The sequence below is a fragment of the Alternaria atra genome (assembly GCF_907166805.1).
Source record: "Alternaria atra isolate CS162 genome assembly, contig: 32, whole genome shotgun sequence".
Lineage (NCBI taxonomy): Eukaryota > Fungi > Ascomycota > Dothideomycetes > Pleosporales > Pleosporaceae > Alternaria > Alternaria atra.
Window position 1 is genome coordinate 266267 of NW_025091331.1, and position 204519 is coordinate 470785.

Sequence of the window (204519 nt, forward strand, 5' to 3'; positions counted from 1 at the left end):
AGGAAACAGTCGTCTCGCGATGTCCTTTGCTTCCAGCTCTCTCCCTGTCTTTTTCGGCGGCGTAGGAGGCATAACGGACCAACCATTTTCCACTCTTCTCTCTGGTTTCTTCGGAAACGGTGGATCCCAAGGTTTCCTCACCACCTCCTTCCCATCCGCCCTACCCTTACCTTTCCCCTCCACCTTCAATAATCCCGTCTGGATCGGCGGTTGGATATGGATCTCCTCTGACCCTGTTTCCTCTCCCGTCGATGAGGCTCCACTATCCGCACCGTCCGTCGCTTCCCTTCCCCCGTGTTGTGCTCGACTTCGCGGCGCTGAGGTTGACCTTCCCTGTCGTAGGCGCCGTCGTAAGGGTGGTGACCGTTCGTGTAGCGAGGATCGGTTTTCTGTGGCGTTTGAGCGAGATGTACAGAGAACGGGGACGAGGCGGGGCAGCTGTACACTGAGGATTGGTAGGCAGATTGCTAAGAGGCAGGCTAGGAAGAGAATGCTCATTTCCACCACGCTTAAAGTTGGATGCACTAGGGTGAGGGCACGAGTCCGCAGATGTTGTTCCCGTGTATAGATGTGTCTCGTGATATGAGCAATTGGGGCGAAGATGATGTAATGTAGGTTTTTCAAAGGGCCTGTGTACAGTATCTCGGAGGTCGTTGTGATTATAGAGGGTTGCAACGTGATTGCCTTTGAAGACGGTGTTGCGTGTTTTGATAGATCGTGACTGTCGTACTCCAGAGTTCGAGACCGTGGCGCTCCTCCCCTCTGCAAACTTGAGCAAGTCTCACTCTCCCTTCAGATCTTCTACCCATCCCATTCTCTCTCGCCTGTCATCTAATATTCTGGCATACTCGAGTAATAATCGGTATACGTATACGAGCACGTCTTCGCGCCTCAACACCTTCTTAGCCCACTCTCTGCTCGCTTCAGCTATCTTCTTCGCGGTGTCGTTGCGATTGTCTTCTTCCCGCCTGATATGCTCATGCTCCCTGAAACTCTCTTCGGAATCAACGGCTGGTGTCTTGAAGTGGTGCTCATGCTTTTGCACTTCACCCACTGCATGTGGGAACTCTTTAGCTTCGTCACTAACGTTCGTGCCTAGGTAATACTCCATGATGCCGTACAAGTCGACGAATGTGTTGTCCATGGGGATGAAATGCAGCCAGTGTACGAGACGACTATCGTACCATTTGCGGTGGATGCTGGCTCGGAGCGTGACTCTGCCGTGGCGAAGATGCCGTATGAGCTCACTGCCATCGTCACCACTGTCACCATCCACTATAGCCGCATACTTTGTGTCCTCGTCCTGAATCACTTCTTGAATATCGGCAGTAAAGTACTTGTTAAGGTATGCACAGTCTTTCTCGCTTTCCCTACCACAGCGTTGATCCGTGAATGCAGCATCTGCCCATCCGTTTACCCACTCTGCCAACTGTCCTTGGGTCAGGCTGTTAATGTGATACTCGTTAGCCGGCAGAAGTCGAAAATTACTCGCATAGCCTACGCCCACTGTGCTCTCATTGCCTGAATGGATTGACGCTTCTGCAATCTCAACATGCGTCGCGTTCAGCATGCTGACAAAACGCTCGCGCTGGAAGTGCTGCCAGTAGCGCGCTGAATCGCGGCTTTGGGTTGTAGGGCCACGCCATAAGAGCTTATTGACTCTCTTATCCCATGGTGTATCTGGTGAATCTGAGGATGCGATGCTAAGATTCCACTCTTTAGCCCCTGGAATGAGGATCTCGCTGCTCATAGCGAGCTTGCCATCGCCGAAGAGAGGGAATAGCTTCTGCGTCACACTCATCGAATTTGGGGAGACGAATGCGCTATGAAGACCCTGTAAATTCGGCTGCTGACACGCATCAACGGCGTTCGCGAAACTCTTTCTGTACCCTCTCAAACCTTCTCCAGGCAGCTCAGTAGGCAACAAAGCAGCCGCCGAATGCGCTTCACTCGTTTCGCCTTCCGGATCCCAAATGTCATTGAACACGTGTGTCTTCCTTGCTGCACTCCCCGGTGGACACGCTGGACGTACGAGTGACCAGAACGGACGCGGACCTAGATGTGAAGCGGGATGTGTGAGTCGTGGACCAAGCCATTCTGGATCGAACGTCAAGTTTGCCGTCAACTCTTCGATATCTTTTAAGCCTCTATAATCTGATATAATATCCTCTGGCTTCAACATCATAGGTCGAGCTATCGATACCACTGTATCCAACATCTCCCACGGCACCAACATAGCAGGTTCGTCATTCACATTAACCGGAATATCCGCATCTGGAAGTTTGATCTGAGGATGCTTTGCCAAAGTTCGCAGCATATCGACCCAGATATCCAACTTTTCGTACGCGTTATTCGTGCTACCCTCTACCTCGCCGTTGCGGATCGAGATCTTGGGCGAGAAGGCATGGGTTTGTTTGCGTAGGACGACGGGATCGACACCCCAAAAGGGCTTCAAGTCTTCGTATATCTGATCCCAGAACGATTCTATCACGACGGCACCGGACTCGACGGCATAGGCGTACCAAGCTTCGAAACCAGGTGGTGGGTGACGACCGCGTTTCTTTCGGTACTGAGCCGCTGCATGGTGTAGGGTTGTTGTTTCAGTCGCGATCAAGGCATCGAAGTGTTTCCCTGCCTGGCTCATCAGGAACTCAATGGGATGCAAACCTTCAGGCAGTTGCGCTTCCACCGACTCAACCTCGTCACTTACACCACTCTTCCAGTCTAGCCATGTCCCGGAGCCAATCCCCGGTCGGAATATTTTCAGCCCGTCTTCTCTTGTCCAACCCAACGTATACAGCACACTGACCACTACGAGCCCAGTAAGGAATACCAGACACCATAGCGCGCGCCATACGGTCGGGAGACGCATGCTCACGGGAGCCTCAGCAATGCGAGGGTCCGAGAGGTCAGGAACGCAGATACGTAGATGTCGCGGGTTCTGTCTGCGCATGTACACTGGTAAATGCTATCGCGTGGTTGGTAGTGTTTCAGTAGGTGGTGGTGAACTGGTAGGTGAGTTGAATGGAAAGAGGACTAGGATGCTAGAAGGAGGGAATGACATGTTGCAGAAGGGAGCGTCATGGTGTTTATCTTGATGAGTGATGTGTTTGGACAGATTGAGGTACAGTGCGGGGTGCGGCACTTCAGCCGGAGAGTGTTGGGTGTGACGGGGAGTTCATATATAAGACTTGGCGGGCCGCAACATTTCGCTCGGATGACTATACAGTATATGCAGTGCTGAAAAGGGTATACGCCGTAGTATAGCGCCTGGAATGGATGTTTGTTGATGGACAATCCCTAATGTTCCATCTCATCACCATCAGCCTCATCGTACTCTACTTCCGCTGTATCGCCCTCCTCATAGCCTCCACCTTCTCCGTCTTCATCTTCACTGTCCGAGCCTGAGCCTTCACTCTCGCCCTCACTTCCAGGGTCAAAATCGTCATCCTCTTCCTCGTCGTCTTCCTGGTCTTGTAATTCTCTCTCCGCCTTCTGCAATTCGCTCTCCTCCTCCTCGCCACCAGCCTCCCCCACTGCTGCTCCGTTCTCCTTCTTGCCACCCACCTTGTTTACGTTCAATTTCTTTGCGCGTCGGTCGGCAGCCAGACTAGCATCCTGCAGCCCGTGTTTCTGTACGTATTCGTTTATGCCCGCGAAGTCTTGTTGGTCGAGCATGCCAAATTCGATATCGCCTGTGGGTGTGGTGAAGACGATGTTGAACGTATTACGCAGGACGGCTGTGTACGATATGCTGTTGATAGAGGCGAAGTCGAAGAATGCGAGGGGCTTCTTGAAGCCATAGAGGATGCCTACCGAGGTGAAGAAGAGGTAGCCTACAATATGTTAGCAGAAGTTCTAGATTGCGAAATCCGTGTACGACGCACCCTCCTTGCTTCCTCTGTGCGCCTTGACATGATACGCCTTCTCGCCCTTCCTGTGACTTTCTGGCACTGCGCTCGCGAATTCGTCCGCATCTGGGAAGATGACCTCTTTCCCGGTCCCTGCTTGTATCAAGCAATGATGTATAGCCTCAGCCATTGGTCCTGGTCCTGGATCTTCGCCTTCGACTATGTTCTTTCCTGTCGCCTCCTCAAACGTCCAGACTATTGGCTCTGGCGGTGAGGCCTTCAATTCATCTGGCACAGGCGCCACTCCATCGCCATGCACTGGTATGATGACAAAATGGTGCTGCTTCTTCGCCTTCTCGGGTATAAGCAAGCAGAAGACTTGATCGACGTCTTTCCACGCAACGGCAAATTCGACGTTGCCATTGGCGCCTATGGCTCTTATGCCGCCATCCTTCTTGTCTACGAGTTCAAGGGTGAACTTCTTTCGCTGTGGTATCGAGAAGCTGACGGCTGGAAATGTCTTGAACGCTTTCGTTGCAGTACTTGTGAGGCTGCCTCCTGTTGGTGATGCGCCATTCTGTGGGACAATGCTCTCTTCGATCTTGCGCTTCTTTGTTGCTGGCTCGGCGGCGGGTTGCGAAGTTTGATTAAGGATAAATGTCGAAATGTCGCGGAAAAGTGTGCTTTGCGTGGGGTTCTGGTCTTAAGGCAATTAGCATTGTCTTATGCTTGGAAGAGGGGGCATATACCTATGGCGGCGTGCACGCGCTTCCGTAGCTCATGATTGCTAGCGAAAGCGACATCAATTTCTTGTGGATGTGGTACGGGAGTCGGTGCAGCCGGCGCAGGTGCAGGTGCGGCAGGCGTTTGCACGGGGACTATAGGTGCCGATGGCTTGTTGTTGAGCGCTGTGAAGGCCATGGCGTATCGCAAAGGGGATTTGATGTTGTTGACGGAGATGTCTTGTGAACGCGTCGAATCGCGACTCCTCGACAATTAGCGCTCGGGCATGTCTGACATCACCGCCACCCTCCATCCTTCATTACCTCACTCTGCTTGTCAACAACTTGCATCTACCCTTGGGAAACCCCTTTCCCTAACATCGCATTGTGGAATTGTTTCGAATATCGTCTCCTTTCTCCAGTTCATACAAGCCTACATACCAGATAATGCTGCTCTCGACCGAAACCCTTCATCACATCTCCCGTTCCCGCCCACATCGCATGCCCTCCAATCAGCCTGATGACTACTATACTGGCCGATAATAATAAACAAAATACGCGTCGTCTTGATGCAGATACCTATCCGGAGGATCTACGCAGCACACCGCGCTGTGTCCTATGCTGCCCACCATTTCTATCAGTACTGATATGTGATCAACTTCCGCTTCAGCCGCTTTGTGAACTACGCGAACACCCAAGAGATATCTCAAACGCTTAGCAGAGTGCGTTATCGTGATATGCGAGAACTATCATCGGCGCAGTGGGTGGATCGTGCACGTTGCGTATCTCACACACTTCCTGTCGCGTAACAATTTAACCACCAGTACAACCACCAATACATGATCACCAGACCGTTTGAAACCTGTCAACTGCATTGCGGTTCATCTAGAAAAAGCCGGGAATGTACTGGACCGTTCAAGCAAGTCCTTGATAGGAACCACAAAGCAGCCCCGTGCCGGTAGGACAGCATTGACCGAACAATATTTCCCTCGGTAGAGATCGTACGTAGGAGTAGGTACGGTGCGGGCGACTAAACAAGCATGCATATCTTGAGACGCATGTCTCGGCGGTGATCAGATGCTATGTAACTCTACTGTGTCTCGTTGCCATCAGTTAGTTAACGTCTATTTCCGCTATCCATAGCCTGCCCACCTCTCACCTCTCACCTCTCACGACTATCCTTCTGAGAAAGGTAGAAACCATACCGCAGCCAGCATGACGAAAGTCAAATTCGCTCTCCCACCGGCAGCCGGCAAAGTCACATCTCTCTTCCAGTCTAAGAAAGACACCCCACCAGTCTTCAATCAGCCACTCAACACTAGCTCATGTCCGCACCATCGTATTGCAAGGCTACTATACAGCATCTTCCTCTCACTCTTACTCATCATCGCAATACCAGTGATCACGCTCAAGGCATTGACCTACAGCTTCATCGAGGACAACCGTATGATGGGGTTCACCTTTCAGACGACAAGAAAAAGCGGCGAGCCTGGCGAGGCCATCATCATGGCTGCTCTACCGAGGATGCTTTACGCCGTACCAGCAAAATTGGCCATCATTGCTGCTACAGTCAGTATATGTCTGGCTGCGGCACATCTTGGGTTCGTGGGCGCGGATTGGAACATGGGCAAGCGGGTACATACAATCACCGAACAACCGAGAAGCGTTCGTACTAATGAATCAAAAGACTCAATCATACGCCTTCCGTCGCAACATCATGTTCTTTCACATCACCAACGCCATCCTCGTCCTCTTCGCTCTAGTCTCCATCTACGTTACCCACAAGAACACCTCGCACTTTCGTGAAGGCTTCGTCAACTTCCGCGCATCTCGTATGAACAATACAGCTTCGACCCAGGAGAATTTCTTTCGCTATAACTTTGGCACCTTCGATCTTGAGACCTGGGCGTGCGAGCTCCAAGATGTCAGAGGTGCCGTTATGGTGCGAGACGATTATGGCAAGCAATGCGGAGTTGAGATTGCTGGTCGTGCAATTATGATACCTTTCATGATAACTGCTTGGGCCGTCGCAGCGGTGAGTCTTTGGGGCTTTGTAGGAGGTGGACGAAGAGGGCCGGATGGTGAAAGGATGAAGACGGACGAAGTCGGGCTTGAAATGGGTAAAATGAACGCTACAGACGACTGAGCTTCCTCGCTATCTCTTGCTACAGGTCAGAGGACTCGAACACGACGAACTGTTCTTCTCGGCATTCCTGGTATTTGGCAATGATTTCTACACTTCTCTCGGTAATGTTGTTTCTCCTCTCGTTACTTCGCGCACACACTACAGCGATGATACCCTTACTTACTTAGTTCCTTCATACTGCTTTTTACATGTAGTCCTTTTGCTGGTCAAAGGTCCAATTTTCGTATCTTGTTGAGATTGCTTGGATCAGACGTCGCCAAGTGCTGGGACGTTTCATATTCCTTTTACTGCAAAGCATAATGTCAAGTCCGATATACACCATCATTTCATTCTACCTTGCTGCGCTGTGCGTATTCTCAGATTGATACGGCGAACATGGTTGTCGTATTATCAAAGCGGGTACATGACAACCTCAGTTGATGGCGTTAGGATATTAACTTCAAGAGTACGTCGCTATACACCCATCGTCTTTCGTCGCCCCTTTCCACCTGTCACCACTAACCGCGCCAAGAGAAGTATACTCTGGCTCTCCCAATAACAGAGAACTAGAGAGCACACAGAAAGGGGAAAACACCGTATCCATTCCCAAAGGACGATTCTCCAACTATCCACCTTGACCTCCACCGTCGCTACAAATGAATAACACCTTAGTTCGTCGCCACTATCGAGTAAGAAGCGAACGAAGCATAGCTGCTAGGAAGAAACACTGGAGCTTCGGTCGAGATAGCAAGACTTGGTAATCCTAATGCCGCTTGGAGAGTTGCGTCTCGTTTCATGGTTTCGTACACGGTCTTGATGCGAAGGGCTGCTTGCGTTGTAACGGTGACAACTTCTTCTGTATCGGTGGGTGCAACTGCAACTCCACCTTCGGAAGCGTTCGTCAGGGTACCGGCTGCAGACCTGCCAGGAGTGTGTGTTTGTTTCATCCTGCCCTTTACGGTGGTAGTCTTGGTGGTAACGCTCTTGTCGAAGCACTTGATACCGTGTTGGCCCACTGTACCATTTCCGCCGCAGATACATACCCATCGCCAGTTTGCCAACTTTAGCGACTCTTCGAACTTTCTCGTGGCTTCGTCTTTCTCGGGCGTGGGTTCCTGTTCCTTTTGCGGCTTGCCACCTGGGGTTTTGTCGACTCGAGACTTGTTGTCTGGGGTCTTGGAGTCTTGAATGAAGTCCGCGTACTCGTCCTCATCTTCGCCAACCTCTTCTTCTTCCTCTTCTTCTTCATCAGCGTCCTCCTCCGGTTCATCAGGGTATTCGCAGATATCGTGCGCTGACTGCTCAATGCACCAGTTATCGCCAGCGTAACAGGCATGTTCGCCAGCTCGGACGGAGGAATCGACATTGTATCCATATTTTTGCTCGATGATGACGTAGACGGTGTCAACGATGCAGTATGGCCCGTTGCAGGCGCCTTGTCGTGTGATGTTCTTGGGTGTGTTTTTAGGGTAGCGTGTTTCGTGGCCGACGAGCTCGGTTGTAGCTTGGACGATGGGCTCTCGAGTGGGTGTTGGGGAGCAAGAGTCGGGTGTACTTGAAGCTGGTGATGCCGTCGATGAACTTTTCGGTGCTGGATCGCTAAGCTGTGGTGGTCCGAGTGGGTGAGATTTGTGTGAATTGCTCTTGCAGCCGCCATTCCAGGCATGTTTCATGTGCTTCGCTGGCTTCTCCTCATCTTCGAGTTTCAGTAACGCCTTCCAACTCACACCCATCTTGTTGCAAGATTTACACTTCTTCCCAAAATCATCAAAGTTATACAGTCCGCTATCCTTGATGAACTTCTTGGTGTATGCCATGGTCCAGTTGGTGGGTTGGCTCCAGGACGTTGCGTGTGTTGGGTTGGGAGAGTCGCATTGGCAAGGAGTGTTATTGTTGTGTTTGCTGTCAACGTTGGAGATGGCCTCGCCTAGCCAACTGTGACATATAGGGATGTCAAAGCCATCGGGTGCGTTGCCGTAGTCATCCAGATATGGTATCGCACCCGGAAAATGAGGATTCGTGGCGTTCAAATTTGATGGGTTCGTAGCGTTCAACCCTTGGCTATACACCACCGGCGGTTCAGGAGCTGAGGGCCTGCGGCATCCTTCGTCTTCCTTCTCACTATTAGGGCCCTACACCTCGACTCGCCAAAAAGCAGCTCGGACTACGTCACTATCGTAGAGGCCGTGAAATCCTTCTTCGCTCGTGAGATGCTCCCATCCTGGAGGACTTCGTGTCTTCTTATCGTCGTAGTTCGACATTGCGTAGACCCAGTATGACCTATTGGGGCGTTCTGGAAGGCAGACTTTGTTGAGCGATGGTCCGCGATCGTCTTGGTCACAATTCCTGCCGGAAGGAGCAAGACTCTCAACGATGTATACGCCTTCTGTTCTCCTATCAAAAATAAGTACTCATTCACAGGGTATAACCGGCGCTGTTGCACATACCATAGAGCGCTTATGATGGTCGCGTAAGACTTCATCCCAATTACGAATTGGACATAGGATCGAAAATAGACGTTGGCGCCGAAGAAGAAGTCTTTCTCGTAAAGGTCGACAATGTTATGCCCATTATGTGTCTCGCCGCCCAAGACAAGGATTGGCATTCCTTCCAGAATTTCGTCGACTGCATAGCTGTCAAGATCGACCAAAGCCGCACGTACGGCGTCCAAAGTTTTCTCGAAGCCATGCCTGTATTGAGTCAGTGCTTGTGTTTGAGTATGCAAACCGACTCTAACTTACAGATCCTTCTTGTGATTGATCTCTTTGACTACTTCTTTAGTCAAAGCTTGCGTACCTAGCCAACCTCCGCTTGTGATGGTCCAAAGCTCTACTCTATATTAGGCATTTGTTTCATAATCACGTTTAAAACGTACTCTGTGCATTTTCGATGGACTTTTCCCTGAATAAGCCGTCACCGGGTTTTCTCCGACTCGAAAATTTCTTAAGCCTCGAAGACTTTGGAAACTTATTAGACAGCCTGCTCAGACTTCGCTGCCACCTTCCAGCGAGTTTTTGTGATTTGGAGAATCTGTTAATGTATGACGTAAGGGAAGCCGGTCTATAGTTCATAATATTAGCAGCCGTGGTAAACAGTTGGAAGACGGCTGTGATGATGCCAAAAGCCAGTTCCATCTGCGCTATGCGTTTCTGCTTTTTCTCTTCCTTCTTAACCGCTGCATCCTGTTGCTCATCGGCATACGTGAACATCGCCGTAAGTCCGTCTATGTCTTCCAATATATGCCTGTAATGGTCCTGAGTGGCCTCACTCCTAATGTGAAATGAATGGTCGAGACCGGAAACGAATTCAAAGAACAACATGGCTGCCCTTTGTTCATCGGCGGTATTATTCTTACCGATGTCTTTGCAGCTCGGGGCCTGATGGTACCGTTAGCGCCAGTAAAACCCGAAGCCGAACGTGGGATACCCACTCTGCACATGCCGAGCCCATCACAGACCATGCTACTGGGTGATACATTGGGGGCGTATCGTTTCGCCAGGTATGTAGGAAAGGTCAACTCATCGGAGGCCAGCTTCCACTTGCTCTCCTTCAGCTTTAGATAGTTCTGGAGGTTCTTGTTCAAAAACTTGGTGTCTTTGTATCTGTATTTCCTCCATAGGGCTTCAGTGATTCTGGGAAGGCCTGGGCAATCGTTGACCCATTCGTGTGTACCAAGATTCTTGCTCAATTGGCAATAAGGATTGTGAACACAGTCCTCATTAGTGAGTTCTATCTCTAGTGACTCGGGTCTCCGTGAAGTTAACTTTGACCAGGCGATGCTTGTGGATGCGTTAATAACATCGGAGACGTGGAAGGCTGTTTGTATCCATGTGAAGAGTCGCATAATGGCGAGTTATTATCTGCGCAACAGAGCTGGCGTGAACACTATTTATGGTTAGATAAGTATCAAGCATGTGCCGACGAAGCAAACTCTATGTTTCTATCTTCTTGCCTCGGTAGGAGGACGACGGGATTCAAAGCGGATGCTATTGACGACAACCATTGACACCGCAGGAAACGACCAGTTCAATCAAAGGCAATCTGTAGCCACGCATCACGAAGCATGACGAACTTAAACAGCCAACTAACTATCATCACTGACTCCCTATCTGGCGGTTCTATTCTTGAGGGTTTCATTCGCTGTGGCTGATTATGACAACAATGCTGAACGCATCACCAGGCACTTGGAGAACAAGCTCTTTGTCGGTCTAGCCATCACTGTGATTTCAAAAGCATATGGGGTGGATACATAGCTGACGAAGTATGAGATAGCTCGCTGTGAAATGACGAGTACGTCGTGCAAGTTAGGAATGCTAACAAGCGCTGTTGCATTCTAATGCTCCACTTTCGGAAAGTACTTCCAAGCATTGTTGAAAGTTCATTGCTTGGATGGCTTATCAGCCAATCATTTGGACACGTCCTAAAATCTGTGTTGTTCATGACGCGGAAGTAACAGGATAAACCTGCCCCTGAGATATCCGGACCCACATGGTCCACATATTGTTACACGTTCAACTTGTTACAAGTTCATTATAGGATAACCTCGAGATGCGCAATCTTCACCAGCTAAATGGTCAAATTAACAAGTTTTTCAACATGAAATTATAGTTCTATCCATCGAAAACTTGGCAGCATGAGTACATAGGCTTCACCAACCCATTTCAAAGATGTGAGCCGGATTCCGTCGACAACCTACACGTTCATCAGTATTGAGTCTAGCATCAATTTAGCTGTCATATTTGCTGTAATTATCAGTCTCAAGCATTTCCTTGCCTCGGTGTAGGTACAAACCCTGATCCTTGTAAAGGCCAGCCCGTCATTCAAGTGGATTACATCGGTATAGTGCAGTTCAACTGGAGCGAAAAAGACCCTGATCGGCTTTAGACAACAAATAGGCATTCTAATTCGTGCGTGATTACCACTTCACTCGAAAGGGCCAGGTAGCTTTGATTGGGAACCAAGGAACATCCAAGCCTGTGCTGGCCCACTATATTGGGAGCCGCTCAAGGGATTCCTCAGTAGTGCGGAAGGCCGTTCGGGGAGGCGAAGCCATTACATCTATGAGTAATACATGTTCATTTGATCCAGACTTATACTCCAAGGGTCTCAAAATCCGTAACATGGGGCCGGTGGACACCAGATCCTATATAGAGGAAGTCCAGTTGGACGATGAGTGATTATCAACCCACATTCCTAACCCGAGCTTTCACTCACTCCACTTTTCCAACCACGTTCGCCGACTACAACCCTCACACTCATAGCCCCGACAATATCTCTTGCCCACACCTTACGATGGTTTCTCTACGTCTTCTCGTATTGCTCTATGGCGGCCTTATCGCTAATGCGGTCATGATTCCCCGCATCCATACCACACCACTAGAGGTATGACTTATTTGTTAACCATCTTGTAGTTCCAGACTAACACATATGCTTCAGCAACCCGCTATCGTTATACACGAGGTGCATGCTTCTACCGCCCCTTCCGTTCCTATCGTGAGTGATCCTTTTTACTCTTGAAATGATAGTCACTGATTCAGTCAAGGTTGTTCGGCAAAACTCCATCGACGATGAACATAAAGCCATGGATGACTTGGATGCGAACACCTTCATTATCACCGCTATAGATCCATTCCCTCCACACCAGAAGTACAGGGAGTACAAGCTCCATGAAGATCTGATGATATGCGACCAAAAGTACGGCTCCGATCATACCCTGATCTCGAACCAGTCGTCCATCGGCAATACCCCTCTCAAGGACGTCAGGTTCTCCCAGTGCAACCACGCTCTTGTTACATGCGCCCAGGAAGCTCTGAATGACCACGAGGTTTCGAGCGCGGGTTGGCCTGTTTACGACCCCTTGGAGAGGCCCGTCTTGAGAATTAACATGCTCCAACGCGGCATTGACAAGTGTCTCCGAGTAAACTCTGAAGATCAGATGAGAGTTTTCACGGATGCTGATATGACCGAGGTGGAATTTACGGTTTTCGGAACAGTTGCCATGTGCAACAAAAGGCTCATCGTGTGCTTCGAAAATGAGTCGGGAAAATATGACGATGTAGTCATGGAGTGGGATGAAAACCACCCTGTTTGAGTAGTAAGCCTGTCTGCCCTTATGACACTGGGCAGCGATACTTCAATTCCGCGCGTTCTCTTGTGGTGAGACAGGATGGCGATGAGAGAATATTGGAATCATACTCAGCATTATTCAATCTAGCTAGCGTCGTTCATTAAAGACTATTCGTAGTTGATACAAAGGCTTTATTGGAACTTGCCTTCGACTTTGATGCTCGGCCTATAATGTTAATCTTGTGATATTTGGACTACAAGCAGGCCGAAGCAGTCTTGCTCCAAGCCTGCAGCTTCTAGTACTCGCTTTCACCTCCCCCCAAGCCGCGTGCACGTTAATGAACAAGTCTTCACCTAGAAAGCTAGTAGAACCAACGACCTCGATTACTCCTTGTATCCGGCATCTGATACACTGTCTTCGTTACATGTTCCATGTTGTTGTCCGCGGCCAGTTGGTACTGACACTCGCATCAGCCCAAAGAACAACAGGTGAGCTATAGTCTCCTTTTGACCCTAATTGTGATCCCGCTGTAACACCCTTTACCTTGTGTCATGTTACAACATAGGCTCGCCGTTCCGACTTTTGCTTTTGCAGATCCTCCCTGCAATCCTTGGTTCAGGGGCGCCGTTTGCTTTTGTGGTAGTCTCCGCTCTCTCCCTGTTGAACATCAATGCACCCCGCAAACTAGCAAAAAGCCTGCAGAGTTAGAAGTCTTTGAAACCGTACCTGCATGTCATAGTGAGTATGCATGATCGCCACTGCGGGTAGGGCTTGTTTGCCTCAAGTGGGCCCCCTCAAGGAGATCATGGTGATCCTCCGCATTGAGGTTTCGCATCTAGAAATTCGCCGCCTTGAAAGTCGAAGCTTCATTATTACGAATGATCAACTAGAGATATACGTATTCTGCGCGGGATTGGACCGAAATGACGAGGAGATGACGATGCGCTGCACGGGGAAATCGCGTCGATGTACAGGTAAGGCTACGAGACTTCCATGAAGACGACGTTGTTTGAATGCCGAATTGCGGTCACTTTGTACTTACAATTGAGACCTCCTGCAAAAGCTGCATGATGACTTTGTTCTGGTCGGAACAAGCAAGCGGCATGGCAAAGACATGCGATTTGAGTGATGCGTATACTCTATCACGTCAGTTGCACCTCCTCTCACGCTAAGCAGTATCAATTTGCTTTTCTTTCACTTTCTCATCGCCAACGTCAACCACCAACTTTTCTGAATAACTGAGACGTCACTCCACTTCATGTTCAATTTCTGACATCACATTCGGCTTGCAAATAGTTCCGTTCAGCCGTCTCACATGTTGCTCAAGTTGTCTCGGCAGAATTCAGTGATCTCCCAGCGCCGCTCGGCTCCCCAGCGTAATCACCGATCACTTGTCGCTGACTTTGCATAATCTTGCAGAGAACACGAGAGCTGCTGCAGTGCAAGCATGCAGAGTAGTGAAGCTACCCACCTCTGACAGTTCAAGGTCCACCAGACTCTTATTAATAGACGCCATCGGATGAGCAAGGAAAGTATGTGGCGTAGAGCTAAGTCGTGGAACGTCGGTGTTTTAGAAGATGGCGCTCCGATGCTTTTGCTGGATGTGGATGGTGTGTGAGAAGGATATCGCATTCGCCAAAAGTAATCGCCGTCTTACTGCACCGTTGCGCCTCGTTGGTCGTGCTGCGGATGCGACTGCGGAATGTTTCTTGGTCTGTTAGATGTTTTACTGAGATGTGCTTCTTATTTAGACTGTTAATGCGAAAAGGCGAAGCATACCCATACCTATATTACTCTTCACCCCTATAGTTCATATCCGTATATCTCTGCATATTGTCACACGCTCACTACCTTGGACCTCTCGTACGTTCGGCTGCAAGCAATATATCAGGTTTCGGCGCACACACCCCATATACCCGGATTGATATCCACGGCTTACTGTCGATATTGGGAAAATGGCGGCACCTCCTCCGTTCATACCGAAGTTCCGAGGGGCGCGACCAGCATTTTCCATCATATCAACGTTATCGTCTCGTCCATCCACTCATGAGCTCACCGAAGTGAGATGGCACGCGCGCACCAATTCCGAAGAACGCAGCTTGATCAATGATATCATCCAAGACTTGAAAGACAACTGCGACGACGCCTTTGCTCGAGCACACACCGAGGCACAAGAAGGCACCGCCTCATATATCTCTTACAACACACGAGAAGAAGACCTGGCACAGTCGAAACCATACCAGCAGAGACGGGAAGTCGCTACCTCCTACACTACCCATAATCTGCGAGAAGATCTACACGAAATCCGACCCTATCTTCGGGAAAGTACTCTAATGGCGTTAGAGGGAATACTGCGGCTGAATGAAGCGAACGAAGCGAACGGAATCGGGCACCGAAACACGATAAGAAGAGTTTCAACATCCGAAGATGGTGATCATGTGCCAGTGATAATGGATCCATACCAGGCTTCAAATTATTCCACTCCTACGAGTTTCAAATTCGACGACGACGTTATGGATTCACCCTTCAGTCCCCCAATGAGCAAAGACACGCACAGAAACTTCCGAAAGAGTCATCTTTGGGATGCACAATCCGCGGACGATGAGCCGTTTGAGGCGCCGATAGTAGCTGATATCGAACGACAAAGAGGGGCGACGACGGCGCCATCCCCATACCCATCTACAGCAAAGACAGCAGTCATAATGCTCTCATTATACATCTCCATCTTCCTAGTTGCTCTCGATAGAACCATCATCGGTCCAGCGATACCCGCCATAACGAATGAATTCGACAGCATCGGCGACATTGGATGGTACGGTAGCGCATACATGCTCACAGCAGCTGGGTTTATCCTGTTATATGGACGGATATACACCTTCTTCCCCACCAAGCCAGTATTCCTATCAGGCATCTTCCTTTTCGAGCTAGGGAGCATCATCTGCGGCGCAGCGCGCAACAGCAACATGCTCATCGTCGGACGCGCCATTGCGGGCTTAGGAAGTAGTGGTATTTTCACCGGCGCAATCTTGATCATGCTAAACACAGTACCGCTTGCCAAGCGGCCTATGCTTCAGGGTCTCTTTGGCGCATGCTTTGGCGTCGCGAGTGTGGCTGGTCCCTTGCTAGGCGGAGCTTTCACCAGCAGCAGCGCGACTTGGAGGTCAGTCATATCCTTGTACGAATCGCATGTGAGATATATACTGACTTGAAATATCTTAGGTGGTGCTTTTACATCAATTTGCCACTCGGTGGTCTTACGATCCTCGTAGTGTGTTTCCTGTTGAACCTGGAAGAAAAGAAGCCGCAATTCGAAACATGGGGAGAAACAATAAGGCATCTGGACCCGCTGGGTACCGTATTGTTCCTTCCATCAATCACCTGTCTCTTACTAGCGCTGGAATGGGGTGCAGCAGACTACCCTTGGAGCTCACCGCGCATAGTCGTGCTTCTGATCGTCTTCATACTCCTTCTAATAGCCTTCATACTGTGGCAATACTTCACCCGACACACCACAGCGACGTTACCAGCACGCATCATCTTCCAACGTAGCGTCGCATTTGGTAGCGCCTCACAGTTCTGCGTGGGTGCGACCATGCTTACGGTGTCCATTTACATCCCTCTCTGGTTCCAGGCCATCAAAGGTGCCTCAGCGATGCAGTCCGGCATCAACACGATTCCTCTTGTGCTCTCGGTAGTCGTCGGCTCGATCATGTCTGGCGGTCTAGTACAGCGCATTGGATACTACACCCCTTTCATGATCTTCGGCTCTCTCTTGATGGCTATTGGCGCCGGCATCATCACCACGTGGTCTATGGAGACCAAGAGCAGTGTTTGGATCGGAACTCAAATCGTTGTGGGCTTTGGGGTTGGTTGCACCATGCAGCATCCGAACATAGCCGTACAAACTGTGTTACCAAAGCCCGACGTTCCAATCGGTACGGCAGTCCTCTCGCTTTTTCAGACACTCGGTGGAGCAGTCTTTACAGCCGTGGGTCAGAACCTTTACATAGACAAGTTCTCTGCTGGGTTGGAGCAAATCGGGGGTCTGAATCCTCAACATATCCTAGCCTCGGGAGCCACGGACCTAACGACGGGCTTTACTCCACCAATCAAACGCATGATACTCGAAGCCTACAATAACTCGCTGACGCATGGAACATTCTTTGCGGCACTCATCATAGCCTGCCTTGCGATACCAGCTGCTCTAGGCATGGAATGGCGCAGCGTGAAAGAAAAACCGGACACGTCTGTACGGCGTGACGATGAGAAGCGGGATCAACAGGCATACCAACCCCGCAGTATTCTGAAGACTTCAGGCACTGGTGCGGGTCGACAAGAAGCGCATAAGGTGTCGGTGAAAGCGCCAGCTCCAGTTTGGACGAAAACGTTCCGACAGAGCGGCCAATTTTCGTCGTATCTAACGGCCAAGATCAACCCTGATCTCCGTGATCAGTTGGGCGCGGGCGGCAGGCAGGCTCGTAGGTAACGAAGCGAAGGGTTTCGTTCCGGAATTAGATTTATGGATGAATGCGAGATCTTCTAGCGTGTAATGATGATAGGGCTGATGCCTCACTGCGTCGTATCTCTGCCAATAATGCATAATGTATTAGCCATGAGCACTTATTTAACAATGTTATCTGCTTGTGAAATTCACTGGGTCTAGCGCGGTCTCGTGCTGTCCGATGGATGGAGGATGGACGAAAGCTTGCAAGACAGTCGCGCGTCATTCTAACTCTTCGCAAGATGCATACTTCGGGACTCATCCGACCACGCAGCTAATCATGCACGCGGATAAGCGAAGCCACTAAGCCAGGGCGCGGATCATCCCACGTCTAAGACGATCAAACAAGCAAAGCCGAGGTTTAGCGAAGCTTGATAACCATACAGTGTCCGTGCACCCAACGCCCGGAGTCACTGAACGCCCGGCACGCAACATCTACACAGTATTTCAACGCGTAACAACTCAACAACCATGCCAGGCCTGCAAGATGCGCTTGCAGAGATTCGTAATTTAGACCCAGGCGATAAACTTGTCTATACAAATATTGCTCAAAAACACGGTGTTTCGCGCACAACGTTGTCCCGCGCGCACCGCGGTGTGCAGGTCCCTCAGGGCGTCGCTGACCCAAACCAACGAAAGCTCACCCCACAACAAGAAGCAGACCTTGTGCAGTATATAGAAACACTGTCAGCGCGTCACTTGCCACCTACGAGAGCTATGGTACAAAATTTCGCGTCTAAAGTAGCCTAGGATCCTTGCTCTGATAGCTGGGTTACACGCTTCCTGCACCGTCACCGCGACTGACTCACCTGCCACTGGGCGACGGGTATGGACTCTAATCGCCATAACGCTGAGTCTGGATATAAGTATAAGCTTTACGTTGACCTACTGCAGCAGAAGATCACTGAGTATGACGTTGAGCCAGAGAATACGTACAATATGGATGAGAAGGGCTTCGCAATTGGGGTACTTGGAAGGTCGAAGCGCATCTTCAGTAGGCGTTAATATGAGAAGAAGGAGGTTAGGCAGGCTCGTCAAGATGGCTCACGTGAGTGGGTGAGCTTGTTGGCTACAATCTGCGCAGATGGTACTGCTCTGCCTCCTGGCATCATATTCGCATCAAAAAACTCTACAATCCAGAGCTATTGGGTGGCCGATATTGAGGCAGGAACACACCTAATTTACGTGGCTTCTTCGCCTACTGGCTGGACAAATAATGATATTGGATTGGCTTGGCTTGAACAGGTATTTAACCGCTATACAAAGCCAAAGGCGCGCAGAAGTTACAGGCTTTTGATAGTAGATGGCCACGGGAGTTACCTAACGCAGGACTTCATTGACTACTGCGATCAAAATCGAATTATACTCGCTGTGTTGCCACCTTATAGTACACAGACGCTGCAGCCGTTGGATGTAGTCTGCTTTAAGCCACTCTCCTCCGCCTACGCCTCCGAGCTCGATGACTACCTCCAGAAGTCTCAAGGCCTATCGCCATTGACGAAAGGTGACTTCTTCTACCTATTCTGGCCTGCCTGGGTGCACACATTTGAGGAAGAGCTTATACAAAACGCCTTCACTGCCACAGGGATAAGCCTGATGAACCCTGACGTTATACTGGATAGATTCCGCCACGCAACACCTAGCGACTCAGGCTCAGTTTCTTCTAGTTCTACAGCCTATTCTGCAGAGGATTGGCTTAGAGCTTGCACTACACTGCATGCAGAGGTGAAGGATCCTCGCAGTGCAGGTGCACGGAAGCTTGGCCAAACTATCCACCACCTATCGACACAGGTAGAGCTCCTTCACAACGAACTAGAAGGCTTGCGGCAGAAGCTATACCTAAAACAGAAGCGTCAGAAGCAACCTAGCAGGCAATTAGACTTGCAACAGCACCAGGAGTATTACGGCGGGGCGATGGTGTGGTCTCCTCGAGCTATTCAAGAGGCGCGCGTCCGCATGGCAGTTACTGAGCAAGAGAAGGAGGAAGAAGAGCTAAGAAAGGCAGAGATGAAGGAGTTAGCAGCTGCTAATAAGCTATACAAGGAGAAGATTGAGGAAGAGAAGCGTCAAAAGCGGGCGAGGGAGAAGGAAGAGCGTGCAAAGGTTAAGGCAGAGGAACGCCGAGCAATAGACGCGCGGAAGGCTGCCAGAGCCGCTGCTAAACAGGCTCGCGACTCTGCAAAAGGTATACAACAGTCCTAAAGAGGCAAATCTACAACCTCAAAAGCTTCTGTAGTCAAACCAAAGCCTGCGCGTCGTGCTGTAGGTGCTCGTAGTCGCCCGAAGCCTGCGACGCCTCCTCCGCCCGTGCGAACCCACACTACACGTAGCGGCCGCACCGCCACCTTATATAAATAATATATATAGAGGAACTTGATCGCATATGTCTATAGAGTACTCCACCAAAGACTTTCGTAGTAATAACTATTGTACGTGGCTCTGTAGCCTCATCTCTGTGATGGGCTTCAAGGCTCGGAGCGGGCGTCCGGTGACTCCGGGCGTTGGGTGCACGGACACTGTATGCACCCTTCAGCCCCACTCCTAACATGTATGGCAAGCGAGTGGGCCAGGCAAGCGAGTGGGCCAGGCAAGCGAGTGGGCCACCCCACCAACTTTGCGCACCTGTTTAAGCGTACACCTCAACCACGTTAAGAGATATTATAGAGATATTAATATAGTTAATTAAGCAGTATCTTAAGTATCTTTTTTGCACGTACGTGAGTTGTGCCCAGTCTCCCTGCACCTCTTGCAGCGCGCCAGAGCCTGGCGCCAGAGCCTGGCGGCTGAGGCCTGATCGCTCTCCACCTTAACGCTGTTCACGCTCTATCTGCTGGTTAGCCTCCTTTTGAGCTATTATATCCTCTCCTTCTCCCTTTGTTAAGATCCCCTTCCTCTGTATCCGCTTCTTTTTACGCTGCCTACGCTTTGTTGCTGCCTCGTTTGCTTTCTCAAGGCTGGTGATCCGATCGCGCATTAGCTCAGCTGAGAGCATCATCACCTCAGCCCCCTTCTTAAGCTGGTTAATCGCCTCAATAATTGAAGCTGGTGATGAGCTCTTATGCCTTCGAACGCGCTCACGTATCAACGTTGATTGCGCCTCAAGCTCACGTACGTTGCTCGGCGTACGAGCCTCCCAAGGAGCCTCTGGCAGAGCGGCTGGAGTAGGCGTACGCAACTGCACGTCAAGCCTTAACAGAACAACGTCTGGTTGAAGTGGAACAAGGCCTGCGCCTCGAAAAGCTGAGCAGATATTGGCTGAGGTGAATGATCGATTAAACGCTGCCTTGAACGCTGGCAGAAACTCGAGCTTGGTGATGTGGTTGATGTGGTGGCGGATCAGGCTCTCCACCTCACGACTGTACGCGCGCTTTAATGGCGAGAAGCAGCTAACATTAAGCGGCTGCAGTAGGTGAGATGAGTGAGGTGGCATACAGAGCGTGTAGATGTTGTACTCCTTGCAGAGCTCTTGAAACTCAAGAGAATGGTGGCTCTCATGGCCGTCAAGGATAAGCAGGCGACGTGCACCTACAACACGAGCCTTCGTGTGAGCGTTAAAGTGCTTTAGCCACTCAACTCCAAGCTCGTTGTTTGTCCAGCCCTTGTCACTAAGTGCGATTGCCTAGTTGCGCGGGATCTCTTCCTCCTCGTACCAGGCAGAGAGATGATACTGGCCAGCAAAGATGAGGAACGGTGGGACTGACCAGCCAGCCGCGTTGATCGCAGCGATTAACGTCACCCACTCACGATTGCCTAGCTAGATAGCCTTTGGCCTGCCTCTTCTCTCTAAACCTGTCACGACAAGCTGAGTCGTGATCTTGCCCATCATAAAGCCAGCCTCGTCGAAGTTATAGACGTCCTTATCGCAGATGCCGTACTTAGCCTTTGTCTGCTCCACCAGCTCAAACCAGCTTCTAATTAACACAGTATCCTCGCAGAGAGCTCTCTGCCTATCGTACGCTCGATTAAAACACGTCTTAAGAGAGTCTGTACGCCTAACGAAGTTGGCTGGCCACTTTTGCCCTACCTGGCCTGCGCCGCGCGCAGCCAGCAGCTTATCAGCCATATCGCGTATAGCTGCGTACGTAGGCGCAAATCCACGTTAGTCTAGGTCGAGTATATACTGGACTATCACCTCCTCTTCTCTCTAGGTAAGCTTCTTTGAGTTGGGTTGGCAATCGCGTCGGGCAGGCTTGCTAGTGCGTCGGCGCGTAAGCGTCGTTCGAGGGACTTCGAACGTCCGCGCAGCATCTCTATACGATCGAATTTGGGTTTAGTTAAGAGCTAGAATTGCGATATATATATCAGCTTCACGAGAAGCTTTTTGGGCTTGTTTTGGTAGCGGCATTGTACAAAGAGTTTAGATGGTTCATTAAAGTTGGTGGGGTGGCCCACTCGCTTGCCTGGCCCACTCGCTTGCCATACATGTTACGAAGTCGTTTCCGGCTGCTACCCATGATTGAGGATTGGTATCGCTGTCGCCATCGTATACCGATATGCAATTACTTTATCAGTACATGCGCCATACTGCTGTGTAGCCGCACTTGTCGCAATCAGACCGAAGTTCGGGGCCTGGTACGAGAATTAGGTGCGGTCATCCTAGTCAGCTCCGAGATTGCACTTATGCCATTGGCTATTTGCAGACCCAAAGCCTGCTTACGACAACCCTCAGGTCGTATCCAGGGAAGCAGACTACTGTGCACGCAGTATGAACCAACAAGTCTCGCAACACGCGTTGGACACCAAAAGCATTGCTAGACGCCTCATTTCGCTGCACACACTTCGTCAGCGTATTGAACCCGCAGCTGGCGCGAAGACGCGCCTACTCTACGTCGGAATCTCGAACTCATTCACCGGTCCGATTTCGCGAAGGACCGAATGTAATCTGGATGACATCGCACCTCATACGGTTCCCCGCAGCTGTCGCGAGATGTAGCATGGCGTGGCCACGAAGTTGGGACGACCTTGAATAGTGCGCAGCAGTAGGCTGACCGTTGCATCTATCCTAATAGTCGAAAGGTTCCATTCGTACGTTAAGCTGACGCTGACGCTGACGTGCCTCCGGCACAGTGAGATTGAGCCGCAGCTGTGCTACAGGGCTTATACCGAACTCTGTCGTTTCGGAGATCATAGAGGAGAGACGAATATGATCGACGCGGCTTTCGCAGAGGGGCATGTGTTTGCATATAAGCCTTGCCGGTGTTTTGTATAAGACTTCATACACCTAGGTGCCTTGAACCTCATCCAAACTTGAAACACTTTTTTCCGTTGCTTCTAATCTCTCGTTGTGCAACAACACTGGAATTGAACCGCACGATGGCATCCCGAAGCGTACACATCGTGCTAAGTGTAGCATGGCAGGACGCTGGAGATACAACACGTGCCATTGCCATGGCTGTCGCTTTGCGGGAAATGTGTCCATCCAACATCGATCTGAAGATCGACTTCCTCTCTTGCGGCGCGCGGTTCGAATATCAAATCACAGACGCTGGGTTCAACATCGTCCCTGCTCAACCACGCGTGAAGGGTATCTCCGTAGCGCACGACCTCGGATGGGACTGGCCTGAATTCTTTGGCTCGGAAGAAATTGCCAAGTCTTTTATAGATGGTCAACTTGCGGCGTTCAGGGATTTGAAGCCCGATATTGTGTTCCACGGCATGTGGGCTCCAGCCTCTATTGCTGCACGACTCCTGGGTATTCGGACGATCAACTTCCTCCCAGTGCCATTGCATCCTGGAGCCTTCGCACACGGCTTGATTCGCGATCTTCCGGATATGATGCCCTTGTTCACACGACTTCCCCGACCGTTCCGGCAGCGTATGGCATGGTGGGCCAGTGGTTTGATGATCAACGCTCCCATCTTCCAACAGAAGCGCCTGGGAGCTGCGGCCGCTGCCTGTGGGTGGCCAATCAAAGGTCCCATCTCGCTCTTCGATATGAACATGGCCGACCTCAACTTGGTCAACGACCATCCCATATTCCATCAAGAGTATTTACACCGTATCCCAAAGAACATAGTCCTCACAGGTCCCTTGTATGCGCGAAACGACTCGAAGCTGGATGAAGATATCTCAACACATCTCACGAAGGGGCCGGGCCCGTCCATCCTAGTTACCATGGGAAGTTCAGGAACAGAAGAGTTCTTGTTCGAGGCGATCAAGGCTCTGAGAATGAACCCGGGAGACAACTGGAACGCAGTCGTCCTGGCTTCAAAGTCAATCTGCGACATTGACAAAGCTAACGAGATTGCGGGCGGAGATGTACGACTTCTGGTGACTGATCGGTTCATTCCGGCGCCCGCCGCCAATGCGCTTGCCGATTTGATTGTCACACACGGAGGTCAAGGTACTGTACAATGCGCCTTGGCTGCGGGAAAGCCTCTGGTCGGGGTTGCGCTACAAGTCGAGCAGCAAACGAACCTGGACAATGCCATGAATGCTGGAGCAGGTATACGTGTGCAGAAACAGTTCTGGAAGGCCAAGAACATTCGCAATACGGTTTTGAAGGTGCTGAATGACCCGTCATATGCCGCGAAGGCGAGGATGCTAGCGGATACATTGAATTCGATGGATGGCGCGAAAACGGCGGCAGAGGTGATGTGGAGATTTATTGTCGAAGAACAGACAGAAAAGGTCAAGGCCTAGGTTTGGTGAGCAGGCGCGCCACTATATCATGACGTTGATGGGCGAGTTTTGGAGGCCGGTAGGGCGACGCGTGTTGATTTGTCAGATTATCTTGGCTTTCCTGGATTCTGGTAAGGGGCATCGTGGTATTTCTTCTATTCTGGCGTACATTAGGGCATCGGAGCATGTCTTTATATCATCGCGTTTTCACGCAAGGGCAAGGGCGAGAAGCAGGAACACGGTGCATGTGGGATGGAAGTGAAGAGTGCCAGCCGACGCGTTCCGCGACTTGGCATTACCTTGGCACTTCCCCACATATCTCGCTGCCTTCACGGCTAATCCTTACACCCTTTTCACATCAAGCACGATATCGTTCGCCCCTATTTCCAGGTCTCAAATTATATTCGTAATTTTTGTACCCCGATACATATATGTCTCGCAGCCTCACGAACGTCCCTTCGACATCTTTTCACTTTGATCATCTCTTTTTTGCACATGGTTTGCTTCGTGAGTTTTCTCGTTATCACTTCAAGTGAAACATGGACCTTTAAGTTGATATATGTTACTCGGTATTTCTGATTCCGTCTTGGTTCTTAAGTATTTTTAGCCTTCCTGCGCCACACTTGGTGCAAGTCTTAGATCGAGATGATGCGACTGCTCTTGATCTTTACAGGTCAAGCTCAGTGAAAAGGATGTGCCCCATCGCTGCAGCCACACAGACCTCAGCGCACCGCACGAATCATTCATCCCGTTAAATCCAACTGTCGACTCCAACGTCCAGACCAACGGCACGGTCCGCTTGCTGACATAGAACCACATCCATGGATATCAGCACCAGCCCAACAAGAGTGTGTTTTGATACGTAAGAGGGTGAACGACGCCTTCTAATCGTTTGTTGGGACGCAGAAGTGGTCACAATCGATGTCGGCTAATATGGAGCTGACAGCACGTGCGAGGCTCAACACTCGACAAGATCTCTGGTGTCGCTCAATGTCTCGGCACCAACACATATCCATGCTGGGTTGAATTCTTGGATAATATCATGAAGCATCCGTGGAGCGGCACCTGTCAAATCAGCTTCATCTAGAATAAGAATAAATAGTATGGGTCCGCAAAGCGCATGGTGGCGGAGCATGACAACAATTTCTTCCAAGCCTCAAATTGGGTAGTACAACATTCGAACGTGTTCAGAATCTAGAAGTCCTATATGAAGTTTGCGACTTTTGCGACCTTACTGTACGGCGCAGCAGCAGACGACCCTGTTTGATCAGCTTGATTTAAGCTGACCAGGTGTAGCATCCAACGATATGACCACCAACATGCGACACTTCTCGATTTCGACTTTGAGTCAGCCTCTGCCAGTTTATAACCCAACTCGACTTGCGAAAGGCATCCCGACGCGACGGCGTAAAACGAACACTAAGCAACAAACAACACAAGCACGATCGGAACACGTCAGGCAGTTTCAGCCACCGGTAAAAGCTGACCCAGTTATGCGCAGAAATGATTTGGATTTCATTGCGTCTATATTCATAGTTGAACAGCTTGAGTGCGAAAGGCTAGTAAAACCGAAGGGTCCCACTGTTGTCTCAACACTTACTAACGATCGTAGGTTGGACATGCCGGAACGACACGATAGTGTCTCAGAGACCCGAACCGATGCGTTAAACGTCGAAGCTTGAATCGTAACATTTGCCGTATGCTCGCACAATCTCGGGTCAGGGATGAGAGTGCTCGGAGCTCAACCATGGCTCTTCACGAACGGTATGCTAAGGCTCAACATGTGATATAGACTCTTACGCTGTTCGCTGGACTCTCTTGACATATACCAACCAAGACTTCCCGTATTCAGCACAGGTTTTAGTCAGTCATTGCCGTCAGGTTCGGTAGCTTGGAGGATTTCTGGTCAAGTAGAAGCTATCTTTTAGAATGTGTCTGGCATTTATTATTTACTCTTCCCCCCATCATATACAGACCAGAGACACATAACCTGAGCTCTTTCAGTGATCAGTCACTTCCTTAGTCTTCACTGTTGTCCGGCCGATCCTTCAAAGGCGCTCTCCGTAATCACTCATATCAATGTCCATTACATCATACATTCTTATCATGGCGCGCGCCATACCGAGTGGTCCAAGTCCCCACAAGTCGGACATTAACGCTCATCTTCCTCTTCTCAAACTCTTCCTTCAGCCACTCCCCCAGCTTTTGTAGTGCTTTGCTCCCGCCAAACTTCAAGTGAGCCCCATATCCTTGGTTTCGTGGGGTTTCGAGAGTAGATTCAGCTGGGTTGTAGTATTCTATATGAAGACTCTGGAGTTTTCTGACGTATAAGAACAGTACGTCATACAGTCACTATAGTTCCCGTATCTGTTAGGGCTACTGAAGGAAAACCCTGATGAAATTTTGCTGCCTGGACGTCAAAACCGCTGCAGAGAACCCGGACCGTGCGCTCCAAATTCACTCGTCAAAGAGCTTCTCGCTATCTGGTCTCGATATTACGCCAGTGCGATTCAAGAGCGATTCACACCACGCTTCCGACCAACTCCTAGAGCAGACCAAGGTAACCATGGAGTTGTCTAGGTGATATCTGCATAAGCCAGTCAAGAGCCAGTCAACTGAGTTGAGCATCTCGAGGCAAACACTACTTTACCAGGTCACCTTCGGCTGGATTGCCTATGTATACAATCCCTCAGACTATCGACATGTAGTTTGAGTATGCGCAAGACCTGATCTTAACCTTTCGCGAAGACTGTGACCGCAACCTAGTCATCTTTGTTGGCTTGGGGGAGAAGACTTACGAAAAAGGGCACGGGAAAGTGGTGGCGAATGTGTACGTTCGAGCAATGGAGCAGCTAGTTGCCCAGGGTACGCGTAGCATCATCGACATGGACCCTATCGAATCAGTAGAACGTAAGCTAAGTATGAAGTTCGGCACCGGATTTGTGCTCGAGGTCTCTTTCAACAGCGATATATCGGTTGCCGGCCCGGGTATTGGGGTTAGCTACTCCGGTTCTGAAGATGGAAAACATTCTTTCCAGGGGCAATCAGAGACTGTGCCGAGATGCTTTCGGATTGATGACTAGGGATTTTCCAACGATACAGGAGAGTTCTTCGTGATCTCTCTACATTTAGACGAGTCGGCCGCGCAAATCCACGGTTTTCACGTTGAGCTAGCAGACATCTCACTGACTATCATCGACCAGGCAAACGTCAGAGTAGCGGAGGCGGTCGCGGTCTCCAAGAGCGATAATGAAGAGGACGGGCCACAAGTCCAGGCTTTTGTTGTCATCAACCAGGCAACCAACTCTGAATCGCACCGGCATCTACAACCGTTGCTTCTTGGTCTCAATCTAGCCTACATGCTTCCGACACATGCTGGGATCTGGAGAAAGCTACCGCGCACATCTGGAAGGATAGTTGGTCGTCGCGCGTTGATGGTAGTTTCCATATCAGGTGCTGAAATCATCCAGGTCATGCGACCGGCGAACCCCTCGATAGCCTAGGTCGTGAGTTATCGGGAACTTTGGATTCCTGTGCAGATGTCTGGGAAGCGTCGAAGAGGGCTGCAATCCTGTAGATGGGTAACAAGATGGTTTCTAGAGATAGCAACACCTTGGTATAATCAGACAAAGAAGTAATGTGATGTGTGTTTCGAAAAACGAGGGGCTAACAAGGCGAAGAACATGCCCCTCACCCCCTCCAGAGCCCCCATCACCCCTCCACCTCCGCCTCTCACGCGACCCATTGCGGCTCGCGCCGCATAATGCATGCTGCACTGAAGGCATCCGTGACCAGAACACAGCCCGCCAGCTCACGACTTTCTCTTTGATTCCGGTGTCTTCTAATCCCAAGGCAGCGTATCAGCCCAACTCTCCCCACATACACAGCCAATTAGCGCTTGCCATCTTTCGCACCGGCGGCGTCACCGTACTTTGGGCCATGCACATGCAAAACAACTAGCTAGCGCTGCGCGGGAGCCCAAAACAACGCGTCTTCTTAAATCTTGGGATCCCCAGGTTTTCTTTCGTTTGGTAGCTTCCTGTTTTTGGTGACTGTGTGACGTTTGCCAGCTTTGAAGATGTCGGAATTAGTTGTTGCGGGCCCGCCTGCCCCACCACCGATGACGTTTCGCGATCGGTTGTCGCAGTTTAAGATTCTTGAGGAGAAGAGATGTGAGCTTATCGAGGTATGCTACTAACAGTTGCTTGAAGATAATGGTGGCGGGGTTTTTAACAATGTATTAGGAACTCCTAGACAAGCTCGAGAAGACAGAAGCACGCCTCGCACAATGTGAACTCGACCTTGGCTCTGAACAAAATGTCAGGAGGACATTGCAAGCGGAAATAGCAGATGTCACGCGGACGATGCAAGGTCAGCTGGCAGAGTCCAAAGCAAAAGAGGAGGCTCTAGTGCAGTCACAGGCCAAACGACCCTTCGTGCTGGTGCTCATAGACGCCGATGCAGAGGGGTTTCTGGTACGTACAACAGTGTCGTTGCCTGCCATGTATCCTAGCTGACGATTCTAGTTCCAAGACAAGTATATAACACGCAAAGCCCAAGGTGGTGAGGCATTAGCAGACGAACTCAACATACGGATACGGGAATATCTGCGGGAACAGTTTGAAGATGCCGACTCACTGGATATCATTGTGCGCGTGTATGCCAATTTAGAAGGCATGGCGAACTATCTCGTACGACTAGACAAGGTGCGAAACTTGGGTCAGCTGCGGGCTTTCTCTACTGGCTTCTGTGGAAGGATAACCAGCTTCGACTGGATCGACACTGGAGTGGGCAAGGAAGGTGGAGCGGGACGAAAAGTACGAGGTATGTACTTGTGGTTGCTGAAAAGGAAAGAGAATGGGGTGGCTAACGGGGCACAGAAAACCTGTCATTCTTCGCGTCCAACACGCATCTACGGCACACGATAGTCGCATGCTCACCCGTCGACCTACCCGCTTCTCTTCTCACGACCATACCACTCGAGAAGCTAACCCTCATCGAATCCCTACCGCTACCTACGTCGATCACTACACTACCCATCAAGACCGCCAAGTTTCACACCCTCTTCCCTCCTCCACCCCCCTCCAAGAACCCGAAATCCAGCCGAGAACGCGGCCGCAACGACCGAGGACTGAGCGAGACTGATGTGAGACGAGGCGATAGGGAGATGCGAAGAGGGGACGAAAGAGGCGGAGGCCCACAACTTCAGCTTATGGAACAAGAGCACGAAGGTGGAGGCTCAACTTGGCTGGTTATACAACCCGAGAGAAGCAAGAGTCAGGCTGTGAGTGGCAGAGACCGGGATAGGAGGAGGGCAGGAAGCGAAGATGATACCAGCAGTTTGAGTATCAGTATCGGGCCAGACAACACTGTAAGTGTTGACAGTGGGAGGCGGCGGAGGCTGATGGGATAGTGTTAGTTCGCATGCCAGAAGTGGGATGGTTTAGGGGGAAAAGCCTGTCGCATCGCGTACCCTTTGTTGAGTTTGATAGCATGGCATAGCATAGCGTAGCGGCATATTTTCATAGTATTCATAGTGCGTCGTCAGAGCGACTGCCAGTACAGCACCAACATCTACAACGTTTGTCGGAAGCCCTCTTGGCCCTCCAAAATCCTCTCACCCCGATCGGCCTGGCGATTTGCTCGTGAGTACACCCAAAAGTTCTTTAGCACATGCAGTATGCTCAGAACTTGAGTCGCGATGACGACCGCCATGGCAGGCCTGCTTCGGTCAGCGTCGCGTTTTGGCACATCTCTGGTTCACGAAACTTACGTGTACTTCGGCGCATCTTGTTGTCGGAAGATGTTCGATGCTGCAATGCCTCCACAGGCTCCACCTCCAATCAACAACGCACTCGCAACACTCCGCTTCATCTGGCCCACAATGTTGTTATGCATGTAACTCAATATGCTGGGCACATTCGCATTCGCTCCACTGACACCCAGGAAGACTCCGGCATACCGCGCACGAGCATTGCTGAGGAAGGCCATCATGCATACTCCCAAAACAGCCCACGCGCAGTTGAACACAATGATCGCACCACGCATCCTGTACCGATCGGCGACCCATGCTGTAGCAAACATCCAAGCTGCGGCCAACACGTATGGCGGGAACGACATGATCTGACTCATGGCGACGGAGTATTTCATATCGTTGCGTAGGATGATGGGTAGGAAATATCCCCAACTGTATGCAACGACGTTGTTGAGGAAGTAGAGCCATGCAAACTCCCAAATCTTCCAGTCGCGGAGATGTGTAGCAATGGTTGACCAGTTAAGTTTATCAGCGACAGCATCACCACGATCGCGTTGGATGCGGGACAGGATTATGTTGGCTTCCGAGTGGGTCAAGAAAGGGCGTTTTGTTATAGGACTGGGTTGGCTGGCTTTGTCGGGGAAGTCGATTATGGTTACGTAGCCCATGAAGCCGAGTAAAACGGTGATGGCGCCTTCCTGAGAACAGGTTAGCATTCGATGGAACTAGGAAAGAGCCTGACTTACGATTGCAAAGATCCATTGCCATCCATTTAGTCCTCCAAGTCCTCTCATCTCACTTAGTCCCCAAGCAAGGATGTTGGAGAAACCACTCGCAAGAAGTGCTAGCAGATAAAATCCGCTGAACCTCTTCTGAACTTCAAACCTGACATACCAACAACTGAGTAGGAAGACGCCTAGATGTTGGTGTATGGGATCAGTACAGATATCACACGCAGTTCGTGCAGGGACATTACGAACATCCGGGGTAATATCCTGCTTCCAACACGCCGAGGATGATCCTACAACCCAGTGCTTGCGTCCAATCGTTCGTGAAACCCATGCCGATTGTCACAGCGCCCCAGCAGACGACCAAAGAAGGTAGCCATACGGCGGGACCAAGTTTTCGGATGACTAAACGTGGGTGTGCAAAGTCAGTGCATGTCTCACATACAATTCGTGTAGGGACTCTTACTGATATTGGCTGGGAACTGGAAGATGATATAAGGAATGAAGAAGATCATTGTGAGGATCGAGTAACGTGAGCCGATAGAGAGACCTAGGTCCTCATCCATGCCTGCTATACGCGCCTGGATTTCGGGTCAGTATGCGATTTGTACCAACGACTAGAGGTACGCTGTACATTTGGAAGGTTAACGCGGTCGATGAGGGCGAAAGCATAGATGACGGCGAGTGTTGGTAGGAGTCTGAGATCTATCTTTCGAATGATGCGACGTGTTTCCTTGTCGTCCCTTTCGAAAGGTGAAGATGCTTGTCCTGAGGAATCATGCGTGTGGTCTACAACATTCTCGATGTCGATGCGGCCTTCTTTAACACCATGGCTCTTCTCATCAAACGAGACCTTTTGTCGTCAGCAGGTAAGTCTAAAAGAGCTCAGACAGATACTAACATGCTCCTTTCGCTCGGCTTCAAGGTCCTTTTCTTTGAACGACATCTTTATCATGGGAGAGCAACTGATACATCACATATCAAGCACATTGCAAACCTTCTTATCACTGCATCTCCTCCAGTTCCCCAACAATAGATCCCCGCATAACGTCTACCGAATCGCGGGGTGTCATGCGAATCGTTACTCAATTCGGCTATAAAGAGCCACTCATTGAGGTGACAGCTCGCTTCGAGTTCAAGTCACGAGACTAGCTTCATGCGCTTATATCCGCGGAATGGATCTTCAGCAGCGGAGTGGAGGCTTGGCTGTTGAAATATGCATGTCAGGGAAGTTTGCGCATGACGTATATTGACTCGACTTTACAATGTCAGCGTCGGCAACTGTGACGACACATTGTTGAGCGTGAATTCTATTCGCATTTTTGTCTGGGTCGCCTAGGTAGTGTCTCTTTCTATCGTAGCCACATTTTTGCGCATAGTGATCCAGGGCGACTGTCTGTACAATAAGTAGGCATTTTATGATCAGGAAAGGGTTTCATCTGCACGTGTACCGTCCATTGGAACATGGAGATTATGAATATGCCTCATGTATCGAAACCAAAAACAATGGATGATGCACGCAATAATTGCAAACAGCAATGCGATCTCGGCGGTTGCAGACGGAGCGATGAGAGCGCCTGCTGTTATCATACTTAATTAAGACTAGCCTCTCGCGAAACTCTCGCGCTAAGCTTCATATCGTGTCCTGACCTCATGCCACATTCTCCACTTCCATTGTTCAGCTTCACATGCGTACTGGACGCGTCTAGTTGGAGGAGCATGAGGACCGATCCTATACTTCCCCCGTAAGTTCGATGATTACCTCAAATATGCGTATACTTCGTAAAGCGTCGTGACTTTGTTCGTCTTTCATCAGCCGCGCACACCGCGGCCACAGCCAGCATGTCACAGCATATCTCCACGTTCGCAAGTGAAATGCCGTCTCGTCTTTACGATCTTCAGTCTTGTCACAAGTAATTCTTTGTAGAATTCGAGAGGAAGGTGTGCGTTAAGTATTCATTCCCTCCACTTCTTCCAAGCTTGTACAAAGTTGTCGTGATCGCTAACCTCACAGTGACCACCCAAACCACCTGCTACTTCGCCCAGATCCCCTAGATCAACGAGCGGTACCATACTAGGCCGTCCATGGGCGCACATGAACGGGAAGACACACCCCGCTAGGTTCCTCACCAAGGCGTTGCAATCATCATTACTAAGCTCGTCGTTGAACATAATGGCCGAGCGACATGCACGTGAGTTGATGAGATCAACGAGACCTGGAGGGCAGGTTGCCAAACGTCTGACCCAGTCGGTGGGGTTGTTTGTTGATGAGCTGTATGGTGCGGGTATGGGAGGTAGATGCGAATCTTCTGCGTACTTCCAGACTGTTGAGCGGAGGAAGGAGATGAGCACTTTGGGATCGGCCTTGCATCGTTCTGATATACCAGTCGGAAGAGCCGTGACGGACAAGACATACTTTTCACTATCGGTAGTGCTGGGAACAGCTGCAGATGCCGTCGTTTTGACGACGTCGTAGAGGAAACCCCACGCTGCGAATCTTGCGGCATGTGTTGTGAAATGTATTCGTTCCTGGGACGAGACCGCAAACTGCGTAGGCTTCTCGAGCACGACAGAGGCTACTTGCGCCTTGTGGCCGAGCTGTGACTGATATCCTGTTTCATGTTGCAACGGGCTGCAAAGCTGTCTCAGTAGCGACTCAACCTGTACGCGCTCATCTGCCGCATGCTGGTCGATCAGCACGAGGAGGCCCACGCGCGCATCTTGCACCTGTGTCAAACCTTGCATCTTGACTAAGATGAACTTCTTGTCCACCTGCGTAATCACCTGAGCGTCTTGCAGCCCTTCTTTCGACAGTCTACAACAGCCACCTGTTGAAACCTGGTTGAAGGCCTTGTCGATATTAATGCGAGAGCAGCCATGTCTAGAGTGATGATGCCCTCGATCAAAATCGTCTTCGTGCAGTGCGGCCTGTTGTATGCGCTGCTCACCCAGCTTGAAGATTGGGTTCTCCCATGTGTCTAGCACATCATCAAGCCAAGGCGTCTTGCCAGGTACAGCTGTCGAAGCTCTTGTCGGTAATCGCATCGACCTATTCATGGGGTTTTGAGTGATGGAATTTGAGAGCGAAGTTGAGTCAGTATTTAGTCGTGGCCGAGCATCGGGTACCACGCAACCTGTTCGAGCGTTTAGTAGATGAACTTGCTTGGTCGTTGGATCCGTCCACAGAATGGTATCGTCGTTCTCTTTGTTATCAGTAACCAGAGTCTCTGTAGGCGACGAGACTTCGGCACGCAACTGCTGTCCACTCAAAGCACCTTGGGGTAGCGGCGCTATGTCAAGGCTTGCAAAGGCTTCGGTCTTCGTGTTGCATGAAGTGTTCATATCGGTTTGCTTCCCGGAATCCACCTCGGCCTTCGATTTCGGTATGGTCGAAACGCTGCTGAAAAACTCAGGCTTTCCACTTTTGATGCGTGACCATTCCGCAAAAGCTCCAGGGCGTAACCTCTCGGATGTTTCACGTGATGCGACCTTGTCCGAACGCTTCCTTTTAAGCGACTGCGCTGAAACAGAGCTTTGCTTTGGAGTTGCCGGGCGGCTTCCGATAGATTGCCCTCTCAAAGCCATGGGCGTAGTTTGACCCTCCATGGATGGCGAGTTGCTTACGACCAGGTCCTCAGCAGCGCTGGAAGCCGTGCCAGGCCGTTCATGCCTCTTGCGAGGTTGCCGCGGTCTGAAATGATGAATAGACAGCCATTGAGTTATCAATGCACCCAAGACCTCCATCACGTTTTGGAGGTTCGCTTCATCCCCAATGAACTGATCTTCGGAGACGCTTCTTCTACGAGCATCCTTCAATGAGATGCGAAGATAGAACATGGGATATCTATTGACGTCTTTGCGGGCTTTAAGCTGTCTGTTGGTATAGCCGTCATGTTTGAAGCGCTTATCTGACTGTCGCCTGATCTTCTCTTTCTCATCGATGTCGGTATCGTCTTCGATAGTACCAAAGTTGGATAGAGCGAAGAGGCGGTTGACAGTATCGAATAGTTCATTGTGGCCGGCGTCCGCAGACAACGGTCGCATGCCGAGCGAGATGAACTGGACATGCTTGGTAGGTGCCGGGTTTAGTGATATGGCGCCTTTGATGGAGATGGCAGATGTGGCAGCTGACACTGGTACCCATGACGCCCGCTTATCAATGGTGATATAGTTGGCCTGGGTCAGAATGTTGAGCAGTAAAGAAAGCTGCGCAGAGCGTGGCTTCGAAGCCTCACTCTCACGACTCTTTGTGAGTATGTCTGAGCCGGATATGCTGAGACTGAGAACCACCCTGTTGTCGGTGTCCCGAAGTCGGATGGAAACCGGATTCTGCCAACTGAGCAAAAGACTTGTTACGTCCTTCTTCAGCCCATCCCAGAGTCTGTCATGCTCAGCCCTTTGCTCAGATATGATCGACCGCTGCTTGACGCGCACAGGCAGGTTTCCGAAGAGATTCCGCACGGTGACGCGGGTGCCATGTTTGCCCTGTATCTCGTGATGCGCCGCCGCCGGAAGTTGCCTTTCCACGACTTTTGATTGGTGAAGGATTATCACGTTATGTGAGCGATGTTGGTAGTGGTGCGAGGAGATGGTCAGGAGGGACATTGCAGCGAGGGAGGCGAGGAAGGTGCCATTGCGGCCAAGAAGAGGTTCGGTTGCATGGTATTTGGACGTGCCTGCACCTGTCAATTACCTATCTACAGAGCTCCTGATGCATGTACATACAGTAGAGCTTGCCCAAGCCGCCTTCGTCCCGAAACTCGAGGGGTGATATGCCGAGGCCATCATCTTCCACCGAGCATGCGCCGCGCGCAAAGTCGACGGCGGCTTCTATTTTGGCTGCTTTCGCATCCAGAGAATTCTTCAGCAGCTCCAGCACCACTCCAGTGAGCGAAACAATTGCCGTCGACGACTTGATCTGGGCGATGACATGCTCGGGCAGGGGCAGTATACTTCGGCTTGGAGCATTGGGGATAGTCTGTTTGGCGCCAGTTGCGGTGTTTCGGGTCATGACGTAGTGTTAACTTTGGTGGGCGCCCCCTCGTTGTTTGATAACCCGCATTCGAGCATGTTTAGGGGGTCACTCGGTGATCAATGGGGAGGCTGGGGCGGGTGGTAACATGGAGATCTACAGAACATACGCAATCAGGGTGTCGTGAAAGGAACCTCGCAGCTTAGCGCGGCGGGCGGCAGGTGCGCTGGGGAAAAGGGTCAGGGTCCAACCCAAGATATGAGTGACCAAGCATCTCCTCGCCCTTTCCACATCAGACCACTCTCCCCGGCCCCAACCGCGTAATCCACATAATCCACACTGCTTCAATCGCCGCGTCTCATAGATAACTGCGATTCGACGTGCCGTCACACTATTGCGACAATCGCGCTCCGACTGTCTGCGCTGGCCTTCACGCGCACACACTAAGTTAGCAACCAACAGGCGCGTCCCCATTACTCCAGTAGTTTCGACGTGGAATATTCCGAGACCGAACGTGGCATCCCGCGCCTAACTAGCCCATCGACCAACGACCTCCTTCACTCACCACCGGCACTCTATATTTGGCAGCCGGCATAATGGCCACGGCCGAAGCTGCATCGAGACCCCATGGTACGGCCAACTAGTCCAGCACAGCCATTGTTTCAGACCACTACCCAAAAAACTACATTCCCCTCCACCACTTGCACTGTCCCGTCGACAAATTATGCTCGGTATGCTAACGCGATATAAAGACCGACATCCGCGCAAACGACCCTTCGCGGGTTGGATGAAGCGTCTCGCGAACCTCAAGCCCTCGTCCTCCGACTCTCTAGGCAAAAAGGGCAACACGACCAAGAAAGGCGCCGCGAAGAACAACCCCTATCCCGAGTCTGGCTACATCAACACCAATGTAGCGCCAGCCGACAACTCCTCCGCATCAACACCCGCAACGCAGCGATCGCATGACAGCTATACGTCCATAGAGGAACCAGCAGCGGGACAGCGCCAGGGAGTAGAGAAAAGCAACAAGTCTACGGCACCTACAGTAGCGACTGTCCCCGAGACAGTACACTCGTCAAGGTCAAAGGCAGAGACAGGCGGCAGCAACTTCGTCAACGGTGGCAGCACTTTCTCGTCGCCCAATGGCTCCGAGCACTCCCTCACCACAACCCTGACGACGATACAATCAACCGCGCCCTCGAATATCCTTAACCTTGGCCAGGCGCAGAACCAAAACAATGCGACAGGCTCAAGTACCACGCCCGTCCACTTTTCGCACCAATTCCCCGCATCCCCTCCGCCTTCAGCTATACCGCCGCATCTGGCGCCCCAGCAGCAACAGCCCAATTCATACCAAGGCGCGACCGCGAACAACATCCTTACCGACAACGCGTCCATCCTCACACTCGCCTCATCCTCGAAACGCCGCCGTCGCAACTCCGTGGATACCAATGCCTCGATGCGAGCATTAGCCCCTTCATCGCATTACGGAGGCAGTCGCGAGTCGCTGCCGCTCAGCGTACTCTCAGCCAACCCAGACACCATATACTCGCCCTCCAGCAGGCCAAGCAACGTCGGTGCTTTCGTAAATGCCGAACGTGCGAGTGTCTACTCAGCATCTGGTGTTACCGCGCCGGTACTGCCCAGCGAGCGCAACAGCTACTACGCGACCAAACAAGCGGACGGTCTCAGTGTTCGCAGCGGGCTCCTTGGCCACGGCCGCACTGATAGTATCAGCAGCATGCGAGCCACCCCGACCAGCCCACTCGCAAGCCCACGCGACCCCATGGGCCCTGTCAGGATCAGCCGGAAGAGCTCAGAGTGGAAAGATGCGAGGGAAGCGAGTGACGAGGATGAGGCGCCAGCGAGCCCCATTGTTGAGGAGCATGAAGATAAGCCGGCGCCGAACGCTCAAACCTGAGTGAGTCCCATTGGACAAGGCGCACGAATGCTGAAGTTACGAAACCGAGATACCAACATAGGCGTTGTGGGTTGGGCTGTGTCACGATATTCGGATTAATAGCACGGGAAGGGGATTACTGGAGACTTCGATGGAGGCGTTAGTACGGGGTTGGGCGGGCGGGACAGGCATACGGTATTTTGCTTCTTCATCTTATACCCTAGTATCGAATGGAGCTTCTTTCTTGCAATGGTGAGTGCTGTGTCTTCTATACCAAGTGTCACTTTCTTGTCTTGAGATTCTACTTTACAATTCAAGCCAATGTTGTGAGAGGCGTGGATATGGTATTCAAACTACATGCTCGCTCCTGACTTGTACAAGTCTTCTATGAGCCTTTGACGAGATCAAGCTACGAAGAAAGTAACTCGCGCAGCTCCAGATAGCCTGAATGGGTCTTGCACGTCTTGCATGTCTTGCACGTCGGGAGGATGCATTATTTGCCCAGCCCCTCAATCTTTTCCTGCATGTAGAAATCCGTTCTTTCTACATGTCTGTACATTCGGCTGATCTTGTCTCGAAGCTCCGATTGCCTGATCATTACTTGAATGAGGAAGTCTTTCGGAAGGTTAACGCGTATCTGCTTTTTTTCATTCCCGTCCTCGCGCGGTGACCAATTCAGGCATTGCATCTCGACCATTGCGCCTAAGATTCGGCTGTCGCTTGGTAAAACCTCATAGGCCAAGATGACAAGCTCGTACGGTACGCCGAAAATGTAATCTGTCAGCCAGTCGGCCAGACGGTTGTGAGTAATGCGCTCGAAATCCGCGACGAGGAATCGATTTCCAAAGACGAACGCCTTAAGCAGCACAGTGTCACATTCATGATCTTCGTTGTCGATCTGTCCTTTGTTGTTGATATTGGCGATATCGCGGAAGTCTTTGTCTTCTGGAAGTTGCTGCGTGTACAACCAGTGCACGAAGACGTTGAACACTTCGACTTCGACGTCCTCGAGGCTGACACCCTCATCCGACTCTTTCCAGCGCCCGTTATATGCGGTTCGAAAGTACTCCGAGTGGTGGCAGATGATGTCTTTGTGGATTATATAACGTTTCTTCTTGGGACCGATGAGGATCGTAACGACTTCGCCCCTGGTAGCTACACTTTTCATTCCGTCAGTAACTGCGATAAATCCATCTTAGCGAATGAATACGTACCCGAGCACAGGCGTGACCTGAGATAGTTGTGTGTTATTCTCCATGTCCACGGGTTGAAATGAATCTGCGTACTTGTGGTGGTGTAAAGGTGAGGAAAGGTTCTACCACGAGAAGAACTATATAGGTAGCTAGCTCAAAAGTGAATTTGAGAGTAGAACACACAAGCCCAACCAATTCAGCAATCTTGTCATAGTACCCCCGCCACTCACCGATGAAATAGTACCAGAAACGTATTGCGTTGGCCAAAGAGAAACATCGATACATGAGCCACATGAAGTGAAGTAAGACCTTACAACCTATTCGTACCTTAACGATGAACTTCCCACAACCAATTCTTGTGACAGACCACGACATCGTATGTTAACAAGCAGCGAGACATCTCAACCGACTATAATGCCTCGAGTCCAATCACTCAAGCCCGATCTCTCGCCATCCTATCACACCCCCAATCTCTCCTCCTTCGAACGGCGAATATGCCATTCACAAGCCTCAAACTCTCTAATCTCCTCAAATTCCCACTCCTCTATCTTACCCTCCACCATATTCACAAACTCTGCCGGAACTTTGAAGGCATCAAGCACCCCAGTCCCATAGCTACACTCCAGCTCAACGAACAGCTCTCTCAACACGTCATCCTTGGATGAACTCTAGAAGACGAACTTGACGCACCAAGAGCTAGGCACCATCTTCTTGTTAACCAGATGATCAATTGTGACGTTGTGGATATCTGCGTGGAACGAGGGCGCCATACAATCGTACCCGAAGACCGCGGCAATCCAGCATGGCTTGGACAGTGGGACTATCCACACCTAGCTTGCCTACCTAAAGCCAGTCGACGAAGAGTTTCATGGTGGATTCACTGACGTCTTCATCGATAGTTGACTCGTCAGCACCCTGGATATCTAGTGCGCGCTCGATGTAGGCTGAGTAGAAGCAGACGAGGCCCTTGTGGATGCGGTAGACGGCGCCGGATGGCTTGATAGTGATGGTCGCTATTGGGCCTTGGACGAGCTTGCTATGGAGATTGTCAGTTGAAGAAATTTCTGGGACATACACAATACTGACTTGGAGGAAGTTGGACTGGAAATGTTGTACTAGGGTAGCTCGAGATGAGTATAGTCGGCAAAACAGTAAAGATGATGCGTTATATAGGGAAAGAGTGAATATCGCATCCTGCAGTTGACCCATACAAGAGGAAGTACGGAGATAGTCCAAGTGAGTTGTGTGGAAGCCTGCAAACACTCAGTATGAAGCCGTTCACTGTTGGTACATGCGCTTGATGTATGTAGTCTTCTAGCTTTTAGTCCTATCCAAGACATATCGCATATTGCTACTAGGGCCATGGAGGATGGAAGAGAAAGGGTGCTATGACATTTACAAAGCCTTCCTAATCGCACTCTTGAACGGAATAATCTGCACTTCCTCCAAGTTCCACACACCGTCCTTGACATAAACGTCCTGCTTCAACCTCTCCACAACCTCCTCTCTCGTCTTGGCACCAATTAGGCACGCTGAGCCTTTCATCTTAGGAGGGTTTGTGTCGCCTTCTTTGATGGGTTCTTCGAGCATGGCTCCTGCGACAGATACAATATTAGCTTCGAAGAGGAATGGACGAAACAATGGATGGAGAAGAAACGTACCACCCCACAACCACATGTCATCCCTATCAGCTTGCAACCCCTCGAGATGTTTTGGCCTGCTCCCCAGACGCTTCTGCAGCGCACCCGCATGGTCAGGTACAATGACGAGCCATTCTTGCAATGGAGCACTGGTAGACGATGCCATTGTGCGTGGTTGGAACTTCGAGACGGAGTTTAATGGTATTCGTAATGGGGTTGTAAATGGACGGAGGGAGCGGAGGGCGAGCATATATGTTGTAGCTAGTAGGCAAGAGGAGGGCGTGTGGGGCTGCGGTAGTCGGAGCTTGGGTGAGCTGTGGAGCGATGGTATGTTAGCTTCTTGTCTAGAGAGCTCGCTTTATGAGGAATACGTACGGGGAAGCTTCACTGGATTTAAAGCAGTGAGTGTTGGTAAAGTAGGCGGAGCAGTATGTACTTCCCAGGGCGTGTGATAGTTGTAGGGCGCAATGTGGGGAAGATGTAGCTTTCGGTCGGAATTGAGCCGCGGCTTTCGGAACAAATCACGCTAGAGTTGCAGCGTAGGAAAGTTGCTGAGGACATCACAGACGTACAGGAAGATTCAGGTGTGCATACGAAGAAACATGTTCGCTACATATTGCTTGACGATAAACATGTCCAAACTCATAAACTCATGCCTCCTTGCGTTAATTCAAGCTTCCTACCCGTGGAGACCACCAACGCCATTTCGCATTCATAAAGACCCCGTGGCAAAAACCCACGCTCGGGCAAGCCATAATAATCCCGTAAGAGCGCTGCTCTTTCTACGACCCACTTAAGACATGTAAATCGCTGTACCTAACCACTGCACATGACGCAAGACTCGGGGTTTTCTATCGAGCAAGCAAGGACGGCATCGGCGTAGATATCGCCATCTCGTGCCTCGCTGTCATCCTTTGAGTCCTCTTCCTGCTTGTCCTTCTTGGTCACCTCCTCATCTGGCTTGGAGACAGCATCGGCAGCAACCATCTTCGGGCTGTCGCCCTCCTCCACATCAGCCTTGAACGGCTTGCTTGCGAGAGCGTTGCGGTTCTCTGAAGTTACTGGTGGGATAGCAATTGGTGTAGAAACACCGTTTTGCTCAGTCTCGCCGTTAGTCTCGCCGTTGGTGGGCTTGATGGCGTACATTGGGCGGGGCGCTGATGACGGGGTTTGCGAAGCGGTAACAGGTGAGTGTCGAATAGCCTCAGGCTGGAATCCCGGTTGCTTTCGTACCTTGGGTAGGGCTTTGGCGATGTTGGTGTCTGCAACCTTGAGGGCCTCCTGGTCGACAGTGAATTGAATAGGAGCCGAGGCAGCCATAGTACGGAGATAGTACATGCCAGTCTTGAGACCAGCCTTCCAGCCAGCAAAGTGCATAGAGGTGATCTTGCCCATGGTAGGCTCCTTCATGTGGATGTTGAGTGACTGGGACTGGTCAATGAAAGCACCACGATCGGCAGCCATCTCAATGATCCTTCGCTGTGAGATCTCCCACACGGTCTTGTAGAGGGTCTTTGTCTCCTCAGGGATGTTGGGAATTCTGGCGATTGAACCGCCGTCGGCGATGATGCGGTTCTTCATGTTCTCAGACCACAGACCCATGTCGACCAGGTCCTTGAGCAACCATGGGTTTACGACCTGGAACTCACCAGCGAGGACACGGCGAGAGTAGATGTTGGAGGTGTATGGCTCGAAGCACTCGTTATTGCCCAGAATTTGTGAGGTGGAGGCAGTAGGCATGGGCGCGATGAGCAATGAGTTGCGAACACCGTGCTCAGCAATCTTCTCCTTCAGAGACGCCCAGTCCCAAAGGTCAGTAGGTGTGACATCCCACATATCGTATTGGAGGATACCCTGAGATACGGGAGATCCCTCGTAGGTCTTGTAGGGACCAAGTTCCTTTGCGATGTCGCATGAGGAAGTGAGAGCAGCGTGGTAGATGGTCTCAAAGATCTGGATGTTGAGCTTCTTTGCTTCGTTTGACTCGAAAGGAAGGCGGAGCGCAAGGAAGGCATCAGCAAGACCCTGAACACCCATACCAATGGGTCGGTGGCGGAAGTTGCTGCGGCGTGCCTCTTCAACAGGGTAGTGGTTGACCTCAATGATCTTGTTCAGGTTGCGGGTGACGACCTGTGTGACTTCATGGAGCTTCTTGAAGTCAAACTCGCCACGCTTGTAGTCAACGAAAGAAGGCAGGGCAAGAGAAGCCAAGTTGCAAACGGCGACCTCATCGGGAGCGGTGTACTCGACAATCTCAGTGCACAGGTTAGAGCTGCGGATGGTACCAAGGTTCTTCTGGTTGCTCTTGCGGTTGCAAGCGTCCTTGTAGAGCATGAAGGGGTTACCAGTCTCGGTTTGAGCCTCGAGGATGGCATACCAAAGCTTCTGGGCACGGACAGTCTCGCGACCCTTGTTCTGCTTCTCGTAGCTCTCGTACAGAGCTTCGAACTCGTCACCGTAGACATCGGCGAGACCGGGGCACTCATTGGGGCACATGAGTGTCCAGTTGCCATTGTCTTGGACACGCTTCATGAAGAGGTCAGGAATCCACAGAGCGTAGAAGAGATCGCGAGCGCGGACTTCCTCTTTGCCGTGGTTCTTGCGTAGGTCGAGGAAGCCAAAGACGTCAGCGTGCCATGGCTCAAGGTAGATAGCAAAGGCACCTGGACGCTTGTTGCCACCTTGGTCGACATAGCGAGCAGTGTTGTTGTATACACGGAGCATAGGAATGAGACCGTTGGATGTTCCGTTGGTGCCACCGATGTATGAGCCAGTAGCACGAATGCGGTGCACGTTAAGACCAATACCGCCAGCGGTCTTGGAAATTAATGCACAGGTCTTGAGTGTGTCGTAGATACCGTCGATGCTGTCCTCCTTCATGTCGATGAGGAAGCATGACGACATTTGTGGTGAGGGTGTGCCCGCGTTGAACAGCGTGGGTGAGGCGTGTGTAAAGTACTTTTGCGACATGTAGTCGTAGGTTTCGATGGCCTTCTCGATGTCCTCGCCGTGAATGCCAACAGCAACACGCATGAGCATGTGTTGTGGGCGCTCGGCAACCTTGCCATTTATGCGGAGGAGATATGAACGCTCGAGCGTCTTGAAACCGAAGAACTGGTAGTTGAAGTCGCGGTCGTACACGATAGCCGAGTTGAGCTCGTCGGCGTGATCCATTATGACCTTGTAGATGTGATCGGAGATCATGGGTTGGCTCTTGCCGTTCTTGGGGTTGACATAGTTGTACAGATCATCTACAACAAGAGAAAATTGCTTCTTTGTCTGCTTGTGAAGATTTGACACGGCGATACGCGCAGCGAGGATGGCGTAGTCGGGATGTGTGGTGGTCATGTAGGCGGCTGTCTCAGCGGCCTGTCGTCTGTTAGACGTTGGAGTAGGAATAGTCACGTTCAAGAGCGTACCAAGTCGTCGAGCTGGACGGTGTTGACACCCTGGTAGACACCAGAAATGACCTTCATTGTGATGGCGGCCGGGTCAACATGGTCTGGGTCGAGGCCATAACATAGCCTCGACACTCGTGCTGTGATCTTGTCAAACTGCACGCGTTCCTTGCGTCCATCTGAAGTCAACTATTAGCGGTGAAGATTTGCAGCGGTGAAGGACAGGCAGTACATACCACGCTTGAGAACGAACATGTTGAATTAGAAAAGTAGTAGGGGTATCTGGGTCAGGGTATCGTGAAGAATGGGTGTATGAGAAGAGTGTGCAGGAGTGAGGGGTGGGTGGGTGCAGGCACACTTATAACGCGTAAAGAGAAGAAACGCGTCCCGTCGCGTTGCTTGGGTCACGGATCGGATTAGTGCTAAAGTGCTTGCTGCTTGTGTAAGCCGTGCAGGGATGTGGGGTCGGGGAAACGACCGCCGATGCCCGAACTTTTCGCGGGCCATGGTATCGCGGAGTGCAAGAGGCTGAGGTGTCGCAGCATCACCAGGACGCCCTCCACACCCTTCCCGGCCTATATAGAACCAATTGCCCGTCATGGCAGGCGGTCACATGAAATATCGCCACCTTAGTCGGTCGTCGTCGCATCGCCAAGCGCTCCTGCGAAACCTCGTCACATCGCTCTTCAAGCACGAAACGATAGCGACAACATGGCACAAGGCGAAGGAAGCCCAGCGGTTAGCGGAGAAGCTGATTACTCTTGGAAAGAAGAATACGGAGGCGACACGGCAGAGAGCGACTCAAATATTCTTCGTATGACACGCCTAAGAACATCTACGAAGAGCGCAAACTGACAATGTCAGGAACCAAATGAAATGGTACCCAAGCTATTTGGCCCCATAAGGAAGCGCTACGAAGCGAGACCCGGCGGCTATACTCGAGTCCTCCGCATTGAGCCCATGAAAGAAGACCAGGCCGAATCCGCCATCCTCGAACTCGTAGACGGTCCAAAAGACATGCGCTTCGCCATGACCGCAAAGACACTAGCACGAAGACCGGCAAAGTTAGGCTTGAGCCCAGGAATCGCAACACACGTTAAGAAGGTCACACAGTTCCGCAAGGATGGTGTCAACGGCTTGCGGAAAATGGTACAGATACTACGGAAACAACATGCCAAGGGTATGGATGACAGGATATTACCCGCGCCTAGGAAGGTATATCCCGAGCCTCAGATGAAGAGGGACATGCATTACTTTGAGGAGGTTGATAGTGGCAAGTTCCCGAACAAGATCGTACGAGTAGGAAAGACAACGAACGTGAAGTCAAGAGCAAAGCCAAGAGCGAAGCCAAGAGTGAAGCCAGCAGAGGAGAACAAGAAGGAAGATTACTTGGTCAAGGAGTAAAATGCAGCCAGGAGATAAGGAATCGGCTATTATGAGGCCTCTGTAGTAAATGTGTAAATGTACAACATACCCATGTCCAATACTGCACCAACACGAGGCGAAGGGTTGACTTTTAACCATACTATATGATATGTACCGTATTTCTTGTAAAATTGAGAAGTCATTCATGGGTCTGCTCGGAATATCACTCCGTTCATCTCACCTGAGTTGGGTGTTTGCTCATCTATGCGCTTGAGTTGTCGAGGTCACCCGGATGTCGAAGTGTAGTACGCAGTGGTGAAGTACTCTCTCACCTGGCAAAACACTCATGTGAGCACGGCGGCAACTTCAAGATAACGCAGACCAGTAGCATATAAAAGACAACCTTTGTGAGCTCGTTTACCTCCTTCCTCCATCCACTTCCCACAATCCTTTTGGTAGCCAATATGACGCCCAGCAGCCAGCAACAGCGAGAACAGACACGACCACGTATATCGTAAGTCGTTGTAAACTCGTTTCAATCATCGTACTAACCTTACACAGTACCTATGACACCAGTTTCGCTAAGATCATCGTCGGCAGCAAGGAAAGGTGCTTCACTGTGCATCTCGACCTACTGGTCTACCATTCGCCCTTCTTCCGAGCTGCCCTAACCGGGTCTTTCAAAGAAGCCGACGAAAATCTCGTCACTCTCTCCGATACCGCATGGAATATCTTTGAGCTATTCGTGCATTGGCTCTACTTCGACAGACTTCCCACAGAAGTCGACTCGCCCGAACTACTTGCGCTATACTGTGACGACGACAATGAGTATTTTCAGTGTAAAGTACTTGTCTGTCTCTACGTCTTCTGCGACAAATACGATATATCCAGGTTGAAGCGGCTTTGCTTGAATACTCTCTTTCAAAACATCACCGACAAATCCGAACTCCCCAGTTTTGCGTACATTGGCTATGCTTTCGCCAACTTGGGGGAGAATGACCCGCTCTGTCACTTCTTGGTCGATACGTTTTGCTACTGGAGTGGGGCCGATTGCTGGTCGCTCGATGATGTCCAAGAGCTACCACACAGATTCTTGACAAAAGTCTTGACTCGATACACGGAGTATACACATGGTGGACGTGATCTGGTTGGTTCGCCCGAGTTGTGTAACTACCATGATCATGCAACAAGTCAGGAGAGGAAGGAGTGTAAAAAGAAGAGGGGGGAGGATGAGGATGAGGACGAAGACGAGAGTGACTAGGCAATGAGACATCCAAGGATTGAGCTTACTCAGAATGCTGGCTGCATTTCTGGACATGGACCTCGGGTGGTGTTTGTTTCCAAGGCGTGCTCCAGCATCAGGGACTGGATCTGGTAACAGGAACAAGTCTGGACGGTGAATTAGGTTCATTGGACTGTACTTCAATCTGGAGAATTCGATATCTTGATATGAGCTTTGACTATGCATTTGTCTTTTGTTTCCTCGGTTTCCAGTACTTTCCATATGCACCGGGTGATAACAACGTCAAAAGGTCTCGTCCAAGACCCTAGCACGTCGAAACTCGTTGCTGCCCGCTATCACTTCCCAATGCAAAGGAGACCGATTCTTGGCCTACTGATGATGTTATCACACACTCGTGAACACCCCATTCTGATAATCGACCACAATTGCCTTTTCTAGCGCTGTACTTGCCGCCTCTTTGAAGGCTTTGTGGACCGGATCATCATTAACGTAGTAGTCACGATCTTCTATGGAATGGAATTGCAAAACGAAAGCATGGCTGATGCCATTCTGGTGAACGAGGTCAGAATGTTAACAATGTCCATACTTTATGGTGCTGAATACCTGTAGATTCTCAGTCGAGATATCCTTCCCACCCGAAATTGACACAATGTATGGCCTCAGCATAGTTGGATGTATGCATGCTTTCTTCAAACCGAAAAATTGCGCAATCACCTAAGAAGTGGTCTCAGCGTCGCTCATCGGCGTTAGTCTTGCGAGCATCTAACCTCTTTGACAGCGAATTTGCTTGTGCCATCTTTGAATTGGAACAACACGATGTGTGTGGTGTATGGAATAACCGGTCCGTAGGGCCCAAAGAAGTACTCAGCGAGCGAATGTCCAACAGTTCGAGAGAAAAGTAAGAGGCTTGTTGCCAGGAGCAGGCACATGACGAGCCCAAAGGCCCTCTTTGGTATCATCATGCCGCTAGGAGATAGCTCCGTTGAGCGCGTAGAGTGGGCAATTGGTTCAAAAGCAAAGATATGCGCTCACTGTGCTGCAAAACACCACCGAAAGCGCATTGGCAGCGGCGCGACAAGGATAGAGGGAACATCATCTCCTCCCCGACGCAAAGGCAAGGTGTACCTGTCGAGGCAACCGAGGGGGATGCGAGCGCTAAATCCTTGGGAGCGAATAGCCTGTAGCCGCAAATTACTGGCAGACGGGATAGTGGGCCCAAGCTCCCTGCTCCCTCCACCTCAAAAGTGACGTACCTGAATGAAAGATGCGCGAAGGAAGCACGTCGAAAGACGAAAAGCCAGTCTTTGACCGTATTGTGGGCATGCTAAAGTTACTATGGCGTACAGTCCAGACCCGCTCCAGGGCAAGTGGATAGTCTTGCGTCAATTGGGACGGCTGAAGCCAGGTTCTGGCTCGATTGCCCACGATGGGTGGGGTCTTGGCATCTACGTCATACGAATGTCAGGTGCAGGCCAACGCTGCGGCTACGAGTACAAAAGAGCTCGCATTCCTTGTCTCCTGCAAACCATCACCACAAGCAAACTCTACTTTACTCTCTCCCACTCCATAACCTCATCTCCAACCACACATTACCATCACAATGGCTTCTCTACACTGTAAATATACCCTCTATCTGTCTTCAATCTCTTGCCCGCACTCGCACAAGCAATTGCGCAGTATTCGGCAGCTTTGCCATCAGAATATAAGAGTCTTACTAATAGTTCATCTCAGACCTTCCTCCCGTCAAGCCCTCTGCCATCGCTCTCGGCACGGCCTTCAACCACGCTGTCTCCCTCGCCGTCCTCGGACCCGTCTTCGGTGACGCCTACCGCCGTGCGCAGCAGGCTAACTCCAAGGAGGAGTACTTCCACACCAAGGAGGCCGCTACCGCTGCCGCATCGTGGGGTAGCTCCATCCTCGGCTCTGGTATCCAGGCCTACGGTGTTGGTGCTCTGATCAACGCTACCGGAACTCTCACCTACAAGGGTGCTGCTTACCTCGGTTCCCTGATCTTCTTCGCTTCCGCCGCTCCCTCAGTACGTCATCCTACATGTCAACCAAACTTACCAAACATACACTAACATAACCCTAAACAGATCGTCTCCCAGGTCGTCACCGAGAAGCGCCCCATGGACACCATCGCCGTCGGCGCTCTTGCCCGCGTCCTTGAGACCGTCGGTCTCAGCTTGTTCCTCACCTACTGGGGAACCCGCACCAACCCCTTCGACTAAGCGTCTCGCCCCATAACGGCAGAGGAGTTTAGGGATTCTCATCTATGGCGGTTTAGATTGATTGCTTAATCAATGAATGATGCAGATGACAAGAGCTAGCAAGAAGCTTGATAAAGGGCTTGCTTCCATTATGATGTAATATACCTCAATGAATACGAAGTAAATAATTCACACTACTATCTTTCCATGATATGACTGTGATGTTGTCTTGTCTATTCTGTTTGCAGTCATGCTTACCAGAACGATGTATCTAGATGTGCTTGGGCAGTTGCCTAAAAAACTCAAACCACCACTCGGTGTTCCCTCTCCTCGCAACAATTACTCTTGTACAATGTTTGTGGCCTTCGCTAAGAGCTATAGCTATATGTATTTATTACAATCCTTTACTACGTAATATTACCATGGGTGTTACGCAACCGAGGTGGTTGGTTTTCTGTTTACGGCTTGCTGCAAATTGTGTGACAGCCACTCACATAGTTCAAAGCCGTTGAAGACAAACTACGTCCTTCTCATATTTTTCATTACTGCTTACCAGCGATGAAGAAGAACTTCGCTTGAGTCTTGTTGCAATATAGTAAGTGTTAATGCGAAAACAGGGTAGCATTCCTGTCAAGTATTTCGGTATAACAGTGTCAGTGTATTTGTCTTTCGTAAACACCGTGTTTGCTGTTTTGCAGGTGCATGTCTGGATAACCTCTATTTTATAAGCCGCTGCTATACACTCTTGATGCTTGGAACGATGGCTATTGATGAACTCTTGGGCCAACATTTGGATACGATTTACTCAATGAGTACCAAGGAATCACTGGCTCTATTTCTAGCTAGAAAAGACGACATCTGAACGCAGAACCCGCAGCCAATACACGAATACGAACATGAAGTAAGTGGTTTGTGTACAGTTTACATTTATTGGGAATCTGGTATTGATTGCATCGCTTTGCTGCCTGTAATACTACAGGTGATTGCGACCCCAAGGCTTGCTGTCTCAATATTGTAGACCTCAGGTGTACTCCTGTATTATGAACATCTATCATTACGTGTTCGTAAGCTACTTCTGGTCGTGGCATCAGGAAGTGATCTTGTGGCATCGCGCGCTGTGGATTCAGCGTAAGGTATGTATGGCATCGGTAGGAAGCCCTTGTATGAGACGAGCTTTATATGCATCCATGATACCACAAAGCATACCTTCCTGAAGTCTGGTCTCTGTCTCGATACGGTGGTGTGCTCCCTGATTACTCATCTTTCAGTACTGCGTTTTCCGGTAGTGCGAACTTCGTTGCCTAGCCTTGTATCACCCTATCCTCCCCGCCGCCTCAAGCAGCCCCGACACAGTCGTAATTTTATATCCCCTCCTCTTCAACTCCGGCAAGACCTTCCTCAACATGGGCGCCGTCCGCTCCCTCCGATCATGACAAATAATGATGCTGCCTGGACGCACCATACTAAGTATATGCCTCGCATTAACACTTGGATAAGCAATCTGCGGATCATGAGGATACACACTACCCAGCACCATCTGATACTCCATCTCTTTAATCTGCGCCCTCATCCTCGTGCTAAAGAACCCAGACCCAGGTCTAAAGTACCGCGGCGGATGCGGTTTCCCCACGGCATCGTACGTGCCGTTGATATAGCCTTCTACCTGCGTGACCTCTGCGAAAAGGGTTTCAGGGCTCAGAGACCGAGACGGCTCATCGTGCATGGCGTGGTTTCCCAATTCCATGCCACTTTTTACAAGACTCTGGAGTGCATCTTCTCTTCCACGCACCTGCCCGCCAATGACAAAAAACGTCGCGTGCGCCTCATATTCCTCTAGGACTTTCATAATCTCGCGCGTATACTCCGACGGCGCATCGTCAATGGTCAACGCAATGACTTTCTCTCCTCCTTTTGCTGTCGTTGATCGACTGGGTAGGGGCACGTGCCATAGTACGTCAGGCCACCTGCGCTGGAAATACCGGATGAGGACATTTGGCGGTTTGTAGATGATGTAAAAAGGCAAGATGAAGGCTACCACTACGAAGACGATGAAGAACATGGTGTACATGCGTCTTCGACGCGCAGCTCGGGTAGTAGGTAGGCGGAAAATGCGAAACGGGAGGCGGGGCATGGTATGCCTGTGTGTAATGGTGATTCAGGGTCGGCAAATTTCATTGTAGCATGTGCAATACAAGATTGGCAGTCATAGTGTGGGTTGGCATAGTGCGGGTGAGGATGGAAGTCTAGGTGAGGCTTGCTGGTGGTTGTAGTGGATCAAAGGGGTTAGGGGCATTTGCAGGGATGAGCCATTGAGTCTAGCGTGGACACGTGCAAGCGTGGTTTGGGCGAAATTCGCAGCGCGCGAAGTTTCTTCTCTTCTGTACAGCTCTCTCGCTATACAAACTGTATACGTACTATCCTCGCCAGCGCGTCGCATTGCACTGACATGTATGCATCTGTAACTCCTCAGATGACATGCGCATGTTTTACGGCCTACGACTATGTGCTTACGTCGTTTTCTATGTTCGAAACGAACTACGCGCAATAACCTCGCCTGTACAACAATCAGCATCTCTATCTCCTATAGAACCAGGAACCAATTTGTCACGCTTATTCGAACAGTCTCAACTTCGATATAAGCCCTCTAAGAATGTTCCAAGAAAGACCACGTGAGCGTTTAATTGACCTGGCTGCCTTTTCTTTTGTGGCTACTCGGGTCTCATTGCGTTCATACATTCCATGTGTACGAGCTCTTTGCTTTTTTGGTATGATATCGTGAGGAATCGCTTTTAAATTATCTGGCAGTTTCTGCAATGTTATTTTCCTAGGACGGCACGGCTACTGGTAGATCCGGTGACCGATTACCACACATGTCCATCATTGTTCAAGTCTGATGACACGATAGCACGTATACAGCTTATCCGCTGCCGTTGTACTGATAGGGGAGCCTTGGTTCTGGTTGTGGATGACCGTAGGGGGGGAATTGCAGGCACAGCCACTCCACACATATTGCGTTCTTCATTCCTCGAAAGGATTTCCTGGGACATACAACCGTAACTCACATCACCTTAGCTTCCCGTATTGATCCGATATAACCGAACTCATTTCAGCATATTACCAATCTTTTGAATAGTCAATAGCATTGTCTCAATCCGCATATGGAGGTCTAGATGCGATCCTCGAGAAGTGAGGCATTGCTTACCTTTTTTGGACTCTCCGCGTATATCGTGATGTGACGTCTTCGCTAAAGCTATAAACTTTTAGCTCCCGTCAATGCTGTTGTCCCGTTGAGACATATCATTTCCCTGGCACCCGACTTCGGCAGTTCGTCACAATTGCAGGTTTGCGGCTGATGCCTTGTCCACGGCACGAAGCGAAGCTGGCATCGTTGTCAAGAAAAAAAAAACCATGAATGCTTGTAACGCGTTTCATCGGAAACAAGTTACCGCAGTGTCTGTGTTACTATCACATCACGATCAAGGATTTCCAAGTGGATGTGGCGAGAACTGGCGCTTTTGTGGTAATTGTACCAGGATACATGTTCTGGCCATCTCGGAAGCCTTTCAGCTCGGATCCGACAGGTTGGGCTCCAGGAGAAGTACGAGTAGGGTATACAGTAATCTATCGGCAAGCGCCGAAGCCGACGGCACGAGGGTGACGGAGACGGAGTGTGGAGATACCAATCAACTGCTCTGGCAGCACATACTTTATCGATTAGAAGTGTGCAAGGTTTCGAAAATATGCCTCCGAGGCTAACATATACATCGGTGTGAACGGCTTCAGGGTACGAATTGGGTAAGCATGGAGATTCACAGTGTAGGAAGAATCCCGAGCGTGAGGAAAGTTTCGACACGAAAAGGCCCGATGCGTGAAAGGGTGAACTGGGTGTCTGGGTAAAGCTCGGGTGAGCACACCATGCGCGTCGCGACAAAAATCCACAACTGGGGCGAAGATTGGCGGGATCGCGATACCGTGTTCCAGGTCAGCTCACAATACGAAGAACAGGTGGGCGCTTGCGTATTTCCGATGCCGATGGCTTGGGCTCAGTATGTTTACACCACAAACCCCAAGATACATGTCCGGCAAAGGCAATATGGTCGGTACAGTCGAAGATTAGGTTATGTTCCCCTGCACGCCTTATATGTTGTGCATAATATTACCGCTTCTATCTGCACGGCTGGTATTTTACTTCGCACAAGGTGCTCCCTGTGTAATCGCGGGTTTGTCGACAATTGAGGTTCTCCTAACAACATTCCCAGCAGCGGGGTCGTTGCGCTAGGTTTGAAGACAGTGTGCGGAGAGCACTCCGCGGCACGTCTAGACCGACAAGGTTTGGCGAGCGATGGTGGGGGAGGCCTGAAACGATCCTCGTTGTAAGATGCCGGGTTTAACTGTCGGAATTGAATGCTCTTCAATGGAAAGTAGGAATACGATGGCGCGAGTACCTCTTGAAGATTGGAAAGTTGACATGACTTGGTACGAGAAGGGGAAACAGGTGGAGAAGAGCTGATTTTAGTATATCGGTAATTGCTGTCTATAGTGAAGACATTCTAGGGCAAGGACCAAGAATGTACATCATGGCCACGTCAGAGGACGTTAGATGTGCTGGAGCGCTAGTAATAGAATGTAACAGAGCTACTCGTCTTACATTCGTATCTTACATGTGTATGTTATTACAGAGTCGTGAATGCATGAGTGTACAAGGAGTGGTTTCGACGGGCCGTGTAGCGGTTGGGTGTGAAAGTCTGTTCGAAACTAGACGGGTGGACTTTTTGGCTTTCTCTTGCCAATGTTGTAGCCCCAACTTCTCAGGGTTTTCACAACCTTGGGAAGGACGGCTGCGGTAAGTGGTACGCGGAAGAAGATGAGGGATTTGTGCACGAGGTAGGCTAGGCCGAGCTGCGACCAGATTGCTGTGGTTGTTGTCAGCGTTGTTGACGGCCCCAGAGTAAAAGGGTTTCCATACATGCGTTTGACCCACCGTTGTGTCCTACACTCTTTCCAGCCTCAACATAACCTTCTCTCGCAGTGGCCTCGGCAGTGGATTCCTCGACGCCTGCTTCTGCTGGCTTTTTGCCCGCATCTGGAACAACCAGGCGGACGACACTCCAAAGCGCATTCTTCAGCACTTCTTCATAGTGGCCTATCCTGTCGGTTCCCAGCCAGCGTACTGCTATGAAGCAGAGGGGAAAGTCGATGAGCGATAGTCCTAGGTATACTCCTACCGCCGTCCACCCATATTCGCGAGAGAGCTTCTTGAGCCGCTGTGATACCGAGAGCGCAGGCTCAGGACTGCCAAGGTGTGGCGTGGGGTTGTGCGACTGAACAGTAGGCTTGTCACTCTTGAAGCGCAGGGACCGGAAGCGGCGGCCGAGAGCTGAGCGTTGGTAGCGGAAGAAGAGAAGGGCGCTTTGCTCGAGCGAGTTATTTGCTAGTCTGGACGTGGCGCCCGGTTGGGTAGAAGTGAAGAAGTTGCGAAGGAAGGGCGCTGATGGTCGTGATGCGGCGCTTCTGGCGGCACGCGCAAACGGCAGCTGGGCAGTCCAGAGGCGAGCAACTCGTGGCTTCATGGCATGGGCGGGCGAAGATTACAGCGGCAGGTGAATCGGTATTCACGTGGGGCAATGTTCGACTCAGGCTCACTGTCGCAGCGCTGTGGTTCCAAAAGTCCTCGCCAAAGCTACCTAACGTTATTGCAGCGTCACCATTGCCCTACAATTTACCCAGGGTCCGCGCGCGGGTCAACGTAACTCCGCTTCCCGAACATTCACCGTCGCCACACCAATGCCCGTGGCACCATCGACCGCTCGCGCATGCAGACTTCCTAACGCGATTGCCGACTCTGATTTATCCGTAGGCGTCGCACGCGTCGTTGGGTACTTTTCGCGCGGAGGATGCCGTACTGCAAACGGGCATCATCCATACACCATGGTCTTCGTTTCGAAGACTTTGAAGACGCACAACATGTCCCGTCATCGACCAACGCTAGAATGGACCCAGAGTTTACTGAGTCACTCACTGACCGCAAAGTCATTGCCTCAGGCTTCGTATCATTGTCATCGCCGTGTCGCATGACGGATCCTGCCAGAGTGATATGTCAAGGCGCACTGATGGCTTGAGGCGAAGACGGTCGAGTGGGGCTTCAACAGTGTTTCGCCTGTCTTTGCCAGAACTGTCTCATTTCCTGAACGCCTTCAGTTTCTACATAGGGAAGTCTTGTTGCGGTTCATAGCTCTCTTCGACCGCGTTCCTGGCTAGCTGCGACATGACCGCCATGATCCAAGACAGGGCAGACCGGGGGTAGCGTCTCGAGCACATTTCTCAGAGTTGCCTGACAGAAGCGTCAGCTTGCATTAGCCCAACCGTGGCCAAGAGCTTCCTCGGGGAGTCTCGAAGCGTGTTTCCTGCAAACATCTGTTGCAGCCCATGACTAGTCAGGCTAGCTGCACGCCTCCTTGCGGGCGGAACATGGGCAGCACATGCAGCGATGCACGCTCAACTCCTTCGCCCTCGCGTGGCTAGGCACATCATTGTGATGTCTCGCAAGCGCTGCGGTCATTTGCAATTCCAAAAGCCCGTCAAGCACGCCCGAGGTGTGGCGTTACTGGGTGATAGCCTGTTGCACGCTCGACATGCAGCATTGACCATGGTGTGCCGTATTGCATTTCACAGGCCGTATTTTACTCTGCATCTTGAATTCTAAATTGCGGGGGCACCACGCGTAGCTTTGTTATCGACCGTGCGGGTCCAGCTCTCTCTGTATGCGAACCTGTTCGCTGGTACCGATAGCGCAGTGGTGGAACAGGAGAGCCCTCCGTTACTGAAATCCATCCAACACGACCGTTTCACAACCCACTATCCACACTCCTTTGGACCGCATGTCATTATCCGGCCGCCTCGCTACGCATGGGATGACTTTGGGTAAGTGGTGGGGCACATCAACCTTGGGTACGACAATTGCCTGTGTCTATATGGTGGAGTGCGTGGTCAAAGGCGTTGGCATCGTGCGGACGCATCCGGCCTCTAACAGTCTTTCAACGTTTTACATTAGCCTGATTCGATCTGACAAGGTTCCACACATGGTTCCGCTGTGCTGCAGTCGGCGACTCGTCCTGATGCCTGGCGACGCGTCTGTAATTCCCGGCGCCACTCCCACTGCCGAACTGCATCACGACATCGCAAACGACGACTGTCCAGTATCATTGTGTGTTTTAGTGAGCGTTCTCCTGCCATGAACTGGCTCGCCCTCCCATTTCCCCTAACTTTGTTGGCAAAATTCCTGCAGCACGGCTCGGCGCCTGGCAACGAGGGCCTGGGAAGGTTTGCGAGTTGATCCTTTAGAGTTTTCGGCGTTCCCACAACCCTGCAACCGCACCAGTCTCAAACTTTGAGCTTTGGGTACTGAGCTGACGAGTGATGGAGACCACTATTCATCTACCTGGCCTTAACATCGTCCTTTTGCCGCCGCGTTACCCCCTTGATTGGCCCGTGGTCACGAGCGTTCCTATGCCCTCTGACGTTCCAAAGCACCGGACAAGGGCTCCTCTTCGAACGGCGCCAGCGTCGTCTGTCCGCCCCTGCTAGCTCGGCTGGACTCTGGAGTTGATCGCCCTGCCCTTGCAAAGCTCGGCGCCGTTTGTGACTTCCTGGCGGACAAGGGCCCTTGCTCTCATATTATTCGGCGGGATGATACTGTACTTTGGTGTTACACCCATTCCTTCGCTTCACAACTTGACAGCGCCCAAAACGGCACGCTCCCGGAGCCAACTGTTTGAGGCTTCGACTAAGCTCCTACCCTGCGCAGCTGCATGAGTTGCTGTTCAGGATCTACCTGTTTCTCCACGTGGGTTCGTCTCATTCTCAAGCTGCCTATTAATATGCCTTCGTATATAGACTACCTGTCCGCACTACTTCCTCACCTGTTCTGCACCGTGTCTCACTACCCGTCACCACTCTCTTGACATACCCTTCGACTCCCACGCTCCTTATCTTGTCAACACTACTATCAACCATCGCTCCTTCCTCTCTCGTTTAGCCTCATCACCAACCAATATACTCTGCATTAGACAGCAACATGGGTGGTAACACGGAATATATAGCAGGTCACGGCTACCTCTCTCTCGGTCAGGCTGTCCACGTTGCTCAAAACAGCGAAGGAGGCGTTGACCAGCAACTTGCTCAATTCCTCGAAAAGCGTCTCGCCGTGGTCTGGTCAAAACTCAACGCTCAACCACAATCCTACATTCTGCCTCCAGACGAGTTCGCTCTTATGAACTATTATCGCACACGATTCGGAGACAACGAAATAGTCCGCAACGCTACTAAACGCTTTTGGGACAACCACAAAGGCGGCCAATAATAGCTCGCCGGAGTACACTGCAATCATTCACATACGACGGGGATCCACAAGGAAGTAGCAGACATCGGAACGGCAAGCATACCACTGTCCGCCTCTGAACTACTTGCACGAAGCCTTCGTCCACAACACCTACTTCCCGCAAGCTTCTGCCGCATACTGAATGAGGCACCTGCTGCACTTTTGAATTGATGATGTGAGTCATGTTACACCGTTACTAATCCATGACGTACTGACCCAAATCAGCTGGCTATCACATATCGACATCGACTTTCTTATTTGGCGTTCATCGGTGTACCAAGATACCTGGACTTTTCCCAAGATACCTCTGATAACGGAGTAACGGCGTTATACACAGCAAACCACTACTGGCCGGTTGCTAAAATGGCGTTCGGCATGTGTGAATGGAAGCACAAGAGCGATGGAGTTTCTGCAAGGCGCAATGGCGAATTATTAGAATTGGCATTACCTTTACGAGCAGCACCCAACCACGGACGGTCACGTCTCGTAGCACTGCTCTTAATACTAATGACGCTATCTCAATCTACTTCCGCTTTACTTACGACATCCCCGTTTGCGCAGTCCCATCCCCAGACCGTATCGTTGAGAACCCGTGCTACGAACGAATCATCTCTTCTAGAGTGCCTACAGGTTGCGCCACCGGTCCTGAGTCCAACTGATGCATGCCAGCAAACATTGATGGTACATACGTTTGCCTATTCGTACGGGCAACCCTTCGTGGGTCAATACAGCCCACCAGACTGCAGCTTCAACAGAGTCACATTCAATTTTACAGTCACCTCTGCTGGCCGACAATTTGACCGGCTCGGTTTGATGTTCCTTGATGACACCGAGATATTCCGTACTTCCACCGCCGAGCCAACGCAGACCGGTATCATATGGAGCTACGTCAAGGACATGACCAGCTACCTTGCTCTATTCAAGACGCCACAGAAAATCATATTCGATCTCGGCAACATTGTCGACGACACATACACGAGTTCCTGGAACACTACGCTGACCGCGACCTTCTTCACCGCCAACGATGCAATCGAGCCTGCCGATGTAATTATTCCAATCTCAGCACGGAAGTCTGGTGATGATGCGTCAAGTGCATTCGTCGTACCGGAAGTAAGAGCAGTCAACAGTGTTGCACTCCCGCAAAACGCTAAGAAGGCTGTGTTCACAATCTCTGCTTGTGGTCAGGCTGCTGAGGAGTTCTGGTGGAGCAACGTACTTTCGTCCGACACCAGCGCATTCGGCAATGACACTACACTGTACGGCCACTCACCCTTCCGAGAGCTTCGCCTTTTAATCGACGGAACTTTGGCTGGAGTTGCCTGGCCCTTTCCTGTCATCTTTACTGGAGGCATTGTGCCAGGATTCTGGAGACCGATTGTAGGCATCGATGCATTCGAACTGCGGGATGATGAGATAGACATCACTCCGTTCATACCATTGCTCAACGACGGTCAACCCCATAGCTTCGAAATTCAGGTTGTCGGCATCGATGACGATAGTAACGGGAATGGGAACTTCACGACAGCAATCGAATCGAATTGGGTCGTTACCGGGAAAATTTTCCTTTGGCTTGACTCCAGTAGCAACCCTACTACAGGCACCATTGCTACCTCCAAATCCACTTCTACTATCACACTGCGGTCGGCAACACATGGAAATTTGAACGGCAGTGAAGGCATCTCTTTGGACTACTCTATACAGGTCACCCGTAGCGTAGACATCAGGTCGGTCTTCGACACACCGACAGGACCGAAAACGGTGATGTGGACGCAGAAGCTTACTTTCTCCAATTTCGGGACTCTCAGCAACAGTGGCAACGACCAGATCGTACGTCAGTCGACAATAGGCACACATACAACATCCTCGAACTATGTTAGAAGCTTCGGCTATCCTCTCTGGGTTCAATCGTCCTACAATGCACCATCAGGCGGCAATGTCACCATTGGCGCAAGCATGGAGCGAAGCAAAAACGTGCAGCAGCGAGGTGATCTGGCCTTTCCAAACGACTGGAAGATATTTGATTACACTCGCCTACGCTCGATGCCTTACAGCAACCAGAAATTCCTTGGCTCGGACGTGAACAACTGGCAGAATGGCACAGCGTCTTATCTGTCCGTCCCCGCACTGAAGAAGTCATTTGGATCAGGCAGCACAGAGCAGCGCCTTACGCTCAGCGGAGTCGGCAGTGGACATCCTGCTACTGGGCCACAGGATGCACAACAAGGGCAGGAACTGTACCAAAGGCACATTGTGGCTGCCAACGACTCGATTGTGTATGACGACCAGAGCTTCGGTGGTCAGGTGCATGGCCAGAGCAAATTCGCCGCACCCAGCCTGCAGGGCTCCCGAGACGGAGCGCTTGACTTTGCGATTACAGGCGTTAGAGCGATGCTAGGTAGGGGGCCGGCATAGGCGAACGAGAAGTAAAAATCGGGCAGGTGGAGTAGGATCTGCGTGGATGAAGGAAGGTTTACCGGTATCTGTACTACACTTGACGAGCAAGCGGTGTGTCACTACAGACATGGGCATCTTGACAGCCTGTGGTGCTTTGATTTGTGCTGGTTAGCTGTCATGTTGCTTTTAGGTCAACTCGAGCGAAGTTGAGGGGTGAATGCTTTCTGGTTGTCATGCTCGTTTCACGGCATTTGTTCTTTGTTGTCGCACTGCATGGTTTCTCGACATCAACGGAGCTCACGACATATGCGTTGTCAGTCTTCTTTCAATACTTTCTGGCGAGGAAGCATAATCAGGTCTTACGGCAATGCACTCTCATTCTGTTCGATCAACTTGAACGCAGTGTTCTCACGCTATCCCATAACCCGTCTAAATACCTAGGCGCTGGGAATAATGTCCTTGTTCTCAGCGGGATGGTAGTCCCAGCACGAGTCGCGCGACGATACTCATTTTCTTCATTAATGTCTTAGCTTAGCCACCAAGTCCCACAGCATAAACTTTTCAAGCAGTCACAAGGTGATGAGACTAGTCGTCTCATGGTGCTTATAGCATCTTTAGGAAAGAAAATCTCGCTTACCACTATCCATGTGGCCGTTCGATAGTTCGCATTCATGCCGTCCCCGCCCCACCCTACCTATATTGTCTTCGCTTATATACCCTTTTCACATCCTTACCGGTATTACCAGTACCCCACGCAGATCTATGTCGAACATGGGCCAGGAACTAGGGTCTTTTTCCCTTGGTTTTTCCTCAACATGGGTATTCCTTGGGCGCCAACGTCGCCATCTCCGACGTGTTTGTACTGCCGTCGTCATGTGGAGAGGGCCAAAAAAGGTCACCAGTACCGGATATTGTCAGTTACGCCCAAGGCGCGCCGTCATAGTCTCGATTATATATGTCTTAGCTTTCCTTAACGGCGACCTAAAACCTAATTGCGACGTCGAGTAGGCGAGCAACTGGTCGGCGAGCCTACCCAAGCGAATCATCAAGATACACATTTGTCTCACTACTTTTCTTTTCCATTCTTCAAACAGGAGTTCACGATAGTTCATGGGTTTGAGCATCAAGCCAACCTGTTGGTGATACAGCGCGCTTAGGTCACGTTCTTGATTCCTTTTTAGCCGACAGGCTGCCCTTACGCGCGCTCCCGCGGGACGCCTTGAGCGGGAGATTTGCAGTCGATCTGTGCGTACGCTGCGTCCCCTCGTGGCAAGCCTGAAACGTCGGTAATGCATGATGAACTGTGGTGTTCATCGGGGATTGTCTACTTGGGTAGAGAGTAGCTTACGCGATGCGTTGGAAGGGAGGCCTATTCGTGACTACCCAGTACTACGGCTAAAGCTGCCTTACTAATTAAAGATTTGCGAAAGCGAGAAATTCGTCTTCCATTTAGGGGTTGGAAAAGGAATGCCCTTCTGCAGTCGGGGGTTTGAGGTCATCTGCCGCAGACACCGTCTTGCTCTTTGACCTTCCGACCCCCTGGCGGTAGATCCACTCTGCTGGAAAATTGCGTTTCCTTCATGGGAACCGTTAGTGATTGGATGCCGCGTATGAGCGCTACAAAGAGAAGCAATCCATCACACCAATATCACGTCGAGTGTAGCGCATGCTGCCGTGTGTTCCAGCCCTATACGGCCCATAGCTGCGAGTCATGATAGTCGTTATGAAACGCTCCACCATTGACTTCCTTTTTCGATCCAGCTTACTGGGCTTCGACTGGCCGCGACCATGGATCCACACATGACGCAAGAATGGTGTGTACCTTTTTCCCGAAGTTCATAAAGAAAGTTCATAGATTATTGCTGACAGCCGTGGTGTTGTCGTTCTCATTTACCTGTCACACACAATGGGGATCCCAGCTTTGCCTTCCGAGGTCCCCGTATGCAGACGTGTGACTAACAGGCCAGGGTGAGTGTTTCGCTTGCATAAGTTGTGTGACAAGCAGTAGCGTTGGTGATGATCAAGCTATGTGGCAGACGATGCTGTTGTGGACTAGAGCAGCGGCTGGACGCCGTTTCACGGGCTGGGAGATACCGCAATCCGCCTTCGAACACGGCTGACTAGCGCTACTGATTCTAGCAATAGTGTGTTGTGAGCTGTTAAGCATTATTGACACATGCTCGCAAACGGAGAAATGCCCTGAACCGCAAGTTTGGTGGTGAGATCTGCACGTCGCACCTGATTTGAAGACTATGTGGGAGGCCTTGATCCGAGAAGTAGTACACCCTGCAAATCTCCCCCCATGATAACTTATCGTCCAGACCTGCAGCAACGCTCACAAGCCATCATCTTGTGGCTGCGAGCCGTTGGCCCGTCGACATGCAGATGCGAAGTTTGTTTGAGCCACATGTCTGCAAGCGTGGCTGGTCCTGTCCGACATTCGACATCTCGTGCCGTTGATCGGTGTGCTAAACCTTATATGTGCGCGACGCGCCCAAAAGAGCGCCTCTAACTTTGTCGTGACGACCCATGCACAGCGATGGTGTGTCAGAGGAGTTGTCATCAATTGGGTTAATGAGACGAGACAGCGATCGGGGAAGGAATGGGTTGGTTCTCCGTGGTCCCAAGGATAGTGTTGGTCACTAAAAGCGCCTGTGTACTAACGTCAATCGCGATCGAGGTTGCCTTGTGCAAAGCATGGGTCGCATGAACTGATGGATTAGAAAAGGCCCGGATAGCCCTGCTCCACTATGAGGTAACTTCATTTTGACGTACATCATATTTCTCTAGTATTTGTGTGCAACGAAAAGAGACGAAGCTGCGTGGGCGGAGGTTATGAGATTAGTGGAGTTGAGCGAGAACTACAGATAGAATGCGTACCTAGATATCATTAGACATGCAAGTCAGGCAATACTCACTCGTTCTCTATACCCGATGCACTCGTGCTTCTTAAGAAGTGGTCTACATGCGCCAGCTTACTTGTGGAGTGGCTGCTTCAGATTGGACCGAGGTATCTGTGTGAACGACTACACGCGGGGTAAGTCAACGTCATCGTGAGAAAACGTCTTCTGAAATCACTCTAACACATATTTGAGTCTTTTGAAAACTAGAGAAGTGGTCGCGTCAAAGATGGATACTTTTCCATGAACCAGTGGGGTCTGGGGAAAACTACCTGAAGGAGGGGCGAGTGTGTGGATCTGGGGCAGTGTCGCGTGCCTGTGACTCGTCGACTTGATTGCCGCCTTCCTCATTCACGGTTGGCGCCTATGGCTGGCGTTTCGTTCGCCTTCCATCATGTCTTCACGTCATCGTCACCGACCTCCAAGCCTCTGTCAACCCTCTGTGAAGCACCATGGTACAGCCATCGCTTTCGAAATTTCTTCAAAACGATGATAAACTCTCGCAGCAGCTCAACGAACGCGAACTTGAGGCTGAATCTTCTCTTAAACCCGGCGATAAAACCGATGATACGCTAAGTGTTCATCGCGGGGCTATTCGTGTTCCTTCCCCAGATCCATCCCTCATATCAATAGATGATTCCAACAATATACGATTTGGTCAAAATCCAGACTTTGTTCCTTTGTACCATGAAGGTTATGCTTCACGCTTACCCGTTCCTCCGCGAACTCTCAAAGGCAAAGTTCAAGCATCCTGGACGTCAAATAAGGGACTAGCGCTCGTTCTACTCGCTCAGCTGTTTGGAACCTTGATGAACGTCACTACGAGAATACTGGAAATGGAAGGAAACAGTGGTAGGTAGATCTTCTAGTGACGACAATCCTACGTACTTACTAACTGTCTCAGGCAACGGCTATCATCCATTCCAGATCTTATTCGCTAGAATGAGTATCACCACGGCGTGTTGTTGTTTCTACATGTGGTATAAGAAGACAGAACACTTTCCCTTCGGAATGAAGGAAGTTCGCTCGTTACTAGTCGCCAGAGGACTTTTTGGCTTCTTCGGTGTTTTTGGAATGTACTGTAAGTCATACAACCTTGCTCATGGGACCACATGGGTACGGTAACTTGTCTCAGTTCGTCACATGCTGGCTAGCGTTTGTACGTCCTTGCACTCTCGTTGCTGTGATGAACTCGACAGTACATCACATGGGCCCTTTCTATGTATCATAATACTGACTATTGCAGACTCCTTGTTGTACCTGCCCCTGGCCGATGCTACCGTTATTACGTTTCTTGCACCATCGCTTGCTTGTTGGGCATGTTCATACTTCATCCACGAGCCATTCACCCGGATGGAGCAGATAGCTGCATATGTCTCGCTGTTCGGCGTCGTTCTTATCGCGAGACCCGTCTCACTGTTCTCTGCGTTGTCGCATTCTAATGGGTCAGTTCCTCCTGGTACCGGCGACCTAGATGCTCTTCCGTCGAACACGACTACGACTCCATCCGATCGTCTCGCTGCCGACTATGATTCAGTGACGCCCACGCAACGAGCAACAGCAGTAGGGATTGCAATGCTGGGTGTGATAGGAGCAGCCGGCGCATATACCACCATTCGATGGATCGGCAAGCGCGCTCATCCGCTCATAAGTGTCAACTACTTCGCAACGTGGTGCACGATTGTCAGTGTCGTTGCTATGTTTGCTATGCCTGGCGTTGGCTTTCTTCTCCCGAATAGCCTGAGAGACTGGTGTTACCTAATCTTTCTGGGTATCTGCGGATTCGTCATGGTACGTCTATTAGGCAGTTTCGCCACGTTGCGCCTCTTGACTGACATCGCCTAGCAATTTCTCTTAGCCGCTGGGCTGCAATACGAAAAGTCTTCTCGCGCAACGAACATGGTCTACATGCAGATGCTCTTCGCGCTCACATTCGATAAGCTGGTCTGGGGCACGACACCTGGTGCCTTGTCCATCATCGGATCGTCGCTCATCCTTGGTTCGGCCATATATGTTGCGATGAACAAGGAACAACCGAATACGAAAGTTGAATCACCAGAGAGAGATGGTGAAGAAGAGAGGGGTCTAATATCGCCAGCCTTTGAAGGCGAACGAACAAATGACGAGGATGACGCTATACCAATGAGACCGCTGAGATGATAGCATGATGTTTGCGTTTGGCGTTTGCTACAGTGGCGCGTCGATGCACTTCGAGGAATAGATTGCTAGATTTCTTTACATGAGTATAGAGGAGAACATAGAACATAGACGCTCAGCGAAACCTTTTCATCTCGTTATTTGGCGTTGTTATATGCTCAACTTATCATGATTATGGTACAAACTGTCCCTTGCTCCATTCTTACTGTTATCGTTGTTCCGTTGAATTTGGGGATGGGGGCTCGACGAACACCTCGGAAGTACGAAGTTATTACCCCACTTGAGCTCTGTGTTGCGCTACCCCACATTAACTCGACAGAAGTCCGTCACTGGATTACTCTGCAAATACGACTCTGGATATATTTGAATTTTTTGGGTCGCTTCTCATCAAACAATCCTCTGTGGCGCAATTGGCTAGCGCGTCTGACTGTTACACCAGTGGCTATCAGGAGGTTGGAAGTTCGAGCCTTCCCGGAGGAGGATTCTTTTTTGTTGTCTGATCAACATCTATATGCAACATGCTACAGCGATAGCATATTCGCTCGGTGTCCTGCAAGACATCCCTTTTTTGTTGCGCATTCTGTTAAACTAAACATGGTTGCATTCAGGTACAGATTATTTGCTGGGGGGTCCGCCATCTGATGAAAAGATGCAGTCTGTTGCATAATATTCATTCTGCAATACATGATTGCTGTCTACCCGTGCTCATATGTCATCAGCCCTAAATTCTGGTCTTCTGCATACTCCTGAACCTCAACCTGCCATCTTCGATCCTCAGCACATTAACTGGAACCTTGATCCGCGACGGCTCGTCGCCTGGCAAGTTTATCGGCGCAGAAAAGCCTGATGCTACATGCGAAGCGGCACTATCACCTGTCGAGCACTTTCAGTTCCTGCGTGCTGAGGCAGAATCCTCATTGCTATTCTACTCGATTCTCTTGATGCACACGTTGCAGAATTGGCGGTCGCAGGGACGGATACTGGTTGCGTAAGTAAGAACGAGCTAGAAGGGAAGAGAGCCACTTACATGCAATCGCACAGTCGCAGTTCGCAGGTCGCGCACATCTTCGGCTTTTCTTTGGTTCGAAGTCGGGTTCAGCGTTGACACCGACATATTGATCCATCTGGCTGACACTCTTCACATTGTCGAAACACACCACCAGCCTCTCTAATATCGACTGACAAGCGGTTCGTGTACGCCCCTACGCTGAATATATCATTGTTTCCCAACGAACCTGGGAAAGGGTGGAGCTTGCCATCGTCTGAAATCCTCGGAGTCCCTTCAAAAGATACGTGGAATCCACAATTACTTTCAATCTTACGCTGTGAGGAAGCCACGGAGTGGACATCAAAGTTGATTTGTTGACCATACTGAATGTTCGCATGTGAAATAAGCAGTTCTATAATCCTGATCGTGTTCTTGGTGGAAAGTTGGTCGGATGCGACCACAACAACTTCGTCATGATCCGTCACTACCCAGTCGTGGACACCTTTGCTAAGGAAGGAGTTGTATGTATTCAGTATGGCAGGCTTCCGGAACCCGCAATCGGCTCAGCTTCAGCATGGTTTTCAAATACTATGAACGTGCAGTGGCAACCTTCAATTCGATTCCAAAGGTTAGATGCTAGCTCGACTTCGTTCATGACCATAGGAAGCGTCGACAGATTGAGCTGTTCGTCGTATTTTCTTTTCCACCCGACCTGCTCGACATTCTGTGACTTCTCGAGGGCTTCAGTGACGATTCGATGTGAGTCCAAGGGAACAGCTAGAGGCATGGTGGAGCTTATGGCAATCGAAATGTCTGCGTTGCGAGCAGAGAGTAAGATATCTTCGCTGAACTGTAGAAGTGAGATGACATGCTGGTCTGGCTGAGATTCAAGTCAGCTCAAAAGGCTGCCCAATGACCCTGCCAAACGGGGTCGACTCGGCCACACACACGTGCGCCTGCTTTCGCGGCATATAACCCGGTCCAAATTCTGTCGTCCCCTCACATCACGGTGAAGGTGAGGAAAGACGTCGTTTGGTTTCTCGATAGGAGATAACATTATGTGTACGAAAATATGTTATTGTGAAAGGGCATTAATTGCATCTAGTCCTCATCAGCCAGTTAGCGTACACCCTTTATGAAAGCGGCAGCTCTAGGAGAAAAGCAGCATCGCGGGACTTGGAAGAGCTCGAGGAAGTCCTTTTTAGTCTAAAATGTGCTCCAGATCACCCTAGAGAGGTCTCCAATGATGTACTCGCACGACCCGTTTTTCGACATGGAGGATCAGGGTTGAAAAAGAAGCTCGATGTAATGATCAACTCGTGCGCTTCCACGTTACAAGAGCTAAACACAATGATGAATAAGTACCGTGTTGTTGGGAGTCAAGCCAACAAGGGAACGATGAAACTGCGCACGCTGGATGACGTGAAGAAAAGTATCCAGGTCAACTAGCAAAGAGTGCGATGGGATCATGAAAAACGGTCGTTGCAACAGTATCGAGAGAAGCTAAAGTCGTGTATCGATGCAATAAACCTTTTGTTGGCCTCGGTGATCTGGTAGGTGTCATCACTTGAGTCCCGAGTGGATGTAAGCTAATCGCCCTGCAGGGCGAATATTGCATTCGCAAAAGAAAACAACCAGAAGAACCATGAAACAACGCAGTCTTTGCTAGGGAACGTGTTGCGCAACCCAGCTGCAGACGCGGAGTTTCGAGCCATGGTGCAGGAGATGCATGCCATATTTATCAAACTGACCCCTAGAGCTGAGAAAGTCCAGGTGAGAATGATGCAAGGTGCTGGATTGCCATATAGACGCTTGGTATCGCTGCGTACTCGTTGCGTGCCTCATTACTTGGCGAATTATCTGTGCTGGTTGCAGAATACGGAAAGAAATCACCTTCAGTGATTTTGTATGCAACATCAGACTTACCGTACCGGATGTCCCAGGCATGAACGGCAGTTCCTTCTCCAATTTCATCATCGACGAGTCTAGACAACCATAGCGAGCTAATAGACGCTACCATCAAGCCCAACAACGAACGCCGTGCTTTCTGAGCAAAAGAGTACGAAGCTTTCAAACAGCGATATGCACAGCCGAAGAAAGTCCCGAAGCCGTCTTTCCTAACAACTATCAAGCTCACCAGCTGGGAGCTGCAAGTTTACATACCATATATCTTTCAGTCGACGGCGGAGGGTAAGCAGCAGACGCAAGAGCTGATGAACGAGATAAGTGGATGGACACATGAGTTCTCTCGCTTTGTTAACGACAAGGAAGCAACTCAAACAGATAGGGACGGATGTGTCTTGACTTTGTTGGGAACGCTGAACGAGGCAGTGGACGGCAGCTCTGGAAGGATGCGAGAGCTGTTCTATGAGGCTTCGGATTCTTCGGGCTTCGCAGCTGCGTTGGATCAGGCACAGACTGTAGCGATGAGTGTGAGGGTGATGAAAGGAATTGAAGAGTTCGAGGACGCCAAAGAAGAATGGGAAGAATGTGAGCGAAGCCGTTGATCGGAGAGTTGAATAGTTGAGTATTCGGGCGAGACAACACTGTCAGATAACCCTATGTAGAGGGCGCGTTGCAGGTATATTTCCCACGCTTTTATTTCCTGAGGGGCCAAACAATTGCAGCAACTTCGCGTTTCCCTGGCCTTTCTTGTTCCCTTCTAATGTGCTCTGTAGAACAACTCCCATCTGACCGCATGCTCCTTTGAACCAGAGCACGGCCTTCACCTCTGGGTTCACGAAAAGCCCTGGTTTAGACCTAACAATATCGTTATCGTCTGGCGGTAGATGTAACACGTTGTGTAAGATCAGACGTTCGCCGGTGGGTAGTAGACACCACAAGTCGCCAAGGGCGTTCCATTTGGCAATGACGTCTGCCACGGTGTGTTTTTCGAAATCAACATAGCGGTCTTGCTTGGTGACTTTTGGTGCATGGTCGATAGGACCGTCGGAATGGGCGTACCATCCGACATCCTCACGCGGAGGCACGAATCTGCGTTGCTTCAGGACATCTACGAGCATTTCTGCCCCGGCCGTGGCAAGCTGTTGCTCTACAACCTGAGCCATCCCAGGAGTTTCAGTAGGAAGGCAAATCTCGTGGCCAGGCATGGGCGTTTGGGCAAGGATAGTACCCTGGTCGAAGTGCCTTGGATGCAGTGTTTGCACAGAGACACCGGTGTACTGCCGCCGCTTCAATATGGCATGTTCGATGGGCGCTGGACCACGCAGATCGGGAAGCAGAGAAGGATGCACGTTCAAGCCGCCGTATTGCGCATAGTTAAGGATCCGTGGTGGAACAAGGAGACCGAATGACACAGCGATGACGATATCTATGGGTGTAGGCGGCGTCCAGCCTGTGAAGGTATCGATCACATGAGTGGGTAAATCGAGCTCTTCGGTAGCTACCTGCTTGATAGGTACTGAATGTCGTCAACTGATGCTGTACGAGGATTAAAAGAGGTTCCTACCCTCTCTCAATTTTTTCAATCCTCGTCCGGTAGGCTTCGCTGGTCGATGGACTACATCGATGCTCTCTATAAGTTTCGGCACATGCCGCTTCGCGTCTGCTATGGCGCGTAGCGATGTAATGCTGAAGGCGTCAGAACCACAGAATAATATCCGCAATGGCTCCGACGTCCGAGCGGGAACGGTCGTAGAGCTATATCGGCGGTGTGGAGCGAAGGCCAAAGAGCGGACGCGGCCTCGTAGCCTGCAGAACATGGTTCAGAGTTGAGGAAGCTCGGCGACAAATGCCGTTCCGCAGAATGTAGACGTCGCGATCGCGATCTCGTGGGGCATCTCGACCACGACAATCGGGTGCATCCTTGCCACCGGGCGCGGCATCGCGATGGACTGCAATCTTTGACCATGGGCTACAAATAATCCACAGCGACCGCTTGTTGTTGTCGTTGGTACGGTGGCCGGCTGTCTTCTCCTCCGCGTCTCCTCCGCACGTGTGACGCCATTGATTCCTCATCCAAGACCACTCGAAGCGCCTCGCGACCAGGTACTTCGAAGAATGCTCGAATGTCGTCCACCGCGGTCCCCAAGGTCGTTCCGGCGCAACTCTCTTTCCTAGCCATTTACAACCCCTCGCTCGGAATATCAGATGAGACATTTGACCAGCAGATCGTCTTCTATTACTCCAAGGCCGCCAAGACGCGATCTAAGCTGAAGGATGGCGATACAGAGAGAGAGGAGGAGTTACGTGAGCAGGAGAATGAAAAGCTCCGTCAGGTTGGGCTAGCTCAGGGCATGGTAGGCTTTGCGAAGTAGGACGCATGCAGGCGAGTATTTTCCGTATATTGAAGCTGATTACGTGTAGGAGCTTCTCTGATGGCGAAGCCGTTGACTCTGTGGAAACACAGAAGACGCGCATTGTTCTACGTGAAATGGAGCATGGCTGGTGGATATTGGCAGTATGCATAGCCCACGTGCGTAGCAAACCACAACTGACACCACGGTAGTCCATTGACCTCACCCAACTACCAGCTGCCGGCGGCCTCACACGAACCGACTCGAGCACCGACACTACCGAGCCTGTCATCGAATACTCGTCACGCGAAGTTAGCCCGCCCGCACTCCTTATCCAACAGCTCGCACGCGCCCAGTCCATCTTCCTGCTTCATCATGGTTCGACAATGGAGGCCATGTTCGCCAAACACGGCCGTTCAAAGTTTTGCAGCATACTGGACAAGTACTGGTCGCGATTTGCGAGCAACTGGGATGTGCTACTACACGGAAGTCCTGCAGTGGACATATACGGTGGCATGAAGCTGGCAGCAGGCGGAGAGTTGGGCATGGGCGTTGGCGAAGAGGAGTGGGGAAGCAGCGAGCGCGATGTGCTAGAGGACTTCGCTCGCAGAACACACGGTCTGGTGGACGTCATGGTATCCCGCTTTGGCGAAGCATCGCCTCTGCAACAAGCCAAGACCTCCACAGACCCCAAGACACTCGAAGTGTCTGAGTTGGAACCCTGGATAGGGGCTGGGAAGAACGCTCATGCCGCCGATGGCGTTGTCTTTTCAGGTCTAGGAGCGGTGAGCCGAAAGTCACTGCGGGACTTGTCCCACTGGGTAGAGACCATCTACGCTCACGGCGAGTATGCTTATGGCGTACGAGATAACCCAACCTCTGATCGCAGGAGACGGCGAAGGAGAAATCTGAAGCCAGAGCCCGAACCAGAACTAGAAGAACCATCGCCCCCAATACGAGATGAAAGGCCGCATCTTGCTACGTCGAGCAATGGCTCAGCCTTGCCACCGGGTATCCCTCCACCTATTGTCAAAGCAGCTCAAAACTCCCTTGACAAGGCAGCCGCCGCCGTCGAAAACAATAAATCTCAGGCCGATTCTACTGCGCCTGAGTCTAAACCAATACTATCGTCTCTGGGTGACACCGAGACATGGATGAAATACATGACCCTTGGCTACGGGACAGCATGGGGCGGAAAGAAGAGCGATGAGGCCTCGGAATCTGCTGCTCCAGCGCCAGCACCAGCACCAGCACCACAACCGGCACGCGAACGAACACCTTCCCCTGCAGCGATGCGCTACGTAGATCCTACACCCGATGTGGACCCAGCGGAAGAGAAGATAAAGCAACAAATACGCCTGGAGAACGACGGTTACTTCCTCGTAGGGCTAAAAGGCGATCTGCAAGACTTGGAAGTCGATGATGAGAACGGCGAGGGTGATTGGAACAATCGTATACCGTTGCGGACTATACATGTGGAGGTCGACAGGCGAGATGCTTCTCTGAAAACAGGAGACGGCGACTCGGATGAGACTCCGCAGTACGAGAAGGATATGAACGTGCAGTCGACACCGTCAAGTAACCTGTCACGGTTAAGACCTGTTGTCTACGTGGTAAGCTTGGGCATTGTCGATAGAATCTCGGACCATACTGACATGTATCACAGCACCGTCCGTTCGTTTATACCTTCCTTTTCGAACACCGCACGCATTCTCTAGGCGTCGCATCCTTCTACCGCGATATCCACAACTTCTTCTCACCCCTCCACCGCTCCCTAGACAAAAACACATCCCCAGCAAACGTCGCCGCACGTCTCCACGCCGCCTCGAACCACTACACAACTGAAGCCTCCGCCGGCGGTTCAGGCCCGAACTCCGGCCCCAACACACAAATCATCTACGACCTCGTCTTCGATCCCCGCACATACACCGTACATTCTAGTCTCCCCAACATCCCAGACCCAGGGACACTGTTAGCCGAAGGCCTGAGCAGCAGTAGTACTAGCTCCCTCGGCTGGAGCAGAGTCGAAGCTCTAAATGTACACTCACAGATACTAGCTACAGTAGCAGGTACGCGCCGCAACCTCTCTGAAATCGAACGTACGTGCAAGACGTCCCGCGGATGGTGGGTCGTCTGGATGCGTCTCCCGCCTTCACGAGTCAGCTCCGAAGACGCGGTTCAAAACTCGCAGAACAACTCTAGTGAAGGGTCTGACTCCGCGCAATTCAACACCAATGAACTTCGAGAAGCGTTTCTTGTTCGCCGCGCGAGAGATAGTCAGGCTGGTAGTGCGAAGAGCTCGAGTCGCTTTGCGAGTGGTATGTGGAGTGGCCTCGGTATGGGAGGTGGCAGGGGGCAAAATCAAAGGATGGGCGGTGCGGCTGCGGGGTGGGGACCGAAAGGGTTGGCAGAGGGGATCGGGATTGATGCTAGGAGGTATGTTGAGGAGTTGTTGAGCTTGAATAGGTAGAGTGGTAGGTAGTTGGGAGTTTGAACAACAATCAAGAGAGTTATATACAACGACCGATCTCCGTCGTATCTATCAGGTTACTTCACCTGATTCTCCCCTCTTGCGTGTTGTGCCAGGCAGCGGGTGCTTCTGAACATATCTTATAATCCAATCTTCGCATTCGATTACATACCCGAGAAGCAATTTAAGATACCTTGTGGGTCTTGATCAAGTTTGTCTATTAATGAAGAAACTCGCTTTACTGGGGTATATATGTACGCTTTTCATCCTCAAGAATCAACCTCTTCACGTCGCCTCTCACAATCACTCCACCTCAACATTTTCAGTATCATCCAAGGCCCTAACCACCTCCTCCATCTCCTTTGGACTTGTAATGCCCCAAACCCCACCCCCTTTGACCGAGCCCTTCATACCCACCTCTTTGCCCACAAGATTCCTGCCTACTTTCCCTGGCCCAATACCCACGTAACGCATAATCTTCTCTTGCTCATGTAGATACTTTACGCTCTTCCACCACTGCACCGTCTCGACGCAGCTTCGTGCTAGGAGATCTTTCAGCTGCTCCTTGTCCTGGAAGGGCTTGCCCGAGACGTTTGATATGCACGGCATGATACCCGGCCATGTGACGATGTCGCGTCCGTCCTCATTTTCCTTGTGGAGTATGCGTTTCATGGTTTCTTGCGCGGGCTTCATGAGGAGGCTGTGGAAGGGGGCATCAGATTTCAAGCGTACGTGTCGGGGATCGTGGCCGCCAAACTGGCGTAGATTCGTAAGCAAGGTATTGATACGGGTGATGCTGCCGCTGAGGACGATTTGGTTCTTCGAATTGAGGTTTGCGATTGATACCTGTTGGACGGCTGGAAGGTGGTCGTGGGAGTCTGCTTTGGAGCCTAGTGCGAGGAACTCGTGTATGCCGTTGATGAGGGACTGCATGTGCTCCTCAGATTCGCAGACTAGGGCGACCATGCCAAACTCGCCGCCTTCTTGTTCGACTGCTTCTTGACTGCATTTGCTCATGACCTCGGCTCGTCTCCGTACCATTTTCAGTGCATCCTGAAACTTGAGGTAGCCCCCTGCTACCAGGGCCGCGAATTCCCCGAGTGAATGTCCCAGTGTAATGTCTACGCGCTCGTCGGTCTTGAAGCCAAACTCCTGCTCCAATATCCGTAGTATGAGAATTGAGGTTGCCATAATGGCCGGTTGCGCATTCTCAGTTCGTGTGAGTTCGGCATTGGTACCAGACTCTATCGTCCTTGTCAGGGGGATTTTGAGTGTTTCGTCAATCTCTTCGAGGATGGGTTTCGCTGTGTGGGGGAAGGCTTCCAGCCACGGTGTGCACATTCCCACTCGCTGTACGCCCTGACCTGATATTGCTTAGCATATTGAAATCGCGAGTTGTATAGAAGCTAGAAGAAAGTACCAGGAAAGAAGATGGCAGTCTTCGGTCTCTTAGCAGGCGCATCTCGTACGCTGCTCATCCAGCGCCGTCGTGTCGGCTGACAATTGTCGCTGCGCTCGCCGCATCGCATGCACCGTCGCGTTAGACGCGGAGCTGCTCTGGAAACGGTACTGAAAGAAGCAGACATGGTGGGTTTCTGACTATGAGTTTCGGGGAGTCATGGTGTTGATCTCTGGACGCTCTGCGGAGATGCGGAGGTTCGGGACGCGGGGAATTGACGTGAGGTGCCCTGCAGCTTGGATTAGTGCCGTGGGGTGACAGCATGCCCACGGCCGAGGTCTTCCTTTTCCGCGAATCATCACCGAGGCAGACGCAGACATATTTACGAAATACCACGATGATCGAGTTCAATGCTAATAAAAGTCTCGTTTGACAATGATAACTACTTCTCAACTACTGCATCTTACGCGCCCTGGATGTTGAGTCCAGCATCGACCTGGACACGCATACCAGTCATACTTGTGTTCTTTGCCAACATGACAAACGCGGCCACGCAATCATCCAAGAAGGTGTCGTGCTTCAACGCTGCAGCATTCTTGAGCTGTTCAATCCTTTCCTCGGAATACTTAAGGCCCTAAGACATTGTCAGTATGAGGTGATAAGAGGGGCTCCAAGGTTCTGCGTCTTACCCATTCAGTCAACAGTAAGCCTGGGAGGACCGTATTGACACGGATTTTGGGTCCAACAGTGACAGCAAGGCATTTGACGAGCTGGAGCTGTGCTGCCTTGGTAACAGAGTAAGGCATACTTGAGCCGCCCTGGCTGACACCCTGTAGTTTGCGATTAGCACGTAGCCATCAAGTCAATAATATATAAGCCTGTCGAGACCAGGGATAATGAAGACTTACCGCAATACTACCTGTAGTAATCATAAGCCCACCATCAGGATTAGCATCGAATGTAGCTCTCGCCTCAGACAGTATGGCCTTTGGTACTTTGACATTGGCGTTCCAGCATTTATCCCACTCTTCCTCGCTCATGGAGTCGAGATCTTTCCATTCAGCAAAGCGTGTCCAACCCTATATCTGTATTAGCGACATCTCTAATAGAATTGAGTTGTCTATACACACCGCGTTAGCAAGCACAATATCCAGTCCACCCAGCTGCTCGATCGTTTCTCTAACCGCTCTCTTCGCTTCTGCCGTTGAGGTCATATCCTGATGAGAAACTTAGCTCTCTTCTCCCAGACCTTGACAACAGTCCATACCGCTTTGATAATGATAGCTTTGACACCATGTGCTTGGCATGCCTTCTGCACTTTCTGTGCCGGCTCAATACGGTTGAAGTAGTTGATAGCGACATTCGCGCCTTCACTGGCAAACGTTGTGCTGAGGAGTTCTCCGAGACCACTACAGGCTTGTCAGTAACTGATTTTAGACGTGATGTTACATCACAGTATATATCAGAACATATCTTGGAAGATCTTTTATACGTACGCTGATCCACCGGTAATGAGCACATTTCTGCCTTTGAGATCGTACGGCATCTTTGCTCGCTGATTCGGCCGTGTGGAGTAGATACAGAATCTGGTCAACAAGTTCTCGTCGAAAGTTGGGAGTACGGAAGTGTAGCAGCCTTGTGAGGAATTCAAAGCTTAGAAATTAGTATCGAACGTCCGGAAGGGAGTTGTTTACAATCTGACCGACTGTCGGGGTGGAGGTGGGGCAAGAGCTTCCGGAGCTATGCAGGTACACCCCCGCCCTATCCATCTTACTTCTTGCCGTTTCCGAATTAGTATTCGTTACCTCGGTACAACTGTACATGGGTTACACCGAAATCAGTATTTGCTTCCGGTTATAGTGTTGTATTCGGATCGAAGAGCGCCTGCATAAATGCGATATAGATAGTTTCCAATACCCAGCCAAGTCCAGTCCGATACAAGCCCTTATCCAATTAACTCGTGTCCTTATCCCCCCATCGCTGTTGAGCTTGAGAACAATGTCCCACGTATGCACTCGACAGCGAGCACTTCTTACAACACTTACTACATGTTATCGAAATCCAAGCCCCAGTCATCATCTCCTCCGCCGCCACCCATGTTCATGTCCATATCCATATCCATATCCATGCCCATGCTACCCATATCACCGAGATTCAAGTCAGGTAGATTACCCAGATCTGTGCTCATATCGCCTGCACCTGCATCACCATTACCCATGCCGATGCTCGACAGATCCAAGCCTTCAGGACCGGTAAGTTCGTCCATACTGCGCTGGAGCGCTTTGTTGTCCATGTTGGAAATATCATCGACAACCGTCGCAGCAGCCGCATCATCGATAGCTCGGTTCAGATCGTCGGATATGGTTTGTGATTGCATGTCCGCTATGTTGACACTGGGGATGTTGATAGGCGGTGCTTGTAGACCAGCTTCGCTGAGGGAGACAAAGTGCGCTTCTACGCGGCGGTGCAGGCGTACTATCGTCTCCGCCGTCAGGGGATCTGTTGCCACCAGATTTGCAGCGCTCTCAAACTCTTGCTTAAGCATCTCGCGGAGGTTCATGCGATTCCTCTGTGGTGGCGGCGCTGGTATTGAGCTTCCTACCCAGTCTACTGTTATGGGGCTATCCTCAACAGTAGGAGCGCAGATGATGGACACCCCAATATCTAGCGCAGCCGCACCGTTGCCAGCATCTGTTTGCGCTTTCACCTCATCCACAATGGCGCGCAGCGTCCTGGTAGCACCAAGCATCTTCAGTGATGCATAGATTTGGCGATGGGTATAGCTAGGTGGGTTAGGCTGCAGTGACGAAGTGGAAGCCCACTGCGATAGTTGCTGCACGGTGTGTCGTAAAGACGTGTTCAGAGTGCTATTCGGCGCATTCGTCCACTGGTCTACTTCTTTCAAGCTAGCGTATATGGAACGCTCATAGTATGCGTGAACTTTGATCGCCTGAATGAAAGGCTCAAGTGTCGTACGGTTTGGTTCGCGCCGCTGTAGCGTGCGGAAGCACTTCTCCAGACGACTAGACACCATCGCTATTATAGTCGAATGCATAGCTTGTGCGTCCCCAGAAGAGGGAGTCGTTAATATGACTTCGTTAAAGATGCGGATCATTGAATCAAGATCGTTGTGCGTTTGAAGGAGCGCATACGAGGCCATCCAGGTAAGACCTTCGATCAAGGACGGCAATAAGAAAGTCTCTCCAAGATCTGGAGTCGAGTCAGTGATCTAGATTTAGTGAAAGACATTGAAGTGAGCTTACATTCCAAACCACCCTTGACCGACTCAAATGACAGGACGCCCGTCGAGCATGCCACGACTGTCTGCCTGAACAATGTGGGAACTATGAGATAAAAATCTTGTGGACGGCAAGATGCAAAAACCTCGTTGCTTAGCCCTTCCTTGTCGGCGTCATAAAGTCCTTTCAGCCAGTTACCAAGATACTTGCCCTGCTCTTCGCTCAATTCGTCAGGCAGCATGCTATGATGACCACGTTTCATAAGCTTGGCAATGAATGTATCATGGCCGATGCCGATGTCGTGGTACGTAAGATCATAGCGGTATACAAAGGCCATGATGAGAACAAGTATCGCACCGAACTCGTCATATACCGGTTGATATTCACCTATGTCTGTTAGCGAGGAACAGCACCGGTATTGCTTGGAAGCTTACCTTGATCGCTGTCGTAGTGCCAGTCATCGAGAAACTGGCATAGTGGTCGCAGAATGCTAGCCGGCGAAGTGAATTGGAGCATCACATCCATTGCCTGCGGTTTCTTGAAGATCAACGAGGATAGTTGCTTCAAGTACATGGTCGTTTGAGTTTCACAGAGGTGTGCTATAAACTGTATTCATGTCAGCAAGTCTCTTCTGGAAGCCATGAGATCAAATCATACATCCGTAACAGCAGCAACAATGGCACCGGCGTTTCCGTCAAGGCTCTCAAGCTCGTCAATGTATGTGCTGATTTTGTCGAAGTTTGACTTGCACTGGTTTAGCAATTCCTTCCTCTCGTGTCTCTTCGCTGGTGGGCCCTGCATGGGGGCTTCGCCAAGTAAACGCTCTACAGTACCCGCTGGGATGAGAGCATGAAGCGCGCATGCGTTAAGGAAGTCTTGCCTAACATCAGAGAGGGAGTTATTACTTCCCATGATGTCGTCGAATCCCTGTGAGAATGATGGGAAAGCATTGGGATCCACATGGCTGAGTGCTTGTGTGATACACATCTCGACTGTCATGGGAAATATTGACCCGGTTATCTGTGCGAGAAGTAAGGGCACCTTGTTGATCAAGAATGATTTCAGGTAGAACATCGTCTGCGGCGGTTCACTGCGATACATACCGTTGGCAAGGACATCAAAAGCGGCGGTGATCAAGTCTGTGGCCATGTTCTGGGCTTCCAGCTTTGACAAGTCAGCATTTTTCCAAGAACCAATGAATGTCGTCTTACTTTGTATCGCGAATGAAGATGGTTGATGATAATGAAATCATCAGTAAGTGGCCGTGCGACAAGCTTAAAATGTTAGCAACAGCCTAATTCAACGGCTGAACTACCTACCAAGGCGTTCAAGAAGACATAGAGACCAGCTCGCGTATTTACTTGCGGGAGCTCCATTACGGCATCGAGCTGAAGTGCCGCGACTTCAAGACCGGCATTTGCATTTTCCTCGCCGTTTACGTTAGGTAGCTTTTCGTAGAAATCATGCCGTTTCTGTGAGAGTTCCAGTCGTTCTGCTAGTTGCAACGATTGATGCGATCCACCCGAATTGTTGGAGAGAAACGGGATAAATGAAGAGAAGGATTGAACAAAACTCTTGCGTATATCTGAGCCATGTGAGTGATGTGGTTGCAAAGGATCGAAGGAGTCATCTTGAGCTTTTCATACAACGACCGTTCGAACGTAAACAGAAACGCTTACCTTTGCCCTTGGGGTTGTTCAAAATTCGTAGAATCTTTGAGTTCTCTATTACGCCAATAACAAGCATTGCAAGACCTTCCCGAACATTGATAGAGTGCTGCTGGGGTTGTTGAATGCCAGCCATGGCCTGGATCATGCTATCACTGGTTTGCGATGTCACCATTGCCTGCATCCATCTTGTCAAGACAGTAAGCGTGCGCAGACCTTCGGTGTTGTTGATAGGGCGCTCCTCTGCGGCAAAAGCTTTGTGCAAGCGATGAAACACAATTTCCTCGAGTTCTGGCGGATTGTCCCATTGCGCCTCCTTGGCTGGTTTCTCGTCACCTGTCTTGACCGGGAGGCGATCCTTGGAGTACAGGAAGGTCAACGTCAGAACGTCAGAGGCATCGACCTTCTTTACGGCCAGTAGCTGCTCGAGAAAGACGATGGAGCGTGGGTCGACGTTATTGGATCCTGCAACGCGTGGTCGAAGAACCAGAGCAGCAAGCTTCCGGCCGGGCAGTGGAGACTTCGCGTGGAGCTGCGCGACGGCTGCAGCGAACAAATCAGGTGCGATACGCCGTTCGAGGCACCTATCCAAAAAGGCCGTCCATTCCTTGACCATAGACTCCATGGTCCATGTGCTTTTAAGAATACGCCTTGAAGGTTAGGCTGATTGTTGATAAGAAAAAAAAGAATATGAAGTGTGCTGACGAGGAACAAAGACGGTGGTAGGTAGCTGAGGCTGGCCGAAGCTTCTTGGCAGGCACGATCCACGGGTGTGGAAACCGCACAGAACCTGGGAATTCTCCAACGTCTTTTGCTAACAACAGAAAAATCATTTGTCGAGCTCGCTGCATTTCCATCTGCGAATCAGAATTTGTATTCGAGATTGAAATCATAGGGAGGTGAATGCGCAAACAACACAGATCGTTTAAGGTTAACATGGTAACATTAAGTGTATTGAATGTTTACATTACTATGAACACCGTTCCGCTCGTGTTTTAAGACATGTACAACCACTGCGCAGCGATGGCGAGTAGTGTTGATCGCTGAACACTGGGCGCTAACCCCAGCCCTTGCGAATCCAAATAAACCTACATACGTCTTGGTGCGACGCGAACTACGATCGTGATGCTTGACGATCATCGTGCACTAAACAACGCCATACTCCAAGCCAGGCTTCAAGATGGACGGCGACGAGCATCCTGTAGCTGGTCGTCCGCATCCGGTGCCCGTGGGCCTACCATCCAGTCCTCCATGGCTAGCCACTGACTCCACGTCTTCTCGGCCCCCTCAATCTCGGCCAGCTGAACCTCTTGCAATGGCTTCAAGAAAGGCACTGACTCGTGCGGTGACATGTCGTACTGGCACTTGACCTTGGCCCAACCCACACTCTTGGCTGTGAAGAGGTAGTTGCGACGCTCACACTCGTGCATTGGACCGACTCCTTTTCTCCAGTCCTCACCAAAGAATCCGTGCATAATTCCTGGGCTGTCCATTCCTGTGACGACAAGACGTCGAATAAAGGGCACAAGGGATACCCATGCCGGGGCCGGCTGGCCTCGCGAATTGGTGACGGGACCTTGGCGGGGCCAGGGCATGTTGTATGCAGCGGCGCCCGACGAGTGAGGCAGCGGTCCTGATGCGTTCATGAGGGGATTTTGCGTCCATTGGAAAGGCAAGCAGATATTGATGAGGGCGCAAACAGCCTGCACGCCGTTGTCGTGTTGAGCATGGTCGAGGAAATAGCGCTGGCAGCTCTGGTACGCGGGGTGCCAGTCGAAAATGTCGAAGTGTGGTTCAGACGATGCGTTTGGAGCAGACGGCGAGCCTCCAGAGGAAGTGCTGCCGCGCGCGAAAGTTCCACCGCCTGTCTGAAAGGTTGGATATCCCGTGGGGAAGTTGGTGGTGAATCCGGGTAAATTCGCCATGATGAGGGCAGCAGAGGCTACTGCAGGAACGGCAAAAGTCAGCGTTGCTGGTTGGCTGGTTGAGGAGAACACCAGTTTGTGTACTCGCAGCTCGCAACTTACCGAGCTGGGTGCAACCAATGTCAAATAAACGTGCCGGTGCAGAATGTCGGGTTTAGCTAACGAAGCCCAAGGAAGCCAGGGTCTCAGGGTCCTGGTAAGATGTGACGAGGAAAAGGATCAATGACGAAACGACCCAGTGGGCGGCTAGTTTAAGGCTGCTGCAGTGTGTCTGTTGCTTGGGGTCATGGCAGCATCTATAGCGGGCGCGATAAGATGCTTTATACATGCAAGAGGTTGAGCATACAGATGGTGAGGCTTCATAACTTGCTTATATGGTGTGGCTTCGATCGACGCCGCCCTGCTAACCTTGCAAAGAATTATTGAAGCCTCCTTGAGATGGAAGCGATTTGAGAATAATCCTGGCGATGATCAAGTCGAGCCACACCGGCTCCATTGATCCTTTACAAGTAGGTTCACGTGCCGGGCCAATTAGCGGCGGCACAAAGCCTGGTGGGGCCTTAGATGGTGGCTTCGCAGTTCGCGGGTTGGCGGGATGGTCGGCGGCTTCAAAGTCAGTCTATTCCAAAACGCTGTAAACCAAGTGTGGTCAAGACTGCGCTGCCTGTGCTGCCGTTGGTTGCTTGCGTGTGCTTCAGCCGACTACTACCCCCCCTTTTCCTGTTCCCTGTAGATTTTGCTGCGCAATGGTGGTCTTTCTATGACCCCAGGCAGTTGGCAGACACCGACGGCGACGCCGAGATCCAGGCGCATCGATCCAGACTTGCGACTGAGACTCTCCGAGCGCGTCGGTTTGTTTTTGTCATCATTTAAGTTAGCGAGGATGACTTTGAATGACAGGCGCCATCAAACACCCTGGCTATAGATCTCGTCAATCGCGGTAGGGGATCCACAGCCATGGGATGTAAAACGGAAGTTCGTGTGTCCGGAGAGCCACAGTACAAGGGCGCCCACCAATGCGCTGCTTGTCCCTTCCAGCACCACGGTAGCGCAGTTCGTCGCCGATCATTCAAGCCTCCAAGCCCTCCATGAGGCTGTCATACTTGTTAACGAGACACTGTACGACAGGGCACTGGATACTCGGGTCTATTGCGGCGAGAGCTAGTCGCTAGGTGCAAAGGCTGAAGGACATCGGGAGGTGGGGAGAGGCGCCCCATTCGGCAGGCACCGCCCTCACGACACAGTTGGCGAGCGCTATAGGCTGCTCATGCACATATAGCCTTTTTTTGCTTTTATGAGTGTAACGCATCTTTACTCCGACTGCAACTGAACAGGGACGCTGCACAGCCATAGCCGTTGCATGTGAGATCTCAGAGTCGCGATCGTGACGCATCCACAATAAATCCAAGGCCCTGGTCGCAAGCGGGCCATGATGTAACCATTTCGCCGAGGATATCCATTCACCTCTGCCGCTATCGTGGCTTGCCTCTCGCAGCATCGCAAATCTACTTTGGTATATGCACAACATAGCCCCTAGCAGTGAACATGGCACAATCTTCCTTCTCATTGGCGTCGCGGACCAAGGTACGTTGACGATCGCCGTACAAGCGGCCGCCCGTGTCTGACCATGGCAGCTTTCTAATGGCTTATCCATGCCGACGATTCATCTCGGTGTCTACCTGACGTCCGGGAAGGAGACTTATCAAGCCGTCCGGTGGGCGTTGGAGGTATGCTTTTGTTGTTCCTGATGATCAGTAACCATGATGCTCACAACGGCAGGCCGGCTATCGAGCGTGAGTAGCCTCACGGAACACAAGCTTTGTGGGACAGCGGATGAATGACGCATACACAGAGTCGACTCAGCTCAGATGTACCATAACGAGAAAGAATCCGGGAAAGCCATCTCAGACTTTCTTTCAAGTGATGCAAACACAGAGTCTCTCAAGCGCGAGGATATCCACTTCACTTCCAAGCTAGCGTCCAACTCCGCATACGAAACGGCCCGCAAAGCTATCAAGAAATCTGTCAAGGAAGCTGGTCTTGGTTACATTGACTTATTTCTATTGCATTCGCCATATGGAGGCAAGCAAGCGCGTCTTGACAGCTGGAGAGCGGTAGAAGACGCAATCCACGACGGCGAAGTCAAGATTGGAGGCGTCTCCAATTATGGAGTCAAACATGTGAGTAAACCCTGGTTCCTGTCTTTTTGCTTTAGTTGTCTCGGGTAGCCCCGTATCCTACCTTTAGTGCGAACATACATCCAAGATAGGGAAGTCGTTGTAGTCCCCCTCATTGGACTCTGTAGTATAGTCATGACCGTCACAAGACATCCAACGTCGCCGAAGTCAACTGCTGACAATAGTGTAGCTGCAAGAATTGTTGGACTCCAACCCGCGCATTCCTCCCGCGGTCAACCAGATCGAAGTTCACCCGTTCAACACGTAGGCTCCCTATGTGAACTATGTGTATGACTATACTAATTTAGAACACTAGGCGAAAGGACATTACTTCCTTTTGCCAGCAGCACAACATCGTTGTAGAGGCATACGCGCCGCTCGTCCGAGCCTTGCGAATGAAGCACCCAAAGATTGTATCCCTGTCCAAGAAATACAACTGCACTCCGGGCCAACTGTTAGTCCGCTGGAGTCTGCAACATGGCTACGTGCCGCTACCCAAGAGTGTAAAGAAGGATCGAATTGTCGAGAACTCGGAAATTGGAGGCTTCGAAATTGAAGACGGCGATATGGAGACGATGGACGGACTGGATGAGTACTTGGTGACTGGTGAGTTCCTTTGGTTGTCTGACATACACAGCCATGCCAATATTATCATCCCGCTACCTTTGCTGACAAAATCTCTTCTTCTCCAGATTGGGATCCTACCGATTGCCCTTGAGTGTGGAGGCGGACAAGTCGCGCGTGGGGGTGCTAGCTCGTGGAGGGTGGGAGTATCGCTCTCTTCACGTGCGGGTGACAGTACAAAACAATTATGATACTCTATGCGTACTTTCGATGCACGACTATGTCAATAATACAATACTGCCACTGTGAGTCTTTAGCCGTAATCTTGCAGCTCAATGACTACAGTAGACACATCTGCGCAATGACAGAGGACGTTTCAATAGCTAACCAGGCAGTGCCATGTCGCATCAAGGCTATGTCAGTATCATGTAGGATTGTTGAGGTCGTAGAGTTGACGTTGCATATACAGAGCAATGATGTCGCGGCATCTCCGCTGTAAGAAGTCAAAAGGTATACCCGCGGAGGCCGCCACATCGCCAAGACAATCTTGTTTGGCCAAAGCGCCTGCCCACATGCCGGCTTCTCCCACTCTCCCTGCCTTTTCCCTTTACCCTGACAAGACACTAGCGAATGCTCAACGTAACAAGCTCGCCCGCCGACGTCGGCTTGTCATCGCCTCCCATGGTTTGACCCCCGACAATTACACGGCCGCCACGAGTCTGAGATGGCCGGAGCCCCCGCTACTTCACGTGCAAACACCCCGCGATACTTGTCCTCGCTCGCCCATTGGCCAGATCCTTATCAGTAGAAAAAGTGCACACCATGGTTTGCATCAACATGGCGTGCAGTAGAGCCCATTGACCACTGAGAAGGGTCCATGACCCCAATCTTCCGGCCTCTGTGACGTACTCAAATCGAGTGCGACTTTCTTCCGCACCGTCACCCTGAGTCCCGACGAACTATCTAGCTTCCGTCGACTGTAATTATATATACCAGACTGTCTCTCCTGTGTCTTCTCTCCATCAATTTGCGACTCTTCATCCGTGTCGATTTCTATTACCTTACTTCTTCAGTCACTAAGATACCCATCAAATCACCATGTCTGAGCCTGAGTTTGAGCAAGCCAGGAAGGGTACGTTTCCACCTCACGCGACATGTCGCTGCGAATCCATGGAGTTCTTACTTGAACTCTATGCTCTCTCCCATCTGCGACCCCATCTAACACTTCGCAGAGCTCGTCTCCACCCTTGAGGCCTCCTCCCTCTTCTCCAAGAACCCCGAATACAAGAAGGCCCTTGAGGTCGTCTCCGTCCCCGAGCGCATCATCCAGTTCCGTGTTGTCTGGGAGAACGACAAGGGCGAGTGCCAGGTCCAGAAGGGATACCGTGTGCAGTTCAACTCTGCTCTCGGTCCCTACAAGGGCGGTCTCCGCTTCCACCCTACCGTCAACCTGTCCATCCTCAAGTTCTTGGGTTTCGAGCAGATCTTCAAGAATGCCCTCACTGGCCGTACGTCATACCCAGTCGATCACATAACAACATCAGGCTAACACAAACAGTCAACATGGGCGGTGGCAAGGGAGGATGCGACTTCGACCCCAAGGGCAAGTCTGACAACGAGATCCGCAAGTTTTGCGTTGCCTTCATGAGGGAGCTCAACAAGCACATTGGTATGTCTTGACCCTAGCGCGTTCCTGCGCGTCACTTCCAGCCTCGGTGGGGCATGCACTCTTCAACGGGTTCGCATGCTCTTCCGACAGCAGACCAACGAGATGTGGCGGGTCTATCTTGCCTTATCTTCCCGTCTGTCTGGCACTGCCCCGTCGGCGACGTTCGCGCTGCTTTCTTAGTACTCCACTTGGAACATTTCACTTACGTAAATTATAGGTGCTGACACAGACGTACCTGCGGGCGACATCGGCGTTGGTGGTCGCGAGATCGGTTACCTCTTTGGCGCATACCGAGCGGAGCGCAACCGCTGGGAGGGCGTCCTCACTGGCAAGGGTGGCTCATGGGGAGGTAGCTTGATCCGCCCCGAGGCCACCGGTTACGGTCTCGTATACTATGTTGAGCACATGATCAACTACGCGTCGGGAGGAAAGGAGTCGTTCGCCGGCAAGCGCGTCGCCCTCTCTGGTTCCGGAAACGTCGCTCAGTACGCTGCGCTCAAGCTCATCGAGCTTGGCGCGACCGTCATCTCCCTCAGTGACAGCAAGGGTGCTCTGATCGCTGAAGACGACAAAGGCTTCACTCCCGAGGTCATCAACCAGATCGCTGCCCTCAAGTTGGAGCGCAAGGCTCTTACTGCCCTGGAGAACCACAACTTCAAGTACATTGAGGGTGCCCGCCCATGGAAGGAGGTCAAGAAGGTCGACGTTGCCCTTCCTTCAGCGACCCAGAACGAAGTCTCCGAGGACGAGGCTAAGGCTCTCATCGAGTCTGGTGCCAAGTTCATCGCTGAGGGTTCCAACATGGGCTGCACACAAGAGGCCATCGAGGTCTTTGAGGCTCACCGTCGCGAGAAGAAGGGTGATGCCATCTGGTACGCACCCGGAAAGGCTGCCAACGCTGGTGGTGTTGCCGTCTCTGGTCTCGAGATGGCTCAGAACTCCCAGCGCCTGTCATGGACTGCCGAGGAGGTCGACGAGAAGCTCAAGGGCATCATGAAGGACTGCTTCGAGAACTGCCTAGGTACCGCCAAGGAGTACTTCACCCCCGCCGAGGGCGAGTTCCCATCGCTCGTTGGTGGTGCCAACGTCGCCGGTTTCCGCAAGGTCGCTGCTGCCATGCACGACCAGGGTGACTGGTGGTGAACGGTTCGCTGCTGAGCGGATTGCCTTTTGTATATGATACCTTACGATACCTTCCCATTGGACTTGGCGTTTGGAAGCTGGATGCTTCTACTTGTATATAGATACCTCTCATGAATGCAATCATGATAACATTTCACCAATTTCTCCTCCGCTTCCGTGAGCCTGATGTTTACTTTACAACCACATCTTCCTAATATACAGTACTCACGTTGGCTCTTTTCCAGCCAACACCGGAACGTGTACCCGCGAAACGTTCAGGCGGACCCAAAATAAACAAGACACAATCAAGAACGCGAGTCAAAAATTCCACACATCACCAAGCCTTCACAAAAGCAAACATACTCGAAGAAAACGTGGCGTTCAGCCTGCCCCTCCACGCCCCATGCCCTATGCCCCTGCTTCTGCCCCGCCAAAACAAAGTCAAAAGTCCCGACCCCCATGAGGGAAAAAAGCAAAAAAGCCCATAAGCAGAAGACAGCATAGCTCATTACCGTATCCAGCTAGTTCCGCCCACGTGCCGACATGACATGAATTTTTCTTGTCAGAGAGGGCCAAGACGGGTGGGCAGGTGGGCGGACGGGTGGTACACTGATGTCTAGACAACTACTAAGGCGGCAAAACACACGTACCGGCGGGCGGGATTTGGCCGGTGCGGGCGCGCGTGAGTGTCGCGTCGCACAGCAGCCGTGTTGGGCTGCCGATTCGGAAAATGGCAGCGGAAAAGACATGTCGCGCGGACGCGTTACCTGGCTTGGGTTTTCGATATCGGAGCGCGATGCGATGTCGGGAGATGTAGGGTTGGACTTTGTACGAGGGTCGGAGAAAGTCGATATCGGAGATGTGTTGTCTTGAGATGGCAAATTGATGATCATTGTAATAAGACATTCATGGTCTTTTTACTTGAGTGGCTGAAGTGTATTTCCAGTGTGTAATAAGTTTAGTTGAGGAGTGTGGAATTATTGCGATACTAAATTACTGAATGTTTATCCGAGCACGGTAGTCCATTCCCTTAGCAACTTGTCCACTTCGTCCACGTTCCCGTTGTCGTTGCTTGTATGCAGAAATGAGTCGAAGTCGAAGTTTTCGAGAACGCCTGCGTCGTCGCCAAAATTGAGGTCAAAATCGAAGACGTTGGGCTAAAGTTATATGAGCGTAAGAAAACAAATGTAGGTGACAAGTGATACTTACGTCTGCATCAACGTTACCACCGGCTGGATCCTCGAAGGTTGTGCTTGAAGCATGGCTGTTGGTTTTGCTATATGTCGCCTGCTGTGCTTTGAGCGACGGAGTGACGATATCGCACGGAGAACTAGTTCTGCTAGTACGGTACACAGCTGGAGGCCCTGTCTGAACTGACAACCGAGGTGAACGTTCTATGGTCACTGGGGTAGGTCGAGTACTCCAGTCTCTTCTTGAGGCGACTGGCGGGAGTGACATTAGCAACATGTTCTCAGTGTTGTGGCGCAGGAGAACATAGATAACCTGCATCTCTGGATACCACACGGTTCCAATTAAAGAGCACACTTACTTTCATTTTCTCGTATTATTCGCTCTTTCTCTGCTCTTAGTAGCTCTTTTCTTCCCTGGTCCTGATCCTGTGCTGTTCTCAATCTCGATGACGATCTCCTTTTCGACATCTTCCCTTTCTCTTCTTGCTGTTGTTTTTCCTTTTCTCTCCTCCGCTTCTCTCTCTCTTCCGCTCTCACTTTCTCTTTTTCACTCACTTCGGTCTCCCCTCTTTCTTTCGCCCTTGCTTCCGCTCTCCCTAGCTCGAAGCGTGTACTTGGCAGCTGCTCATAGCGTTCGGCGGTAAGTGTAACGGGAGGCTGTGACGATACCCTCTGACGATATCCGCGCATTCCAGGTGGACTCTGATGCCTCTGATCTGATTTCAATGGATCCGCTAGATACATCTCAGCGCTTTGCTTTTCAAGACGTGGAGTAATCTGATGAGTGACTATACTAGACGTAGATGGTCGGCGCTCTTCTACCAGGTATGAACTTGATGGTGTACGAGATCTATTACGGTTTGATTGTGATGGCTGAAGCGATGGACTTCGATGCCGGTTGGAAGATTCGTCACCGCTTGGAGAAGCACTAAGTCCCTCTCTTCGTCGAAAGTCTTCTTGCCAATGGCCAATGTGTCCGTGACGTGTGGTGATCTCCTGGATGATGGGAAGACGGATCTCTGGCTTAGGGGCTGGCGGCGGCGGTGGTGGTGGAGGAGGAGGAGGAGGAGGAGGAGGAGGAGGAGGAGGAGGAGGAGGAGGCGGGGATGGAGAGGGAGAAGGAGTGAGTGCTCGCTCCCCCTTGCGTCTGATGATGATTTCGTCTCGTATGATCTCTTGGTTGCTCTGAGGGGGAGATTCGGCGCGTGGACGGCGGATGACGAACATGTCGCGTTCTCTAGCGGTCAGGTCGCCGTGGTCGCGTGTTGGGGGAGGAAGACTCCTCTCGCGATCTCGAATCAGGATAGATTGTTCCTTCTCGGACGCAAAACTCCTGGTCTCTTGAATACTGGCATGTTGTTGAGATCGCGCTTGAGGTATGCTGGCCTTCGAATTCCCAAGTAGGACGTTATCGAGATGGGAGCGAGCGAGGAAGTAAGACCCAACAGCCCTTTGATGATGATCCGAATGATCGTCTCCCTCTATTTTGTTAGCCAGAGCGAGCTGTAAGGTCTCGATATCTTCCAACAGGCTTCGGACGTGATTTACACATGTCGCAAGCGTCTCCGGGTTGATCGTGGAGCTGATAGCTGAAGCAGCCTTGAAGAGGTTAGAAGACGAGACCGATCCGTCTTCTTCCCATAGCGATCGTTCCCCGTCATCTACAGCAGTACCGTCATCGCTGACACTGGATTTTCTCAGCGACTCCTTGTACTTCTTGGTAGATTGTTTCTTGATCTCAAGCAGTTGCTTTATATCTTCCCGTTGCTTTGCTTCGGCCTCGCGGCTCAGCTTGTTTGACGAGCTTTGTTGGGCAAAAATGAGTACCTGCATCAGCAACTCCAATGTACTCTTGAGCTTATCGATCTGGCTTCGCAGGAGTTCGATCTTGTTGTCCCGAAAAGGTAGCATCAACCGGCCCATCTTCCCTGTCTTGTTCTTGTTGATTATCACCTCGAGCTCCGTAAACACTACAGAGCACTCTTTGATAGTCTCATTCGCCGTCTTGACTGCATTTTCCGAAATCAGGTTTGCCGTCTCATCTTGTTTAAAAATATCCGCTAGCTCTTGGATGACGAAGCTTGTAAGTTTAACCTCGTTTGCGATATTCTTGATTCTGCGATCGGCAGTAGCCACTCCATCAGCATACTGGTACAGCGCCTGTGACAGCTTCAAACCTGCACCGGCCAACTGCACGACACTGGCGACCAAGCCTAGTACCTCTGCCATGGCCGGGCCGCATTCAGCTATGGATTGATGTCGTCTTCAAGCATATATGAAGCCAAGAGCAGGTTCTAAGAGCGTTGAGATGTTTCCCGGAACTCAGTGATCATAACGAGATTATAATGTTGTACCCGCTGTATCTTGAGCTAAGCGGGCGGCTGAAATTGAGGCTGAGTGCGCGGGGTAACTCACCGAAGGCCGCGCATACATCCTCTACTCTGAAGAAGCCTTGTGTTTCGCAAGCTGGAAGCAAGCATAAATTAAGCGCTTCCGTTGTGGTAATTCTTAGGTCCTCACACGATCCAAATAGGTCCAGATGGCTAGCCGCACGAAGCATAGCGCAAACCGAAAACTTGGATAGTTCGCTGGCAGGGTTCCCTCAATCATCATTGAGCGTCAACACCCATGCCTGTCAGCCGTCTTTCCACTGATCGCCACACCATGGCTATCCCCAATTGGGTGCCACACCTCCCCTGCGCCACAGAACTACGGTATGATATCATGAGGTCTTCGGCGGGCAGAGAAGCCTTGCTTCGGGTTTCGTCCTCGATACAAAGGCTTCCCCACTACTGAATTAATGCGCCTTTGGACATATTCACATATTATCTGAGATTCCTCCCTTACTTCTTATTTCAGGGTCAAAAGCTCCGATCGTCGTTCTTCTTAGACCGATTCCCCGCGTGCTCATCGTATCCGACCTGTCAACCGAATCTGGGAGCACCACTGGCAATGGATGACGGTTTCCGACAGCCTGCCAAACTCCAAAAGCGAAAGAGTCGTGAACGACAAGAGCTTGAGCAGATAACTGGAGGCTTGAGTGGTCAACCAGCAGCCAATTCCTCCCAACCTATGTCCGGTTCAGAGAACATGACGTCCGCCGAGAAGGAAAAGCGATCGAAATGGCGCATGTCCAATCCATTCTCTTCCAAAGAGAAGGCATCGAAAGACAGTCTTAACCACACTCAGAAGGAAGAAGAAAAGGAAAGGGCTCGTAAGGATGCCGACTCGGCGTATTTCAGTAGCGAGCGCAGCAGCGCAGATCCAAGCCTCGCGAACCAAGCTCGTCCGGTCTCCGGTGAACAGTACCACCATCCGCCTACGAACAACCAAGCACCTCCCACCCATATCACACCACAGAACGGACAGAACCAAAATACCCTTGCGCCCCCTCAACAAACTCAACAAACTCTCCAAAGTCGTTCGAGCCATGAGGATGTGGGCAGAGAGACGTATCGCGATGCCGGTACTGGGAACATTGTCACAGTTACGACGACAACGACAACGACGACTACCACTACAACCGGCCCAGGCGGTTCTACCACCGTAGAGCAGCCCCGCGATAGCGTTACCGGGTCTGCGCAAAGCGTACACACTTCTGGTCCCAGCCCACCACAGCCGGCCCCTCCTCAGCCTGACAACCACTACCATCAAGGGCCAGGTCTTTCAGCTCAGTCTGCCATACCTCAAAACATAACCCCGCCAGTACCTATGAACAACAACCAGCAAGGTAACAGAATCTCTCCACAAGTCTCCAACATCGAGAGTTCTTCGTCTCCACCCATCCCAGCAAAGAACAACATACGGCACAGAGTAGAACTAGATTCAGTATCGCCCGGTGTCCAGCGGCCAAACCCGATGGAGGAAGTTGTCAGCCCGGTTACTCCTAGCAGTCCAAACCGTGCGAACTTCTCTTACCCTGCCAGAGCACCTCCTCAAGGAGTTCCACGCCAAGTGCCTGTTGATGGTATACCACCACAGCAGCAGCAGATGGACCCGCAGCAGCATCAAACAGGCGTCCCACCTGTACCTCCAGTGCCGGGACAGCAGCAACAGCGGCGATCAAGCATTCCTCAATTGCCGGCACACCAGCAACAACAGTCCGGTATGCCACCGCCCATACCCAACCAGCAGCAGTCGAGCATACCTCCTAGCCTACAGTCTGGCATCAACATCAACCCCAACAACAATGACCCAAATCGTCCAGTCCCATACCGAGCCGGTCACGACCTGAACAAGCAGAGCACAATGGCAAACCTCAAAGCAGCAGCAGCGGGTATTCACGTAAGTCCCTCACATCATATGGCTCTTTAAATAATGCATACTAATATAATTCTACAGGGCGCAGGAGAAACCCTCCGCGGAACATTCAACGACACGTTCGATCGCCGAAACCCAACCGCCCACGCGAAAAACCAAGCCGTCATCGATAAAGGCCGTTCGGAAATCGAGACCGCACGCGCCCGTCAATACGCAAACCAACAGCAACAGCCGCACATGGCAAACCAAACGCCAATGCCAAACCAGCAACAACATGCACCTATAATCGGACCTGCGCCGCCCCCTTCTTCTCAGCCAAGTACAGGGCCACTTGGGGCGCCAGGAAAGACCGCGTACCAAGGACCGCCGGTATCTGGATCACAACTTGAGGGGAGGAGTGGTGGAGGCGGGAAATTGAGTAACATTATGAAGAAGATGAAGGAGGGGCCGACTCCACGTCAAGATGGGACTGCGCATCATTCGTGAGGCCATGTTTAGATCTCGTAAGGGAGTATATTATAATCGGAAGTTTGGATGACAAGAAGAGAAAGCACGGATGTGTATAGTCTTTAGTGTACGAGAAATGAATATACCATAGTGAATGCATCATTACGTCAAGTGCGATGAACATTCGTGGCATGGAAACATGGAAACGGCCAGTATAAAGTTTTTGAACGCTCGAATCGGGTTCAATTCAACACGCGAAGACAGGCGACAATATCACCAGTTATCACATCATGGAGAACAGAGATGTTGATATTATATCTCATTCATTGAGTATTTATTACATAGTCGTAAACTCATAAGATGCATCACTCACACCAAGTCAAGGTAGCGGCCCTGTAGTAGGATCACACGCTTAACCGTTGACAATAGTACCGCCATTGGCGTGGATAGTCTGACCGCTAATGGAGCTGCTGTCATTGCTAGCCAAGAAGACGAAGCAAGTAGCAATCTCGCTAGGCTGCGATGGCCTGCCAATGGGTGCTGTGAACTGCTTGATGGCCTCGTCGTTCATGGTAGCAGGAATGAGAGGAGTCCAGACAGGGCCAGGGGCCACGGCGTTTACACGGATACCCCGCCCGACGTACTGGTTTGAGAGACCACGGGTGAAAGCGACAATGGCTCCCTTTGTTGAGGTGTAGTCGAGGAGATCCGGACGGCCGACGTAGGCGTTGATGGAGGCGTTGTTGATGATGGTGGCACCGCGCTTCATGTGTGGCAGAGCGTACTTGGAGAGGTAAAAGAAGGGGTGGATGTTGGTGTCGAAGGTGAACAGCCATTGGTCCCTATGCACTGTTAGTATTTTTCCTGAATCAAGTGAGGGACTGGTACGTACTCAGACAGGTCGTTGATGTCGTTGACCATCATCTGGTAAGCGTGGTTGTTGATGAGGATGTCGATACCACCCATCTGCTTGATGGCCTCGTCAATGACCTTCTGGCAGTTCTCCTTCTTCTTCAGGTCGACTGCCAGGGTGTAGCACTTCTGTCCCCTCTCCTCAACCATCTTCTTGGTATCTTGTGCATCCTTCTCCTCTTCGGGGAGGTATGCAATAAAGCTGTCGGCGCCCTCCATGGCGAACAGAACGGCGATTGAGCGACCAATGCCGGAGTCTCCACCCGTGATGATAGCACGCTTGCCCTTGAGCTTGCCAGCGGCCTTGTACTTCTCAGCACCTCCCTCGGGTGTGGGGAGCTCATCGACCTTGGGCAAAGGGTCGAGCTTGGACTCGAGACCAGGAGCCTGTTGATGCTGAACTTCGGGTTGGAAGCCTGTGATATTGTGTTAGAACGAATGACATGCAAAGAAGCTTCGTGAATAATTACCCTGCTCGAATTGGCCCTTGTCAGAAGACATGTTGTGTGGTCGTGGTATGGGTATCTAAGAATTAGTAAAGAGTGTTCAAAGAACGGAGATTGAGTGCAGTTTTCTTTTTTTGTTCAAAGTGAAGTTGGTGTAGTTGTCGAGGTTATCGTGGTTGGGAGTGGAACTTTTATTGACGTTCATGATTTCTTGTGACATCACAAGGCTGTCACGGCACGCTCATATGCAAGAGTGGAGCCTGGTGTGGTAGAGTTAGGCGGAACATCAGAGAATAATGGACTAAGTTGTCCATCGACGATAGAATGGCATCGGTCGATGTATCGATATTGGCACGAACTGGTGGGAACGGCTAACGTCACCTCAGCCTTACCCGTAGCTTCGACACGCTCTTTCGCACGGCCTTATGATCGACATATATTCTTCTGAGCATGCGAGTACCTCGAGCTGGGAGAACATGAAGGCTGCAGCTCGGATTACTTACGAGAAACCTATTCGGGGCACCTTCTGAAGCAACTCCACCAAGCTTCTCAATCGCGACGTCATCGAGTTGATCGGACCTACAACACTCCCACCTACTTCACCTTGCCCAGAAGGGCCAGAACCAATGTCAATGGCTTCGATGTTCCATTATTGTCAAATCCTATTTCCACCAGCCCCTTGGCGCCGTTGTTGCAATTCTCACAATCCTGCGATGACGCTCATGAAGCTATTCAGAGGTATGACGTATCCCCTGCACTAAAATCAGGGTCCAGACACGACGCGCTATGACCGCATCCAGCCTCGCCCTTTCACCCTGATCCCGAGACCCTAGCACCAACGGCCATCGTCACTCGCTCTTATAACGAACAAGCCACACCAAAACCGTTCAAACAAGGGAAGTGGATGGTAGGGCACGTCATGCGCCACGACTCGTGAACAAGGGCACAAGCTTGGACGGGTCCCTGCATGACGTGAGATAGACGATCGCAGCTCTATGCAGGCAGCTGGGCACGGTAGAACTTGATTTCAGGGACTTGGGGAGGGTGAGACGTGAAGTACTGGGCATTGTGAACTGTGGTATAAGATGGGGGGTTATAGCACGCTTTGTAGATTCACACATCAACACTATCAATTACAAGCAACCAATCCTAATAGCTTCCAACTCTACAATACAACTCATCTCTACCTCAATCAACCCAAACCTACCAACACCAAGTTCAGCAACCATGCCTCTCGCCCGCCGTCACGCTCCCCGCACCACTGCGACACGCGTTTCACCACGCACTACACGTGCTGCGCGTCCTTCCCTTAAGACGCGCCTTCTAGGTGGAAAGCGAACACACACTAAGCGCACACCCGGCACTACCGTTACTACTACGACAACCACTAGGACGACTCGCACAAGTGGTGGTCACCATGGTCACGCTACCACTGCGGCTCCAGTCCATCACCATAAGAGGCATGCTAGCATGGGTGACAAGGTTAGCGGAGCCTTGATGAAGCTACGGGGTTCTTTGACTCGCAGGCCAGGTCTCAAGGTAAGCAATCGCCATTCATAACAAACTATACTTTACTAACAATATTTAGGCTGCTGGCACTCGTCGCATGCATGGCACTGATGGCCGCAATGCCCGCCGTGTGTATTAAGTCAATCAGGTCAGAGTAATGAGAGAGTTTCCTTTGTTATGAGCGCTACGGTTAGTGTACGATAAGCCTGGAGATACCCGATGTTGTGAGCGTTTAGCACTTAGTAAATCACATGGAGTTCAACTTGTTCGCTTTGAGTGCCATTCTCTGTGCTAGATACTGTATACTTCAACTGTGATCGACAGGCATGTATGACGACTCCTCAATCGGCTTCATGCATGTCGAGTAGACTGCTCGGTCTTTCTCTACCGTTGTCCCACAGATCTAATCCGAGCAAGCTCAGACTGTGACGTCAGCTAGATGATGTTGTATGGACGTGCTGCCAACCACATCCGTCCATCTCGAGGCGTTCACTCTTCCTCAGGGCGGCGGTAGCCGTCAGGACCGCGAAGGATCTTCTCGCGCATATCCGGTCGACCGAGCCAGGAGATGTACCACGTAGGCTGTCCATGCTTGATGCGGCACTGCGTATCCCAGCGGCCTCCCACAGACTGGTTGTGCTTCGCGTACTCATCGTCCAGATTGTCTCCGCGAGGCTTGCTGCGATCCATACAGTCAAGGCACATGCCATTGAAGTATCCCAGCGTATTGGAAAGCGCCTTCAAGACGATGGTCTCCCAGTCGATGCTACGACAGCGATTGCACTTTGGGGTATACGCGTAGTCAAAGGTCTTGAGGCGGCGCACGACCTGGCCGATACTGGAGTAGTTGAGAACGTCATCGACTGGTCAAGCATCGCACTTGGTGAGGGCGAGCTGGTAGCGACCGATTGTAGCGTCCCAGCAGGAACATAGCGAAGATTCCGAACGAAGGACTCTACCGACGCGGGAGTAGAGCGATTTGTGTAGAGAGTTACGCAGACCCCCGCGGGCATGGTTCAAAGGGCCTGTTCGTTAATATTGATATCCGACGGTCCCCGGCACATGTGTGTACTACGAAAAAGAGAAAGAGAGACTTACCAACAAACATTCGCTCATTGATATGACGGTGCTTAGGACCCTTGAAGCCCTTAGGCGGGCGCTCCTTGACGTGTCCAACATGCTCATAGGCGAGGTACCTGGTGACGCGTGCATAGCCAACAGCATGGTCGAAGATGTAGCATGGGTACGCGAGAGCTTGAGCTATCGGAACGGTCAGGTTGGCCTTGGCCATGTTCTTCTCGTACCATTTGTTGAACCACTCCACCAACTTCTCCTTGATATTGCCGTCTTGGTGAGCATTCCACATCGAAATTGCATGCCAGACTCCCACAAGCGAAATGTCGAATAGACCCAACTCGTCCGAGCGCTGCTCAGAGAGCTCATGAAGTTGGGTAAGCCAAATGAGGGTACCCTCCTTGTTTTCACCATCGTTCTTGGATTCGGCATCTCCGCCGAAGGTCAGCTCCGTCTTATCGTTGGTAGCGTCAAGGAGCGCCTTCAAGTACGGCGACTTCTTGCAGATCTATGAAGTGACGAGTAAGTCCGTGACATGCTTGACACTATCGTTTTCGACGGTACCGATGATGGTAATGGTTAGATCAGACTGCGCGCAAGGTCAGTTATTGACGAGATACCGCAGGTAGAAGTCACATACCAAGCCAGGCTCGGTCGTGAGCACAATGTCTTGGTCTTGGACTAGGGATACAGCTGGTCCTTTGCGGACAGTCAAGCCTGGCATGGTGGGCAATTTGCTGTTGCAGAGACTGTAGCTGGAAGAAGAGAAGCTTGTAAACACTGTAGGTGGAAAGAGCAACACTTGGCGTTGCCGCTAGCGACGCGATCTCATGTGACTGCATACAGCAAAGGGCAGCGACGCCGACACCGCTCAGCTGAGAAGCTCACATCACGGTGACGGGTGACCGAAGAAGGTGGAGGCTGCCACAGACGACCACTCTAAGAGGACTATAGCAAAAGACAACAAGAAACATCTGAGAGTTTATGGACAATGCGAAATACTATTCTTATAGAAAGGCTCTCATTGAGAAGGTGAAGCTGGAAAAATGTACAGCAAAGCATACGTCCGCACCCATATGTAAACAATCTTGGGTCTTGCAAAAGGCAATACTACAAGGGACTAGTGTGTAGCTTACCTCGCGCTTTTTGTCTACAAAGCAGCTTGTATCTCCTAGTTTCAAGCAAAGAAAGGCTTACTATAGACGCCTCTGAAACGTTTGATACTGCTGGATTGATGATGTAAAAGACTAAGCATCTATCCAGTCCAGCATAGAAACTGAGCTCGCGAACAATCAAGATGTTCGTAGCAGACGCGCTTGCGTAGGCAGAAAGCCTGCTCGAATGTGCGCAGAACACGATCGTTAATTCTGGAGAACATTCCAATCATGACGCTCTTTTTCTAAAGACTAACTCATATCGACGAAAATGGTGATGGAGATGAAGTTGAAGGACAGCAAGTCCAGCCGAGCCATTCCCGCTAGCGCCGATATGCAAACCATGCAAACATCATCACCAACTTATCGACTGATCTCATACACCTATTTCCAAAGCCGCCGAATTGCGATTCCACAACCACACAATGCCTCCTCCACGGCTCTCTCCAGCGTTACTTCGAGCGCGACCGCAAGCGAATTACCAATGTCTCCGCCGCATAGCACCCTTCCGCCGCGCATCAACCACACCACCACACAACGACATAAAACCCGTCGTACCCTGGAAAACACCAACAAGTGTCTGGTCACCCGAGAACCTCATTCCCCCACCTAAAGATGGCGAGGTACTATTGGAGCGCCGACCAAACCGTGCATTACCACCGTACGTCCACCCACACACAAGAACATCCTACTTTCATCAACCCTCCATCTCCACTTCCTCGTAGCAACCAACCACTAACATCCTCCTTTAGAGTACCACCCCTGATATCCCCCCAAGTACTAAAAACCCTCCCCATCTTCATCATCGCCATGACAATCTCCCTCTTCGCCTTCTTCAACTACCAAAAGCAAGAATCCTCCGTCGTAACCGCAACCCTCTACGCCCTGCGCACCAACCCCCTCGTCCGCGAACAGCTCGGCGACGAAATCTATTTCGCGAGCAAATACCCTTGGATCAGGGGTGAGATCAACCAGCTGCACGGGCGCATTGATGTTAGCTTTTGGGTCAAGGGGACGAAGAGGGCGGGGGAGGTCAAGCTCAAGTGTAGGAGGAGGGGGAGAGGTGGGCTGTATTATACACAGGAGTATAGTTTGACGATGGAGGATGGGACGAGGATGGAACTCTATGATCCACAGGGGAATGCCATTGATCCGTTCCAGGCAATTGCTATCGAGGAGTAGAGTGACGAGTGAACTGGGGGGGAGGATACCTTGGCTGTTTTGGAGAGGGCGGCAGAACTGGTCTAGGAAGTGTGAGGATATTCGAGGGGCCGAGGATGCAAAAGTTTACGGCCCGGCACCTTCTGGCTGTTGGCGAGCACCTTAACAGAGTACCGAGTGAGGAAGAGTCAGCGGTTCCTATCGCTGTGTAACATATGTAAATATATGCTCGCATCATATGCCACCAGGATGCAACGAGAACCAAGTCATGAATGGTAACACTAGACATTGCTAAAGATGTGTATGTACTAGTAAGAAAACAAAACCGAAAAGAAAGTCGTGCTTCCAGTGAAGGACAGCTCGCTCGACAGATAGTAGTCTCTCTGGAGCGTCAATGATTGTAATCCCAATGTGAACGCCAATGCCGTGTATAGCAGTATGCTGATGCAACAGACCAAAAAAAAAAAAAAGAAAGTGGTATCATAGTAATCGTACTTCTCCGCCATCAACTGTTCCCCTCGACCCTCATGGCTCTACAAGTCCATCTAGATCTTGTCGTAGTCCGCCTCAGGCCTCCTAACGCTAGGGTGATGCGCGAGGTTTGGCTTAACAAGGTGCGCAAACTGTGGGTTGACGTTCAATGGATAGCTAATTTCAGGCATGCGCGCAGTCTCATCCTCCTGCTCCTCGCGCTGTCGCTGCCAGAACTTCTTCCTGGCTGGCTCACCAGATGTGGTACGCGAGTAGATTGAGCTTGAGGGGCGGTGCGAGAAGAAACTTGGTTTGGCAGGGGATTGACTGTGGTAGGATGGTAGGAAGGATTGGCGGGCTGTTCGGAAAGCGCGAAGGGGGCTGAAATCGAATTGGGAGAGGCGGTTGGGGTCGTTTTCCTTGTTAGGGGAAGCGACTTGAGGTGAGCCGCAGTCAACTGGCGGTGTACCCATTCGCATGGGTGGCGTACCACCGTGAACGTTGGTGCGAGAGGAAGTGCTCCCAGTGTGGTGGGTACTGATAGTGAAGGCCTTGTGTTTGGGGTCGTACTGAGATTGTGTCTCAAGATCCTCGTGGAGTGTCATGGCTCCTCTGGAGCGTACCATGCGAGCAGTGATCTTACGAGACTTGTCGCGGAAGACGAAGCTGGCGACGATGTTGAAGAAGCCAATGACAATGGCCAAGATACCCGAAGCGACGAGCAGGCGCCAGAGAGGCAGAATGAGCGACTTCTGGCTCGTGGCCTCCTTGTTCATGTTACCGAGCATGTTGAGTCCAACCACCATCATTGCGCAACCCAACGTGACGAAACCATGCGAAGGACTCAAGAGCGGCCAGTTACGAGCGTAGAAGTTGCGGAACAGCGAGCATTCTGAGACGATGAAGAACAGTCCAGCAATGGCGGTGATAACGTGACTCGTAGCATCGAAAAAGAAGAACTGTAAACCGTAAGCTTCTGCAAGTCACTAGAGTCGGCTTTTTGGACAAACCTTGGAAATGATGAAAGTCTTCACCAGCATGACTACGCTGCTGGCAACCACGGAAGCAAGAGCGACGATGTTCAGCCCTCGCAAGATGTTAAGGATAATGTAGCCTGGACCAGCCAGGTGTTCGGCTGATAGAAGCGCCATTTTGGTTGTGTAGAGAGAGTCGTAGAATACTGAAGAGTTCGAGTTTGTAGAAAGATGCAATTGGTCTGTCCAGCAGTCGAGAGAAGCGCGTCGAGCGTAGGATGGTGAAAGAGAGAGCGTATAGATTGAAGAAGTTAAGTTTACAAAGATAAGGTAGAGGGGAGGGTCCCACGCCGTCAAGGCAACACACCTTCAACAATAGCGACAATAACGAACAATAGAGACTGAAGATGAAGAATGGAAGGCAAGACCCGAAGTGAAGGAGGAAACCTCAGGACAAAATTCGCCGCTAGCCTAACTTACCGCTGTCGCGAACCTTACAATAGCTCAAATAAAGGCCCATCGCGCTGGGTGTTCTCGTCGCCTCACCTTCGAGTGGTCCAAATGACTCCAGTAACCATAGTCGCGCCAGTACTACCGGCGCATGTGAAACGCTCCCCGCTAGATCCGGCGGGAAGTGCAGAGCCAGAGCGGTCCAGTCAATCATCTCTCAGCTGGTGAGTTCGGCAGCGAAATTGTTGCAAGGCAAGGTACAGGGTCGACGTGGGGTTTTGGCATCCAGCCGACGAGGCTCGGTTTGGTCGAGGTATGGCAGTCGCGTAATGATTGGTGTTAAGGCCTTGAAACGCGCCCGCGTAGCCGCAAGGGTCATGTTTCAGGTCTAGAAACATCCGCACAGCGTGGGCCGCACAACCTGCGGGCGGCAAGACATGAGCGGGCCTTCAATCGTTAGCACTCCAACCCTCCAATGCGAGGCGCCACAGTCTGGAAGTCGTTGTTTTGGGGTGCTTGCAGTGGAGATGGGAGGCGCGAAACTGGCGGGTACACATGGCGCCAAGCGAGGGTCTGTCAGCAACGGAACTTTAATCGAAGATTGATCCACCTATTCAATCTTGATCAAACCATGATCGGCTTCTAGAGTCCTTGAGAAGGCTCGGTCATTTGACTATTAATCACTCCAAAGTGCCAATGCATCACGTATATCCAGTCAACAAACGTTGTGACATTGTCATATCGTAATTCAAGTATAGTAGGGTATAGTGCTATCAAAGATCGAAAAGCAAGTCCAAAGATCTCCGCTTAGCGAATGGTGAGCTCGCCTCCAAAGACTTTGCCCACTCGATATATGTGCCGTGGCCGAGGTAATCGGCCATTAACCTGTTGAGACCGTTAGCTGACTGTGTCATATCTTGGAAGTCCAGATATTGGATTACTTACCAACGTGCCATCTCGGAAAGCCAGCTCCTTGCCGTCGTTCATAGGGATGGCGTTATTCGGCAAATTGAATACATCTAGTAGAGATCGGTTCTCATCGCAGTCATTTATGGCAGGATCATGCCTCAGCACCGGCCTCGTTGTGGAGTCGAGTTTCCATGCACCGTCACTCTCGTTGTGAATATCCTGCCGTCCATATCTTCGCACATGTGCCAGACGATAGACTGAACCAAAAAACTCTTTCCGTTTCGGCCTCGTTCTGATTTCTGCAATTCTTGCAGTCTTCTCGTCTAGCGACATGGTCTCAATCGTAGGCGCTCCAGTGCGCGGATAGACACTGCGTAAGCTCGTTTCGCATTTGATCTCCAAATCATCAGAAAGCGTAATGTTCGGACGGGGCGCACTGTTACGCTCGAACGGATTGAACATTGCGTCATCTTCTGAAGTGATTTTAACTTTGTTTGATTTGGCATGCTGAAAACTGGGTCCGGAGTCCGACGGGCTCGACGGGGTTGATGGTATTGTTTCGCCGTCCGGAATAGCTGCTGACGTGTCGATTTCGGCAAGCTCAGTCACGGGCGTTGGAACAGGCTTGGAAAATGTTTGCTCAAAGACTTTAGGCGGTGGAAGGGAGTCGTGGGGTGTAACAGTTCGGCTTCGAGCACTCCAAATAGCTTTTGTAACACTTCTCTCGATCTGAGTCAATGGCTCACTTTGGCCACCATCATGTTGCCAAATAACGTCTGCTCCGTGCCGTTGTCGTGCACTCTTCCCAGCCTTCTGACCATCACCCTGAGGTACTGGTATTGGTACTGATACTGGTGGAAGGTAGCTTTGATATCGTTGCTCGTATTTCGCTCTGAGGGCTGGGCTGGCGAAGCTGTACACAATTCGTGACTCATGCGGAGCCTTCACGCCATGGATTTCTGGTAGACAAGAGAGGACCGACTTTAGACTCTTCTCCCAGGCGCCCTGACCCTTTTCCAAGTAAGAGAATCTTGAAGCCAACCAGTCAATAACCTGCATCGCAGTCAACCTTGTGCCTTTAGCACAAACTAGTGCTATCCTGGCTAAATCGCGGTTGTTTAGACGTTTTTTAGGTTCTGGCGAACCTGTGCTTGCTAGAGTCGGGCACATAGAGACGTTCAGGTCTAGAAGAAAGCGGATACCTTCAGCCGTCCCTTTCGATTCCGAAACTTTTGGCGTCTGTTCTTCAGCAGATGATGTAAGAACAGCTCGATCAGTCGTACATTCAGCAGAGGCTTGCTTGGACAGAATACCTGTGCTCGATTCAACGGGTTCAGGGACGGCGATTACAAGTCTCGGAGGCTCGCTCTCTCCCGGCGTATCTAGTTTGCTGGGTGAAACAACATGAGTACGGCGAGGTTCAGAGGCCTTCCAAGGTTCAACAGGGCTCGGATTCTTAACAGATTGAACACATCTCTTGCGCTGCGTATCGACTTGCGGTACTGAAGCGTTGTCGCAAGTCGGGGTTTCCTGCCGTACCTGCCTCGCTTTTAGAACAGCCTTCTGTTCGCTAATGTCAGCAATTGGGTCCACTTCCATCGACGTGCTTTGCCCAAGGGAAGTCTCGTGTAATGTGGTTGCGGCATCTTTAGCTTGGATGTTTGCGGTAGATATGCAGGACAGTTCATCATCACGAACCTTCCTGATTTCTGGTGAAATTTTTGTCCGCTCTAGATCAAACCAGGACAACCGGCTCGTTACTGAGTCAGGCTTGGCCTCTGACATGGGCACTTCTTGTGTTGAAGAGACCACCACCGGCTCGTGATCATCCAGTCTCGGAACTGAGCAATTTGCAACCAAACTGGCCGAGCTTGTTGGTAAGGTTGGTGTGTTATGACTACTGTCAACATTGGGAGTTTCGGGTATCTCTAGCCTTCCTATCTCGGCGACATGTGGTCTGGTGCGACAGCTAGAACAATGAATACCCTTCTCTCCAGGCTTGGCCAATACATCCTGCTTTTGACAAGTTGAACAAAGAGTGTTTGAAGGAGTGGGCTTTTGGACGTAGGTTGAAGCGTCCAGGGCTAAGGCATCGCCATCATCTTGCATATGGTGGGTCTGTTGAGAGACATGGTCGTCGCGAAGGTGTTCGAACGACTCTTTTGGCATATGATTCTCAAGCTGACTTGAACCCTGTGATGGTGTGTTGGGAATCTCTGTGCGCTCGAGCAGCTTCGGTTCGGGTGGCTGAGATGAAGCAGAGGCTTTTTTGAGTTTAATGAGCTTGACAGAGTTGGTAGCGCTTGTAGTAAGTCGAGCAGGCTCAGGCTTAAAATGTGTGTCAGAATTCGTCTTGGGGAGATGGTCTGACAACGTGACACCTGGAGCTGGAGGAGCAAATCTTGGCTTAAATATCTCCCTCACTACGGAGTGGCTAGTAGGCGCTGGTGTCGAGGACAGCCTAGCATTCGTACGTGTTCCACCATCGCTTAAACATAATGAGCATCTCCAGCGTTGTCTGTTGCAGTTAGTCTTCGGCACAGTACAACTGTCCTGGTGTCTTACGGATCAATGCCAGGGGCGAGTGGAGGCTTTCGGCAGCTATCATGGTATGATCTGGAGCATTTCGAGCACAGAACGATCGGATTGTAACTCGTGGCACTAGACTTATCACAAATACGACATTTAGGTTTGTGCAACGAGGCGGGCTTCAAAGGCTGTCTTGGATAAGATACATGGCGGCGTCCTGAAGTAGAGTGGGTGTTCCGGTTGTCATGCCGATGAGGATCAGATGGTACTGGAAATGACTTTGATACAGAGATCAGCTCAGGCCTTTGCTCACTTTGTACAGTGAAGGCATTTTCAGGGCGTCCACTGAAGCTAGAAATACGTATTAGCCCAGCTATGTGTTGCCTCGGAATGTGCCATACCTGTGCCTAAGCGCGCTGGGACTAGTTGGCGGACACGCCTGTCGACTCGTCGAGCGTGAATGATATGTCTCTGCGCTGGAATCCTCGTAGGTTGTGCGTTGACGCTTCAGTGGGGGCGGTGATATCGCACCCTTTTGGCGTGGTCGCACATGGCTTTGGCTCACAGTAGAACGTTTCCTGGATTTCCCTTCGGTACCCACGCCAGATCGGCTATGATGTGGTAACTTGATCCGAATTTCAGAGGATGCCTGTCGTTCGCCGTCATGGTCGTTCATCTGGAACGTTATATAGGAGCAAGAGGTGACGCCTAGGATAATACATGCATGTTAGCGCATGCTTTATGATCATCGTTGAGGGAGTAAAGTGGTGGTGGACAAGATGAATCAGCTCTTTTCAGTTTGTTGTTATACAGCAGCATTTCGCATCACTGGAGGCTTCCGCTTTGCTTCTTCAACGAGCAGGCACGTGCAGGCAGTGACTCCTGCGACGTACCAGGTCAACGCAGCAGGATCAAAGGAGAACCATCACAATGTTCTGCGATCTAACCTTTTACCAGTAGTCATCATGAAAGAAAGGATACGCGTCAAGTGTCAGTGCATTGTTGCTTACTTGGTATGTGGTTCAGTCCGTTAACACGACACCGAAGAGAGTGAGCTTGGTCTAACAAGACGCGTTTACGACGAGGTGCCGCTTCCGTGTAACATAAGGAAAAAGTCGACGTGAGGGTGGCCTGAGTCCGGCCATGCGGAATTTGTGATATACCATGCGTCTGAGTGAGAGAAAGAGGCGAGGCTGATAGTAGAGCCGGGAACGCACCGGTTGTCGTGTGGTGTGGTACCGGGGACGAGAAGAATCAAGGGTAAGGCTTCGAGGCTGATCGCGCTATCACGTGCCGATGATCCGGTGGGGCAGGCGCATCTGGCCTCTAAGTGCACCTGCATGTGCTCGCTGTTGAGATCCACCAACTTTACTGCGGCGCATAACTACAAGCTGCTGTAATGGATTTTCTTAAATCAGCGGTTGCGTCTGCGATATCCAAAGGCCCTGCATTTGGTTACACATTTGGCGATCGGGTCGACTTGAACGACTCCATCTGGACACTGCACAACGGCACAAAGCGAGTATGGCCCGGAGATCTGCATGTGCATGAGCGTTTGCTAACATTCATTTGCTAGGAAGATGGCTCTAAATGCAGCATTTTCTCCTTCGACATAACCACTAATAAGTCGCGATTACCCCTCGCTCGCAATGCGCTCCGCAAGCTACGAACGCTGCGTCATCCAGGGGTCGTGAAGGTCCTAGATACAGTAGAGACGGAGACGTACATTTATATCGCGACCGAGCGACTAAGCCCACTTAGCTGGCATGTCAAGAGGAAGAGTCTGACAGAAGAAACCACGAAATGGGGGCTGCACAACATCGCGAAGACGCTCAAGTTCGTCAATGCCGACGCAGCGTCTATACATGGCTGCATCCGCCCAGCCTCGATATTCTTTAGCGAAAGTGGCGAGTGGAAACTTGGCGGCTTCGATGCGCTGAGCTCCGTGAAAGAAGATGATTCAGTATTACCAACCTATGGCGGTCTTATACCAGACGCGGGACGATACATGGCGCCCGAGGTTTCGAAGGGAGGGTGGGAAGTCGTCAAGCAGAATCCGACACACGCGGTAGATGCATATAACTTTGGTATTCTTATCTTCGAGGTCTTCAGTGGCAGCTACAACAGCAGCGACCAGTTAGGGCAAATGAAGAGCATTCCTCCAAGCATGCACCAGTCATACAAACGCCTCCTCAACCCCAACCCAAAGTCGCGAATGAGCGTGGGCCAGTTCTTGGATCAGGGGAAACGTATAGGAGGTTTCTTCCAAACGCCTTTGATCCAAGTCACGGACGACATAGAGAACTTGGGACTGAAAGCCGAGGATGAGCGAAACGAGTTACTTGGGTGAGTGGTCCCAGGATTGAGTCGAGATGAGCATACTGACCGTCCATAGAAAGCTTGACGCGGTCGCAGACGACTTTCCCACGGACTTCTTCAAGATGAAGGTGCTTCCCGAGCTACTCAAATCAGTTGAGTTTGGAGGCGGAGGCGCTAAAGTGTTCGGTACTGTTATGCAGATAGGGCAGAAGTTGTCAGACGACGAGTACGAGACACAAATTACGCCGGTTGTGGTACGACTTTTCGGAAACCCAGATCGAGCAATACGGGTCTGTTTGTTGGACAACCTGCCGCTCATGATTGACCATCTACCCCAAAAGCTTGTCAACGATAAGATCTTCCCGCAAATGGTAAGCATTTGTCCAATGATATCGTGCACATGCTAACTCTACCAGGTAACTGGCTTCTCAGATATCGCACCGGTAGTGAGAGAGCAGACTGTAAAAGCTATTCTCACTGTAGTACCCAAGCTGTCAGAGCGAACAATCAATGGCGAGCTTCTTCGTCATTTAGCAAAGACGGCGAATGATGAGCAACCCGGCATTCGAACGAACACCACAATCTGTCTAGGAAAGATCGCGCGGAATTTAGGAGCTAGCGTACGTCCCAATGTGTTCAAAATACAAAGCAGATACTGACATATTGACAGAGCCGAGCCAAAGTTCTTGCTGCCGCTTTCTCTCGCTCGCTTCGCGATCCGTTTGTGCACGCTCGGAATGCTGCCCTTCTCGCACTGGCCGCAACAGCCGATCTCTTTACTGAGGATGACTGTGCGACCAAGCTCCTCCCCATCATGTGTCCTTCACTGGTGGACAAAGAGAAGCTTATTCGTGATCAAGCGCAGAAGAGTGTCGACATCTATATTGCACGTATCCGCAAGTTTGCTGCCACGATGCCGGATACCGTACTCCCATCGCCAGGTCTCGCGTCTGGCGGGGGACCCACTCCACGCATAGGAACGCCCGCCAACGATACGTCGTGGGCCGGCTGGGCCATATCAAGCTTTACCAACAAGCTAGCATCTACAAGTGGAGATATACAGGCCAGCTCAACTACCAATGGAGCAGCGGATCAAAGATCGTCTTCGGTACCACCAGCTACCACGACAACCAGCAAACCGCCAGTTCCACTATCAACAAAGCCAGGAATGCCTCTGCATAGCGCCAAGAGCACCGCATCGATTCCTACTATAAAATCACCAGATCCAGCAGCGGCTTTTGATGATGAGGCAGAGGACTTCAATAACGACTGGGGTGGCTTCGCTGACGAAGGGGATAAACCACAAGTGGAAGAGGATCCATGGGGCACGCCAGCTGTGTCGAAGCCATCATCTACTACATCATACGACGACAAGGGTGAGCCAGACTTTGCGGGTTGGTTAGCAGCGCAATCGAGTGCGAAAAAGACAACGAAGAGCGCTCTTCCAAAGGGTCTCACTAAATCAGCAGCGCCAGTAGCAAAGGCAGCTAGGCCTGTAGTTGGGAGCAGGTCGAGTACAGGAACGACAACGAGGAAAGTTGTCGTGCCGCCCAAGAAAGAGATCAAGAAAGAAGAACCGAAAGCCAATGAAGACGAAGAAGAAGGATGGGGTGACGCCTGGTAGTGGTGAGGTGTCTTGCAAATGATGTCGATTGTTCAGCATAGCGACGGCGTCCTTGCGGTCGGTTACACCTGAGAGATTTCATTCCAAGACCAAATGGCGAATTTTAGAGCATACAATCTTAGGGATACATAGTGTTACACATGATAGCGTCGTCGACTTCTACGCTTTCTTCTCTTCCTTTTCTCGCTTGCCAAATGTATAGGCTAATCCGCAACCCGCGACATTGATTGCACAGAGAGCAAGTGATCCTCCTCTTACTATGCCGCGAGCACTAAATTTGTTCTTGATACCCTAGTGTTCAATTAGCTTTTGCCACTGTCTACGTACAGTTTTTGGTAAAACGATCCAAGCATACCTGACTTCTCCGCATAGCGAGCAACGCGTAGAGGCCACTCCATGCAGCCGTAATACCAGCAGCATCGGTCTTGTAGTTGTTCAAATTTAAGTAGGAGGAAAAGAGCAGGACGGGTGTAAACGTCATGGGGAAAAACTGGAAGGGACGAGCATGTTGGGCTGTGATTAAGGTCGCGAGGAGTGTTGGAGGTACAGAGTTTTCTACAAGAAAGCGATTGAGTTAGTCGTCTTGAACCCGAATATCATGGCCAAAGTGAGACACGTGAGTGACTAGATGATCAGGAAGTGACATGTGAACGTACCTCCCCAATTCCTCAGCGATTGGAGCATAGACTGCTTTGGTTGCGCAGTCATCGTGAAGCTCGTGTGTCCTTTTGATATTTGTAAGAGAATTAACGGGTACGTGAAGGGACTCGGTGCTCAAGGAACAGTCGCTGGAGGGTACATGGGTTGAGATTGGTGAAGTTGAATGACGTTAGTCCGGGAAGTGGACCGCCAGCCCGTGCCAACCCAGCACCTGGAAACTGGCCTCCGGAACTCGCGAACTTCAACAGAAGCAGATAACACGCCTATCACGATTAATACAACCACCCCCCAGTCCCCTGAACGACAACAACTCCAACGCCCACACATCAAGTTCGCCGCCACAACACCACCAGCCGTCTGTCCTTGCGCATCGGCCTCCCTTCGACACCGCTGCCCGCCCGGCAGCATAATCTCCTTCCACATAAACACCAATACCCCACACACATAAACTCGTCCGTCGAACAATGTCCGGCAAAACCTCTGGCTCTGATGCCAAATCGCGCGACCACCACGACGGCAGCGCAGGCCGAGCCTTTACCGTGGAGCAAAAAGCAGCCGTAATACGCATCAAATCGTGTGCGCCAACCGCCTACTACAAGATCCTCGGCCTCGAAGAAGTCAAAACCACCTGTTCAGACTCGGACATCAAGAAGGCGTACCGCAAGCTCTCGCTGCTGACGCATCCGGATAAGAATGGCTATGATGGCGCGGATGATGCGTTCAAGCTGGTCAGCAAGGCATTCCAGGTGCTGAGTGATCCGGATAAGAAGAAGAAGTACGACCAGTTTGGCGGGGATCCTGATGCGAGGTTTGATCCTAGGGCGCATGCAAGCGCGAATGGTGGGGGCGGTGCGAGTCCGTTTGGAAATGGGTTCGCGAGGAGAGGAGGGTTTGAGGAGGAGATGACGCCTGAAGAGTTGTTTAGACAGTTCTTTGGTGGTGCTTTCGGAGGGCCTTTTGGTACGTACTCACTCATTCAATCAGAGCCCGGTGCTGGTCATAAGTTATACCGTGTAACGAAAGACTAACACTTCACAGGCGGCATGGACACAGGACCAGGCTTCGTCTTCAACCTAGGCGGCGGCCCAGGTGTACGTGTCCACCAATTCGGCGGCGGTCGACCACGCAGACGCCCCGGAACCGCTGTACCCCCCGGCTCTGAAGGCCAACAAAACGTCTCCTCAGCCTTTGCCAATCTCCTGCCCCTCCTCTTCCTCTTCGTCCTACCCCTCCTCTCCTCCCTCTTCTCCGGCTCAAGTACCACATCCGCAGGCCCCAGCCTCGTCTTCGAAACACCCCGCTCCCCTAACACAATGAAGCGCGTCTCCACACGGATAAAGATAGACTACTTTGTCGATCCCAAGGACGTTCACGACTACACGCCGAAGAAGTGGCGGAAATTGGATGAGCAGGCTGAGAACCAGTATGTCCATGTTACCAACACGCGGTGTCAGAATGAGCGGGTTAAACAGAGGAGAGCTATGGAGGAAGCGCAGGGTTGGTTCAGTGTGGACCAAGAAGCTATGAACAAGGCGCGGAACATGGAGTTGAAGAATTGTAATAAGCTCAGGAAGTTGGGGCTGGAAGTTTACTAAGCCAGGATCCTTGAAACGATTGGGTTGGGTAGACTTTGTTGTAGGGTTGACTGTACGTATCTTTCTTGCTGGTGAGTTGTCGGCTTGAGCGGTCTTTTAAGGGAGTTGCCTTGGAGATATAATTAGTCTCAGATGCACGCATGGCGTATAGAGGCGTTTGACAGCATCAACCGCGCGTCAATGGCGCAGGATATTCCCTTCATGAGCAAAGTTACTCTATTCCCTTTCTGCTCTCCTATATACATCTATTCATACTCATCAAGACATTCGTCCGGTGCATTTTCAACCCAGATTCACTAATCTTACAACTGTACATATCCTACAATCAGTCCTTGATGTCTAGAACCCCCAGAACCTAGCAATCCTCATCTTAACCCCCTCCCAACTATTCAGCTTGGGCCGAACGTCCAAATAAAAGTTCAGTGCCTTCCCCACCTTTCCCTCATCCCTTCCCGCATAAAAATCAATCACATACTCAACCTTGGTTCCACAGCGATCCACAACCCAGTCATGTCTATCAAACGGCGGCTGATACCCCATCAGACTCTTCCACCGTGCCCTAGGTGTCAAACTCGTGCTCAACCCGGAAAAGGAAGCTAGCTTAGGTCCTCCACATTTCTCAGCGCCGCGATTCGCTTCCCAGGATTTGATCTCGTGCCAGGCGCGCTCGTTGACGGCGTTGTGGATGGGGACTATGGTGCGCATGTCTGGGGCGGAGGGGTCGTAGGATTTGCGGCGCATGGCGTCGAAGAACATTTGCTCAGAGGGGTAGATCCAGTTTCCGGTTTTCTTGTCGGAACCTGTATCGCGCTCGTTGTTTGCTGGCCGGGCGTCTGGTGTGGATGGCGCAGCGAAGTTGTCGGGTAGGGCCCGTGGTATTGTGCTGACTTCACGGTCGGTGCCGAGGCGTATCTGGGAGAGGATGCTTGCATGCGTAGGAGGCGGAGATGTTGTGCTTTGGTCTAGCGAGGAGGAATCGCATGATTGCTGGACGGCGGATTGTGAGGGTGCTGGCGGGGCGGCGGGTGTTGGTATGGGGGTGTTATGTGGATTTGGTGGTGCATTGGCATTTTGGGCGCGAGCTTGGGCGAGCCATGCTTCGCGAGTCTTGTGATCGACTGGGCAGGCTGCTGCTGGGTCGTCTTGTGAAGACATTGTGGTGGAGATGTGTGGATTGGAGATTCCGAGAGACTCGGGATGGTGACGGAAGCAGTTCGAGAAATCCTGGGCACGGGCCTTTGCGGAAACCAATCGATGCTGATTGGCTGACCCTAGACTATTGCATTTCACCACTGCGGACGATTTCCCTAACGCTTATCCTTCTTCAGGCGGAGTAGGCTCTGTAGTAGGCAGTCGATCCCCAAGATTGAACCTGTCAGAACTGTCCTTGAGACGGATAATTCCGCTTTCTCAAGTCACTGTCTTGGATCCGCGCTTTCTAGACCGCATCCCAACTAGACCCTGCATATAAACAAAACCCCACCTGCCACCAAAACCCCCCGACGTTCACCGCTACCCTTTGTAATTTGCTTCTTTCCCTTCTTCTTGTATAGCAAACGTCAACATGTCCGACATCCACCGTGCCAGCACTACTGCTCCCGTAAACATCGCCGTAATCAAATACTGGGGAAAGCGCGACCCTAAGCTCAACCTCCCTACCAACTCCTCCCTCAGCGTCACCCTCGCGCAGTCCGATCTCCGCACCCACACCACTGCTTCGTGTTCATCTACCTACCCGAAAGAAGACACTCTTCTTCTCAATGGCCAATCGCAAGATGTTTCTGGTGCAAGGACGCAAGCATGCTTTAGGGAGCTTAGGGCATTGAGGAAGCAACTCGAGGAGAAGGACTCAAGCCTCGCCAAACTCGCCGACCTTCCCCTGCGCATCGTCTCCGAGAACAACTTCCCCACCGCTGCCGGATTGGCTAGCTCGGCTGCCGGTTTCGCTGCTCTTGTCCGCGCAATTGCAAACCTCTACGAGCTCCCCTCTTCGCCTACCGACCTTTCCCGTATCGCAAGGCAGGGCTCCGGCTCAGCATGCCGATCTCTCTTCGGCGGATACGTAGGCTGGGAGCAAGGTTCTGCTTCGGATGGCAGTGACAGTGTTGCTTTCCAGGTTGCCCCTGCAAGCCACTGGCCCAACATGCGCGCCGTTATCCTGGTTGTCAGCGCAGCCAAGAAGGGCGTGTCGAGTACTACTGGCATGCAAACCACAGTTGCTACCTCCAGCCTCTTCCAGTCAAGAGCCACAGAGACTGTGCCACGACGCATGAAGGAGATGCAGGATGCTATCCAGAACAAGGACTTCGAGGCATTTGGCAAGGTCACCATGATGGACAGCAACTCTTTCCACGCCACATGTCTCGACACCTTCCCTCCCATCTTCTACCTCAACGACATCTCTCGAGCGGCCATCAAGGTTGTCGAGAGCATCAACGCTGCGGCAGGCAAGATCATTGCTGCGTACACCTTCGACGCAGGCCCAAACGCGGTCATATACTACCTTGAGGAGAACGAGAAGGAAGTTGCAGGTCTGTTCAAGCAGATTCTGAACGAGAAGGACGGATGGCAGGGCGAGAGAGGACAAGCTATCCAGGCCAACGCCGACGCGCTCGAGAAGGTCAAGTTCGAGGCAGGCCCTGCTATTACATTCCTGGAGGAGGGTGTTAGCAGAGTCATCTTGACCGGTGTTGGTGAGGGTCCAGTAAAGACCGAGGAGAGCTTAATTGATGAGAAGGGTGAACCTGTTAACAGCGCATAAGCATCTATGGCTAGCTAAGTCGCCGAATGTTGAGTAGATACCCGTATATAGAGCAGTGCCAACCGAGTCGATGAGCAGAGGCAATGAATGTGTTTGATCCCCCATGCCCTACCTCTAGTGTTGTTGCGAATGCCGGATACAAAGTCATAGACGAGAGTATCTTTGATAGCACGATACTCCTGCCTACTACATGAATTCGTAGAGCATTTTTGGTTGCTTCAACCTGTGTTCTAGGGTGCTACACTCAGGTACTAAAGATACCCTGTTTTCAAGTCTCCAGCCCAATGCATAAAGTATCGACCTACAAAAAGATTCAAGAGCGGATCCGTTGGTGGTAGGTTGGTGAATGAGGCACGTGGAGGAAGGAACGAGCGATCAAACACGGAAAGGACACTTGATAGTGAAATAAGACATGATGAATATAGATTAGATCTGAGCTGGCTAATATAAGAGCCATACCATAGAGAGCCAAACTGCATAGTTGACAAAGACAAGATCCGAAAACGACAGGAAATTTGCAATGGAATGCACTAAAGCGCTTCACGTCATGGTATAAGACCCCTCCCAAGATATACAATGCAACGCCCAAGACAAACAGAAACAACCATTACAGAGAGTATGCACGTATCATCTAATCCAAGACGACAGCAAGAATGATGATGACAAGAACGATGGCGAGAATGAGCAGTAGAATGCATGCCTTACTCCTTGCGCTCTTCTGGTAGTTGCTCGCCTGCTTAAGGTTCACATGTGCGCCTCGCGATGCGTCGTGCGTGGTCTCGACGTTCTCTTCGATGATGTCGAGTTGAGCTCCCTGCTCATGTACCATGTGCGCAACATCACGGAACAGCTCGTTGAGCTCGCCGACTGATTGCTCGATATTGCGGATCTCAGATTCGCGCTCGATAATCATCGATTCCTGGAAGTCGACCTCATCCTGGTTTGCCAAGCGCAGCTGCTCCTGCTCCTGTTGTTGCCCGAACTCTCCTCCCCGCTCTTCGCTTGGCGATGATACGTCTTGGAGGGCGGTGCGTGCCGCTTGTGCCGATTGCTTCTCTTTCTCTAGCGCTTGCTTCTGTAGGTGTTGGAACTCGGTGAGCGATGCTTTGAATTCGCGCTGAAGCTTCGATTGCGTAAACTTTTGCGAGGGCTGTCTCCTGTTAGCTGCTGTCTTTCATCTCAAGGACGGTGTGCCCATACGCCAACATCAGGCCAGGTTGTGATCTTCTTCAGCCCTTCTCCAAGCTCCTTGAATTTGTCTGATGTCTCTTCGACAGTCGTCTTCACGCGCTCGCGCACACGAGCTGTCTCGTGCTTGGTTCCTAGCTTGGCGGTCTCTTGCGACAGACGGGCAACGTTGCGAGTCAATGCGAAAAGATCATCGGAGAGTTTATCAGCGAAGTCGCGGAACTCTGGGTCATCGGCGTATGACGGATCGTCGTCCCTTCGCCATGTTGTGGGCTGCGATTCGAGGGCGCTGGAGCGTTGGAACGACATGTTGTCGGATAAGGGAGAGGGCACTGGCTGTCCTCCGACAAATGTATCAGAAGGATGTCTGGAGCGGTGCGATTGTGTGTATAGTTGCTGTAGCCTAGTGCTGTGGTCCAATCGTGGCTACCTGGAGGTTGGTTGCTCGGTGGTTCCTGCGGCGATGACGAAGGACCGCGGCTAAGGGCACATGGCACAAGGCACAAGTGGACCCCTTAGGTAAGCATGCAGCTGTCGGCGACGAAGTGGTAGCTCCGCCGATCAACAATGTTTGTTTGAACAAAGTCGGGCGCTTTCACTGCTGCGAAGGTACTCCACACTACAGTACCAACGCGTTCGATCTGTTATTGGCGCGACGCCATCTTTTTGCTTCTTTTGCTATGATATAGCCAGTTCCTCACTCATACGCTCTCTCTACCCCAAACCGCTCCCAAGCATGGCGCTCGCACCGCTTGGAACCCAAGTGCGCCCATACAGAGACTACCTGACGCCAGCTCTACACCGAAGATTCAACAAGGCCAGTCGATATACGCTTTTGCTATGCTATGGGATCGCGTGTTGGATGGGGGAATGGGATAACCGTGAGAGATCCTGACAGAAATACAAACACATTTACTGACTCCATACAGTACTATGGCTATGGTTCCCACTAGGTCTCACTGGCATTCGAACCCTCCTAATCTTCCTCTCTGCTCTTACCATCTACGTCCTTCGCGTCGCCCAGTGGCATGTTGGCCAGCGCCAAACACAAACAAAAGCCGAAACATTCACCAAGTACTTCTTCCGTCCTGCAACGCTGGTCACACTTGTTGCCTATGCTTTCTCCGCCATGATGTTTGTAGAGACATACATTTGGTCGCGGGGTACCAAGGACAGGCTCAACTTTATCGAGGCGGGCCGCATGCACGAGCGATTCCGACTGAACGAGAGGCCGCTTTACCTGCGCTACCTCTTCTACCTCCTGGCAGCGGCGCAATCTGGAGTACATTTGTGGAAGGACTACGACAAGATTGAAGTGCAGGCTATGAAGCCTAAGAAGGAGCGGGGAGACGCAACGACTGCAGCACTGGCGCGACGGGCACCCAAGCCCAGAAATGTCCTCATCAGACAGCTAAAGGGCATTGCGACACAGTCAAGCTCACTGGCTTCGATCATCGCTCTTGCTGGTTTCGGCGTCTACTTCATCGGCACCCGGAACCTGATCTGGAGCTACTACTACAGCTTCGGTCGATATCTCTGGAGCCTGTCCAAAACTTCCACGCCAACGGGACTTGCCCCATTTCTTCCGCTGTGCTTCATGTTCATCACAGAAGGGACGCTGCTAGTCGTGCTCTGGGAGTTTGTCAACAAGACCTTCGACGTGTATATTGCGCAAGAACCATTGAAGAACGACCTGCCGATCACGAATGATTCCACAGACCCCAATGGATCTCTCCTAAACGGCCTCAAGTCGAAGAAGGATACTGTCAGGGTAAGACGAAGCAATCCAGCCACTACATTCATTGCTAACTGATTTAGGCCATTGCTTTCTGGGAGCTAGCCCTCGTTACTGACGCCTTCCCCAATCGCCGCAAGACTATTTACAGCGAAATGGATCGTAAGAAGGCGCCGACACACCAGCAAGTCACGGACCTTTGCTTAGGGGAGCTCAAGTTCCTTATCGACCGCGTTAGCGTTGGTCTTGATCCCGCCTACCAGCCCAACGATGGATCTGGCAAAGACCAGCCAGCAGGACCTGTCAGCTTGGTACCTCGTATCGCACAACCACTCAAGGATGATAAGCCAATCTCTGCTGCACCACCAAAACCAAATACTAGATGGGAACACGTCGAGGCAGCAACAGCCAACATTGCGAAGTCACATAGCGCCCCTGGCAACGCACAGCAAGCGTACAGTCGCGAAGCTATAAACAGAGGAGTGAAGAAGGCTCAAGAGGGTGCAAAGGAGGCCGAATCGTTTTTCACGACGTACTACAACAAGCTTGTCTCTTCCCCGGTCGGCGTATTATTCCAACACTCCTTTCGACGGACAGCGAACATTGTCGTTCTCGGCGCACCTTACTCTCAACTCTCTCGAGTTTGCAATGCAGCAACTGCCCTGGCGAATCTTGCAGTCTTTTCCCTGGCTGAGGATAGTTTAGGACGCTTCCACCAAGGTATCCCAAGCATAGTGCGCATATTCACTATTGCGCTCAAGAAGATCGATGAGTATATGGAAGTAGCTCCTATTCACTCGAGTGACATAGAGACGCTCAACAAGCCGGAGGCGGAGAGGAGAAAGGTGTCTGAAGTAGACGAAGTCAGGGAATGTCTCAGAGAAGGTCTTGAGAAGATTCTGGGTAGCTTCAATGAATACCTGAGCGGCATGGGCCTTAGCAGGCTGGAGATCATGGAGGCAAAGAAGATTGTGGGTGTTAAGAAGGCACCAGAGATGATTCAGGCGGCTGCCAAACAGTAATTGTCAGTTCTCTAGAATCCCGATCTGTAAGAATATACGAATGAACCTGACAAAGCATCAATATTCTATCCTGTATCTTCAATTGCCAGTGCTCTAAGATCTGCATGTGTTATTACGCAGACAAATACATCACCATAATGTTGAATGCAAATGTTCGCTAACAAGACGCGTCGGCTCCACATGTTCAGGTGCACATCGCATGAGCCAGGCCAGCCCAGCTCCCATTGCAGACCCACCGTCTACTTCCATCAACAAATCAAACATTGCGAAGCCAGCATCACCCGATTCGGAAAATGCCAGATTCGATAAGATTGCAACATCATGCAGCGGTCATTGGTCCCGTCTGACATGAGCTCGCTGTTTCAAACGACGTTCGTTCCAGGGGTAAACACGGTAGCGCCCCACATTGAACTCCGTGATGCGCGTCCGCATCGATATTGTTACCCTTTGTGATAGAGCCAAGGACGTCATGCTGGAGGAGTATGGGTTGGTGGCTTTTTAGTTCTTGTGCTCTTTCATCTATCTTACATTCTCTTTCCTTTCGTCGTCGTCGTCGTTCTTCTTGTTACGATAACTCGGGATTTGTGGCGTTGGAAGGTCAACACGTTTACCCTTGGACGATCACCCGGATTTACGCTTCTGACTATCTTTTCAGCCGCAGGTCTTACCTTGGTATCCTTCGTTGAGGTGTATTTTGTATATTCTTTCATTTCTTCTTTCTCGTCTATACGTTTATTGCGCCTTGTTACATTGGGATCTGGCAATCGTATTGCATCCTTGGAAGCGCTCAAGGCTGAGTTCCAACGGGACACGTTAAACACCAACGCATCTGGATTGCTGGTAGTCGACGTTTATACCTCAATTCCTCAAGAGGAACCAGTGGGAAGACTCAAGAGTTCAGAAGCAAAAAAAAACTGAGGAGCTCAGACCTTGAATACCCACGTCACCAACACCATGCATACCTCACTACCAACCTGGCTCGCGCTCTCGGCAGCAATTCTACCCACAGCAACAGCCTTCTACCCCTACCACTACTCCGTAAGCAAGACCTCCACCTCGAGCCGCTCGCACCGAACCGCCCCACCACCCTCCCACGCTGGGAACACACGCTCTGTAACGCTCCCCCTTCGTCGCGCACGCACGCCTCTTCGCGCCCGCCAAAACGTATACAACATTGTCAACTCGAACAACCCGAGCCAAGAAAACAGCGTAGCCATAGATCAAGATGGCAGCGATCTCAGTTACATGGTCGCTGTAACAATCGGTGACAGCTCAGATGAGTACCACATGTTGCTCGATTCAGCAGCGAGCAATACCTGGGTCATGGGACAAGATTGTGAGAGTGAAGCGTGTAAAACGCATGCTACGTTTGGGAAGGGGGATTCAAGTACACTCAAAGTGAGTTGTCCCAGATGTCCTGTCAAAGTTGTAGTTGCGAATGCTAACATATAACCCAAAAGACAGACGAGACCAGCCCGTTCAGCATGACCTACGGCACAGGTACTTCTTCGGGCCACCTAGCAACAGATACACTGCATCTAGGCCAGTCCCTTTCCCCCACTCTCACCTTCGGCCTCGCAACAAACGTCTCCGATGAATTCCGCGCATACCCCATGGACGGCATCCTAGGCATCGGCCGCGGCACACAAGGCGCCAGCACCACGGATGAAATCGACACCCCACAAATCATGGACATACTCTCCTCGCAGAACCTCATCGGCGCCAAACTCTACGGAATCCACCTCTCCCGCGACTCGGACGGTAAACTAGACGGCGAGTTAAACCTCGGCGAGGTGAACAAGGAGAGGTTTAGCGGTGAGTTGAATTACCTAGATTGCGTGGACAATGAATCTGGGTTCTGGGAAGTTCCTTTACAGGACGCTGGAGTCGATGGCATCAACGTCAATCTCACAAGTGGGAGCACCAACCGAACGGCAATTATGGATACGGGAACGTCTTTCATCCTCATACCGGAACCGGATGCGCTGGCTATTCATGGCAAGATCGAGGGCTTTGAACAGGACGGCGAGATCTTCTTCGTTCCCTGCGAAACCAAGTCTGTGGTGCAGTTTACGTTTAACAACCGGATTTATAATATTTCTACGGCGGATTGGATTGGCGACAAGGATGATGATTCTGCTTTGTGTAGGAGCAATATCGTCGGTAGGAAGACGTTTGGAGAGGCGCAGTGGCTGGTGGGTGATGTGTTCTTGAAGAATGTGTATAGTGTCTTTGATTTTGAGAAGAGTAGGGTGGGGCTGGGTGTTTTGGGCGAGGAACAAGTGGTTGTGGGGACGGAGAGTGCTAGTTCTACAGGTATGTTTGAGTCTTTTTTTTTTCCTTTCTCTGCGTTAGTGACATTTAGCTGACTTGAATTTTTCAATAGGTACGGCATCTCCTTCGGCATCGAGGACAGCAACGGAGACTGGAGGAGCGACTTCGACGTCTGTGGGTCATGGGCAGTCTCAGGATCAGCAGGGTGGGGCTGTTGCTCAGTCTTCAATGTCTCTCTTCACAGTCATTGGAGTATTTACTTCGATTTCAATGTTCATATAGTATCTGGCACATGGGTACGGACAGCATTTCTAGCACGGCGTCAAGGAGGACATGACATCAACGGATTGGCACCACTACCTAGATATGCTTCAGGGATTCAGGAAGCGGCATACGCGCACAATGTGGACATGGATTCACACTTACCAAAACTGCATACATATCTATTCACATCCATTGCATATTGCACACATGTTGCACATGGCATCACATACAACACACTATCCATTCTCACCCCCTCCTCGGCTTCCATCCGAAGTGGTGGCCTGATCCTCTGCTCGCCCCCATAACATCTCCACTTTCCGCCTTATCCACCAGCCCAACTCAAATCAAGCAAGATGCAGGAGGATGCGAGGCGAGAGGCGAGAAAGCGGGGCGGTACCTCGGAACGAGGTATCCGGTTCATGAAGATTGGGTAACCATCTTGGTACATGCTTTGCATAACATGGACTTGTTATTGTGGAGGCCAAGATGTGGGAACGAGTCAGTAGGAAGAGATACGCCTTGTTTGATGCAAGATAAGGGTGAGATGGGGGGGGACGTGTTTCAGCCGTGATATTGCCCATGGCTCTATGATATCAGTTTAGTTTGTCCGGTAGCATTCTACGTCAGCAAGGCAGTGGAGCATCGGGTCGTAGCATGTAGTCACAAAGGAATATCTTGATAAACCCACTCAACGATTGGTATGGGTAGACACGATAAGAGCAAAACAAAGCACCCGTTATTAGAAAGATCCTACCATTTGCTCAATCTCGATCCACACGCTCGGAGAAGATAACCCCATCATGAACTACCCCAAGATGATGTACGGTCCAAACACACAAAAGATCCAGCACAATAACGCCTCGTATAGGTGCCGTCAGAGATGGACAGCAAGCAGACTGGAGGAGTCGACTCGTCTGCTACCCCTACCGGCCCATGACATGTTTGCCCTCCTTCTCAAATAGACCACTATTAGACACCCGATAGCCGCCACAGTGTTGTTCTTGTCCAGGCCCAACATCGCGCGGTTGCGGCGGCTTTGGACCTATATCGTCGCAAAGTCTTGTCCAAGCTTACAAGATCAAGCACTTCTTGGTCTTCTTCTCTTTCCGGGTCAACAGAGCAGCCCGGGTGGCGTGCTCGAATACTTCTCGGACGCCCTCGTTCGTCTTGGCCGAGCACTCGAGGTACTTCTGAGCACCAATCTTCTTGCGCACATCCTCGGCCTGGTCATGTTAGTGAATTGAAGTTTGAATGGACTTTGTTGTGGTTACTAACCTGCTCGGGTGTCACGGGCTTCTGCGAGGTCTTGTGTAGCTCCTCAATAGTCTTCTGGTCGAAGCGCAGATCCTTCTTGCATCCAACGAGGATGATGGGAAGGCCCTGGCAGAAGTGCAGAACCTCGGAGATCCACTGTTCTTTGTCAGTCGCTAGTTGCATGGGCGTGCCGCATGTCTCGTACCTTCTCCTGGACATTGTCAAGCGAATCGGGCGAGTCGATGGCGAAGCAAATCAAGATAACGTGCGAATCGGGGTAGGAGAGAGGGCGGAGACGGTCGTAATCTTCCTGGCCAGCGGTATCCCAGAGGGCGAGCTCGACGTGCTTGCCGTCAACCTCGACGTCGGCGACATAGTTCTCGAAAACGGTGGGGACGTAGACCTGTGGAAGAGGGAGTTAGTAGGTGGGTTGTGGAGTCAGTGGGAGCAGAGATGGCTGCGATGTGGATGCAGACCAGCTAGGCTGACGCGGCTCAGGGATGCAGGCGAGGCGAGCGGCGAGTACTGACCTCGGGGAAGGTGCCCTTGGAGAAGACGCTGTAGAGAGCACCGTTAGCAAGTGTCGTTGCAGTGGGAATAGCAGCGCTGCGTGGATGGGCGCTTGCTTGGGGACGTACATGAGCAGACAGGTCTTTCCACAGGCGCCGTCACCGACAATAACGAGCTTTCGTCGAATCTCGGCCATGGTGTCGTGTGTGATGGGTTATTGAGGTCGTCGGTGGGGGCAGCAAGATCTGTTTGGGAGGTGGTGAGTATTTGGATGGAGGACTGGCGGTGATTGAAGTTGGAGAACAGCGGCTTCAGGGTGTTATGGCTCTAGGCACCATGGCCGCAACGGGGGTCGTGCTGCAACAACTGCGGCTGAGTTCTGCTTGCGCCACGCAGCGCTTCGGCGATTGCGGCCTAGCGGGCAGGAAATGCGAGTGAATGTGACGTACCTGGACAGCTGCACTGTTGGAAAATCACGTAAAGGGTTGGTGAAGCGTCGTCGCGATGGGATGTAGGTTGGCCGAGAGAAGAGGAGAAGGTGCGATTAGCTATCTGCATCAAGCGCCTTGCTACTAACCGACATGGTAAACTACCCATGCACACGCCCCCGGAGCCGTCACATGGCAACCGCACCATAGCTTGTCTCCAGCATGGTTTGACATGTCTATAATAATGACGGGTCATGGCCAACAATATCCTATTAGCCTGCCGTCCCTCTGGCCAGCAATCGCAACCATGGCCAGTTCGTTGCAATGCCCGGGTATTCGCTGTCGGTTGCCCTGGCGAGGACCTGGTACCAACAAGGGTTTCAGGTTTGATGTGACAGCTCGCCTGCCCTTTCCCCAGCATTGTTCCTGCCGAGCGAGTGCGCGTGCTCCTATCTTCCAACGGGCGCGACCACCCACGCCGCTCTAGACGGCAGCGACCACTCTTCCCAATGCAGCGACGACCATGCTTGAACAGCAGGAGCGACCTAGTGTGTGGGTCCCACTCACCCAACATCTGTTACCTGAACACATCGACAACCACGCATGTATAGCGTACACTAACAGCATAGCATGGGCTTCGATGTGGACAGGTGCATAGAGCTGCACAACCGCATCGTCGCCCACGCCCGCTCGCACCTTCCTAACCACCAACCAAAAATCCAACGCAGCTGGTTCGCCGCACACTCACTAGACCCTTCATCTCCAGGTTTGGGTTTTGAAGCCGATGATGAACTCACAGCCTTCCTATCAGGCATCGACATTGTCGTGCCCGAAGAGCATCAGCACCTGGCCTTTAACCCCTTGCTTGTCGGTATCCCACCGCCTTCCCGCCTGATCCCCGACATGTGGCTTGACATGTTAGAAGAACACGAGGATTACATCTTGCTCTACATGGGTACTGGATATGATCCAGGTGGTCTTGTGTACAGTCATTCGACGCAGCAAGTATGCTACCTGGATACCCCATATCTCGAACCAAGTGACCTCTATTGGGGCGATCTTCACAATGTGCTGGAAATTTACTGGAACTGTGTTGAGTCGGGCAAATTCGTCATCGATGTAGAATGCCCGGGCTTTGGTGAGAGAGATAACCTTACTACGCAGGGATGGAGGATAGAGGAGTGGACGAACCTAGAACTGGAGGGCGCGCTGGAGGCGTGGCATAGTTTAGTGGACACTATCACTAAAAGGCTGCCGGGAACAAAAGGGACAGAGGACGACGGAGAGTCTCAACAGAATGGGAGGGAAGAAGAGGCGGATGCGTGTCTGATCCCTTCCGAGATCCTGGAGCAACATCCTGCCATCCCACCTTTCGCACGCGCATTCCTCTCCCGAGCAAAAAAACCGACCTTTACTTCCATCGCTCCGCAACTAGACGTTCCGAACGAAGCTTTTATCCACCGTATAGGGGCCAAATTACAGGAACTGCATCCCAACGCTTCTCTCACCACCCGGCAACATGAAATTGACCATCTGCCCAACTTTCTCTTGTTCCCATGGCGTACACGAGGCTTTCAATTCGTTTTTCAGTCTGATCGTGACCGATGGCAGAACAAACCAGGACGTACCTACACCCTTGACAACCGCGCCGGTCTATATCTGACTCCCGATGGGACACATGCACACTCCGTCTCTCTAATCCTCCCTTTTCCACTCGGAGCTCATGGTCACGTTCGCAAAAATGATGGAACTACGGTGGCGCGAGACTGCCAAGGTCAAGCTGTTTTGTATCAGCACGGGATGTGTTTTCCTTTTTTGTCTGCTCATGGGACGCCGTTGGCTGCTGTCCTCGCCAACTGGTGGGAACTGGTTGAGAACGAGGTATGGCACGTTGATGAGGATGGGGTCGTCGGTGGGGAAGATATATGGAAAGAAGCGGACACAGAAGAGAATGCCGATGATTATCAGACGAATTGGAGCTGCTTTTGAGACAGTCGTTCAGCTGTTGCTCCACAGCACTGCAACGGAGGATCTCAGTTGTGAGGATCATGTTTGAATTAGATCTAGATGACACGGAGATAAGGTCGGAAATACCCGCCGAATGACTATTGCCTACTTCGTCGCGTTTCGTCCAGATTCCAAGGTACACGTGAGTTGGCGAGCGAGGCTGCAGGCTAAGTGGCGGGGCAGACTAGAAGCTCCGGGTCCCGTAACCACAGCCAGCACTGACGCACTTCCACGGTTCGCGCCTCTTTCACTCGACGTCTTTCAAACAACACGGCCACGGCGTATTTCTTTCTCTACCTTGTTTTCTCTGTCGTAACTACCGCCAAATCTGCTCCCCAACTCACCACCCTCTTACTTCACCCCAACTGCCACCATCGCCGAAGCTCTACTGCAGCCTGGCAGTACAACGCCATCATGGCAGACCAACCGCCCGAGCAACCTCTCCAACCAGAGCGACCCGAGCAACCAGACAACGCCATGCCCGACCAACAAGACAGCGCAATGCCTGATGCTGCGCATACGCCTGCGACTGCGCCCGCCGCCGCGCCCGATGCCATGTCCGACGCTGACAAGGTGAGCTCACCTGCTAGTCATCCGTCAAAGAGACACGCTGATGACGATATATCTCAGATCCGCGCAAAGCGCCTTGCAAAGCTCGGCGGTCCTGCGACTCCAAGCGGTCTCTCACGGCCGCCTTCAACAGCCCCCGAAGCTGCATCATCGGGCACTTCATCGCCGAAGCCTACCAAATCACAGGCACCACCACCGAAGCCTCAACCTGAGCCCACTTCGTCCCCGAACCCCTTCTCTCAACTAGGCGTCAAGACCGACGAGCCGCCTAAGAAGCGCATCACGATCAAACCCGCACAGCCACCGAGCAATGGCCCAACGCCGCAGCCCACTCAGAAGGCGCCGGAGTTGAGCATAGAAGCGTGGGAGGATCGGACGCTCAGCAATATTTTTAGGATAACCCTGGATGAGAACCATACGCAAGATGCACATGGGCACAAGCTGTTCTTTGCGTCTGGCGCTAAGAGCGACCTTGTAGATGATGGCAGGCCAGTTCGCCTGTCAACAGATTTGCTGGATTCCGTCATTCTGGAGGCGGCGTCGAGCCAAACACAAGGCCCAGCACTAGAATATCTGATGAGCTGCTGGAAGCGTGTATCCAAGGTGCTCAAGAACCTCGCAAACAAGACAGGTCCACGGTTTGAGGTCGTCAAGGAGGCCCGGCGGTTATGCTTCAGTTATTGCATTTTCGCTGTTACCATGCCAGACATGTTTGGCGAAGAGGCGCCCGCAGAGAATGCATTAGCTGATCGTTTGCTTCTCGGACCGGACGACGAGCGCGGCATCTGCTATGAGTTCCTCACCGAAGCCAGCCAGCGAATAGGCGAAGACGATACTATCAGGGAGGCACTGGTGGGTGCCATGGAGGACGTCAGCCGACGCCTCTCCAAAGTCTCAATGAACGGAGACTACAAGCCACACATGCTAATTTTGAGGATATTCGTCCGATTTCCGCCGCTCGTAGCTGCCTTGGCGCAGTCCGAGACGTTCTTGCCCGCCAACATCGAGGCCCAGCATATCGAGACACACAGCTTCCTAGGACCCTTTTTCCGGTTATCCCCTATGCAGGCGGAAGTGGCCATGAACTACTTCTCCGGCTCATCGGCTGTTGACAAGGGACTGATCGCAAACGCACAACGCGCTGTCCGCATGACTCTTCAGACGCATCAGGAAGAACTACTCGACATCACAAATACCTTCATCAAGAACAAGGAATCTCGCGAGAAGATGCTAGACTGGTTGGCGCTGACAGTCAACAAGAACCACAAAAGGCGTGCGATGCAAGTGGATAGGAAGGCAGTCTCGTCAGACGGCTTCATGGTCAACGTGACGGTTATATTAGATCGTTTATGTGAGCCGTTTATGGACGCCACATTCTCCAAGATTGATCGAATCGACATCGACTACCTGCGCCGGTCGCCTCGCGTCGACATCCAAGACGAAACCAAGATTAATGCTGATCAAAAGACGTCGGATGACTTCTACAGCACTAAAGCCTCGGGTACCAACAACTTCATCAGTGAGGTCTTTTTCCTCACTGTCGCTGCTCATCATTATGGTCTGGAGGCCGCGAACACCAAGCTGAGCACCCTTCAAAAGGACGTGAAGTGGCTTGAAAAGGAGCTTGTTAAGCTTGAACCTGAGCGGCCGAAGTACATGACTAGCCAGGCGCAGCTTGCTATTTTTGATAATCATATCAAGAAGATCAAGGACCAGATCGAGCGGGGCAAATGTAGCATTCTGGCTATCCAGGGTGTCTTGCTTGACGAGACCATGCAGGCTCGATCTATGCAACTGATGCGATATGTCATCGTATGGCTATTACGGCTCGCTTCGCCTGGGACCTCTTTCCCCAAGTCAGAGCTCCAGCTACCTCTTCCCAAAGAACAGCCAGTACAGTTCAAGTGTCTTCCTGAGTATTTCGTTGAAGACATTGTCGGAAACTTCAAGTTCATCACTCGCTACATGCCGCATATTATCACAACCACACAGTGCGAGGAACTGGTTAAGATCTGCATTGCTTTCTTGCGAAGCTCAGAGTACATCAAGAATCCGTACTTGAAGTCTGGTCTGGTGACAATTCTGTTCCACGGAGTATGGGCGATCCATGGTAGGCCTAAGGGCGTGCTTGGCGACACGCTCTTCGCTCATGACTTCGCAATGAAGCACCTACTGCACGCATTGATGAAGTTCTACATAGAATGCGAGAGCACCGGAACACATACGCAGTTCTTCGACAAGTTCAACATTCGATACGAGATCTTCCAGGTCATCAAGTGCATTTGGCCGAACCCGATCTACCGAGAGCATCTTGCGACTGAGGCGCGCGTCAACCTGGACTTCTTCGTTCAATTCGTCAACCTGCTTCTGAACGATGTAACATTCGTTCTGGATGAGTCATTTACTGCTTTCAAGGAGATTCACGATCTTTCGAGAGAGTTGAAGAACGCACCAGCAAATATGGAGCAGACTGCACGTCAAGAGCAGGAAGAGAAGCTGTCGTCAGCCCAGGGTAAGGCCAAAAGCTACATGCAGCTCACCAACGAGACCGTTGCCATGTTGAAGCTGTTCACCGAGGCGCTGGCGGATTCGTTCACCAAGAAAGAGGTCGTCGTGCGACTAGCGCATATGCTGGACTACAACTTGGAGGCGCTTGTGGGCCCCAAGAAGTCGCAACTCAAGGTCGAGAATCCTGAAGAGTATGGCTGGAATCCTAGGAACATGCTGGCAGAGGTTACCGACGTCTACCTCAACCTGGAGAGCAAACAGTCGTTCATTGATGCTGTGGCGACAGACGGACGCTCTTATCGAGAGGAGTACATGACTGAAGCCTACAAGATTCTGCAGCGCTTCAAGCTGAAAACGCCCGAGCAGATGGAGCAATGGCAGACCATGTCTGACCGTATCAAGGAGGCAAAGGCTCAGGCCGACATGGTAGAGGCGGATCTTGGAGAGATCCCAGACGAATACTTGGATCCTATTCTTGCTTCCCTCATGGAAGACCCAGTCACCCTACCTATTAGTAAACAGATAGTCGATCGCGGCACCATCCAAGCGCATCTCCTCAGCGACCCACACGATCCGTTCAACCGTACGCCACTCAAGATCGAGGACGTCATCCCCAATGATGAACTCCGAGAGGAGATTCAGAGCTGGAAGGCGAATCTGCTCGCCCAGAAGATGGCTGAACGTAACGCCGCTGCTACCGCACCAGCTGGTGATGCCATGGACACTTCGTAGAGTTATTGGTTTGGCTGTCTAGCTGGAAGAGGGCAAGCACGTAGTCATGGTTATTAAGGCGTTTGTGGTGGCGCATTTGCTAGATTATGGGTCCTGAGAGCATGGTATTTGGGTGTATCGATGAGTTTGCGATGCATAACAAAATGATGCATGATAGCGTTACGCCTTGCCATTATGTATGCATCGATGAGGTATGAATGTTGCCGCATTAGGCGGGATGGTTTTCTCCCGGTCAATGAAAAGACATTCTCACACTTCTTGGCTGCCTACTTGTATTCCCAGTCCTTGTGATGTTACCTTTATCGCTATCGGTGTTGTTTTGGAAGTGAAATGACCGCTCAATCGCTTGTACAGCGAAGTCGCCTTGCTGCCAAGGCCTAGTCTTTCTCTCAATACCTTGAAATGACAGATCAGACAGTGGTATGTTTTTGGATAAGTATTCAGGTGATTAAATACATGTTCGCTGTCTCAACACGAGTTTTAAGTATAGCTAGTGTAGTTCACCACTTTCAAAGAAAAGTATGAGTTGCGAGCGCCGTGTTTGCTACGGCGTCATCATTGTGATTTAGGTCGTTCATTGACCTAGCTTAGTCCTGGTCAGCCACTACTAGAAAAATGCTGTTTGGCTGTATGTTGTCGATGTAAGCATTCTCTCGTTATGGAGATGCATGACGACTGAGTAAGTGGGTATGTAAATGAATTGCAGTTTCACTGGAACGGGATTGAAGAGTTGGATGGCGGCTTCGGGCGGAATAGGAAGTGTTCTAATCGTTTGATAGAGTAGTGGCGGTGCGAGACATAGAGTCCCAAATCGCACCACTGCAGCAGGCTCATAATCTAGGATGTCAACTAGCGCACTTTGCGATAAATCTCAAGGGTTTTAGGGTACTCAGGCTGATGTGCGCAGCTCACAAAACAGTATTGAGTCGTCTGGGCAAGTGCAGTATGCGAAGGAGGGTGGTTGCTATCATGGTGGTGGTGATATTTCTAGTTCATTCAACGCCACTCCTCTTTCCAGATCCAGAAGTAACCTCCAAATCTATCTTCGCCTCCCCAGACACCCACAATCCCGAAAGGTGTTATCGTGGCTTTCCAGATCCATGATAAGTCGCGTGAGAGATATCTCTTCATGATGTAGACAGATCCGTCCCTTCGCACAGAGCCCTCTAACGAAAACTCTCCGACTGTATCGGTTCCTCGGCTCCGGGGATCGATCACTGTGAATTCGCTGAAAGGAGATTCATCCCCCGATTCTTCTTTGGTGGAGTTCCGAGCAACGATTTGAATGTCATGCATAGGCGGATCGAAACGTCGTCGACCCAAGGCGCGCCGCTGGTCAGAGTAATAACCCATCCATCGCCCGGAAGAAAGGAAGTTGGGTGACACCATTTTATGAAGGTGACATAAGCCGAACGGTATCTTTCCATCTGTGAAGGGTGGAGATTTATCCATCTCGAAGACAGGCGGCATGTGCATCAGGGCGTTAAAAGGTATCCTGGTAGGTGAAGGGAGCTCGCTCATCTGGATTGGGGTCAAGTGATGTACAGCCAACTCCAAAAGTAATGTGGGGAGCAAGGCTGTAGCTTGTTCCATGTAGAGTGCATCGTCAATACTGCCGTAGTCTCGCACTCGCTGTCGAAGGCTTTTGATAGCATCTCCGTCGGTTCGTACGCCGTTGCGGAGGGTGATTGGTGGATCTGTTGCATGGTTCACGGAGAAGAAGCGGTCGAAAGGTTCTTTGACTTGCTTCCCATTTCCGGTCATGTGCAGCTGCGCCAGGATGGTGTAGCTCAGTATGAAGTTCACGTTGAGAATGTCGAATTTATACCATTCAAGTGACATTGTTAACGAGATCTCATCCCGAAATAGTTGGCCTTGGAGCTGCAGGAAGTTTTCGGGCTTGAGGTGTAAAGCTGCGGGGTGATGTAGAGCCATCATCTGCGGTAGCCAATCACCCAGTTCGTATGCCCTGAGCCGTTTATATTTGTGTAATGTCCATATATCGTCTTTCTTGATCAAAGCTTGCATACATCTTTCGGCTGCGTATGCTATGCGGATCGTCTCTTGGAGAGAAATGTTGGCCAAGACAGCGTCGCTTCCCGCCCAGAACATTCCTGACAGTTCTATTCCATTTTCCAAGAGAAGGGGTCGCTCCAGGTTGTATTTTGTAATGCTTTGGAATACCACTTTATCATTGCAGATGTTGCGTAGTTGTCGGTCGACTCTGAGAAGGCTGAGAGCTGAGGAGCAGGGCAGAAAAGATGCGATATGTTGTATCAACTCGTTGGGAAGTGAAAGGAGTTCTGCCATAGCAACTGCTGGATAGAATTGAATGATGAGATGAGAATTGCTAGATTGGAGATGGTACAATGGTGGCGAGGGGAACGGTCACGTGAAGATAACGATAAAATACCTGTGCAAAGTGAGGCGAGGCAACGCCAATACACTGACGAAAGCACCATCCAAAATGCTTCCGAATAATATCGCCAACAGGTACCGAGAGTATGAAGCTGAGACCGAAATGTTTGTCACATGACTTGCCCAGACAGCTAGTCATTCCGGTATCAGTTCACCATCCACATCATTAGCTACCAGTCGACTCGAGGGGACGACGCGTCTATCCGCACCCAAAATCAACTCTTCGTGACCGCGCAGGATCAGCGACGATATCTTAGTTGCGTGCGCCGATATGGTAGCGAAGAAACCTCCCAAGAAGTTTGCAGTGCCACTCTACGCCAGCAGAGCCGAAGTCGATGCCTAGACCTTTATGTGCTTTAGTAGAGCATGAATTGTACCGTCATTGCTATGGAATTAGAGCGAAACACATCGTGTTCCCACATAGCTGATTTCGTTGTCGGAACCGTTTACTCTGTCAATGATCATGTATAGTTGTACGAAATGTGGATATCCTGGCTAGAATACGATGTGAAAGAGAAAGCCAAACTGGAAAGACGTTGAAGAGGACGATTCCTTGTACCTTCACAATGGAGGCTCTACTGATGTACCCAAAGTTCATCCTTGAACTCGGTACCACGAACCAAACCAGCTGCCTCAACCCATGTACACACCGTATACTTGTTTACCCACTGGGTTTCTGTACAATATATGTGGGTACGTTGTCTGTTATGTTCTGAGATGCAGAAGTTTGTTGTTGTGGTTCCATTACCGCTCCCAACCCAGACTCGGTCACAGCCGGAGCGATATTGAGCGAATCGTTTACAATTCCAGAGCTCGTTACACGCTTGAGATATGTTTGGCGTTTCATTGAACAATGGTTAAATCTGACCATCTTCACTTCTGCGTGTAATAACTGACGGTCCTATCAACTCATCTACCTCATTTACCGCTCGGTAGATACGAGCGAAGATCTCAATCGGATCTAGTTCCCCCTCTTCGTTCAGAACCGAGAAGTAGGATCTGTTCGCTTGCAGAGTGTTCTTGATGCGTTTCGTGATGTACGCTAATACTTCATCTGCGTTATTGGTGGTATGCCTATATGCTATAGGAAAGGCTAGCGTAGCTATCTTCTCTTTGAACTTGTTCAAGTTGTTGAAGACTAAGAGAAAAGGTAGATCGATGGAGGCCTTGGTCAACATCAATTCAGTTAACTCGATCCTGGCAAGGAGATCATGGAATGGCGTAAAAGCTCGGTGGCTATGATCCTGGAGGTCAAACACGAAAGCTAGTGTGGTTTTGCTGTCTAGAGTTTTGTAGGCCAATTGATCCAGCTCGACAGCCGAAACAATCCTAGGCGAAGCTGAGTGTGAAAACTGGAGCTGATAGGCTACCCTCCCATGAAAGCCTGTGCCCAAACTTGCTGCAAGACGGTCTGAAAGTAGGGGTGTGGCGTATTGGGGTTCTGTTTGATGTACAGGTAGTATTCGTTCCATATGATCCATGAATCTAAAACACAGTTAGCAAGTCGCGTTCTGAGCGAATGTGTTAGGCAGCACGTACACTCTTGCCTTAGCGTTGCCGCAATATATGTTCAATCCACCGGCAAGTATGATTTCAACATGGAATAACATTTCATGATTAGACACATTATATCTGGGGTATGCTGGGTTTTCTGCTTCTGGCTCGTGGGTTACTAGTAAAGCACTCCACCAGATTAGCGCGCAAGCTTCCAAAGCTTTATCGCGTGCCGGACGTCCTTCGGCGCGAGGAGGTAGGCCAGAGTAGGCAAATAAAATAGCGGTCTCTTCTTGTTTCCAGTCAACAGTGATAAGCTTGGCGATACTGACGATAAGGTCCAATGCGACGTTTTGTATACTCGCCCGACGCCGAATCCGATCGAGGTTAGGATAGTGCGTATGGTCCTCTACGATGTTGATGAGCTTTTCCATGCCAAGTTGATCCTCCCCGTATAGATATAAATCTCCAGAGAGCCCTGACGACATAACTACTTTCTCACTTGGAAGTTGTTGTTGTTGCCGCCTCAAGATGTCTTTAATTGAACCTCGGAATGCGCGCTCATAGACTCTTGTGGCGAACACGTTCGAATCGAAGTCGAAGACACGAGAGATCTTCGACAGGTTGTCGGTGATCCTGCTGGTAAGAGAAGCAGTATCTCGTTGAACGCAAAGAGACATCGAGTCTGCTTTAGCTCGGTTGAGTACCTTTCGGCTTTTCGTCGTTTCCAAATGTCTCTGCTGCTCAGAGAGTGTTTTACTAGGACTTTTAGTTAGATTTATGCATCTGTGGAACGCTGTAAGACTTACCAATTGCACGCAGCCAGTAAAAGGGTCAACGCACTCGCCTGACGCTCAAGGAGTCGTTGTACGCTCTCTGGACCGGCACTACCAAAGACGACCTTGAACTTGTTGCGAAGATCCAGTGGCTTCTCCGTCAGTTGCGCAAGATCGGTGAAAAAGCTTTCAATTCTACTTATCAACAATCTGTAGCAAGAAACTGAAACGTCTAGATCCATGATAAGCTGATGATGAGCGTCCTGGAGGTCCTGGTCAATCCACTCTTGGATCTTGGCTGAGGCGGCCCGTAAGGCTGTGAGTTGAGACGCCAAGCTGAGCAGAGTGAGATCTGCATCGTCCCATTTGGCTCGGAGATCGCTGATAATGCCGATAACCTTACTAATACCGTCCACAATACTGAAGATTGAGCCTAATCCACCAAGGACTGCAAGGGCTTCTGCCATGGTTCTGCGTTCTTCAGCCTTGTGACATGCCTGATCACTTCTTTCTTAGGGAATGACGCTTTCAACATTAATTTGGGGTGTTTTGTGCAGTTGCATGAGCTCAAGTGTAACAAACAAAATACGTGGAGAACGAGGATACTAGGGGAGGCCCAAAGACAGTATACTAAGAGTATAGAGAGTTGGGGGCGCAGAGCTTCAGCTCCAGCACTCAGCCCCGCGCTGCGCCTATCACGGTCAGTCTCATGAGAGTTTGATTCGTCCGGTTGTCGCCGCTGAAAGCATGCGGTCATCTGCCTAAGGGTGGCTTTCAAATGGAAACGAACTGATTAGAACAGCAGGAATATGTGGGTGCCAACCAAGCTACTGTCTGTTCATAGTATAACCTCAGAGTGACTATAACTGCAGCTTATCGACACTCGAAAGACACTGCCTCGTCAAGATTTCCTGCAACATACACCAGATGCTTTGGCCATAAGCAAAGTTCCGCCTTCCTACCCGTTGTGGTCTCTGCTTTGAGTGTCTCGGGTGCAACACCCTTCTCTACCCAGTCAACGAGGGCTTCAAGACCATCTCCGGGATACCAACCCAGCCCACCGCCGCAATGATCGATGCCCGGCGCCTCGAAGTAACGATAGTAATCGCTAGCATTCGAATCCCGCTTGTGTACCTGTTGCGCGTAGTGAGCAGTCGCATCAGGCGCGATAGCCTGATCAGCAAGCCCATGCCATGAGAGAAGTTTGCCACCCGCTTTGCGAAATCCGTCGAGGTTAGGGTTTCCCGTACCGATAACAGCGTCATAGCGGTCCACAGCTTCGTGGAAGAGCTGCTCGAAATACGTGATGTTAAGACGTGCGGTGTCGTATTCGCGATCGAGCAGAACAAAGTCGGTGACCCAGGTCTGGGGTACGGCAAACGGTACACCGACGCATGTGTTATTGTTCTTGCACGTTGTTGATGCGAGGCCAGCGAAAGAAGCACCGATGTTGCCGGCGTACCAGAGGAAATCGCCTTCGGTGGTCGTAGCACCCTGCCATATCATCTTGGCTACCGTGGCTAAAGTGGTCGTGACTGTCATGCTCTGGTTCGTAGATGGACAAATGTATTGTTTGCCAACGACGGTCATTGGGTCAAAAGTGCAGTCTTGGGGTAACGAGATAATGCCATCCTTTAGTCCATCGAGACCATCGCAGGCTTCGGTGGCAGCAACATTGATAGCCTCAAATTCCTGCGGGGACGGGAATCCTATTTCATATTAGTCCCTGTCCTCAATCTCCGCAAGGGGACATACCATTTTCATTCATGACAACCTGCGGCCATAAGAGTTGCATCATCAACTCGTTCCAATATATGGCTGGAGCAGTCGCCAAGATACCATCATATTGATCTGGATACCTCTGCGCCATCATATAACCTTGTCTGCCGCCCTGAGAACAACCGTTCCAATAGCTGTAGCTTGGTGCTTTACCGTAGTAAGAATGCGCGACCGCCTTTCCCAACGTCGCAAGGTCATCTAGAGCAACCGAGGCGAGATCTTCCAACAATACCCAGTTGACGTTGCCAGGACTGACGAGCGACCAGCTTATGTCTTGGCCGATGTGGCCTCCATCCGTTGCGATAGCAACGAATCCCTCGCTAGCCACCCATGGAAGCGTGGTGTTGGTTTCGGGTCCTGTAGACCACCCCCCACCACCAGCGCCTAGAAGTCGTCCAGTCCAATTCTCAGCGGAAGGCAACCAAATGACGGTATTGATGGTGTCATTGTAGCCAGGATGCGTGTATGTAATGGTTACTTCACAAGCGTTTAGGTCGGTCACAGCACTAGCATAATGGTTCTGCTCAGCTGGAGCTTCGAACGATAGGTTCGTGTGTATTTGTGTTGTGATGTTGAGAATCTGACCGCCGTGAAGCTCCAACTCTTGGAATGAAGACGCTTCGCACACTGGCTCTCCGAAGGCTGGGTACGTTAGGCACCCCAATATAGGTAGGAAGGAAGCAAGGCTTTGTCTTTGCCATGACAACATTTTCGGAATCGAGAGTGCCTACAGGCAATGATCGAGATAGCTTGGATTCGAAGCTACTTACCTTGAAAGCATTGCTGCCTCTACCTCTACTTATAGCAAATGCAAATAGACCGCATTTACACATTCACCCGCAACCGATGGGTTCCAATGATATATCCACAGGGGTGTCCAGATTGGTGAGTTTGCAACAATGATTGACGTCCTTTTAATTTGAAGAAGTATCAGGTGTCGTAAAGCGCTTTTATGTCATCAAGTCGTGCCGAATTTGGATCAACTCTGGTGACGCCACAATGCCATGATCGGTGCTAGTATATCTCGCAATAAGTGTACATAGATTGGCGAACAACACTTGAGTCATGTGCTGATGACTTAGGGAACGCCTTAAGCTTTTGCGACAAAGGGCGCGCAATCTAAACCCTTGTAGTGGCGGTTTGAGGTAGTTTGAGGCCTTTTTGATGGCACGGTGTTTTGCATCCTTTAATATACTGTATCTCTTGGGATTTGTTTTCTTGCTTCAAAAGCTTTTTTTTATCAACGTCCGTAGATGAAGTGGATGGAGAATTGGTCGGGTCTTCGGATTCTTTTCGCGCCGCGCACCGCTTTCCATCTTTCCTGCATCTCCTATTCAACCGGTTTCGTTTGACTCCACGTTCTGATTGCTAGTTTCTGCCTGAAAATGGTCGTAACAATATCATCCATGAGCACGTTGTTGTAGACGGAGTCTAGAGCAATCTCAATGTGCGACGAAATGTCTAGGAAGGGTGGTGGGTACACTACACCTCTTTCGGTGCACCCGAATACGTCACCACGCGTCAGTTTCGCGATGTGCCAGAAAGCTTTCTGAAGCTCCACGCGTAGTTGTTCTCCCCAGGCTCAGTGACATCTCTATCCTCTCATCAAGCTCATGCTGAAATACCGAGTCGGCTTTGGACTACCCCACATACTTCGTGTGGGGCATCAGTTACCCCAACAGCACCCCGCATCAGACATGTACCGGATCGGAACTATGCCGTCCACATACATACAGAATGTCATACTTCCATATCTTCAAGACAGACCCTAGCCTGGGTCAAGAAGTCAACAATATCCTAGGGTCGAATACCAACACAACACAGCCATGGACCCAGCACAATTCGGTTACAGCACCATTCCTCTCAACCACGCCCCTTACGGTCCCATCGTACCGTCCGCCCTAGAAGGCTCCAATGCTGGGAAGGTAGCTCTAGTAACAGGTGCCGGTCAAGGTATTGGCGCCGCCATCGCAGAATCGCTAGCGAGATCCGGGGCTAACGTAGCCATCCTTGACCTAAACACTGACAAGCTCACCCAAACCAAGAAGATATGTTCAGCATTTGGAGTAAAGATCGAGGCATATGGCTGCGATGTGACAGATATGGAACGAGTAAAGGAGGTGTTTGCGCAAGTTGAGAAACAGTTAGGGCCGATCGACATATTGGTGAACAATGCAGGGATATTTACTCAGCGACCATTCATCATGGGTGATTTCGATACGTTTTGGAAACAAATTGAAGTCAACTTCAAGGCCGTAAGCTCACCTCCCAGCAGGCCAATTACTTTCACTAAACGTGTTCTCAGCCTCTAATGCTTATCCACGCCATCCTTCCACGAATGCGCGAACACGGCCACGGCTGCATCATCAACATCGCCTCTCGCTCCGGTACTGTCGACGTACCCATGACACTAGGATATGTAACATCCAAAGCAGCGCTCATCCGTGCTACACACACACTGCAGACTGAGATGGAACTTGATGGGCTGGATCCAGCTATTCACATGTATGCGCTACACCCAGGTGGTGTCAGGGGTAACATGGGCGGAGGTAAAGTCACCTCATTAGAAGTTGGTGTTGTGTCCATGCTAATGCAATGCAGCTCCAGCAGCAGACGATGTAAAGAAGAAGTATGGTGATATTACGGATGAAGACTTCTTCAAGGACTTGTTCAAGGATGGGCCATCTCTTTGTGGGCAGACATGTGCATGGCTGGCTAGTGGGCAGGGAAAAGAGCTAAGAGGGCTGTTTATAGGTAGGAAAATTATGTTCTAGGGGTTAAAACCTTGAGGCTGACATCATATAGATTGCAGGCAAGACGTGACGAAGCTCCTGGACATCGGACGAGAAATACTACTGAAGGAAAACCGGAACAAGCTGACAGTGAACTTCATCGATGGGTATTGCAACGAGCCATAATGACCACAATCAAAATTGATAGTTATTCTATGACAGTCAAGAGGAATTTAATATGGTACAAGAAACGAGGGAAATGCACAAAAATACAACACAATACCATGCGAAAAGCCACAATTCACCACGACGAGCTCACAAAGAGCATCGCACCATCGTCAAGAGAGCCACTTCCTCTGCGCGGAAGCCACGTGTCCAAACGATGAATCCTGACCATCCTAGGTGTATCTCACCTAGTACACCGGAACCTTGAAAGCATCAAAAGTGTAAGTCCAACTCTCGATGGACGCCTTGTCCTCCACACACTCGAAATCGGAGCTGTTTCCAGACCAAAGCGGCCGGCTAGGCCACTGGCAAAGCTGTTGCATCTCGCCAGCGTTTGTACCTGACGCCACCGTTGCGTTGAGGCGGCTGGGTTTCACTCCGTTCTCAACCCAGTCGATGATGGTAGCCATGTTATCTTGCGGGTAAGGGCCAGGCTGAAGGGCATTGGCATTGCAGTGCGCCGCGCCGGGAACGAGGTAGAATTGGTACCAGTCAGCCATGGCTTCCTGAGCTTCAGCATCGGTCATGTTGGGGTACATGATTGACCGGACAGACTGCCAGTAGTGGACCGAGGAAGCAGCGGGGATGGAAGGATCAGATTCGCCGTGGTAATGGATCATCTTGGCACCGGAAGATTGGAAAGGAGTGAGGTCGGGGAGCGTGGTTTGCAGGCTGTCGAGGTAGCGGACCATGCCAATGTTCATCCATTCTACAAGTGTATCGTAGGTAACGTTGTCAAGGTTGGCAAGGTTGTCCAAATCGAGCAGCTGGACGAACTTGGTCACATACTCGCCACCAGTGGAAGGGATGCTGAGGTCCCACTCGCCGGTCGCATTGTTGTACGTCGGCTCAGCGTCGCTAAGCTCCGAGCCGATCTGCCAAGATAGGTATGCGCGCTCACCCTTGGAGTTGTGTAGACCATCGTAGACACCCTGCGCTAACGCAATGTCATCAGCAGTAATAGTGCCGTTCTGTTCGGGCTGAGCGCTGGTCTGGCTTCCTGGCATCTGACGCTTGTTGAGACCGCGCTTGCTGAAGCCGAAGCCGAGGGAGGTACTGGTCTGGGCAGCGCAGTAGTAGCTTTCACCGATCAAAGAGCTAAGGTTGAAGTTGAGTTTGCAAAGGTCGGTACGGGAGATGACACCTAGAGCGACGTGTATTAGCGCACATTTTCCATGCAATCGTTCAGATCACTTACCATCAGTACGTCCGTCAAGAGGATCACAAGCAGCAATCGTTGCGTTGACGATCTTATCCAATGCGCATGGTGGGGGGTAGTAGTCGTTGATAGCGTTGATGGAGGCAGGGTAGACATGCAAAACCTGCTGCTGGGCAAAGCGAAATGCGGGTGCACCAGCCACAACGCCGTCGTACTCCTCACCCCAGCGCTGAACTTGGCTCATAGCTTCGCGACCACCGTCAGAGCACCCCTCAAAATAAGTGTAGACCTTGGTATCATTCAGCCCATAGAAGGCCTGTGTGACCGGTTTTCCGATTTTCGTCAACTCTCCAAGGGCGGTGTAGGCGAAGGCGTAGGTGGCATCCCAGTTGATGGTTCCGTTACCGTATAATACCGCCGCATCAAAGTTCTGATTGAAAGCATCGTAGCCTGCCGATGTGGCTCCAGAGGCAGCGCCATATGGCAGACCTCCAGTAGCATCGCTAGACAGTGCATAGCCTCCACCACCAGAAAGGTAAAAACGATTGGCAAAGTTTGAAGGCTCGGGGAAGGCAAACATGAGGGGAACGGCATCGCCCTTTCCGGTATGGGCGTAGCTAACGGTGACGTTACAGTAGTTATAGGTAGTACCATCAGTACTCGTTGACGATGCCATGCCACCACCTCCAAGGGTAGCATTGTAGACAGCACTGGCAGTCACAGTCCCAGGTAGTAAATCGAGACCGAGGAGAGTGCCATTGGAAGGGAGAGAGGCTTGCACATTTGATACTGTGCAGAGGTCGGTCAGCGAGGCTGCGTTGGCGGTTACTGCCATGGCAGCAGCTGTGGCGCGAGATGAGTGGCGCATGGCAAAAGTATAAATGATGAGAGTAAACAAGCAAACGAGAGTGTAGGTTTGAATAACTGTAGAGAAGCTTGATTAGCTGGGTGGTAATCAAGACGTTCGTCGCGGATTCTTGAGCATTATGTACTCTACCAGCCCTGACTCGGACTGTCTGCTTCGCCATGGCAATCGCTGTAAGGGACCCAGATCTATGACCGCAGACTCTATCCATGCTCAGAGTAATCCCTTAGCAATCTCTCAGTTCACTGTCGCTAAAACTTTGACTCTATTATTGTCCATGCGTGCCCTATCAGAAGTCTAGGTCGGCGGTATCCAGCCTTGTAGTGACGGCATCTCCCGTCTAGCGCACTATCACAATACGTGTGCAGTAATGCAAAGAGAGAAAAATAACAGTACGCCGGCTGTATCAATTATTGCGCCGCGTCATTGGGAAACAGTTTGCTGGTAGCAGACGTGAGCTCAAGTTACGCGTTCTCGGTTAGCGTTCCGGAGGGCCCAAGCTTGGAAGAGTCTTTATCCAAACAAGCGTTGTAGCAGATGCTTTTCAGAGCTCTTAGCTATGCCAAGGCTTGTAGCTAGATGATCAGACGGATGAGAGATCAAGCGGTCTTACAGCCGTGAAGCCGCGTATCATCGCGGCGGAGTTCCGGTCATTGGCGATGGAAGAGGCAGTTCGCCCGAAGTAATCAATGGGCTGTTATCATGGCATTGTGTGGTGTGCTTACAAGTACGCTACTACATGCCAAAGAGTGTTTTCCCTCGATCTATGCTACATTTTACACCGTTTCCTTCATTTCAACATGCTCCGTGCTTATCCCCTTCTCGAACTTTGCCTCTTCATTTGCAGCAATCCTCGCATCGGCTTCGATGAATTCAGCCGGACGATGTAGCTGCACAGCAAGCTTGTTGCGATGGATCAAGATACCTGGTTGCGTCTCGAAGAAGCGGTCAATATCTTCTAGGGTTCGGTTCGCCGTCTCTGGGTATAGGAAGTACGTGATCGGGATGAAGGAGAAGCAGATAACTGCCCAGATGATCCAGAACTTGTAGCCTAGGTTTTGGATACCAGGAAGGGTGGCCTGCACAACACCATAGTTGCAGATCCAATTAGTCGCCATTGCAAGCGAAGCGCCTTTGGTCCTCATTTCAAGGGCGTTGATCTCGGTCGGATACAGCCATGGCACGCCTAGCACGCCCATTCCGAAGCTAGCGAAAAACAAGAAAAAGAATGAGACTGCGACGATACCCAGCTTATAGGAGTCGCCACCTGCCTCAGTCTGGCCCTGAGACGCTGCAATGACAACCCAGCAGATGGAACACGCGCCGGCGGAGACCATCATGACTCTGCGACGTCCATATCGCTCAATCACGAAGTACGCCAAGCAAGCAAAGATGAGATAGTCGACTGAGCCGGCGGCGGCGAGAATGCGCGATAGAAGTTCCGAGATTCCCAACGCGTTTATGAAGATGTACGACATATAATAACTGGTGACGTTGATTCCTGAGATCTGGTTCATAGCCTGCATCCATGCACCGAGAAGCATGCGTCGCAGGACACCGCTTGGTCCTTTGCCAGTAAGAAGCTGCGTCCATGTGTATGTGTTCATATGCTCGCGATCGAGGATGTCCTTGATAATGTTGTATTGCGTGATTACCGAGGGCGATTCTGGCGTCGCTCCGTGGCCTTCGAGGGCAGCAAGGACTTCCAAGGCTTCGTCGTACTTGCCTTTGCGAATGAGTAGACGAGGCGAGTCTGGCAGGAAGGGACACATGGCGTAGATGCAGAGAGTAAAGAAGAGTTGGAATGCTAGTGGGAAGCGCCATGCTATATCGCGCGGTGCGAACGAGAAGCCGAGGGTAAGCCAATTTGAAATACTGAAACCAGTAATACAGTTTGCTAGTGGTGAGTTAGCCTAAGTGCACTAACATGTGCTGGTATACACATACCCATTTGGATAATGACAAGCTTTCCTCGACTGTTCATTTTACTCGTCTCAGCTTGCCAAACTCCAGCCGTTGCCGTATTCATACCAGTACCAAGGCCAGCCACGATACGCCCGACCATCATACTAGCTACAGTCCAACTACATGTCTGGATGATTGCGCCAATCCCGATGATCGTCGAACCGAGCAGAATCTGTCTTGGGCGTCCGAGAATGTCGCCAGTCCAGATAGTACTCATTGCTCCGATGAAGCATCCAATGTTGTATATGGAGGTCATCACACCTTGCATGTTGGCGGAGGGATAGCCAAATGTATGGAGGAAGTTCTCCGAAATGATGACATTGCCGAAGACACCTTGGTCGTAACCGTAGAAACTGCGGGGCGTTAGACAGGTACATTGTACGATGTTCGGATTGTAACCTACACGAGGACCGTACTGGCAGCGATGGAGATCCACACTGTCAGTCGCTCACCAGAGCCTCCGAGGTATTTGCGCGCCATGGCGAGGTTCTACCTGAGCAACTACCACTGGCTTACTAGGAATATGATGGTGAATGCGGGTTGAATGATGCCGTTGAGGTTCCAGGAACGAAAAACCCTCAAGTCGGGAGATGTCAATATGCAGTCCAGTGCACAGGGCCTGTACTAACTTCGTCATATGCAACGGGGTCGCAGCGACGATCACCTTTTTATACAGGCTCCCAAGCCCAGCCTCGGGGATTTCTCCGCTTATCATTATCCTCATCATGCGAAACTTGTCAAGCCTCACAAGCCTTTGGTGGTCTCGAGATCCACCGCGCTTCTCTAGGCTCAGATCATATTCCCCATACCCCGTAAACCGAAGACCCACCCGGTCCACATTGGAGCTTTTTTACTGGTGATCGCGGCGTTTTAGCCGAGCAAGGAGGCAATGAGTGGCTAAAGCGCAATGATAGGGCGGCTGCTGCAGCGATGTTGAGGTTGCAAGTAAGGGAATAATGCATCGCGGAATACTAGTTCAGGGAAGGCGGAAAGCTGCTTCGGCTGTCAAGCACGGAAGGTGAAGCGAGCGCGGGGTAAAAGAGAAGGTAGGCCGAGTGTGGGGAAACCCGATGTCAAGATCCACGCAACGACACGAAAGCTGGGGAAATACGAAAGATGACTTCTGTACTCTTGTACGTGATTTTCGCAAAGTTGACAATTAACTTGGTTTGTGATGCCTAATCTCTTTCTGGACATTCAACCACCCAACTGCCTGATTAGCAAGGCGGCTCCATGGAATCCCCGCAATACACCCATAACTCCAATATATCTCACGGAAGAAATAAGCTGCGCTCCAGGTAGCGCATCATAGGCCTATGTTCTACGGACGATATCTAAACGTGTCGAGCGCGAGGTTTTCCATATCTAGGAATACTTCCGATATACGAGAGACATTCGCACGAACCCATTCCTTCCACCGGTAAAAGGTTGCTGGCCGGTTCCTCGTGTCGAAGATGAACTCAGAATGCAGAAGTATAAAGACGCAAGAAATCTACAGTCGGCTAGAGATACGTTTACCTGCTAACACGTTCTCGCCATGATCTGGACCAACTCCGTTCTTGTCACCCTTGCTGGGGTGACCCAAGTCGCGTCGCAATCATTTCAACAGACGCCAGTGATGGGTTGGAACTCGTACAACCAGATGTCGTGTAGCCCAAATACCCAGAAGATAACTACGACCATCAACTCCCTCGCCAGCCGCGGCTTTGTCGATGCGGGCTACAAGTTCTTTCAAATTGACTGTGGGTGGGCCTCAAGAGATGGACAACGAAACGCTACCAGCGGTGCACTGAAGGTAGACCTAAAGGCCTTCCCAGGCGGCCTGAAGCCTTTAAGCGACCTTGCCAGGTCCAAAGGCATGAAGTGGACAATGTACTCGGATGCCGGTGTGCGGATGTGCGACCCGCAGGCACCGAGTCCTGTCTTAGGCTCCTTGGGACACGAAGCTGCGGACGCGGACTTCTTCAAGACGTTGAACACCGAATACGTCAAGTGTATGTTCTGAGAGGCAATCAACCACCCCGATCGCTGAGCTTACAATGTTCTAGATGACAACTGCTATGCGGACGGGCCTGCAGCTAGCCAGAACGCACCCAAGAACGCCAGGACTGATTTCGTCTCCCGATTCGGCGTCATGTGGAAAGAACTCCAACGAGTCGGCATTCCCGGAATGTTAATCTGCCAATGGGGTGTGCCTTTCACCACCTCTACTGGCTTGCAAGGACCTGCTCAGTGGACGAAGAGCATTTCTACATCCTTCCGACTATCGGATGACATCACGCAGGGTTGGGCATCTATGTTCCGCATCTATAACCAAGCCGTACACATCGCCAAATCGGGTCTGGTCGCTCCAGGACATATTGCCGATGCTGACCTACTTATGGTGGGCAACTCTGGTATGACGTTTGACGAGCAAGCTACGCATTTCGCTGCGTGGGCTATGCTGAAATCGGCGCTCATGGTGTCAACTGATGTTCCAGCTCTATCGAATGAACTTGTCGCTGTTTTACAAAACAAAGACCTGATTGCTATCAACCAAGACTCAGCAGTCAAGCCAGTCACACTACGCCAGCGCTGGAGTGGGGATCGAGACCTCTGGGCTGGCGATCTGTCGAATGGAGACATGGCTGTCTTAGTCGTAGATCTCAGCAACACTGCCCGCGCGCTGAGCCTGCAGCTCTCTGAACTGGACATAGCCTCGGCATCTATAAAGGATCTCTGGACTGGTAAGACTGTCAGCGAAGCTTCTCTTTCCAAACAAGTCAAAGCTCACGGGTCTCTCGCCATCCGTCTTTCCAACATCCGTCGCTCCACTGCTGCCAAACCCACATACACCTATGTCTCCGCATCAACTGGCTCTCTTTCTTCAGGCGCGAACGCCCAATCCTGCTCCGGCTGCACCTCTTCCAACAAAGTCGGCAATCTGGGTGGTTCTTCGAACGGTCGAGTAACACTCTCCAACATCCGCACATCTAAAGCTACGCAAACAGTGCTTTTCGACTATATCAACGGACAGGTTGACTACATGGGCGGTAGCAACGAGCGCGTCGCAGCGATCAGCGTGAATGGAGCAGTAGCAAAGACCGTCAGCTTTCCTCTGAGTGGGTACAATTGGGACAAAGACGTTTACAAGAATTACGGTGTGGAATTGTCGGGTTTCAGCACTACAGGTACTAACACCATCACCATTTCTGGTGTTGGAAGCGCGTACGCACCGGATGTTGACAGGGTGGGAGTTGTTGTTTAGTCCTTGCTGCTTGATGGAACAAATCATAAGAAATCTGGACAGATTGAATGCCGTATGTTTGTTCACCAGAAAAGGTCCTACTCCGATCACCACTAGCGCCTTATCTGATATATCCATACTCGTTCCGAATCTTACTAGAACTAATTGTTCTGTACTCCTCTGCGTTTCCGCAGTTCCTCTTCGATTTTGCCCTCTCTATTAAGACCCTCGTATAGCGCCCAGGCCGCCAAGGTCTTTGCATCTCGTGGACATAGCTTCCACAACTCCTCATAGTCACAAACTCGCAGTCTAATCATCTCCCCTTGTTTTCTGCTCCCTGTTAACTTTCCTCGGAGGTCCATGATCTCCTGGCGATTCAGCTCCTACGTGACCAGTTAGATGATTTAATGTGAAACGCAAGTATGAATGGAAGTACCTTCTCCCATAGAAAGATCGGGATGAACTCATCCGATCCTCCGGGACTGGGATACATGGCATCCTGTAGACATTCTCCCTCCGATGTCGACTGGCTCAGTGCTAGCTTAGTGAGATCGATGAGTTCGGATTTTGGAAGCTTAAAACCAGTTTCTTCCTCGATCTCCTTCGCAGCTTGCCCACCAAAATCTCCCGCGTCGTCGAGCATACCGGCCGGAATCTCGACGAACTGGAGACTACCTGCCGGGACTCGTGGCTGCTCAGTCATAACCACCCATCGTTCGTCTCTCGAATCCACAGGCCGGAGTACCATCAACACAGCGACGCTTCCCCCACGGAGGAAAGCGATCCCAGGAAGCTTTTTGTCATTGCTTTGGTTCCGTATCTCGGCTATCAGTTTCACAAATCCGAGCTTCGTTGGACTGAAGTAATCGACTGATTGTATCTCAATGCTTTTGAGATCGAATGGGTCATCGTAAAATGCGTGATTCTTGTCGGTGTATTGAAGGTCCAAGTTCTTTTGGAGTGTATCTTTCCAGGTTCGGAATGCAGGGAACTGCAACAGTTTCTCTTTCGTAATCTTCCTGGCCAAGTTCACTGTGACAGGCGATCGAAACCCATCCAAGGTGAATTCATCCGCCATGATTGATCGCACGAAAGGGAGACCAATCGTACCGTGAGTCAGATAATTTGGTCCAGACGCGAAAAGCGGGATGAAAGACAACAATATTATGGCTTTTCGTGTCTTACAAAGTTCCACTCTGTGCTGTTACCGACGAGCACACAATCAACGTACACCAAGATCGCCTGCGTGCCGTGTGTCAAAGCAGGATTTTAGATTGCTTAATAGTGAGCCTGTACTCGATCAGAGAGCAACCGTAGTCTTTCCCGGCTTAAAAGCTAAAGATTGCCGAGCGTGAGAAAGCACATACAGCCACGAAGTGCGGCTGCCGGATTTTCGTGGATTACTCAGATCTCACCTACAGATAGTGGACCTCAGCTTCATCAATGATCCAATACCAACCCTTATCAATATCCAATTTGTGGTCATCATCCACATCACGCCATGGTTGCTACCCCGCCGTGAACTACCTAATCCAGTCACCTTCCTAAGCCAGCAGCTTTTCGGGACGCGTCCCGAGGTTGATGGGGGCCAAAACTAGGTACTCTTATTGGCTCCACGACGATGGAGCTGAGCTCTTTCAACATATGCAACATTTCTTTTCCTCTAAATTGCGTTACTGCTGAATCTCACTAGACTTCATGCCCCCGCGTCATGGCATCCGAGCCAGAACGGGATCGTGTCGAGAGGCCAAGCCACGCATGCACGATACCAGACATAAAGCTAATGCGCTCTTAGTATCTACTCTCCTTCACTTCGGAAGAGCTCCCCGTCACATCTATCTATCATCCCAAAACTCACAGCAATATGCTTTGTCATACTTGTTGGTGTATGCTTCGAAGGCAGGAAGGGAGGCAGTGGAGGGGAACGTATGACTTGCATTTCAACCATCATACTATGTTGAAAGATTTGTATCGTTCGAAGAAGATGAATTGTGGGATTTGTCGTGTTCTATTCGAAGAGTTGGAATCCAAGTTGGACTCGAGATTGGGCGATGTTAAGAAATCCGATCCCCGCACTATTGGCGTGAAAGCATCCCTGTTCATCCCCACCCCGAGAGAAGATCATCTTTACTGCCTCCAGTTCAAGATACGATACGAGCAAATCCAATGTCAAAGAACCTTTGTTTTAAGAGAAACTGGTAAGTCATTGGGCTTGCTTCAAATCACGGGCTTACAGACTGAGTAGATTCCATCGATCCACCCCCTTTCCAGACGCCGATCTCCGCTAGAACCTCTTCCGATGAGGTGCTACAGCGTACTTTCCAATGGATGGCCAAATGCCAATGTCTTGAAGCAGACATACCCAGGCTGTATCCAGCGAGGCTCATTAGTCTCGAGCAGCTGAAGAAGCAGCGCTTCTTATATACCAAGACTTTGGAATCGATCGACCTGTCTACAGAGGTCAATGTTCATCTAGTGGAAAAATGTGACTGGGAAGACGAGCGGCCGGCCGAGAATGTTCGCTATGTCACCCTTTCGCACTGTTGGGGAAAGGTTGCAAATGAAGAAGAGCGAACCAAATTGACCTCAGAGAATATCGAAGAATTCAAAAGGGGCATCAAGTTGAACACTTTGCCTAAGACGTTTCGCCAGGCCATGAAGTTTGCAGCGCGGCTTCCAAACGTAGGATACATCTGGATCGATAGCCTATGCATTAAGCAAGGCGATGAAGTGGATTGGCTGGAGCAGTCTGCCAGCATGGACAAGGTATACAGCAATGCCTTTTTGAACATCTCTGCTACTGCAGCAGCGAGTAGTGAAGAGGGTCTCTTCTTCGACCGTAGGCCCGAGATCCTGGTTGAGGACGAGGTTGTTCTCAATATCGCTGGTCTTCCTGGCGCTCTGAGCACTTCGCAAAGCTTGTTGCCACACGCACAAGAGACTAGGAGGTCTGTGCTGCAGATACTTGGCGCTTTCTGGCCAGTAAAGTGGCTGATGAGCTACCTCCTGAGACGCCTATATTCAATGGCAATGGTTCTACCTGTCCGAGAAGATCAAGCACCAAGCCTTAAGCTGACTCCAAAGAAGCTCCCAATGCTTCAGTCTTCTCATCAATTGCTGAACGAGTCAGATACGGGTATCGGCAAAGATACCAAAGGCAAGGATCTACGACGATGCACAATTTTGGACCTTTCTTTCTGGGCGGACCGGGTCGATAATGCACCAGTCAACAGAAGAGGCTGGGTGCTGCAAGAGCGGCTCATGACTCCGAGGGTGCTGCACTTCTGCCGAGATCAGGTGGCCTGGGAGTGTTCTGAGTTCGAGGCTGCTGAAGGGCAGCCAGAAGGCATTCCAAACTACCAGCTTACGCTTAGTGGCATAAGGGCTGGGAGTAGACTGAAAGGTCTTAATGCCTTGAAAGATGGGGCCTGGGTACGCAGCATGCGCTTGCAAGGACTGAAGGATCCGGATCCTCATCTTCAACCAGGTATATATGCGCTTGAACTTTGGCGTCGTATCGTTGAGGTATATTCCAAGACGGCAGTCACACAGCCTGGAGATAAGCTCATTGCCTTGTCTGGCATTGCTCGTTATATGTCCAAAGAAATCGAGGAGACTTCGAAGGCAGCTATTGTGCGAAAAGCTGATTCGGCTCAGATCAGTCAACAGAGGCTTCCAGAAAAAACGCAGTACGTGGCTGGCCTATGGGCATTGCACCTTGCGAGCCAACTCCTTTGGTATATCGAGCCAACATTCCGGCATGTGGACGGCAGCTTCGAACACCTCACCACGTCACCGCCGGGGTACCGTGCACCGTCCTTCTCATGGGCCGCCATAGATGCCGAGAGGGGGAACGGCGTCAAGTATGGCGAAGTGACCGACCAGGATCTTCTCATCACCATCGAGGAGGTATCAGTGACCCCACGATCCGGATCTGACGAGTTTGGCATGCTTGACGATGCTTACATCGAACTTCAAGTGAAGTTGCGCAAAGCGCTCCTCTTCAAGAAAGGCCAGGATCGTTTCGGTTGGCGTTTAATCGGTCGTGAGTTTCTTGACCAAGAAGAGCATACGGATGTGTATCTGGATTGCCCTGCTAGAGACGGTGCCGAGAAGGATAACGAGGGGATTTTAGGCCACGATGCGAAGATATTTGTGGTTCCTGCTGCACACACCGACCGGAAGGCTCCGCGGGAATCTAAGTACTTGACTTGCCTAATCTTGCAGCTTGACAGAGAGCGCGAAGCTGGGCCAGTGTTTAAACGAATCGGTCTGACGAAGTTGAGTCCATACGGAGACCACAGAGCTCTAAACGACTACGAGATTTTGAAGCCGTACGACAGTGACGCGAATATGCTGTGGGACGTACCTTATGATCCGGTGACAGGTATGCACCGCATTCGTCTGGTCTGAAGAAGAGTGGGTATTGGGTCTACTTTGGATATCGGTTGTTGTCGTTTCCGCTATCACTTTATCTGCGCTTATGATCCATATATCTGGCTGCTGGCTGCTGGCTGTAGTAATCTTTCTTTGGTTCCGGCAAAAGCCTAGGACAAGTTTATTCGCACAGTTTTGCAAAAAAGATACTTCAATGAAGAGCACATATACTGAGCTCCGGGCGTCCAGTGGAAAAGGCAAGCACGTGCCACCTTCTGCACTATAGAGCCGGACCGAAACGTGTATTACCGAAATTCGTGCCGTGCGTTCGACCTCGTTATAACTCGAGGCGCGTTGTAGGATTACTGCGTAATGTCGCTGACTTTAGCCACTTGCTCCGCCCTTAGCAGACCAGTGCATGAGCAAATATTACCCATTTCGGCCCTATCTATGTACCCAGGTAATGTTTAGGATACATAGATACCTTCACTCCGTATCCCCAGTGCCTTCCCAACCCCAGTTCCCCAGTTCCACATTCCCTCTTCCATTCAAAATTCCAATACTCCAAACATTCCTCAACATGCAGCTCCAGCACGTCCTTCCTGTCGTGCTCTTCGCAGCCTCAGCTCTAGCGGCAACCTTCAACGGCTTCTCCGACACCGCCTGCCAGCAATGCGACGGCACGTATATTCCCGTTACGGCAGCCCAGCTCCAGGATCTCGTTGTTCAGGAATGGCCGACCACGGAAGCGGTGCCAGAAGCATCGTGCGCTCTCACTGCGCCTGATGACAAAAAGAAATGTCCCTCCAATGAAGATGATACGTACAAATGGGTGAGTCTTGCTGTTTCTTCTAACCCGTTCCTTCTTTCCTAAAGCGTGGGATTGTTTTTGCACGGACCTGTGTGGTGGACTGGAGCTGACTAGTCATTTTCTTCCTCCAGATCTCAATTCCGCAATGGGAGCAAGGAAGCAAGTTCCCCCCAGGAAACGGTGGTGCGGTTGCAGTGGTTTATTACAAGAACACGGATACGTATAGCCTCTGTCGGTATCTTGCTGCTGCTCAACAGGATGGCTATGCGGGTATGTGTAGATGAGTGTTCACAACCCCCCTCCGGATGAGCGAGACGAAGAAACCAAGGTGAAGTTGTTCGATTGTCTGTGTAGTATTAGTAGCCGATGCACCACAATCACACGGCATGACTATTGCCTCATCTAAACTTCTCAACCCTAGCTATAGTCTTGGGCTTTGGTTCAACTTTGGTTCAGGGTAAACATAATCTTCGATTGTCCCGTACAGTAAATGCATGAATGTTTGGGGCTTAGTAATTGTTCCTGCTAGACCAAGAGTTTGGTTACATAGAGATTGTTGTGGGTATTGCGTTTTGGTGGCATACTTAGAACTATATAACCATTCGCTCAACAACCTCAACCGCCATCTATCTTAACCATCATCAATTACTTCTCCGCCAACTCCTCAATGTCCCCGCAAACCTCCTCCTCGTCACGTAGACAAAACCCATGAACACAACCGCAAATACCACACTGCCTGCCCCAGTCCTCTGATTCTGCACTGCCTGCTTCTTCGCTTCCTCATAGTACCCCTTCATCTTCTCCGTTACGCCGTCATCCTTTTCTAAATCAGGCATCGCCATGACCTTGACCACTAATGCTGTCCAGCCGGTAAAGTGCTGTGTGCGATGTCCATCTCCTTTGATAGGATCGTACTGTTCCCATACATACCCTGTCTTGAGGTAAGAGTTGAAGACAGTGTGAACGATGTTACGACGTAGTTCGATGTATATTTCGCGACAGCGTTGCTGTGAAGGACCTGGTATCTGGGCGAGGTCAAGCAGGTTGGTGAGGATGAGGTAGTTGATGTTAACCCAGATGGGTGAGCGCCAGTAATTATCCCCTGTTCCGTAGGCTTCATCTTCAGGACTCAGACTACGGACGCCGAAGTCTGTCCATAGTTGTTCGGGGTCGCGAAGAAGGGTTAGCATGGCGGGTAGGTGTGGGTGTGAGGCATCGGTGAAGCCGGTGAGAAGCGGGAATATTGAGACGTAGCCTTTGTGGCAAGCATGGGCATGCAAGTCGTTCCGCACTACAGCATCGCAGTATGTATTTGGCTCTTTCACCCAGTGTATAATGTCGATGTTGGTCTTGACACCACGGATATGGTTCTGGAATGTGAGCGCGTCGTGTGCATTCTCTGTGATAAACGCAACCCGTTCAAGTGTTCGCGCCATTACGCCAACCCAGCACAAGGCATCCAAATGCAACTCGGTGATGTCAGGGGGTTCTGCCCGAGGGTAATCGTCCAGTCCACTGGCAAAGTTCGTTCCTGGCGTTCGACCCCGCCATCTATAGCCTTCATTCAGGTTGGCCGCTGGAATCGAATGTGCCTCCACGTCTCCAGATTGCGACTTCCGGAACCAATCGTAGTGCTTCTTGAGTAACGGATACATCTTTGCCACTAGAGCCTTACCAGTCTCGGCTTTGGCGAGGTAAAGCGAGTCATGCCCATGATATTTCGTCGTCCCTTTCAGCATATCGATGAACTTCGAGATGACCAGGAACATAGTTGGTGGATTGGCAATGTGCGGAAATTGGGTGACGAATTCAGCAGGCGTGCCGCCCTCTGCTTCGGCGCCTAAGATCTGTTCTCTTGCTATCCAGCCATCGTCGTCCATGAGGAAGAGCCAGTCGCGTATAACCTCCAAAGCGAGATCGGCATCCCACTCGATGACGAGTAGGAGATGAAACCCCTCGTCCCATAGGAAACCCCTTGGGAAGGCCGCGCGAGACGGTGTATGTGTAAGAAGCTCGTATGGGCCTTTTGTTTCAGGTGTTGTATGTTTCTTCGCGTCGACTGACTTCTGCCAGAAGTTTCTCGTCGTCTCGGCATAGATAGCTTTCTTCGCTGTGTCGACCTTTGCAGTTCCAGTGAAGTATCCCAGTCCGCCCAATAGGTTGGAGAATGTGTTTTGAGCAAAGGCGCGGTGCTGGTCGGTGGTAAAGGGAGTTTTCAGTCTGAACGCTGCAGCGAAGTTCTTGTCAAAAGACTTTAGGGTGCTTTCTAGACTGGTAGTGAGACCAGCAGCTGGAACGTATCAGTAACTTTTGGTTTTTAACGTACTTCACGATGGGACATGATTGAGGTAAGAACTCACAGGTCATGGCTCGCTTCGCTGTATCACTGGAGTAGAGAATATCGAACTGCACGAGATTAGTTTTAGTGGAGACGTATGATCGTGACGCTAACCTCGAATTCTCCATGGCACACCATTTGAACTAGCTGCATGTTTCCATTGCCTGGGGCGTTGCGCAGCACGATGTCATTTGGTCCTGGTTCCGTGCGGTCCTTGGTCTGGTCTTTCAAAGACTCCAAGAAAGTGGCTTCTTACACAGACTCATCAGCTAGCTATTCACAATGCCAAGTAGGATTTGGATCACGGGAAGACGAGATGGAAAAGATTGACATTCATTGTACTCACATTTGCCCTGCCATAGCCTATCTTCTGTCACGTTCAGCGTCTTGATGTACGCTACCTCACGCTTCTCTTCTGCATTGACAGGCACTGGGATGTGAATGCCAGCGGTACCCAATTCTGGATGCGCAATGTTCATGTTCACAGCTTGCACAATGTTGTCTTCGCCAGCCTCGAATTGCTGACGCGCTTCGAGCTTGCAGTCGGTGCAGGCTTCCATAGCCTCCATGCCGATGTAGAAGACTACAGTCGTCTTGAAATCTTGTGGCGCGTCAGGCCTTGGTAGGCCTTTTATGCGCAAACCCCAATTTCCCTGGCTCTGGCCTTCAGAGTACTTTATGAACTCGGTTACGAGGTTCACCTTGTTTCCGACATCTTCTATGGTTTGTCTGCCACCCTCCCGTGTGTCGTATGCGATCCAACCGTATCGGGCCATGCCCTCGCTCTGGTTTACGTTATGTCGTAATGCTACATAGCTGATTAGCGCTGCATGCGTTTCCTCGAAATGGCTACGTACTCGTCTCTACGTCTTCCAGCTTCGCCCACATGACCCCGGCAACGAGACTTTTGGGCACACGAGGGCGGAGACCCAAGTACAAATTCGGACGATAGGGACCCCATAATAGCGATTCGTTGCTGGTTGGTAGTTTGCGGTCGACGGCGGACGCGGGTGGGAGAAGCGTGAAGAGGAGCGCCAGAAGGGTTGACGGGAGCATAGTGAGGTTTGACGGGTGTGACGCGTTTCACTGCGCGTTGACCAATTGGTTCCAGACTAGGCGGTACGACACTTGCAGCAGTGGCGCGAGGCTTCAGGGCATATCTCTGCTACGTTGGATTAGCTCTTAGCTGACAGCGACAACAATGCGCCGGCAATATCGGACGTTAATGCCCAGCCAGAGCTGTCTTGGACCTTACTGTGCTTTGATTGGATGACACGTCATGCTAGCATGTGACGCCATGGCCAAAAGGACTCTACTTCAATCTCCAATCGCAAATCAGTAGCACGCGATAAGAATCACAGTTCGTTTTACATATCACTCTTTTATACCATAGCTACAATTCACCCGGTGCAAGATACTGGATCTCCAGCCATTCGGATGCGGCAACGAACTATTGACCTTACTACCGTTTGTCATCTTCCATGTCAGGCCTACCTTCCAGTACTGTTCAGAGCCTGCTACGCGAAGAGATAACTATCCTTCAGATGCAGGGATGGTAAAACGCTGGTAGTAGAAGAAAGGCTACCTGCACTTCTAACCTGTCATGCTCCCGCGCGACGTCAGCGGTTGATGTTGGGTCCACTCACGATGCCGAGCCCCCACAATCTGCAAGTGCGGATGGGCGAACTAAAAAGCAGCCATCCCGCCTTGGATACCGGGGATCCCGATCGACTCCAGGATAGCAAGATACAAAAACCCTACACAAATTCTGACATTGTACTATCTTGGAAACATCATATTAATATGGAAGAGCAAGTAGAACGCCTCGTAAACAAGGTGTGGGGTACATGATCTCACATGCAAGAGTATGGGACACGTATTGACGGACTGTAGACAAATATCAAGATGTTCCTGCTTCGAAGCGATTGTTGATTGCAGTATCTGGTATTCCGGGGTCTGGTACGTACATACACAAACCTGGCTCTCCAACAGGCTGACCACTATTAGGCAAAACAACACTAGCAGCCATAGTTTCGACCAAACTTAACGAGAAACATGCACAACAGTCACCAGGCACCGCCAACAGTAATCCTCTCGCGGCCTTCATACCAATGGATGGTTTCCACCTATCACGCCAACAGCTTGATGCGATGCCAGATCCAGACAGCGCCCATGCCAGAAGAGGTGCGGCATTTACTTTTGACGGCGATTCCTTCCATAGCCTTGTGAAGCAACTACGAGAACCGATATGTCCAGAGAGTTCGACTCTCTACGCACCCAGCTTCGATCACGCGCTCAAAGACCCGGTCGAGAATGACATCGCCATCTCGCCATCAGTTCGCATCGTCATATTCGAGGGCAACTATTGTTCCTTAGATAAGGCGCCCTGGAACGAAGCTGCGAAGCTTATGGATGAGCTCTGGTTTGTGGATGTAGACTTTGACGTTGCGCGGAAGAGGTTGGTTCACCGTCACGTCAAAGCCGGCATCGCCAACAACGAGGAGGAAGCGCGAAAGAGGGCCGACGAGAACGATCTTGTAAACGGTCAAGAGATAGTGGATCTGAGACTGGATGTACATGAGTTGATTAAAAGTCAAGAGGATCACGAGTGGGCGCCGGAACAGCAAGGTGTGGGGGACGGCGAGGATAAGGGGACTAAAGGTGAGATGGCAGGTCGCATATGATGAAGATTATTGGAAGCAATGTAATATGCGATACGGGATGTGCCTCTAGGAGCACTCTTGATAGTGGGCACGGCTTTCTTGTAATAGTGAAGGAAGGAACGAAGGGGAGTCTCTGGCTCTAGCTCAGACTGCCGCCCAGGCTATCTCACTCGTCATCCAAGACATGAAGAGAATGTAACGTAAAAGACTATGTATCTAGACTTTACCTGGTTGCTTAACAGTGGCAGATTTTTAGTATACTTCTGAGACTGTCGAGTATATATAAGAAGCCACTAACTACATGCTCAAGGCATCATGCTGCAAACCATAACAATCCACAGCCAACATCTGCATAGTGCTACCTACACTACAATCGATGGCACTGAAGCTTGTGGCAACAAGCCCATTAAACCTTGCGTTCAACCACCAGGGTCTTCACCAAAGTGTTGAACTCAGGAAACGCGGTGCACTCATCCGGAACTTTTTCTGTCCGGCAGGACTTCACTCTGCTCCTCTTGTATCTTACCAACAGGCCTCTGCGAGCACTTGAGTCACTGTATACCGCTCTTCCTTGTATAGCACTTCGCTAGGAAACGGTTGTTGAGGATGAAACTCTGCAAGGTTTTGGGTAACCGCTACATGAAATCCAGTTGCTAACCGTCTAAGAGTCGTATGCGGCCGAACTCATTGATGGCGCCTCTCCACCACAACATAACTCGTCTGCATCCCGCATTCGTCCTTCATAAACCCCTCATCGTCCTCCATCTCTTCTTCCCGCCATATCACACTGACCTCATCCAGGACAGTCTTCATACCTTGCTCACATGCCTTGCGTTCTCCACCAACAAGCCTCTTCACAGTCCGTTCTACCAAGTCCGTCGCCATCCTTCCTGCAAAAGTTTCGCTAGACTCACTACCTACCCTGATCTTCACACGTTCCAATCTTCCTACCCATCTATCCAGAGTCTTGTTTCTGATAATCGGCTCGTCGCCAGGAACTAGGACGCCAACATCGTAGATCCCGTGTAAGTGTAACTCCTTGATAGCCGTGCCGGCCTCATGCAGGATATTCAACATTACTCTGTCAGCAGGCCAGAGCTTGACTTGCAATAGCTGATGGTCTCGCACTCGGTAAGTTCCCGGGAGAGACCCTCGTTCGTTTGGTGTCGTGTTAACATACCAGCGTGAATGACGTGGGATGTTTACCCCGGTAGGAAGTATTGTGTCTTCATCTTCAGCTTGCGTTTCCAAATCCACATCTTGGATCCAACTCGGTAAGCCTCGATCTAATACCACTGTTTCGATAGCTCCAAAGACTAGCCGGTTCAGAACGTCGGTTCCTTCCACGATCTTCACTTCCCACATTGTGGATAACGTGGAAGTGGTGAAGGCGAACTCTCTTGAAAACAAGCTCATACCCTCTCTTAGCATCTGTCTGCATGTGACCAACCAGATCGGTAAGCCCCTATGTCGACGTAAGAATTTGGAAAACCTGTCATGAACGATGCTTTTGGGTACGGCGAGGATTGATGTCGATGGAGTGAGGGAGATCGAGGCTTCGAATGTTTGAGAACCCCATAGGTATGTGTAGATAATGTCGCGCAACTCAGCGGGGAGGGAGAGTAAGAGGCAGAAGATTGGAGACGAGCTCGAAGAGCTATACGTGGTGTGGTGTTGGACCATACTTAAAGTCTTGACACGCTTGTGCCAAATGAAAGCACACAGTAATGCTCAAACTCGATTGTTTCAGGAAACCAAATTTGCATACTTTTTATAGAGATAACTCGATACAAAGGCGAGGAACGATGGTCGCGGGTGTGTATATACATGTGTTGGTGAAGGTAGGCACCAACGATCACGTGGACTAGCGTCCACATTTAGCGCATCCTTCCGAAGGGACGAAGTCGTCACTTTGCAACAAGCAGACAGCACTGAGTTTTTCAGTAGTCATATTGCTACAATCTATTCTACTCAACTACGCATACACGCTTATGGCTGTGAAAGATCAAGTTTAGCAGATTGCGAGATAAACCCGAGACAAGCTCCAGTCTCTGCAATCTTGGCCGTCCTCTGTCAAGTTTACTACACAAGAAGTGAACAAGGCCCCTGTGCTCGACAACTTTATACTCCAGGAAATGTTGGCCGTAAGGTGTCGTGCTGCCGATACAAAGGCTCGGCTGCCATCAAAGGCTCTCCGGAACGCCGCATCCGACCCCGTAAAAAACCATAGGTTCAGGCCGTTCGAAGGTGCGTATAGATACATTTTGGGCACCGTCATCCAAGGTTGCGCCAAACGAGTGCAAAGAAAGCGAAGCGCGCAAAAGTCTAGTGACGCGGGTATGCCAGCTATGCCTTGACTGCGCCGCCCTGGGCTTCTCCAGAGTTCTCGTTGTTCTCGAAATCTGAAGCCGATGTCTCACGGTTCAGACTGGTCTCGCGGTGCAAGAAGGTGTGTTCCTTGACAGGGCTACCGGCCAGCTCGCCCTGGCCGCTGATGCTGCCATTTCCGTGGCCGTTGCCATTGCCGTTGCCGTTCTGGCCGGTCGGGATGGCTGGAGCGATGTGTGGGATCTTCTCGGGGTTGGGGTGCTCGCGACCGACTTGGGTGACGCCAACGTCGCCAGCTTTGCCGGCCTTGGAGAGGGCGTAGTCGCCGCTGTCAAAGTACTTGCGCTCCTGCAGACGCTGTCAGTAGGAGAACTCGTGTTTCGCGGACTTAACATACCTTCAGCTTGTTCTGGAGCAAGTCCTTCTTGTTGGGAAGCTTGCCATAGAGACGGAAGAGTTTAGCCTCCTGCTCTGACATTTTCTATACCATCATGTTAGCTGTTGAACTTCCCAGAGTCTTTGCAAGGGCTGATATGACGTACGCTAACGTCGACCTTGTTCTGCTGGTTGGGGTTCATATTGGCGGTTGTAGAGGGTTGTGGTGTTGTGGATCGCAAGTGACGTTCTTAGAGGGGCAGCTGCTCGCGAAAGGCACAGTGTCGTGTCGAGTCTTTGTTGTGCGGACACGGAAAAGGGTCAAAAAGTCGCAATCTGTTTAAAAGTTGGTTGTCGCTGGCTCGCGCTGACCACTTTGGGCGAGTACCGTTACCCGTTATTTGACAGGGACAGGGTGAATAGATGTGATTGATCCGGCTTCCAACGCTGACGATTGGGTGCCGACGAAGCTCGGGCGTGTGTTGTTGTTGCTGCTGCCTGACAACACAACAACGTCGACGTGTTAAGACTCGTTTGGTAAATGTTTCTAGTGTTGCTGAAACAACGATGTTTGGGTGCAAGTGGGAGATGTGCCCCTCTATCCAGTCGACTATGCGATAAGCCTGGATCGCCCGAGGTTCCAACGGCTCGGGTTGCTGCACGATGCCAAAATCAAGCAACAAAGCGAGAAATGGTGATGGCGAGAAGAGGAGATGATTGAATGTGTTCAATAGAAGTAGAATATGCAGAGGGGTGAGAGTGATGTAATAGACTCCAACGTTGCTGCTTTCGTGAATTGCTTCGCTCGGGGGTTGTCAACCAAGGAGGGGTAGACGCAGTAGATATGTAGGTAGGCGGCGAGTGGGCCAATTTAAACAATCACCAAGACGTGGCTTGCTTGACGGGTGAATTGACGCAGCAGACACATGGACTGAAGGCAAAGCAGCCGTCTCCGCGTGAAGTGTAACCCTTAGCCCTTCCGCGTGTTGGTCGGATGCACGCTGGATTGCCGTAGACCTTACCAGACTCAGCACCCTCACAACGTCACGCGTACACATCATTGGCCTCCTAGCCTATTTGATCGCCAGGGCCGTCTCGATAAGGCTTGAATTGTTGATATTCTGTGTGCGCAAACGTTGGCATTTGGAACACACCTCGTAGACTGCTTGGACTGCATCACGATGCACTTTTTTTTGTCTTGCAACGACGAAAGCATGCTTCCCCGCTTACCATGATAAATGGTTGCTTGAGCCTGATAGGCTACTTGGACGCGCTAGCTCTAGACTTTAGCAAACCCTGACGGTCAGCCAAGCTCCCCACCACCACCTATTCTGATTAGCGAGATACTACTGCAGGCCTCCAAGGTTCTCAGCATCGATCCAGAACTCGGGAAGCAAGACACAGCATCGAATCTGAGGAACATCTTACAAAAGCCCCCCCCCGCTGGCTAATTCGCTTAACTACTGCCGTAAAATCTCACGCCAAAAAAATACACAAGACCGGAATCGCATTCCACCTCCAATCACGTTTAGAATGGCTGGCACCGGCAAGACCTTTGTGGTGGAACATCTGGACCCTGAGCTCGAGGAATGGTCATCTCTAGAATATGCCAGTATCGCATCCGAATCTCATGCATCTGGTGCACAGTTCCTGCTGTCTTCAGTACCGACTTCGTTGAAGTTGCCGGCAAACCTACAGGGAGCCAAGGGACTCAATGTCGAAACGAGAGGTATCGAAGAGATCTATGCCGATAGAAAAGACAAAGTGTGTCTGCTGGACCCTGCCGCATCCAAGGATTTGAGCCCAGAAGACGGCGAGACGTTCGACATCTTCTTATTCGGCGGTATACTTGGTAAGCATCCGCGCTCATCCCGGCCAAGTTGTACAATGAAAAGTGCTAATTCTTGATCAGGAGACGACCCGCCAAGAGGTCTGTGATATTGCCAGTGTTATGGCAAATGGCTACAGTCGACTAACATACTCTCCAGACCGTACTTCGGAGCTGCGCAAGAAAGGATACCAAGGACGTCGCTTGGGACCGGTACAGATGACGACTGACACAGCAGTGCGGGTCACCAGGATTTGCGTGCAAGACAAGGGTACGTCAAATAATCCAGATGCTGGTGTAAGATGCTGACGAGGCGCAGTACCCGTCGACAAGATTCCATACATCGATCACCCTGATCTCAAGATCAACAAGAACGAGAGCACACAGATGCCGTTCCGCTATGTCAAGGATGAAAACGGGGAGCCAATCATGCCCAAGGTGAGCAGATTCGATAATGCGATGTCTGAAGAAATGGTGTTGACAGTATGTATAGGGAATGCGTGAGTTGATCGTCAAAGACTCGGCGAAGAGCTTGAACGATCTCTTCTAAATACCAGTAATCGATATACTCCAAGCACCCCATCTTCGCGTACCAGCAGTATGGAAGATGAGTATGCGCCACTGTGGCACACAGTCGTCAACGATAATTGACATGTACCGCTTCTGGGAATTACAAAAAAGCATTCTGAGGAGTGGAAAGGGGTTCGCGGTGTAGTACTAGGCAGGACTCTAGCTCTCAGTCGGGGTATTGACCAGACGGACCGACTCAGACGCTATCATGCTCTAGAACGACTTTTGCGTTGGTGCATCATGACGGTATGCGGACGTTAGTGCTGGGTGGTTAGTAGTCTGTAGTTCAAAAAGTTATTGCCAGCCCGGCTGAACCTTGGGAAGTGGGATCAACCATTGCATGCGAACATCGGCGGCTAAGGACGCGCGGACAAGATGTGTGGAGTGCACATTCGGCAACGTTGCGGCCTAAGGACGGAGCTGACACATGGTTGAAGCATGAGTGAACGCTCAATCGTGTCAGATGCAGTGCGCGATGCGCGTTCTCGAGACGCGGAGATGGCAGTAGCCGGAATGAGCCAGGTGCGTTGTGGTTGGTCGTATAACGAAGCTTGGACAGCACTTCAAAGATGTACCTCAATAACCATTTCGACATATCATTGATTTTAATTAACTTTCTTTAATCCATCTTGCATGTTCAAGATTCAGCCTATTCACTGAAACTGTCATTCACTTTGCGGAACGCTCGCGTGTCTTACGTCTCACGATCTATTATCAACAGGCCCCTGGTTCTGGATCCCAACTCGGACTCGTCAGCCGCCGCAGTAGCCACCTAACCTATACCTTCAAAGTCCGAACTTCTCACAACCTCAACGCCTATACCTTACACTGTGCCGGGCTGCGCATTCACTCTATCTTTACCTTGGTCTCAACTGCTGTCTCTTCCACCTCTCGAGTTCCCATGATATAGCGACCGCGCACCGCATCCTCCGCGGCATCCAACTCCGACACGCGGCCTCACCATGGCCTCTTCACATTTTCCGCTGCGATGGCGGACAGCGCTCCTAGGCGGTCTCCTAGCGACAGTATCATGGCTTCCAAGCATAATGGCACAAGAGAAGACACAGGCCGACTACTTCATACACGACCTGCCCGGTGCGCCAAAGCCGTTGCTGAAGATGCACGCAGGGTAAGCGCAACACGGGAGAGATGTTTGCATGTCTATAGCAGTACTAACTCGATCACAACAGGCACATCGAAGTCGATGCAGAAAACAATGGCAACCTCTTCTTCTGGCATTACGAAAATCGCCACATTGCAGACCGACAACGGACGGTATTATGGCTGAATGGCGGTCCTGGCTGCTCCTCGATGGACGGCGCTATGATGGAAGTCGGCCCATACAGAGTGCGCGAAGGCGGCAACCTTGAATACAACAACGGTTCATGGGACGAGTTTGCAAACTTGCTCTTCGTGGATCAACCCGTCGGAACTGGTTTCAGTTATGTCAACACCAACAGCTACCTAACTGAACTCGATCAAATGGCCGACCACATGATTATCTTTTTGGAGAAGTGGTTTGCGCTATTCCCCGAATACGAGAATGACGATGTGAGTGGCTTGACTAAGTGGAGACGCGGAGATGCTGACATGTAGTAGTTATACATTGCTGGTGAATCGTACGCCGGTCAACACATTCCCTACATCGGTCGTGCTATCCTCAATCGAAACAAGCAGAATCCCTCCAAAACACCATGGGCGCTCAGGGGACTCATGATCGGAAACGGCTGGATCTCGCCTGTCGACCAGTATCTTGCCTACATACCCTTTGCCTACCAGAACGGTCTCATGCGGGCTGATACAGACATGGCAAGGCGCGTTGAGGAACAACAGAGAATTTGCGTCAAGAAGCTCGAGGCTGGTGGTATGAACACCGTCGACACGAGCGAGTGTGAGCAGATCATGGTTAGGATTTTGGAAGAGACCAAAGACAGGAACGCCGACCAGATGAACCAGTGCCTCAACATGTACGACATCCGTCTCCGTGACGATTCGTCGTGTGGCATGAACTGGCCTCCGGATCTTGCGCAGGTCACTCCCTACCTCCGTCGCCCCGATGTCATTCAGGCACTTCATATCAACCCCGATAAGAAGACCGGCTGGCAAGAGTGTAACGGGGCTGTCTCTGGTCATTTCCGTGCCAGGAAGAGCGAGCCTGCGGTCAAGTTCCTGCCCGAAATCATCGAGCAGATTCCGGTCTTGCTGTTCTCTGGTGACAAAGACTTCATTTGCAATCACGTTGGCACAGAGGCCATGATTGGAAACATGCAGTGGAATGGCGGGAAGGGTTTCGAAGCTTCTCCTGGTGTGCAGAACGCTAAGCAGGACTGGATGTTCGAGGGCGAAGCTGCTGGAACATGGCAGGAGGCGCGTAACCTCACATATGTCGTCTTCTACAACTCCAGCCACATGGTTCCCTTTGACTACCCCAGGCGCACCCGGGATATGCTGGATCGCTTTATGGGCGTCAACATCGAAGCGATCGGTGGTGCCCCTGCCGACAGTCTCATCGACGGCGAGAAGGGCCCGTTGACCAGCGTCGGTGACCACCCCAACTCGACTCAAGCGGAAGAAGACAAGACCAAGGAGCTCAAGGCAGCAGAATGGAAGGCGTACGCTCGCTCCGGCCAGGTTGCGCTGGTCGTTGTGGTCATTGCTGCCTGCCTCTGTGGCTTCTTGTGGTGGCGCAGTAGGCGCGCCGCAAGCAGCGAATACAAGGGTACTGACAGTGACGAAGGACGAGAGTCTCTCCTCACCGGCATGGGCCTTGACAATTTTAGGAGGAGAGAACGCAGGCAGGATCTTGAGGCTGCCGACTTTGACGAACGCGAGCTCGATGATCTCGATGATGCGCCAAAGAAACCAGGAAATGGTTATGCGCCGGCGAATTCGGAGAAGGCGCGGGAGTCGCACAATGACTCGACGTTCTCTTTGGGCGTTGATAGCGACGATGAGGAGGCTAGTTCAAGCGATCGTGGCAGGAGAAAGGAAGCTTCGAGATAGTTAGATGTCAGTAACGGCGCTTTGCTAGATTTTGTGGGATCGGAATCATATAGCATTGCAGGCGTATTCGGGGCATCGAAATGAAATCTATTCGTGTCGCCAGATCATACTAGGTTCACTGTTTACGTGTATGAGAATGCTGGAATCTCCGCCTTCATCGCACGCAGGTACAATATAAGCGTCCTAATACCCATGGCTCTATTATTTGTATTTGCTTGGGGTGCAGTTCACTCCATCAAAGGGAATCCTAGGCTGAGACTTGCTGACATCGCCATACATGGTGGGTCGGTGCTGCCTTGTGAGCACGTGAGTGCGGGACTAGCGTGACCGCGTTCCTGCCGTCCCAAGGCGCGTCATCTTCAGCCACCGAGGCCTCAACTTCAGCAAAGCGGCGACCCATGCCCAACACATCGTAACGACAACAATGCCTGCGTACGTCCAGTCTCTTCACGCGTTCCCTAAGAACGCTTTTGCAGTCACCAATAATGTTAACTAACGATTATGCAGACCAGGCGACCAATACAACGGCGGCAACGTCAAGAACCCCTTCGAAGAACGCGTCGTAAACGGCTTCACAGCATCGGAAATCGCGACACTACAGAGCAGATTGAACAAGCAACTGGGGCCTGAATACATATCACAACGACCGGGTAATGGCGGCGGCAAAGTGGCCTACTTGGAGGGAAACAAGGCGATAGCGCTGGCGAACGAAGTCTTTGGGTTTAATGGCTGGTCAAGCTCGCTGGGGCAGGTACAGATCGATTACGTGTGTTTCACTCCACTGGCTAGGAAAACAATGCTGACAGCGCCAGGTCGACGAGCATCAAAACGGCAAGGTCAGTTTGGGTCTTTCAATAGTAGTGAGGATCACACTCAAGGATGGTACATATCACGAGGTAAAGACGTCGTTCCCTACATTCTGCTCTCACTGACAGCCCGTCAGGACATTGGCTACGGCTCGATAGAGAACGGCAAAGGCAAGGCGGCATCTTTCGAGAAGGCGAAGAAAGAGGCGGCAACAGACGGCCTGAAGCGCTCATTACGCACGTTTGGCAATGTTCTCGGCAACTGCTTATATGATAAAGAGTATCTCAAAAAGGTCCAGTCCATGAAAGTTAAGCCTATTAAATTCCAGGAGGACAGTCTCTACCGACATGTCGACTTCAAACCACCACCCCAGCCTGAAGAGCAAGCCGTGGTCAAGCAGGAACCGCAGCAGACACCATCCCGACCCAATCAGATTCTCCGCACACGTACCGATCACTTGAACAACGAGTCTTTTGGCGCCGACTTCGACGACGATGCTGATGAGAACTTATTCGATGGAGTCGACGTAACAGAGGGCCACGGCGACGAATTTTCGTTCTCAGAGACACTATCAGCCCCAGAAACCACAGCACCACGCGTTGTCGCAACAGCGAAATCGAACGGTGTACCATCTGCTCGCACATCACCTGTCCGGAATACAGGGCCTCGTCAACCCAACGGCAGGCCCTCACAAGCCGGACGCGGCCAACCCGGTATGCAACAGCAGCAAGCGAATCAAGCACCTGGAAACCCTCCTGTGCAGAACAGCCGACAGCCACAGACTCTGATTCAACAACAGCCTCGACCTGTGCCCAATGGCGGTCGTATGGCTCCACCAGCAATGGAGAACGGGGCTTCTTCAAGACCTATAGGACAACAACCACCAAATCAACAGCCCGTTCCCAATAATCAACCTCTCCGACCTACACCACCACAAGCACATCAGCCACAAAATCAAGCACGTCCGGGACCCCAAGCATCAGAATCGACTACACCCGCTTCGAACGCACCTCCTCCTAATCATCGACCCCCTGTAGGCTTCGTGACCTCCCGTGCTGCAGAGCTTCTCCAAGCATCAGACGCAACCTCCCTCGCCAATCTTCCGTCTTTCAATCCTAATGCTGATTCGCCCATACCCAAAGAAAAACGCACACCCGGTGTCGACCACGCCCGCAGCATTCCTATCAAGCGTGATGCAGTCGGTGCGCCGCCTGCACCTCAACCACCTCCTCAACGACCAGGCGTCACTTCAACTGGCTCCTTCAACCGTCCCAATGTTGTGAACCCACACCTTGACGCCAACCGCCGTATTGGCATGCCTGGTGCGCCAAACTACGCCATGAGTCCTAGTGCGAACCGCGGCGCGTATAAGCCACCTACAATGAATGCTGCTGGTCCCGCTGGTGTCAAGAGAGAAAGGCCGGCGCTACAGGATGTCAGTAATGTAGGAGCTAATGGGGTGACGGGTAATGAAGGTCCAGATGCTAAAAAGCAGCGAGTTGATGCGCCGCCGGGTGCTGAGAATACTGGCGTCGCTAGTACGTAAAGCAGTCTACTGAGTACATTCTCAACGTTCATCCAACTGGCTCTTTTACTTTGATCTTAGCGGACCGGGCGTTCTCTTGATGGTGCGGAATCGGTGTTCGGGCGTTATGAAAAGAGCGACGAGAGGGAACTTCTTCAGTAGGATCTTATCATTGATGGTCACTATTTTTTGGGCAATGAGCGATTACCATCTTTCACAATTAGTCGATATTGCCACTATAATGGTGGCGGTAGAAGAAGATGAAAACAATACAGATATTGATGCTAAAGACTGCAACTGTTGTATTTGTCATACATCTAACAAAAGTACAACCTTGCGGAGTGCCATGTTGACATATCTCCCAATTTTGATAAGAGCGTATGCATTTTCCAGTTTTCAACATGGTTTCTTGGTTCACATCGGCAATAACTACGTTTCAGTGATAATATCTGCAGATTTTGGCACAGGTAATGGTCGTTCAAATGTCATTTTATTAAAAGGAGCTGGCCACTTCCCACTCTTTGCATACAGGTAGTCAGTCTGGCGAGACTACAATCTACCCCATAGCAGCCCTCTCCTCATATTCACACATTCGTCCCAGCTTCTTAGGAATGCATGGCTGTTTTGACGCTTTTCACCGTCTGAGACAAGGTTCACATTGTTCAACCTGCTGCCTCACGGTAGAAACTGATCGAGTTGTTTCCTCCAGCTAGCGCAAACATCTCGCTCTTCATAGGTGCTTTTGGCAGCCACTTTGCGCTCCAGAGGGGTTTGTCGCCATGGGAATGTGTCGCAACGCATGACCGCGTTTCTATGCGCCATACTTTTGCTTTTGAGTCGTGGGATCTGATGACGCGTTAGTACGATTCCTGGTTAACGTGAATTCGATGCTCACCCTGATAGCAGGTATTCGCCCGTATCACTCCAGTCCAGGCTGAGTATCCAGCCTCCATGCCCGGTGAAGTTTGCTACTTGCTCTCCGGATGTGACGTCGTAGAGTGCGATGATTCGAGCATCACCTCCTGCGGCTAGGAGCTTCGATGCCGGAGAGAAGGCCACGCTGCGGACAGGGTGTACGAGGCCGGCTAAGGAGTGGGCGAGGCGTCCGGTTTCATTGTTGAAGACATATATCGATCCATTTTCGTGGCCGGACGTGGTGAAGGTGCCGTTGCGACTCTTAGATGTACGTTAGCAGTGTTCGTAATCGACAAAGGTAGGAAGAGGGTGGTGAAGTTTACCAGATCTACGCACAGCCCAAAGCTGCCTTTCGTCTCATACTCGCGTATCCGGGGCATGCCCTCGTCTTTGTTCAAGCTCCAGACGTTGATCTTGCCGTTGATGCTGGTGCTCGCCAAGTACTGGCCGTCTGCACTAAGGGCAATCGCCCAGATCTCACCCGGCTTGTTCTGGTCTGCGGAAATTGTCAGCTTCTGGTGGGCCACTACAATAACACTTCCTGTGGTCTCAAAGAAAGCATGAGGCGTACCCACCAACAATCTCTCCGTCTTCACTCCATACGCCATCCTCGTCCTGACTCCATATTTTGACCTTGCCTTCGAAGCCTGCACTCGCACCCCGTCGTGCCTTCTCTTCTCGTGCAGTTACGAGGTGGTGTATGCCGAGCGGATGCGCCTTGTCGAGTGTTTGTATTACCGGGAACTCTGCCTGTGTGGTGTCGTAGACGTTGATGCTACTTGAGCCGGATGCTGAGAGTAATTGTGTGCTAGTCGGTGCTACGGCGAAGACATCGCTCGCTTTGGGATGCGCCGAGTCGACCGTGTGGAGAGTGAGGTATTGTTTTGACTACAGGGTGTTAGAATGACGTATGTGATGCATAGAAAGAAACATACCATGGCGACTGATTCACAACTCTAAGGACCTGCTCCTTGGGCGTGATTATCGTGACATGAGCGGAATTTGAAGTTGAAAGCTAAATCCCAGCTCGATGAGGTCAGTACCAACACGAAAACGCGATGTCACCAGGTCCCGCCGCCATCCCACTTGCAGCCCCACCATACACCAAAGGGACCCCTTAGCTTCACCGCCAATCACACCCCGCAGCGCCCGGCAGCTCCAAATTCACGATAGGCATGCCATTGATTCTATCGCGAATCACCAGAAGCCTGTTGAACGAGTCACGAAGCGGTACCCTGCAGATTACGACTCATCTACGCCTGAATCACCCCTCACTGCCTACCCTTCATCCCAACAACACCTGCAACACATCTTCCTTCCGCACCTTCACCTACCACACCTCCACCATGGCGCCCCTCGACTCCATTCCCATCTCCAAAGATGCCCTCTCCGCCCACCAACCCATAGTAATTTCTGGTCCTTCGGGCGCCGGTAAATCCACTATCCTCAAGCGCCTTTTCGACGAGTTCCCAGGCAAATTCGGCTTCAGCATATCGCACACGACGCGCGGGCCCAGGGGAACCGAGCAAGATGGCAAGGAGTACTACTTTGTAACCAAGGAGGAGTTTTTGGAGTTGATAGAGAAGAAGGGGTTTGTGGAGCATGCACAGTTTGGAGGCAATCACTATGGTACGAGTATCAAGGCTGTGAATGATATTGCGGAGAGGGGTCAGGTTTGTATTTTGGACATCGAGATGGAGGTACGTTCTTCTAGTTACTCTATGCTATGTGCATGTGGACTGACATGTGTTGGTGTTGTTGTAGGGCGTTAAGCAAGTCGCGAACCATCCTACATTCCCTCGCCCACGGTTCCTCTTCCTGCAACCGCCGTCTATGGAGATCCTGGAGGAACGATTGAGAAGTCGCGCAACGGACAAGGAGGAGGCTATCTTGAAGAGGCTCAACCAAGCGAAGGTCGAGATGGAGTTCGCGCATAGTGGACAGGCACCACATGACAAGATCGTGATCAACGACGACTTGGACAAGGCATACAAGGAAGTCAAGGAGTTTGTCGTTGGCACTGAGGCATAATAGCGAAAAGGACGTTGACGATACCACATGAAACGAGTCGAGAATGCAAAGAGCGTCAAGTGAATATTATAGATTTTTTTTTGATAATTGAAAACTATCGAAGCCATAAGGTTCATCAGATACCGTCGTAGAAAATTCAGCAAAGGCCGTCCTACCACTTTGGGATTCAGACAGCCTCAGAGCTTGACTCTATTTCCATGTGTCTCATCATATGAACCGTATATGGCTGGATGAACCTGGCTTGTTCGACCAAGCACGTAGTAGCCCGTCAACTCCGACCATTGTCGGAGAGCGTCTACCCTCAGATCCGAAAAGTGTGTGGAAATGAACGTTCCTCGCCTCAAGAATAAGCCCCATTGAGTTACCATCCATAGCACTTTGTTTTACCAAAGTGCCGGAAGGCAATCGCATAACCATAAACTGGACGAGAAGACCCTCCATACCTGGCACTTTCCGGTGTCTCCCTCCTCCTCCATGTAGCCAGCAGACCCTCAGCAGGTAAGCAAGGTAGCCAACGGACTCATGTCATCATCCAGGTGCCAGCCCCTCCACTCACAGCCTCCGGAGAGCTGACGCAAAGGAGTGCGAACGGGTAAAAAGACGCGGAAAGTGTCGTAGTCGGTGATGGAAGCCGCGGCTTCTATGGCGGTTCGTTGCTGAAAGTGCGATCGCGAAGATCGTTGTCCGGGGACTTTCTCCCAAAGCGCGAGAAGAGACACCTCGAAAGGCGCTCTGTGCGTGTGCTTCGTTGCGATTCTTCGAGCGAGGAACGTTGGAAGGAGAGAGCAAGTGGAATGGGGGAAACTTTTTTAGATGGGGCGGAGGCCGGAGGATCATAACACCGGTCAGGCAGGCTAGGTGGAAGTGGACTGGCGCCTGCAAGGGTGCCTGGGAAGCTTCGTGCATCGGCTCTTTCTTTGCTGAGCGCGTCGTCGGTGAAGAACATAAAGTCTATCCCGTCTCCCTTGCGCGCAACCTGTCACCCACTGCCACCAGCTTGGAAACACTTCCCCGCGACCAGAAGATTCCCAGACGAGCGCGTACAAACATACACCCTTCTTCAACTTGGGAGATCGACGCCGCAAGCTCGCGCAAAGCTTCGCAACTACCAACTTCGACGATTTAGACGCGCCCAAGAAACGGGACATAATCACAAGAGATGGCTCTATTCGGTCAGCCGGCAGCCGCCGCCACAAGCTCCACTACAGGTGACACCAGCAAGGACGTCGAGGTGCCCGCCGGCCAAGTACCCAGCGACAGCATATCTGACCTCCAATTCTCGCCGACGAACGATTTCCTCGCAGTGGGAAGCTGGGACAAGAAGGTCTACATCTACGAAGTCAACGGCAATGGTGCGCAAGGAAAGTGGATGTTCGAATGCCCAGGTCATGTTCTTGGTCTGGGATGGTCAAAGGTACGTTTACTGAGGCGATGGGGACATGATGACTGCATGCTAACATGAACTAGGATGGTACCCGTATAGCAGCCGGCGACTCAACAGGCATGCTCAACATTGTCGACTTCCGCACTGCCCCCGCCAGCGGCACCGTCCCTGCGCAACAAGCCAAAGCCCACGAGAACGGCATCAAGTGCGTCCGCTGGTTCCAGACTGGCGGTAAGGACTACGTCGCGACCGGTTCCTGGGACAAGACCGTCAAGTTCTGGGACCTCCAAGGCGCTGAACCAGTCGGTACACTGACGTGTCAGGAGCGTGTCTACAGCATGGATATCAAGGACCAGTTGCTAGTTATCGCAACCGCCGAGCGCCACATCCATATGGTCAATCTCTCAAACCCCACAACCATCTACAAGACCATCACTAGCCCTCTCAAGTGGCAAACAAGGGTTGTCAGCTGCTTCTCAGACGCGACTGGTTTTGCCGTTGGCTCCATCGAAGGACGATGCGCCATTCAATACGTCGAAGAGAAGGACACCAGGTAAGCATCCTCATTCATACGTACTTTGACACACAACATCTAACGCGTCTTCAGCCTCAACTTCTCTTTCAAGTGCCATCGCCAACAAGACCCCGCGAACCGTGACATCGCCAAGGTCCACTCAGTAAACGCCATATCCTTCCACCCACAACACGGCACCTTCTCCACCGCAGGCTCCGACGGCACCTTCCACTTCTGGGACAAGGACGCCAAGCACCGCCTCAAAGGATACCCCGAGGTCGGCGGCAGCATCGTCGCAACGGGCTTTAGCAAGGACGGCAACATCTTCGCCTACGCCGTCAGTTACGACTGGAGCAAGGGTTTTGGTGGCAACACCCAAAACTACCCCATCAAGATCAAACTTCATCCCATTCTAGGGGACGAGTGCAAGCCGAGGCCGGGAAGCAAGAAGAGGTAATCCTTGATATATTAGGGATTCTTTTTCTTTCTTCTATGTATGTTGGCTTTTGCTGACAACGATGTCTGAAAGCCCTACCGCAACGATAGTAGGGGCTTTGTCTTCGGCGCTCAGGAAGCGGACGAGTGGCGAGCACAGGGCGTAAGAGAAGCAGCACTGTGCTTGACGGATCTACAGCACTCAACAGATCTACGCCCCACATCTCACGCCCATAACGCTGTTCTCGATTGGAAGATATCACGGTGTTTGTCGTTTCTTGGTTTCCTGCATTAGCGTTCAAGGGGACTGGCGTATTTGGAGATATAGTACCACGAGCTACTCGGGCTCATCAGTAGGATAGGCAGGAAAATGTAATCTCATTACTGTACATTTGGCTACGTCATCGAATAGTGCTCTTCTTGCTTCTTCCTTTTTACCCTCCGTCTTCTTCCAGACGTGACTAAACCAGATACTACAAGGCAACTACTGACTGGTGTGCCTCTAAAGAATCACTCCAAAAAGCCTGGAAAGATCTGCTAGTGGCAATCGTTACGACAAAGCAACAAACTGATCACGCTGGTAAGTTCTCAGGTTTGCGAGCAGGAACAAGCGTCCTAGACAGACGCCTGCTGATCACACCAACCGTTTGACAGCAAACCACTCCCTCTCCAGATACTTATAAGCTCCTAGTCCTTCGCTCCCATTGTCTTCTCATCAAGCAGTCAACCGACCACAACCCACTCACCCATCCATCCCCTTTCATCCCACCTTCCTAAACTCATACTGTCATGCTAACGAGCCTAGAATCATGCGTTCGATGGAGAGGATGGTCGAACGAGAGCACTTTATGTACGTGACCCAAAGGCACCAACAATGTCCAAATCACACCATTTCCCCTCACCACCACCCCCTTATCAGGCCTCTTGACCCATTCGTCTCGCGCAGAGGAACTGATCGTCTGTCCTTGTCTATCCCGTCAACCCAAACAAGGGTGGACATACACCCACATGAACAAGGAGACTTCAACCTAGCCCTCTGAGTCGGGAATTTGTTGCTGTCAGATGTGTTTGTGCGGTATCCTTTTTCCCTTTCTTTTCTTTTCTTTTCTTTTTTCCTTTCTCATGTCCTATGGACGACTATCGGCTTCACTTGTTCACGGTCATATTGGCATTTTTATCAGGAGGTAAGTCGTTCCTTATCCTTTTTGGGGATGATCCGGTGAGGGGTGTGTGTGTGGTTCTGCATCCTTACATAATGGTATCTGATGGGATTTTGTTCGAGCTGAGAAGGAGGAAAAAGTGTGGATTGAGGTATGTTGTGTCGCTTTGCGATTGGAGAACAATAACCGTGAATAGGTGCGTGATGATCGACATGGCAGGATACGACAGGCTGACTTAGGTCAGCATAAGAGACAGTGCAGAGTGGGAGATTGCTACTAAGACGGTGGTGCGGGTGACTTGTAGAACATGTGTTCAGCTATCTCTAAGAATACATGAGATATTTAAACTGATAGATTCCGAATACTGTGACCATTGAACGCAACATACTCTGCGAATGAGATGTCTCAATAACATGGATAGTGAGCGACCAAAGACTGCAGCTCTTAATCGAGCTTCTTTACTCCTGTGGAAAGGGCAGATCACTACTTCCAGATAGTCGAGTTATGGTTGCGCCCTTTGCCTGCCAAATGTGGATGTTGGGACTCTATTGCAACCACGGTACATGCCTTCTATGATCCAACATGAAGAACCGCACCTACCTTATAAACCCTGCAGTAACACCTCTCCTTGAACCTCTGCACTTTGTTCTTAACGATCCAAATAACTCTTTCCTTCAAATATTCAGAGAATCTACAACAATGCAGCTCCGCAAAATCCCCTACTCGCTCGTCACAGCCGACTCCGCCGCCATAGCTGCCATCCAAGATTCCTCCAACCCATCTTCCCGCTCCCAACGCTTCAGTACCGCGCACCACCACCTCGAAGAGATCACGCCTGTTGTCCCCTCAAATGCACACTTCACTCACTCAACACCACCCTGGACACCATACGGCTACACACTCTGGCATCCGCTCATCGCCGCATCCCAGAATCTAACCGAGTACCATGAAATCCTCCTCCCCAGTTTTCTCTACGAAGACCTACTGCGCTGTCACAGCGCATGGGTAGCAACAAACCGCATCCACACATCCCTTCTCAGCGAAGTCGTCGAAACACTGCAGTGTACGAAGTCTGGGAAGAAACTAGCATCCCTACTTGATGGTAAGAGGAAATGGTTTATCCGCCTTGATCAAATGTCTCCAAAAGATTCCCCCATGGGTGGCAAATTACCTAGCTCAACGGTCGAAGAGGTCATCACAAGGATTTGTAGCAGTATGCGCGCATATGGATGTCTGACGCGGGAGTTTGAGGATGCGAAGAAAGACGATAGGGAGATGCAGATTAAGCTTGTACTGAATCCTTGGGATGAAGCTATGGATCCTGGCAAGGAGTTTCGCGTCTTTGTGCCGCCACCTGCTGCTAAGACTGGGCGGGAAGCAAATGCGACGGAATTTGCGATCAGCGCCATTAGTCAGTATAGGTGGCCGATGGTATTCGAAGCGCCATGGGGATTTAACTTGCAACAGACTGTGGACCTGGTTGACGCGGGTGCGAAGACGGTGTTGACGGATATTGTGGCCTATACGAGGAGAGAGCTTAGCAAGGATATGACGGGGTTGCTGCTAGAATATGGTTTCAGCTTCGATGTTGCATTACAGCAGGGTGGGAGCGTACAACTAGTGGAGATCAACCCTTTTGGTGCGCTATCAGGATGTGGAGCTTGTCTCTTCAACTGGGTGTTGGATGGAAAGGTGATGTATGGACTGGAACAGCCACAGTTCACTGTAACAGTATAGGAGAGAAATTAGGATAGACGACTGTATATGTATGTGTGCGATGTGCATAATGCACCGTGTACTTGGATTTTCCAGGTCTGTTGATCCGGAGGTGGTTCCTACTACTGGAGAAAAACCTCCAGGCCCGTCATTGACTTTGGCAGGCACGGCGTGTTGGTTTGCGGTTGCAGCGATCCGAAGTATGCTGCAGGTATCAAATGATGACAAGTCGCAGTCGTGCACCTAGGCCAAGGAAAGCCGCGTGGATGCTAGCCCCTCGAGTACTCTGACACGAGTTGAGCTGAATTCTGAATGAGCCGACGAATGTGCTGTACAAGATCTCACGTCTCTAGACCACGTTCAGGAGGCATGTTGGCCGCAGCCCGTATATCCCCTGTACTTTTCAGTCTCGCGTGCCTCCGTGTCTCATCGGTTCTAAGAAGCTCTCCAAGCGCCTTGAAGTTAACCGGCTTGGTCATGAAGTAGTCAATCCCCGAACTCCACGCCTCTAGCTTAGCACTTGACGATGCTAAGCCAGTAAGTGCAATTATAGAACATTTCGGCATGTTACTATTTCGTTCGTATTCGCGAATGGCACGTGTAGCACTCATTCCGTCCATGACCGGCATGGACATGTCCATCAGTATGACATCGAATTTGGGCGAGCCTTCCCGGTATTTGTCCAAGGCTTCTTGTCCGTTCGATGCCTCTTCGAACTGAAGACCGTTTTTCTTCATGAATGCAATGAGGAGCCTTCGGTTCAAGAGGTTGTCATCAACGATGAGCGTGTGCGATATATCAGGGTCTTCTTCGAGAGGCGATGTAATTGAAGGCTGCGCAGTGGTGGACCCAGCTGTAGAAGAACCGATCGGCCTAGATGAACCAAAGTGGAGAGACTTAATGGATTCATGCATCGAGTTCATTGGTGAAGAGGCACGCGTCTGCTGTTGAATCTCTTGCGACATAGGCCGTGGTGGTGGGCTAGCCGGACCAGTGGACTCCAGATTCTCATCCGGATGGTCGTAGCGATCCAGACATCGGTTGAGGACATAAGCCAATTTGTAAGGTCCACAAGGTTGGGTGATAATCTCAACGACAGATTCCCGGTTTGTCACACGGACATCCGAACCGAGAGTCGCGGCTTCGAGTGCGTCCATTCCAACAAAAATAGTTACTGGGGCGCGTTGGCCATGGACTCTCCGTTCCCGAATCGTAGCGAGATAGTCAAAAGACAATTCAGGACAAATGACGATATCGGCATGATGACCTTCCCACTCGGTTGTCTTCACAACCTCCATCTTAAGGTGTGTCTCTAGGGTGTAGACTAGAGCATTGGTGAAGCGTAAAAGGCCTTCGTCCGTCTTTGAGACGTTGTTGTTTTCGCTCGGCCCAGCTATCTTCTTGCGAAGGATGCATATCCTCCGGTCTTTTAATCTCGGTAGGTAAGACAAGTATTGCGCTCGCTCAGTCGTTAGTGCACCAGGAATTTCGGGTTTGGTAAGAGCGAGTTTGACTATGATTTTAGTGCCGACTTGGGGGTCACTGCTGACCTCAACCTTGCCACCGTTCGTGTCGATGATCTGGCGGATCTAAGATTTTGGAGCGTGAAGTCAGCGTATGTCTTACATGCAATTCACACGTCGGAGGTCTTACTATGCTCAGGCCCAAGCCTGTGCCGGGCGCGTGTGAATTCTCCTGGGAGAATGGCTGGAAGATCCGATTTGCAAGAAACTCGGGATTCATACCTGAGCCAGTATCCGTGATAGTGAGTGTGATCGCAGTAGGAGCATAGGTATTCTCTCCCATGCTGCTAGAACGTAGGGAAATATGGATATATCCTGTTTCCGTATACTTCACGGCGTTGCCAAATAAATTCATCACTATTCTCCTCCAAGATCCAATCGGGAATGAGAAGACCCAATCATCATCGCAAGCCAGATCGAGAACGACGAAACGTGCCTTGCGTTGTGGGAATGGGATTGCGTATTCATCGGTAGGTGATAGTGGCGCTTCCATGAGCTTTGAGGTGACCGGGATATATGAGGATCCAGAAAAGACAGCTTCGACGACTTCTTCAGTTGCGATGCTAAGATCAAATGCGGGATCTCTTCTTCTTCGGTTCTTCAATGGCTTAGAGGATAGTCGTATCGTGTTTGCATTTTTCAGTCTTTTGGAGGAGACGTTCTTCTTGGCCTCGCTGATCTTGGCGTAGTCCATAACATGGTCGATGGTATCGAGAAGAGTCGTACCGCAAGCGTGCAAAGAGTTCATCATACTGGTTTGGAATGAATCTAGCGGCGTATCCTTGATAAACTCAAGTGTACCCAGTATGCCGTGCAAGGGCGAACGTAACTCGTGTGAGATGGATGCGACGAACGTCGTCTTAGCCTATAGCAACCCTTTAGTTATTGCCACCTCCATGCATCCCTCACTACTTACCTGGTTCAAAGCCACAGCATCCAATCTTGACAGCTCCCTCATGATTGAGTGACTGAAGATCTTGAAATATGCCAAATCCACCGAAGCGGACAGTAACCGATATGGATCATTGCTCCAGCATAGACAACCAGCGAACCATCGGGCCCTCTCGAAATCCCAAAAGGGGATAAAAGCGACACTGCGTGCCTTGGGAAACATAGCCTGGATAGCAGTCGATCCTCGCTGTGGCCGACCGTTGGTCTTGCGTTTCGATGGTTTGGTAGGTGACAGATGTTCAGTGGCGTTAGAGCTCGACACCTCCTCAGTTGACGACAAAGAACAACCATCGGCGTTGAATGTGAAGATTTTGCCATGTGGATATTCATGAAATAAGCGCGAAAGGTCAGGTTCCAACAATGTCCCGTAGTCCGGATTATCTTTATCGCTCGGAGTTGCCATCCCAAGCAACTGACACATCTTGGAACTCGACGAGGAAGCGCCGCGTAGATGTCCTTCAGTACTATTAGAGCTTGCCTCGTCGCTAGAGGACCTGGACTGATACGATTCGGAGGGTGCCTCAGTACCACTTCCCGAGGCGTTATTGCTACGACGTTGTCCACCGCTCGCGGCAACGCTCGCATCGAGTATGAGCACACCGTCCAGATCGCTCGAGCCCATCATTACATTTGCAGCACGTGAGAACATGGACTTTGAGTCAGTAGGTAAGATAGAGTCCTCTAAATTTGATATATCAGTTAGTGTATATCTCACACACGGCTTGAATGAGGATGTTGCTTACGAAGCGTGCGGATTGATCGGTGTCGAGCAGATTTAGCACGAGTTCTCTTTGACATCGCTGATGGTGGACGACTCAGAGTAGTCTGGGTTGACGCGACACCATCCCGCACATTTTTTGCACCGTCTGCAGATGCTATCTCCTTGTCTGTTGTGGAAGATAAATCGGATGATGTTTGCGAAGGTACTAACGAATCGTGCCGCGCTTCTCCATCAAAAGGTACAAGGGCAGACGCGCCTTCAGCGAAAGAGACAAGACCGCGTGTAAACCTCTCTCCTCGCCTGTACTGGTCTCTCATCATGTACGTGTTCAGGTAATCAACAACCGTAGAACCCAGGTCTTTGAGTAAGTCTATTTCCTCTTTGAGAAGACCATTTCGGCTCTTGGTGTCGAAGATGCAAAGCGTTCCGACTATCGCGTCATTTGGAGACTTCAATGCGACGCTGGCGTAAAAGCGCATATCAGAGTTGCCTTGGATATCCGCTCGAAAGCATGTACTCCGATCTGTGGTGAGATCATTGATCACCAGGACTGGTTCGTCGTTTGGATTCAATTCCAAGACCTTTTCGCATATACCCCAGCTCCGCGGAATGCTTACGTTCCCGAGCCAGAGTGCATGCGAAGCGTCACCTGGGGCTTCTGGTCGTAGGGGTAAGTCACAGGTGGCCTCCGCAAGTATGTGTTGGCGTTCATCGTCAAGGAGTGATATCATGGACCGTTGTGCTCCCATCCGAATGGCAGTAAGTTGACACAAGGCTGTCAGAGTCGAATCGAGGGATAGTCGAGGTACATGGCTTTCCAAATTGCCGACATGTGGAATGTTGCGAAATGCTGCGCCATAAAGAAGCAGCACATCCCGTTCTCTCCTTATCCCATGGCGGTCCGTCTTGGTTTCCCTGCGGCTGTTCGGCTGTTGACTCATGATGCGCAGCACGGGTGACTAGGCCATAAAAGGTCGAAGACGTCCAGGAGCTACCTCAGACTCCATACTCCGCCATTAGGACCGTGATAGAAGGACGGCAACTGTTTGCATCTACTAAAGATCAAGACATCGTGGGGTGCGGAGTGAAAGTTTGCATATCGCCACACGACGCGAACCGACTTGACACAGGCGGCAATGGGTCTGGCGGGTCGGCAAGATGCTAGTGTGGTTATCGCTACTCAGACGGTACCAGGCTAATGCAGCCGCGTTACCTCCTCACTGGCCGGGCGTTGTGTACCACCAGCCTATGGCATCTAGCATCGTCCTAGAGCATCTAGAAGTGCGTATGGGCATTCCCTAGTCTTGGTCCCCCAAAGTGCATTTCAATTAAGGCCGCATAAGGTCTAGGGTTTGGTCTAGAGTTGTTCGGTCGCAAATGCGGCGAATATGCAACGTGTTAGTTGGATTTGCTTAGGTAATGGAAGCGATTTGATGCTGAGGGCAACTAACTACGCGCGGTATCCCACTATCTCGGTACTAGAGTAGGTTACTGAACTGCAAAAACATAACTACAAAGCGTGCGGGTACTGGACGATATGCGTCTGTTGAGAAAGCCCGGGATGCGCGGATCCGCTCTGACGTCACGATCTTAGCGCCTTGGCAATACTATCCTCTTTGCGGCTGGTCACGGCTTTCTTCCGAATACCATCAACAGTATCAGCACCACTGCTTCGGGGTAGAATTTACGACTTCAGTATCATATCCTCACAGAAGACAGAGAAGTAAGATCAAGGTTCTAAAGACGAAGTGATAAGTTGTCGCAACTCTAAAATACCCGATAGCCCACAGAGCAAGAGAACGCACGTTCCCACCAACATGAGAAATTGATTCAAAGCTGAGGTGTCCAGACAATAAATTGGAATGAAGTCACTGAATTGAAATGTTTGCGGCTTGTTGCCCAGATTGTGGTCGTACAACAAACATTGCAACCTTCTTAGCAGCTTTCTAATGATATGGCTACGAAGAAGCTGTTTGATCCCGTCTATGTTCGTCCCGAACTCGACCAGATAACCGGAAGCTGATACTACCAATCCATCCCACGAGGAGCGATTTGGTTAGGGATAAAATAAAACATGGAAAGTTACAAAGTAAAGTCGTTAAAATCGAGGACGTTACTCAGTCTACCTCACGCGGAATCCCATCGTTTCTCAAGCCTTGATCTCGCGCATATTCCTCATCATCATGACCGTGTACATCCGTGACGTACTTCTCGAACTCGTTGACCACTCCAACCGCCTGGTCTACATGCGCATAGCGTAACGTTTCCTTTTTGTATTGTGCTAGCTGCCGAGCAGTGCTGATCGTGTTTCTAATCTGCCGGCCGTTCAGTTTATATCGTGCGAGGATGTCAAGCTTTTTGCTGATTTCTTTGTTGTCGATGTTCTCACCAGCTTCCGACAACGATTGGACAAAATTTCTCAAGACCTCCCAACGACCGTCTCTATCCAGCGGTGGGTAGTGGAGCGCGAGCTGAATGCGGGACTTGAATGCCTCGTCGAAGGTGCCGATACGATTAGTCGTCAAGATCAAGATGCCATCGTAGTATTCCAAAACGCGCAGGAACACGGAGACTAGCGCATTGCGCTGAAGACCCATCTTTGTTCTCTCTTTGAGAAACACGTCTGCTTCATCCAGTAGAACCACGCAGTCCCAAGTACTTCCAACGTAGAGAGCTGATTCAAGATACTTCTCAACATTTTCGGCGTACATTATCCTCTTTTTCCGCCACTGCGTTCGATAGTACAACAGGAGTCCGCTAGGCCGGCTCTGGTCTGCATTGAAGTCGCCTTTTGAACTCAAGTACCAAGAGCTGGTGGAGCAGATCCAGCTATGTTCGAAAGCGGTGGATGACCTCGCTAACGCGGGTGCTCGAGTTAAAACCCGTGACGTCCGCACTCTAACAGAGCTGCAACATGCACAGATTCGGGAGCTCGATGTGAAGCTCCTCAAAGTGCTCGAAGAGCAAAAACAATTCAAAGCCCAGGTGGTTCAGTTACTGCGGGTTGCAACTTCGCACAAAAGTATCACAGAGCGGATAGGCGTTGACGTTTGCAGCATAAGCAAAACAGCATATCGCATCGAGTTAATGGAGTGATGCAATTCTTCAAGCCGAAGATATTGCCCGAGATGGCACTTCTTACAGTTCAGTCCTTCGTGCGTCGGGACTTGACACCAACGCTGCCTAGCCCTAATGAACAGAAAATGCGAAAGACAATTATGGATTGGGCTCTAGGAAAGGGATCGTTGCTCTTGGTTGTGCAGGTTGGCCTTCGTGCGCAGAAGCAAGCGAAAGAACTGGCAACAAATGTGATCGAGAATCTGAAGCTCAGTAACCAATGCGTATTCTGGAATCTACCGCTGACCCGCACTTCATCAAGTGCGCATACTATGGCGGAGCTCTTCAGAGGCATCATCTTTCAAGCACTCCAATACTCCAGTGATCTGTTCAGCAGCTGTGCCGAGCAGTTGAACCTCTCGAAGATCAACGCTGCTCATACGGAACGCGAATGGGTCGACCTTATCTGCCTTCTCTTTTCCAAAATACCAACGGCTTTCATAGTAATCGAAACAGAGGCACTCCAAAGGGCCTACCAACATGACCTCGTTTGGAGCGATCGGCTCTCCGAACATCTTCAACACGTTGTCGACCAAAGCTCCGCGGCAGGATGTGAGCTAAAACTCCTCCTCGTCTTGTATGGAAATTCTCATCGATGCTGTGCGACTGCTTCAAGCTCCAAGTGGGTCCGTGTCGCGAGAATGCACCAACTGACGCCGGTACCTCCGCACCTGCGGCACGTAGCGCGTCGATCCGGTTTGTTAACTAAGGGGTGGAAGATGCAGAAGCCTAAAGGGTGAAGTCAATGATGAATGAGAGTCTTCCGCCCTGATCCTGCAAGAGTTGTGTCATTGTGGGTAGCATCTGGACGTTGAAGGATCTTTCTTTACGCTCGCAATTGATCGTGTTGTTGCTTGGGTGGGTATTGAAGCGTCCATCATGCAGTTAGTACCGAGAAAAGATGTCACAGTTAAAGGAATCGATGTTGACTAGATATGTCGAGATTGATAAAAGGTCACGTGACTTATCGATACGCACCTACCATCGCGCGAGCGCGCCTTCCGTCCATTTCGCGCCTGCATCATCGCTCTCCCTCCCAATTTCATTCGCACAAATCTCCATCACATCTCAACATCTATCGCACACCTCTACAAATCCTACCCTCATACCACCACTATCAATCCACGTCACGACAAAACATGATGCTCACAGCATCGTTCTTTTCGCACCAAATGCCGCACTACTCCGCATACACGCCACCGCGATCATCACCACTCTCTGAGCGCTCTGCAAATACAAGCCCACGGACATTCGACTTCAGCATGTCCTCACCCCTCAAAGAGAAATCCGCGATGCCACAACGCGCGTTCAAGGTCAACCCTGTGATGCAGACGCGCGACGCCACTACAAAGCGAAGGAGGGACATGTTCTTCAAGCGCGTGCAGAACGACCGGGATGACAAGAAGTGGCAATCGCGGGGTGAACAGGTACGTGATGTTGCTATGCAGACATGAGTATCGATGCTAATTCACAATGCAGATCCAACAACTAGACTTCGTGTCCGAGCGCAAACGCTGGGAAGCCGAGAAAGCGCGTCAAGCACCACAAGAAAACGATGACATCATCGACGACATGCTGGACGACGCGACGCTACCTGAATTACCAAACTATGCGCCTCAGTACGATCCCGAGATGACGGAAGCCGACTACGTCGCTGCACAAGAAGAGTACGAGTTACAACAGTTGATTGCGTCAATGGAGCAAGAATCGGATGCACGGTCACAGCATTACGGTAGCGACGATGACGACTACGATTCGATATTCATGGAGTGCGCGACGGCGGGGCATGATCAATTTCAGCAACAGCCGCGACGCGTGCATGACGCGTTCAATGGTGAAGACGTGATGGATATGGATATGACGGATGGCTGAAGAGTGTTCCGACACGAGATGTACGCGGCTTCATCAAGAAGTCGCTTTTAAGATGGTGGCTCTGTGATGAAGGCGTAGGAGCAATACACATGTTGTAGAATACCTTGACAATTCAATGGAACAGACTGTTTGGGGGAAGACATCATGTATATATTGGGTATCTGGGAAGAATGAAGCAGACAAGCTATCGCACAAGGAGATCACTGAGTCGGGCAGCCCTGATCCATATCCTGAAGCGCTTCCTGCGCAGCGTTCATATCGCCAACCAGATCAGGCGGTGGAGAGCCAGCGGCTTGCATCTATATAGTATTAGCATTCATAGCATTGAGCGTCAGAAAGCAATCACATACCTTCTGCATCCGCTCAACGATGTATTCCCTGTCCTGCGGGTTGTCGTCGCTGTACCCTTTCCTTTCAAACCTGCCCACGATCTCTCTGACCAATGTCTGCTGTTCCTCATACCTCTTGAGGTCATCCTTCTCCGTCTTTTCCTTGTTCTTATCCATCCACGCCGGAAATTTGTCATCTAGCTCCTTCATCGGTTCGTAGAGGATGTCCTTGTTGGTAAGCTGCTCCATCATGCCCATGAGCACTTTGCTGAAGTCTTCGTCACCTCCTTCGCCACCACCGAAACCGCCGGATTCCATGGACGCGAGCATCTGCGCAAGGATGTCGTCTTGGGAAGAGGATGCGGCGGCGGAGGTAGCGGTATCGGAGGAGGACTGCATGCGCTCCATAGTCTTCTTGATAGTTTCTTGGAAGCTCTTCTCCGCTTTCGCAGCGGTTTCCTTCTCAGACTGGCTAGGTGCTGCCTTCTCCTTTGTTTCACTTGCACCCTCACCGGTATGCTCGTGTGCATGTGCGTGTATATGTCCAGGATCTTGAAGCGGGTTCGCGCCACCCATCTCCTCACTCATCTCCTTCATAATATCCTCAAACTGTTTCTGGAAGTCGCCCTGTCCAAGGAGCTGTTCCATCTCCTTCTTGAGTTGTTCCTGGAAAGCATCCGGGTCTTCCATCATGAGTTCGGCAGGCGAGATGTCTGAGGGTGGCCTACCGGGCCCGGAGGATGACGGCGCATCGCTGGACTTGGGGTAGGCTGCTTCTATCGACGAGGCAGTTGGAGCTTTGGCATCGAGCTTGGTGTTTGCGAATTCGTCGAGTACGTCGTCAAGGTCGGAAAGGTCGTCTTCCTCAGGATCTGACGCTACCTCGGGTGGAGGGGCAGCGGTGGCTGCTGGTTTGGCAGGCTCCTGCTCTTCCTTCTTCACGGCCGTATCTGCCATCTTGCTGTAGAATCACTCCGAAGTAGAGGTAAAGGCTACTTGGATTATGAGTAATACGAACAGAAACAGGTGAAGTAGATCGTAGCTGTTAGGAGTAGGCATGTGCCATATCAGCCTCGGCCCGCGAATAGGCACTCAATCACACATAAGCGGGGCATCAAGCCAAGACCTAGCGCGGGGCAGATCGCGCATCGCACCTTCCACCTCGCGACGGGATCTAGCCCGAATCCCAACGCTGTGGCGCCCGATAATTGTTGTCAGTCACGTGCAACCGTAACTCAACTTCACCTTGTCCTCGAAGGTGTTTCATCGTCACCTTTACCACACTCTTAGGACGTATACAAGCGCGACGCCACACACGATAGCTCGCTATCTACAATTCGCGATCTCTAGAATCTTCTCTCTCTACTACTCGCTTCGTCAATACTTTATCACATAAACCCACCGGACAAGCTAGAGGCGCAACAGCCTTAGATCTACACCCTCACCATGTCTCTTTGCGTGAATCGACTGTCAGAAGAGAGGTACGCGCACTTACTCTTCAGCGCACCTAGGCTCCGCTAACTCAGATGCTAGAAAGTCATGGCGACGAGACCACCCCTTTGGCTTCTTCGCAAAGCCAATGCGCGGCGCCAACGGCATGATGGACCTCAAGCGGTGGGAATGCGGTGTACCCGGTAAAGAGAAGACTATATGGGAAGGCGGTCTCTTCAAGCTCGAGGTCGCATTCCCGGATGAGTACCCAACAAAGCCTCCAAAGTGTACGTCCACATCCGTTGATGAGCGGCCTCCGTTCTTGCAGCCCCTGCAACAGTCTCACGAATCCCGCTAACACGTAAAGCAGGCAAATTCGTCCCCCCGCTATTCCACCCAAACGTCTACCCGTCCGGCACCGTCTGCCTGAGCATCCTGAACGAAGAAGAAGGCTGGAAACCCGCGATAAACATCAAGGAGATCCTTCTAGGCATACAATCACTTCTCGACGAGCCTAACCCAGAGTCTCCAGCGCAAGCCGACGCGTTCAATCTGTTCAAGAAAGACAAGGCCGCGTATGAGCGAAAGGTCAAACAGATCGTCAAGGAGAACCCAGCGCCGTAGTATGACGATAAAGAGATGGATACACAGCCCAAAGAGATTGAAGAATCGGACAAAGAAATTTGGCCGGATTGGTTAAGCGGGAGAGTGGAGCAGTTGTCTCGTGAAATGGGAGAAGAGCTGATATTTGGAAATAATCCTCCGCTCAACCGCAGGTGTCGTCAAGGCAAGGTCGATGTGCTCCTGCTTTTTTCCTTTGACTTCTTGGCTTCGGCACGATTGGTATTGACGTCTTTGACGAATACAATACGGATCCTGGCGTTTAGGGCAGCAATCGAGCATGATACGAGTGCTTAGATGGGGAGAAGAGCCTTATATGGCTTATGATACCTAACTTCTTCCTAGTCTTCTGGCATATCGCCTAGAGAATAACATACATGATTCACTCATATATACTGGCCGCTGGTAAGATTGCTTGCGCATACGGCACTGAAGACAAAAGATTGTGACGGTGAGGATACTCGAGGGAAAGTAAAGCCACTGAATCATGTGATTGAAGCAACACCGGTAATTACATGATCAAAAGACAGCATGCAGCAAAGTGATGTAAAATATATTAAAACCATCCGGTCATTCAGAAATCCGGTGATAAGAAGTCTAGCAGCCCATTTGCTGCTCCCTCACGACATGTGCCCGACAATTATCCTTTAATAGTACAAGCCTCAGTCTTACAGATCTCCCCACGATTCCCATCCAATTTTGTGCCCCTCGCCAGCCCCTGCATTGAAACCCAAAAGTGATAGGAAAGGCGACCGAAGTCTCATGGTATAGTGCGTGCCAAATTCGTGTCACACCTAGTATGGGCGGTATGCTGACCCGCCTCTTCCGCCGCGGTATCCACCACGGTAGCCGCCTCCTCGTGGAGCGCCGCCGCCGTAGCCGCCACCATATCCACCGCGTCCATATGGTGAGCCGCGACCGCCGTATCCTCCGCCTCGAGGGCCACCTCGGCCGCCGCGTCCGCCTCGTGTCATACCGGGAAGGTTCGTTCGCTTAGGGACGACCTGAACGCAAGTCAGTTTTAGGTCGCGCATCTGACGTGAAATGTTCTGTGTCTCGTACCTTTAGATTCCGGCTGCGGAACTGGCTGTTGTCAAGGACCAAGGCCTCATTGACTAGATGTGGTTCTGTGAACTCCACATACGCATACCTGCATACGCTCATTAGCGTTCCGATCTTTCTGCCAAACTCTTGCCAGGTAGCGAAAGATACTTTCGCGACGACTGTGATTCCAACCTTACGCGACTAGTTGCGCGCAAACTGTTGAATGCGTCAAAGCAAAATATGGAAATGCGCAAATCTTCAAAGGAAACCTCCTCTTAGTACTGACCCTTTAGGATGACCGGTGAACTTGTCCAGCAATATGGTAACACGGTTGATGCTCCCGATGCTCTGGAAGTGTGCCTGGATCTCTTCTGGGCTCGCGCCGTAGTCGACGTTGCCGACAAAGACACTTCGCGCGTCGACGTCTTCTTTGCTCTCGCGCATCTCGTGGCGTTCGAGATCGGTCTCGCTTTGCATCTGGCGCAGCTTCTGGGCTTCTTCCTCCATCTCCTGTACGCGACGCCTCATTGCTGAGATCTCCTCCTACATTGCGCTGTTAGCATGCTCCCTTTCATAATCGAAACTTGTTTCCGTGTGCAACTCCTGGCAGTGTTGTCCTTTCTAACAGTTTCTCGCGCGCGCCGGGGTGGATCGTATCGTACCTCTTCGTTGGGATCTTCCGCGGTATCGAGACGCTCATCTTCCTCGCGCTTCTGTTCAATCTCGGCGTCGGACATGATGGTTCAGGTATGGTTGTATGTCTAGGAAACACGTCAGTAAATGAGAACACTTAGCGGACCGCCCTTGACTTACCGGGCTAACGTGAATGTTCCGGGCCGTGAACGGTGATTAAGCTGCGACCGTGGGCGCTAGTAGTTCACTTTTAGTGTAATTAGACTAAGCACTGAACGTGACAACGTGTAAGTGACTATTGAAGGTTTTGTAGGCTAGGAGGCAGCTGACGCAGGTGAAGGTAATGTTGCTCACACGAAATGACGAATGGCGCTGGGGAAGCTTGTAGCGCGACGCTAACAAGGCAGCGGAGCCTCACTTATATAAGCACAGGCCCCGCCTGCAGCTGCGAAAGACAAAGACCAACACTGTCTCATTTTCCGCCGCTATAGTAGTATCAACGCTGTTCACCATAAAGACTGTACCCCGATTTTCTCTCTCAATCTCTCAACAGCCGCCTGTGTAGTGTATAACGCTTTTGTTAATTTCCAACCGCGACGACGATAGTATCTGATGCGGCAGCGGCACTGTGTGAGATAAGAAGCATGCCCAAGTTTGAGTAATGCACGCTCAGCCGCTTACCTTTGGCGAGGGGCTTTAAAACCGAGCTTCTTCATTGTTTCGTTGTACGTATTGGGGATCTGTCGTCACTGTCAGCACTGGCGAAAGTAGATAGCACTAGTGGTGATCTGGCACGCTCAATACCGATGGATGGTGGAGGAGATTATACATCTGGAAAGAGAAGCAACACGCCCTCATCAGCTATACTATGGTGGTTGACCGAGAGATGACATAGTACATTATCACCCTTGCGTTTCTTGCAATTAGCATTTCTTCTTCAATTTTACCTACTCGATTAATGATGGAAAAGCATGGTCAAACAGATCTCGCCAGCTTAACCGTTCGAGACACACTACGTCAGTAGAATGTGGAGTAGGAAATAGCAAGCGCCGATTCTAGTACCTAATGAGTTTCCGAATTTGAGAGAGGCCGTTGATGTAGAACTACCGTTGATGGAACCCTGCCTGCAAGTCAACGCTTCTTGAGCCCTCCTGATATATGGATGAGCCGCTCACCTATCCATCGAGCCCCGTAACCTCGTTGTAATCTTCGCGCTTCAAAACAACATTTGATCCCCGACCTATTTCATGCATTTTTCGGATCAAACGAACGAGAAATTCCTCCGGCAACGCTGAGAACTCAGCTTTCCAATGCTTGAACACCGTATAGACAATATCTTCGACGGCCCACACATCCACACAAAGCCGAAGCAAAGGATCATTATCGGGCAGATTCGAGAGAGCGTAGGTGATAAGACAGGAAGTGGGAAACCATGGCACTGGCGGCGTGACACGAGTAAAATAACCGTCCATTAGTGCAGACTTCAGCCCGGGAACGATCAACCTGTCTGCTAGAACATAACTCTGAGTCGCTATACTCGGATGACAACCGCGGTCTGTGTAGACGTCTGCTCCCACGTTTCCATTGTTCAACCAATCAGCGAAGGTGTCAAATGCATCGATCTCGACATCGGTAATCTTGATAACACCATCATCCGTCTCCCTGAATGCACCGGAGAGTGCTCCGCGAAAGTAGCCGGTGTGACGCTTGAGGACTTCGGTATTTAGAATGTACTCCTTGCCTTCTTCGCCAATTTTGACTATAATCGTTTCTTCAACCGATGCCACACTGTGTAGAAATCATTAATATGTCCCAATATGCTGGAAAGTACATACCTGGGAAAAACTACCGTGTCAGGAGTTGAGGGTGCCATATGTCGTGATCGAGTGGATTGATCTCGAATGTAAGTGGAAGTAAGAAAGTTCGGTAATCTGCTCTAACATGAGATGATAGCTGCCTATAAGAGTCAGTATGCTTGCTGTAGATGAAAGCATGTGATAGCAAGTGCGTAACAAGCTGATTGTACATGAGCTGGATGCTACCAACCAACACTTAAAAACCAACCGGGAGCTGTATCAGTTGTGACAATGATTGTGTGTCGCCTGAATGACATAGGGGCTACTGTGCTCCGCCATGATGTGACTGTGAAGGTGAAGAAGGATGTTATCCACCCTGCTACTCTGGATCTCTGCACACTGCTCCAGTGACTCGTCGCCCTTCTTGTGCCCGTCGCCTCGGCCAAACGATCCTTCTTCAAAGGCAGCTGCATTGAAGGCGAGTGCTCAATCAACGCGAACTACTGAGACCCAAACGAGTATTGCGGTAATAGCCCAGGGTATTACACGGATGTTGATTATCCAGATTGCAGGACGCCCTGCAATTGCTACGACTGCCAGTGCCAGTACAGACGGGAGTGCTAGACCCTTACAGTAAGCTTTACCATGAAACACAATGGAGAATATGAAAAGGCTCACGATGTCGGTAGAGTTATGGTGTCAAAGTACTGGAGGAGCAAGAGGGGTGGCGATATCTAGTTGCTTGTGGCGAGTGTCAGGAACTAGCTCAGCAGGATGCACAGTAGAACACGTTCGTAGCGTCACATAGAATTCAAATCGAAGTATTGCAGGGTTATCTTTGCTTTCGTGGCAACATTCCACGCCACACTACAAGAATACTGGGTACGACAATTGAATCAACGCCCGACAGATGGAAAGGGTCTCCAACGACGGCTGGTAGACTTCATGGAACGCTTGAAATGTTGAACCGCTTGTGTTACTAGATCTACAGAGACGTGCGCTAAATCCATGCTTGTACCGGACGTGCCAACCAGGCGTGTTTATCGACTTGATGCGGTGCTGGAATCTCTCCAAACCGAAGCCACTGTAAGGTGCAGCTGGTTTCGGGGACAATATGCCCATGCTATTCATTGGTTTCGTGAGTGTGCCGAGAAGCACGGAGCCACATTCGAAGGACTGGTTTTTGTCCTCAATACACGTATAGGTACCGCAGAACTTGTCGAACCATCCCTGACAGACACCTATTGCTTCTTGAATCAGTTCTGACCGACGAGCCTCCAATGTTTCTACTAAAGTCAATAACACGCTATCACAATCTGGCTACGTATTACTTACGAAGTATAGCTGGTGGAGTGCCCAATTCCATGTCCCGTAAAACTGTCTCATCGCTCTGTCGTAAAGCCATCAAAGTGGACAGGTTGAACTCCGTTTCCAGCTTGGAAACCCAGGAAACGAGCATCCATAACATCAGTTCCCGGCCATAAGTTGTCGGACCAGCGTACCTTGCCCGAAGATCAGTTATCCATACCTCGGCAATCAAGTCGAAAGCCTCCCAGCACCTGTAATAATCCACTAGCATAGCTAATTTGGCAAGGAATTCGAGACTTAGTGACCTCGGCACTTGACGAAAGCGGAGATGCAAGATGTTCAATAACATGCCGAAGGCTTTCGGATCCCAGTCCGTGGTGTTTACATGATAAAAACCATCGTCCCCTTAGAGACTCTCATTCCATGATGTGAATTCGCTCTTGAACTTTGGTGAAGCAGAGATTAGGTGCTGCGATGAGACTTGGTAGACTACAGCAGGGCGGGTGGCCTCGCTTGGCGCAGGTCGGCTTGAGTCGTCAGTCAATGCATCGGAAGTCGAATCATGTAGTGGTTCGTCTTGCTGTTCATCTCGTTCTCCTGCCGTGTGTTCAATCCCATTATTCTCCTCGACAGCTTGTTCCCAGACAGCAAAGGCTGCGCAAGGATTGCATAGTGTTAAAAAGACATCTCCGGTTTCAGCTATAATGTTACGTTCGTTATGGGGCAATGTCATGGGTAAGTTGAGGATTGTATAATACTTGTGCAGGTCTGAGCCTCGGGGCTTTGAAGGTCCCGAAGTTCGGCGTTCTCCTGACTTATGAGGCGCAGGTTAGGCGCGTTGTGGTCAAACCTGGGGAGAACGGATTTCGCTCGTGCGAAAACATGTTCGACCAGCCGCCCTCGTTTCCTTTCACCCACCCCCATTGTACAATAATTCTGTTTGTAATGTTATTTTCGTGATTTGTTTGAACAATCAATCCAGGAGAACAACTCTCGAAATGTGTTGTGGTGTCCGCGATGTGTTGTGTGCCTGAGTAAGGTGTGGAAACGTGGAAAGTGTCCATCCCCGCTTTCCACATGCAGCTCGTTCACGCTAAGTCGCGTCCCCATCAACGCGCCCTGCCACATTCATGGAAAGCGTTACCACTTCTACGTCACCTTGATACAGCCTGGGTTTTCTAGATGAATATACTTTCCACGAGAGTGCGAAGAGAAGTCACTCGATGCGCCGGTGCATGCGCTACCAGAATGCACCGGCACTCGGAACCCTACCGATAACCCTCCTCATAAGAGCGTGCTATTTACCCTACAGCTCAGGTGCGAACGCCACGACGCGCCATCCGGGAACACAAGCTTTGATACGTACCTTGATCGGTCAAGCGGGTGATGTGCACCTAGATCTGCAAAAGCAAGTGCACGCTGGAAAAGCATCGAAAGCTAAAACCGTCGTCTTCTCAAACCACTACACACACATTTAACCGCTAGCTCCTCAACAGCGGTGTTCATCCAAGTCTAACTAGACCGGTGCGGCGATCATCCCACCAGAAAGTGCCGGAGTAAGGCAACCTGCCTTGAAACCAGGGTGCGGGGGTTTTAAAGGTCTTTGGAACATCGGTGGCTTCGCGTTCGCGTAGAAAAGTAGCCTAGGTATACGGCAATAACAGACCGACATGTCTCGAGAAGCATGATGGTCAAGATGTTCCGATTGCGTAAACAGAAACTCGACGAATGAAGAATGAATATAGACGAGTTAATGACACGAGAGCTGTCTGAGTATGGAGACTGCGGCAAAAACAATAATGGGTAGTGAAGGGCTGACAATAATGGCGAGAGCACCAGTGCAAAAAGTATAGTTGTCGGACAAGCTTACACACCACCAGCCTACACACCCTTCTACCATACAGACACCATCTTCGCTCAAGTTTCTTACACCTTCTTGGATGAAACTTTTCGCGCAACGCCAGATGGTCTTTCTTAGCCAGCCTCATTATCGATATGCCTTTAATCGGACCGACTATGCAGCTGCACGACTACCACCATACTGCCCTATTTTCCACCTTCCACCCTTCCCCTCCCGTCCAGGTACTCACACACCCAGCCCTTCACATGCAAACTGCAACAAATCTTCATGGCATCACCACGCGTCTCCTCCGTGGCAATCAGAACGCGCACCCCACTAAAGGCCCGGAGAAATATGCCCGCGCGGAGTAGATCCCTAGTATAGTAATAGCGTGAGACAGACTTAATAGATCTAGGCGGTCCATGATATGCACTGGTATTGCAAAATTGTAACTTGATCCGACATATGCTGTTCGGCCGTACCTAGGTAAGGTACATGTGCATGGGAGAACAAGGTAGTTTTGCGCATGTGCCGACAGGGGTTTCGGTGGTTTTGTGTTTCACGTTGGCGGGGCGTTGTTATCAGGGTTACGATATGCCTATGCAAGTGTGGGGTGTGACATGAGGTTTCGTGACGGCCCGAGTCGTATCGTAGAGTGACGTATCGTGGTGCTTAGAGTGTGTCGATGGTTAGTTGCTAGCGGTGGGGAGTAGGAAAGTGAAGTACTGAGAAGACATTACTATTGTCGATAGCCACAACGAGTAACGTGTACGTAGTACGAGTGTATGTATCTGATGTGTGCAATTCTGATATGTATATGCATCATCTATAACTGCCATTTCGGCTGCGCATTCGAATGGACATTTGTACTCAATCCACCACTCTTCTGCTCCTCACTTAGCGGATCAACGCCAACGGTGAAGGCTTGCCTCCTCAGATTTGCCTCCTCATCATCGTTGGTTAGCTCCTGTGTACTCGTTCCACTACTCTTAATACTGCATGCCCTGTCTTCCCCCTTCATGTGCTCGAGTTCGTATGTAAGACCGTAGTCGTCGACGCGCTCCTCCACGACTTGGACTTCGTAACTGACAAAGATGGCGCTAAGTGACTTTTCGATTATGGGCCAGAAGATGGGCATTGAGGCGCAGATGATGGCGAGGTCAATTTCGAGACAGGAGAGTACGATGAGAGTTGGTGACCACCAGGTGTAGTCGACGTAGGGGTAAGTCGCGCCTTTGGTTTCGACGATGCCGTGGAGACGCCACACTGATGTTCCGACAACACTATGGGAGTGTTAGCATAAGAAGCCTTGCCTGAAAGGGATGAGCCACTTACACAGCACCAAAGGTGAATACGCCAGCCATTGCCAACACATTCTTGGAGCGCAGGTTTGTTGTTCGGAACAACACCATCGGTGCAAGGAAGATAAAGATGTCGAACATCATGTTGGTGGCCGAATGCGCCTTGTACGTCGCGATAAAGCTATCGAGATCTCCGAAACCGAAACCGTAGCATTTTGCGGCGACAACACGGTTCCAGTAGCCGCGAACAGGGAAGCAGGGGAACCAGCCAGCGAAGGAGAATGCGATACCCCAGAGAGTTACGGCGACGAGAAGACCGATACAAATCCATCGCATGTGTCCGGCCTTGAAGATGCGGAGGTATTGGAGGAGAAGAGCGATCTTGATGACGGCGCAGTTGGTGATGTATATGGCTAATTCAATGTAGTACAGCTAGCTTAGTTAATGAACCATACACATCCGAGTCGAGGAACATACATACTCTCAAGTACTCTACTAGACGGTTGTAACCAATATAGAGCATGTGCTGACCAAGGCCAGTTTTGACCGAAAGACACATGACAACTGTCGCTGCAGTGTTCAAGGACTGGAACATAGTTAGCTTCATGCCGTATGTATAGAACCATGACGGTGAACGTACCTGAGCAAGAAACACAAAGCCATCATCCCAACCCACTTCCTTCACAATCTTGATGCGGACCCAGAGACGAAAGAAGACTGCGAACCATGCCACGATCTATGTGCGGGGTTAGTAGATGAAGCATTGAGGGACATCATATCATCGTACCAAGAAAGTGAGCGCAGTGCCGAACATGGTCGCCCTGCGATTTGATAAAGGCAGCGGCTCATCTGGGTCCGGAGCGTCTAGCAGCATCTGCGTATATATTTCCTCCCATGTTAGGCCCATCTTGATGAACGTCTTGGTGTGAACACCAGCGCCGGCGCTGCTATGGAAGATGCAGAATTGTTATAAGGGCTGCGACCCACGCTACACAGCGGGACCGAAAGCCCTAATGACTGACAGGATGCCGTCTGCCGCCTTCTCCCACGAAGCTACGGTTGACGATTCATGGCCGTTGCCAAGTAAGCTTCATGCCGTCCGCGCAGGGCTAACGCAGGTGGAGGCTTCGCGCTACATGATAAGCGAACTTGAATCCGCGGATGGTTGCATTTGACAGGTCCTCGCCCAAACTCTATGCAGGGGTATCGTTGGGGAAAGGCATCCTGAACGCACGATTTCCGACCTTTAGGATCCGCTCCACATGCTGCTCGTGCGTGCCACGATTGTAAGTTCCACTACGGTGGTGAGGACGTTGCGCAAGGGATTGCTTTTGAACCTCCCACGGATCCGGTAACCTGCTCGCATGCATCCCCCAGTCTCTGCTTGCTGTATTTGATGATTCAAAAGAACTGAGGTTGATGTTCTTCTTTGCTCCGAGGCACGCTCGGCCACGCCGTTCTTGTGTGGCTTCGTTCCGAGGTGTCACGCCGCATCCCCTGACTCCAACTTACGTACAAGGGTACAAGGAGTGACATTCAAAGCACGCCGTCTTCGACGAATGCTGGTTCGGGAACCTGGTACATCGCAAGTAGACAGCCGCAATATTGTGTAGAAAACAAAAGGATTGGCTGGAGTTTGTATCCTTCGCGTTCTCCTACACAAGGAGCACTGGCCATTGATACCATCATCAGATTTATTCTGCAATGCAAGCCGCCACGGATCCTCAGACAAGGAACGGTCGAAATTTCCGGGCCAATTGTTGATGTCTGACGCCATATGACTCGTCGATTAATCTTGTCTTTCTTCTTTGGGATTCGCGCTAATCGCAATTCATCGGCACAGGATCCCGTTTCATCTCCTGTACTGGGATCCCGACCACTTGGCAAGGGTAAGAACAATGCTATAAGGTACCAACGCTCGGGTTCGCCAAGCGATACGCTTGCATCATGTTCCTTCAATGGATCCTCCGACGCACAGTTTCATTCCTACGGCGAGATCATAGGGACGATTGTCGGGCAAGATTGCCGAATCTTGTATCAACACGCGTCATGACGATACGCGAAGAGATCTTGCGTAGCTCTAAAGAGAAGGAGTGGCGAAATAATGTTCATAGGGAAATCTGTTACCCGAACGCAGTTGATTCACTGAGGTTGAAGAGATTGAAGAGCTCAAAGACGGATGTGCCATCGGAGATGCGGCACGTCGAGGCACCGATTTCGCATCTTCAACCTAGCACATCACATTCCTTTACGCAATCTAGTAACATTTAACAGGTAGAAAGTAACGTTCCGTTTTGGAGAGCGACCTGGAGACATCAGAAGTAGCTGCACTGTAATGGTAAGATGGTTTAATCGCTGAGAGATGGAATGCGACCGGCGAGCATCGGCTCTTGACTACTCCTATCGTTGCGGTCGGTCTGAATGCTAGCACTGACCCGGGACGCGTCTAGACGTTAGAGCACAAGTCCATTTAACCCTTCGCCGCTGTTATGCATAAGCAGGCCGTTACCTGCGGCCCGAAAACGTTTGCGGGAGCCCTCCACCTGGACATTGTCGCGGTCTGAGGAATCTTAGAGGCATGGCACTGATTTGCGGTCGCGGAAAAACACAAGGTTGCTCAACCCTTCTTGCTATCTTTTTTAGCTTACCCAAGTCTCTGCGTGGTCATCCGGCGGATGTGTTTAGTTTGGGTCGTCTGAGTGCATCTTCCAGCGACACGTGCCAATTGCTCGCATTCCTGTATAACCCGCATCGACGGATCTTTTCTCCGCCAGCTGAATTCTTCAGACAAACGCTTTCGCTGTTATATTGATGTACCCTTCGACTGGATGTGCAGGTCGTGAACTATTTTTCGACTTTCGAAGGCCGTTTGAGGGACATTTGCAAAGCAATAACAACCTTCCTAGTGTCAGGTGCGGGCAGTTGCTCAAGCAGAAGCTTCTTACTTATCATGAAGGACCTGACGCCCTTAACCAAGACCTTTGAAGATGCCCCGCCGGGCGCAACACCGACAACCTGGCCTTGAAAGACAGGGTGTATTGGAAGCGTAACAGCAACCATTCCAATCTTCGTAACTGACCTTGAATGTGTGGATTGACTTGCGTCAGGACATCCTACGGGTGTCTTCTCTGACTAGGTTTGGCATTCAAATCCGTACTTCCCAGATGTTCCTCTGATCATCAGATTGAGGACTCTGCACGAATAACTGACGAGTGTAATAAGGTCTGTAAGCTCACCGAGCGCGCAAGGAGCAGAAGGGATGCCGTACTCAAAGAAGCAGAGATGTAGCCCGTGTATAGAGGTTCCAATCTTGATCTTCCAGCTTCCGCGAGTTGTCTACATTGCTGTCGTTACTCAGACATCGTAACGCATCTGACTAGGATTCTACTGACGCAACTCGCCAATGCCAGCCGGGCACATGCATTGACCAAGCCCAACTACAACAACGCCATTCCACAAAAAAACCGACTTTCACAAAATTCCATGTTTGCATCCTTCGAACTGAAATGAGCGAGAGATTGCGTGCGTAGTAAATCTATGTAACAGGGTCAAAGTCATCAAACGGGTACACCGACCAACAAATCGGAGATAACGGCCCTCACTAAAAAAGGTACATCCTTGTATACATTACATTCATGAATCATGGCAGAAGAGACGGCCCTGGACCCCTTGTTTCTCTTTTCTCTTTCTCCATCTAGTGTAATGTACTATAAGACCTCGGCCTTTTCTACGGTACACAATATCCCCGAATACTGGAAATACACAAATGTGCCCACGGGCTAGTTGCACAGATTACTTTTACAGGAAGACGATACAAAAACGCGTGTACATTGACACGCAATGCCGCGTGGCACTGTTGATAGTGCTTGCTCACGATGGTCTTCTTCCATCGAAGAACCCTGGTCTGGGTGTCGTATCCAGTTGACTCGGTACTAGCTTACGCAGTACCATCAGCGCGGCCTCAAGCTCCTGTTCGTTTGGGTGCCATAACTCGCGGATCTCCTCCCATGCCTTCAGTATCCTCTCTGGAGTTGCACATCGGCCGAAAGCCCTGAGCGCTGCGATGACAGCGAGCCGGGAGAGCCAGGTTCTCTCCAAGTCTTCGTTCAGAGATTTTAGGTATTGTTGCCATATCTTCTCGAGTCGGGAGGCGGTCCACGAGGTATAGCGGACGCCGCCGAAAGCGTTGAAGCCGTGGAAGATGACGATGAAGATGGTGCCATCGAATGGGACGGAGTTCCACTTCATCTCTTGTAATAGTTCGTTCACGCGGTCAATGTTGCCGGCTACTGCTGCATGGTGCCGAATTAAGATGCCATATGTCCTAGAATCAGGACCGATAGGCGCAAAGTCTTGTAATTGCTTCAATTCTTCGTCTTTGCCCTGTTTCTTCAGTCTTCGCGACTCGTCTCTGAATCGCATGCCCAGGAAGCGACGATCGCGCCAGTTGCGGTTGAAAAATGCGTGACCGGGTGCGGTGGTGGTCCTCATGGCGTGCAGACGCTTCATGCGCTCGAAGACATGTTCAGCGGCTGAAGGCTCACCAGCCCGCATCAGAGATGCTATGACCGCGTTCATGACAACAGTGTCTACAATGTCTCCCGCCGAAACAAGGTCCAGATATGCCCTCCTAACGGCATTCCCGTTTTGCAAAACGCCGTGGTAGTAGAGAAGTGCTACACGGTAATGTCGATGCATGGGCAGGTTTCGAGCCTGCATCTCTTTCATGAAGGTCTCGGCCAGCGAGTATTTCCCCGCTTTAACAGCGATATTGAAGAGCACGTTGAACGTGACATAACCACCCTTTAGACCAGCTCGGTGCTCCATGTCTTGCCAAATACGAAGGGTTGATTGCAGGTCCTCTTCGGATACGGCTCCCATGGCGCGTCCCGTCAGATGAATAGCTGATGTCCATTCCGCGCGAATTATATGTATGTGCGCGGTCTTCATATCGTCTAGGATGGAGAGGAAGCGTTGCGCTGCGATAGGTGTGGGGCGTTCGACGACAGCGAGATGGTGCAGCAGCGCTCGAATAGTGACAGTATTGAGATACACAACGCCCGGCGACTGCAGCTTCCTATAGGTATCGAATACCTCTTCGTGAGGTGCCTCCTCGTCCTTCAGCAGAGTCTCCAGTTTGTCAATGTGCACAGCATCTGCTGGATCGCGGAGGGGCCAAGGCTCATGGTTATCACCAACATTCCAGACGAGCTTCCCGTCATCTGGAACAGCTGCCTCAGGCCGGGTGTCAATCTCCATGCCGTAGTAGTCTATCAGGGCTTGAAGTTCCTTCTCGGCGAAGCTTTGAACTTTCTTGAGCGGGCCTTTGCGCTCTAGATGTGAGCCAAACTCATTCTTCTCAGGCTTCATCCACGTGCTCTTTCTCCGCGTTGCGTGATGTTTTGGCGGCGCCGATGCTACCTCGCGTACAGTGTGTATGTGCTTTGCATGCTTTGGGCACGATCCCGCCCGCACCAATGCTTGGATGAAGAAAGTGTCCATGCGAGCAGTTGTCCTTTCGGGTAGCCGAGCATTGTCTATCGCCTTCTTGCTGAATCTTCTCTTTGACGTATTCTTCTCAGGACTCGGGTATAGGAAGGCGAGGAATGGTCGTGCATGGGCGGTATTCGAGACAGCAGAGGTCCGGTCGAGGGTGCGGAAGAGGGACATGAGAGGTCGAGCATTGTGTCAGAGGGAGCCAGTTCAGACGTTGTCCATTTGTGAATTCGGCCGTAATTGGTTACAAGGAGCTCATTGAAGAGCTACCTACGTGTGAGGGTATGGTTGGTGTTGCGGCGAGTTGCCTGCATCTAATCCAAAGATTTCGGCGTCGCGAAGTCTTGGCGAAGTTGCGGACTTTGCGGGCAAGAACCCCATCATCTACGACACGACGAATTGCGCCGCCCCATCTGTCGCTACGCCCTCGGCCTTCCTTTGAAACCTACGCCGATGCCATAGGATACCTCGGAATATATTAATAGAGATTGCCCGCCATGGGCCGCTACGACTTCCGCCCTCTACGGGTGCGCCAAACCGCGAAAGCCCTCTTCGACTCAAAACGAGACCCTAACTTACCGCAATGGTACGATGTAGTAGGAAACATACCACCAGGCGAGACCCTCGCGCGGCCAGTATTGCGCATACCAAAGATGAGGAAGGCACGGAAAGCCAGCAAACTATTCAAGCCACTACCCATCGCATACCCAGAAGACAAGCTGCGCTCAGAATTCTTCGGCGACCACCCATGGGAACTGGCACGACCGAGGCTGGTAGTAGAAAACAGCGGAAACGACTCAAAGAACTACGACTGGAGTAAGATTGTTCAGCCAGGAAAGCAATTAGATGGTGAAAGGCACGTCCAACCAACGCTATCATACCATACACACTAATACTAACATATCCAGTGTTGTCCAACGCCAAATGTGGCTAATGAAGCACGCCTCCCTTTCCAAATCCTCCGCCTACGATCTCGCCCGCCGCGAGTTCTACCAACACCGCCACCTCTCCGAGATCCGCCAACGCATTGCCAAAGAAGAAGCCCTACACGTCGGCGCCTACTTCGGTAAGGGTCCCCTCGAGATTGGAATGGAGCTTGAAGACCGCACCTGGGAGAACTGGAAGTCTTGGGCCGCCAAGCAGATTGAGGATGAGCAGTCGATGCGCGCACAGATGTTCAGTGGGCAGCAGGATGAGGGTTTGGGTGCGGGTGCTGATATGAGCAATGCCGAGTACGATCAGGCTGTTGAGGAGCTGCAGCCTGCTGCGCCGAATAATCCGCAGGGACAACGGCCGATGGGTGGCGTGGCGGCGCATGCATAAATATGAACATGTGGAGGTATGTGTACTGATACTGTACATTTCGTGTAGATATACGATTATGATTCATTCAATTCAACGACCCTGTATGGCGTCCTACATGAAATGTGTGGATTTGAGGCTCATATGGCGAGCATCAAGGGCGTCACGATGGCGCTGGTCATCATCCAATAGCCGGCGCACTCAGCAGTATCAGGACTACCAGTATCTACGAGCCAACCTTTTTCAAGGGTTGTCGTCATCTTTGTTTTCGTTGCCATCCACGATCATTCTTCAGATTTGGCATATCATTTTCAGCGGGCCCTGGAGGAACGAGTGATTTGACTCTTCCGATTTTGTTTTGGACAGCCTCCTGAAGACGATATGGACTTTAACAACAAGCATTCTCGAATTGATGCCACGCCCTATATCTAGTGTCTTTCGTCTAGCCATGAGTCGTTGTTGTAATCCTTTTTTTTTAACGACTGCTGGACACATTTGGAAGAAGCGCAAAATTCGAGGTACTCCATCGAGACTACCGACGCTTGTTTTGGAACCTTTTTCTACAGCTGATTTAATAAGGCTATCGATGGAAGTTTTGGATGACGTAAATATTAGCTGACGAGGACTGCTTTTTGGAAGCCGGCAAGAACAACATGTGCTGAGATCTTATTTGGTTTTCAGATCCGGAACTCAGAGCGTGTGTGTGATGAAGGAACAGCAGGAACTTCGAGGTATTAATACCCATTGAAGATAAGCTAGGCGAATAATCTGGATTTCTTGTGAGGTCCTCAATGATGTTTGTCTTGCGCATCCCATTTTCGGTCGCCGGTACTGCACCACGGCATATGATAAGGTGTCGTCTCGTTTTGAAACATCCTGGGAGCTGAAGCACGCTAGAAATGTTTGTTATCCCATGCTTTCGTCAGCACACCTCGTATGGCTAATATTGGCTACAACCTCTGCGATCGTCTCTTCCACCTGACGAGACGTCCGCGCTGTTTGGGTGGCTCACAATCATACTAGTTGTGGTAAGAATCTTCGAGAACTGGGGAAAGAATTATATCCCAATTCTTTTTCTGAATGTTTGTACTTGTCGAGCGTACTAAAACATATTATACGGGAAGAACTTGTTCAGGTTTGATTATCCGGGACTGCTCCTTGCTTTCCAAGAACAAATCGAGGCAGAGAATACCGAGCGAGCAAAGAAGATATCTCGGTGAATCAGATTTCCAGGAACACAAAATCAAAGGCCTGAGAAACATGTTAGATCGACACTACGATGGTGTGGCGTCCCACTGGATCGCGGCCCTGGGCTCAAGTGGTCTGGGGCAGATCAAGCATCTGGCTGTGGAAGCGGAGGTGGGCGATTGTAGGCCTGGAGATATGTTTTCTGTTTTTCCAATGACGAATAACTTGCAAGACTTGATCAAAGATATTTTCGGAAGATGAGGGGACGGAGAAGAACCGCGTCTGCTGCTGAAAGGCATACGGGAGGAAGGGAGGGGGAAGCTGAGATGGATTGATGGAGTTATTATAAGAAACCAAAGAAGGCGTGGATGGTGAAAACTAAACATTCTCTCATTAATTATCCGTATATGGCTGCTCTACACAAATTTCTGGCCGTCAAAAACTCTCTTAGATCTTGCCAAGACCAGCGCCGCTCTTCACAATCTTCTCAACTTGCTTGAGTGGAGTAAGCTTGTACTTGTAAGGCGCCTTAGTGAAGTTGCCGACTTGAGTAATGTTGACACCAGCCTTTCCGAAGTCGTTCTTTGCACCAAGGTTCGCGAAGCCGTCCAATTCGTAGTCGCCGTCGGGGCTAGTGTTGGGGCTATCCTCTGGAATGACAAGTCCGTATGTGCTGAGAGCCTCGCGCGTCTTGCCCTTGAAGACATTACCTTCAACGAGAACTTGGTTGTCGCTGCGCGAGTGGATGGCTTGGTACAAGAAGTCAACATAGAGGTTGTTGAAGATGTGCTGGTGACCGAAACGGCCAGCAGGGCCACGGGTACCCTCGTTCTTCCAGTAGTTGTGGTGGTAGGTGACGTGTAGGTGACCCAGGTCGACATCCCTAAGCGCATCGCTGTTACCAACGAGAGAACTCTTCCAGTGGTCGTGAAAGTAGTTCCATGAAACTGTGATCCAATCGGCCGCGCGAATGATGTCTACTTGACCGTCATAAGCATCAGGGCCTAAAGCAGGGAAGTTGCCAGTGGTAAACTCGTTGTGGTCGATCCAGACGCGGGTGCTGTTACGGATAGTCATGGCGTCGTCGGCAATGGCTGTGAAACCAATGTTGCGGATGATGACATTGGTCTTGTTGAAGATGTTCAGACCCGAACCAGTGATCTGAGCTCCCTTGCCGACTCCAATGACGGACTTGTTGGAGCCCACTTGGACTCGCGATGTGAGGTTGAAGCTTCCCTTGGCGTATACAACCGTTGGTTCGCTGCCATTGACAGCTTTGATGAACTCGGCCACAGTTCTAACGGTGACACTCTTGCCATGCCTGCCAGCACCGCCAGTGGTAGGTCCAATTGGGTTGTCCTTTGCGAATCCGACCAGGCTAAAGTCGCAGCCGGCGGGAGCTGCAGTCGCAGACAAGGTGAGAGACAGGAGGGATAGGATTGAGAGCTTCATTTTGAAGAGCAGGTGAAGATGCAGATGAGATTGAGTGATCTGATGCCGATCAACCAGCGATGTCACTCACATTTTATATCCTACCGTTCTTGAATGTCGGCAACCAAGAAATCAGACTGTAGCCATACAATCGGCTTCCAGGCACAAGCCTCAGCAATTCTTCCGGTAGAATGGCTGATGGCGCACTGTCACACAGGCTCGAACAACTCCCAATCGCGCAAGTGCATGCAGCATCTCTCGTCGTGATGCTGTACTTCATCTTGGCCCATCTTGGCGGGTGTGCGTTCCGCCTCAGGAACGGCAGAGAATAGTGCGCAACGTTAGGATGGTGGCTTGATGTTGTGGTGTTGAGTGGTGGAAGTATGCGTCCCCAGATTTTCCCGTGGCTGAATGGCAAGATCGCCTACTCGGACAGCGGGGAAAATACGGGGGATTCAGCTTGGCGCCAACTTCCACCAGTACAGGCCGCGGCTCCTTGTTTTCTTATTCCATCCGCCTTGACGCTATGCTACGACCGCATATCTTAATATTCTGGAAGCGAAATGAGCCATATCAGATATTGCCCTGTTGGTCTTCCTCATGTTCCTTCCTCGAGCTACCGAGGCTGGCGCCTGCCTCACATGTCGAAGCAAACATCGCATCAAATCCGTGATGATAACGCACTCGCATATTCAAGCGACTTTTCTACCGACAGAGAGTGAACATGCGTTGAATACATGTGACGGTATTCTGACTATCCTGAGTTTCCTTCATATGCTATCGCTACGCTCCTGGAATGCCACCCAGGAAAGCTTCGCGCAATTATTGCGCATCTACGCGTCGGCTGCTTAGTATCCCATATTCTTCCAATAGTGTGTGATAATGGTCGTTGAAATCTGGCGTTCTCAACATGAGCAACAGTGCGACAAACTACAATGTTGCTTGGGCTAAGGAGTGTACATACCATCCTTTGTCCTGGTGCCTTTCACTCATCCACGAAGGCAGAGTGCGGAGGCCACTCTACAGAAAGTGATGGACCAGATAGATCTTCGTGAGCTCAGCATATAGTGTTCCCATCTCATATGCCTTCACATTTCCTTCTTGGAAAGACCGATAGACATTCCCAACCAGAACGACTATACGCCTTCTGGGGCCGGGGGTGACAGCATAACGTCGCTAGGAGATTGATACCATTCTTGGAAACTCACTTTGGTCACTACGAGTAACAGACAAACCAACGGCTGGAGAAAAGAACAGGAAGAAGATCAGGCGTGCGCACGAGATGCTGAACGACCCAGTCTTGTTGTCGCAATATGATCGAAATTATCGTGACGCACCCTGTAGTTTGCAGGTAGAACATTTCTTACCGCAGAGGAATACTCCATGGACAGGATGGCCCGGAGGCACCTTCTTCCGACAATGGAGGCCCTCGCCAACAGGAGCATGGCCTTCAAGGCTAGAACGCGGTGCGCCTCTAGAAAAACCTCCGATGCAAGAATGTCCACGTGGTCACGAGTCACGAGGGAATTGGGCTCCCAAAACACCTCAATCGGAGGGGAAGCCTCGTAAACGAGAACATGAAGTATGTGAGTCTGAGAAATTGCCTTGTATGATGTATGAAACGCGACTACTGGTTCCCCATCCAAGGCGGACGAAAGCTCAAGAAAACGCAATCTCTGAGGTAAACATTCGGGAGCAAAGGTGCCAAGACAATCGAGCGGCATACTCCACCAATGGATTTGAGCGACCATGGCCTTGGCTAAAGCAGCCGCCGCAAAAGTGAAAACCAGTTGAAGAGGTGTTGAAAGATGTTTGTGGAGAAAACCGAAGGAAGACTTGGAATGCGGATTTCAAGAAGCGTCCTAGATACATGACGGAGCCGACTCCTGGATGACAGCAGGCGGCGTCTCTGCCGAGGTAAGCAGGCAACATCAATGCCTTTGAGAGTTGAGAAAGGAGAACGAAGAGGGCACCACGAAGATAACATTACGCGCCGATGGAAGAGTATCGGTGCCGGCAAAGGACGCGCGAATATCGCACTTTCCAACCTGCTGAGCGGGACGAATAGCAAGAGAGTCAGGACGAGAGCACCGATTGCCGCTAGAAGGAGTATCAGAGGAATTGGAAACATAACGTACCGCACTCCAGGCTGAGCCTCTCAACTCGCCACCTGCTGCATCTAAGCAAACTTCGCCTCCTCGACAGCCGGTTGGAAGAAGCCTCACTCCACCACCAACACCCACTTCGTCGTTCAGAGGAAATGAGAGACAGAAAACAAGCTGGCCACTTGATGTAAAGACAAAACACGATATAACGAGAGGCGCTGTCTTCATCCATGATGGTGACTGGCACTTCAGTGTCTTAACGTCGTTCAAGTATAACATACGTTCTGCAGTTCAGATCCACTCCTGTCACGATGGGTATCATGTCCCCGAAGGTGCGCAGTATAACGTTACTTCCTCCTCTGTACTGGAGGGAAACCTCGATTGGGAAGCAGATTTGACTGCTAGTGTCCCAGGAAATGACCTCCTCATTCGCGTCTTAGGGACACCAGATTATGACTTGTGTAGCATTGACACACTGATCAACGGATGGAAAACCCCTCCCTGACGACGGAGATGGATGCAAGACACTCATTCTGACGCTGGCATAGAGACCAGGATATTCTCTTCGACGAGATATCGTACTTGTTGTCGATCGACCTGGGGAAAACTGTTGCAGCACTTGAGTCTACGACTTACGCCGCAAACCACTTTATGTTTGCTCGTGACGAACTGAGATATGGAGCGAGCCCAGGCATCCGGGTGATGCAATTGGAAGAGTTGTGGGATGACCTGGACGATGGGAACGAGAAGACGACTTTCGCGGATCTGGTGAAGCATGGGAAGTTTGCTTGCGAAGACGACGTTGCGGGGATTCGGTGGCACCGCCTTGCTGCTATGGCTTATCGATGAGCACAAATTTGAGTTGGGTTGGTCGCGGTCGAGGCTGTTGATTCGTTTTCCTCGCACTCTTTGTTAGCTAGCCAGGTCTATTGGCGTTATGAAGATGCACTTTGATGGCTGTATAAGGATACACGGTTCGAAAGAAAAGAAGGTCTCTTAGATGGTGTACCCGACACACATCAACGGCCTGGCCCTCAAAACGACCACGGAGACGCCTGATCGATTGCAATCGCGGTTACATCGATTGAGAAGTGGGGATTGAGTGTCAAAATGTGATATAACCGTGGAGGGATCGTCACCCAAGATGGCTGCATGCGCAGTAGATCTTAAATCTAGTGCTATGGATCAATATGATGTTGCGTGGCGCGCCTCTAGCTAGGCAGACGGCACGTAGTGCCATAGCATGTGAGTCGAACGTGCAGTGGTCCGACGAGCTGAGTGGTACGAACTTGTAGACAACCTGATCGTATGGGATCCGGGGACCGGGTGCCGGCAGATGGAATGATGAGAAAGAACTAAGATTCGGACTAACAAGCTGCGAGAGGCGAGGTCGTCTGTTTGATACAAGGTTCCTCGATTTCGGCGAGGCCGTGATGCACCTTCGTCAGCGACGAGGATGCTGAGTGGAGAATCGTTTTGAAGTACTGCCAGAACGTACAGCAAAGCCCCTGGATCCAAATGCACCTCGCCCTGCATGTTGTGCAGTGCCCCACCTCTGAGACCTCTCCCCTGGGTGGTTCGATCTGAAGACGGTGGACGGTGTGGGTAAAATCTCATATGCGACCGCAGTGAATAACGATGCCTCATTCTAGAGCCCCGAGGCCTTTGGGCACTGCTAGAGCGTATAGCTCACGACGTGGAGGCTTTCCGTCTGATGCTCGAGATGGTGGTACGGGTTGCCGCTCAGATCCAGCGACTGAAACGCTTATAATACCGACAAACACAACGACTGCGGTATTCTCCCACGTGCGACGATAGATTTGGGTTCGAACTGCCCAGCTGTGGAACATCGACATCAGTGAAAGACCAATAGGGCCATGGGTCGGTCATTGCAGCATCCTTAGACGAGGTACCCTCCGAAGCCTTGCACCTTGCTAGGTCAGAGTTTGCTCGCTGATACCCAGTTGGATGTTAGCGGGGAGGCTGACTTGCCAGTGTGCTGGTAAGCAGAGTGGTATCGGGACCAACCGACAGTCCAGAAGACGGGTTTCGCATAGCACGCTAGTGGAGACAGTAACTTGATGCACGTAACCCCAGCCGACGGGGTCCTGGGCTAGGCGCTTTCGACGTGGGGTGCAGGACCATGTTCGGCTCCAGCGTGTTGCACGTGTAGGGCGAAGACGACACAAGATTGATGAAGCCGGACGGCGATGCAAGCGTTTGATGTCATTGCCAATGCTGATCCAGCATCTGATGAACACGCCACAGAATCCTAGGAATACACACAAGCATACCAAGAGTGCGTTGGGCGTGAAGAAGCTTCGATCCTCCAGATGTAAATCGGGGCGATGTTGGGAGAGGTTGGCGTCTTGGCGTTGCACGTGGGGCATATGATTGGGTTGAATGTCTTCTCCTCAGGTTCGCCCAACGCGTACTTTCACCACACCAGATGCGCATCAGGGATAACCGTCAAGACCTGTCAAGCCTTGTGGCGGCCTGGGCTTGCAAAGGCGCAATCCCACGCGTGAGTCTACCTGTTATAGCGGAAAGGCCGAAAGT

The 204519-nt window shown here is 51.0% G+C and overlaps 71 protein-coding genes across 71 annotated transcripts; 36 read left to right on the forward strand and 35 right to left on the reverse strand.

The window, feature by feature from the left end:
* Window positions 1–781: 781 nt before the first annotated feature.
* On the reverse strand, window positions 782–2953 carry ALTATR162_LOCUS9835 (uncharacterized protein; the record flags this gene model as incomplete). The annotated part of the gene is made up of 1 exon (XM_043317471.1): window positions 782–2953. One exon carries the CDS (start codon window positions 2951–2953, stop codon window positions 782–784), a length of 2172 nt encoding a protein of 723 aa, XP_043173406.1.
* A 347-nt stretch (window positions 2954–3300) lies between these two features.
* Window positions 3301–4772, reverse strand: ALTATR162_LOCUS9836 (uncharacterized protein; the record flags this gene model as incomplete). Its single annotated transcript, XM_043317472.1, has 3 exons — window positions 3301–3836; window positions 3888–4553; window positions 4601–4772. 3 exons carry the CDS (start codon window positions 4770–4772, stop codon window positions 3301–3303), a joined length of 1374 nt encoding a protein of 457 aa, XP_043173407.1.
* Window positions 4773–5788: 1016 nt separating this feature from the next.
* Window positions 5789–6719, forward strand: ALTATR162_LOCUS9837 (uncharacterized protein; the record flags this gene model as incomplete). Its single annotated transcript, XM_043317473.1, has 2 exons — window positions 5789–6208; window positions 6261–6719. 2 exons carry the CDS (start codon window positions 5789–5791, stop codon window positions 6717–6719), a joined length of 879 nt encoding a protein of 292 aa, XP_043173408.1.
* Window positions 6720–7366: 647 nt separating this feature from the next.
* On the reverse strand, window positions 7367–10542 carry ALTATR162_LOCUS9838 (uncharacterized protein; the record flags this gene model as incomplete). The annotated part of the gene is made up of 6 exons (XM_043317474.1): window positions 7367–8792; window positions 8835–9092; window positions 9146–9388; window positions 9440–9527; window positions 9574–10075; window positions 10129–10542. The coding sequence occupies 6 exons, from the start codon at window positions 10540–10542 to the stop codon at window positions 7367–7369; spliced, it is 2931 nt and encodes a 976-aa protein (XP_043173409.1).
* Window positions 10543–11990: 1448 nt separating this feature from the next.
* ALTATR162_LOCUS9839 (uncharacterized protein) lies at window positions 11991–12789 on the forward strand (the record flags this gene model as incomplete). Its single annotated transcript, XM_043317475.1, has 3 exons — window positions 11991–12080; window positions 12135–12191; window positions 12241–12789. The coding sequence occupies 3 exons, from the start codon at window positions 11991–11993 to the stop codon at window positions 12787–12789; spliced, it is 696 nt and encodes a 231-aa protein (XP_043173410.1).
* Window positions 12790–22579: 9790 nt separating this feature from the next.
* On the forward strand, window positions 22580–23908 carry ALTATR162_LOCUS9840 (uncharacterized protein; the record flags this gene model as incomplete). The annotated part of the gene is made up of 1 exon (XM_043317476.1): window positions 22580–23908. The coding sequence occupies one exon, from the start codon at window positions 22580–22582 to the stop codon at window positions 23906–23908; it is 1329 nt and encodes a 442-aa protein (XP_043173411.1).
* A 4057-nt stretch (window positions 23909–27965) lies between these two features.
* ALTATR162_LOCUS9841 (uncharacterized protein) lies at window positions 27966–29399 on the forward strand (the record flags this gene model as incomplete). The annotated part of the gene is made up of 5 exons (XM_043317477.1): window positions 27966–28073; window positions 28132–28362; window positions 28414–28711; window positions 28768–29258; window positions 29307–29399. 5 exons carry the CDS (start codon window positions 27966–27968, stop codon window positions 29397–29399), a joined length of 1221 nt encoding a protein of 406 aa, XP_043173412.1.
* Window positions 29400–29461: 62 nt separating this feature from the next.
* On the reverse strand, window positions 29462–31316 carry ALTATR162_LOCUS9842 (uncharacterized protein; the record flags this gene model as incomplete). The annotated part of the gene is made up of 7 exons (XM_043317478.1): window positions 29462–29609; window positions 29661–30340; window positions 30389–30558; window positions 30623–30775; window positions 30837–30951; window positions 31005–31223; window positions 31272–31316. 7 exons carry the CDS (start codon window positions 31314–31316, stop codon window positions 29462–29464), a joined length of 1530 nt encoding a protein of 509 aa, XP_043173413.1.
* Window positions 31317–32326: 1010 nt separating this feature from the next.
* ALTATR162_LOCUS9843 (uncharacterized protein) lies at window positions 32327–35381 on the reverse strand (the record flags this gene model as incomplete). The annotated part of the gene is made up of 2 exons (XM_043317479.1): window positions 32327–35046; window positions 35096–35381. The coding sequence occupies 2 exons, from the start codon at window positions 35379–35381 to the stop codon at window positions 32327–32329; spliced, it is 3006 nt and encodes a 1001-aa protein (XP_043173414.1).
* Window positions 35382–36075: 694 nt separating this feature from the next.
* ALTATR162_LOCUS9844 (uncharacterized protein) lies at window positions 36076–37263 on the forward strand (the record flags this gene model as incomplete). The annotated part of the gene is made up of 1 exon (XM_043317480.1): window positions 36076–37263. One exon carries the CDS (start codon window positions 36076–36078, stop codon window positions 37261–37263), a length of 1188 nt encoding a protein of 395 aa, XP_043173415.1.
* Window positions 37264–37735: 472 nt separating this feature from the next.
* ALTATR162_LOCUS9845 (uncharacterized protein) lies at window positions 37736–38500 on the reverse strand (the record flags this gene model as incomplete). The annotated part of the gene is made up of 2 exons (XM_043317481.1): window positions 37736–38402; window positions 38457–38500. 2 exons carry the CDS (start codon window positions 38498–38500, stop codon window positions 37736–37738), a joined length of 711 nt encoding a protein of 236 aa, XP_043173416.1.
* Window positions 38501–39278: 778 nt separating this feature from the next.
* Window positions 39279–43728, reverse strand: ALTATR162_LOCUS9846 (uncharacterized protein; the record flags this gene model as incomplete). Its single annotated transcript, XM_043317482.1, has 6 exons — window positions 39279–39471; window positions 39835–40389; window positions 40451–40457; window positions 40897–43444; window positions 43495–43652; window positions 43710–43728. The coding sequence occupies 6 exons, from the start codon at window positions 43726–43728 to the stop codon at window positions 39279–39281; spliced, it is 3480 nt and encodes a 1159-aa protein (XP_043173417.1).
* Window positions 43729–44071: 343 nt separating this feature from the next.
* On the forward strand, window positions 44072–44877 carry ALTATR162_LOCUS9847 (uncharacterized protein; the record flags this gene model as incomplete). Its single annotated transcript, XM_043317483.1, has 2 exons — window positions 44072–44287; window positions 44338–44877. The coding sequence occupies 2 exons, from the start codon at window positions 44072–44074 to the stop codon at window positions 44875–44877; spliced, it is 756 nt and encodes a 251-aa protein (XP_043173418.1).
* Window positions 44878–45302: 425 nt separating this feature from the next.
* ALTATR162_LOCUS9848 (uncharacterized protein) lies at window positions 45303–46099 on the forward strand (the record flags this gene model as incomplete). Its single annotated transcript, XM_043317484.1, has 2 exons — window positions 45303–45352; window positions 45400–46099. The coding sequence occupies 2 exons, from the start codon at window positions 45303–45305 to the stop codon at window positions 46097–46099; spliced, it is 750 nt and encodes a 249-aa protein (XP_043173419.1).
* Window positions 46100–46465: 366 nt separating this feature from the next.
* Window positions 46466–47043, reverse strand: ALTATR162_LOCUS9849 (uncharacterized protein; the record flags this gene model as incomplete). Its single annotated transcript, XM_043317485.1, has 3 exons — window positions 46466–46630; window positions 46685–46795; window positions 46849–47043. 3 exons carry the CDS (start codon window positions 47041–47043, stop codon window positions 46466–46468), a joined length of 471 nt encoding a protein of 156 aa, XP_043173420.1.
* Window positions 47044–47681: 638 nt separating this feature from the next.
* Window positions 47682–48312, forward strand: ALTATR162_LOCUS9850 (uncharacterized protein; the record flags this gene model as incomplete). The annotated part of the gene is made up of 3 exons (XM_043317486.1): window positions 47682–47697; window positions 47813–48117; window positions 48178–48312. The coding sequence occupies 3 exons, from the start codon at window positions 47682–47684 to the stop codon at window positions 48310–48312; spliced, it is 456 nt and encodes a 151-aa protein (XP_043173421.1).
* Window positions 48313–53046: 4734 nt separating this feature from the next.
* Window positions 53047–53861, reverse strand: ALTATR162_LOCUS9851 (uncharacterized protein; the record flags this gene model as incomplete). The annotated part of the gene is made up of 2 exons (XM_043317487.1): window positions 53047–53204; window positions 53258–53861. 2 exons carry the CDS (start codon window positions 53859–53861, stop codon window positions 53047–53049), a joined length of 762 nt encoding a protein of 253 aa, XP_043173422.1.
* A 2504-nt stretch (window positions 53862–56365) lies between these two features.
* Window positions 56366–56650, forward strand: ALTATR162_LOCUS9852 (uncharacterized protein; the record flags this gene model as incomplete). Its single annotated transcript, XM_043317488.1, has 1 exon — window positions 56366–56650. The coding sequence occupies one exon, from the start codon at window positions 56366–56368 to the stop codon at window positions 56648–56650; it is 285 nt and encodes a 94-aa protein (XP_043173423.1).
* Window positions 56651–57481: 831 nt separating this feature from the next.
* Window positions 57482–59080, forward strand: ALTATR162_LOCUS9853 (uncharacterized protein; the record flags this gene model as incomplete). The annotated part of the gene is made up of 1 exon (XM_043317489.1): window positions 57482–59080. The coding sequence occupies one exon, from the start codon at window positions 57482–57484 to the stop codon at window positions 59078–59080; it is 1599 nt and encodes a 532-aa protein (XP_043173424.1).
* Window positions 59081–62414: 3334 nt separating this feature from the next.
* On the forward strand, window positions 62415–64122 carry ALTATR162_LOCUS9854 (uncharacterized protein; the record flags this gene model as incomplete). Its single annotated transcript, XM_043317490.1, has 4 exons — window positions 62415–62814; window positions 62867–63043; window positions 63209–63753; window positions 63808–64122. The coding sequence occupies 4 exons, from the start codon at window positions 62415–62417 to the stop codon at window positions 64120–64122; spliced, it is 1437 nt and encodes a 478-aa protein (XP_043173425.1).
* A 3534-nt stretch (window positions 64123–67656) lies between these two features.
* On the reverse strand, window positions 67657–68829 carry ALTATR162_LOCUS9855 (uncharacterized protein; the record flags this gene model as incomplete). The annotated part of the gene is made up of 2 exons (XM_043317491.1): window positions 67657–68528; window positions 68577–68829. The coding sequence occupies 2 exons, from the start codon at window positions 68827–68829 to the stop codon at window positions 67657–67659; spliced, it is 1125 nt and encodes a 374-aa protein (XP_043173426.1).
* Window positions 68830–69135: 306 nt separating this feature from the next.
* ALTATR162_LOCUS9856 (uncharacterized protein) lies at window positions 69136–71833 on the forward strand (the record flags this gene model as incomplete). The annotated part of the gene is made up of 4 exons (XM_043317492.1): window positions 69136–69380; window positions 69434–69527; window positions 69576–70976; window positions 71030–71833. The coding sequence occupies 4 exons, from the start codon at window positions 69136–69138 to the stop codon at window positions 71831–71833; spliced, it is 2544 nt and encodes an 847-aa protein (XP_043173427.1).
* A 303-nt stretch (window positions 71834–72136) lies between these two features.
* On the reverse strand, window positions 72137–78763 carry ALTATR162_LOCUS9857 (uncharacterized protein; the record flags this gene model as incomplete). Its single annotated transcript, XM_043317493.1, has 13 exons — window positions 72137–73197; window positions 73743–73866; window positions 73922–74062; window positions 74141–74311; window positions 74363–74449; window positions 74500–74641; window positions 75278–76442; window positions 76496–76858; window positions 76906–77077; window positions 77129–77635; window positions 77683–77745; window positions 77791–78056; window positions 78151–78763. 13 exons carry the CDS (start codon window positions 78761–78763, stop codon window positions 72137–72139), a joined length of 4875 nt encoding a protein of 1624 aa, XP_043173428.1.
* Window positions 78764–79313: 550 nt separating this feature from the next.
* On the reverse strand, window positions 79314–80063 carry ALTATR162_LOCUS9858 (uncharacterized protein; the record flags this gene model as incomplete). Its single annotated transcript, XM_043317494.1, has 1 exon — window positions 79314–80063. One exon carries the CDS (start codon window positions 80061–80063, stop codon window positions 79314–79316), a length of 750 nt encoding a protein of 249 aa, XP_043173429.1.
* Window positions 80064–81608: 1545 nt separating this feature from the next.
* On the forward strand, window positions 81609–85616 carry ALTATR162_LOCUS9859 (uncharacterized protein; the record flags this gene model as incomplete). Its single annotated transcript, XM_043317495.1, has 9 exons — window positions 81609–81647; window positions 81698–81790; window positions 81843–81856; window positions 81916–82243; window positions 82431–82504; window positions 82557–82846; window positions 84037–84312; window positions 84363–84473; window positions 84691–85616. The coding sequence occupies 9 exons, from the start codon at window positions 81609–81611 to the stop codon at window positions 85614–85616; spliced, it is 2151 nt and encodes a 716-aa protein (XP_043173430.1).
* Window positions 85617–86599: 983 nt separating this feature from the next.
* On the reverse strand, window positions 86600–89014 carry ALTATR162_LOCUS9860 (uncharacterized protein; the record flags this gene model as incomplete). Its single annotated transcript, XM_043317496.1, has 3 exons — window positions 86600–86752; window positions 86805–86882; window positions 87341–89014. The coding sequence occupies 3 exons, from the start codon at window positions 89012–89014 to the stop codon at window positions 86600–86602; spliced, it is 1905 nt and encodes a 634-aa protein (XP_043173431.1).
* A 723-nt stretch (window positions 89015–89737) lies between these two features.
* On the forward strand, window positions 89738–91531 carry ALTATR162_LOCUS9861 (uncharacterized protein; the record flags this gene model as incomplete). The annotated part of the gene is made up of 2 exons (XM_043317497.1): window positions 89738–91069; window positions 91127–91531. 2 exons carry the CDS (start codon window positions 89738–89740, stop codon window positions 91529–91531), a joined length of 1737 nt encoding a protein of 578 aa, XP_043173432.1.
* Window positions 91532–91904: 373 nt separating this feature from the next.
* Window positions 91905–92905, reverse strand: ALTATR162_LOCUS9862 (uncharacterized protein; the record flags this gene model as incomplete). Its single annotated transcript, XM_043317498.1, has 3 exons — window positions 91905–92334; window positions 92385–92820; window positions 92875–92905. The coding sequence occupies 3 exons, from the start codon at window positions 92903–92905 to the stop codon at window positions 91905–91907; spliced, it is 897 nt and encodes a 298-aa protein (XP_043173433.1).
* A 1943-nt stretch (window positions 92906–94848) lies between these two features.
* On the reverse strand, window positions 94849–96157 carry ALTATR162_LOCUS9863 (uncharacterized protein; the record flags this gene model as incomplete). The annotated part of the gene is made up of 4 exons (XM_043317499.1): window positions 94849–95222; window positions 95458–95941; window positions 95993–96022; window positions 96074–96157. The coding sequence occupies 4 exons, from the start codon at window positions 96155–96157 to the stop codon at window positions 94849–94851; spliced, it is 972 nt and encodes a 323-aa protein (XP_043173434.1).
* An 855-nt stretch (window positions 96158–97012) lies between these two features.
* ALTATR162_LOCUS9864 (uncharacterized protein) lies at window positions 97013–97769 on the forward strand (the record flags this gene model as incomplete). Its single annotated transcript, XM_043317500.1, has 2 exons — window positions 97013–97248; window positions 97340–97769. The coding sequence occupies 2 exons, from the start codon at window positions 97013–97015 to the stop codon at window positions 97767–97769; spliced, it is 666 nt and encodes a 221-aa protein (XP_043173435.1).
* Window positions 97770–98293: 524 nt separating this feature from the next.
* Window positions 98294–99370, reverse strand: ALTATR162_LOCUS9865 (uncharacterized protein; the record flags this gene model as incomplete). The annotated part of the gene is made up of 2 exons (XM_043317501.1): window positions 98294–99178; window positions 99230–99370. 2 exons carry the CDS (start codon window positions 99368–99370, stop codon window positions 98294–98296), a joined length of 1026 nt encoding a protein of 341 aa, XP_043173436.1.
* Window positions 99371–100450: 1080 nt separating this feature from the next.
* Window positions 100451–103757, reverse strand: ALTATR162_LOCUS9866 (uncharacterized protein; the record flags this gene model as incomplete). The annotated part of the gene is made up of 4 exons (XM_043317502.1): window positions 100451–100528; window positions 100589–102933; window positions 103395–103432; window positions 103483–103757. 4 exons carry the CDS (start codon window positions 103755–103757, stop codon window positions 100451–100453), a joined length of 2736 nt encoding a protein of 911 aa, XP_043173437.1.
* A 723-nt stretch (window positions 103758–104480) lies between these two features.
* Window positions 104481–107024, forward strand: ALTATR162_LOCUS9867 (uncharacterized protein; the record flags this gene model as incomplete). Its single annotated transcript, XM_043317503.1, has 5 exons — window positions 104481–104603; window positions 104658–105427; window positions 105477–105771; window positions 105817–106020; window positions 106071–107024. 5 exons carry the CDS (start codon window positions 104481–104483, stop codon window positions 107022–107024), a joined length of 2346 nt encoding a protein of 781 aa, XP_043173438.1.
* Window positions 107025–108148: 1124 nt separating this feature from the next.
* ALTATR162_LOCUS9868 (uncharacterized protein) lies at window positions 108149–109279 on the forward strand (the record flags this gene model as incomplete). Its single annotated transcript, XM_043317504.1, has 2 exons — window positions 108149–108644; window positions 108723–109279. 2 exons carry the CDS (start codon window positions 108149–108151, stop codon window positions 109277–109279), a joined length of 1053 nt encoding a protein of 350 aa, XP_043173439.1.
* Window positions 109280–109618: 339 nt separating this feature from the next.
* Window positions 109619–110434, reverse strand: ALTATR162_LOCUS9869 (uncharacterized protein; the record flags this gene model as incomplete). The annotated part of the gene is made up of 1 exon (XM_043317505.1): window positions 109619–110434. The coding sequence occupies one exon, from the start codon at window positions 110432–110434 to the stop codon at window positions 109619–109621; it is 816 nt and encodes a 271-aa protein (XP_043173440.1).
* Window positions 110435–110843: 409 nt separating this feature from the next.
* Window positions 110844–112040, forward strand: ALTATR162_LOCUS9870 (uncharacterized protein; the record flags this gene model as incomplete). Its single annotated transcript, XM_043317506.1, has 1 exon — window positions 110844–112040. One exon carries the CDS (start codon window positions 110844–110846, stop codon window positions 112038–112040), a length of 1197 nt encoding a protein of 398 aa, XP_043173441.1.
* Window positions 112041–112671: 631 nt separating this feature from the next.
* On the reverse strand, window positions 112672–113537 carry ALTATR162_LOCUS9871 (uncharacterized protein; the record flags this gene model as incomplete). The annotated part of the gene is made up of 2 exons (XM_043317507.1): window positions 112672–113190; window positions 113241–113537. The coding sequence occupies 2 exons, from the start codon at window positions 113535–113537 to the stop codon at window positions 112672–112674; spliced, it is 816 nt and encodes a 271-aa protein (XP_043173442.1).
* A 427-nt stretch (window positions 113538–113964) lies between these two features.
* Window positions 113965–115985, forward strand: ALTATR162_LOCUS9872 (uncharacterized protein; the record flags this gene model as incomplete). Its single annotated transcript, XM_043317508.1, has 3 exons — window positions 113965–114109; window positions 114158–114999; window positions 115047–115985. 3 exons carry the CDS (start codon window positions 113965–113967, stop codon window positions 115983–115985), a joined length of 1926 nt encoding a protein of 641 aa, XP_043173443.1.
* Window positions 115986–116939: 954 nt separating this feature from the next.
* Window positions 116940–118541, forward strand: ALTATR162_LOCUS9873 (uncharacterized protein; the record flags this gene model as incomplete). Its single annotated transcript, XM_043317509.1, has 3 exons — window positions 116940–117383; window positions 117446–118301; window positions 118372–118541. The coding sequence occupies 3 exons, from the start codon at window positions 116940–116942 to the stop codon at window positions 118539–118541; spliced, it is 1470 nt and encodes a 489-aa protein (XP_043173444.1).
* A 1052-nt stretch (window positions 118542–119593) lies between these two features.
* ALTATR162_LOCUS9874 (uncharacterized protein) lies at window positions 119594–120483 on the reverse strand (the record flags this gene model as incomplete). Its single annotated transcript, XM_043317510.1, has 5 exons — window positions 119594–119746; window positions 119799–119933; window positions 119983–120180; window positions 120308–120335; window positions 120416–120483. The coding sequence occupies 5 exons, from the start codon at window positions 120481–120483 to the stop codon at window positions 119594–119596; spliced, it is 582 nt and encodes a 193-aa protein (XP_043173445.1).
* An 862-nt stretch (window positions 120484–121345) lies between these two features.
* On the forward strand, window positions 121346–122704 carry ALTATR162_LOCUS9875 (uncharacterized protein; the record flags this gene model as incomplete). Its single annotated transcript, XM_043317511.1, has 1 exon — window positions 121346–122704. The coding sequence occupies one exon, from the start codon at window positions 121346–121348 to the stop codon at window positions 122702–122704; it is 1359 nt and encodes a 452-aa protein (XP_043173446.1).
* A 432-nt stretch (window positions 122705–123136) lies between these two features.
* Window positions 123137–126532, forward strand: ALTATR162_LOCUS9876 (uncharacterized protein; the record flags this gene model as incomplete). The annotated part of the gene is made up of 1 exon (XM_043317512.1): window positions 123137–126532. One exon carries the CDS (start codon window positions 123137–123139, stop codon window positions 126530–126532), a length of 3396 nt encoding a protein of 1131 aa, XP_043173447.1.
* Window positions 126533–127528: 996 nt separating this feature from the next.
* ALTATR162_LOCUS9877 (uncharacterized protein) lies at window positions 127529–128842 on the reverse strand (the record flags this gene model as incomplete). The annotated part of the gene is made up of 1 exon (XM_043317513.1): window positions 127529–128842. The coding sequence occupies one exon, from the start codon at window positions 128840–128842 to the stop codon at window positions 127529–127531; it is 1314 nt and encodes a 437-aa protein (XP_043173448.1).
* A 965-nt stretch (window positions 128843–129807) lies between these two features.
* On the reverse strand, window positions 129808–133708 carry ALTATR162_LOCUS9878 (uncharacterized protein; the record flags this gene model as incomplete). Its single annotated transcript, XM_043317514.1, has 5 exons — window positions 129808–130435; window positions 130490–131203; window positions 131254–131691; window positions 132143–132929; window positions 132976–133708. 5 exons carry the CDS (start codon window positions 133706–133708, stop codon window positions 129808–129810), a joined length of 3300 nt encoding a protein of 1099 aa, XP_043173449.1.
* Window positions 133709–134825: 1117 nt separating this feature from the next.
* Window positions 134826–135917, forward strand: ALTATR162_LOCUS9879 (uncharacterized protein; the record flags this gene model as incomplete). Its single annotated transcript, XM_043317515.1, has 4 exons — window positions 134826–135254; window positions 135305–135548; window positions 135601–135753; window positions 135805–135917. The coding sequence occupies 4 exons, from the start codon at window positions 134826–134828 to the stop codon at window positions 135915–135917; spliced, it is 939 nt and encodes a 312-aa protein (XP_043173450.1).
* Window positions 135918–136144: 227 nt separating this feature from the next.
* Window positions 136145–137983, reverse strand: ALTATR162_LOCUS9880 (uncharacterized protein; the record flags this gene model as incomplete). The annotated part of the gene is made up of 2 exons (XM_043317516.1): window positions 136145–137100; window positions 137155–137983. 2 exons carry the CDS (start codon window positions 137981–137983, stop codon window positions 136145–136147), a joined length of 1785 nt encoding a protein of 594 aa, XP_043173451.1.
* A 773-nt stretch (window positions 137984–138756) lies between these two features.
* On the reverse strand, window positions 138757–140425 carry ALTATR162_LOCUS9881 (uncharacterized protein; the record flags this gene model as incomplete). The annotated part of the gene is made up of 3 exons (XM_043317517.1): window positions 138757–139877; window positions 139928–140298; window positions 140349–140425. The coding sequence occupies 3 exons, from the start codon at window positions 140423–140425 to the stop codon at window positions 138757–138759; spliced, it is 1569 nt and encodes a 522-aa protein (XP_043173452.1).
* Window positions 140426–141482: 1057 nt separating this feature from the next.
* ALTATR162_LOCUS9882 (uncharacterized protein) lies at window positions 141483–143192 on the forward strand (the record flags this gene model as incomplete). Its single annotated transcript, XM_043317518.1, has 2 exons — window positions 141483–141939; window positions 141994–143192. The coding sequence occupies 2 exons, from the start codon at window positions 141483–141485 to the stop codon at window positions 143190–143192; spliced, it is 1656 nt and encodes a 551-aa protein (XP_043173453.1).
* Window positions 143193–143332: 140 nt separating this feature from the next.
* ALTATR162_LOCUS9883 (uncharacterized protein) lies at window positions 143333–144249 on the reverse strand (the record flags this gene model as incomplete). Its single annotated transcript, XM_043317519.1, has 2 exons — window positions 143333–143554; window positions 143608–144249. The coding sequence occupies 2 exons, from the start codon at window positions 144247–144249 to the stop codon at window positions 143333–143335; spliced, it is 864 nt and encodes a 287-aa protein (XP_043173454.1).
* Window positions 144250–145125: 876 nt separating this feature from the next.
* ALTATR162_LOCUS9884 (uncharacterized protein) lies at window positions 145126–147584 on the forward strand (the record flags this gene model as incomplete). The annotated part of the gene is made up of 2 exons (XM_043317520.1): window positions 145126–145369; window positions 145417–147584. 2 exons carry the CDS (start codon window positions 145126–145128, stop codon window positions 147582–147584), a joined length of 2412 nt encoding a protein of 803 aa, XP_043173455.1.
* Window positions 147585–148128: 544 nt separating this feature from the next.
* Window positions 148129–148422, forward strand: ALTATR162_LOCUS9885 (uncharacterized protein; the record flags this gene model as incomplete). The annotated part of the gene is made up of 1 exon (XM_043317521.1): window positions 148129–148422. The coding sequence occupies one exon, from the start codon at window positions 148129–148131 to the stop codon at window positions 148420–148422; it is 294 nt and encodes a 97-aa protein (XP_043173456.1).
* Window positions 148423–149000: 578 nt separating this feature from the next.
* ALTATR162_LOCUS9886 (uncharacterized protein) lies at window positions 149001–151753 on the reverse strand (the record flags this gene model as incomplete). Its single annotated transcript, XM_043317522.1, has 5 exons — window positions 149001–150649; window positions 150720–150765; window positions 150812–150921; window positions 151044–151505; window positions 151555–151753. The coding sequence occupies 5 exons, from the start codon at window positions 151751–151753 to the stop codon at window positions 149001–149003; spliced, it is 2466 nt and encodes an 821-aa protein (XP_043173457.1).
* Window positions 151754–152500: 747 nt separating this feature from the next.
* ALTATR162_LOCUS9887 (uncharacterized protein) lies at window positions 152501–153381 on the forward strand (the record flags this gene model as incomplete). Its single annotated transcript, XM_043317523.1, has 3 exons — window positions 152501–152540; window positions 152591–152656; window positions 152705–153381. The coding sequence occupies 3 exons, from the start codon at window positions 152501–152503 to the stop codon at window positions 153379–153381; spliced, it is 783 nt and encodes a 260-aa protein (XP_043173458.1).
* A 2325-nt stretch (window positions 153382–155706) lies between these two features.
* Window positions 155707–156266, reverse strand: ALTATR162_LOCUS9888 (uncharacterized protein; the record flags this gene model as incomplete). The annotated part of the gene is made up of 3 exons (XM_043317524.1): window positions 155707–156036; window positions 156086–156169; window positions 156231–156266. The coding sequence occupies 3 exons, from the start codon at window positions 156264–156266 to the stop codon at window positions 155707–155709; spliced, it is 450 nt and encodes a 149-aa protein (XP_043173459.1).
* Window positions 156267–157596: 1330 nt separating this feature from the next.
* On the forward strand, window positions 157597–158441 carry ALTATR162_LOCUS9889 (uncharacterized protein; the record flags this gene model as incomplete). Its single annotated transcript, XM_043317525.1, has 5 exons — window positions 157597–157915; window positions 157976–157993; window positions 158052–158162; window positions 158211–158329; window positions 158385–158441. 5 exons carry the CDS (start codon window positions 157597–157599, stop codon window positions 158439–158441), a joined length of 624 nt encoding a protein of 207 aa, XP_043173460.1.
* Window positions 158442–159423: 982 nt separating this feature from the next.
* Window positions 159424–161464, forward strand: ALTATR162_LOCUS9890 (uncharacterized protein; the record flags this gene model as incomplete). Its single annotated transcript, XM_043317526.1, has 3 exons — window positions 159424–159590; window positions 159652–160012; window positions 160061–161464. The coding sequence occupies 3 exons, from the start codon at window positions 159424–159426 to the stop codon at window positions 161462–161464; spliced, it is 1932 nt and encodes a 643-aa protein (XP_043173461.1).
* Window positions 161465–161888: 424 nt separating this feature from the next.
* On the forward strand, window positions 161889–163817 carry ALTATR162_LOCUS9891 (uncharacterized protein; the record flags this gene model as incomplete). The annotated part of the gene is made up of 4 exons (XM_043317527.1): window positions 161889–161917; window positions 161972–162230; window positions 162277–162360; window positions 162408–163817. 4 exons carry the CDS (start codon window positions 161889–161891, stop codon window positions 163815–163817), a joined length of 1782 nt encoding a protein of 593 aa, XP_043173462.1.
* A 641-nt stretch (window positions 163818–164458) lies between these two features.
* Window positions 164459–165649, reverse strand: ALTATR162_LOCUS9892 (uncharacterized protein; the record flags this gene model as incomplete). The annotated part of the gene is made up of 5 exons (XM_043317528.1): window positions 164459–164642; window positions 164692–164972; window positions 165035–165207; window positions 165287–165599; window positions 165647–165649. The coding sequence occupies 5 exons, from the start codon at window positions 165647–165649 to the stop codon at window positions 164459–164461; spliced, it is 954 nt and encodes a 317-aa protein (XP_043173463.1).
* Window positions 165650–166057: 408 nt separating this feature from the next.
* Window positions 166058–166742, forward strand: ALTATR162_LOCUS9893 (uncharacterized protein; the record flags this gene model as incomplete). Its single annotated transcript, XM_043317529.1, has 2 exons — window positions 166058–166411; window positions 166476–166742. The coding sequence occupies 2 exons, from the start codon at window positions 166058–166060 to the stop codon at window positions 166740–166742; spliced, it is 621 nt and encodes a 206-aa protein (XP_043173464.1).
* A 1159-nt stretch (window positions 166743–167901) lies between these two features.
* On the forward strand, window positions 167902–169097 carry ALTATR162_LOCUS9894 (uncharacterized protein; the record flags this gene model as incomplete). Its single annotated transcript, XM_043317530.1, has 3 exons — window positions 167902–168156; window positions 168210–168679; window positions 168734–169097. 3 exons carry the CDS (start codon window positions 167902–167904, stop codon window positions 169095–169097), a joined length of 1089 nt encoding a protein of 362 aa, XP_043173465.1.
* A 1837-nt stretch (window positions 169098–170934) lies between these two features.
* ALTATR162_LOCUS9895 (uncharacterized protein) lies at window positions 170935–171972 on the forward strand (the record flags this gene model as incomplete). The annotated part of the gene is made up of 1 exon (XM_043317531.1): window positions 170935–171972. The coding sequence occupies one exon, from the start codon at window positions 170935–170937 to the stop codon at window positions 171970–171972; it is 1038 nt and encodes a 345-aa protein (XP_043173466.1).
* A 320-nt stretch (window positions 171973–172292) lies between these two features.
* ALTATR162_LOCUS9896 (uncharacterized protein) lies at window positions 172293–176087 on the reverse strand (the record flags this gene model as incomplete). The annotated part of the gene is made up of 4 exons (XM_043317532.1): window positions 172293–173540; window positions 173605–174339; window positions 174391–175106; window positions 175169–176087. 4 exons carry the CDS (start codon window positions 176085–176087, stop codon window positions 172293–172295), a joined length of 3618 nt encoding a protein of 1205 aa, XP_043173467.1.
* A 1176-nt stretch (window positions 176088–177263) lies between these two features.
* On the reverse strand, window positions 177264–177857 carry ALTATR162_LOCUS9897 (uncharacterized protein; the record flags this gene model as incomplete). The annotated part of the gene is made up of 1 exon (XM_043317533.1): window positions 177264–177857. One exon carries the CDS (start codon window positions 177855–177857, stop codon window positions 177264–177266), a length of 594 nt encoding a protein of 197 aa, XP_043173468.1.
* A 1545-nt stretch (window positions 177858–179402) lies between these two features.
* ALTATR162_LOCUS9898 (uncharacterized protein) lies at window positions 179403–180135 on the forward strand (the record flags this gene model as incomplete). Its single annotated transcript, XM_043317534.1, has 2 exons — window positions 179403–179690; window positions 179743–180135. 2 exons carry the CDS (start codon window positions 179403–179405, stop codon window positions 180133–180135), a joined length of 681 nt encoding a protein of 226 aa, XP_043173469.1.
* A 200-nt stretch (window positions 180136–180335) lies between these two features.
* On the reverse strand, window positions 180336–181421 carry ALTATR162_LOCUS9899 (uncharacterized protein; the record flags this gene model as incomplete). Its single annotated transcript, XM_043317535.1, has 2 exons — window positions 180336–180434; window positions 180486–181421. The coding sequence occupies 2 exons, from the start codon at window positions 181419–181421 to the stop codon at window positions 180336–180338; spliced, it is 1035 nt and encodes a 344-aa protein (XP_043173470.1).
* A 489-nt stretch (window positions 181422–181910) lies between these two features.
* Window positions 181911–182519, forward strand: ALTATR162_LOCUS9900 (uncharacterized protein; the record flags this gene model as incomplete). The annotated part of the gene is made up of 3 exons (XM_043317536.1): window positions 181911–181945; window positions 181998–182182; window positions 182266–182519. The coding sequence occupies 3 exons, from the start codon at window positions 181911–181913 to the stop codon at window positions 182517–182519; spliced, it is 474 nt and encodes a 157-aa protein (XP_043173471.1).
* A 791-nt stretch (window positions 182520–183310) lies between these two features.
* On the reverse strand, window positions 183311–187568 carry ALTATR162_LOCUS9901 (uncharacterized protein; the record flags this gene model as incomplete). The annotated part of the gene is made up of 9 exons (XM_043317537.1): window positions 183311–183520; window positions 183579–183666; window positions 183847–184103; window positions 184162–184321; window positions 184374–184414; window positions 185465–185981; window positions 186043–186150; window positions 187008–187275; window positions 187325–187568. The coding sequence occupies 9 exons, from the start codon at window positions 187566–187568 to the stop codon at window positions 183311–183313; spliced, it is 1893 nt and encodes a 630-aa protein (XP_043173472.1).
* Window positions 187569–189963: 2395 nt separating this feature from the next.
* ALTATR162_LOCUS9902 (uncharacterized protein) lies at window positions 189964–191345 on the reverse strand (the record flags this gene model as incomplete). The annotated part of the gene is made up of 5 exons (XM_043317538.1): window positions 189964–190420; window positions 190473–190870; window positions 190920–191024; window positions 191079–191174; window positions 191226–191345. The coding sequence occupies 5 exons, from the start codon at window positions 191343–191345 to the stop codon at window positions 189964–189966; spliced, it is 1176 nt and encodes a 391-aa protein (XP_043173473.1).
* Window positions 191346–194308: 2963 nt separating this feature from the next.
* On the reverse strand, window positions 194309–196108 carry ALTATR162_LOCUS9903 (uncharacterized protein; the record flags this gene model as incomplete). Its single annotated transcript, XM_043317539.1, has 1 exon — window positions 194309–196108. One exon carries the CDS (start codon window positions 196106–196108, stop codon window positions 194309–194311), a length of 1800 nt encoding a protein of 599 aa, XP_043173474.1.
* A 323-nt stretch (window positions 196109–196431) lies between these two features.
* On the forward strand, window positions 196432–197257 carry ALTATR162_LOCUS9904 (uncharacterized protein; the record flags this gene model as incomplete). Its single annotated transcript, XM_043317540.1, has 3 exons — window positions 196432–196520; window positions 196571–196750; window positions 196843–197257. 3 exons carry the CDS (start codon window positions 196432–196434, stop codon window positions 197255–197257), a joined length of 684 nt encoding a protein of 227 aa, XP_043173475.1.
* Window positions 197258–198871: 1614 nt separating this feature from the next.
* ALTATR162_LOCUS9905 (uncharacterized protein) lies at window positions 198872–199876 on the reverse strand (the record flags this gene model as incomplete). The annotated part of the gene is made up of 1 exon (XM_043317541.1): window positions 198872–199876. The coding sequence occupies one exon, from the start codon at window positions 199874–199876 to the stop codon at window positions 198872–198874; it is 1005 nt and encodes a 334-aa protein (XP_043173476.1).
* Between the last annotated feature and the right edge of the window lie 4643 nt (window positions 199877–204519).